Source organism: Pteronotus mesoamericanus, unplaced genomic scaffold (assembly GCF_021234165.1).
Source record: "Pteronotus mesoamericanus isolate MK-2021 breed Mesoamerican mustached bat unplaced genomic scaffold, CSHL_Meso_final scaffold_167, whole genome shotgun sequence".
Lineage (NCBI taxonomy): Eukaryota > Metazoa > Chordata > Mammalia > Chiroptera > Mormoopidae > Pteronotus > Pteronotus mesoamericanus.
The window spans coordinates 23409624-23684661 of NW_026555308.1; the positions used below are offsets into that span (position 1 = coordinate 23409624).

The following is a 275038-nucleotide window of genomic DNA, read 5'->3' on the forward strand; positions in this document are numbered from 1 at the left end:
GATTTCTTATTCTGCCCTTGCCCTTACAGTTTATTCTCAACAGAGCAGTTAAAGTGATGCTATTGGAGTAAATATTAGTCTTGGGGCTTCTCTTTTCAAAACCCTCTAACAGTTTCCCATTTTCTTCAAGTAACACCCAAAGGCCCTTATACAGAAGGTAGCCATATTCACCTACTGATCATTGACTACAGTCCTACAACAGCTTATGCCTGTTGCCTTCACGTATGTATTAACAGCATTTCCTTCGCTCAGATGTGGTCTAAATAGAGCCAGAGTGGTCTCAATATTGGGTTGTCCAAAGAGTTCATTTAGTTTTTTCTGCATGATGGTTCTTGTAGTGCTTAGTTGTCTTTAACTTCATTCAAAACAATTTTGTTAGGTTGTATTGTGACAGCTGTCATATCAGCGTGCACTTAATAAAAAAAAATCAAAATTGGTGAATTATTGTGCAGCTATTTTAATGTTGAAAATGAAAGAAGATATGCAACATTTTCAGCATATTATGCTTTATTACTCAAGAAAGGTAAAAATGTAACTGAAATGCAAAAAAGATTTGTGTAGCGTATGGAGAAGGTGGTGTGATTGATCAAATATTTCAGAAGTGATTTGCGGAGCTTCTTGGTACTATTGATATTTTGGCCAAATAATTCTTTGCTGTAGGGTTGTCTTATGCATTGGACGATGTTTAGCAGCACCCCTGGCCTCTACTCACCAGAAGCCAATAGCAAGAGATAGCCGACATACTCAAAATACCCAAATCAATAAAGTTGTTAGTGAAAATGAAATGTGTCTTTCATTTTACGGAAAAGACTAAACAGACTTTCTGGCCAACCCATTACATGGTCAACCTACCCAATGAAGCCCTGTCAAATCTACATTCTTTCCCCGGCCCAGCTCATCTCCTGATCCTACCCCACCATGGCCTCTGACTGTTACCTGGAAAATGCTGTGGTTCACAGGGCATGAGCCTCCTTTGATTTCTAGACTCAAATTTTATTTTGAGTTAAATCTTCTCTATCAACCCCATTTAAAATTGAGCCATATTTTTCCTTCCCAGTCCCTTTCCTGTATTTTTTTTTCCTTATAGCCCTTCACACCATACACTATGTGGTTTCCTAGTTTATCTTGCTCATTGACTGCCTCCTCCCAATATAAAGTTAAGCTCCACCACGTAGGAATTTTCGTCTTCTTCGCTGCTGTAGCTTGTATGTTCCTAACAGTCCCTGGCACTCAAGTAGCCCCTAATAGCCATTCTTTGAGGACGGGAATCCTCGAAGACTTGTGGCTTGCTCCTCACGTGACTGCACTAGCCCCGCCCCGCCTTCTGGGACGGGAAGATGGCGGCGCCCAGGGTGGCCAGAGAGAGAGAGAGAGAGAGAGAGAGAGAGGAGAGAGAGAGGGGAGGAGAGAGAGAGAGAGAGAGAGAGAGAGGGAGAGAGGGAGAGAGGAGAGAGAGAGAGAGAGAGAGAGAGAGATGGCAACCAACGAGAGAGCGCTGGACCGCTAGAGCGTCCACGCCGCCGCCTACTCCGCTGTAGTGTCTTAGGAAGGCGCGAATAGTTGGCGTACGTGCTAGTCTTCCTCCCCACCATTTTTTAAGGGGGAAAAACCCAAGCTACTCTTCAAAGTTGCTTGGTCAGACCTGCCTGCCGCCTTTCCATCAATTGGGATCCGAGGCGTGTAGGACGAGGTTGTGGGATTCAGTATCTGGGTTCTCCTCCTGTCGGCTCCCGGGTCATATTAGGTGACTTCGGGGTTTCTGTACAACCGCCAGTTGTAAGGATACCTCTAATACACACCCAGGCTGCCCGTCAGGGACAAGGACATACAATCCGCCCACCCCAAGGGTGCCCCACTCCGAGTTAAGGCCCTAAATACTACTTCCTGGTGATCCATCCTCCCCAGCAGTGAACTCCCTAGGATTAAGTCTAGTGAGTTCGGAACCCCCTCCGTCAGGCCCCTGGGGCAGATGAGCCCTTGGCCACCGCCCCTACAATTTCCTGCAGACCCAGCAAACAAAAGGCTCGGGAAGAGAGGCGAGGCTGAGCAGGGCGCCCTTCCTGCAGGAACAGCTGATGGAGCAAACTGGCTCTGGAGAGAGCGGAGGGGTGGGATGAAAATTCCTGAGTTCCCGAGGGACCGCTCTGAGAGGCCCGAGTCCTACATCTCGGGGAGGTAGGGAGTCCGGGGAAGTGTATTTAGACGGCTCAGGCATGTCACCTGAGTTTGCTGGTCTCGAGGAGATGCCTGCTGCCTTCGTGGGAGTGATGTCAACCTTAGGGAATGGAGGGGGTGGGGGAGCACGGTTCCAGGTGAGCTCTCAGGCCCTTCGAGGCTGCAATGGTGGGGGCTGGGAGAAGACCGAAGCCCTGCATCAACTCTGGAGGCCAGCTTACAGCCCTGTGGCTTGACCTGCTACCCTCTGTGCTCGCCCCACCCAAGCCTGACTTCCTGCTCCTCCCCAGGCACAGAGCTTTCCCTTGCCAAGCTCCATGAACCATCCCAGGAGTTTCTTGTCTCTTAAGCACCCTGATAGCCTATCCCCCAGCCACAAATAGTCCTTAAATTCACTCGTAGAGCCAATGCCCATGCCCCATTCCTGTCAAGGACACAATGGTAAGGGAAGGGCCACATCCAGTAGGTGGGGGGCTGTTGGCATGGAGGGGGGCTTGGCCTCATATCCTGTCAGGCTGCCAAGGGAAGAGAGGAAACAAAAGACTTCCCCCTGCTGGGACAATGAGCCTCCCACTACCTCTCTCCCCTCCTAGTCCCCCCCTCCAACCTCTCCCTTTTAGCACTGGCCTCCCTTCTCACCACCTCGTGGCCGTCTGGTAACCTTGTCTTCTGTCATGAGCTGTGCCCTTCCCCCACCCTCTTTCCTATCAGGCCCCACTGATGCCCACTCCCAGTCCTAGCTGTTTCAGTCCCCTGCTATCCCATCAGTGCTCCAGGTCCCTTCTTCTGTCCCCAGTGCCTAGATTAGAGGCTTGGATGGGCAAGGCTCTGGTGAATGTTAGGGGGGATATCATACCCCTTTAATAGCTGGTGGAAAGTAGAAGCTCTGCAAGAAAAAGGCTCCAAGTTGGAGGGAGGGAAATGCCCTTTGCCTGGCATGGATGAGAGGAAGGAAAGGGCCTTGGAAGTGCAGTGGAAGAGCCCCCCAGTGGAGTCAGTCCTACTTGCTGACTGCAAGTGAGTGCACTAGACAGGTCACTAAATCTTTTGAGCCTCTCTCATATTTAAAGTAGATGTCATAATAATCCTTCCTGCCTGTCTAACAAGATTCTTATGATAATTTAAATATGATAATGCTTGCTTCTTTGAAAAAATGAAGTGGTAATGTTTTCCTCAATCTTCCCAATCTATAGTCTCCACCACACCCCCATTCCCATTTTTGGCAGCTTCCATCACCACCCATACAGAAAAGAACTCCCAAACCTGCATCTCCAGCCAAAAAGCTCTCTCTAAACTCCTAAATGGTACACAGGGATTTCAAACTCAAAGTGGCCATCATCTGCCTCCTCCAGGGTCCATTTCACTAGCTCCTACCAAGTTGCCCAAGTCTGAAACTTTTTTAAAAATTGCTTAAAGAGAGAAACATCAACTTGTGTTCAACTTATTTATGCATTCATTGGTTGATTTTTATACATGCCATGACCAAGGATCAAACCCATATCAAGACAATGCTCTAATAAACTGAGTAACTCAACCAGGGCCCAACTCTGAAACTTGAATCATGCTTTATTTCCGTCTCCTTTACCCCCATAGCCAGGTTCTAAGTCCTGCCTACTCTAGCTTTTTTTTTAAAAAAATATTTTATTTATTTATTTTTAGAGATGGGGAGGAAGAGAGGGAAACATCAATGTGTTGTTGCCTCATGCACGCCCCCTACTGGAGACCTGGCATGCAACCTGGGCATGTGCCCTAACTGGGAATCGAACCGGTGACCCTTTGGTTCTCAGGCAGGTGTTCAATCCACTGAGCCACACCAGCCAGGGCTTCTCCAGCTTTTTGACATTTCTTAAATTCTCCCCTAAGATACATACACACCGGTGTCAGTTAAAGCTCTCACTGTCATTTGGAGAACTGCATTTGGTTTCCCTTGCCTTCAATCTATTCTCCAAAGTTGTATAAGTGGAATCTTTCTAGACAAATTCACTGATGTTGCTTCTTTACCTACAATACTTCAGTGGCTTCCAAGGTATTCAGAACAAGTATACACTCCTGGAAGGTCCTGTAATGACCATGCCTGGCCCTTGCTCACCTGTCTATCTTCTCCATTGTCACTGTCTTTGTACTCTATACCCTGGCATTGTGAACTCTTGGCAGTTTGGGGACAATCTCACAGTGTTCATGCTTTTGTATCCTCTCCACCTTCTGCCTTTAAAGCAACCTTTCCTGCCAACTTGCTCTAGGACTCATTCAGACAGCAGCATCTTCTTCAGGAAGCTCACCTTGACCCTGCAGTCTGGATTAGGTGTGCTTCCTTCCTCTGTATTCCACCATTTATGCTCAACACATAATCTCCTATATTAGAGATTTCATGGCTATTTCTACGCTTAGCTGTCAAATCCTGGAAGGCAGAGGATAACTGTGCCCCCAGTCCTGGCCCATAGTAAAATTTCAAAAATGTTGAATAAACTAAAGAAAGACTAGTCAATAAAGAATACATAGTTAACAATATTTGCTGAGTATTTACTATGGGTGACTCAGTATATGTTGAGTATATGTTGTACCTGCTTTCATGAAATTTAGGGCCACATACAAGTAAGCATACAATCACTAATCAATTAGCAAAGGCTTTTGTGTGTGTCTAATACAACTTTGTATATGATGAATTCAGGAAGATTTGTGGTAATCAGGTGAAGCCTGGATTCAGGTTTTGTGAGTCCTAAAGTTTGTACAATTTGGGGAACCCTTATTAAGAAAACAAAATTGTGAATATAAAATTAGGTAAATTTAATGTTTATTTAGATTGAGAGATCACAACCACTTGCAAATGTTAAAGTGACAAATACTAAAAATATTACAAAAGCTAGATAAGAGCTCATTTATGAGTAAAGATGTTAACCATTTGTCATGCGCTGTAAATGAAAAACAATGTTTTGCTGCCATTTTACTATGATGTTTTATTTTTTTGGTTGTACAAAAGATGTGTATTTAGCCATGGCTGGTGTGGTTCAGTGAATTGAGTGCCAGCCTGCGAACCAAAGGGTCGCTGATTCAATCCCCAGGCAGGGCACACGCCTGGGTTGCAGGCCAAGTCCCCTGTGGGGGGCACATGAGAGGCAACCGCACACTGATGTTTCTGTCTCTTTCTCCCTCCCTCCCGCTCTCTCTAAAAATAAATAAATAAAAACTTTTTAAAAAAATGTGTATTTAAATATAATCATGTACTGTCTTTTTAAAAAGCTAGATAAATAAATATTTGTAGTAAATAACTACTCAATACACCTCTATACTTTCATGTCCTACCTTTTTCTTACAGGTGATTCTTTGACCACTTCTTCATATGATTATTACTTTGTATTATTATTTTCTATTCTCTCTATATCTCAGTCTTCCCTCTAGCATGAAAAATATTTTCTTTAATTATTGGGTTTATAAACATCTCTTTCGGTTTTTGAGTTTATAAACGTCTCTTCCACTCATTACTGGTGAGGTCAAAACCTCTATCAAATTCCTTTCCTACAAGAGCTGTGATTCGGGACCATTTCAAACATTCTCTTGCTGTGACTCACCTTAAAAACTGTTTAAATTGATGGCACTCATTAACCAGGGTTTTGGGAGGAGCCAGGAAGGTGAGGAGTGCCGAAGTGTAAACTTCATGGGCTTCCAGGTAAATTTAACTCTAGACTTGACAGGGTTCCATGGGCCAGAAGACAGGGGCTATGATATGAGGAGCGACAATTTCTACAATTTATGGTGAAGAGATGATCTGTTGTTGGTTTAATTAGTATAGGAAAAGTCCTAACTCCAAGACTGCTCCACACAACTATAACGATGTAGACAGCAAAAAGCCAGCCCTGACAACTGTTGGGGGATGGGGCAGAGGTGGGTGTGCTCGCCATGGGCACTGCCATGTGGGTCATGTGCAGGGGACAGGGTGACAGTCTTATATCTGGGGGGAGGACAGTGAAGTGCCCCAAATGCTCGAATAGTAAAGGAAGGCCTGAGAGTTGTTTGGGCTGATTCAGGTAGTGACATGAGTGCTTACCTGTGTAATGTAACTCAGTGGATACTGACTTAGCTCGCCAAGAAGTGGTCCTGGGTGGTCAGAGGGTGGAGAAAATGACCTCACACCTACAGGATAGATGGAGAGTGATTCCTGGGCCTTGGAGTGAAAGATCTCAGCTATCATCTCAATGGAAAGGGGAAGTAATGGAATTTCTGCCAGGTTATGAGATCTTTGAGGCCAGGAGCCATGTTTTACAAATCTCACAAATTAGCAGTGATCATCCAGCACATAGCAGATGCTTAATAAAAGTTTCATTTTATTCATTGTTTTATTGGTATATACTACGTATAAGAACTGGATTATATGCTCGGGGTGGGAGCAGAGGACCCAATGATATAGGATCGACTTTGTATTTTCTTACCTAAACTGTTCTCTTCCCTCTAGCAGAGGGGGGCCCGGTCTTCAGGGGTCAGAAATACATGGTTCAAGTTTGCAGTGAGCTATTACACTATTTCATCCCTCTGTGTCATCAGCCCCTCACTCCGACCTGCCTCATTTCTCTGTGCATCTTGGTCTCTACCATTTAGGTCAGGAATGATGAACCATAATTTATCTGTAATGATGAACTCCCCACCACCACCAAATGAGAAAATTCGAAGCGCCCAGGAGGAGACAACTTTTAGAGGGGGAGAATCTGAGTGCAGAGTGAAAGTAGGGAAAGGTGAAGGCAGGAGGGAATATAATCTGGAGGAGAAGCTGAATAACAGGAGACTGGACTTAGATCAGGGAGAGAGGAGGATGGTATTCCCAGCCTCGACCTGGTCTGCTGGCCTGGTCTGCCTGGCTCCAGTCAAGCCGGCTGTTTCCTGCCCCTGTGACCCCCCACCCCGGAGCAGGACCCAAGCAGGGCAACAAGGAAGGGCAGGGGTGTGGGGAGCACCACTTGTGGCAGGAAGATAAGTGGGCTGGGACAAGAGGTCACTACAGGCCTGGCTGTCCTCTCTGGGGGCTTAGCGAGGCTTGGCAGCCCACCTCCCCCTCCCCAGACATTGGTGACTCCTCCTTCTCTCTTTCTTGGCTCCTCAGCTCCTCCAGACTCTGTCCCCCTTAATCAGTTTCTGAATCTAAGCCCTTTCTTTCCAGTTCTTCCACTGGAGGACTCCTGCAGCACCCTCCATCCACCCCGTGACTCACACTAGGTGCTCTGATGTAGAAGGGGGCTGGTGGGAGGTTCACTGCTTTCCTGGATCCTCCCCTCTAACTGATGGGATGGTGGGGGGCAGGGTGGTGGCAATGAGAGGAAAGGCCCTCCCAGCCATCCCGAGGGCCCCCAGGAGCCAGACAGGAAACAGCCTCAGGAAAGACAGCGGCAGTCCGGGCTCCAGCCCCAAGGGTCAGGGCTGCGGGTGGCGCGGAGCCCTCCCAAACGCGACAGTGAGAATGAGGACGGTGATCTGGGAATCCACCCCGACTCCTCACTCTCAGTCCCACCTACCTTTAATTTACGTTTGCTTCCTAGACTTTTCTATAGTCCTCCCCATCTCAACCCAGTTGTCTCACTTCCACTCCTCATTTTTTCAGCGTAGGTTGAGCGCACAGTAAATCCGCAATACTTAATGTTCGTTGAAGGATTGTGTGAACGTTCTCTCCGGGGTTATCTAAGCTGAAATCGCTGCCTCGGGGTCCCCAGGGCCACCCTCCATCCTCAAAAGCTTCCCTCAAACAAGCTTCCCTGCGCCAAAGAAGGGGTAGTGGGCTAATCCAGAAGCATCTGAAGTCAGCAGGAAGATAATGCGCACTTTTGTGGGGCCGTCGGCGCTGCTGGGTGTTGTTCCCTGCTCCCTGGTGTCCGCGGGGTCCCCTGGATCCGGGCCCGGACATGATAGATTCGGGCCAGGGCACACAGTGTCTGTGCACATCTGGGCGGTCCCTGGGCTCCTCGCCCACCGCCCCTCCCCCTTCTCCAAACTTTCTCCGAACTTCCCGACCTACTCCGCTGGGCGCCCCACTCCGCTTCCCTCATGAATTATTCAGCACCGTGCGATCCAATCAGCGCTCCCCGCCCCCCCCCCCGGCCTAGTCAGGGCTGGGGGCGGCTCCCCCAGCCTCCCGCGCGCCCCTCCCTCCTCCGCCCCGCGCCTCCAGGCCCAGTCCCAGCCTGGCCCAGCAGAGCCCCGGCCCCGACCCGCAGGTCTCCCTCTCTCCCGCTTAGTCCTTACTCCTGCTCCCACTTTCCCCGCCAGCACGGAGCGCACTCGGCCTCGCGGCGCGAGGAGCGCCACTCCCACGGAGTGGGGGTGAAAGCGCGGGGCAGGCCCACCCTCAGCCAGCCGGGGCGGGACCCCGAGGCCCCGGAGGGACCCCGACTCCAGCCACGTCTCTTTCTGCTCCTGCTCGGCGCGTCCCCTATAAGGTCGCCCCCCGCCCGCCCGCGCGGTGGGGACGCGGGGCCACACCTGGGCGCCGCCGCCCGGTGCCCTGCGCGCCCGCATGGGCCCGCGGTGAAGCTCCGACCGAGAGTCCCGCGCAGGGAATCCACGTCTACCCACTCAGAGGGGGCTCAGACCTGGGGGGGCTAGAGCCCCCCAAACTCAGATCGGATCCAACCGGAGTGAGGCGGCGCCATGGAGCTCCGGGCTCTGCTCTGCTGGGCTTCACTCGCAGCCGCTTTAGAAGGTGAGTTTCCTTAGGGGCATCCCGCCACTCCTGGGGCCCCCAAAGTTGGGCCTCGGAGTGGAGGGGCCCGACCTCTCTCTACCCCTACCCGGCACCTCAACCCCGAACACTTTGGACCAATAGTACTAGACCGGGCGGGGGGCGGGGGAGAGGCGGCTCAGCGGGGAGTAGAGTTTTCTTTTGTTTGGGAAAGAGATGGAGTCGGGCTCCGTCCCGGGACTTGCCCCAGCCCCGGCTCCCCAAACTCTCACTCCTGACTCCAGACTCCTTTGGCGGCCTTTCCTTTTCTCCCTTCTCCAGTCTTCAAAACTCTCTTCAAAGTTTCTGACCCTCTTCCCACCTCTGCCAAAAAGAAGGAAAGGTTTTTGGAGGAACAACTACAGACAAGGCAGAATTTTGTTCTAGGCCATAAACTATCCCCACCCCTCATTTCCTTAGCATTCACACCTTGATCCTACAATTCCACCGCCTCTGTGGGAATGGCCACTTTCTGCACTCACACTCCAAACAAATCTCCCAAAGCCACTGCCCGTGCCACAGAAAAGCCCCCTTCCTGGTTTCCCCAGGCTGCACCCCAGTCCTTTAAATGCTCTCTAGACCCCAGCCCTGCCCAAGTCCTAGACAAGCTGGCTTTCCTCCAACTCTGTAAGCCAGCAGAGACTGACCTATGCAGCCCCTGTGTTGCCCTAACTCAGCCTAATGACCACCTATCTCCTTGTCTCTCGATACGTTTCTAATTTTTCTATATTCCCCCCAAATGTTTCTTCATCCATGAGTCTCTCCCCTCCCCTCACCCCCTAGAGGGAGAACCAAGAGCCCTATAAACCCTCCTCCTACAGCCCTAATCTCCTTTCAATGAGCTGCCTCCTCCCCCCCACTTCACTGCCTGAAATCAAAGGGGTCTCTGGAGAGGGGGCTTTGGGGGGCTGCTGAGGAGGAGGAATCAAAGGCAGTTAGAAACCTCTCTCCCCCAGACTGGGCAGTGCTGCTCTGGGCTGGGGATCAAAGGCTGGGTGTGGGGAGAGGGAAGGCTATCCTGGCTCTGAGAAAGAAGGGGGAAAGGCTGTGAGAGAGAAAGAAAAGCAGAGCAAAGAGAAAACTCACCAGGACCAAGTGGGGTGAGAGGGGAAAAAGAGATGCAAAAAAGGAAAAGGAACTCGCTTCAAATTGCGAAGTGCTTTCTAAGCCCCACATCCATGCTGGGAGCTTTATGTTTTCATGGTTCCCACAGCCCCAGGGGTAGGAGGGATTGTTGTCCCATTTTACAGATGAAGAGCCTGAGGCTTAGAAGAGTTAATTAACTTATCCAAGGCTGGGCACCCCAGTGAAGTTGAAAAGTGGGAGACAAAAAAACGGAAGAGAGAGCAAGAAAAATGGAGGTGGACAGAGAGCTGGGGAGAGAGGTGAGAGGCAAGAAAACAGACGTGTCAAAGAGAACTCCAGGAGGAGGCAAGGCAGAGATAGAGTAAGAGAAAGTGAGCCTCTCAGAACGCAGGGGGCAGCCCTGAAACAGAGACAGTGTGTAAATTGGAGACAGGAAAACACTATCCAGGCTGGAACAATGGAGGGTGGAGACGGCAGGCTCAATCCACCCCTTTCCCAGAACCCGGGCATCCTGTCCCCAGAGTGCTGGGCTGTCTCCTGCCACCCGTGGGGACCAGGGCCTTACCTGGGGCTGGCCCGGTCCCACCTGATTCCTTTCCCTCTGTGGATAGCACTTGCTCCCTGGGAGGAGGCTGCCCCACCCACCTGCCTTCCCTTCTCTCCAGCAGCCCCCACTGGGAAGTGGGGACCTGGTCCCAGGTGTGCTGCTGGCCTCCAAGGGGATTCCCCTACCCTCCCTCCACCCTGCTCTGCCGGGGCCTATGCTGTTTCCCCTAATCCCCACCTTCCGCCAGAGCCCCGCCCCTCCCTGGTGCCCCTCCCCCAGGCTGAGCCGAGCCAGGTGTGTTCTCCGCGGCCCCCCCCATACACACACCCCTAAAGTCTCCTCCCTTTTTCCTTCCCATAACCAAATCCAGATGTGAGGCCTCTGTAGGCAGGGGCTGGGGCGGGAACCCAAGCATCCAGGCCTCCAGCACTTCCCATTCTGACAGCAGCCACAGCAGAGAGTTGGGGGGAGAGAGGGGGTGTGGGGGTCCTGGCTGGGCCTCAGGAATTAAGCAGTACCTTCCAGGATCTGAAGAACTAGAGTGTTGCGTCCCAAAAGGGGTGGGGATATGCAAGAAGAGTAGAGTTGGGGGCAGGGAGGCAGCGACCTGGGGGTTGGGGAAGGGACTGTGGAGGGCCTGGCAGGCCCTGTAAAGAGGGGTGTACCCATGCCAGTAGCCCTTTGCCCACCACAGAGTCAGGGCCAGGTCAGGGGTCCAGTTTAATCCTTTCTGAGCTGTTTGCCCTTTCTCCCCTTCCAGTGTTTGCACCTTCCCCCATCCTCCAGGACATAGCAGTTGAGGAAGGACTAGATCTGGGAGTCCTGAGGGGCAACGAGCCTGCCAGCTGTTAGGGGTGGGGTTGGTATTCAGAAAAAGAGTTGAGAAATGGGAGGGCAGTGCTCACTTCCCTCCTTATCTCTTGTCTCAGTCTGACTGACTCTCCAGCTTGAAGCTAAGAAGACCGCCCCGCCCCCGGCCTTTTCTGTTCCCAGGCATCTGGTCTTCCCAGTGTCTCCCCTAAGCACTGACTGACTCTGTCTATCTGTCTTAGAGACCCTACTGAACACAAAATTGGAAACTGCCGATCTGAAGTGGGTGACCTTTCCTCAGGTGGAGGGACAGGTAAGAGCTTGGCCCAGGAGCTGGGGTTCAGAAGGGAAACTGAGGGACAAGGAATACCAGCGCTGACCTGCTTCCCATACCACTGCCTAGATCACAGCAGCAGGAACCGTTATCCTCTGAGCTCTTGCTCTCAAAGGTCCCCTTCCTTAGCTACCTTAGCCTCTTCTGCTTGATGACAAACACCCTCCCACTGACTTTTAAGTCGCTCAGCAGCCCCCCCGCTGACCCACTTCTGCCCACAGTGGGAGGAGCTGAGCGGCCTGGATGAGGAGCAGCACAGTGTTCGGACCTATGAGGTGTGTGATGTGCAGCGAGCCCCAGGCCTGGCCCACTGGCTGCGCACAGGCTGGGTTCCCCGGCGAGGTGCTGTCCACGTGTACGCCACACTTCGCTTCACCATGCTCGAGTGCCTGTCCCTGCCCCGGGCTGGGCGCTCCTGCAAGGAGACCTTTACAGTCTTCTACTTTGAGAGCGACGCCGACACAGCCACAGCCCTCACACCGGCCTGGATGGAGAACCCCTACATCAAGGTACCCAGGGCACAGCCTCAGGCCAGGGTGGGGCTGAGCAGGCCCGTGGTCTAGGGGCAATGGGGGTGAACTTCTAAGGCCCTTGGTTGGGGCACTGGAAGCAGGAGCCTGAGGTCTGGGGAAGGAAGAAGGTGGTCTGCCGGTGGAGCAGCATGCAGTTGGGCTGCCGGCCTGGCGCCAGGGGAGGTCCTCTCAGTCACTCGACTCCACTGTACTTAGGCCACCCTACACTTCCCCCTTTATCCTCCTGCCCCTCACCCTGGAGTGCCTCCTCTCTGCCTCTTCTACATACCTATTATGTCCTCTGCGGTCCAGCTCCTAGGTCTCCCCTGGGATGCCTTTGCTGAGGCACTCTGCTCGGGGGTCCCACCTGTCACCACACTCATCCTACTTTGTAGCTTATGTGTGTTTCCTTCATTTTTCTTTCCGGTGCACTGAGTTCAGGGCCTGGTATAGAGTAGGTGTTGATAAACTTTTGTAGGATGAGTGAATGAACAGAAAGGGGGTGGTATAGGACAGAGGCCAGACACACTGTCGGAGCTCAGCAAGTATTCATGAACAATGTTGGGGCCTGCAGAAAAGTGCGGGTTGAGAAAGGTGGAGAGAAGTTTCTCGAACAGAAAACAAAGAGGTCAGGGAGAGGGTAAGCAAGAAAGAAGATAGTCCACTGGGTCCTTGGGGAGTGGAGGACAGCAGCAGTTGAGTCTCTTCTCTGACCCCAAAGGTAGACACAGTGGCCGCTGAGCACTTGACCCGGAAGCGCCCTGGGGCTGAGGCAACCGGTAAGGTGAACGTCAAGACGCTGCGCCTGGGCCCACTCACCAAGGCCGGCTTCTACCTGGCTTTCCAGGACCAGGGCGCCTGCATGGCCCTGCTGTCCCTGCACCTCTTCTACAAGAAGTGTGCCCAGCTGACTGTGAACCTCACCCGCTTCCCGGAGACTGTGCCTCGTGAGCTTGTGGTGCCAGTGGCAGGGAGTTGTGTGGCGGATGCTGTCCCTGTCCTCGGCCCCAATCCCAGCCTCTACTGCCGGGAGGATGGCCAGTGGGCCGAGCAGCCAGTCACAGGCTGTAGCTGTGCTCCAGGGTTCGAGGCCGCCGAGGGGAATACCAGGTGCCGAGGTGAGAGGGGGCATGTCCCCAAGAAAGCATTGCCAGTCCTTGAGGACAGGGTCCTGTACCCTGTTTTTGGACTCACTTTTAAAGTTTCCATTTTGAACATTCTTTGTTCTCCTAGGCACTCAGTTCCTGAAGGGCCTGTTTTCATTCCCCACCCCCCCACACCCAATACAGTTCAGAGCCTTTCCCCACTTCTACACTCTCCCTGATCTCCCTGATGTGTCCACTCATTTCTGGACATGGGAGGCTGTCCAGGGATGCAGGGCTGTCCTCAGGTGGGAGCCACCTTGTTGGGCTCAGAGAACAGAGGTGTCATGGTCTCTTTTCTTGTTTATTACGTTCCTGGATATTTTCATAGCCCATTATGACAGATGATGTGAGAATGTCAAATTCTATGTTTGCACCTCATCACTTCGGTATTACAGTGGCTATTTGATCAGCTGCTATACCTTGTTAATAAAGAAACATACACACTTCTATGTCACAAACTTTTCTTCATATTTTGATAATTGTATTCAGTTTACTTGCATTACTTTTTAATCCAGTGTGTTTTGTGGTATGCATTTAAAATCATTTTTCTGAGCAGCGGTCTTTGGGTTTCACCAGGCCGCCAAGGAGTGTAGGAGGTGTGGGTGTTAGGGTTACTTTGTGATCTGGAGGAGGTCTCCTCCTCTTACAGGTGAGGTTTCTGAGCTCCTCTTGCCCTCCTTTCCCCTCTTTGCACTTCATGGAGCCTGAAGAGCAGCTGCATGTTTTTGATGCATGTTTTGGTGAATGCTTTCTCTCTCTCAGCCTGTGCCCATGGCACCTTCAAGCCTCTGTCTGGGGAGGGGTCCTGCCAGCCATGCCCAGCCAACAGCCATTCCAACACCATCGGCTCACCCGTCTGCCAGTGCCGCATAGGGTACTTTCGGGCTCGCACAGACCCCCTGGGTGCGCCCTGTACCAGTAAGTGACCAGTGACCCCTGGGGTGGACCTCTGTCCCCGTCCCCGTCTTCCCAGGCCTTCCTCCTCTTGACTCTGGCCTGGTGGTGCCCAGCCAAGCCAGTGGGGCTGCCTGTCTGTCCCACTGCCCACCCCTCACATCTGCTCAGCCTCTGTCTGATTCCTTGGCTTCCTGCAGCCCCTCCATCAGCTCCAAGAAGCGTGGTTTCCCGCCTAAACGTCTCCTCCCTGCGCCTGGAATGGAGTGCCCCCCTTGAGTCAGGTGGCCGAGAGGATCTCACCTATGCACTCCGCTGCCGGGAGTGCCGTCCTGGGGGCTCCTGCACACCCTGTGGAGGAGACCTGACCTTCGATCCTGGTCCCCGGGACCTGGTAGAGCCCTGGGTTGCAATTCGTGGGCTGCGTCCTGACTTCACCTATACCTTCGAGGTCACTGCCTTGAACGGGGTATCTTCCTTAGCCACCGGGCCCATCCCGTTTGAGGCTGTGAATGTCACCACTGACCGTGAGGGTGAGACTGGGGGCTGGGGCAGCCTGTGGTCAGGTGGCTGGGAGAGGTGTTGGTGGGAGAGGCCAGCGAGGCATGAAGGGAAAAAAAGGCAGAGACTGTGGAGTGGTGTCCCCAGGAAGTACGGAGGGTCAAGAGGCAGAGAGTGAAAAAGACGCAAAGGCAGGCTGGAGAGTTGAGGATGGGAGCCAGAAGGAATTCTTGAAATATCTGGAGGACCAAGACGATTGTAGCTAGCAGAAGGGTTCGGAAAGGTAGGAAACAGACCCACCATGCAGAAGTACTCCAGCATGTCCTGCTTTTCTCACAGTGCCACCGCCAGTGTCTGACATCCGGGTGACTCGGTCCTCACCTAGCAGCTTGAGCTTGACATGGGCTGTTCCCCGGGCACCCAGCGGAGCAGTGCTGGACTATGAGGTCAAGTACCATGAGAAGGTGAGACCAGGCACCGCCCCTGGGGCTGGGGGCGGGCAGTGAGACGAGTTCCAGGGGTGGGACACCTGAATGCAGACCCATGAATTGCAGCTCTGCCACTGAGTATCCATGAGAACTTGGGCCAGCCCCTTGGCCTCTCTGACTCTGGATCCTCATCTCTAAAATAGTTGTGGTAACGGTACCAACCCCACAGAATTGCTGCAGCGATTAAATGAGACAACGAATGCAAAATTCTCAGCACAGAGCACATAAGTGAGCACAAAGGCCTTGTCTGCTGTGTAACAGGACCAGGATGCTAGTGATGGGGGTACTGGGCAGAGGGAGGCTGGAAGAGCTGTGGAAACTGTGGGCCTCTACTCACAGCCAACCCCTCCCCGTCCTGGACAGGGTGCAGAGGGCCCCAGCAGTGTTCGGTTCCTGAAGACATCAGAAAACCGCGCAGAGCTGCGGGGGCTGAAGCGGGGAGCCAGCTACCTGGTCCAGGTGCGGGCGCGCTCTGAGGCCGGCTATGGACCCTTTGGCCAGGAGCACCATAGCCAGACCCCGCTGGATGGTGAGCCTGGGACTAGGCATGGGTGGCGGTGCTATTCCTGAGGGACCCCCAAAGTCACGCCCCTTTGCTCCTTTTTCCCTCAACCGAGAGGCATTTTGGGCCTGGTGGGGAGAGCATAGGATGTAGAAACCCAAACCAACAATTGAATGTGAAGACCTGCTCAGCAACCTTCCCAGCTGTGTGACCATTGGAAAAAACTTGACCTCAGAGCCCAGCTCTCTCATATAAATAAGTGGAAATGTGAGGCCTCTGTCACAGGGCTCCAGGGGATAGATGAGATGACACCTGTCGTATATGCTGGCCCAGCTAAACCTTTTAATTTTTTTAAACAGTTTTATTGAGATAGGATTCGTATACCTCACAATTCTATCATTTAAAATGTTTAATTCACTGGCTTTTAGTATATCCACAGAGTTGTACAACCATCACAATTCACTTTAGAACATTTCAGCACCCCAAAAAGAGACCCTATACACCTTCCATCACCCTCTGGCCCCTGGCAAATACTAAGTCTACTTTTTGTCTCTATGAATTTTCCTATTCTGGACATTTCATACAAATGGAAGCATACAGTACATGATCTTTTGTTACTGGCTTCCTTCACTTACCATAATGTTTTCATCCATGTTGTGGCATGTGTCAGTGCTTTATTTCCTTTGTGGCTGAAAAATATTTCATTGTGTAGCTGTGGCATGTTTTATTTATTCATTCATCCATTGATGGACATACGGGTTGTTTCCATTTTGGGGCTATACACCTTTTTATTTTTATTTAGCCTTTGGAAACTTTCATTCAAATGGGACTTTTTGTTGGTCACCAGTATTTATAACAGAACCAGATCGAACCAGCTCTGACCGTAATAAGGCTGGGAACCTTGCCCTGAGAGATTCTGGAGGGGCCCACGGCCCATGGAAAGCAGTTTGAAAATCACTGTGCCTCCCCAGCCCTGCCCCTCCTCCGTCCTCTCCTCCCTGCGCGGCGTTCTCTGGAGAACCACGCTCATTCATGAGACTTGTGTAGGGCCCTCAGGGACCATCGGGTTCTCCTGATCATGTTTTTTTCCTCCCCCAGAGAATGAGAGCTGGAGGGAGCAGCTGGCCCTGATTGCAGGCACTGCAGTTGTGGGCGTGGTGCTGGTCCTCGTGGTCATTGTCATCGCTGTTCTGTGCCTCAGGTGAGGGCTCTGAGCACCTGGGGGCCCCTGCGAAACCTACGTAGATGGCCATCTGCCCTCTTGCTCCAGGACAAGGCTCCCCCAGTGCCCCAAGAGCCCATTTCCACTTGGGATCTTTCTCAACCTCTGCTCCTCTTCCCACCCTGTGCCTCTGGGAACATAAGTATGTGACTCAGTTTACCTTTTCACTCCCATGGTTATAGGAAGCAGAGCGGTGGGAGAGAAGCTGAATACTCAGACAAACACGGACAGTATCTTATTGGGCACGGTAGGTAGGCCTGTCCCGAAGGAAACAGTGCTGGGGCAAGGCTGTGAGCCAAGAATTAGGGCGTCTGAGCGCAGGGGGAGTTACTTGGCTAATGGATCCTGCGTGATTCCTCAGGTACTAAGGTCTACATTGACCCCTTCACTTATGAAGACCCTAATGAAGCTGTGAGGGAATTTGCTAAAGAGATCGATGTCTCCTATGTCAAGATTGAAGAGGTGATTGGTGCAGGTGAGAGGAAAGATGCCTGGAGGCCTGGGAGAGGAATGGGGTGGGGAGGGAAGGCCAGGAGGAGAGCTGACCCTTGGCATCCTTCCCGAAGGCGAGTTTGGGGAGGTGTGCCGGGGGCGACTTAAGGCCCCAGGGAAGAAGGAGAGCTGCGTGGCCATCAAAACCCTGAAGGGTGGTTACACAGAACGGCAGCGGCGGGAGTTCCTGAGCGAGGCCTCCATCATGGGCCAGTTTGAGCACCCCAACATTATCCGTCTGGAGGGCGTGGTCACTAATAGTGTGCCTGTCATGATCCTCACTGAGTTCATGGAGAACGGTGCCCTGGACTCCTTCCTGCGGGTGAGTTCCCCTGCCCCAGCTTCCTGAGCCCGCCCATGGTCCCCCAATGCAACCAAGGGACTCAGAACCCAGGACAGACGGTGGGTTCCCCATCACTCCCCCATTACCCTTCATTCTTCCTTCAGGAAAGGTTGAGTCCCTGGGACTGGCCTTTTCTTAGGGCATGGGTAGAACGGGCCTCTCTGTGAGGCAGCTGACCCTGGGATGTAAGGGGTCATCATTTGTTCTTTTAACAAATATTTCCTGAGTACCTCCTTGTACACCAGCTACTGTCCTACACCCTGGAATAAAGCCATGAATATCTCTGCTCTTAGGGAGCTGACAGTGTAATGGGGAAGACTGAAAATGAAGTAAACAAACAAGCTTTTATAAAAATTAAACAAATAACCCTGGCTGGTGTGGCTCAGTGGATTGAGTGCCAGCCTACAAACCAAAGGGTTCGATTCTCAGTCAGGACACATGCCTGGGTTACGGGCTGGGTCCCCGGTTGGGTGCATGTGAGAGGCAACCACACATTGATGTTTCTCGCCCTCTCTTTTTCTCCCTCCTTCCCCTCTCTCTAATAATAAATTAATAAAATATTTTTTTAAAAAAGTAAACAAATAGTTTCAGATGTGGAAACAATTAAACAAGATCATGGAAAAGTGGCTGGAGATAAGGGGGAAGAGCTTGTCACTTTGATAACAGGTTTACTGAATTTTATTATTTTGTTAATTTTACATTGCATTTTTATTTTAATCCTCACCCGAGGGTACGTATGTTGATTTTAGACAGAGAAAAGACAGAGTAGAGGGAGAGACAGGGAAACATTGACGTGAAAGAGAAATATCGATCAGTTGCTACCCATATGCACCCAAACCAGGGATCGAAACTGCAACCTAGGTATGTGCCCTGACCAGGGATTGAACCTGCAACTTTTTGGTGTACGGGACAGTGCTCCAATCAACTGAGCCATCCAGCCAGGGCACTTTGCTTTTTTTTTTTTTTTCAATTGAAATATTTTCCTACATAGCAACATAACCGCACTGGAAGAAATTACAATTCCTTGGTATCCTCTAATATCCAGTCAGTATCTACTTTTCCCCAGTTGTTCCCAAAATGTCCCTTACTGCTGGTCTATCCAAACCACCATCCAGTTCAGGATCAAGCACTATACCTGGTGATTATCTTTGAGCCTCTGCTAGAGCCAGCACAGTCCCTTGTCCTGACCCTGATGTGCTGAAGAGCTGGGCCACCGTTCCCTTGTATGCCTCACTTTGTGGATTTATTAGATTCTTTCCTGTGGGGTCATTGAGCTTGTGTCTTTGTATTTCTTACAAGAGAAACTGTGTCTAATATTTTAATATATTCAACATTAAATGTTGGTGGCTAGCCTATGTTGGGGGTGCTGTGAACTTCACAGGGAGCCCCATCAGGAGACACGGGCCCCCTGGGTCCCGCCATGAGAGATGCTGAGGTGGACTTGGAGTGGTGCGATGATGACTTGGTCCTCCGTAGTGGACACAGGAGTCTGTTCCATTGGTACCTGACAGAGATCCTGTTGCAGGAAGGGGAAGGGGGGTCTATTTCAGAAGAGAAGACATTTGAGTAGGCAGGGAAGAGCCAGCCTTGAGAAGGTGGGTTGGGGGCAGGAACTTGACAAGAAGGAGAGACGCAGGTGAGACTGAACCTGGGGAGCAGAGGAACCATGGTGGATCCTGATGTGGGTGGTGGCCGTGCCACATGGGCCTCGTGGCCTTCGTCAGGAATTTGGATTTGATTAGAAGTTCAAGGAGAAGCCTTTGGAGGGGTTTCAGTAGGAGACCCCTTCGGTGGGTGCTAGTGAGCAGGAGTGGAAGGAAGCCAGGAACCAATGAGGTGACTCGCATTCAGGCTGTGAGGGTTGCAATGGGGTGGACAGAAGAGGTTGGATTTGGGGTTTGTTTTGGAAGCAGGGCCGGCAGAACTCGCTGATGGATTGTAAGTGGCAGGTGAGGGGAGAGAAAGGAATGAAAGATGGAGGCTCCTAGGTCTGTACTCTGAGCATCTGGCAAGTGGGGTTTCCACAGACAGATTCAGGCCCTGAACTGGGTCAGGCTTGGAAGATTGATTCGGAATTTGGTTGTGCACTGTGTGTCCTTGGCCCTGTGGGACTACTGAGGCTCCCCTGAAATTTAGCTGAACCCAAAAGATGGGATTAGTTAACCATTCCTGACTTGTTGGTTTACCTGGTGAGAGCAAACTATAAAGGTCAATGTTGGGGTTTAGACCTTGGTTTTAGCACTGTGGTTGCTGATGGTACCCTGATTTCCTCGCTGTTCTCTTGCATACTGCACACAGTTGGTCCAAGAGGACTGAGCTAGGTTTTGGCTGAACCAGCCTAAATTTGTCTCTACCTATATAAAAGAATGTTCAGAGCACACTTGTCAGAACTCTGGCTTTGTTAAATAAAAAGAACATATTAAATCAAAAGCATTTGTTTAGTATGTCCTGGGTATTAAGCACTGTACTATGTTAAAAGGAAGAAAAATTTAAAATGTCTTCTTGCAATCTAATTAAGAGAGAGTGAGTGAATATATATGAAACTGGGACAATTATAAGCATTGTGTTATGATAGTGTAGTAGGAGCTCAGAGAACTCGGGATAAGAGAAAGGAGAGCCTACCTGGAAAGTCTGCGGGCCTGGATGTGAGATGCACTTGAAGTGTCAAATACAGTTTAGAATGTGAAAGGAAGATGAAATAGAGGGTGAGATGTCCTAACCATGCCCCTCTCCTTTGTCCAATCTCCAGCTGAACGACGGGCAATTCACTGTCATCCAGCTGGTGGGCATGTTACGGGGCATTGCCTCGGGCATGCGGTACCTTGCTGAGATGAGCTACGTTCACCGTGACCTGGCTGCCCGCAACATCCTAGTCAACAGCAACCTTGTCTGCAAGGTTTCCGACTTCGGCCTTTCTCGATTCCTGGAGGAGAACTCTTCTGACCCCACCTACACGAGCTCTCTGGTAAGGCTGAGGGACTGACATAGGAGCTAGGTTCTCAGGCCCAGGTCGACAGGGAAGGCTGAGAGGGTGGCGAGGGGCTTGTCAGCTCTGATCCAGGGGTAAGAGGGAGGAGCAGACCACGCTGGAGTGGTCAGCTTAGCAAACCTCATTTCTGGGTGTCTAGGAAAAGAATGGAATTGAGGAGCTCCGTGCTAGGTCCCAGAGAGAAAGGAGGCCTGAGCTGGGTGGAAAAGCAAAGGCCAGGAGCCGAGTGCCTGGATCTTGTGCGACCCTCAGCTCATCTTTGCTTTCCTCATCTTTAGGGCGGAAAGATTCCCATCCGATGGACAGCCCCTGAAGCCATTGCCTTCCGGAAGTTCACATCTGCCAGTGATGCCTGGAGCTATGGGATTGTGATGTGGGAGGTCATGTCTTTTGGGGAACGGCCGTACTGGGATATGAGCAATCAGGATGTAAGTGTCCCTTGGTCCGACCATATTTACTGGGATATGGGTGGGGTTCCCAGAGAGTTCATCACTGCTGGGTCCTTGAGATGATGAGGGTGACACAAAGAAGAGTTGATCTTTGTACCCAAGAGTTTGATGCAGCATGTCTGGTCACAGAAGGACACAAGGATGGAGGGCACAGTTGGGAGGTTACACATCTGGATCATAGCCCAACAGCTGCCGGGCCGTTAAGCCTCTGCCAGCCTCGCCCCAGCCAGAAACAAGGACCCCCAGATTTGCCATCCTGGGAGGCTGTTGCACCCAGCCAGCATCTGCTAAGCCACCATTTCCTTGAGATCCTTTGGCATCCTCATTCTTCCCAGATATCCTCACCCAGTGCTTCTGTCATTCCAGGTGATCAATGCCATTGAACAGGACTACCGGCTACCCCCTCCCCCAGACTGCCCCACTTCCCTGCACCAGCTCATGCTGGACTGTTGGCAAAAGGATCGGAATGCACGGCCCCGCTTCCCCCAGGTGGTCAGTGCCCTCGACAAGATGATCCGGAACCCTGCTAGCCTCAAAATCGTGGCCAGGGAGAATGGCGGGTGAGGACTCCTGAGAATGGGCCCTCCTTGCTGCACTCTGCCACCTCAACCCCTCCAGAGCCTCCCAAAAAATATCCGTCATTTTGGGGGTATGTGGGATTGTGCCTGTCTGCCTCTCCAAGGCTGGACTCAACGTCGCCATCCTGACGCAGCCCTGGTATTCAGCACATCCTCCCCATCCTTGTCTCCCAGGGCCTCACACCCACTCCTGGATCAGCGGCAGCCTCACTACTCAGCTTTTGGCTCTGTGGGTGAGTGGCTTCGAGCCATCAAGATGGGGAGATACGAAGAAAGTTTTGCAGCCGCTGGGTTTGGCTCCTTCGAGCTGGTCAGCCAGATCTCTGCTGAGTAAGTCATGGCAGGAACTGGAGGTGGGGGTTAGAGCCAAGCAGTCAGAGTTGCACCTGGGGACCAGAATCCAGCCCACTGGTCTGCAGGGACCTTTGGGGTCAACTCCTGGTGCCAACTTTTCTAGGGCCCCCTCAAAGCAATAACAGCTGCTGGTGCTGAGAGCCCAGTGAATCTTCCAGGCCAACTGTGCCTGCCTCACGCCCTTGCACCGTTTCAGCCCGGGACCATCTTGCTCCCTGCTTCGCAATCTGTATCTATCTTTGTGCATCTATCTACATTCCAGACTCTGCGCTCACATTAACAACGTGTCAACTTTGGATGTTTTCCCACCCATAAAAGGAGAAGATTCGGCTAGGTTTTGGAGAACCTTTCCAGCTTTAATGTTAAATGGTTTTATGATTCCAACGCTTCCCAAATACTGTTTTTTCCCTAGCTGGCCTCTCTCTAATACGTCTCCTTTCTGCCTTCCCATTTCTCTCCCAAGGACTTTTATGGCCCCAAATTTGAATAACAACAGAAAGAGAAGGAACAGAAATCTGGAACCAGAGGGTCCTGGAGACCCTCTCCCTGGCAGGGCAGGCGCGGGCCAGTCTGCCCCACTGAGCTTGGGCAGTCTCCTCCCAAACGTGTTCCAGCCTCTCCTTGCCCTAGGTTCTTGCTCTCCGTTTCCCATCTCCTCGTTTTTCCCTTATCTCAGTCTCCAGGCCTCAGAATGGAGCAGGGAGGCAGTTTGTTTTACCCCCTCCCTCCCCTTCCTCTCCGCCCAGCCCTTCCTCTCTCTCTCTGGCCTTTTCTTTCTGACCTCTCCTTTCCCCGCTAAAGCAATCTGTGCATCCCCTTCCCCCAACCTCATTTGGTGGGCCTTTCTCTCCTCGTTTCTCCCCTTCTCTGATTCTCTGCCTTAATCCTGGTGGAGCATCCATCCATCCATCCATGTCCCAGCCCCCACCCCGCGTTTCGACACCCTCCCATCCCTTACTGCGGCTGCGCAGAAGGGCTGTGGCCTGGCTCCGAAATACTCCGGAAACTGCCGGGCAACTGTTGACGTGTGTCCCCTCCCCCACTGGTCTATCTGATTGGCTGACAATCCCGAGGCGGTGACCAGGTTTCTGGAGCTAAGCTAGGAGAGCCGCCCCAGCAGCCTTCTGGCCTCACCTAGCTCTGTATTCTTTCTCAGGGACCTGCTCCGAATAGGAGTCACTCTGGCGGGACACCAGAAGAAAATCCTGGCCAGTGTCCAGCACATGAAGTCCCAGGCCAAACCTGGAGCCCCAGGCGGGTCAGGAGGACCAGCCCCTCAGTACTGACCTGCGCCTCCTCGCCTGGCCCCACAGCTGTAGAGCAGCAGGAATTCCCATGCTGGGGACACGGCTCCCCTTCTTTTCGGGGCAGAGTTGGGTGGGGACCCAAGAGGCCCCCATCCCTACGCCCCTTTGGATTGCACTTTGAACCTCTGGGGGCAGGGAGCTGGCAATGTGGAGAGACAGGATTTGGGGGTTCTGCCATATGGGAGTGGATATGAAAGGAACATGCCTCTCAGGTGGGGAGCCCCACCAAGGGTGTGGAAACCCTTCCCTCAGGATTTTCCAGGGTGGATGGGCGCGATCCCTACAGCCTCCCTTTGATCCCCAGGTAGGGCCCCCGGGGTGCCCCTCCTCACCTTGAAGGGCCGCAGACCAAAGAGAAGAGGGTGACAAGCCTGTAAGCTCGGGAGTGGAGCACCGTGGTGGGAGGCGGGAAGGGGTGTCATGGCCCAGTGTCGAAATCATTGGACTGGATGGCCCAACCTTGCTGCTGTCTCCACCGAACTCACTTTGCCCTTGTAAATGCCCTTCCCCCATCTGCTGCCTTCATATTGAAGGTTTTTGAGTTTTAAGTTTTGGTTTTGGTCTTTCTCTTGTTTATGTTTCTGGTTTGTTTTTGTTTTCTGTTTTTGTTTCTTTACTGTCCTTGTCATAACTTTTTGTGTTGGAGGGGACCTGTTTCATTATCACCTCCTCTTCCCAAGTCGGAACAGGGACCCGTCATTGTGTCCATTTTCAGAACAGTGCCTTGGTCGTGCCGCTGTTTTGCCCTCCCCCACCAAGTACCCCCAAGTTGTGTCCATGGGGTGTGGGGGGCCAAGGTAGTGGTGGAAACCAGAGACAGACACCGGTGCTTGGAGGGGTTCTTAAATTATATTTAAAACACTTTTTTTGTATAAATAAAAAAAAATGGGAAGTGTTGTAGCTCTGGGGGTGATTGGGAGTGGGGGATGGAATAGATTTCTGAGGAAAGTGGAGTCTTGTGTGGAGGGGTAGGAGGTCTGGAGAAAGGGCTGTGGTGGGCCTGGGTGCTTAGTTCCCAACCCCGGGGTGTGTTTCAGGTGGTGGGGTGGGGGCAGTGGGAGATGAGTCATTGGCAGCTGCTTCTAACGGCTCCAGACGGTTCTGCCAAGCGCCTGGGGCACCTCCGGGGTGGGGCTGCCCCCTCCCCTCCTGCCCTGGTTCCCTAGCCCTGGGAAGGTGCTTGTTTGAAGCAAAGAGGAAGCCTTGAGCTCACAGCCCTGCTCTGCAGCCCCCTGTAGTGTAGGGGGGGCATCCACTGGGATGGGGGTCCAGTTGGAGACAGATGTGGGCCAGATGTTGACAGCTGGGGTTGGTTTAAAGGCAAGGGAGGAAAATGTCTGCCTTGGCTGTGGGGGAGGTGCAGAGAGCTGGGGTGGAGGATGCGGGCCCCCACGTGTGTACAGACACACACACAGATGCTGGGCTGGGTCAGGACAATTCCCCTTTTCCAGATGTTGCCCAGGCAAGTCTTCCCATCCTCTTGGGAAGGGGAGGGGGGAACTACCTAGTGTCTTCTCCTTCCCAAACAGGAAGATGAAGATGGGTCAATCCCCATTGTTTTTTCTCGGCCATCTGTTTCCCCCCAGTCTGCCCGCCCTCGGGGACACCTGCAAGGGCAGGCCTGGACTAGGGCAGCTTTGTCCACTGGAGCAACCATGTCATTTCTGCATCTCAGTTGACCCCTGTTGTGTTGGGGTTGGTGCAGGGTCATAAGTCACAGCTTCTGCCTTTCTCAGCTCAGGGAGCCTCGGGCAGGGACCCCATCTCCAGTCTTCCACCTGGACCAGCCTCTTCTGGAGTCCCCTCACTTGATGAGACATCACCCATATTTTATACCTCCAAGGGAGAAAGGGACTTCGTTCTGCCAAGGACGGAGGGGGTCTGGGTCCAGAAGGAGGTCTATCTGGAGGATGCCAGCCCAGACCACCCCTCCCCCTGACAACCAGACACCTAACTAGAGAAGGTGGCCTTAGCTGGCCAGGGAAGGAATAGGTCGAGGGAGCAGGGCACTGCTGAAGAACAAGTAAAGGGTCAGAGACCAAGCAGAGAGGTCTGTGCACGTGGACAGCAGGAAGCCCCATGACACCCAGGTTAAAGCATGGTCAACCCGGTTCCTGGATTCCTGAGCGGGCCTGCCACACCCGGCTCAGAGTGGGAGCTGCTCCCGCCCCCCGCCCCCCGCCCCCCCCCCCCCCCCCCACTAAGGGGCAGGATGGCCTGGCCATGGTCACCCCTCCCCCTGCCTGGGGCCCAGCTCCAGCCAGGATAGGTCTTGCTTCCTTAAAGGAATGTGGCTACAGGGACGGTCATTCTCAGAGTATAAGCACAGAATAAGGATAACTTTCTAGAACTCTGCCTGCTTTGGTACCCCCAAACCCAAGTCCCCTGTCCCTTGGGATCCTACATCCTGGCAACTCGCCAAATTGGGAGCTTCTTTTTCTTTGAACCCAAGCAGAATGTCCCACCCCCTCCCTCAAACAAGGACTTCTCTGGTGGGAGGCCCTTTGACCTGAGGCTTAGGTGGGGAGGGCGTCACTCCAACCAGGGGGGAACTCAGCAAGAGTTCCCAGACCCCACCCTCAGTTGTCATAATGATCCTTAGGCCCTTTTGGGAAATGAAAGTGTGCAGAAGTTGGGAGGGCCTTCTCAGAGGGGCACAGGCCGGTTCACTCTTTGGAAAAAGTCACATTTCCCATTCTTAACTTCTACCAAGCAAGTCTTCTGGTCGTTAGAAATGTCAAACTCCTCAGGACCACTTTTCACGGCCAGGTAAGGAAGCTCAGAGGCCAAGTCCTCTGAGGAGGCCTCCTTGGGGGAACACGGCAAATGCAGTCTTTTCTCCTGTATCCCGGAAACTAGAGGGCTGGCTGCCCACCCTGCTGTGGCTTTGCCGAAGGAACAGACTCCACTGCTCAGATCTCCCCTCTCTAGGTGTTTTGTGGGTTACTGAGCCCTATGCCCCCCACAGCTGTCTCCCTCCTATTTTTCCCTCCAAGACCCACCTCACAGACCCTTCCTCCACCATGATTATGTGGAAATTCACATCCCCAAAATAAATTATTTTATTTTATCTCTCCTGTTTTGAGAACAACTCAAAATTGAGTGACTTTAAAGGCAGGCTCTGGAACAAAATCTGAGGAGAAAGCAAGAAAACCTGTATTAGAGGCCTACCTGACACCCGGCGGTCAAAGTTCTGGGCGGGGCGGCGGGGGGGCGGGCGGGGATGGGGTGGGGTGTGGTTCTCACCTGCGCTGCCAGCCAGTCTCTGTTCTGGCTCTGCATTTTCTCCCTGGCAGCCGGTGGGGAGCAGAGAGGATCAGTGCCCACTCTCCATGTTCACTCACCGCCCGGCTGCCCCTCTTCATCACACCTTTCCAGAACTCACCTCCTCCTCCTCCTCTTCTTGAAAACACGTTTTCTGATCACGGCCAGCACTCTGACCACCATGAGCAGCAGCATTCCCAACAGGAGGACCACAAAGTAGGACACTTCTGGGATGGGATGTGAAGGGGTGGGGGAGGAGACACTCCCTTTGGTCTTTGGCTGCCACCCTGAAGGGCCTACATCCCCCTAAATCCCTGGCTGTGGCTGGTTCTCCAGGAGGATGTTGCCCCAGGGACTCCAAGGCCTTAGTGTTGCACCCTCCCCCACAAACCCTTTCTGTTTTTGGGCACAGAACTCCCATAAGCCTTCTAGGGGGATGTTCATCCAGTTAGTCCCTAGAGTCCAGGACATCTTCTCAGCCGGTGCTTCTCAAAGAGGAATCCTGGAATCACTTCCATGGACCGCCTGGGAGCTTGTTAAAAATACTGATTTCTGAGCCCACTCCAGACCCACCTAATCGGAATTTCTGGGGCTGAGAACCCGAACGAGTATGTTAAACAAGCCACTCCTCCCAGCCCTGCCCGGCAACCTCCAATCTTCAGTAAGATAAAGTTGGAGAACCACTGGCCCAGAGGCTCAAGGGAATTGTAGTTTTGGATGGCAAAGAACAATAAAAGGCCTTGGAGAGGCCTAGGGCGATACAAGAGGGGAAACACCAGTAGGGGTGGGGCCTATAGACCTCAGAAGAAAGCTAGGTTTCAGAGAGATTCCAGAAGGTGTGGGTAGGAGACGGGCACAGGGGCTCAGATTCTTGGAGAATCCTGTCCTGTTAATCTCTAGGGATCATATTATATATTATATTTTCTGTAATATAGATCATATGAATAATATATTACCTCTCTGTGATACGTCTGTAATACACAGCAATATCTATTAGATGTGAACACTATATGCATGGAATAGCGGCAGTTGTTTGTGGGGAAGAAACTGTGAGGATACAGGGCCTGGGATGAACTTCCTACCTGGGTTTTCCAGGGATAGCACATCCTGAAGTTCCATGCAGGGGTCTCCTCCATCATCAAATTCACGCTCACAGGTGAAGCGGGTGCCCTGCTCCTGACAGTGTCCCTCATTCTGACAGGGGTGCTGCAGACATGGGCTTTCTGCAAGCATGAAGGGGATTGTGTGCAGGGGTGATTCAGGGAGAGGGGGCTGGGAGCAGGGGTCCCCGGGGGACTAAAGCAGTAGCTTCCATTCCTGGCAGGGAGACTGTTCACCTCTGAACTCCATAATTTTTACCTATAAAATGGGGAGACTATATTCGCTACCAAGTGCTGAGTGATGCTAAGTGCCTGGCACCCAGCAGATAGCACATGCTCAGGACATTTCAGGTCCTTAACTTTTGCCCTTCCCCCAAATGGAGGGGGCTGAGTGAGGAGGAGCGGAGTTAAATGGCACAAACTTCCTGGCCTCAGTGGGGAGGAGTACCAGGCATAGGACTGGGAGGGACAGTCTTCCATCCAAAGACCCTCAAAGTAAGGCAGCAGCTTAAAGCCAAGGGGAGGCCTGGGCTCACCTGGGAAGCAGCCATGGGTGAGGGTCCCCGAGGCGCAGGGTCCCCCACTGCTGCAGCTGAGGGGCTCACACAGCGGGACCCCTGGGCTGGCACAGGTGTAGTGCTGAGAGCAATCCTCAGTCACAAAGCTGTCACTCCTCTGGAGAGGAAAGAAGGGCCCGGAGAAGAAGGACCAGTTCTCCTCCCTCCGCTCCTCTACCCTCCAGAGCCTCCTACATCCCCCTGACCTGGTAGTAGATGCCAATGTCAGTGCAGCCACAGAGGGCCAGGGGGAGGCTCTGGACACCACCGTAGATGTAGCCGGGGAGGCTGGCACAGCCTTCCACACAGGGGTCCTCACAGTCCCTGGGGGCCCCCAGGTCGGAAGAGGAGTTGCGGCACAGTGTCGCACAGCTCTGATGGATGGTGTTGGCTGGGCACGCCAAGGCTGAAGGGCAGAGTCACAGTCAGAGAGGGGCCAAGCTGGGGCCGGCCCAACGGGTGTGGGGAGCGTGGGGCTGGACGGCGAGCACAGTCACCCCCAGGACACAGCTCAGTAGAGGCAAGGGAGCCAGACAGGGGGCCGGTTCTGAGTGCCTCTTTGTCTGTGACATAAAGCACGTAAAAGAAAAGAATTGGAGGAGCAAAAATGGACATCGGTGGGAAGAAGTGAAACAGGTGGCACACTTCCCTGGCAGAGCCAGGGAGCGCTTAGGTCGGGAGGACGCCCCCAGGGTGAGAGTTGAGGGATGGGGAACCCAGAGGGGAAGACCCAGGTGTGGGCAATGGTGGCGGCACAGAGCTGAGCAGAGGCTGAAATGACTGAGGGGGTCGGGGGCTGGCTGCGGGGGGGGAGGCCAGCGCCTCACCGCAGTGGGTGCGGTCCCGCCAGCTGGCCAGCGCAGCGCCTGCCTCCTGGCAGATGATGGCGTTCCCACTGAGAACCTGGCAGTGCAGCTCCTCCCGCTCCTTGGGGTCCCGGGTGACACGCAGATCAAACACACAGTTCCTGGGGGAGCAGCGGCGTCAGTTGAGGGGGCGGTGGAGACAAGAACACTCAGCCCTGTAGCACAAGGCCTTGGAAGCCCCAGCAGAAAGACATCAGGCAGTACATGTGTGTGGGTGAGTGAGAAGGGTCACGAGGAATGGAAGCCACAAAGATGGAAGCGAGCCAAACTCATGGGAGTGAAAGTCAGAGATGGGCAGCAGGACCGGGAGAAAAGGAATTTCCAGTGTCTTGGGCCCCTGACTCACTCCTGGAAGGGCTCTGGGGCCACGGTCTGGCGACAAGCAGCAAAGGGGCCCTGGGGGTCCACCAGCACCCTGCACGCCTGGGTGCTGTTGATGAGCTCCAGCTGCTCCGGGCTGCGTTCTGACACAGGGAAGCCCGACTTCTCTTCCTCCTCCTCCTCCTCCTCTTGGATGGCCCTGGGGTAGAGAGAGCCAAGGGCCAGGGGAGGCACAAGACGGCTCGTGAGTTAGGAAGAACTGAGAGTGTAGGGGGAGGGCAGAGGCACAGGCTGGGATCCAGATGGCAGGTGCCCCTCAGAGGACTGGGAGAATTCGGCAAGTGTGTCTGGGCACTTGCCCGCGGGTTTCCTCCCCTGCTGAGGATATGGGAGTGAGCGGTGAGTGGACAGATATTGGGCTGTTGCTCACGCCCCTGGGGCCTGGGCCTCCTTGCTCCGAGCCCCAGCCTTCTCACCTTGAGAAGCGGGGAAGGCCTCCCTTGATCTTCACCTCCCAACTGTTGCCAAAATTGTTGAGGTTCTCAGTGAGGGAGCCATTGGGCAGCATAAACTCATTTTTCTGGTTCTTGTCAAAGTTCCCGCACAGGCCACGCACAAGCCCCTGGTATGTGCTGGGCAGGGAGATCACTGCAGGAGGAAGGGGGCATCCAAAGCAAGACTCCCCACCTCTTTGCTTTCCCACACATCCTGGGGCTTCCACTGGAGCTCAGCGCCCCACTCCCAGGCAGGGGTCCTCTCACCATGCTCGTTCTGTCTAAGATGAGGTCTTCCCCCACCATCCCAGAAACGTCCCCCCTGCTCTCAGGTCCCTAGCCTCAGGTACCTGCATTGTTCCTTCCATCAAAGCTGACAACCAGCTCAAAGTCAGTGATCAGATACAGTCTATGGCCTCGAATGATAACCTGCAGATGCTCGTTGGGGTTGTAGGGGATGGCCGCCTTCTGGCCGTTGACCTGGAGAAGGAAGACAGGAGCTGTGGGGAGTCCGGAGTCAACCTGCCCCTCTGCTGTTAAGGCTCTGCCCCTCTTGGCTCATCTCAATGCCTCTCTCTGTCGCCATTCCATGGAATGAGATACCCCAGTAGGCTTCACTGTCTGCGTGGCAAAGGCCTCCCTGAGATCTGCTGCCTTTACAGCGCTAGCCCTTTCCTTGCAAAAACATTGGCAGAGTCGATGCCCCTGGTACTTCCTCAGCTGGCTCCACTTTGACACGGCAGGCTCTCCTCTCGTCCCCTGTCCCTCTCTAGCCTTTTGCTTAATCCCATGATGTGAGTGAGACACTAATTCTGACTTCTATAACCAGGTAGCCACTGTCAGGAACTTCCCAGGGAACATGGAGTCCTGGCTTCCCCTGCTCCGTGTGGCCTCCCATGGCCCAGGCTGCCTTCCCAGAACCTCCCGGCCTGGCCCAGCTCTTACCACAAGCTGCAGTTCAGCCTGGAGCTGGACAGTATAGCCATAGACCATCACGATGATTTCATGCAGGAAGATCAGGCCGAGGGGCACATACATTTTGTTGCGCCCCCCCACGACCAGGCGTGCCACTCCACTGGGGAGCACGTCCACGGTCTCGATCAGAGTGTAGGTCATGCGGCCCTGGAAGCGGTAGCTGAGGCCGTCAAATGTTCGGTAATGGGGGTCTCCAAAAACTGAGCATTGTTTCAACTCTGCCAAGAAGGGCCAGCACTGAGAAGGCACCCTGCCCAGATATAACAGCCCCCAGAATCCCTCACCCGCCCTGATGTCTCCTGTCACTCTCCCTCTTAGCCCTGAGCTCCCCTGATCCTTAGCTGCAACTTTCCTCTCTCCCAGCCCCAGTAAAAACCAGAGAGGATCTCCTTGTCCACTTTCCTCTTTTTGCCCTTAATGGAGTGAATCCCAGAAAGGGTCATGACTTGTAGGCAGGTACAAAGCTGGGGAGACTCAAGAGGAGAACACAGGCCCACCTCATGTCTGAGCTTAGCCCCTTCCCTCCAGAGCGTCCCAGCCTCAGCCCCTCTGGCCCTGCCTCCTCCTCCACCGCCACCTCCTCACATGCCTCCCTTACTGCGGGGGACGCATCTGCCGTTGCCATTGGAGTTGGGCTGGCAGTGGGAGCCCGCGGGACAGATGAAGGGCCTGCATTGAATGGCTCCTGCTCTGCAGGTACAGTTCTGGGTGCAGTCACCGGAGAGCCAGGTTTTCCCTGCCTGTGGAAGCCACAGAGAGACCAGGAAATGAGGAGGGAAGGGCCAGTTCTTCTTCTCAGCCCCTCAGCCCAAGCCTGCGGTCTGAATGGCTTCATTGGCCCATAAGGCCGGAGGCAGTTAGGGAGCCATCTGCACGCGTCTGTCTCCGTACTACCCCCTGGAGGCATTGTGTGTGGGGTCTTACGTACATTGTTCAGGAGGTAACTATGAAACCCATCTTCCAGATGAGAAAACTGAGGTAACACAGTCCCCTGAGGGTACCATCAGGATTCCAATCAAGGCCATGTTCCTCTACTACACTGTGCAGTATTCCAGGTTTTGGATTTCTCAGATCTAAACCCAAAGCACACACTCGCAGCAGCCCCGGCCTGGCTGGAGACCACGCTGCTCTGCCACGAGCCTTCATGCCCTAGGCAGGGCCAGCCATAGAGACACACCCCAGCCTGGTAAAGGCTGAGGAAACAAGAAAGCGCCATCCTCAAAGTGTGCTGTTCTCATCCCAACTTCAGTCCCACTCACGGGGAGGGAGCGGCCCCGGGCATCCCTGCAGCCGCACTGAGCCCTGGGCACACACTGCTGCTCGCTGAGCACGAAGCCAGGCTGACAAATGCAGCCCTCCTTGCAGGTGGAGGGGACTTCGGTGCCCATGCACTGGCCGTCCAGGTCCCAGCAGGAGGGTGAGCAGGAGGAAACGCAGGTTGTATAGGTGCTGTGGGTGGGGCATTCCAGAGCTGGAGGGGAGGAGAGGGGGAAAGAGAAAGCGTGGGCTAGGCCTCTGTGCCAGGGCCCGGGGGAAGAAAGGAAGAATGGCTCTCCCGCTTCAGCATGAGAGACAAAGCTCAGCCAGCAGCCCCCGCGCGACCTTGACGTGCATGGTCAGTAGGTGTGTGACGGGCATGTGTATGTGAGAACGGGGAGCTACTCACTCTGTTGGAGGAGTTAAATAAAGCCCTTTAGTCAAAAGTAGTTGTGAACAAATGAGAGTGTTTAGGGATAGGAGTCTGCAGTATACAAATGTCCGTCTTCTCTGAGTTAATTTATACATTTAAATGATCCTAATAAAATATACCAAAAAGATTTTGTAATATTTTCTAGTGAGACAAGATGATATTAAAGTGGAGATGAAAATATAAACAAACCAGAAGAGCCAAGAAAACTTTCATTTAAAAAAAGGAAAAAGCAATGTGTAGTGACTGTTCCTATCAGAAATTATGACACATTTTAAACTTCCAATGATCACAACATTGTTATAAGTAAGTAAAGACAGATGGAACAATGAAAGAGGAGAGAAGGCCCATATAAACATCCAAATACATATGGGAATTTAGTATAAGATAAATTATAGCATTTCCGTCAGTGGGAAAAGAGAGACTGGTCATTTAATAATGCTAGAAAAAAATAAAGCCAAAGTTGATTTATATCTTTACTGCACACCAGGATAAATTCCTGTGGGTCACACATTTTAAAAAATATAATAAAACCATAAAAATACTATAGCAAAGCATGGGCAAATTCTTTTTTTAACTTCAGAGGGGGAAGGCATTTGTAACTATGGCTCAAAATGCAGAAGCCATAAAACAGACTAACAGATTCGACCACACAAACTATACATAAGTTCTTTCTGCATGGCAAGAAAAGAGTCAAAGATAAAAAACTGGAAAATGTTTTGTGACTCACAGCACTAGTAAAGAGCTGCTCTGTATAATACGTAAAAGAACTTCTATAAAATAGTTCAAAAAGACCAACAACCAGTGGAAAACTGGTGAATGGGTATAAAGAGATAGTTCACAGAAAGGGAAACTCATATGGTTCCTGAACCTACGAAAGAATGCACAAACTCACTCAGAATAGGAAAAATGCAACTTAAGACCTTTTATTTTTCATTTACGATTGGCAGAAATTCAAGTGTAATAATGCTCTGTGTTGATGAGGCTGTGGGGGAATGGACACTCTTGTAAATTCCTCAGCCCCTATGGAAAGCCAATTGGCAACATCCCTCAAAAGTACAAAGGCACTGTGTTCTTGACCCAACAATTCTACTTCTAGGAATTTATCCAGCAACTATGTATGACACACACATAGAAAATCATAACTGCATAGGGTTATCCACTGCAGCATGTCCTGGGCTGACCACCGCAGTCCTTGCAGGTGCAAAGGTCTTTGGTGTTCTTACACTGGCTTTCCAGGTCCCAGGAGAAAGGTAAGCAGAAGGGACACGGGTCCTGTAGGTGCTATGGGTGGGGCATTCCCGAGCTCGGGGGTAAGAAGGGAGTAGAGACTTAGTGATTCTGGGCTATGTGCAGGGCCCGAGGGAAGGAAGGAAGGAGAATGGCTCTCCCAGTTCAGCACGGGAGACAAGAGATTGGAAACAACTAGAAAGTCCATTGATGGGAGACGAGTTAAACAAATTCTGAAAAATGAATTATGATATCATCATGGAATATTACTCAGCAGCAAACAAAATGAGACACGGCTACCTGGCATGGAAGAGAATATCTGATGTGACGGGATCTGCAGGCTAGATTGTCAAGTGAAAAAAAAAAAAAGTGCAAAATACTGTGTCTCAAACACTGTTTGTAAAAAAAGAAGGAAAGTAAATTTGTTTTTGTTTGTATGTGCATAAATAAAAAACCCTTGGAAAAATACTGAGATGCTGATAAGAGCAGGCTGGAAACTGGACCCATGGGGTCAGGATGGGAAGTAAGTTTTCACTGGGACTCTTTCAAGGCTTTTCAAGTTTTTGAACCCTATGAATGCATCACATACTAAAAACATTTTAATCACTGTTGTAAAACTTAAAAGGTTCAGGAATTAGATAGTGGTGATGGTTGCAGAATTTTGTGAAGATCCTAAAAGGCAGTGAATTGTACAGTTTAAAGGGGGTGAATATTATGGTATGTAACAAATCTTTTTTAATACATTTCATTTTAAAGGAAAGAGCTACAGAAGGTTACCTAGAAGTCTGCCAGGAGGAGAACTTTCCAGGTGCAAAGAGCAGTGTGTATAGTGGCAGGGAGGGGTGTGGAAGAGCAGGGTCTGCGTGGGGAACGGGGTCATTTGGCGCAGGTGATGGCAGGTGCACAGGAAGCAGGTGAGCAAGGAGAGGCTGGGACAGCGTGCAGGCTACTGTACATCTCGGGCAGGAGCTTGGACTAAGTCTTGCAGGCAATAGCCATGCTGGGAGTAACAGGATCACATATCCTTTGGAAAAATAGTGTTAGCAAAGTAGATGAGAGGCAGCCTGTGCTGTCCTGGTGGGAGGGGCACTGGATAAGAGGTTATTGTAAACGTTGCTGTCAGAGACAGAGAGGTCAGAAGTAGGTCAGAAAAAAATGGAAACAAAAACAAGGCAGTTTTCAGAGATCCACAGACAGAAACAGGGTTCAGGAAATTTGGGAGTAGCAGGAGACACTCACGGCAGAAACTGCTGTTTCTCCAGATCGGGGGCTTGAGTCCCTGGGCCTGGCAGGCAGCCCCAAAGGCTTGCAGAGACACGCAGAGGGCGTTGTTTAGGCCCCTCGACTCACAGAGGTTGTGCGCACAGCGGAGCAGAAAGGGCTTAAGGGCCACGTGGGCGGCACACTCAGTCCAAGCCGGGGACTGAAGGACCCCTTGGCATTGCTCCCGAGCTCTCTCTAGGTAATCGGGCCTGCAGTTTGCAGTTAGCTCCTCCTGACTTTCTCTTTTAGTCTTCCTCTGGTCATTCTTTTGTTCATCTTGTCGGCAACTGGTAAGGGAAAGGGGTCATCACAGAGAGAGCCACTGCCCCACCTATGAAGATGATACGGCACTCCCAAATGACCCCGAAGACGCCGCTTGTCTTCACTGGGAAGCTGATGGGAGCTCTGGCCACCTTCCATGCGGCCTCAGTTCCCTCCCATGTTTTTAAACCAAAAAAGGAAGACTCTTATGTTTCCCCAAATAGGTTCCCAAGAACCCAGAAGCCATTCCCGGTCAAGTAACACACAACAAGGAAGTGCTCTGCTCTCCCTAACCCAGGTGTGCCACATGATCTAGAATCCGAGCTTGTGTTCCCATGAAAAGGCAGAAAGGTATGGGGGCAATTACGTTGAGTTGGCCTCCTTATCTTGCCAACTATTCACAAATTCAGTGTCATCCTGAGCTAGTTCGTCACTGGGCATCATGAGTTCATCCTCTTCCTCACCATTGAAGTTCCCGCACACGCCACAGACCTGGGTGGGCAGAGGGGAGTCTCAGGACTCAGGATGGGGGGCAGAAGAGCATTTCTCGTTGCCTCTGAGGAGAGTCCCTTTTCCACTCTAAGGCGAAAGGAGCGAGCACTCAGCATCCCTCTGCTCTTCTGGGGCGTGACCTCTTGGGTCTGGGGCCCTGCACCTTGCAGGGGGGCTGACTCCCTCCGGAGAAGAGCAAGATGTTTTCCTCACCTTTCCATAATAGGCTGCAGGGAGTTCAATCTCTAAAAACCCACTGCCATCAAACTTGACTTGCAGCCCAATGTACACGCTGAGCACGGTGTAGATGCCACTCGCAGAGATGCTGACACCCCGGACTTTGTTGTTCGAGGGAAGGGTGAACTGTTTGCCATTGATCTAAAGAGGGGGGTAGGGCAGGTGAGTGGGAAGAAGGACCAGAGCCTTCTCCCCAGAGTTCGCTTCCTTTGTTCCTGCCTCTGCGCCCAGCTCACCAACACACGGTGGCCCTTTTGCAGGATGATCAGGGAATCAAAGATGTTAATGTTGACCTGGCGGAGGTACAAAGCAGAGGGTTGGCTTTCCCTCCTCCCATTCTCTCCACTGATCTTGAAGAAAGGCAGGTCCATGGTGAAGTGGCACGTTTTCACCAGGACGAAAGTGCAGGTGCTCCTGATGGCGTGGTAACTGCCATCAAAGCTCACATAATGGGAGTTGTCTGAGATCCGGCACACTCCCATACCTGCAGGAGAGAGACACGGCTGAGGAATGCTCCTCCTCTGTCAAGGACAGGCACCCTCCCCACCCTCAGGGAAAGGATGCAAAGGCGAGGGGGCCACCAACGGGAAGGAAGACAAAGAAAACAATCAAGACCCAAGGCCCTGGCTGGTGTGAGGCTTGTGGGCGGAACAGGTATCATCCTGCCAGGGAGAGGCTTCTAATGGGCCCATCCGCTGTGGGAGAACCATGCGTGACTCCAAGGAGCCCTTCCCGACAGACAGTGCAGTGGTCCTTGTTCCCCACCAGAAGCTCTTTGGTACAGCAGGGCCAAGACTGGGGTGCTACAGAGGGCAGTGAGGAGGGCATGAGGGAACTTGGGGAGAGCTCGTCTGGGTGGCTGTGAGGCCCCCCTGCATGCTCAGTGGCCTCATACCTGCACCCCGGCAGCGCATTAGCCCATCCAGGGGCCAGCACCTTTGGCTAGGCTTGCAAGAGGTTTGGAGGCAGGAGATGTTGTTGTAGGTGGAGCAGGAGCAGAGCCTAGAGCAGGTGTTGTCCGTGTACCAGCTCTGCCCAACCTGTGGGGCGTGGGTACGCAATAGAAACTTGGAAGCTATAGATAGACTGGGCCCCCACCACCCCAAGCTCTCCATGAAGCTCGCTTTGCTCAGTAATTACCCCCATCGCTACCCTCTCTCAGCTTGCTCTTCAGCTCACAGCACTGGCCTGCCCTACCCCTTCCACCCCCGAAACTTATAGAATTTGGGAAGGTAGGGCACCCCTTGTGCTCTGGCCTCTCACCGGGTAGTAGGAGCCCCCTGGGTCAGTGCAGCCACACTGGCTGAGGGGCACACAGGAGGTTCCACTGAGGATGTGGCCTTTCTGGCACTCACAGCCCTCAACACAGGGCAGCGCTGCCGGGCAATCCCATGGGGTGCTCAGGCTGAGGCAGGTGGCAGGGCAGGGGTTGGCGCAGGGGCTGTAGCTGCTGCCAGATGGGCACTTCAGGGCTAAGAAGAAACTAGTATTAGGAAGGGCTGAGTGCTTTTCAGCTCCCTGACCTTGGGGCATCAAGAATTCCTGGGAATGTTTATCAGATGAATGGATACACAAAATGGGATCGATCCACATAATGGAATCTGATTCGGCTTGACAACGAAGGAAACTTTGGCACATGCTACAACACGGATGAACCTCGCTTAGCATGGATGCACTATGCTAAGTGAAGCAAGCCAGTCACAAAAAGATAAATACTGTGTGATTATGCTTACATGAGATCCCTAGAGTGGTCAAATTTGTAGAGACAGAGAAGAGAATGGTGGGCGCCCAGGGTCGGGGTGGGAGGAATGGGAATTTAGCGTTTAACGGGGACAGAGTTGCAGCCTGGGGAAACGAAAAGGCCCTGGGGGTGAACGGTGGTGACGGTTGCACAATAATGTGAGTGTATTGAATGCTGTAGAACTGGACACTGAAAGGTCTTTAAAATGGGAAGTTTTACATTATGTATATTTTACCACAATTAAAAAGAGAGAGAGAGAGAGAGAGAGAGAGAGAGAGAGTTCCTGGGACAGAGGGAGAAAGGAAATAAGTAAGAGGGGAAGGTAACCAATCGCAGGCAGAGCTTTTGGTGAGGTGAGAATCAGACACAGGAGGGCAAGGAGCCGAGGAGAGGATGGGGGTTGGGCTTGGAGACTGAAAAGTGGAGAACAGAGGTCCCCTGTCAGGGCTGAGGACCAGGTTGTAAAGGGGAGAACCTAGGAACAGAACTTAGGGAAAGGAGGAGAGGACAAGATTGGGGGACTCCTCCATAGGCAGCAGCGCCGGTCAGGTCACTCACGGCAGAAGGTGCGGTTCCGCCAGGCAAGGGTCCGGCCGGCCTGGGCACACAGGGATGCATAGGACTGCAGGGAGCGGCACAGGGTCAGGGCGTCACCCTTGGTCCCACACTGGCCATGCACACAACTGGCAAAGCTGGAGCGTGGGGGTACCACCTCGTGGCACTGGGAGAAAGGTCCTGAAGGATAAAACCACAGGCGTGTGAGAGAAGAGCAGATGCCTGGGAAAGGAGCAGAACCAGGCAGCTGTTCAGGGTGAACTCAACATCCCTTTCTGTCAAAACCTGTATTTACTGAAAACCTGCTCCCTGAGATGCAGAAAAAAGGCTTATCCGTCAGGCTCCCAAGAAGGCGCACACTACCTCTGCATTCCCATCTGTCTTCCTCCAGACTTTCTGCCTATTTCATGTCTCACCCTTCCTCCCTCCCTGACCAGTCCTCCTCCTCTTTCTCCTGCGCTGGGGGAGGAAAAAGGGGCCAGCAGAGGATGAGGCTTACCCTGAGGGTCGATTAAAATATTACAGTTTTTATTCCAGGCGTCTGCCACTTCACTCGCCTGGCATCTGGGAGGCTTGCCACCTTCGAAGAAGCAGCTAAACAAAAAGAGGGGGAAAGGATAGGAATTTAGGGTTGGAGGAAGCTTCTCCAAAACTGAAACAAAAATGGAGAGAAAAACAGGGATGTGAGTAAGGACAGGAGAAAAGAACAAAGTGGTGCCCTCAAGTAGGAAGGTCAGAAGATACAGCAGGAAGGAAGAAGGTTAGATCTCAGTATAGACTGCCCAAAAGGGTTCTCCAAAGACTTAGATAAGTGAGCACAGGAGAAATCAGCAACAGGGCATCAAGTCCAGTCTCAGAGAGACTGGGGGCACACAGAGGGTGCCTGCAGGCTGCCCGCCGAGCTCTTCCCCAGGTGCACCTCCTCACGCCCAGCACCTCCTCTTCCTGGCTCACCCAGGTTCAGAGTATTCTGTTGACTTCCAGGCAGCTCCCAGTTGGATGGAGTTGCTTGCGGGCCTTTTATCTGGTTTCAGATTGTCATCCAAGCTGTTGTTATTGTAGTTTCCTGGAGGAAGGAGCAGTTAACAGAGGCCACAGAAGTACCCTGTGAGCAGACCCGCCCCAGGACCTCCACTCTCCTTTCCCCCAAGAGGCCCTGTCACTCTGCCCTCCACAGACCAAGGTTAACTTTTTCTTCACCTTGGGCTTCCCTTAACACCCACCCTCATACCCAACACCCTCCACCCATGAAGCAGTGGACCAGCATTTAGGACACCTAATTAAATAAGTGTGTGTATGAGCAAGGACCAGGAGAGGCTCCTTCCTGCTGTCCTGGCTTTGCCCACAGGTGCCCAAAGAACTCACCGCACAGCCCACAGAGCCGGCCAGCGTAAGTGGAGGGCACTGTCACTTTGACAAGGTGGTTCCCATCATAGCGAACTTGAAGCCCAAAATCAGTGTAGAGGAGAATAAAGGAGCCACTGGGCCTAATGCTTACCCGACCTCTTGCAGGCCATACAGGCAGGGTCACCCGGCGACCATTGAGCTACAAAGGCAGGGAGGACATGATAGGGAAATGCATTTGGAACAAGGAAAACAACAGGACCGAGGCTGGGGCGCAGGGGAGGGCCAGAGGGTGTGTCTCAGGAACAGGGGCTGGGTCTGCTGTGGGGAACTCCCCTGGGCTTCTAGAAGCCAGATGGACAGGTATGCAGCAAAGGGGACAGAGCAGAGGTTCTGAGCAGGCTGGTGGTGTGGGGCCCGGGGCGGGGGTGGGGGGTAGGCAGAGGCACGTACCATAACCTTGTGGCCTTTGATCAGCGAGATTCTGAGTTTGAAGACCGTCACGTGGACAGCTTTCACATAGGAGACCTCCAAGTTCCCACCTTGGAACTCATTGGTGGTGCTCACAACAAAGTGGTTACTGAGGGACCACGACCAGCAAGGCTGAGTCAGGGTGTAGCTGCAGGTGCCCATGAAGTGGTGCAGGGCTCCATCGAATGTCAGGTAGTGGGGATCCCCCGAGACAGTACAGGTGGCAGACCCTGCGAAGAAGGAGATGGCGTTCAGAGGCGCATTGACCCTGAGGTGCCATCTGGTGAGTCCACATCAGGGCGGTCAGCTTGGCTTGGAGAGGTCAAGAACAGGGACTGCCCCAACCTCACTCTCTGAGTTTTTGAAGAAAATGCTCTGGTTCTGCCTTTCAGGCCCTGGATATGCTCCAGCCCTCTGAGGAGCCTGCTTTAGGGCAAGCCCATGGCCTTACCTGAGGCTGTATGGGCAGCCGCCCTGCTCACCTTCCACCTGACTGCTCACCCTGAGCATGGCAGCCGTAGATGCCATCCTGCTGACTACAGATTTCCTGGGTCTGGCACCTCCAGCGCGCACAGCGAATTTTGTTGTTGCTTTCACAGACACAGATCTCGCTGCAGCCTGGTTTGAACCACTGCTGCTCTAACTGGGGGAAGAAAGGAAGAAAAAGATGATATTTCCAGGTCTGACTATTATTAGCTCATTACTGTTCAGATCATTGGCTTTCTCGCTGGGGAAGAATTCCTGTCTTCCCAAAGCTCCGGGATTAGTTGCAAAAGTCTGGCATTCACTCACTTATTCAATCATTCCATCCTCTGTTCCTTCACTACTTCAACAGATATTTATATATGCATGGTGCCAGTCATTAGGAATTCAATAATGAACTGGATGGATGATGTCCCTTCCCTAAGAGAACTCACGACCCAAGGTGGGGCAGTGAACAAGTGAACTGATAGATCACGTGCTCCAACACAACATGCACCCAAAGAGGACAAGTAACAAGCAGAGCACCGGGTGAGAGTCTTCTGCCATCAACACAGACCATAAGCACTTGCTACAGAAGTTTAGATGGCTGCTTTCTGACTTTGCATATCAAGAAGGCTTAAGGAGGAGGCAGCATTTCAACAGGGCCTCAAAGGAGGTGAGGAATTCCAACAGGCATGGGTGGCTGGGGTCAGAGCAGGTGAAAGGGGCTTAAAAGAAAGTAGAATTGAGAGGAGAGCAAGGCATGGACAAAAGCGTTTAGAGGGCCTGGCATGGGGGCTGAGGGGAAGACATCCAGGAGGACCTCAGGCAGTAGGTGGCTTTGACGGACACCAATGTAGTTTCCAGGACTTGGGTGAGGAACAAAGAAAGAAAGAAGAGAGAAGCGACATAGACGCCTCAAATGCTGCCTCTGAGAAAACTGTGACGGTGGGGCCAGGACGGAGCCGAAGTCCTTCAGCAGGGAAAGGGGCCTTGGTAGGAGAGAAGACGGTGTCTGGAAAGAGTTCAGGAGAGACACAGATGAAGAAAATGACTAAGGGATATAGAGGGCAGAGAAGATGGGAGGGAAGAGAAACAGGGGTCTCACGCTCTGCAAGGTAGTGTGAGCAATAACTGCTATGACTCCATCCCTGTCTGCGTGAAAAGTGCTAGAGCTGAAGAAAGAAAAAGGGAAAGGAAACCGGAGCTGGAATTTCCCTAATCCCAGCCCTACAGGCCCTGCCACACCTCCCTCTCTCCTGCTGCAGACTTCAGAGCCAGGAGGAGGGCTTTCTGGCTGCAGGGCTAAGAGGCCCAGCCCCAGCGGCTCACCATGAAGTAGTGGCCCGCGGGATCAAGGCACCCACATTGGGATCGAGGGACGCACTGGAGGCCACTGAGGACGAAGCCAGGGTTGCACTCACAGCCCTCCACGCATCGGTCCTGGCAGGACATGCCAGAGAAACTTGAATGGCATGTGTTGGGACACAGCTTGGCACACATGGTGTACTGGCTGTTGGGTGGACAATCCAGAGCTGGAGGAAGGAGAAGCACAGGGGAGAAGGGCATGAGGCAGGCTGCAGACCAGAGAAAGAAGGTCTGTAGCTAGTTCATGGCCCAGAGTTCAGAAGGCTTCAGCCAGAGGCTTCTGTCCCATGTTGGGAAGAAGAGAGGGACTGGGAGAAGCATGACTGAGGAGCTCAGCTTCTATCCTGGGCCTGCAGGAGAGGCCTGGTAGGGAGCTACCAAGAGGCAGGTCCATGGGAGCAGACTGATCCAGGAACCTCAACAGCCCTGCTATGTAGACATGCCCAAGGTAAATGGTCAAGGTGGAAAGAAAGCTGGGGGAACACCCATGTGGCCTCAGTTAAGGGCATGGCCCTGCCTAAAGCAGGCTCCCCAGAGGGCTGGGCCACACTTAGCAGCTGTGCGGCATTGACGGTGCAACCCCCAGCTCTGTGTTTAACGTGTGCTCTGTGTTTTACGTGTGTATCAGGCAGTCTGGGCAGGCGTACACTCATTGTTCTGCATGGCCTCAGGCAGCTGGGGAGAATTTCTGAATTTACAAGTGACTCTGATTTTCTCAGTGGATATTTCTGACTCTGCAGATTTCCCTGTCCACATGTGGAAGTAAAAGTGTTCAATCAGGTACCCCCAAGTCGGTGCTAACTCTGCTTTCATTTGCATCTGGAGGGAACATCCCCCCAACCCTGCTCCTCGGCTCAGCTCACGGCAGAACTGGGGCTCTCGCCAGGGCTTCACCAAGTAGCCAGCATCCTGGCAGGACTCAGTCAAGGCCGCCATATGAACACACAGCATCTGCTGCAGCCCCTGGAAGTTACACATGTCAAGCACGCAATTGTTGAAGAAGACAGAAGCCATGAGGTGAGGCAGGCATGCCCTGCGGAGAGAGGCCAGGTCAGAGGGTCTGAGGGGACAGATAGGGCAGAGCACCCTGCCTCAGAGGACTCCAGGTGCCCAGCCCTACCTCCCCCACTCCATGCCCACCCTGCCTCCTTTCATACTCAAAGGCTCCATGAAAGACCACGAGCCGTCCACAGAACTCTGGCCCCGATAAAGTGTTCTGCAAGGTTGAGTTACAAGATGGGGGATTTGCCTTGTTCTTCTGGCACCTAGAAGAGACCAACCCCAAATGCCCGAAGGGTCAAGTCTTGCCTCCATTTGGCCCCTTGGCCAGCGGTCTCCCGGCTCCCAGCAACCACTAGTGGAAAACATTTGAACACCAAGCCATGAGGGAGATGGGAAAACCTGAGCTGGGCAAGCAAGAGGGGGTTCTCCTCACAACTGCCTGAGGATCACGGATGGTGGGGGAGAGCGTGTTGGAAATGAGTGCATGCACTTGGCTGGGACAGAAGTGGGGGTGTGTAAAAGGAGAGAGAAGACAAAAGGGGTGATGCCAGTCAGAGTGCTTGGTCCTTAAAAGGGACAAAGGAGCGGGAGGGCAGTGACAGATCTGGGGACGTCCTCACCCCTTGTCCATATCCTCTGCGGTCTGCCAGCTGTTGCCCAGCTCCTCCTCATCTCGTGCTGGCCTCCCATCGGGCATCTGGTTGTCATTGCTACTGTCGCCGTCATAGTTGCCACAGAGACCACAGAGTTTGCTATAGTAGGCGCTGTAGGAGGCAGGGCGAGGAGGAGGTGTTAATGGAAACGAGGGGCCTTAGTCATCTGAGGAACCACAGCAGAGTGGGATGAGTGAAACAAGGAGAGAAGTAAGAGGTGCAGACTCAGATCAAGGGTTCCCTGCCAGGTGCCAGGGGCGCAAAACCTCGCAACCCCGAACCCCAAGCCACCTTTATAGTTTCCCTCCTTTCCTTCTGCTCTCACTCATCTTCCAGCCATGCCAAACCTTTTGCTGGACCTAAGACATTCCAGTTTTTTCTTGAATTTGCTCTTCGTTATTTCTGTAAGGTTTTAGTTCCCTTATGAACCACTCTTCCCTGAAAACTGGGATCAAGTGACCACTCTTCTGAAAGCTCCCACAGCCCATCAGTGACTCCTTCTAGCACATTCCCAAAACATTGTGAGTATATCCTGCTATTACCCACAGCCCTGAAACCATTTCCTCCTGTTTCCTCATCTAAAGGGGAGGCCTGCCAGCTGAGCTAGGTGCTTCCGACCTAGCCTGAGAATCAGCCCCTGGAATGGAAGAGGAAGAGGAGTGGACAGACCCAAGAGAGGGAGGGGCAAAGCAAGAGAAGTGGCAGCTGCCTTACCTGGGCACACTCATGAACAGCTGCTGGTCACCATCCCATCTCACTCGCAAACCAAACGTAGTCTGCAGCTCCACAAATCGCCCGCTTGGAGTCAGGAAGATGCCTTTAAAAGGTATGGCTGGGAGGATGACTTGTTGACCCCCAACCTGGAAAGTGGGGCCAAGGAAAGAGAGAGAGAGACAGATCAGAGGGTCAGAAGGACCCCCAGAAGACTCCAATATCCACCTTCCACAGCAATCCCAAAGACCTCTGCACTTGGAGTGCCCTGGAGCCTGTCCTTGAGAGGGTCTGAGGCTGCAGGAACTGGCCGGGACAAGGCTACAGCATCCCACGTGCGGCCCCAGCGGAGCTGAACAAATGATGGACTCACCAGTGTGCGCCGGCCCCTGAGCAGAGTGATGGTGGTCTCAGGCAGTGTCACGTAGACTTTGCTCAGGCAAGTCGTGCCTTCCTGTCCTCGTTCCTCATTCTTCACCACCACCTTGAAGGAGGGCTCTGGGGAGAAGAGTGGAGAACATCCACAGGTTCATTCAACAGCATTTCTGAGCACCTACCGAGGGAGGCACCCATATCTGGCACTGTGAGGATAAAGGACCACAAAGACACTTGCTCTGCAGTTCAAGAGGGAAGCCCGGACCCACATGTGAGTGGGGCGTGACTGTCTTTCAGAACCGTTTGTCATGGCATGCTACCAATCCATCTCCCCTCAGGGGGCTGGGATGTCTTCCAGGGTGGATGTTTGTGCTACTTCTCCTGTCACTTTATTGCCGCTATGCGAGGTAAGCCTCTCAATAAAAGCTAGCCAAGGAAGCAACTGATAAAGAGAAGTGTCTTAAGATGCATTTTCCCTGGTAGCCTGGTCTTGAGAAAGTCCTGCCTCTGGGGTGAACATGTCAACCCTCACTTTTCTTGCCCTTCCCATTTGCTCCCATGCCCAACTGTTCTGTCAGATCCCTCGCCCAGGCTGTGGGGGCATCTCCAGGACCCTACCTGTCGAGTTGCCACAGGGTTGGGCCAAGACGTAGGTGCATTTGCCCATGAAGCTAAAGTGCCTCCCGTCAAAGGTGAGATAATGAGGATCTCCATAGACCAAGCAGGTGGCAGTGCCTGGCGACAGAAGAAAGGGGACCACGGGAAGAGGGTTCGCCCAGACAGGTAGCCACCTCCCCCACCCAGTTGCACACCCCAGCTGCTCTTATCAGGGAGGGATTGGAACTCTGGTGTCACACCCACTCTGAAAGGCTAGCAGGGGGGGGACAGGAGAAGGGGAGGGTCTCACCATAGGGGTGACATCCATACTGGCCGTTCTTCAGCTGGCATACCGTGTGGGTCCCACACTGAGAGGTCAGGCACTCCACCCGACTGCCAGGCAAGCAGCGACAACGTTCTGTGCAACTGGGGCTGAACCACTCTGTCCCAGGCTGGGAGCAAAGAATTGGGGGTCACAACACTATATAGATCTTCGTAGATCCTGTCATCCTGTGCTATAGCCCCTTCTCTTCCACTGCACCTGCCCTAAACTTGCTCATATTTTCCCTCTTCCCACCCCCTACTAGATATTCCTGCCCACCACAGGACATTTGCACATGCTGTTTGTGCTCTCATCCTGGAATGCTTTTCCTTCTCCCTTCTTTCTAAATTATTCCTAGGCAGACCTCTCTGACTAGGGGTCATCCTCATAGCTCTGGTACCTTTTCTTCCCAGGACTTACCACAATTGCAATTTTATATTTATTTTTGGGAGTATTTGATTATAATTCCCCTGCGAGGGACCATATCTATCTTTACTCACTACCTTAGCTACAACATATACATAGCACAGTGCCCAGCATAGAGCTCTTACTCAATACATACTTGCTGAGTGAAAGAGTGAACCAAGATCCAATGTGTCCCAAAGAATCTGACAGTATTAGGAGAGCAAAGACCTTGCCCTTTTCACATAGGGCCCAGTGCCAGGAGTGTTCAAAGTACTCAGTGCAAAGTACTCAATTCATTTTTTGAATGCAAAAGTGAACGTATAATAAGTTAATACATGTCTCCCAGGGCAGGGAAGAGATGCTTGATGCTGACAGCCATAACAGATGTTTCTAGCCAGGCTGCAGCTGAAGCTAATCCTAATACTGACACAGGGACACTGAGGAGATTGGTTAAGAGAGGTGGGGGGGTGGGGGGCAGTAGTCCCCAAAGAGACAACCAAAAGAAAGAGTACCTGAAGCTAAGAAGAGGCACTGGACACTAATAAATAGCTGAATGTACTGTTAATTAATAGGCTGTACATAATAATTATCATTAATTGCTAATAATAATAATAATTAACATTTATTAAGTAATTGGTCTGTGTCAGGATCTAATTTTATCACACAGCAATCTTATGAAGTAGAACATCTTATTGTGAACATTTTATAGATATGGAAACAGATTTGAGGAGGTAAAGAACCTTGCCCAAGGTTACCCAGCAAAGTGCTGGAACCAAGATCCATGCTCAGAATGGTCTGACTCTAGGATGGCTCTTCACTGCAGTGGCCACCGGCCACATGTGCCTTCTGAGCTCTTGAAATGCAGCTGGTCCAAATTCAGATATGGTGTAAGTGTAAAATACACACTGGTTTTTTGAAGACTATTAGTATGGGAAAAAATATATATAAACAATTTTATTAATAACTACTGGTTACATGTTGAAATGAGAATATTCAGGATGGAGCAGATATTGATATTAGTTTAACCTGTTACCTTTTTTTTAATAAATAAAAATTTATTTTTTATTTTTTTAGATTTTATTTATTTTTAGAGAGAGGGAGGGAGAGAGGGAAACATCGGTGAGTGGTTGCCTCTCGTGCGCCCCCTACTGGGGACATGGCCCGCAACTCAGGCAGGTGCCCTACCTAGACTGGGAGACAAACTTTGACCTCTCGGTTTGCAGGCTGGCGCTCAATCAACTGAGCCACACCAGCCAGGGCTGCCAAAAAAAATTTTAACGCGTCCATTAGGAAACATAAGATGACATGTGGCTTGATCATTATCCCTTTTGGACAATGCTGGCCCAGAGCTTGTGCCCCTTCAGAGCCTCTGCTCTTGACAAATGTCCCTTGGGGCAAGGGGAAGGCATCAATGAGGGAAGACGAGAACAGTAACTTCTCTCTTTTGATCTATCCTATCAGGACTTACAAGTTCCTTTGGAAGATTCTGGAATCCTGCATTCTGCTCTGAACATGCCAGAAACTCTGCTCCATGTTCAGGGCTCTCTATATACCCAGGGATCCCCAACTTCCCTCAGGTTGGAGATGAGGGCCCAGCATCATCTGGTTGCTCTAGTGTCTAATGCATCAAGGCTGCCAGTATGGAGCAGAGGAGTACAGAAATACCAAGACTGTCAGGACCACGGGATGACAGAATTGTCTGCATAGCCCCGTATCATGCCCTGTCAAAACGGATGCCTAACAAATATTTATTGTATGAACAGGGATGACAATCGAAACCACACACTGAATGAACGACTCCACCATTGTGTAACCACTGCTTGAGAGCTGACCCCTTGGGACTGTTCCATGGATCCAAATCCATCTCACCTGGGGAGCAGATGGAGCCAGAACCCAGGTGTTCCTCCAGCAATCTCCCTCAGGGGACCTGGACATCCCAGGGGTCTTACCTTATAGTAACTACTGTTGTAGAAGCAGTTGCAGGAAGAGGCATTGATGCAGTGGGAGTCGCTAAACAAAAAGCCAGAATTGCAGACACAGCCAGGCTTGCAGAAGAGCCCGCATTTGGGCTTGGGGCTCTGGCAGGATGCTGGACAGGCGCAGGGTTCGTAGTGGGCATCCGGGGGGCAGCTGGCTAAGGGGAAAACAGCTTTTATCAAGCCTCTGCTCCACAGCTTTCCTGTCTCTCCTCTACCCCCACATTCACGTTCTTCTCTAAGAAGTTAATCTATATTATTCAGCCATAAAAAGGAATGGAGTCCTAATGCAAAGTACAGCGTGGATAAACCTTGAAAACTTTATGCAAGGTAAAAGAAGCCAGTCGCAAAAGACCACATACTATATGATCCCATTTACATGTAATGTCTAGGGCAGGTAAATCCATAGAGACAGAAAGCAGATTAGTGGTTGCCAGGGACGGGGGACTGGGGAGTGGGGAGTGACTGCTAATGGGTACAGGGTTTCTTTTGAGGGTGATGAAAATGTTCTGGAATACGAAAGTGATGATGTTTGTATAATCTTGTGAATATACTAAAACCACCAAATTGCACACTTTAAAATGATGAATATTATGGTATAGGAATTATATCTCAATTAAAAAAATAAGAAGAAGAAAGCCTGGTGCTTGGTTCCCAAATACCCACACACACGTGTGCCCTGCTGTCACTCTCGCTCAAGGTAGTCAGTCCTCGTTTCTTCTAAAGTCACCATGTCTGCTTCATTTCTCCTCTAAGGCTGCCGTTTTCCAATAGAAGCACCCCTTTCCCTGATACTCTCTCCTAGTCATCGTCTCTTTCTGTCAGCTCTTTGTCCAGAGATCACATACCTGTCGTAGGTCTAGGGGTTGTAGTGGTGGCCAGAGTCACAGTGGTCATGGAGGTACTTGGAGGACTAGAAGGCGTCACCAAGACTGTAGGCCCAGTGGGTGTAAGTGTGGTAGGAGCTGTGGGCCTTTCAGTGGGGACCGTGGGTTTTTCAGTGGGGACTGTGGGTTTTTCAGTGGGGACCGTGAGTTTTTCAGTGGGGACCGTGAGTTTTTCAGTGGGGACTGTGAGTTTTTCAGTGGGGACAGTGGGTTTTTCAGTGGGAACAGTGGGTTTTTCAGTGGGGACTGTGGGTTTTTCAGTGGAGATAGTGGGTTTTTCAGTGGAGATAGTGGGTTTTTCAGTGGGGACAGTGGGTTTTTCAGTGGGGACTGTGGGTTTTTCAGTGGAGATAGTGGGTTTTTCAGTGGGGACAGTGGGTTTTTCAGTGGGGACAGTGGGTTTTTCAGCGAGGACTATGGGTTTTCCAGAGGGGGCAGTGGGTTTTTTTATGGAGACAATAGGTTTTTCTGTGGAGAGAGTGGTCTCAGAAGAGCCAGCGGGGGCAACTGGAGATTTGGAAGGAAGCATTGTTGGCACAGGTCCTACAAAGAGAAACAAGTCCCTCGAGTTTAGTTAAAATCATACCACCACCCTCTTCACTCACATCTAATTGGAGTGGGTGGGATCAAATGGGGTAACTTAATCTTACCCCTCATTCTACTCCCAACCCCGCCTTCACTCATTTAATAAACACTCAAAAACCACCACTTGTAATATATGTCAGATATTGTGCCAGATACAGAAAACACAAAATGAATAGGATATTGGTCCTCCCTTCCAGGATCATCATTCCCTAAAGTGTTCTGGATCCCACCACAGAGGTTCATGGCATCAAAGTTACATCACTCAAGTAAGCATCCTGTTGGAGCCAGGAAGGTAGAGGCGGGCAAACTACAGAAAACAAAGCCATCTGAAAACTCAGACACAGAGAGGACTTGCTTTTTAACCAGTGCCTATAAAGAAGCCCAAGAGATGGTCATCCCAGAGTATGGCCCATTTCTGAGGTCTTGGGTTTTGTCTTACTTTGACAGGTCCCATGATTGATCAAGATGAAACCCACAGCAACAATAAAGGCAGTGTTGGTACCCCGGATGGCCTCAAGTATCAGCTAAAGGTAATGAGGGAGAAAGAAGGAAAAGAGAAATGGAAATGAAAGCCTGGCATCTCACTGACTCTGCCAGGCATAGAGTCTGTCTTCTGCAAAAATGTCACCTTGTCCCAGCCTCAACTCTGCCCTTGCCCTTTTTCTGAAGCCAGAGAGCCTTCTTGGGAACACCAACTTTACTTTCTGCTCTGCTTTCCTTCCAGTGTCCCATCTTAGCCCCGGTTATGTCCCCAGGTACTAGGCATTGTGTCCTCCTCGCCATGCCCCACACAGATACTTAGGGGGTCCCTTCTCTCCGTCTCTCACCTGCATGGGCTGTCGATATCCTGAAGGGATGGTGATGGAGGCTTTCAGCCAGTCAGGGCTCTGAGACCCAATGCGCTGCCAGACAGAAGTTAGGGAACTATCCGCAGGATTCCCCAATAGGAGCTTCAGCTTAGTGGCCTCTCCCAGGCCATACATGTAGTAGGTAAATTCCACACAGATTGCACCCGGGACACAGAAGGATGGGCTTACGAGTCTGAAAGACTGGCCTGCGTGGGAGAACTTGTCAGCTTCAAGGTAGATATAGCCACCTTTGGGGAAAAAGAAGGGAATGGGCAGGATGAGAAACCTCCACAGGACAAGTCTAGCACTGCTTTTTTTAACAACGTCTTGCTTTCCAAGTGGAGGTTTGATGCAAATACCCAAACTCCCCACATTGTAGTCTTTTTTTCCTCGTGTGTATGTATGTGTGTGTGCTCATTTGGACTTTTCTAACTGAAGATGGCAGGATCAGAAAGAAAGGGAAAACCAAACCAGCGACATGGGTTCCTTTGTTGGAAGTACCAGTGAATGTCTTAACTGAAAATGAGACAGTAGATTTTGAAGCCTTGGGCCCAATTGAAGTGAGATGCCTGGATTGTTCTGGGGGTTTCAGTGACTGCACAGTCATGAGAATCCTCAGTTCACTCCACTTCTGTCATTGCCATAGATCCAGCCACGTAGCACCTCCCAATAAATACCTGCTGGCTGATCTTCACCACCTACATCTTCTTCCATCAATCATACCAACCAGCCCCCTACCTAGGAGCAGATTCAGGAATTCATTGGCTTGAGGGGCCCTCAATCTCCTTACCTCTCTTAAGAGACCCTCCAAAGGGGCCTGTACCATGGATGGACATATTTTTACTACCCCAGGTCCAATGCCCACCATCGCCTGATATCTGGACCCAGTCACAGAAGGGATGGGCGTCATCTTCAAAGTCACACTGAGGAAAGCGCTCTAGAGTATCAAAATGAGACATTTGAGAAAATTTGGCCATGTCTATATTCCTCCCCAATCCCACCCCTGATTCTGAGGGATCCGGGCCCCCCAGAGCCCTGCTCTCACCCCCACACGGAGCAATGCTGATTGCATCCACTGCCACGGCTGGTTCTGGGAGCTTTCCAAACATGCCCACCACAATGAACTGAGGAGAGATGAAGAGGGGGCTGTGCATGAGAAAACAGCTCAAATGCCCAACATCCCACCTGATTTTATTCTATTCAGGGACCTAGGCTCCTTATTCCCAGTGCCCAGACCCTCATTCCATTTCCATATCAGGAGTGCCTACCATGGGCAAGGAAACTTGACCTCTTGCTCGACTGTACCTGAATCTGCCCCTGGCCGGTGAAATTGACAGAAACAGCCTGCCAGTTGGGTCCAGATTGTCCTGAGAAAAGAGCATGTTTCCAGATGCTGCCTACAATGAAAGGAATCCGAGGAAGCGAGATGAAGGGGACTGGAAAATGACTTCAAGCCTGTACTGAGAAGGATGAATAACAAAGAGAATACTTGGAGTGTATTCCCCTTCCTCAAATGCAAGCACCTCTTTCTCTCTCACCTCCTAGCACTTTATTTTTCCAGAATCCAGTGCCCTGCCAACTCCCCAATTCCACTCTGACATAATCTTGCACATAGCCCAGCTTTCCCTAGACCCATGTCTCCCCATCAACCCAATCCTGGAAGATGAGCCTCAAGTCAGTGCAAATCCTATGGCTTCGCCACTCTCGCCTGAGACAGAAGCATAGATGGTGAGGGCTGCGCCAGGAGACCGGCCATGGAGGGTGTAATGGAAAGACAGGCTCAGACAGCCTGACGACTGGCTCAGGGGGCTCAGAAGAACAGATTGCTGCTTTGGTTTTGCATTCTTGGGGTCCAGGAGCATGTAGAAGCCACCTGTGAAGAAAAAGGTCAGTAAGGTGGGGTGGCTGAAACCGGGGGAGTACGGCACAGGGACAGGGCCCTGTGAGGGCAGGGGGTCTGGCTCTGGGGAGCCTCCAGAGCTGCCTAGGATCAGCTTGTGCTGAGCTGGGCCTACACCCATCTCACGGCTGGCTGAACCCTTCGATCCTTCCAGAAGTGCTTGGCAGGGCTGGGTAAGGACTTGGGCGTCACCATATGAAGAATGGCACCCTTTCAGAAAGAACAGACAGAACTTTGTCCTTTGTGACATTTGTGGAATTTACCTACTACATGTATGGCCTGGGAGAGGCCACTAAGCTGAAGGGGCTGTGACATTTTAGGTTCCCCAGAGTCATGTTCTCTTACATTTCTTGACCCAGTGGACATAGCCGATTCACGCAAACTGCTGAGAGTGGGCCTGTCTGACACAGAGGAGCAGCCCTCTCTTCACCACACTCTTACCACCAGCTCAGTCAGTCAGTCGGCCTCTGCATCGCCCTGTGATGCAACTAGTAGCCGGGGGGAAATGAAGGCGGCTGCCAGACAGCGCGCTGGGGTGCCCGCAGGGGCCCTACTCTAGGGTTCTGCCTGGTGAGCAGGCCCACTGTCCTGCATGGAGGCCTTCGGGAAGGGAGAGAAGAGGGCTAAGGAGGGGAATGGGCAGGAATGGAAGAGAGGAGAAAAGAGAAGAAACAACAGGACCGTGGAGTGAAAGGAAAGGGAATGGTAAATGGTGAACAAGAAAGCAAGGAGTGGCAAAACTGGGACATGTGATAAACAGGAAAGGAGAAAAAGAAAGGAACGGTGAAAAAACATAATGAAGTGAACAAGATGGAAAAAAGAAGAGAGAGAGAAATTTTAAAAAACATTTCCTGAAACCGCTGTGCATGAGACACAGTGCTAAATGCTGGGGGCTGGGGAGTGTGGGGCTGATCCGGGGCGGGGGGGGGGGGGGCGGGCCCTGTCCTGCTCTCCAGGGGCTGAGAATGAAGGCAGGGTGGAGGGTTTCTCAATGTCTTTCTAGAAGGCAAACCTCAGGCAGCAGGAAAGCTCAGAGGACTGAGAGCATGGAGTTGGATGGGGTAGAAAGGGCTATAGAGTAGGGAGAGCTGGAGAAAAAGAAAATGAAAATAAGGTGGAAGGAAGGGAAAGAATTGAGAATGGAGAAAGGCAAAGGGAAAGAGAAGAAAGAAGAGGTAGAAACTCAAAGAGGAAATTAGTGAGTATGATCCTCTACCTGCGAAGCTTGGCATGGCATGCACTCGGGGCTGGCTAGAAGGGTGTGTTGTGTGGAGCAGATTGAGGGAGGAGAGGCAGCTCGTTTGGAGGAGAGAAAAGGAGCTGAAGAGCAGGGAAGGAAAGAAGACAGGAAGGGAGGAAGGAAGGAAAAAAAGAAGAAAAGTTCAGCCAAGGACACAAGGAAGTGGTGGAAAAGAAGCTACAGATAGACGTGGATGGAATAGGAGAGGGAGAAGAGTAACTCCTGGATTATTGCAAAAGCCTCCACAATGGCTTCCCTGCATTCCCTTCAGTGGATTTTCAACACAAAAAGCAGGTGATTCTTTTAAACCTAAGTCAGATCAAGTCACCCCTCTACTCAAGATCTGCAAAGGCATTCATGTAGACTAGAAGCCACAGTCCTGACAATGGCTTTCAAGCCGCCACATGATCTGTTCCTCCTAGGACCCCACCGAGCTCCCCCTCTCCAACCGAGCCACACGGCTGCCCGCTGAACCTCAGCCGCCCCTCCCCTCCCATCCCCACCAGTCCACTGCTACGCAGGGCTTTTTCACAGCTGACCCCTCTGGTCAAAATGTCCTTCTCTTCAAAATTTTTATGGCTTATTCCCTTATCTCCTTTCAGTTCGTGCTCACATATAACCTGAGTGAGACCTATCCGACTGCCCTATTTAAACACACAGCCCACCATACCCCTGCATGCCCAATCCTCTTACTTTGTTGAACTTTTTATTTTTTCTGACAGCACTACTCACCTTATAACTATAAAACTGTACTTCTTTATTGTTTTAGGAACTGTCCCCTTTTGGTACCCCGTTGCTTCTTGTCTGTTTTGTGAGCTGATGTATCTTAAGTGCCTGGGACAGTACCGGGCACATTTTAAGTGTTCAATAAATGTTTGTTGGATGAATGAAGAATGAAAGGTGCCCAGGAAGAGAGGTAAGGCGCAGGCTGTGCCATGTCTGCCAGGCAGAGCTTGTGAGGTGGCAGTACAGGGAGCTGGCCGGGAGTGTGGAGTTTGCTTTCTTCCAGGCAGTTCAAGCTGATAGAGGTTTGAGGTTGCTTGGGTCCCCCCCAGACCTTCCCAAGTTGAGTTACTGTAGAGTTGTCAAGGAAACAGCATAAACTCCTGCGAGGTCCCTAGAAGCCCGGGAAGTCGGAGGATAGGAGCGTGGCCATTACTCACTACCAGGCCTGGAGAAGTCATCCTCAGGGCCCACGTGGGGCACCCCCGACGACCCCTTCTTCTGGACCCACTTGGCTCCAGAGGCCGTGGGCATCCAGCTCCAGCCACAGAGATTATTTTGAGTGTCAAAGCTGCACATCTGCATCATGCAGGCTGGGAGGAATGAAAGAACAGAGGATTTAGCTTTTCCTAAGAGGGCACGGCTCTGAAAAGTATGCCTCAATCTGGAGTCGGAATTCTGAGTCCCCTCCTGGGTCCTGTGAGCCAGGGAGGGCTCGGCTCTCAAGCTAGCTGCAGTTCCGCTCCCCAGCGGCTATGTTCCTGGCCCAGATTACTTCAACGGCCCAACTCTCAATTTCCTTACCTATAAACTGGGAATAACAGTATCCAAACTAGATTATGTGCAGGGAGCATCTAGCACAGTACCTGTGCTCCGTGTTAGTTCCTTGCACCCAGCTTCCGGAATTTTTCTTCCCTTGAGTTTGCTCCCCTCAGATTTCTAACATCAGATTAGAGAGCTAATTCCAGATGAATCTGGTAGCAGCCAGGGTGACCACACATTCAGGTTTACCCTGGACTGAGGGTTCCCTGAGATGAAAGACTGTCAGGACTAAAACAGGGAGAGCCCAGAGCAAACTGGAATGGTTGGTCACTCCAGGACCGGGTATCACCACAACTCTATGTTAAAGGAGAACCTCTTTTTAGGCGTGGCTGCTTCAGGAGTCAAAGGTACAGGGTATGAAGGTAGAGAGGAGCAAGTAGCCTCAACTTTGAAAGAAACCAGGGTCATGGCCCCTGAGCTACTCCTGCCACGCCAGGCGATGATGGGGGTGGGGAGTAAGAGGAGGGACAGGTGCTCACCCCTACTGCAGGAGCCCCGACGGATGTAGACAGCATCCAGAGAGATGTCCAGGTAAGTGGTGCTGCCTGTCACTCCTTCAAATATCAGCTGTGGGAGGCAGGAAGGATCACTCCGCTGTGAGCCTCTAGTTTCTTGCCTGAATTCAGGAGCTTCAGCCACCCCGTAGTCCCTCACTGTCCCAGTCCCTCCTGGCCACCCCCACACACACCCAGATTCCCACTGGGGCCCCAGGCTCTGCCCTCAGCCTCACCTGGCTTGGCAGGGCATGGCCCTTCGGCACAGTGACAGTGGTGGACATCCAGGAGGGACTCCGAGTGTTAATGTGTTTCCAAAGCAGGTTGGGGTACTTGCTCTTGGTGCCCGTGAGCAGCAGCAGTTTGAGCTGGGCGCCCCACGACAGCCCGAACATGTGGTAGGCGAAGTGCACGCACAGGGGGCCTTGTTCCCATATGGGGGAGCTGCGCAGGCGGGCCACCCCGCTTGGGCGGAAGGTGCTCGAGTCCAGGTGCAGGTAGTAGCCCTCTGGGGAGGCAGAGCCCAGGACAGTGGGGCCCTGCCACCCCTGTGAGCTGCCCGCGGCCCTTTCCCAGAGCCCAGGTGCCCACTCCCAACTGCCTCCCTGCTCCCTCCACCCGGATCTGCCTGTGCCCACCTCCCAGCTGCCTTCCTAAACTTCAGGCTTCCTCACCTCCATTGGGGTAGCCACCAGGGGGCCCAATGCTGCCCAAGGGGGAGGGCCCACGGGCTCGAATCCAGTCCCCATCATCGGTGGACACCTGAGTCCAGTCACAGAAGGGTCTGGAGTTGTCCTCAAAATCACACTGGGTTATAATGGCTGGTGGGGAAAAGGCCACTGTGAGTCCAGGAGAAGAGAGAGGACCGAACTGGGGGGATAGGAGTTAGCAAGACTGGTAAGCTTAGAGACGGCGGCCACTGAGATTAGGGTCCAGAGCAGGGATTTGGGAAAGAGAAACAAGTCCTCTCTTGGGAGAAACACAAGGTGGGGTGGGGTAGGATGGACAGAATCTCTAGGTCGAGAGTCACAAACTGGGGCCCAGGGGGCTGGGTTCAGGGGAGCAGGAAGGCTTGTCTGGGCAGCATTCACTCGCTGCTGTGATCTGAGTGTGAATCTTTAGGCGGGGCTTGTACTCCTCCACAGTTCCTCCCACCCTCTGTCCACTAAGGGCTGCCCTTTACACATTCATTCCATGCTTGTGTCACTGCCTGGCCTGGAGGGCACCTGGGTGGCCACCCTGGGAGGGAGGGAGGGAAACTCTGAGCAGTCCTGGTTTCCAACTCACAGTTGTCCTTAGAGCTGCGAGTGACTGGCTTCTGGTCCAGAGGCCTTGAGGTTGATTTGGAGAAAAAACAAAATGTAATACCTGTGATTATCAAGAATTATAAGCCTCAAAGACTGACTGTGAGCTCACCTGAAGTTCTCATCTGTCTCTGGAAAAGTCCTCACATCCCCGCCAGTACCCTCTGCCCCTCTATGCCCCAGACGTCAGGCATGGTTGAGTCTCGGCGGAGCATTTATACCTGGGGAATCTCCTCCTTTCAGGTTGAGATCTTCTTGTCATATAGTCCAAGTTTTCCCCCCAAATTAGGGACTATGTGGGTCTCTTGTTGCTAGGTTTGAGGCAGGGGTAGTATTGTCACAGCTACATGCAACTGAACATAGAGAGAACTAACAAAGAGACCACCCCTCCTCACCTTCCAGATTCCCCAGAGAATCCTTGCCATTCCTCAAGTGGAGTGGGCCACAGAGAACAGCCGCTGGTTTTAGTTGTTCAAGTTCTACTTTTTCAAAGCCCCCCCAAACAATTTCCAGGACACTGAGCCAGTCATCATTTCTTGCCTCCTACTTGAAGTCCCTCCTGATTGCTGGGTCTGCTCCAGGTGTTGTCCATTTTCTGAGGGCTTGACCTCTCTCTCTTCCTCTGCTGCCATCTTCAGCCCTGTCTCCCTAGCTCTTCCCTCTTCCCTCCTGTTTCTGCTGCCCTGCTCCCACTGAGCTCTCGCACCGCTCAGTCCCTGGCTCTGAGGCTGTGGGGCCCCCCTCACTTCTGCTCACCTCTCTCTATCCCACGGGGCTCCCGCCTTCCTCCCCAGGACTGTGCCCTTCATAACGGGCCTGCGTGCCCCCTCCGACTTTGTCCCTCACTATTTCTCAGAGCCACGCCCCATCGCCCCCTTAGCCCAGCTTACCGGACAGAGAAGGGAGTGTGGCCCTGGCCGCAGGCAGCCCCTATCATCAGCACCAGAGTCCAGACTGGCGAAGCCATGCAGGACATCAGGGTCGGCTCTCAGAGGATACGGGGAAGGCAGAGTAAGGAGCCCAGGCTATTTTAGACACCTCTGACCCTCCTTGCTGGGCATCCTTCTGAGGATGCCATGAAAATCGGACAATCCGGAAACTGGAAAGAAAAACTATGAGGGCTGAAATTTAAAATTCAACAGAAGAGTTATAAATCGGAATTGAAAGAAATAAAATGAGAGCAAGAGGGAAGGAAAGCAAGAGAGAAAGAAAAGAGAGACTTGGAGAAGCAGTATAGGAAGTCTAACACCCAACAAAAAAAGATTGAAAAGGAGAAAACACAGAAAAAAAAATTACTGAAGAAAAACTACACAAGGTTTCCCAGAACTGAAACATGAGTCTCTTGATTAAAAGGAATCTAGTATGATGAATGCAGAGAGACCCATGAAAGGCATGCCATAAAATTTCAGAATGTCAGGGGTGAAGGAAAAATATTAAACACTCTCAGACAGAAAAAAGCAGGTCACGTACTAAGTATCAGGAATCAGCAGGGCGTTGGACTTTTCTATGGCAACCATGGATCCTAAGAGGCAGCGGAACATTGTCTGCAGAATTCCAAGAGAAACTCATTTCAAACCTAAAATTCTATAGCTGGCAACAATGGCAAAGGCGACTGGAAGGTCAAGTAAAGTGAGGACTGAAATGCTTATTGGCAAGGAATTGAAAAGGACAAGTTACTGAAGAAATACAACCAGACAGTAAACATTGGAAAGGATGCTCTGCTTCACTAGCAATAAGGGAAATGTTGAGCAAACTAAACTGTTACATTGACAACAATTTAAAAGACTGATAACACTGAGTGTTGGCCAGTATGCAGATAGACACACTCAAATACATTGTTGATAAGACTGTATGTTAATGAAAACTTCTCAGAGGGTAATTTGACAATGACTATTAAACTTCCAAATGTGCATATCTTTGACCCAGCATTACCTTTCTAACAGTCTTCCCACAGAAATGCATGCTCATTTGCACAAAAATGTACATACTTTAAGTATGTTAATTGTAGCATTGTTTACAATAGGAAAATAATCAAATTACCCAACTGTTTACCAGTAGATATGCAGTCAGATCATATTCAAGGAATATTATTCATATGAAGGAATATAATGCTGGTATTAAAAAGAACAGTTTCCCTAAAAAATAAAATAAAATTACCATATGGTTTAACCAATTCCATTTATGGGTATATAGAATTGGAAAAATTGCAAAGAATTGAAAGCAGGGAATTGAACAGGTATTAGTGTACTCATGTTCATAGCAGCATTATTCACAATAGCCAAGAGGTGGAAGCAACCCAAATGTCCATAGACAGATGAATGGATAAACAAAATGTGATATATACATACAGTGGAATATTGTTCAGCCTTAAAAGGGAAGACAGCTCTGACACATGCAGCAATATTTGAGGACATTATGTTAACTGAAATAAGTCTGTCACAGAAAAGCAAATACAATATGATTCCACTCATAGGAGGTACCTAGCGCAGGCAAATTCCTAGAGACGGAGACTAGAATGGTGGTTGCCAGGGGCTGGGGGAGTAGGGAATGGGGAATTAGTGTTTAATGGGTTTATATTTCAGTTTTATAAGATGCAAGTTCTAGAGATAGATGGTGGCAATGGGTTGCACAAAGAATATGAATACGCTTACTCTGACTGGTGTGGCTCTGTGGGTTAGGCCTCATCCCACAAACCAAAAGGTCACTGGTTTGATTCCCAGTCAGGGCACATGCCTGGGCTACTGTCCAGGTCCCTGGTGGCAGGAGGCAACTGATCAATGTTTCTCTTTCTCTCTTTCTCTCTCCCTTCCCCTCTCTCTAAAAAAATAAAATAAAATCTTTAAAAAAAAAAAAAAGAAGAATTAGAATGCACTTAATGTCACTAAAATATACACTTAAAAACAGTTAACAATGAATATTATGTGTATTTCAACAGAACTTTAAGAAATAATTTTTAAAAGGTACTCCTTGATAATATGATACTATTAGATTTTATTCCTGACTTTAGAAAGAAAGAAAGAAAAGAAGGAAGGAAGGAAGGAAGAAAGGAAGGAAAGAAAGAAAAGAAAAGAAAAGAAAGAAAGAAAGAAAGAAAGAAAGAAAGAAAGAAAGAAAGAAAGAAAGAAAGAAAGAAAGATGGGAGATCCCTAGAGTTCCAATGGTAGAAAGAGCACCTAGAGATATATTAAACAAAAGAAATGAGAAATAGAAAAAATTTTATAGTGTGATCCCATTTGTGTAACATTCCAGAACAAAAGTATGTATTTATATACATACTCAGGTTGAGGTGCAGAGATGGAACTAACAGGACACATAGCTGTTTACAGCGGTGACCCCTAGGGAGGAGCGAGCACAGTTTCCCTGTCTTCTGCGTATTTACATATCCGGCTGTTCCTGTGTATAGATTTGGTTTGTTATAAACACCTTAGTCATTTGGAGGGGCCTGGTTGAAAGTCATTTGAGGGGCCTGGTTGGAAGGAAGCCAGACTAGAGGGTTTGAGGAGGGAGTGAAAGTTGAAGAACAGGATCCAAGAAGGAGGCAGGGACCATGTTTTAAAGCTGTTTGGCCATCTAAAGAAGACTTGGAGAGTAGGTCCAGAAACTGGGACAAAGTAGGGTGTTTTCAAGATAAGAGAAATTTGAGCCTATGTAAATGCTCATGGGAAAGGTGTGAGCAATGAGAGAGATGAAAAAAGGGCTTCTGAGAAGATGGGTGGGAAAAGTCTAGGCAGCAGGAGGGACAACCAGCTTTGTGAAGGGACGACGAAGGGGACGGCGCAGATGAAAACTTAGTGGCTTCTGCTTCATCCGTGAAGTAGGAGGCGAATGGAAAGGTCTTCAGCCACAGAAAGGCCACAGTAGGATCCCTCTCAGACGAGCTTCATGCCAGTGCTGCCCACATCCAGCTCATCCCCCACCTTCCTGCTTGGCTAATGCCAGCCCTCTCTCCTCCACCCCACCTCGCCCCCATCTTTTTTTAAAAACTTATTTTAAAGATTTTATTTATTTATTTTCAGAGAGGGTAAGGGAGGGAGGAAGAGAAACACCAATATGTGGTTGCCTCTCAAGTGCCTCCTAATGGGGACCTGGTCCGCAACCCAGGCATGTGCTGCCCTGACTGGGAATCGAATCAGGGACCCTTTGATTCACAGGCCAGTGCTCAATCTGCTGAGCCACACCAGCCAGGGCTCTTCCCACCTTTTGCCACCCTTTACAATAGTGCGTTCTTCTGGCTGGGAGCCTGTGAAAGGAGTTTTTGACCCAGGTCACTGCTGGTTAGGGAAGGCTTCTGTAGAAGGTGACACCTGAGGGGCTTTCTACAAAGATGGTAATTAGCAAAGAAGTTGAGAAGACACATTCCAGGAAGAAGACATGTTCCAAGATTGGAGGGAGTATGACACTTTTGGAGAATGGCGTGTGTGTGTGTGTGTGTGTGTGTGTACATGACCAGGAAAAGGAAGAAACCCTGCCTAGGAGATCTTGAATACCATAGCTTTGAGGAACCACCAAAAGTTTTTAAGCAATGGGACTGACTATCAAGTCACTTGTATTTTCAAAACGCTGCTGGGGGTAGGATGGGGGGGGGCGGTGGGGAAGAATATGAATCAAAGGGTGTCTGGTCAAAGCCAGGGAGACAGGGGAGGAGAATGTAGAAGGTGAGAGATAAGGCGCAGATGAGTGTTAATGCAGATGGAGCTGGAAACAGCAACTCTTGCAGGCTAACCTAACTGAACTTCACGTCCTATTCTTAATAAAAATAGTGACCTCATTTTCTGCGTGTGGAAACTGAGCTCAGGAGAGATGAAGTCAATTGCCCAGCATAAGAGCATTGCACTGACAGTCCCCACACTGTGTCCTGCCCCGGCCCACAGCCCTGTGAGGAGACCCTCGGGAGTTGTTGGGAGTATCCAAATAGGGAGTTCCACCTCAGCCAGAGCAGCTATGCGCTTATCAGTTTCATAAATGGCAATTCTACATAAGACTGCAGCTGAAAGGGTGGTTTTTTTGGCTTTAAAAAACCCTGTTGACTCTCGTGGCACAGGCAGAGCTACAGGTAGGCTGGAGGGCTGGCCCGCAGTGAGCTGAGCTATCATGAGTCCCAGTTTCCTATATCCCACCACACCTCGGTTCTTAGCAACCTTCAGTGCCATGCCCTGTACCTCGGCAAACCCCCACTCCCTACTACCAAATCTACGCCCAGGGCACCTGACAAGTGACAACGATGCCCAGGCAGGCCCTCCTTCTGGGCTATCGGGGAGGGGTCGGTACAGTTGAGCAGCAGAAGTCCAAGAGGGAAGTCCCTAAGCCCCTTTTACTGTCTCCATGACTCCTGTGCCCACATGAGCATCAACAGGGCCCATGTAGGGATTAGACCCAGGGAAACAGAGATCCTCTGCCTTTCTACATCAAACCTGGGGATATCAAAGATGCCCCATCTCAAACCCTCATCTACCCTTCCTCCGGACCAAGCCGGCAGAGCAATCAATAGAGGGATAAAGCCAGGAAATGGTTAACCTGGGGAAGAGCAGCAGAAGTCAATTGATCCACAGCCCCTCCTGGTTGGGCAATAAGGCCTCTGAGAGCTGCTTTTGCTGACCTCCCTTTGGCGCCACAGAGCTGGACAGTCACAGCTTCCAATCTGCCTGGAGGTGGGGGTTGGGTGCTCAAGGCAGGACAGGAAGGGATGGATGGTGGTGATGGGTGGGAACCACTGGGCTCTGCGTCTTGGGGAGTCAGGAACAGGCAAGACCTCAGAGGGTTTGTCACCTGACAAGACTGGCAGCTGCAGGAATAGGCGCGGGAGACCCTGGGATGTAGAAAACCCCCGGGAATTCGGTCAGAGAACTGGAGGCAGCCCTGGTACTGCTGTGAGCCCTCGCGCACTCTGATCGTCCTCTCTGGGCCTCGCTGTCCTCATCTGTAAGATGGAGAGGAGATGTTAGCCCAGCCAAAGATTTCAAAATAAAAAATTACGTGTGTATAACTTTTTAATAATCAATTTTTAAAAATCAAGAAGGAAGTTTACAGACAGCTGGGTATGACTCATATAAGTTGGGAAACCATACTGCTGCCTGTTTTTCTGTTGCTAATAATCTGTCATAATGTCACAGTTTTATGATGAAATTTTAGAGGCATTAGCCTTTACCAGCTGGAAATAATATACAGTAGTTAACTTTCAGTTTAGATTCCAATGTCTAAGAGACCCCATTTAGCTAACTCAACTCCAGCAACAGTCGCCTGCAATGATGAAACGTGTGGACTGAGTAGTTCCAGAAAAATCCTATGCAGCCTCTGAGCTGGGGTCAGGCAGGTGCATTTGGTCAGCCTGATGTTATGGCCCAGGGAGAGGGTTCAGGCCAGTAGTACCCAAGGCCAAGAAGCTGCTGTCAAGATGGAATCTGGGGCTGCAGGCAGCGGCTGAGTTGGCCTCTAGTGCTGGAAGACTGCGCAATGGGGAGAGTGGCAGGCATTCTCCACCTATCCAGGGAGGAAGTGGGTGCCTGAAGCAGAAAATGGAGTGAGCAAGAGTGGCGGTGAAAGATGAACATGCCTAGCGCTCTTTTCTCTCTTCACCCACCCCCGCTAACTCTCTCCTCTGCCCCAGTGACGTATGCTTTCGGTAGAAGAGGGGCCCAGAGTCAGAGAGCCTGGCTTCTGATCCTGGACCTTCCTCTCAGTGTCTAATGACCTGGGCAAGGCCCATAAACTCTCTGGACCTTGGTTTCCTCTTCCGCAAAGCAGTGATCCTCTCCCATCTCTGCCCTCCTTGTGGGGTTAGGAGAGCAAATGAGAGATGCCCAGGAAAGCACCCTGTAAATCAAAAAGCCCTCTACAAACAGAAGTCACCTCCATTAGCTACTATGTAATCTGCTGACTCAAAACTGGGCTGCACTGTCTCCTGTCCCACCAGGAAGTCAGAAGAGCCGGTTCCATCACTTACCTGGCAGAACTTAGTTTTAGTTTCCTATCTGACAAATGGAGGTGGTACCTATTGTCCTCCTATTTCATGGAGTTGTGGTGTGAATCACAGCATGGAGTTTATTGTGTTGTTAATCATAATAATGATAGTACTGAATACAGTTCACACTCCTGGCCTATGTTTAATCTGGAAATGCCCTCCTTGCAAATCTGGCTCTGCACGGGGACTTGGGTCCTCACCAAGTTCTTCACACCCTGGGCCTCTGGTTACCCCACATCTCAGCACTCAAGTCACATACCAAGCTGATTATGGCTAAAATGATGAGCGCCTGTCTTTTTGCCCCCGTGGACTTCTGGCTCTTGGAGGATACTGGGCTGTGGGTAGCACAGACTGTCATTTCACTAGCTCTTGGTACAAAGGATAGGTCACAGTTGGCACTCCGTAAGTGTGGAATAAAGGAATTATGTGTTAATGCTCTTAACATACTTGCCCATTACACCTGGTCCAGGCCATATAGTTCAGACACCAGTAACTATTTTTTTTTTTGTTTAATTGAAAGCAGTAAGAAGTCTGAAGAGAAGTAGAGGGTCGGTGGCCCTGAATTCTGGGGACTAAGAGCAGCAAATCAGGCTGAAAAAGAGGTAGACGAGCTTTTGGAGTTACGAGTCCTAAATCTCGAGGTCAGGTCCTAGCTGTCATTTATTAGCTGGATTCCTTGGGCTTCAGAATAAATCTTTTAGCTTCAATTCCACCAGCAAGAAATAGAGATTCTTTCCTTACTGAGTCACAGCAGTGGGGCAAAAACCAGATGCCACATGTGGAAACCACAATACAAATTTTTATTGAAATGTGCAAGGTCAGAACTCTTAAGGGTTCTATTGCTTGAAGATTTCTCTAGCACTTCCTAATAGGGCCTGAAGAGGGCACTCTAAGCCAGGAGTCGGGTTGGCCAGAGTGAAAATTCGCCTAGGGTCCACCCCTTCTGTCCTCCACCCACCACAGCTTCACCCTTCCCCCCACACATATTTGGCAAATACCCTCCAATCCCCCAACCTTCCCATAATTTTTCCCGCTGCATGTTGCAAAACATTGTCTCCATTTTGCATATTTGTATGGGCACAGGCTGACTTCTCTAAGTTTTGCGATATAAGCAGAAAGACTGATCCCCGTGTGTACGATAATGGCCAGGACTGGAGTCCAGATAGTTTTGCGACATCTTTTGCTGTCTGCACAGGTCTCTCTTGGGCACTGCTTTGCCCCTGGAAGCATTGCTGGGAAAGAATTTGAAGTTCGGTGTCAGAGTAAAGGATCAGATAAAGAGCAAGGATTGGGAGTGAAGGTTGAGTTAGTTTGCTCTGTGTCCCCCATCCCAGGGGAACAGGGAACCGGTGGGGATTGTGTAGAAGGAAAATAAGCAGAAGAGGGAAGGTGTGATTGCTGGGGGAATTCCTGTTGCCTTGGCCTTGGGCAAATTATTTTACTTCTTAATCTGTACAATGGGAATGACAGCAGTAACTTTCTCATAGGGCTGTGTGAGGAATAACATGAGATTACAGAAGTAAGCTACCTAGAGAAGCACTGAGCACAAAGTGAGTGCTCTGTGAGTTGGCTGTCCGGGAACATGGCTCCTCTGCACTGCTGTCTACTGCCACTCTGCAAGTCTTGGGGCAGGACATTTATGGTGACCTAGGCAAGGAAAGAGGTGAGCTGGATTTAAAGGGGGTTGGTGCACTGAGGTGGCAGAGGCTGGTGCTGGGAATGTGGCATTAGCTGAAGGGGCCACAGAGAAGAGGCAGAATAAAGTGTTGGTAGCTGCCTACTGAGGAATAGCCTTGAATGGAGCCACATTATTGACCGGTGTGGGCAGAGCTTGTGGCCTCACGCCCAGTGGGTCAAGAGGTCAGACAGGCCCTGCAAGGTAGCACGTAGGGTCTGACCCCCTCCGCCTGTGGTTTCCCTGGCCTGTTGCCTGCTTCCATAATGGAGGTGGAGCCAGGGAAAGAGGGGGCTCCTAGGAAAACACAAAAACCAAGAGCCATGTTATGGTTTTAGTTCTTGCCAGTGAGACTGAAAAATACACAAAACTTGGACCCCATGAGAGCCAGGGGCCAGCCCCCATCCCATCTTCATGGCTCCCACCACCTTCATTATCCAAGGGGCTCTTGCTGTTATGGAGTCCCCATGAGATCTAGAGAATTCATGGCTTGCCACCTAAATTCTCCAGTCCATCCTATCCCTGCTTGGTAGGTGCAAGGGGAGGTATTTGCCCTCCAGCTTGTCCTGGCATCACAGTTCTGCAGGGCGCCGAGATGAGTTCGGTGTCTCTCCAACATGGCACCATCCCAAGTTTAAGCTGATCTCTGAATTCTTCCTTCTTCAGGGCCTCAGGCTGGCCCTGTGTCATCCTTAGATCTGAGCTGAGCTCTGGACCGTTCCTCTGGCCCCTGTGATGTCACCGCTAGCCCTGGAGTGTCCGTGGGACAGGCTGGTGCTGCGCTGATAGCCCCTTTATGGGGGTCAGGAGTGGTGGTGTGGAAGGCGTGGCATGAGCAGTAGTGGTGAGCGAGGTGGTGGATGTGCCCAGGGTGGGAGCATCTGGTCACCTGTCCCTTCTCCTGCAGGCCTCCCCTGTGTACAGCTTCAGCTTTCCCCGCAGGAAATTGGAGTAGATTCGGAAAAGTTTGCACAAAGTATCAACAGTGAATGTTCGGAGTGGAGCAGCAGAGGCTGTTGGGTCTGGAGGGGAGATGGCTTCCTTCTGTCAAGGAGAGAACAGAAGATTACTGCAGTGTCAGGGACCCTGGAGGGAGATCGGATTCAAGACAGAATGCGGGGGGTGGGGGGGTAATGAGGAGAGCCAGAATATTCCTTGGCAGGGTCCTTCTCCCATTTTACAGAAAGAACAGAGTGTGAGGGAAGATCTATTCCTACACACCTGGGCTCCCAGCGCCCGAAGCAGGGAGGTAAGGCTGCGCAGGCTGCTGATGGCTTTGTCCACGTGCAGCTGCAGGGTCTCAGATGGCTGGGAGGAGTTGGCCAACAGGGCCTGACCCCGAAGGATGGCTTCTGAGAGCAGGGCCAGGCCCTGCCAGACTTCCAAGGCCTGCTGCTCAACCTAAAGGGAGCAGAGACTCGGAGTCATCTGGCCCAAGCCAGCCCCTTCCTCATCCCTCTCAGCAGCCCCAAGCCCAAAGCTGAGCAAACAAACAGAAGGCATGCAATAAGGGTTGTGGAATGAATGAATGAACATATTCCATTCAGTCCTCATCTTTGCTGCTCCATTTTTTCCTCTATCTCTATTATTTTCCCTCCCACCCTATCAGGTTCTCAAAATGAGACTCCCCAAAAGGAAGGAAAAAAATAAACTCACCTCCATCCTCTTCCAGGCATAGAAGTTAACCTTGGTGTCTGGGACCGTGATGTTTTCACTGAAGCTGCAGCCTTCAGCACAGCCCATCTGAAAGCACAACCCAAGGGAGTCAAGGCCCCCAGGGGCTCCCAGCCCAGCCCACAGGCTATAGGCCCTCCAGCGTTGCCCCTTACCCAGCTTCCAGACGTGCATTAGGCTTACTAGTTTTATCATTTTTACTGGGGGCTCTGGCTTCCCACCTCCAGCCCTGAACCAAGTACCAGGACAGATTCCAGGTTCCTGGATCTTGGAGGAGACTCCTGAGCACCTCAGAGTGAATTCTGTGGAATGTCCTGGGGGCCTCACCGTGACATTTTCGGCGTCCCGGGCCTCCAGGATGTACCTCTCTAGGACTCGGCTGTCACAGATGAGGCGTGGCGGGGCGCCCAAGACTGGGAGGCCCAGAGGAAGCAGCAGCAAGGACAGCAGGGGCAGCAGGGCAGGACATTCTAGAAAATAGAGCCAGGCTTGGTGTGAGGCAGGAGCAGGAGGAGAGGGGTTGGTTTGGAGGGGCAGACTCACGCATCCCGCCTAGGCCAGTCCTCCCAAACCCAACCTTCCAAGCGCTCAGGTTCTGCCTCCTTTGCCTTCATTCAACCCTGCTGCCAAGCTCACACCCCACCCCCCAGCTACCGGCTCCACTTGTCCGGTCCAAACTTCAGTCCGGCCGTGACAGAGGCTTCCCCTCTCGCGGATCCCGGTGGTTGCTCCAGGACCCGGGTATCAACTTCTTCCCAACCCGAACAGCAGCCCTTCTTTTCCCCAAACCCCGAAATCTTGTCCCCGTCTCCAGGTCACATTCTGCCTTTCCCAGGGACTCCCAAAGCCCGACAGACACGTGGAGGCAGCCCCACCCCCCTTGTCCTTCCGGGGTCCCTCGGCAGGTCGCCGGTCCTTGAACTCAATCACCTCCGGGCCAACAGTCCTAGCGGTAAATCCCTTCTCAAACAGGGGCCGGGTCGGGAGCTCCCCAGCGGGCCAGCACTCACCGCGCACCCCCATCTCCTCCGTGCCCCACCTGGCCGCTTAGTGACCAGGGGCTCGGCCGGCGCCCGCGCCCTGAGCCCTCATCCCTGAAAGCTCGGTGGGGTAGGGCCACTCCACAGGCTGGAGGAGGGGGCCACTGTCCAGGGGTTGCCAAGCCAAGGGTCGAGCCGAGCAAGCGCAGGACCAGCGTCCAGGAGGACGCACAGCGAGGCAACTGGCCGGTGTTGGCCCGAGGACTGCAGCTGCGGCCGGGGGTCGGGACTGTTATCAGCATGTGTGCGTGCGTGTGTGGGGGTGGGGGAGGCTGTGTGCGTGAGGGGTCGCCCGAAGTGGGGGCCAGGAGGTCAGAGCAGGGGGCAGGACGCCTGGGTTGCAGGCTCGCCGGGGCGGGAGCTGCAGCAGGCGCGTGTGCAGGGACACCCTTCTGCCCGCCTGACCCCGGGAGGTGCAACTGGGTGCGTACCAGCGGGATGGGCAGAACGCCTGCGTCTGGTAGAGGAGAGCCACTCTGGGAAAAGCTAGGGACCCCCACGCCTCGCTGGGGGGCATCCGGGTCTTGGGCGCATGGTGGGCGCGGGAGAGAGGGGGTAGGACGGGGCACTCGGAGATGGAAGTGCCTAGGTGCCTGCGAGGGCGCTAGATTTGGAAGCCCAGAAGGTGCTGGCACGGGCAAGTAAGCTGCCTTCCTTTTCACAGTCCCTGTACTTGTCTGTCCTAAAACCAGTGTTGCTTATGTTGAGGAATTTGATGGGGGTGCAGAGAGCAAGAAGTGTAGGGGTCTTCTCCCCCAACAATCCTCACTTTCTAGGACCCTGGAAACCCAGAAATTGAACTTCTAGGGCACAAAAACACATGGTATGCTGGGAGGACATGCATGCACTTTGACATGTTTCTTTGATCTGCGATACAGGTCAGCCTGCATGGCAGAATTCTTATGAACTCTGAAATAGAGCTGACTCCTAAGGGGATGGCAGTTAGGATTTGCAGCTAAGCCTTTGTGGCTTCTAGGAAGCTCTGAGGCAGGGCAGCAAACTCCCTAAAGCAGGAGACCAAGGCTGGCTGGCTTTCGAAACTTGGAAAATGGCCTCAGCCCCTGAGCCTCAGTGTCCTCGCCTGTCAAATGGGTGTGATGAAAGTACCAGTCCCACCTCATGCAGATTTTGTAAGACAGCAGCAAAGTCCTACAAATACAGGTAGTTATACATATTCCTTCACTCCCTACCCAGTGCCGTGATATTGGAGGTATTTTATTCATGTGTTCCCTGCCTTTTTTGTGCACAACACTAGACTACACACTTAGCAAGACAAAAAGATGTGTTGAGACCTAGCCCCAATCTCCTGGATAGAGTTAGTAGCTTACCATAGAGATAAGATGTGTGTACACAGGGCAAAGTGTGAGGGTTGTAGTGCCCAGAGCTGAGCTGTAAGAGTTTGGAAGAGGGAGAGCTCCTCTAGCTGGGGAAGTCAAGGAAGCTCTGGTGGAGAACGTGACAATTAGCTCAGACCTGAAGGGCAGGTAGGATTTCAATGGAAAGAGATGTGAGCTGGGTGTGGGAGGCCAACTCAGCAAAGTGAAAGGAGGGTCAGGCATGTAGGGTATGGAAAGGAGAGGTGGCGATCAGGCCAGAGTGCTGGTCAAGGAGAGGTCGAGTTGTAAAGGGCCTTGAATGACACTGAGGAATCTGGCTTCTGTTTGGAAAGAGTGGTAAATGTTCATTCATTCGTTTACTCAAGAAATATTTGTTTCTTCAAAAAATGAATATTCATTCATTCAAGAAATACATAACAAAATAACTACTCTTGGCCAGGACCTGGGGATAGAGCAGTGAATGAAACAGTCAAGTGTGCCTGCCCTGGTGGAGCTGACATTCTAGTAGAGAGGCAGAGGACAAGCACAAACATGAATAAAAGAGAGGATCTCTGATGGCAATAAGGAGGAAGGACAGGCACAGAAGGGGGACCGGGAGTGTTAGACAAGGTTGCAATTTTATTTTTTTTAAAAGATTTTATTTATTTTTAGAGAGAAGGGGAAGGAAGGAGAAAGAGAGGAAGAGAAACACCAATGTGTGGTTGCCTCTCGCATGCCCTGCACCGGGAACCTGGCCTGCAACCCAGGCACATGCCGTGACTGGGAATCAAACTGGTGACCCTTTGGTTCGCAGGCTGATGCTCAGTCCACTGAGCCACACCAGCCAGGGCAAAGAGGTTGCAATTTTAGATCAGGCAGGCAAGAATGCATGCTGAGAAGGTGACCTGAATGAAGACATGAATGAGGCAAGGGAGGGAGCCATCAGGGAGGGGAGGACACCATGATCAGAGAGGGGTTCAGAAAGATGAATGGAGAGGTTGGTGTGTTTCCGGCGGAGGTAACGAGGGCCCGACTCTTCCCCACCCCACTCCCCTGCCCTCAGCTCACCTCAAGCCTACTCCAGGAGCCCTCCTTGAACCTGGTGTACTGGATGTCAGTCTGCACTTGACACTATGCCCTCTGGTCCGTTTCCCTCTCTGCACCAAGCAGACTCCCAGCCCCCCTTGGCCCTCAGAACCCAGTTCTGCTCCCTTCCCAGATCCCAGCTGGGAGACAAGCACATATACACTCACGTCCACACACGTCCGCACATGTGTTCTGTCCTGAACCCCCCACCCCCCAGGCTCTGCTCTCCCAGTCCCGACTCCTGCGTCACTGCCCTGACCTGACCATGAACAGAGAACCAGGGACAGAAGAGGGGGGAGTGTAGACACAGAGGAGAAGGAGAAGAGGATGAGCCTCTTGGGCTGTGGGACCCGCTCCTCTCTCCCTTCTGACAGCAACTTGTCAGAGGCCCCTACCTTCTAGAAAGGAAAGGAGATGGGCCATAAGCACAGCCTGTAGGTGCTGGGACCTGCTGGACAGCGGTTGTGTTGGCTCATCCTCTGTGGCTTTTGGAGAGAAAGCTCTGATTGCAGCTTGGGAGAGAGGGTAGAGGAAAGGATCTTGGTCCACCCAACTCCCAATCCCTAAACTGTGTAATCCTGCTAGAAGGGCAGAGGCTGGTTTGGAGGACTTCACCCCAGGTGCTCTTGGATACTGCTCAGCAGAGCAGGGTCCACCTGTCTGTACCGATCAGGGGACCCTGAGGAGCAGGAGGAAAACAGGAAGCTACCTGGGGCTCGCCACCCAAGGCCCACTACCCCCTAGACAGTGCCCCCTCCATCTTCCTGCTTGTATCCCTCTGGCATGGTGCTGACCCGGCCCCAGGACCACTGCAGAGGGTCTCCTCACTGATCTCTCCAGCTAATCCCCAATGCTGCTACTAGATTAACTCTCCAATTAAATAGCCTGCAAAGGCTCCTGGTTGCCTCAGAACTAAGACCCTCTGTCTTCTGCCATCTACCTGCCTCTCCTACCTATTCTCCCACTTTGCTCATTCCCATTCCCTTCATCACTCAAGCTCAGTTAGGTGGCTTTGAGCTTCCGGCCCTTTGCTCACCCTGTGCCTTCCACCCTACCATTCTCTTTCGATTGTTCTTTAAAGACCTAATCTAAATACTACCTCCTCTATGAAACCTACCCTGATCCCCCAGCAGGAAGTTGTCTCCTTCCGTTGTGCTGCCATCCTTACACATCTTAGGTCCGTCACTGGCAGGGCCACTATGCACAACTATCAAGGTTGAGTACTGTACAACTGCAGGGGCACCATTCATATAGACTCTGATGGGAATGGTACTCCCAGGAGTCATGCAGGAGAGGAGCCCTGTTAATTAGAGAAGAGAGCAAAGGACAGTGTATGATGGGTCTTGTTCATTTCGGTACTCATCAGGCACCCAGCACCTTTCCTGTTTATGGTCATCAGTTATGTGTGGCTTGCATTATGTAGTCCCTCCACTCCAGACACCTCAGCCAGAGATTGACCTAGTGGGGGGAAGTAAGCCATTCATCCTAAGAGTGCTTGCTGGAGCCATGCCTGGACAACCTAGCTCTGCAATCTTGGGGGCTTGAGAGGCCTCCCTCCACTTCCTGTGCAAGCAGCCACTGAGGCAGGGTCTGAAAAGGGACGGTTGTGACCGAGGATGGCGGGGGTGGAGGCTGGCTCTGTTCCATGGATTCTTCCTGGCAGCCAATTCAGATCGAAAATCCAAGGAGAAGCAAATTTACAGCGCCCCTGAGCTGTCCCAGGCCCCAGGCAGTACGAAGGCCCAGCTGCCTGGAGTTGGCTTGGGGATGAGGGGAGGCCTCTGGGCCTCTCCCACCCTGCTGTCCAAACAGTTGCTTCTTGGCTGACTTAAGAGTTCAGCCAGTGGCCCAGAAGACCTTCTGTGCTGGGAAGTGAGGTGGCCGAGGACCTTGGGGGACGGGATGGGGGGAGAGGGCTTCCTGGCCCTTGGGGCACTGGAAAGGGAGCAAGAATGTTGAAGAAAGGACTCCTGCTGGAGAACTAAAGTCCTGAGCAAGGATCAGTTTGGAGAAATTGAGGCAAGCGCTGCTTTCTTGGCCACAAGTAGCAAGGAGAATCAGATCCAGCTTTCTGTTCTCAGAAAACAGCTCTGTAACCTCACAGCCTAAAGGGGTTGTTTGGTAAACAAGGGAGTCCAGATCAGTGGCCTGAGCTCTGCCACTTACTAGCACCCAACTTGAGACTTTATCTCTGAACTTTGTTTCTATAGAATGGGGATGGTGAAGCGTAATCTCTTCCCAGGGCTGTGGTGGGATTATGTAATAGCTGGTATAGAGTGATCAATAAAAGCTGTTATTCCTGTTTTCTGCTTTATTATCCCTGCTATTTGTTCTCACTTTGGAAGCCTGGAGACCAGACCGCCAGCATATTCTTTGGCCTTTCTCCAGCACCTTCCACTGTTCCCTCTGGGGAGCTGTGCACAGGTTTATGGCACCTTATTTCTGGTGTTGCAGCTGCCCCACCAAGCAGCTCACCGGAAAAAGTAATGAGAATAGTGGGGTGTGGGAAGATATTTCTGGATGTATACACTGACTACACTTGGGAGAAACTTGTCCTTGAACGCAACTGAGTGAAATGGCATCACTGCAGGGGTCAGAGGTGGGTTAAGATAAAGATATCAAGACAAGTCTAGTTTATTCGAAGTCTGGGACCGACCAGGGATTTCTTACCCCATCATTGTGGGTCCCCAGAAAAGCCCAAAGCCTTTGGACTGAATGAGGCCTCTGGGCCCACCCTAGACAAGCATTACGGGGCCATCTTCCTCAGTTACTTGTCTCTTGAATCCCCCAAGCACTTGAGACCTTGAAGCCTGGCTCCCAGACACCACCAATACCTCCACCTTGAGTTCAAGAACCACTTCCCCCAGTTAGATTGCTGTGAAAAGTGTCAGCCCACATTCTAGGATCTCTAGCTCACATCACTCATCCTCTATCAGAAGGCAGAGCTGCCATATTGGCCAGAGTAACTTTCCTGTCCAAGCAGAGATAAAATTAGAAAGTCCTAATTGAAATAAAACCCTACTGGCAATATCAATAGGAGTGATGTTATCCTCCCATGTGAGGCCTTTGCAGGTATACAACTGTGAATACAAAAGTTTCATTTTGTTGACATGGGGCTTGAGAACTTTTTACAGATTTTGCATGAACTCTACTGGGTGGTCCTTCCTATAGGCTCTTCCTACTTAGAGGATTATAGGCCAAAATCTACTCAAGCGAAGTTTATAGCAGCCTTAGACATACACTTAAACACCCACATTGAGCAAATATTTTCCAAAATTGTTCATGGTTCACTGAGAACTAGCAAATTATAAGAACCTATTGTTTGACCCCACAGTCATCCCTAATCTGTATATAAGTGAGCCCTTTAGCTGATGTCTTATTTCATGAGCCAGCAAACGATTTTAGTACTTTCCAGAAATAAGATTCATGGAGTTAGAAGGGGCCTGGGAGGTTTTATGAAGGTGAAGTTTCACCCACTGCTTGTATATTTCCAGTGAGGAGACATTTGATGTTTCTCAAGAGAGTAGAGGCTTGTTATAGATTAGATAGCAAGCTGTCTTCCTCTGCATCCACCCATTCATCCATCTGTCAGATATTTACTCATTATTGGAATGGGCAAAGAAATCATTTCTTCTCCTTGAGGTTATCTCATTAGTTTGATGACTAACTCCCCTGATCACCCCATCTAGAGAGGAGAACAAAAGAAATGGCTTTGTAAAAAATTAATTTTTCTTATTACAAAATCATATGTGATCATTGAAAAACTAGAAAACATGACTAAACCAAAAAAAAAAACCAAAAACCCACAAACTAAAAAGCACCCATAATGCCATTAGGAAGATGAAGTCCTAAGTGGTCATTTTCACAAGACTTCTTTCTTGATGGGATTCCCTTGGCCTCACTCCAAATCTCTGTGCAGCTGGACATCTGTTCCCTAAGAACTACATTCCACACATACTTCTCCAACTTCTCCATAGGTTCAAGGATGTATGGAACATACCATTCTTCCCCCAACCCCTGATCAAGCACCAGGAACTCATCTGGGACATAATGTGGGGACCTACCTAGAAGGATCATCAGCGCATCCAAACCAGTTCATGGGTCCAGAGGGCCTTCTTCCCTCCTAGGCAAGCCACAATCCAAAGCCTGCCAGAACTAATAACCCAGCCTTGTGAATCAAACACAAATCACCTTCCCCTCTCCCTACCTACATTAGGAGGCCCCAAACCATTTCTTAGCCAAAAGGCTCACACTAACAATAAAAGCCCTTAGAAATGCCAGGACAGTTCCAAGCACAATGCAAACTGTCTTTTTAAAGTCTATTTGTCCTACCTGCTATTAGACTAATTGTTCATACTCTCCCAGTCAGGTCTGGTGCCTAACACAAATCCCTCCAACTAATGGGAGCTCAATAAAGTGACGAATGATGAACAAAAATCTACATCCACCTCTAAGATAGGCATTTGAATTCTGGCCTATGAGGATGTTTTTGAAGTAGGAGGTTATTATGCACTCATTGTGGGCACTGCAGCTGTTGAGTGAAAAGAATGGAGTGGAACTGCATTTGGACATGTTCTGCCCCTACTCACTTCTCCCATTTCTCAAGTTTTGATGAAAGACACTTCAGAGAGCCAGTAAAAGTTAGGTCGGGGGGGGGGGGGGGGAGGGTAGGCAGTAGTAGAGAGGGGAGTGTCAGCCCCCTTCTGGCCTCTCTACAAATAGGATAGTTTCTGCCCCGCCCACCATGCCGGGACTCCAATATATGCAGAAGTCTTCCCCTTATCTCCTACTTGTCCCCACACACTCAAGGGTTAGCCCCCACACCCTCCAATGTCTAGGGGCTGTTTCTATAAACTTGCCACTGAGGGAAGCTGTACTGGCAAGCAGTGAGAGAACATGGAGTAGAAATAACAAACAAATAAGCTGGGAGACAGAGCTGCCAAAACAAACCAAATGTGAAAGGGCTGCCTGCCGCCACCTCAGCTGGGCCCAGGCCAGGAGTGCTGAAACAAGGACACATACGTGCAGGGAGACACATAGTTCCATCCAGCTCCCTGCTGGTTCTTCTGCTACTGGGGGACTCCAGGGCAAGAGAGCCTTGCAGTCAAGGATGATAAAAGACTAGGGGGTTGGGGGGTATGATAGGATTATCTCCCATCTTATCTACCTCAAGTCTCCCCCTCTTCCTGCTTTCTAGTCACTGAGTGACCCTCTAGCCCCGGAACATGTCCTGCCTATTCCCGAATGTGCTTTGTGCATATTAACCCCTCTACCAGATATGCCCTTTCCCTTCAGTTTGCCAGGCAAACTCCTACTCATCCTCCAAAACCCAGGCCAAAGGTGAAACTATCTTGGACCCCGCAGGAAAGTAAGCATTTCCTTCTCCACGTTTCCATATAATGGCTACTCTTCTCTTATAACATAACATGTCTTCCTCATTTACAAAAACTGTGTATCCACCTTCCCAATTGAATGGTGAACTTCGTGAAGGCAGAGGCCACTTTATATTCACGTTTGTATCCCCAGTGCCCAACCCAGGCCTTGGCTCTCAGTGGGTACTTAGCACATGTTTACTTTTTTGAATAAAGCACTAGTCCTTTTGTTAGAGGTCTGCTTTCCTGAGTTACTGGCTGTCACTTATCCAGCATCAAAGTCCCTCATCAATAGAACACTCAAGCCAGGAGGATTTCAATACATGAAAAGCCTGATTTTCAAAACCCAAACCAAACTACCTTCAAGCAAACTAGAGAAAAATTCTGTTACGACCCTTTAAATCAGAGATTTTCAAATTTATGATCTCAACAAAAGTAAAACACAATTACATACCTAGTACACATGTGTATATATACACAAGATAACTGAAAGAGTGGCAACAAAACTGTCACTTCAGTTGTACTTCACTTGCTTTTTAAGTCTATGATCCAGTAAAATGATTTTAAGACTCGCAAATGGACCACCACTCACTTTGATAAACACTGCTTTAGATGACTCTAGTTTGATAAACACGAGATCAGATCTTTCTAAAAACACGCAAACAAAATGTATTTATTATTTGTGTGCCCAGTAATTCAGGAAGGAGGCTTTCTTTTTCCACAAGAGCATCCAGCCAGAAGGGTTTCAAGGGCTCTGGACTATTGGTGCCTGGAACAATTTGGGCCCACAGGACCAGGAAGCAAATGAAGCTATATGCCAGTTCTGCCATGGAGCATGATACATGATTAAACCCTCACCTTTCCTGTGCCTGAGAACCTCTAGCAGAGCCTGATGCTTCTGAGCATACAACTATCCCAGCTGCATTCAGCAGGCAAGAGTGTACACCTCACCCATTCGGCTTGCCTCTGAATGAGAAATTTTAAAGCAAACATTGGGTTGTCAGGCTTCTGCATTGTACTAAAGTTTATGTTACAATGTCCAAATTACAATCTTACTCTCTGTGAAGGCACTCAGGTTCCCTCCTGCATCTAAACACTTGTTAAGTTTCCTACTCTCCTTTTCAGGAACACACAGACTTTACAAAAGGGAGAAGCAGTGGCAGTGGGGTGGGTGGGCACTAACACAATTCTATACTTTTTATTGCCTAGAACAATGGTTGATTACAGACCACAAAGATTCAGGAAGGCCCCGTGGCTTGGCCCAACAAGAGACACTCCCCCTGTCAATCAGAGTCCTCTGAGCTCTGAGACAACAGGCTTTTCCTTATATAGCTCTGGTAGGAGGTCCATGACAGTACTCTCAAGAGTCATACCTGAGCCTAGCTGAGAGGGTGGGTGGATAAGGTGGGCCAGACTAATTTTATTACTTGGGTGTGACCCTGAAGACTCGGATGTGGATGGCAGAGTTGTTTCTGATGCGGGTCAACGGCTCTTGTGTATCAGTCTCTGGTTCCAACTCATCAACAAGCTCCACAGTGGAGGTATTGGCAGCCACCTGCAATGACCCGAAGCTGCCCGCCTGAAGCTGTAGGGCAATGTTGATTGCGCGGTTGATGGCCAGGCCCAAGCCATGAATGTAGATCTCAGTACATGCGTTCTGACCCCGCGACCCTCCATCCAGCAGCTTCTGGCAGCGAGCCAGTTGAGCCTTAAAGTCAGTCTTCATGTTAACATAAATGTCATTGGGCCTCCGGGGCAGGCGATGGGGCAACCGCTTCCGAAGAGTGTACTCCACCGGATCCAGCTCAGTCTCGATGGCCCCGCGGTGCTCTCGGTTTTCTGCCATGCTACGTGCCCTGGCACGGGAAAAAGACAACATCAGTGAGGTATGACAAGCGACTCCACTTTTCTTACCCCATTTCTTGCCCAAAAGGTGTAGCCAGAAGGGGGCGCCCTCAATGCCTCCCTTTCCCTCTAGCCTTAATCTCCTCCCATCACCTTAAGCTCCCATATCTCCCCCACTTCTTGATTCCTATTCTTTCAACACCTCGTCCCCAACCTTAGTCCCCCCCCCCCACCCCCTTCCCTGACTCTTCTTCCACGCCTACTCTCTCCGGTCCACAGTAGCCTCCAAGTGCACGAGGCCCTCTCCCCTGTCACTCACGCGTTGCGCTGACTGGCCCGAATAGAGGGTGCAGCCCAGGACCCCTGACCCCAAGAAGGGAAGAAAATGAGAGCTTAACAAGAACCCTAGATAGTCCAGGACACCGTTTCTAAAAGGGCCAGAGTGCGCAGGCGCATCCCCACCCAGTGTGAGACCCACCAATCGCCTTCCAGGTCTTCTCTCTCCCCGCCCCTTTCCTGGAGCGACGCGCAGCAGTGTTTAAGTAACGCGAGGTTACGCAGCGAGGGGGTGGATGGGAGGGGGGGAGATGATGGGACCTACCACGAGTACACCTCGGAGGAGGCGGGGCACGATGGCGGTCCGGGCATCGTGGGAATACTCGGGGCGGGGAAAATGTGGGTGGGGATAAGGGTCTTTCAAAGACAGCTGAGAGAGGACTAGTCTGGACTCCTGCATCCATCGCAGGTCCTCCGGTCAGAAGAGTGTGGAGTGGACAGAAGTGACTTCCTGCCCAAAGACAGAGTAGGGCATTGAGTGGCCAGGTTGGCCTTCGACGGAGGACAGCGTTTCTGGACTCCACTGCAGTTCCACGGGACCCGTCCCTCTCCCCTGCCTCTTCAAGGGCTGACCCCAGGCCAGTGCGTGGGGACTCAAGCTATGAGACCCAGGTTTCACGGCTTCCTGGGGGTACACTGACCCGCGCACACCCCTCAACTATCACCAACCAGTTCTGCCACTCCCTAGCGGGAAGGACAAGGCAAAGCGCGGATGGGGGGTAGGAAGGTTCCTAGCTCCCTAAGGGCAGTGGGGAGAAGTTGACTCTGCCTGGGGTGGCGGTCCTCTGCCCAGTTTGGTGCTGCTTCTGGATAGTTCCCTTCAGAAACGCATTAGACCTGCATTGGAGACCTTGAACTACTCTTCTTTATTCCCCATCCCTCAAATGGGGATAATTTCACCCTTGCCATGGAGTTGTGAAGCCCAGTATAACCTTGTAAACTGGAAGCCTATACACGTGAGTTGGCATTTTTTTATGGCCCCCACACCCCTCTCTAGTTGTCTAGGGTGGAGTCCAACCTTATTTTACTAGAGGTTAGAAAGAGGTCAGGTTCCTGAGAACTCCCAGCACGATTTAAATCCCATAGTTCTCTGAGTTCCAGATTCCTTCATTAACCACAAGTTAAGGGTTGCACAGGGGGGCAAGAAGGGAAGGTAGCAGGTGGGGAGGAAAGGCTGGCAACCACCCTATTCTGCTATTCTGCCTCAGAAGTGATATCTGAGCCTTTATTTTTATTTAAAATATTTTATTTACTTTTAGAGAGGGGAAAGGAGGGAGTAGAGAGGGAGAGAAACATCAATGTGCCAGATATACATCAGTCGGTTGCCTCTTGCACACCCTAAACTGGTGACCTGGCCCACAACCCAGGCATGTGCCCTGCCTGGAAATCGAACCAGCAACCTTTCGGTTCACAGACCAGTGCCCAATCCATGGAACCACACCACCCAGGATTGGTTTGGTTTTTGTTTTGTTTTGTTTTCATTTTTTATTTTAGAGAGGGAGAGAAAGAGAAATGTGGATTTATTGTTACACTTATTTATGCATTCATTAGTTGATGTACATGGGGGACCCGAAAAACCCTGGAATTATCTTCTGGAGGGCAGGCTCCTTGCAGTGCAGGCTTCTCCCGCTAGGTAAGTGTTCTGGGAACCCATCTGTATTGGTGTACCAGCTGGCATTGTTGTGAGAGGCTGCCTTCAGCTTCAGAGAATTTTTTTTAAGGCCCTGTCAGCATGTTTGCCCATTTCATGATGGGTGATTTACAAGTGCACCTACACACACCATGTTGAGTGTTCAGCAGTGTTTGACCAAAAAATGGCATGACCCCCGTACCCGACTCTCCCTATTCATGCAATCTTGCCTTGAGCAACTTTGTTCTCTCAGATGAAAAAAGTCCTCAAAGGGAAAGGTTTTGCTGATGTGGAAGAAGTGAAACAAACAATGGCAGAAGCACTAAAATTTATGCATCAAAATCAATGAGTTCAAAAACTTTTGAACAGTTGAAAAAACATCTTAATAGGTGTATTGCATCAAATGGCGAGTACTCGGAAGGTGACTGAAGTTTAAACATGTAAAAATAAATACACAATTTTTTATAAATAAATTCCAGGTTTTTTCGGTCCCTAAGCAGGGAGAGAACTCACAACTTTCACAGATTGGGAAGACACTCTAAAAAACTGAGCTACCTAGCCAGGGATGCACTGGGTTTTAAAGGATAAACAGTTCTTCCAGGAACCAAGAAGTACTGTGGAACAACTGAACAGTGCTTTTGAAAGAAGGGGAGCATAATCTAAGCTTCTACCTCAGGGAACTAGAAAAAGAGCCAAATAAAGCCAAAGCAAGAAGACGGAAGGAAATATATAGAGCAAAATTCAATGAAATTAAAACACAGAAAGACAAGAAACACAAACCAAAAACTAGTTCTTTGAAAAGATAAGTAAAATTGATCTAGCAAGACTGGCAAAAAAAGAGGACAAGAGAAAGAAGACTCAAATTATGATTATTAGAAATGAAAGCAGGTATAGCACTAAAGGTCCCTCACAGGCTAAAAGATACTAAGAGAATAATAAAAACAACCCTACATACATGAATTTGGCAACTTAGATGCAATGGACCAATTCCTAGACAACCCAACTTACTCAAGGTGAAATAGACAATCGGAACAGTTCTATCTATTCAAGTAATTAATAGCTTAAAAAAATACCTTTAGGAAAAAAAAAAAATCTAGGCCCAGGTGGTTTCACTGGTGAATTCTACCAAAAGAAGAAGTAACACAAGCTCTATACAATCTCTTCCAGAAAACAGATTGCGAAGGAATAGTTCCCTACTAATTTTCTGAGGTCAAAACCAGACAAATACAAAAGAAGAAAACTACAGACCAGTACTTCTCATAAACAAAGATCCAAAATTCCTCACAAAATGTTAGCAAATTGAATCCAACAGCAGTCCTCCTCATCCAATTTCACTTTCCACACTTTCAGTTATCCATGGTCAACTGCAGTCTGAAAATATTACATGGGATATTCCAGAAATAATTCATAAATTTTAAATTGTGCGCCATTCTGGACCGTGTGATTAAGTCTTGCCTTCCTGCTGTCCAGGGATATGCCTTATCCCTTTGTCCAGCATATCCACAGTGTATACTATCCATCCATTAATCACTTATAGTCAATCTTGGTTATCAGATCAACTGTCGAGGTATGGCAGTGCTTTTGTTCAAGTAACCCTTATTTTATTTTTAAGGCTTTAAAAAATTTTATTGTTTATAGAGGGAGAGGGGAAGGGAGAGAGAGGGGAACATCAATTTGTTGTTCCACTTACATATGCATCATTGGTTGATTCTTGTATGTGCCCTGATTAGGGATCACACCTGCAACCTTGGTGTATCGGGATGATGCTCTAACCAACTGGGCTACCCAGCCAGGGCAGTAACCTTTATTTTACTTAATGACCCTGAAAAGCAAGAGTAGTGAGGCTGACAATCCAGATATGCCAAAGAGAAGCCATAAACTTCTTCCTTTTAAGGGAAAACGTACGTATGTATAAAAAAAAATAGTATATATAGAGTTTGGTACTATCTGTGGTTTCAGGTAACTGCTGGGATCTTGGAATGCATTCTCCACATATAAGCAGGGACTACTGTATATAAAAAGAATTATAAACCATGATCAAGTAGAACTGATTTCAAAGATGTTTCAATATAAGGAAGCCAATCAATATTATCTACCACATTAACAGTATAAACAAAAAAATGTACATGATCGTATCAATTGATGCAGAAAAACTATCTAACATAATTTAGCATCCATTTATGATAAAAACTCTAAGCAGAGAAAGAACAGAAGGAACTTCTTCAACCTGATAAAGAGCATCTACAAAAAACCTACAGCTACCATTACGCTTAATGGTAAAAGACTGGCCACTTTTCTTTTAAAATCAGAAACAAGACGAGAATGTCTTCTCTCACCACTCTTATTGTTGGAAGTCCAGCCAATGTAGTAAGGCAAGGAAAGGATACAGACTGGAAAGGAACAAATAAAACTGCCCCTATTTGCATATGACATGACTAGATACATAAAAAAACCCCAAGGAATCTACATTTAAAAACCCTTATAATTAATAAATGAGTTTAGCAAGTTTACAGCATACAAGATTAATGTATAAAAAAATCAACTGTGCCCTGGCTGTTGTGGTTCAGTGGACTGGGTGCTGGCCTGCGAACCCAAACCAAAGGGTCCCTGGTTCAATTCCCAATCAGGGCACATGCCTGGGTTGCCAGCCAGGTCCCCAGTTGGGGGCGTGTGAGACGCAATGTATCGATGTATCTCTTGCACACTGATGCTTCTCTCCCTCTCTTCCTCCCTCCTGTCCCCTCTCTCTAAAAACAAATAAAATTCTTTAAAAAATTAACTGTATTTCTACAAATTGGCAATAAACAATTGGAAACTAAAATTTAAAACTATAATACCATTTACTATCACCCCAGAAATGGGGGGAAGTGGGAGAAATATTTATGTGTAAATCTAACAAAATATCTACAAAATCTGTATGCTGAAAACTACAAGTGCTGATAAAAAAAATCAAATATCTAAAGAAATATAGAGTTATACCATGTTCATGTATCGGAATATTCAACATAGTAAAGATATCAATTCTCTCCAAATTGATCTCTAGCTTTAATAAATTCCTAGGAAAATTCCACCAAGAATTTTTGCAGATACAAACAAGTTTATTATAAAATTTACATGGGACGACAAGAAAAGTTAAAGCAACTTTAAAAAAGAAAAAGGCGGAATCACTCTTCCTGATTTTAAGACTTACTATATAAACACAGTATCAAGATAGTGTGGTATATGCCAAGGGATAGACACAAAAATCAGTAAAAACAGAATAAGAGAACCCAGAAATGGATTCACACAGAACAGCCAGCTGATTTTTGACAATAACCCAAAAGCAGTCGAATGGGGAAAGAATAAGTCTTTTCAGCAAGTGGCATTAAAGCAATTGGACCTATAGGCAAAGAACTGAACCTGAGCCCTATGGAAAAATTAACATGAAATGGATAGTATATCTCTGAATATAAAATGTAAACTATAAACCTTCCAGGAGAAAACAAAGGAAAACATATTGATGACATAGGGTCATGTGAAGAGTTCTTAGACACAACTCCAAAAGTACAATCCATTAAAGAAAAAAATTGATAAATTGTTACTTTGTCAAAATTAAAAGCTTTTACTCTGTGAAAGACCACATTAATAGGATGAAAAGAAAAGTCACAGACTGGGAAAAATATTTGCAAATCATATATCTGACAAAGAACTTGTATCCAAAACTCAAAAGTTATAAAACTCAATTAGAAAATAGGCAAAAGTCTTGAACAGCCACTTTAGCAAAAGAGGGTATCAGGATGCCAAATAAGCATGTTATCATTAGCCATTTAAAAATGCAAATTAAAACCATGATAACTTTTGCACACTAATTATAATAGCCAAAATAAAAAACCTTGACAATACCAAGAGCTGACAAAAATGCTGAGAAACTGGATCTCTTATACATCACTTGTGGGAATGTCAAATGATATAGCCACTTTGGAAAACATTTTGGCATTTTCTTGTAAAACTAAACATATACTCACCATATAACCAAACAACAACACTCTTTTGAACATTTAAAACCTGTACACAATGTGTCCATAACAATTTTATTTGTAATAGCCCAAGCTGGAAACAACCCTGGTGTCTTTCAGCAGGTGAAGAGTTAAACTGTGGTATATCCATGGAATACTACTCAGCCGTGAAGGTGGGATCAAGTAGCTATATTAGATGTTGGAAATATTGGTTACATCATGGAACGCTGTGCTAAGCAGCTCATAGTTTAGTATGGAAGGCAAAAAAAGAAGTACAAGATAGTATGACCAGTGGGGATAATGTACAGGATTTGGTGGTCTCTCAATAGGGAACAGCCAATTATGACCTTGAAGGAAGCAATGGCTACACTGAGACAAAATGTCTAGCAGAGGGACTCATATCTTGTGTAGTCCCTCCTGTTACAATGGACAGGTCTAAAAGGACTAAGTCCTGGGAGATAGGGGAGAAGAGGAGGAACCAACAAAGGACACATGATAATGAACCAGTGCATTTAGCAATGTGGGCCACTAGTGACTTGACAAGCAGTTACATTTGGTCAACCAAAGAACTTAGCACATGGTAGAAACTAATTCTGAATGTAATAAATTAATTTTAAGGCCTGTTTTTCTCTGATAATTAAAAATAAGAACACTTTGTGAACTATTATTACTCAAGTTGTACGTCTCTTCGTGATGTCTAAAATACATGTTCCAAATTTTGACATCCAGATAAATATAAAGGATCACAATTTACGTGGGTGAAGCCAAGCTCTGTAATAAACTGATTTGACACTGAGATGGTCTTTATCATTTTATGTTTCATTGAAGGCAAATACCACAGAAGAATCTGCCATTAAGAAAAAAGGCAGAGCTTGGCTGTTTTAGTCTTACTTGAGACCTCCCTTTTATCTAGATTGTCTAAATTTCTTTTTTTAGTTCAAAAGCTTGCAAATTTAAAACAACACCCACCAAGGCATTTTACAGCACAGCACCTGAATAAACAAAAATATTTTAGGTCCAGGTGATTTGTTTTTAACTTTTTTTCTTTAATGCTGCATAGGAGATTGTCTGATATAGCTTCTGTTCTCAAAGAGCGTGTTTACGGGATTCATTTCCATAGTGTCAGCAGCAGTGGGAAGGTTCCCACTGGATAGTTGGGGGACAGGATCTGCCCAGGGTCACAAGCTGGTACACAGGGAACTATGGCCTATATTCCAATTTTCTATCCTGGAGTCCAGCTGTGCTCTCCTTGACTCACTGCATCTAGTGGGTACTACTTTTGGATGAAAAACATTTTCATGGTAGCATTCAAGGCCCTTAACTGAAATTTCACTTCCTTTCTCATCCAGCTAGCAATCCAGGTCCTTTTCTCCTATCAGTATGCATTGTTAACTATTCTTAAGGGGATGCCCACTTTTCCTAAATCTACCTAAATTTTGCCCTTCCTTCCAGCTCAGCACAAGCCACCACTGTCCCCAACTGCTCCCAGTGCACAGAGGTCCTCTCCCATCTTTTGCCCCTGTATTTCTTCGCCATAATTTACAATCTCACATTTGCTAACTAATAATTAAAACATGCTAAGACCTCATTCAGAGGTTAGGCTGCTGGTAACTTCCAATCACCCAGAGCACAATCTAGCAAAGTTAAAAAACAAACAAAAAGCAACAACGAAAGCATTTCAGTGTAAAAAACAGCTGTCATAAATATATTCTAGAAGAATTCTGACCCAAGATTGGATTCTATTGATATTTTTCATTCAGTGTTAATCTGAATATTGTGGACCCTGTGTAACGAAAAGTCCCTATTAGCTAACATCTGCGGAGTGCCTGCCCTGTGCCAAGCACTCTGTTAAGTGCTCTACCGTACAATCCAAAGGAGATTAATTAATCTGCCCAAGGCTGAAGTTGGTAATGGATGGAACCAGCACAGGAGCTCTTGCTTTTAAATAATTACATTTTCCAGCCAGTGAGACAGCAGCCTGATTGACAACAGAGGCAGGAATCCTGTCTGCAAGAACGTAAAGTAATTGAAAAAAGACGACAGTGAAACTGCAAATGCTAAGACTGAAGGGTACTCGATGAATGGCCGAACAAAAGGCCTTATTGGTTGCTCCTAAGGTCCCACTCTGTTGTGGCACAACATGTCTGAATTTACTTTTCCTTGTCTTGAGAAGGGCTAGTTATTTTGTATTTGGTAACAGCTGTTTTAGGAAGCTGGGTAGTAGAGCATACATTCTGGAATAACTTCCAAGAAAAATGGTGAAAACACACAAAACTTATTCATCCTAAAAGGTTCAGGGATTCAGAAGTCATTCCTGAATACCTTTTTTAAACAAAGGTGTGAATCTACGTCTTACATTTGCATAGTGGTTCATCTCTTTTCAGAGCCTTTTACATTCACTCATTTTAATTCTTTCAGCACTCCAGGAAGGGAGTGGAGTGGGGGCCGGGATGAGGTAGAGAACATTAACTCCTTATTACTACAAAAGCAAAAGAGTCAACTCTCGGTGGCTGAGCCAGATAAAAAAACACTCCAGGTCTCGCCAGCCTCGCACTGTTTCTAAACCATTAAGCCCTCACTTATTGCATATATCCTAGGACATCTGATACACGCACCTCCACAGTGTTTGTGGTCTTTTTTCAACACAGAAGGGCTTCCAGAAGGAAGCTGATCAGAAGCCAGCGATGCCCCTAATAGCGGCCTCGGTCTCGACGGTCGTACGTCGTGTCTGAGGGCAGCCGGGGAGTACCCCGGGGGCGCCCCCCCCCAAACCCCTGACCGCGTCCCAAGACAAGCGGGGCTCCTGGGTCACGTGCCGGGGGTGGGGGTGTTGGGGACGGCGTACGTTCAGGCCGCGCCGGTGGGGCACCTGGGGAGCAGGAGAGGTCGCGTGGGTCGAGGCCGGCCGAAGCCGGCCGGAGCAGCTGAGGGAGGCGGCGGCGGTAGCGGCAGCGGCGGCGGCAGCGAAGGGGCGGCCCTGCGTCCGCGTCACGTGGTGCGAGGCGGGCAGCCATCTTGCTACAAACACAAACAGAGAGGAGCGGCCGCCGCGGGAGCGCCAGCGCCCCTTCCCCTGCCGCCCCCGCCGCCCCCGGCCCGCCGCGCGCCGCCAGCCCGCCGCCCGCCAGCCGCCGCCCACGCCCTGTGACCGGAGCCTTGCGCCGCCTGCCACCCGTGGTAAGCGCTCGGCGGCCCCGCCGCCCCCGGCCCGCAGCCGGGCCCGGGGCAGGCCCGCCCCCGACGCCGAGGCGTCCGCGCCGAGCTTGCAGGAGCCACAGCGAGGGCCACCGGTACGGACCTCCTCTGGCTCCCCCCGAGACCGTTGCCGCCTCGGGGCCCTGGGGTCGGCCCCTCCCCTGGCGGGGCCTCCAGTGCTGCTGTCCTTCCCGGGGGGCGGCCGCCCTCGCCCCACGCACCTGGCGCCCCTCCCTGAAGGGCACGCCGTCCTCCTGGCCGGCCCGCCTCCTTCCCACCCCCTTCCCACCCCCGCACTCCTAACGGTCGTGCTCCGATCCCTGTGAAACCCGGCCAGGGTTCCTAGGTCTCCCCCTGCCAGCATCCTCCGCCAGGTCCGCTCGGGTGCCCCCCGGATCCGAATGCCTAGTGCTCCTAGGAGATTCCTCAACGTGCCTCCGGGTTCTTGTTGGAATTAGCCGGGCCCTGCGTGTCTTAAAGTCCAAGCATTGCATGACTTTGGCAAACGTGGAAGCCTTTTCCTATAACCAGAGCACCTCTGCTGGGTCTTCACCTGAATTTACTTTCAGCTAACAACACTAGTGCTTGGTCATCGGGGTCTCCTTCCTCCAGGTTGCCTGGCGGTGTTAAACACGTTAGTCTTTTTCTGTTGCCAGGCTGGGCCCTTCCCGGTCCATCTCCCCTGATGCAGCAGCTCCTCTGCCATGGCCCCTCTCACACTTTGCCTCCCCCCGCCCTCAACGCGCGCGCCAAGTTAACTTTAAGAGGATCCTTCTATCACACCTCTTATCCAGTCATTACTGGAATTCCCAGTAAGCTTCCAAGTCTGGTCCATCATAACGCCCTGGGAGATGCTAAATCAATACTTGTTGGCTGGTTCTTTTCCACCAGCCACCCAAGTCTTACTCCCCTCCTGCTTCTCAGTGCTGTTTTTCCAAAGGTCATCATCCTTTACACACCCTCGCTGCTGCTTCAGAGTTCACTTGCTAGTTGCAACTTAGTCCTCTGCCAACAGACCCCAACTTGTCTCTGCAGTTTAAGCACCATGGGTACCAACAGGCGGGTCCCCTTTGCCAATCACAGTGTGTGGGGGAGTTTGCTTTCTGGTTCCTTCATCTGTTCTGTTTCCCATGCAGTCCCAGGCCATCTATCCTCACTCCAGCTCCAGTTTTATTTTCTACATTGTAGGTCTAGGATGTCATTGGGAAAGGTTGGGGCAGAGCTGGACTTTGTGTTGCTGTCACGTCCTGTAGACCAGGTACCATATGGTGATTACAGTCAAGTGCGTTGTGTTTTTAGACCCCTGGCCTGGCTTTTTCAGCCAGTGGATGTGTTAGTATTGTGAAGGGTTAACCTCATTTTGCCCTTGCTTTTATGTCTGTGGTTGGGGTTTGGAGTAGGAAAAATAGTCCACCTTAGAGCAGAGAAGGTGAAAAGAGGCAGCTAAATGAAGGATTTTAAAAATCTAAGGAGAAATTTAAAATGGCTTAAAACTCACAAAGTATGTTTGAGAGTTTGGGATGGTTCCTGCTGCTTGCATGCCCCTTCTCCAGTCTGGATAGAGTGTCTAGGGACCTCAGTACTCTGCTGGGTTGGCTGCAACCTCTCTTCCTTGTTTTCCCTGGCTGGAGCCCAAGGCTGAGCAAGTGGGCAGAAGGAATCAAATGAGTTAAAGTATGGAAGTGCTTTGAAAACTGTTAGCTAGTAGACAAGCTGAAGGGGGTAGCATTTGTCAGGATGGCTCAGAGAGAGTTAGGATAGCCGACCAATAGAGAGGATTTGGCTTGCACTGCTTTTTAAGCCTTTGAGTTCTCATTTACAGTGCAGGGAGAATCTTTCCGTCCTGAGAAAGGGCGGAGTCACCTCCAACAGTCTTGGGGCTGGGCAGTTGCTCAAATGTTGGGGAATTTAGTATTCTAGTTCTGTTAATAGTGATACTTTTCTGTGCCAAGGCATAGTGCTCTGGATTGGGGTTAATTTTAGGGGTGATGGAATGAGGAAATAATGTTATTAACTTAGTGTGTACTGGGCCCACCTATTCTTTGGATCTTTACCGTCTCCCTTGAGTTCTGAACCCCAGAGAGCAGGCTCCTCTCCTGTTCCTTCAAGCCTGTTGTGAGCCCCCAGGACCAGTGTGCGTCTTTTCCCTTTAAGTCCAGCAGGGGGCAGCCTTTTAATAGCAATAACTCAGATGCCAGTGGAGTGAGGATACCCTGAGGCCTGAGAAAGAGGACCTGGTAGATGAGGCAGGCAGATGCTGAGGACAGGGCAAGGTGTAGGGGCTAAGCTAGAATGAGCCAGTGAGGAAATCCTTAGATCAAGTAGTCAGGAAAGGTTATGTCCCCACTCCTCTGCCTGCCGACTCTCCCACCCTTTCCTTCACTGGAAAAGAATCTAAACAATTGGCTTTGAGTCTATGATAAAGAAACCTAAGACTTTTTTTTTTTTTTTTTTTAACTTTAGTCTTTTCCCAAGGATTTCTGTCCTGGCAAGGTTTCAGATTTCTCTCATTGGACAATATAATTAGGGAATTACCTCCTTGCTCTTCAGAGGGCAGAATGAACAGTAAATTTGATTTTTCTTGTCTCTTATTCTTCCCCATTAACAGAGAAAATAGGTGTTTACCTCTGCACGTGGTGCAGAGGAGGGTTTCTCAACCGTGGCAATATTGACATTTTGGGCCAGATAATTCTTTGTTGTGGAGTGCTGACCTGTGCACTGTAGGATGTTTAGCAGCATTCCTGATCTCTACCCACTAGATGCCAGTAGCACCTCCCAGTCATGCCAACCAAATATGTCTCCAGATTTTGTCAAATGTCCTCTGGAGAGCAGAGTGCCCTCTGGCCCCAGTTGAGAACTGCAGGCTTCAAGGAAACATGTGGAAAGACACATACTGGCTTAGAGGAATGGAAGTCATGAGAGGCATGTGTGCTGCTTGGCAAGGGTGGGCCATTGAGCCACCAGCTCTGGGACCAGGTCCTCCCCCTGCCTGGCCCACCTGGAGACTTGGCCTTCTTCTCCAGCTGCTCTGGTGCTCCCTACCCCTACCCCTGAATCCTCCTTATTTTTGCCTCTGCAGTTTTCCTGCTTCTCGTACTGGGAGCCACTTTTCCTCACTTTGCTCCTTGCAACCAAGACAGAAAGGCAAAGGCCAGCTGTGGAAAGCACCAAGGAGTGCCACCTTTGCCACTCCCTGGCAGGGTGGGAGGGTGAGTTGTCCCTTTTCTGTTCCTCTCTCCCTATAGCAACCTTCCATGCTGCAGGACTCCTTTGTTCCTCTAGAGGATGGGCTCTTCTGGAGTGAATTGGGGGAGGCTCAGAACAGCCTCTCCTGAGGTTTGTTTGAAGGAATTTGAGGTGTTTTTCTTGGAATGCGGAAGACTAAGATATGTGATAGCTATCTTCAAATGGCTTTTATTTTTTCTCTAAATCTCTTTTAAAAAATGGCGATAAAATATAACATATACCATTTTAGCTATTTTTAAGTGTACAGTTCTGCAACATTAAATACATTCACATTGTTGTACAGCTGTCACCAAGCTCCCCCTCCAGAACTTGCTCATTTGCCCCATTTCAGCTGAAACTCTGTACCCATTAAATAACTCGCCTTGCCCCGTAGCCCTGGCACCCACCATTCTACTCTCTTGTCTCTTTGAATTTGACTTCTCTGGAAATCTCATGTTAGAGGAATCATATAGAATCGTACAATATTTGTTCTTTTGTGATGGGCTTGCTTCACTTAGCATAAAGACTTCAAGTTTTGTCCATTGGCCAAATTGCATGTGGGGTGTAGCATCGAAAGAAATACTCTTATTCTCCTGTCTGGGAAGGCATTCTTGAATTCCACGAAGGGAAGAGCTTTTCAATAGACTTGTCTTCTGATGGCCACATGTACCGTATCATGTTCCATCACCAGGAGTATCCAGCCAGAGCAGTTGCAGAAGAGATACCCACCATACTGAGTGAGGTTGGCCCTATTCTAACTGGTCTCAGAAGCTCCATTTCACCCTAGGATGCTGGGATTCTGTTAATGGGTCCGGTTTCTGTCCTTGGAGTTTTGTGTTGTCTTCTGCTATGCAGCTGTAGGTGAGAACCTCTGCCCCTTGGCCCTTCTGGTAGAAACCCTTCTTCCTTCCTTCCTTCCTTCCCAGAGTTGTGGAGAGCCTTGGAGTTGATGGGCACTGTGGAGGCACTCCGGTCCAGCCTCCTCCCCAACCAGTGAGAGAACCCTTGTGCAGCCCCCTGAGACCCTGCTTGCCTGGAACCGCCAGGGATGAGCTGCCTCCTGAGAGCCTCTTCTACTGGTCCTTAGAGGGACAGGCCACTGCCAACGCTGCCACTTCCGTCAGCCTCAGTAACTCTGACCTTATTTGTACTTTATGGTGAGAGGCCTTCTTCCCAGCTTGTATGATCATAACCTTGTTCCCTTCTTGGTTTTTTTTACTTGTGCTTGGGCTCTTCCTGATCCCAGGAAAGGGGTTTGAGTGTTGGTTCCTGTTTGGTAAATCAGCCCATGGGTGTGCTGGCTGGACTTGCCTACATGCAGTCTTCAATGTGTGCCCCATCTTTGCCCCTGGCATAGCATCCCCACCCCCATTCCCCTTGTACTGAGTTTCTCTTGAGACTGATTTTAGCCACCAAGCATCTGGCTCTGAAATTTTTCGAATGGGAAGTACATAATTTTTCTCCCAGATTAATCTCTCATCCTCCTCTCCTTCACTGACCTTTTTTCTCTCTGTAATATTTGTGGTTCTGGTGGGATTTTTTTTGTTTGTTTTGTTTTTGTTTTATCTTTGTCATGAATGTCCACGAAAGCATCCCATTACTGAATGCTATGCCATGTGGCAAGAGCCCTGAGACCTAGAGAGGTGCCTAGCACGTTCTCTGCCCACCTCCAGCACCTCAGTCAGGCTTTGTTTGTGAGGCTGAACATGTAGGGAGACAGAGATGAGGAAGAGAAGGGGCTATGGTCACTGTTATGCAGGACAGAGGAGGGTCGGAAGCAGGGAGACCCGTCTGACCCATTAATTTAACACACCTTCTTCTCCTCACCTCTCATTAAGGATTTTTCCCAGATGTGAAAGTCCCTCCCTGGGCACCACTGCAGTCAGACCAGCATCCAGTAGTCTGGGGACCCTGGTTCACCCCAGCATAGGCTCCTGCCTGAAGAGAAGCTAGTCCCTGTTCTACCTGCTGCCTGGAGTAAGGCTGCCAGGTGGGTCTGGGTTGAGGGAGAGTACCCCTGCAGAAACAGAAGGGGCTCTAGCTGCCCTCTTTTCCCCAAGTCTTCCCCTGTTGGGACTCTCGTTAACTCATGATACGAGTGGTATGTGGCTGGTTTAGGTGGTGAGTCCTTTTAGAGCCCATTACCATGGTGGGGACCTGTTTCTCAGAGTTGTGTGTGTGTGCTGTCTCTAAGTCCAGTGTACCTTGTGCCTCCACAGGCGTTTGGAGGGTGAACTCTTAAGTCCCTTCATTCCTGCTCATCTCCAGCCTCTAGGACACACCCAGCTCCACAATGGCAGCAGAAACCCTCAACTTTGGGCCTGAGTGGTGAGTCAGATATGCTTTGGGTGGTATGGGGAAGCCAGGAAGAATAGGGCTTCTCAGACTCCGGTCTTTTTCCTTCCCTGTGTCCCTTTTCTAGGCTGAGGGCCCTTTCTAGTGGTGGCAGTGTGGCCTCCCCACCCCCATCCCCTGCCATGCCCAAATACAAGCTGGCTGACTATCGATATGGGCGAGAGGAGATGCTGGCCCTCTACATCAAGGAGAACAAGGTGAGGAGCGGGTACGGGTAGGATATGTGGCCAGATTGCCTACCTGGCCTTAGTGCTTAGTCCCAGGAGCATGTGGTATCTCAGCCCTTCTGCCCTGATTGACAGGTCCCAGATGAGCTGCAGGACAAGGAATTTGCTGCGGTGCTACAGGAGGAGCCACTGCAGCCCTTGGCACTGGAGCCTCTGACTGAGGAGGAGCAGGTGGGACTGGGCTGGGGTATTGGATTCGAAAGACAGATGGTGGAGGGTGCGGTTCTGGACAGGGTGGGGGCAGTCAGGTGCCTGGGTCCTCACTCCCACCCCTGACTCCCTCCTCAGAGAAACTTCTCCCTGTCAGTGAACAGTGTGGCTGTGCTGAGGCTGATGGGGAAAGGGGCTGCTCCCCCCCCAGGCGGCACCTCCCGTGGCAGGGGCAGCACTCGGAGCCGAGGTAGGGGGGTGATAGCATGCTCTGGGGCAGCAGAGTTGGGGGGGTGGGCATGGGGCTGGGTCCTGAAGATGTGCAGTGGTGAGCTGGTAAGGTCCCCATGTGCATCTCATTTCTTTTCCAGGCCGTGGCCGTGGTGACAGTTGCTTTTACCAAAGAAGCATTGAAGAAGGCGACGGGGCCTTTGGTCGAAACCCCCGGGAGATCCAGCGTAGCCAGAGTTGGGATGACAGGTGCAGGCTGGAAGGAGAAGGCACAGATGCAGAGCAGAGAGAAGCCCCAGGGTTAAGATCCAGGGTCTCATGAAGAAAGGCTTGGGTCTTTGTTATTAGAGAGCAATAGGATACCAACCAAACAAGCCCTGGTCAGAGATTGCTCTCTCCCGCTTCTTGCCCCTGTGGCCCTGCCCTTCTGCTTCTCTCAGCTGTCTCCCAGGCCCGACTTTTTCCTAGTCACCCATCCACTCCCTCCCTCCACCTTTCTCAGGGCAGAATGGACAGGTGTGCAGGAATCTCAAAGGTCAGGGATAAGCTGTCCTTTGACCAACATCTTTCTGTCCTGCAGAGGCGAGAGGCGGTTTGAGAAGTCAGCCAGGAGGGACGGAGGTATGGATAGTGGTGAGGGAGGTGCCAGGCCCTGAAGGTCATTGAGAGGTGGGGGGAGACTGAAATGGGTGGCCCCAGTGAGGGGGACATGTCCTAGGTAAGGCAAAGGGGAGGGCAGGAGGACCTGGAGCTGGGCTCCTCTTTATCAGTGAGGATTATAGAAAGAATATTCCAGAGGCTGTGGCTGCCACTCCATTGACTGTGTCTTCCTCCACCTGTGTTTTCCCCCACCTCCAAGCACGATCCGGGTTTGAGGAGGGAGGGGCTGGTCCGAGGAAGGAACATGCCCGCTCAGATAGTGAGAACTGGCGTTCTCTCCGGGAGGAGCAAGAGGAGGAAGAAGAGGGCAGCTGGAGACTTGGGGCAGGACCCCGGCGAGATGGTGACCGCTGGCGTTCATCCAGCCCTGGTGAGTTTGGGGCCAGATGAGTATTGTAGGGGGCAGGGTGGTGGGAAGCAAGAACATCCTGTGCAGGGGTCTTTACATGGCCAAGAGGAGGGCGCTAAAAGTGTTCTCAAGTGAAGTGCATGTGGGAGCAGAGCTGTTCTGAAACTGCTGGGGGTCCCAGGGATTTGGGCAGCAGCAGAAGAGGGGCCTCTGACTCGAATGAGATAATTGATTCTCCTCCTCTGACTTTTTTCTGCTCAGATGGTGGCCCCCGCTCTGCTGGCTGGCGGGAACACGGGGACCGACGTCGCAAGTTTGAATTTGATTTGCGGGGGGATCGAGGAGGGTGTGAAGAGGAGGGACGGGGTGGAGGGAGCAGCTCTCACCTCCGGAGGTGCCGAGGGCCTGATGGCTTTGATGATGACAAGGATGGGCTCCCAGAGTGGTGCCTGGATGATGAGGATGAAGAAATGGGCACCTTTGATGCCTCCGGGGCCTTCTTGCCTCTCAAGGTATCTACTTATGAGGAGACCAGGGGTTTTTATTAGAGGTTGGTGGGAACTACCCTGATAGGGTCCTCCTATTCCTACCTGTTTATTTTCTTCCCCCTCACCTCGCATTGTATCCCCTAATCCCATGCAGAAGGGCCCCAAGGAGCCCATTCCTGAGGAGCAGGAGCTCGATTTCCAGGGTCTGGAAGAAGAAGAGGAAGAGCCATCCGAAGGGCTGGATGAGGAGGGGCCTGAGGCAGGTAAGCCTGCAGGGGTGGAGTAAGGAGAAGGCCTGAGAGCCTGCAGCTGGGCCAGGTGGGCAGAGGGTTCTCTCACCAAGCTGGGTACAGGCTGGGTACTCACCTGTAGGAGGAGGTTGCATAGAAACTGAAGGAAAGCAGATGCTGACAGGTGTGGGGAGGAACCCAGAAACAATAGGGCTGTATCTTAAAGGTAATGTGCCATAAAAATTAAGCATAATCAAACTGATCTTTGCAAATTCCTTGAAGAATCTGTAAAACACAGCATTAAATGTATGGTATTGTGCATACATCCCTGGACAGTGCTGTGGACACACATGGCAATGTCAAGTGTTGTAGGGGCAAAAGAGGAAGTGTGCTAAGTGGGGTTTGTGGTGTTGAGTCACTGAATGTTAGTCGAGTTGACCACAGTTAAGTTGGTTGACTTAATACCCAGAGGCCCAAGGTCTGGCCCCAAGTGGAGGGTTTGTGCCAAATCATGTTTAAGACCTTCTGGCTCTTTGGTTTTGAATTCTGGTAATTATCCTTCCCTTTCAGATGGGAAGGAACTGACTCCACTGCCGCCTCCAGAGGAGAAGGCCAGCTCTTCATCCCCACTGGCTACCTTGGGCCCACTCTGGGGAGCTAATGGGGAAGGAGGTGATGCTGTGGAGAAAGATCTGCCAGTTGCTGAAGGTAGCCAGGGGATGGGGCTGCCTTTTCTCTGGAGCAAAGAGCTGGTGGGGGAAATGCTCCTCTTCTTGTGGGAAGGAGATGCACAGGGTATTTGTGTGGGGGCTAGAATAGAGCCTGTTTTTCTGTACTAAGGGTAGATAGGGGACTGTTTGGTGCCTTCTCTGGACTGCCCACCCCCCCTGCCCAATTCCACCTTCTTTTTGGTCCCAGGAGATGATATGAGGGCAATGCAGCTGAGTCCTGGGGTGGGCTCACCCCCTGGCCCGCCTGGAGATCCAGAAGATGATGAAGGCTTGAAGCACCTGCAGCAGGTTGAGTGGGGTCAGGGGCCTAAGAAAGCTCTAGGGATCCTCCCCTACAGGGGTACAGGAAGCCATTGTTAGTCTGCCTCTCTGCCTGGGTACCAAGCTCTTCCCCATCTGTCCCACTGCATCCAGCTCACCCCAGCCCGACCTTAGCCCTGGCCCTGTCCTGCTGTTGCTGTGATTGGGCAGTTGAGCCTTCCCTCTCTCCCTGGACTCCCAGGAGGCAGAGAAGCTTGTGGCATCCCTGCAGGACAGCTCCCTGGAGGAGGAGCAGTTCACAGCTGCCATGCAGGCCCAGGGACTACGCCACTCTGCAGCTGCCACTGCCCTCCCCCTCAGCCACGGTGCAGCCCGGAAGTGGTTCTACAAGGACCCACAGGGAGAGATCCAAGGTGCGCATGGGAGTGGGAGGCATGCAGGAGAGCTGCTGGGGGTGAGGGCAAAGCATCATTCTCTTTCAGGGCCTGTTTGGCACACCTTTCTAACCAAAGCTCCCCTTCTCTCGGGCCAGGCCCCTTCACAACACAGGAGATGGCAGAGTGGTTCCAGGCGGGCTATTTCTCCATGGCCCTACTTGTGAAGCGTGGCTGTGATGAGGGCTTCCAGCCACTGGGTGAGGTGATCAAGATGTGGGGTCGTGTGCCCTTTGCCCCGGGGCCCTCGCCACCCCCACTGCTGGTGAGCATATCCACCTTTGGGTAGGGCAGGGAGGGGAGGCAGGAGCCTGGTGGTTGTCAAGTGGGTCGTATGTATGTATGGAGCATGACAAGGTCAGAGCTGTGGGAATACTCTCACCTTTACTCAGGGAAACATGGACCAGGAGCGGCTGAAGAAGCAACAGGAGCTGGCAGCAGCGGCCTTGTACCAGCAGCTGCAGCACCAGCAGTTTCTTCAGCTGGTCAATAGGTACCGGGGCTTAGAAGGGCCTATAAATAGAGATGGGCATTGGCTTTATGGGAGGATCCCCTCATGCTTGTCTTCCTATCTACAGCCGCCCCCTCCAGCAGTGTGGGCTCCGGGAAAAGGTGGCTCTGGGGGACCTAACGCCACCGCAGCAGCAGCAGCTTACCGCCTTCCTGCAGCAGCTCCAAGCTCTCAAACCTCCCAGGTCTGTGGGCTGCTCTGTCTGTCGCATCACATGTATAAACCCTCAAAATATGTCAAGTGGGGAGATGGAGCAGCCTGGAGATGGGTTTAGGGTGCTGAGAATCACTGCTTTGCTTCTCAGAGGTGGGGACCAGAACCTGCTCCCGACGATGAACCGGTCCTTGTCGGTGCCAGATTCAGGCTCTCTCTGGGACATACATACCTCAGCCTCATCACAATCAGGTGTGTGGCCAGCCCAGCAATCTCTGAGAGAAGTAGAGACCTCAGGGGCTGTCTCTCCCCCTCAGGTTGTTTCAGTCCAGGGGGCCTCAGCTCCCTCCTGCAGCTGCTTTTGCCTCCTGCAGGCGGTGAGGCCAGTCTTTGGGACATACCAATTAACTCTTCGACTCAGGGTCCAATTCTAGAACAACTCCAGCTGCAACATAAAGTGAGTAGGCATCCTGGGGCTGGAGTCCTTGGTGTCGGGCTGAACTGTCGTGGGTAGATCAGGGTGCCCCCATGTCTGATGTCTGATTTTGCTGACTTTCAGTTCCAAGAGCGCAGAGAAGTGGAGCTCAGGGTGAAGCGGGAGGAGGAGGAGCGCAAACGCCGGGAGGAGAAGCGACGCCAGCAGCAGCAGCAGCAGGAGGAGCAGAAGCGGCGGCAGGAGGAAGAGGAGTTGTTTCGGCGCAAGCAGGTCTGTGTCTAGCTGGGTCCTCAGCCTGTTTGACCTGAGCTTGGGGCCGGATTGCTGGTTCTCACTGTCCCTCTGGTTCAGGTGCGGCAACAGGAGCTACTGCTGAAGCTGCTGCAGCAGCAGCAGGCAGTGGCTGCAGTCCCAGTGCCCCCTGCACCCAGCTCCCCGCCCCCACTGTGGGCTGGCCTGGCCAAGCAAGGACTCTCCATGAAGACACTGCTTGAACTGCAGTTGGAGGGCGAGCGACAGCTGCATAAGCAGCCTCCACCTCGGGAGCCATCACGGGCCCAGGCCTCCAACCATCGAGTGGTGAGCAAGCTGAGCCCTGCCCTGATTGCCTTGCAATGTTTGGGCCCTCAGGATCCCCTTCCAGTCAGCTCAGGGTGACACGGGAGTGGGGTGGGGAGCTCTGGTCCATATCTGACTCCGAAAGATTGCTCCTGTGTGGTCCTAACTTAGTCCCCCTGTGGCACATAAATAAGCCTCCCTACTTAGCTTTCTTGAGTATGTGTCCCTGTTTGGGCCACCCTGACTTCCTGCCATCTGTACCAGCTTGGGGGCCTGGGCGCAGCCCCCCAGAACCAGTGGGTATCTGAGTCTGGGCCACTGTGGGGCGGGCCCGACAAGAGTGGGGGCGGCAGTGTCGGCCTGGGGCTTTGGGAGGACACCCTCAAGAGCAGCGGGAGCCTGGCCCGCAGCCTGGGCCTGAAGAACAGCCGGAGCAGCCCCTCTCTCAGGTGGGTGCTGGGGCCTGCAGGGTCTGGGCTAGGGTTGGGATGGAAGGATGTGGAACAGCTGAACTGATCTCCTGCCTCTAATCCATCTTCATCCCACTTAGTGACTCGTACAGCCACCTGTCAGGTCGGCCTGTGCGAAAAAAGACAGAGGAGGAAGAGAAGCTGCTGAAATTGTTACAGGGCATCCCCAGGCCCCAGGATGGCTTCACCCAGTGGTGTGAGCAGATGCTGCACACGCTGAGCACCACGGGCAGCCTGGATGGTATAGGTGGCAGACCCTGGGAGTCTGGGCTGGGCCAGGGTGCCATACCTACATCAGGTAGGCCCTGACAGCTGCCATCCTGCCCTATAGTACCCATGGCTGTAGCGATCCTCAAGGAGGTAGAATCCCCCTACGATGTACACGACTATATTCGTTCCTGCCTGGGGGACACGCTGGAAGCCAAAGAATTTGCCAAACAATTCCTGGAGCGGAGGGCTAAGCAGAAAGCCAGCCAACAACGGCAGCAGCAGCAGCAGGTGAGGTTTCACGTTCCCTACAGGTGAGGATAAGGTCGCTCAGCACCCTCCTGACTTCCCCTCACTCTGCTGCCTGGCAGGAGGCGTGGTTGAGCAGCGGCTCTCTGCAGACGGCCTTTCAGACCAACCACAGCACCAAACTCGGCCCTGGGGAGGGCAGCAAGGCCAAGAGGCGTGCACTAATGCTGCACTCAGACCCCAGCATCTTGGGTACGTTTTGGGGGTGGGGCCAACGAGGAGGCTTTTTTCTCAGTATGGAATAGGCACCTGTAGGTGAGAGCTCAAACCCAGCTTCTTCCGGCTTCAGGGTACTCCCTGCACGGACCCTCTGGTGAGATCGAGAGCGTGGATGACTACTGACCAGCCCGTCCCACCAGCCCCCCTGGGCTGTAGGCCAGGGGCAACAGCAGCAGCTTGGACCCTTGGGTCCCCAGCCTGCAGGCTCCCAGCAAGGAGCATAGGAGAAAGCAGGGGCAGGGTCCCCAGCACTTGTTACAAACCACACGATGCACCTTAACTCACCCACCACGAGGCACTTTAATAGATTGGGGAGAAGGGTTTTTTTTTTTTTCCTTTTAAAAAAATTTTAAACAACATTGAAGAAAACATTAGGAGAGACAAAAAAATATTGTTAAGAACTAGACTTTAGGCACCCCTTTTCCCTCTGGGAATTGCAGGGGTGACAATGGAAGGTCCACAGAGTTTTTGGTTTTGTTTTTTTAAGAAAAAAGAAAAACAAAAAAAAGGTTAGGAGGCTGAAAAAAAAAACACACTGTTACTTTGGGGCAGTGGGGACATGACCCCACCGATCTGTCCTGCCTGGCCCCCAAGGCTGCACTTACCCTCCCTGCCCTGCCCGGTGGGCCATTGGGGTAACTGGAAGCTGGGGTGCCAGCAGTTTGCACATCGAGGACCTCTCAGCCCCACCGGCCGGACTGCTGTGAAAGGCCCCCTTGATGCTATGACTGTGGCAGAGATGTCCGGGGTCGGGGCCAAAGGAGCCCCTTGGCTTTGCTGCTTTGGGGGAAAGTTGCACAAATGGGCCAGGCCACCTCCCCTCCCTAGGTGGCTGACGGGGTAGATGGCAGAGGGCCAGCCGGTGCCAACCTCATCTGGCTGTCAGGGCAGCAGAACTTCCACTCTGGTCCTGGTGAGGGGCTTCCCCCACCACTGCCATTGGGGGACTGGGTGTGAAGTGTAAAGCCCCAGCTCCCTGCCTTGCCACATGAATGTATTCCTTGGGCCACAAGCCCCTGCTGCACCCCCTTGAGTGAGGTGGGGGCAGAGCAGTTCCTCCAGGAGCTGGAGAGAGGCACCACATAATGACTATTTCTCCTGTGAAGGGGGTGAGAGGAGAGGCCCAGGAGGCCAAGGGAGTGGGCAGCTTGGAGCTTCAGGTTGCAGTGTGGGGCTGTTAGAAGGGAGCCCTGCTCCTGCAGCTGGCTGGCTGTGTGGGATGTGGACCACCCAGCTCTGCCCTGACCCCTACCCCTCCATTGACCAAACTGGAGAGGAGTGGCCTCTCCCCTCCTGCTCCCCGATGCATTTTTAATGTTGGGTAAGGTGGGGGGTGAGGGGAGTCAAAAATAGAAGTATCTGTTTCTCCCAAGTCAGGGAGGTGGTCCTTCTGCTCACCGACCTATTCCCTATCACCTGCCTAGGTTTGTCTCCATTTGTGTGCGTGTTTTTGTTTTTTTTTTTTTTAACAGTTTGTTGTATCTTTTGGGTTTTTCATCTAATTTCTCGTTGACCTCACTGCTCAGAGCGCAGTATTAGGGCAGGATCCTGCCACTGCCTCCCCTCCATGAATGTATTTCTCCTTCCTGCCCTGGGGAAATGGGGAGTAGCCCGGTTTCTTTCCCCATCCATCCCTAGAGACCACGTTTTTTGTTTTGTTTTTTTTTGTTGTTTTGTTTTTGCACCAAAGTGGCAACTGGGTCAGTGTTGGGGGAATAAAGCTGGCCTGGGGTGGGGGGGGTGGAGGGGCTCCCTTCACCTGCTTCTCCCTGGTTTCAACAGTGTTAGCGTCAGTGAAAAGACAATATTCTCTCTAAAGCAATAAGGGGGTGATGGGCCAGGGGAAAACGTCTTGCTGCTGCTGGCCCCCCAGCTCCCCCTTTCCTCGCGCCAGTATTTGGCGGCATTAGAGGTGTGGGGGGGGAGTACTGTTGTGACTGAATGTAACTGCCCCCACCCCTGCCGCAGCCAATGCAGGGGGAGGGGGGATGACACTCTTCCCCTCTCTTCCTCCCCTTCCCCCAGCTAAAGAGACTTTGAACTTAGGGGGCCCTTGAGCCTGGAGAGGCCTTAACCCTGTGAGGAAGTGTAGGGGGAGCCCTCTCCCACCCTATCCCCTTCTGAGAGTGGTCAATGTTTACAAGCCCCTGAGTCCCCAAAGCCCAGGGACTCAGCCCCCATTGCTGTCCCTTCCTAGGCCATTTTCCTGGGCCCAGGCTGCTCTCCTGCCCTTTTTGGGTTTGGGGTGGGTGCAGGGGCCTTCTGTATCCCTTGTCTGCCTTGTACCCACAATTTTCACCCTGTTATTCCTCCCTCTTCTACTTGCCTTGTAAATACTCCCCCCCCCCCCCCCCCAAATAAAACTTGGTGTGTGTTCTCTTCTGCCTCTGCATCTTTTCTTGGGGGAAGGGGATGTAGAAGGTGAGGCAGAGCTCAGAGCTGGGAACTTAAGAACTGCAGGTAGGCGTAGTTGGTAGTCAGAATGGAGGGCTGTGTTTTCAGGAACTACAACCCTATTGGGCAAACGTCCTGCCTATGACTCCAGCTTTCGTCTGAGAAGAATGGGATTTCCTCTCTGAACCCCTCCTTGGTAGAACCCCATACCCTGAAGCTGACATGTCCTCCCCAAAGAGAGGAAGACACAAGCAAGAGGAGCAACCAGGTACAGAGTTGGAATTGGTTCCTTTATGGAAAAACTGAAAATATAATAAAAATTAAAATAAAACCAGTTTAAAAAAGCCAGCCCCTGGAGTTTCCACCTCCTGCCTCTGACCCTCCAGGGGGATGAGGCCCTGACCCCAGGGCAGCTAAAGAAGGAGGGCTTTCTGCCCCTCTTCCCCCATTCTATCCCCATTTTTATTTCCACAGTGGGGGCCCCGGGAGGAACCAAACCTGGGTAGGGGAGCAGGGACCCAAGGCCCTGTGGCCAGGGGAGGGAAGCTCATGTGCCTCCAGCCCCAAAGCTCCCGGCCTGTAGTGTGGGCGTGGGCAAGGCCCCTCCTGGCCGGGCCCAGCTGGGGTTGGGCCTATTAGTTCCAGATCTTGAGGAAGGAGTCCCAGGAGCCTGTGGCCACAGCCATGCCATCGTCAGTGACCCCAAGGCAGCTCACACGGTTGTCGTGGCCAGCGAGGACACCTGTGAGGGAGGGGTATGTCAGAACTAATCTGGCAGGGACGATTACATCAAAACTAACCTGGCCTGGGTTCCCTTTCCTCACCTGTCCCCACCCAGCACCCAGCTCACCTGCACGGTCACCCTTCATGGCATCCCAGATGTTGCAGTTGAAGTCATCATAGCCAGCGAGCAGCAGCCGGCCACTTCGAGAGAAGGCAACAGAGGTGATGCCACAGATGATGTTGTCGTGGGAATACATGAGGAGCTCCTGGTCCGCCCGCAGGTCAAAGAGGCGGCACGTGGCATCGTCAGAGCCCGTGGTGAAGGCATAGCCATTGGGGAAGAACTATGGGACACAACCAGAGTGGAATAAGGGCACAGAGGGTAGGGCCAGGAGCCTGGCAGAGATGGACCAGCCCAGCCTGTCCCGAACTTACAGCCACAGCATTGATGTCAGATTCATGGCCAATGAAGGTCTGTCTGCACATGGAATCCCGCACATCCCACAGCTTGATAGAGGCATCACAGGCACCTGACACAAAGGTGCGGCCATCGGGGGCCAGTGACAAGGACATCACATCCCCACTGTGTCCAGCAAAACCCACTGTCTGCTGGCCTGTCTCAATGTCCCACAGGGCACTAGAAAGGTGACAGGAAAAATGAAAGGATCAGAGAGGAGTGCAGGCAGACTCCCTGCCTCCCTACCCCTCCACCATGTGAGTCCAGCCCTGACAGCCACCATGGAAGGGGCACAGGAGCCACTGAGTCACACAAACCTCCTTATCTCCTTCCTGCCACAGGAAAAAGCTAGGTGTTGAGAATAAGAGCTCTGCCCTCGCTCAGGGCATGTGTACTATATGCTGAGCACTGAGGCAGTGGTCCCCCAGGCAGGGAGTGTGGGTGAGCCCCAACTGCCTATCTCTGGCAGGGCCTCACCAGGTGGTGTCCCCAGAGCTGGTGATGATTTGGTTGTCATCCAGGAAGCGGCAGCATGACAGGTACCCTGGGGAAAGGGGCTGGTCAGCTAGGTCTCTAAGAGAGGGCAGCACAACCTGTCCCCCACCAACAGCACCTGTGCCCTACCAGGCCCCTCTCACCAGTATGGCCAGGCAGCTCCCGGCTGACCCTGACATTGCCCTCACGTGTCTTGAGGCTGTAGATGGAGCAGATGTTGTCCAACCCCCCACAGGCCACAAAGTTCCCTGAGGGTGCGTAAGCACAGGTCATGACCCAGGAGGAGCGCAGTGGGATGGCATGGACCTAGGGAGGAGTGGCAGTGCTCAGAGTCAGAGCCAAGCAGGCAGGGTCTACAGCCTAGCCCCACCCAACCTCAGGCATCACCTCTACCTTGTTGGTGGTATAGCTGTCCCAGATGATGAGCTTCCCATCCTGGGAGGCGCTGACCAGCAGCCTGTTGGAAGGTGGCAAGGGAGAGGCATAGGGGTCAGGATGCAAAGTCCCCTCTTGAGGAAGGGACACCCTTACTAGTGTCCCATCTGGTGGGAGGCCCTTCTGAAACAACTCCCAGTGGCAGCCAGAAGTTCCTGTCAGTATCATCCTCTTTCTGGTCCCCCGGGGATAACTGAGAGTCACAGTCTTCCCAAACATACTGGGCAACATGGGCATCCTGTTCATCTCCCCAGACCTGCAAGGCTGCCCCTTCCCACCGCCCCAACTCTGCTTGCTATAAACTTAGCCGCAGGGCAAACACAAAAGCTCAGCACCCAGTCCCAACCATGCACACACCTTGAGTCTGTCCCCCAGTGCATGGCATAGATCTTTGCCAGGTGCCCACGGAGTGTCCTCCGTGTCCTCATCTGGATTCTCCCCACTGGGTCCAGCCCAGCTGTGATCTGGAAGTGGAGGCAGAATAGGTCAGGGAGGGTCACCTGGCAGAGCCCACTAAGCAGTATGGCTCAAATCCTTACCCCTTGCTCCTTCCCTTAACCCCAAGTCCAGCCCTGGATTCATCTCACCTGGGTCAGTGTTGAATCCCCACATGCTTTTCGGGCATCCTATAAGAGACAGCCGAGCAAGTCAGACAGAGGCAGGAGAGAAGAGGAGGGAGAGGGAAGAGAGGAAAGAACACAGGAAACGGGAGTGGAAAGGATAAGACTGTAAGGGGTTAGGGTACACACCCACACACAACGAACACCCCCCACCTCTAGCACACACAGCCGCCTGGCCCTGCCAATTCAGCCCCCGACCCCCAGCTCAGCCGGCCAGGCTCTCACCCGGATCTGGTTCCGGAGCTGCTCAGCCTCCTGTCTCAGTTGCTCCAGCTCACTCATGGCGCCGGGCCCGTGGGGCGGGGTTGGGGGCGGCTGGGGGCCGCGGGACGGGGGCTGGGGGAGGCAGCTCCTCGCCTCTGGCCCGAGGCCTGGAGGATTGCAGGGCTGACGTCAGGCCCAAGGCCACAAGCAAAGAAGGGGAGAAAGGCGGGGTTGAAGCCCACAGGAGCGGGTGAACACCGGGCAGAAAAGGGGGCAGCAGTGGTGGCGTGGGTCTCCAGGGCAGAACCCAGGGCTTTTGGCACAGATGTAGCCTAGGAATAGCTGACTTCCCCAATCTTCCTCCCGCCCCCCGGAAACGGAGCGGGAAGTGCAAGAGGAAGCGCAGGGGAAACCCCTCCCTCGGACAGAGGCCCGGGCGGGACACCCGCGACAGGAACTGGGGGGGTAGTGAAGGCGACAGGCGGCGGGGTGGGGGGGGGAGTCCCTTCAAAACAGACCAGGCATCTGCCCTAGCTCGCACGGGCACCGCCCAACTAGCACCTTATTTTAAAAGGGGCGGTGCCTCTTTAAATTCACCCCCACACGCCGCACACCTTCCGCACACACCCCCCAAGCTTAAGACGACGGCGGGTGGGGGTAGACCTGAGGGGGAAGCTGGGCTGTTCGTGGGGTTGCCTAGGCAACCATCACCCGGACTGAGAGCACCTCATTGGTGAAGTGTCCCCACCCTAGCCCGGTTGCCAAGGTAACCGCATCCTAGGCAGAGACCTGTAGGGTGGGTGACCCCACCCCCGGCCCCATCGCCCCCGCCCGACCCAGCCTCCCGCTCCTCCCAGAACCGGCCAGGGTGGCTGTTTACAGGATTTGGGAAAAGCCGATTGGGCACTAATAGGTTCAGGACGGCTCACCCCGGATAATCCCTGGGCCGGCTGCGCCCCATTAGCCGCCCGCGGCAGGTGGAAGTGAGGGTGGTGGGGAGGATAGCTTCAAGCCGCTGCTCCCTTCAGAGCCGAGGCCGCCCGCTCCGGCGCGCCGCAGAAAACCCGTGGGAGCCGCTCACAAGTAATTAGGGCTCCGAAGAGAGGTCCCCCGCCCTGAGGCGCAGAGCTGCTCTCTCCCCGGCGCCAGCGGGCAGGCGAGCGGCGGCCCCAGGCGTCCCGGCCCTGCACCCTCAGCACCCTAGGATCCCAATCCGCGGACTCGTCGCTGGGGCCCCGAGGGCCTGGCTGGCTCCGCTCCAGGACCCGGAGTCCTGTCCCTCTCCCGCCCCCCTCCTTTGGACACCTGTGTGATCTGGCCATGCACACTGTACTCTGCCAATCCGGGCGTCCCCCACTCCGCTCCCACTTCCCCCCGGCCTGGGCGTTCCTCTTCCCCACTGACATTTCCCCTCTGTCAGTTCAGCTTTCTACGCCAGCGCCAGGGGATGCCCCTCAGAAAAAGTAAGGAGGGGACAAAGCCCCTCAGTCCACCTCTTCAGCTCCGGACAATACCCCTCCCTTCCAACTGCCAGCAGCCCCGGACGGGTCGCAACACCAGAGGTCCGGGGCAGAAGAAAGGCGACCAGAGGAAGCTGCGGAGGGCTGGGGCGACGCTCTGGCCCTCAGTCCCCATCACCCTCCAGGGCCCCTCCAGCGTCCCCCGAATTCTGAGCACAAAGCAGCCAGGGTCCCAAGGAGAAATGGGGGTGCCACCGCCTCCGCAAGTCTGGCGGGGCGAAAGGGAGGGGACAAGGCAGGGTCCCGGATCTGGCAGCTGGAAGGCGCGGGCCGGTGCCGCGCTGCGAAGAGCAGTGGGCCTGGCCCTCCAGCCCCCACGACCTCCATTTTGCGCAAAAGAAAGCTGGGCAAGGGCTCCGGGGAGGTAGGCTTGGGGTTAGGACTAGGAAAGGAAAAGGGGTACCGAGGACTCCCTTCCAGGGTAATTGGGCCAGAAAACACAGGCAGTACCCAAATCGAGGGTAGGGTAGTGGCGAAGGAAAGGGTGGCCTCACGGCCTCGCCTGTCTCTCTGAGGATCCTGGAGTTTTGCAAGACGAATGCTGCCGGGGGTACGAAACAGGACAACACGAGGGGTGCTATCCTGGAGCAAACGGGGGTGGAGGTGGGGGAAGGGGGCGGAACGGGGCCTACAGGAAGCTCTGAATTTGCCCCCAACTTCTCAGGGAGCAAGAGGCAGGCGGGGCCCGGATGGGATCTCGGGTCAGACAAAATGTGCCTAATGGTGAAGGGAGGGTGTGCATTATTCGGGGCGAGGGTCCCCCAGTTTCCCTTCCGGGTTTATGAGCAACAGGGCTAGAGGAAGGGAGGGGAGGTCTGGGGAGTTACGTCCGCTCCCAAGAGGCCAGATCCGGGAGTCGGAAGGAAGAAAGGCTTCGCTACCCCATGGGAATTTGGGGATGGGGGAATGAGGACTCCTTTTGTCAGCGGAGGTACCTGTGGCGGTGGGACTCTACCAAGGGTCGATAGAGGAGCAAGGAAGGTCCTGTCTTCCTCCGCGGCGGAGGCGGCAGCGGCGGCGACGCGGATGGATTCCCTCAGTCACCCCAACTCAACCGTCCAGCGCTGCTCTCCCCAGAGCGGAGGGATCCCGCCCGCCAGTGACGCGGCCGTCTCCGCCGCGCCCAGGGCCCGGCTGGGCGAGACCAACTACTTAGTAGGGGGAGGCCGGAACGATAAATACTGCTTCGGCAAAGACCGACTCCGTCGCGGCGAAGATATCACTCCACACTATTTCGACACAAAACGGGTCAAAATTAATGCTTTGCTTCCCGAAATGGAGTAAGACATCCCCCCGTGGGGCTGAAAGAAGTGGTATCCACATAGGGGAGGGAGAAACCGCTCTAGTCACGTGACCTACCCTCCCGGATTGGGTGGCTCCAGACTGGGAAGGGAAGCTCGAAGCCCCAGTTCTCGGTGCGATCACGCCCCCGCCCCTTGAGACCACGCCCCTCCACGGGGAGCAGAGCTAGAGAGAGCCTAACCCTCTCAGGGCTGGGCCTTCAGGAGGCAGAGAGAAGGGACGGCGAGCGGTTCCGGAAGTCCCTGGGCAAGAATGAGTGGGGACCACTGTCAACGAGTGGTCAAGGGACCACCTGAGAACGTGGGAATGCCGTCAGAAAGGTGTAACTGAGGCAGTTTCTCACCAAAAGTGGGCTTTTGTAGAACTCTTTACACGTCTGCATGACACCGTAATAACTCACATATATTCAGTTCCATACTAATTTAATCCTCACGACAATACTATGAAGTCAAGTACTAGCATTCTTTCCATTTTACAGTAGTGGAAATGATTCCTAGGGCTGCAGAATAGATATGAACCAAGGCAGGTTTGGCGAACTTACTGTGCAATGGTAACAATACTAGCCTCTTGAACCTTTTTGTGGACCATCCCTGTAAAGTGATGAGAATGTAAATATAGGCCTGTTTCCACCTCTGTAAAATGAATGTGTTGACAGCTACTGTCCTGCAAATCACTTTGGATTGTTATGAGATCCTCGCGGACTGTGAAAATGCTTTGGAAAGCTCAAGTCACTGAAAAATCTTCATTGAGTCCTCATGCAATTTTAAATTATCAAAATGGACACTTCACTTAGCCTCTGTTATACGCATTAAAAATAGTTTTCAAAGCAAAAAGTCACATTCTTAGTTATGCACAAATTCCATTTGTGTGCACTTACCAGTTCAATGATAGATTAGCAGTAGATAGTAGATGTCAATCAGATGTTAGAATTTAGAAGGGACCCTACAGATAATTTACATCAAATTCCTCTCAATGTACAGATGGGCAAAGTGGCTTCCCTGCAGTTGCTTTAAAAACCAGCAGCATAGGACTAGAACCCAATTTTGTTAATCTCTATAGGGCATCTGACACTGCTTCCTCTAGCTTTGGTTTCTGTGCTAATAAGCTTCCTCATTTTAACTCATTTAGCAAATATTTATTGAATCCCAAAGATCTATCAGCCACTGTCCAAGGCACTGAGACTACAACCCCAAACATATACATCCCCTCTGCCTGAAAGGAGCTTGCAGTTTACAAAGGAGACAGATGATAGATGACTATTGAAATAACACTTAGAGCTGGTGCCCTGGAAGTACCACTTACTAACAGCAGAACATTTCGGAAAGAAGATCAAGGGTTTTAATTTGAGACATGTTAGGTTTGAGGTGCCTAGGAGAGGTGGAAGGGATGTTCGGTAGGTGGCTGTGCAAACAGGTCTGGGGCTCAGCAGAAGAGTCTGGGTTGGATTAGAGCCTTGAGAGTGAGTGGCATTTTAGAGTAGATGAAGTAATAAAGAGGTACAGGGAAAAGACAAGATGGCCTAAGACCAAGCTCTGAGGAGCTCCAACATTAGAGGTCAGGCAGAGGAGGACAAATTGCCAAAGGAGAAGACAGAGAGCTAAGAAGAAAATCAGAAGAATGTGAGTTCTGGAAACCAAAAGAAAGAAGCATTCCAAAAAAGGAACAGTAAAATTATGTCGAATGCTGCAGAGAGATGAAGCAAGACTGCACTGGGAAATACACATAGGATAAGTAGAAGCCACTGGTGACTTTGCTGGAGAATTTGTAATGTATGCTCTGCTTGTAGTGGGCAGAGGGTGAGAAATGAGGCAGAGGAGACACCAAAGGGGCCAAGGCTTTGGGAATCTTGGCTTGGGGGGTGTGTGGAAAGGTAGGGTATGAGAGAAAGGTGGGGAAGGAGAATGTGGAGTCAAGATATTTGTGTTTTGATGGGAGCTACTAGAGCTTGTTTAGATGATAGTGGGAAGAAAGGGTGTGTGGTGGTGGGTAAGGGAAGTGAAGGATACAGAGAGGTAGGGGATTATCAACGAATGATCAATTTCTCTGAGAAGGCAGAAGCCATGGAGCACATGTGGAGAACCTGGCTCTGGTAAGTCATGGGATACTTCCTCCTTCCTCTGACTGTTCTTTCTCAGGCTTCTCCTTGGACTTCTTCCACTCCTCAGGGCATTTTGTAAACATTGCTTTTTCCAGGATCCTGACTTCAGCCTCCTCTTCTCACTTTCTGTGCTATTCCCTGGTGACTTTATTCATTACTGTGGCTTTAACTACCCCGTATTTGCTCATATTTCTCAAACTTCTATCTGTAGCCCAGCTCTCTTCATGTGCAGATTTGGCATATGTCCAACTGCAGACTGAATATCTCCATCTGGATGCTCATGGACAGTGGTGTGCTAGAGTCAGCTTGTGCCAACTCAGACCAGCTAACGAGATCCCATTGTGTACCCCCTCTTCCCCATTCCTCCTTGTTGAGAGAAGTCACGTTTATAGTAGTAACTTATAATCATCTTAATCAACTTAAACCATGGACATATTTACACCATGGAAATCTGCAAATGTTTCAGATCAGGGCTCCCCTTTCCCAAAGAGCTGGTTGTTAAAACATTTACTACATACCACTCTTCTCAGACATATCACATTCAATATATTCAAAACTAAGTTAATCTTCTTCCACCACACCCCACTCTGCCCAACCCTACCCTGTCGCTGAATTGCTTGGCCCAGTTAACACCATCCACCTGGCAGCTTCTCACTTCCTCATTGCACATATCCAAATGATGGTCAACTAGTTAGTATAGTCCAAGCTGCTATAACAGAGTCCCAAAAATTCAGGGGCTTAAGTGACAACCCTGAAATAGATTCTTCAGGACTGTGGGGGCATCCCTGCCACCCTCAACACATAACATTCATCTCTGTGTCCATTGTGGCCCAGGCAGCTGCCACTATTGTACTTGACTCTCATCCATTGAGAAGGGGTGTGGAGTGGGAAACACAAGTGCTTTCCTGTTTAAGGACACCATTATCTTAGAAGTTGGTCAGATGCAAGGAAGGCTGGGAAATGTAGTCTCTAACCATATACTTAGCCACAACATTATTAATAAAGAAAGAAGGGAGATGGCTATTGATGTAAAGCTAGCTGTCCATGTCACTGGTGGATACTTCTCGTCAATGCTGCCTCTTGTATATTGCTTAACTCCATCCCTTCTATTGTATGGCAACTGGTTTTTGTCTATTTCCTGGCCTCTAATGTAGACCCCCTCTAATCAACCTACGAAAACACTCCCAGAGATATCTTTCTAAAATGCAAATTGGAACATATAATGTTGCTGTCCAAAACCATGCAATAGTTCCCCATTGATTCCATGAGAAGAATCAAACTTATTTGCATGACACACACAGCCTGGGTCTTGTCCCCTCTAGTCAGTCAAAATGCTTTCCTCCCTCACTCCAACTCTATTTCCCTGTCAGCTGGGAAAATTCAGGTCACTTTTCTCAGGCTCAGTTTCAGTATTTTCTCCCTGACCACAGTGTTGTTTGTGTCCCACTGCAATGCTGGCTGCATTCCTATTGCAGCCTTACTGGACTATTTATTTCTGGGCACTCGCCACCCCTAGATAGGAAATCACTATGAAGCCAAGGCACTTGCTATATCTGTCAAAGGGCTAGGGGAGAGCTCACCAATCTATGAGCACACCCTCACAATATGCTAAGTCATTTCCAAGTTGTGGGGTCTGAGGGTCCTGGCCCTACTAACTTTGATGTCATTACCAGGTGCTCAGATTTGGCCAACCTGAATGTGGGCCTGGAAAGTGAGAACTTCCAGATGACTTTACTGAATTAACTGTTTAATTATCTCTCTTCCAGGATAGACATTAAACATGATGAGAATCACATCAAATTACATAAGCTGTTTTATTCCCAGTGTCTATCAGGCGCCTAGAGACCATCTATGAATGTATAGAAGCATGACAACATTTCCCCCAGGATCAGTACTTGTCACACTTCAAATCTCAGTTGTCATTTATCAACTGAGTGACCTGGGGCAAGTCATTTAACATCTCCATGCCTCTGTTTCCCCTGCAAAATGCCAATAATAATCAGGTCATTATGAGGACTAAATTACTTAATATTTGTAAAGCATTTATAACAGTGCCTGGCACATAGTAGATGCCTTGTGTTTGCTAAATAAAAATAGAGTTCAGGCATGAATGAATTGCTCTTTTAGTACTTTTCCAGTCTAATCTCTTCCTGACAGTGGTTTCAGCTACCAGTTCATATCCAATCCTCCTTCTGGACCAAGCTCCTAACAATTTTCTCATATGCCAGAAATGTTCATGACTCTAGACCTTCGCACATGCTATTCTCTGTGAGGTAGACATTTACCACCTTGTTCACCAGTGGACCCCTATTTATCCTTCACAGTTCAGCTCAAACTTTACTCCTAGAAGCCTCCCTGGGCTCTCAGAAACAGGTGGCCCCTCCCTCCTTGGGCCTCCATTTCATCCCACTTCCATGCATATCTGAGCTCCCCACTACACCCAAACTCCCTGAGAGCTGGGATGTATCTTATAGGCACTTCAGTATTCCCATGCCACACACAATGCCTGGCACATGGTAGGTATAAAAGATGCTTGTTAAATCAATGAATGGATGAATTAAATACATCAGTAAACTTTAACTACTTCCATAATACAGTAGACTAGCATGTCAGATCCCATGACAAAATCAAGATTGGCTGGGAGGTAAATCAAGTCTAGACTTGTAGTTAGCTAACTAGTTTTTCCACCCACCATTGCAAGAACATTATCAGAGGGACTTCTCATTACCAGATAGATGGTAGATTTCTAATTTATAAATAATAACATTAAAGTTTCAAAAACTCCCCAGGCACCTTCTTGGGACCTGGAGTCTACTGAATAGTCTTTTATGCCCAGATCTTAGCCAAGCACTTGATTCTGGCATCGGATTGAGTCCTACAACTGTCCTACAGATGGTCACAGTGAAGTTTAGAAAGGGACACAGAGGGGTTATGAAACAAGGTCATCTGTCAGCTGGCTGATAACAGATGTGAGTTCTAGCCCTCGCTCTGTCCCACTTGGCTATGTCACCCAAGTCAGGGCTTCTCCTTTATCTGGGGAAATTCCTGTAAAATCTAGGAATTGGATCAGTAAGGTTTCTTTCAACTGGGGCAGTTTCTTAATGTGAGATCCAGAGTAAGGTGGGAGAGGGGGTAATGGGAATTGACAAGGTGAACTTATAGGAAGAACTGAAGGAACATCATTAAATGTCACAAAAGAAGACATGAAGACTGTAAATGGAATCAATTTCCTCTTCAGTATCCCTTTAGTCCTCACATCAGCATTTTAAAAGAGGAAACAATGGAGATATTGAGAGGTTAAGGGGCTCATCCAGTTTATCCAGTCCTCAATTGATAGCAGCCTTGAGTGACTGATGTAATGTCACTCAAGAATATTTCAATTTCTCAGCTCTTGAGTTGGCTTTCTCCCCTATAACTCATCCCTCTTACTAAAACCTGGACTCCCCCAGTCTGGGGAGCCAGGCCTGGACTTGGAGCAAACCCACGGCATGTAAAATACTCATGTTGCCAGGGGGTTACCAATGAGCCAGCTAAAACCATCTGTCCTTCCAGAGTGGGCATCTGGTGAGCAGAGTCTTCAGGAGCATGCTGCTGTCACACAGTATCTTCTTCCTCTGCCACCTCTGATCTTAATGCTCTTCCCACCTCCAAACAAGTAGGTGGCAGTGCCCCCAACACACATGTATTCATATGCACATATGTATACATGCATTATGCATATGCACACACCTACACACATGCTCACTTAAAAGCCTCACAGCTAAGCCAGGCTGTCAGAGTTGCTCCCTCACCTTCGCTATCAAAACTGCTGTGGAGGTGGCTTCATGACAGGAGCCCAGAAGAATCCAGGAGCCTTCTAGTGGCTTACTTGATAAATGCCTTCTGAGGAGAACAGATGAAAGTAGAGGGATAGGGAAAGGAAGGTAAAGCTGGGTTAGCTGAGCACAATGTGTGAATGTGTATACAAATGTGTACACGTGTATATGTATAAGGCCCAGGTACCAGGGGATGGTAAAGGAAAAAAGGGCCATCAGAAGGACAAGAATAGAAATGGAGAAGGAGACACTCACCCTCCCGCACATCTCCCTCTCCTTCTTCCCTTTTTCTCCTGGTGATTTCATTCAGGCCTAGGTATGGCAGGACCTTTCTCTGGAGCCTGAGAGTGGACGACTCTCCTGGCCTATGGCGTCCTCTCCTTGATCCCATTTTATTTTTATTTTTTAAAAGATTTTAGCCCTGCCTGAGTGAATTGAGTGCCGGCCTGCAAACCAAAGTGTTGCGGTTCAATTCCCAGTCAGGGCACATGGCTGAGTTGTGGGCCAGGTCCCCAGCAGGGGATGCGTGAGAGGCAACGACACACTGATGTTTCTCTCCCTCTCTTTCTCCCTCCCTTCCCTTCTTTTTAAAAGATTTTATTTATCCTTGACTCCGTTTTAAAGATGTTATTTGTTTATTTTTAGAGAGGGGAGGGAGGGAGAAAGGGAGAGAAAAATCAATGTATAGTTGCATTTCATATGCCCCCTACCGGGGACCTGGCCCACAACTCAGCCATGTGCCCTGCCTGGGAATCAAACTGCCTATCCTTTGGTTCGCAGGCTGGTGCTCAGTCCACTGAGCTACACCAGCAAAAGGTTGACCTCCTTTTGAAAAGAAAGCGGGGGGCCCCAGCAGTCATCTTGCGAAGTCCTGGTTTCTGGATGGACAGGGTCTCCATCTCTTGAGCACTCCTGTTCTCTGCCTGCCTGTCACTTAGGGCCAGTCTCAACGTCCTTGCTAACCACCGGATTATCTCTCTCCGCCACCTAATGTGGCGGTGTCTGTCCCTTTAAAGCAGCGGCCCCTGGCTGGGTTATTGTCTCTCCCCGTAGCCAATCCGCGGTGCTTTTGGGGGTGGGGGGATCCGGCCTCCTGATTGGCCGCCCAGAGCCCCGCCCCGCCCCGCCCGGGATCCCGGGAGCTGTCCGGCCGCCTCGGTGCTGATCCCACCGCCGCCCACGGGCCGCGAGCTGCGCTAAGAGGGCACTATGAGCGGGGGCGTCTACGGCGGAGGTGAGCGAGCCTCCGGTTTCGGTCTCCCAAGCCTGGCGCGGCTTCACTTGCAGCCCTGCGGCCCGAACTGGCGCGACCCAAGCTCAGGGCACTCCGGGGCCTGTCACCTCGGCTGTCGAATAGGTCCAGCCCCGGGTTTGGGTTCTGCGCCGTTCTACCTTTGGTCCTCCCCTACTCTCGCGCACCCGGCCCAGCCTCTCCACCCTTCGACCCACCACCGTCCGACACCCGGCCCCTTCCTCGCCAGCAAGGAAAGTGGCCCTGATCAAGGCCACGGGGCAAGAAGGGACTCTGGAAGCTTGATCCCCCCACTCCCAGAACCCCGGACTTCAGGTCGAGCCCCTACCTGCCCCAGCCAGTGTTGAAAGTGGCGAGACTATGGCTCTGCCTTGACCTCTCCTCGGAACTATTCAGGGGGAGAGAGTTTGGGAGAGACCTCCTCACAGGCCTGTCTCTCCGCACAGATGAGGTGGGGGCGCTGGTCTTTGACATTGGCTCCTTCTCAGTCCGCGCTGGGTACGCTGGGGAGGACTGCCCCAAGGTGAGCCTTCCAGCCCCCTTCTCAAATCCTAGGGCCTGACTCCCCTCCAGCCTTCTCGGAAACGCAGGGCTTTCACAGCCCAGAAAGAAGCTTTGCTAAGCGGGAATATGGAAGTAAACCCAGGGGCGGGCTGAGGGCCCTGCCAAGGGCTTGGCCTGGGACAAAAGGTTGATCCCACTTCCTGCCGGTTCACCCCTCCAGGCTGACTTCCCTACCACAGTGGGGCTGCTGGCTGCGGAGGAGGGGGGCGGGCTGGAGTTGGAGGGAGAGAAAGAGAAGAAAGGGAAGATCTTTCACATCGACACCAACGCCCTGCATGTGCCTCGGGATGGAGCAGAGGTCATGTCACCTCTCAAAAATGGCATGAGTAAGGGGCCCCCACCCAGCACCTCCTGACACAGACCTGGAGCCCAACCCACAACCCGGGACACAGCATCCCACACTCATGGAGTTTTCCTTGCAGCTACCCAGGGCCTAGAGTTCCCCCCACTGCTTCCCACAGCTGCCCAGTTCCCAGCCCCGGGACCTCGCCAGATATCTGGGAAAGGGGGATTTCCACTGGAGCTGGTCTCATTTCCCCTCCCCTGGACTTGGTCTTTCCCTTACTTCCCTTCCTTTCTCTGGACCCCTTCCTGCCCACTCTCATCTCTTCCGGCTGGTCTCCTGTCCCCAGTCGAGGACTGGGAGTGCTTCCGTGCCATCCTGGATCACACCTACAGCAAACACGTCAAGTCGGAGCCCAACCTGCATCCAGTGCTCATGTCCGAGGCCCCGGTAAGTGCCTCAACCAGCCCCTAGGGCAACTCTGTGGACCAGCCATTCACCTCTCTCCTCAAGCCACTGCCATCAATCACTCCACCTCAATTTTCAGACTTTCCTTCCAACCACATCCTCTTCAACCACTTTCCTTCCTCCCTGGTTCAGTCTCCATCCCTGTCTCTCCTCCTACTCTATTTACTCACCCTTCTCCCTGTCAGCCTTATCAACTTTTTTTTTTCCTGGTCAAGTCCTTTTTTGGGCTTTTAACTTAAATGTCTGTCAATGTTATGTATGCATATAAAGAATCAATTTTCCTTATAAAGTATGTTAAGGAAAAAAACTGCCATTAACACCCTCCTTCCATTTCCTCTTTTCCAGAGGCAACGGCTTTTCTCTCTTTTAGCTTGTTTTTGTCATTTTCTTTCATATTTCTAAATAACATACCTAAATTGCTTTTTTAGTTTTAGGCATTATCTGTGGATTTCCAACTATGGAAAATAAGCATTTAGCTCTCTTTCCTCCCCCAGCCCACACCACACATCTTTCTTACTCCCACTTTTAAGTACAGTTGTATTTTAGGTTTTTCTAAGATCGATATTCATTATTTACACTATTGTTATTATGTATGCCAATCAGGGTTGAGCCAGGCAGTAAGCTATGGTTACTTTTCCTTTTCTGCACAACCTTTTGTTTTTCCTAGAACTAAAAATTGTCTTGATTTTTATTTTGCATAGGTTTCTATCTACTTAATAGTGTGACCCTAAATTATTCATCCATTGTTTATATTTTTCTCAAAACTTCACTTCCTTTAGGCATTCTATCAATTTCATCTTCTTGAAAAAGATCTCTCCAAGAGCCCACTGATTTGCTCCATTTTGGGCTGGTTGCCTTCTCCACAGAGAAAATAGCTGTCATCTTGACATGTCCCTTCACCATCATCATAGAGAATCCCTTTGCTTCTCTTCTGTGTTAAAAGTCCTGTTACCAGTATCTCATGACTCCTTTTCTTGATTTACTCCATTATTTTCATTGAGCATATCCTTCAGTAATTATCTTAGAGAAGTCACAGGAAGTAAACTTTTTGAGACCTTGCATGTCTGACCTTGTATTACTAGCTTAGCTAGGTATAACAATCCAAATTGGAACTCATTATTCTTCACAATCTTGAAGGAACTTCTCTATTGTCTTCCAGCATCTATTGTTGTCATCAAGAAGGCAGAAAACATCTAATTTCTGATTTTTTGATGTATTTTTTCCTCAAAGTTTATAAAATTTTCACTTTGTCCTCAGTTTTCTATAATTTCACACTATTACATTGGTTTATTTTCATCCATGGCTCTAGATCAGCAATTTTCGAACAGTGTGCCACAAGAATTTTTAAAACACGCAATATCTGACTATTTAGTAAGGGGCACCAACTTCTTTTCCATTAGATTGTCAAATTTAAAAAAAATGACAACAACCGACACAGCAATAGCCACCAGTGTGAATAAATTTAAAATATACCTATATTTTTTTGTCAGATCGGCAAAAAAAAATTTTTTTTGGTGTGCTACAGAATTTTAGTAATTAGTTTATGTGTGCCATGAGATTAAAAATGTTGAAAATCACTACTGTAGAAATTCAGTGGGTCCCTTAAATCTAGAAACCTATGTCTTTCAGTGACAAAAAATTCAATAATTATTCAATTTAGTAACTTAAATTACTTATTTATCTCAATTTTCTTTGTTCTCTCTTTTGGGAAGTCTTATTATTTGGATTTTTTACCTCTTGAACTGGTTCTCTAATTTTTGTATCTTTTCCACCACTATATTTTTTTCCCTCTATTTCCAAGATATTCCCTCAGTTTTATTTTTTAACCCTTTTACTGAGTTTTTCATTTATGCTTGTGTATTTTTAATTTTCAGGAGCTCTTTTTTTGTTACACAAATGTCATTTTTTAGAGCATCCTATTCTTGTTTCATGGGTGCAATATCATCTGTTATCTGATAAGAATATTATAAATTTTTGTTTTGCTTTTGAAAGTTTTCGTACCCCTGTATAAACTCCGTCCTTCAAAGTTGTTTTTTTTTTCCCTGCCCTTTTTGAGGGTCTCTATCTCACTTTAGAGGATTTTATTAGATTTATAAAAATCCTTGGTTGTCTGCTTATGATTAAGATGGGGGACTAGAATGCTGACAGGAAGGTGTGTGGGGCAGGAGACTGTTGCCTATGATCTTTGCTAGAAGTTGATCTGACTGGGATGTTTGTTAGGCAGCCTCTGATAATTGGAATCTTTTGATCTTTGATGTAACCCACAGGAAAGACTACCACCTTAAAGACAGGCCTGGCCACCCGCATTCTGAGAACCAAGAGAGAGGATAGGGCTGATGTTCTCAGCATTCCATATGCCTGGCATCACTTATCTCCCCGTCTTAAGTATGGAATCCTCACTCCCAACTGTGTCAAGTGTTGCACTAATTCAAAGGTCTGCAGTTTTACTCTGTTTAGAGTAAACTTCCAGGTTTTTTGTTTTTTGTTTTTTGTCTTTTGCTGAGGTTAGGGTGGGCAATAGCTTAGTGACATCGCATTGGGGAGAAAGTTTAGGGATCTATTACTTGCACAGCTTTAAACAATCTTATTTTAGCTTTCCTTTGCCTCCACTTCCAGAGATACCTGGAACTACCAATTCCTGATCCCTGTGAGGATTCTACGATTTAACTCAGGTTGCTCTTGGTTTTGTTTTTTTGGTTTTTTTTTTTTTCCCCACTACTGGCTTATGAGCCACCATTTTCAGATCTGTTAAATCAATTACCACTCACCTATCTGATTTCCAACCTTCAAAATTAGGTTTCTGTTTTCTCCTTCCTTATTATTCCCAAACTTTAAGGGTCTCGCTCTCTCGTAAAATTCACATGACGTAACATTAAACATTTTAATTCACTATGTTGTGCTACCATCTTCTCTATCTAGTTCCAAAACATTTTCATCACCTCCAAAGAAAATCTATTTTCATAAAGCAGTTTATCTCCACTCCCTGCCTCTAGCCCTTGGCAATCATCAGTCTGCTTTCTGTGTCTATGGATATATCTATTCTAAATTTCTCATAGAAATGGAATCATACAATATGTGACTTTTCGAGTCTGTATTCTTTCACTTAGCTTAATGTTTTTGAGATTCATCCATGTTGTAGTATATATCAGTACTTTATTTTTTATTATGGCTGAGTAATATTTCATTGTATGGATATACGACAATTTGTTTTCCTATTTATCCATTGCTGATAGTGCTGCTATGAACAGTTGTGTACAAGATTTGTTTGAGTACATATTTTTAATCCTTTTGGGTATATAACTAGGAGTGGAATTGCTGGGTCATATGGTAATTCAATATTTAAAATTTTGAGGAACTGCCAATTGGTTTCCACAGTGGCTGAACCATTTTACTTTCCCACTAGCAATGGACAATGACTTCAATTTCTCCACATACTTTCCAACACTTGTTATTTTCTTTTCAAATTATCATTGCCATCCTAGTGGGTGTAAAGTGGTATCTCATTGTGCTTTTTATTTTCCCTAATCGCCATTAATGTTGAGCATCTTTCATGTGTTTGTTGGTTTTTTGTGGGTTTGTGTCTTTTTTAATTGCCCCTTTATTATAGTTTTGCTGGAATCGTGGAAGGGAATAAAATCGATGTTTGTATTTAATCCACCATTTTTACCCAGAAATATCTCCAGCTTTCTTGCCCCTGAAATGATTAGAATGGGGGAAGAAGAGAAATGTATTGGAGTCTGGGAGGAGCCTGAAGTGTGTATATTGTACAATAAAGAACACTGGACCAGGAGTCAAGAGACTATGACTCTAGTCCCATCTCTACTAAGAGCTTTCTGTGTGATCTTGGGCAAGTCATTATCTTTCTCTGAGTTTTGTCTTCTTCAGCTATGTTGGATTTTGATCTTTAAAATTCTTTATAGTTCTTACATTCTAAAGATCTATGTGGGTGAAGGAGATTGACCTGTGTCCCCAATCAAAATTGTATGGGTGTGCACAGGTCTGTGCCTCTCCATTCCTGAACCCTCCCCTCCTGCACTTTCTCCACAGTGGAACACACGGGCCAAGCGGGAGAAGCTGACGGAGCTGATGTTCGAGCAGTACAACATTCCTGCCTTCTTCTTGTGCAAGACAGCTGTGCTTACCGCGTATCCTCTGGGTCGAGCTGCACTGCCTGGGTGGAGGGCCAGGGTGGGTGTGTGTCATGCTGAGCTGGGGGCTGGGCTTGACTCTATGGAGATAAAGTACTGGAGGGGCAGATACCCCCATGATCCCCATTAGTACAGAGAGCCCCTGTGGGCTAAATGCCTTGGACCTTGAGTTGGCCAGATCAGCAGTCACTTCCCATTTCTTGATCAGATTCAGCAGAGAAAGAGAGAGAGAGAGAGAGAAAGAGAGAGAGAGATTTGGGCCAAGTAGACAGAAGGGCTGGGGCAAAAGAGAGGAAGAAGGGGTATACAACAGAGAGGAGTTTCCTTCCCAAACCACTAATCAGCATTAACTAATTTATTTTTCTTAAGGATCTACCTTGCTAGGCACTGGGGCAATATGGTCCCTAATTTCAAGGAGTCTGTAGGACATAAAACCAAGACTAAAGAGAGTCTGGGAGCTCAGAAGGGAGGAGTAGAGGGGAAGATATTGTGATTCAGACAGAAAAGTAGCAGGGGTCTCAGGAGCCTTCCTCCAGCAGATGGGTCAAAAACCAGGAGAAATTTGCAGACTGGGAATGGGTTGGACCTCAGGATAGCAGGGAGTGACCAGGTCAGACCTGGGTCCCTGTCCTGGCATTTGCTGCTGCTCTCTCTTTGACCTACCCATCCCATGCCAGCTTTGCAAATGGACGCTCCACGGGCCTGGTGCTGGACAGTGGGGCCACCCACACCACAGCCATTCCAGTGCATGATGGCTACGTCCTGCAGCAAGGTGGGGCTTCAGCCAAGGTTGGGGGTGCCTTGAGAGACCAGGCCCTGACAACGCCTCCCCTTCTAGGCATCGTCAAGTCACCCCTGGCAGGGGACTTCATCTCCATGCAGTGCCGGGAGCTCTTCCAAGAAATGGCTATTGACATCATCCCACCTTACATGATTGCAGCCAAGGTGGGGCCTCTGGGGCATTCCGGGCGCCCACCTTACAACTGTCGGTCCACTGACTCATTAGATAGAAGAGCGGAGGACAGCAGGGCCCCCCTAGGACCCTGGGTCCAGTTTCTCAACTTACAATCAAGGCCTCAGAGATCCAGACAGGCTGAGGGATGTGGCCTAGGTCACACAGCCAGCTGGTAGCAGGATATGGAGGGCCAGTGTGGTGAGTTCTGGGGTCCAATAGACTCAGGTTCAAGGTCTACTTCTGCCATGTAAGAGCTGTGTGGCCTAAAGCATGAGACTGAAGGTTCCCAAGCCTCATTTTTTACCCTTGTAAAGTGGAATAATAGTGCATAAGGCTGCTGTGTCAAATGAGATACTGCATGCAAGGGACTTCCCTGGACTACCCGATGGAACATGGCTCAGTAAAGGCTGCTTCCTTAAGGTTCTGGCTTCCCACTCTATTTCCTGTTCCTTCAGCTTTCTCTGATCCAGGCTTTTCAGATTAGCTGTAGCCATTGCATGTGTGGATCTCCCCATTATCCCTCCTCTAACAGGGAAGGAGAGAAGCATCTCTTGGCCACACAGCATAAAGCCCAGTGCCTGTTAGTTGCGGAGCCAGCAAGTGCTGGGAATGCTGGTGTGGTCAGGGTGGGCTGGGCAAGTGTGGGATGAGGAAGGGTGCTCATAGACTGTGCCCCCACAGGAGCCTGTACGAGAGGGTGCCCCCCCAAACTGGAAGAAGAAGGAGAAGCTACCCCAGGTTTCCAAGTCTTGGCATAACTACATGTGCAATGTGAGGCACTGAAGAAAGTCCGCCGAAACACTCCTCCTTAGCTGCTAGTCCCCCACCATGAATGGAAGGGAAGGGACAAAGGCCCTGCAAGTGGGTTGGGGGGTGCTGAGGAGGGTGGCTGACCCTCACCACCTCCTTGGGTTCTCAGGAGGTGATCCAGGACTTCCAGGCCTCTGTGCTGCAGGTCTCAGACTCTCCCTACGACGAGCAGTGAGTGGGGCCTACAGCTGGGGGAGGTGGCATGTAGGAGAGAGGACCTGGGGCTCAGAGGGGACCTCTATCCTTTGTGAGTACCTCAAAGTCTTGCTTCTTCCTGGACAGGGTGGCTGCACAAATGCCCACAGTGCATTATGAGATGCCCAATGGCTACAACACCGATTACGGCGCTGAGCGACTCCGCATCCCAGAGGGCCTGTTTGATCCCTCCAATGTCAAGGTTGGGCTGGCTGGAGGGCACTGTGGTGGGGCTGGCTGGGGTCCCTGGATGCCAAGGTGTGGGGGAGGCTGGGAAGGGTCAGAGGGGTCTGGGGAGAGGGAGCAGAGGGCCCAAAGTCCAGGTAACCTTTCTCTGCAGGGCCTCTCAGGGAACACCATGTTAGGTGTGGGCCACGTGGTGACAACCAGCATCGGCATGTGTGACATCGACATCCGCCCGGTGAGGCCAGAGCCTGCGGCTGAGCAAAGGGCCTATAGGAGAAGCGGGAAGACAGGGACGGGCTGTTGTCTGTCTGCTTACTCCTCCTCCCTGCTCTCAGGGCCTATACGGCAGTGTCATTGTCACTGGTGGAAACACACTGCTTCAGGGCTTCACTGACAGGCTCAATCGAGAGCTTTCCCAGAAGACCCCACCGGTAGGAGCCCACCCCCAGCTAGGGCCCTGGACTCCAGTCCAGGGTTAGTCCTTCAAGACCAAGTCCTTCCTTCTTTCCAAACATCTAGTGTTCCGGCCACCAGAACAGATCCCTCCCCTTGTGCCTTCCCAGTCTTCCTCACCCCTAGCCCTGTCCTTTCCCAGAACCTAGGCGTCTGTTTCCCCCAGCCCTTCTTTGCCCCCAGAGCATGCGGCTGAAACTCATTGCCAGCAATAGCACCATGGAGCGCAAATTCAGCCCCTGGATTGGAGGCTCCATCTTGGCCTCACTGGTGAGTGGGAAGGGGTCTGGCCTGGCTCTGACCGTGTGAAAGGGGCAGCCCCAGGCAGCACCAGTGCCTTGCCTACCTCCTCACTTATTCATTCAACAAATATTTATTTTTGAGGAAGAGCAGTTGGTGCTCCCAGAAGGGTTAATGTTCCATCAGGACACAAATCAGGGAGCAGAGGGACGGGAGAGGTTTGCTGGGATAAGATTATGGTGGCTTTGTGTGCCAGGGTGAGGCACCCACTGTACTCAGCAAAGAGGAGACACTGAAGTTGTTGGGCAAGGCTGGGTGACAGTCACAGGCATGTTTGAGACGACTATGTCTTTGGGGATCTGGGTGTGATCCGGATGCGAGGGGCCTTGCAAGGAGGCTATATTGTCACAGAACTGTAGAGAGGGGTGAAGAGCACGGGACAGATAGAAGGAGGCAGGCAGGCTGGTTCTGGGGCAGTCGGCGGTGAGTTCACTTTGGACCTGCTGCTGGGGCAGAAGCAAGGTGCTGAGCAGGGAGCTGGAGATGTAAACTGCATCTGGAGGGTGTTAGCCACACAGAGGGGCAGAGGCATAGCAGGACAAGGAGGACATCCGCTAGAGGGGGATCCCCCAGGGAGATGAAAATAAGGGTCAGAAAGGCAGGAGGCTAATAATTTGAAGTTAGCTCAGGGCTGAGCGCATCAGCCACACACAGTTGTGGTGGGCATCCTGTGTGCTGGAAGTAAACAGACGGCCTGCCACAGTCCCTGCCTCCGTGAGCTGGGGCAGTCTTAGAGGCCCAGATCATTAAACAAGAAGTCACCACGAAATGTGAGGGTATTCCTTTAAGGAATGACCTGATCCAGTTCAGGGGCCATGGAGAGACTGTAAGGAACATTCAAACTGAGATGGGAAGACTGAGTAAGAACTCATGAGGCAAAGAGGGTGAGAGAGTGCTTGGACCATGAGGAGAGGCAGGCAAGGCCAAAGGCAGTGGACAGACAGTCGAATGTTGGTTTGGTAAGCTCACTTGGGCTCAGTGGTCTCCACTGTGAATGGGGTTTGACCAAGAAGTGGATACAAGAAGCAAGAGAGATGGAGTCCAGGGTGAGGCTCAGGGTGCTAGCTTCCAGCAGCTCTGTTTGCTAGGAATATAATGTGAGTCACATATGCAATTTAAAATTTTCTAGTAACCATATTTAAGGGAGTCCAAAGAATCAGGTGAAATTAAGTTTAAAAAATGTATATTTTATTTATTCCAATATATCCAAGATATTTCAATGTATGATCAATATAAAAGTTATTGAGATATTTTACATTCTTTTTTCTGGACTTCATCTTCAATATCCAGTGTGTATCTTACATAGAGCACATCTCAATTTGGACCAGCCACATTTCAAGTGCTCAATAACACTTGTGGCTAGTTGCCATTCTATTGGACAGTGCTAGTTTAGAAGGTGAGAAAGACCATAGAAGCAGGTTTGGGCCAGACCTGGGGACAGATGATAAACTCAGGGGCAGATACGTTGAGTGTAAGGTCCTGAGGGACACTCATAAGAGGTTTCCAAAAGACAGCTGAATATTTGGCTGTTACTCAGCACTGAGATCTGCAAGGGAAATGGGAAATTGGGGGAGGGGTGGTCATGAGAAGTCACCCGGAGTGGATGAGCTGGTCCAGGAAACCTTGTTCTGTGAGCCAAGGAGAGAAAAATGGACAGAACCATGGACACAGGCACCAATTTTCAGGCAGAGACAGAGCAACCATCAAAGAGAAGAGACAGTCTGAAGTGCCCAGTGCAGGAGATCCTCATGGGGCAAGTTTCACTCGGGAGGTGGGGCACCAGAATGAAGACAATGCCTTCACAAGTTAGGTGGTACAGGAATGGTGAGGGTAGAATTTTCTTGCGAATGAAGGAAGACATGACCAGTTTGTAAGTCCTGAGAACACGACAGGATGCCTGGTGGAGGGGGAATGAGTGTGTGCCTGCGTGTGTGTGTGTGTGCGCGCGCAGTAGGGGGTGTTGCTGGGAGACTGGCTGGCTGGCCTAGGGCTGTTAATTCCACCCCCACCCCCAGCTCAAAAACAGCGCCTGGCCCAGCGTAGACAGGTGCACAATAAATGCTTGTTGAACGAATCAACATTATGATTGAAACGATATGAAGGAGGGTATTCGCCCCCAGAATATGAAGGCGTTGTTGGGAGGATGGGGGGTGGGAGTTGGGGTTGGGGAGGTCGTTGCCAAAGGGAGGTTGGCCTGAGGATGGGGTCGGGAGAGGCCAGGAAGAAGATTTCCAGTGGCTGAGGCTGCACAGGTGGAAGGTGGGAGGCGCTTTCCCCTACTCCTCCGGGGCCTCCCTCACCGCCGACGTCGTCTCCCGCACCCAGGGCACTTTCCAGCAGATGTGGATCTCCAAGCAGGAATACGAAGAAGGCGGGAAGCAGTGCGTGGAGCGGAAGTGCCCTTGAGGGCTCCTCCTCCTCACCCACAGGCCCGCACTCAGCGGGGAGGTGGGGGAGGGGACGAGAGGAGGAGGAGGAGGAGGAGGAGGAGGAGGAGGAGAAAGTTTCTCTGGCCGAGCCTCCTCAAGTTCAGATCGAAGTCCCCTAACCTTCCTCCACCCCATCGCCCCTTTCTTTCCCCTGCCCTTCTCGTTCTCATAGATTGTGATGTTTCTGGGTTGAAAGGAATAAAAATGTTTTAAGAAAAAAACGTTAGCCTCCTTGGGGTGGGGAGTGGGAGCAGGGGTCTGGGGGTTGGCGAGCAGAGGGCAACACCTGCATCCATCTGTGATCCCACGGGGGACACCCGGGCAAGGTCTGCGGGCGGGGCGGAGCCGCAGGAGCTACCGATGCCTCAGGTTTGAAAGGTGCCGCGATCCAGAGAGGATCACCCAGCGAGAACCCAGCAGAGCCGCACGAAGAGTCGCCCAGCGAGAAGCCGAGTTGGGGTGGGAAAGGGTTGCCGGAGGGAAGGTGCGGCGGGGCCGAGCAGAGAGCAGGGCGAGAGGTGGGGCAGGAGTGGGCGGGGCAGAGGTGGGGCCTGGGGTGGGCCGGGCGTCCGGCCTCTGGAGAGGCTGTGTCCTAGCACCCCCGGACCTGCAACTGAGGTGAGCCTGGGCTGCGCGGCTGTCTTGCTTCCCCGGGCTCTTGGCGGGGACGGGGAATGGGGCGGGGACTCGGACACTGACTGGTGCGCCCCAGCAGATCAGAACTTTTTACCGAACTTGGGTAGGAATTGAGGTTTACTAGGGGTGACCCCCACATGAGACCCCTGAGCCCTTCTATTCCAGAGGTACTTGTCCTGGGGTCCCCGGCGGAGTTTGGGGACCTGCGACCCCTGCCTGAAATTGTAGGTAAAACTTACAGGTTTGTGACGGCGTTCCTTGGGTTCCCAGACCCAAAAGTAGTAGAAACGGTGTGGTCCAAGTTCTTTAGTCACGAAACTGGCAGAAGTGCCCAAAGAGGACCATGAATTGCCCAATGTCACTAAGCTCTGCCCACACTCTGGCCAGGACTCTTTCCACCAATGCCTGGTGGGCCTTGACCCGCAGAGTCAGAACCCTCATCCTGGAGCACTCACTGGCCCTGCGTGGCCACGTGCTACCACTCATGTCCCTCCCTCCCCAGCAGTAGGAGCCTGAGACCCAAATTTCAGTCTGATTCCCATGAGGCAAGACACCCACATAACTAGAGAGAAACCCCCAAGGCGACCGCTGTTGCTCTTCAGCTTAGGATCCCACTGGGGCTGGCATTCGGGGAGGGTAACTCATGTGATACAGGACCTGGGCATTGGGCCTGCAAGCCAGATGAGGGGGGGCAGAGATTTTCAAGGTGGGGAGCTAGGAAGGGGTCCCCAGGACACTGGGAGGGGCAGAAGCAGGAGAAGGGTGGGGGCATCCGTATCTCCACCCTCCCCAGCCATCACTGCCCCTCCCCCACCTCTGATGGGAGCTGGGAGGCCAAAGTCTGTCCCAAGGTCAAAAATTGATTGTTTTGCAGGGATGGGGCAGGAGTGGGACTGTAGAAGGACTGGCAGGGGAGGGTATAACCCCTCCTCCTCCAGCCTGGACTGGGGGGCCATGTGTGGAAGGTTGGACTGAGGCCAGGGCTGTGCCCCCACCCTTGGGGGGCCAAGAAACACCAGAGCTCAGGCTGCCTGCCAGGGCTGATAAGGGGCCCTTACAGGGCTCCCACAAACGGTTTATCATTGGGGGTGGGGAACTGCCTGCAGGACTCAGGAGGGGGCATGAGCATGGAGCCGCTTTGGGGTCTACTCCAGGGAGCGGTAAGACTGAGTGGGGTCGGGAAACACCTTAGTCCTCTTTCCTAGGGCCTTCAGCCCCCTCCCAAACCCCAAGGCTGGCCCCTCCCCTTCCCACCTCAATCTTTCCCCTCCAACCTGCCTCTCAGGACCCCCTTCCTTGCCCTGTGCTCATTTGGTACCCCAAAGTCACTGACCCTCTTATTGCCTGATCCCTCCCTGTCCCCTGCAAACCTCTTTCCCTAATCTCATGCCCACCATGCTTCCCACAGAAAAGGCTGTCTCCACGACCCTCTCAGACCATCTACAAGCATGTGGAAGGCACCCAGCAGGGTTGCCCAGAGGAGGAAGAGGAAGACGGGGAGGAGGTTGCTGGGCCACCAGTCCATTTCTGTCCCATGGAGCTGAGGGGCTCTGAGCCCCTGGGCTCTCAAGCAGGGCGGCAAAACCTTGGACTCTGGGCGGCAGCAGGACGAAGGGGTGCTCCCTACCTGGTCCTGATAGCCCTGCTGATCTTCACTGGGGGTGAGAGTCATTCCACCCTCACACTGAAGGGCCTGGGCTGGGGGAGATTTCTGGGGTCCGGAGAGGGGCACAAGGAGAATCTCCATCTTGCCACTTGCCAGCCTTCCTTCTGGGCTATGTGGCCTTCCGAGGATCCTGCCAGGCATGCGGGAATGACGTGCTGGTGGTCAACGAGGATGAGAACTATGAGCCGGGCCCGGACTCCCACCAAAGCACATTGTACTGGAGTGACCTCCAGGCCATGTTCCTGCGGCATCTGGGGGAGGGGAGTCTGGAGAGCACCATCAGGTAAGGATCATCCTATCCCTCAGAAACCCTCATCCCCTCAGGTGCCGCCTCTTCTTCTCTCCTTTCTCAGGATCCTGGTGTCATGGTCTCCTTTCTGAGTCCTTCCACCTGCCTCCCTGGCCTCCTTGCTCAGTGGTCCTGGGAAGGATGGTAGGCATTGGAGCTAAGAGGAGGAAGGGCGGTTCCCCACGTGAACCTGCAGAGGGCTGAGGTTCAGGGGGTTCTGAAAAGTCTTGAATGCCACACTAAGGAGCTCGGATTTTGACCTGTGGCAGCAGGGAGCTCTGGGGGAATCTGAGAAGAGGTGTTTTAGGGAATCAGAAAAACAAACAAGGGAATGCACTTGTGGGAGCAGACCATCCCCCATTGACATTATGAGAGAAGCCGTCCAGATGCAGAGTGTGCGGGCCTACAGCACAGCACAAGCAGGCCAGCATTTCTTTTGTGTCGAAGTCACCTTTCCTTGCTGGGAAGGAGCTACCAGGTAGGTCCACAGAAGAGGTCAGGCCACCAAGAGCCCTCTTTTAGGTCAGAAACAGTTTTTTAGTAGATTCTCCTGGGTATTCTAAGTACAAAATCGTATAAACTATACATACTGAGAGATGCATAGCTTCCTTGCCAATGCTGATACCTTTCATTTCTCTTTAATTTTTTTTTTTTGCATTGGAGAAGGACATGAGTTTAGGTAATTGTGACAGTAGATCCTTACCTATTTCCTGACTTTCATAGGAATGTTTTTATAATATTTTGTTATTGGGTATGAACTTTGCTGCAGACTTTGGAAGGCTTTTTAAAAGCAAATTAAGAAAGTTTCCTTCTACTCTTAGCTTACTGGAAGTTTTTTCTGTTGTTGTTGTTTTTTTAATCCTCACCAGAGGGCATGCTTATTGATTTTAGAGAGGGGGAAGGGAGGGAAAGAGAGAGGGAGAGAAACATCGATCAGCTGCCTCTCATCCCAACCACGGACCTAACCCGGAACCTAAGTATGTGCTGTGATTAGGAATCAAACCTGCAATCTTTGAGTTTATGGGACAGTGCTCCAACCAACTGAGCCACACCAGCCAGGGCTGGGATTTTTTAAAAAAATTTATTTTTATTTTTAATGATCAGGAAAGAAGGAACAGTTACGGAATTTTTTTTCAAATACTTTTTCAGAATGTACAGAGATGATTATTTCATTGTTCTTATCATGTTTTTGTAGTAATTTACATTAACATATTTCCTTTTCTTCATGAGAGCAGCACTAAACATGATCACTCTTGATATCACTGTATCTGCCTTGCTAAAAGACCTAAAATCTGTGGCAGCAACAACATGAAGGTTTTTTAAAAAAATCTTCTTGAGCAGCACTTGGCAGTACAGGTACAGGCTGAGCAGGTGTATGGTTTGACAGGTCTAGGGGTGAGGTATCACTCAGTGGATGCCACCAAAGGACAGGGAGGCAAGAGGGTAGCAAGCAATGAAGTGACTCTAGGTTGGATGGGGAAGAGAAGGGAAACCAGAAGCTGATGATAGGCTTGGAGAAATTGGACAGTCTGGAATGCTCAGTGAGGTTGAAAGCAGGTATAGTGAGGGCAGGGAAGTAAGCTAGGACCTGAAAAGCTCAAGTCAGAGAGGGAGTAGTATTCTGGAGCTTTTAAGATTTATCTGATAAACTGTGTCCTAATTTTCTTGGAGTTTCCAATCCCTATGGGAGTGCCTGGTACTTAGTAGGTAAATCCTCAATGGATAAATATTCTGGAGGTGGAGTTCTAGATAATTACAAGATCCAGGGTGTGGCCAAGGAAGTGGGTAGCTGGACTGGAGGTAACATTGATGAGGTCATTCATTCATTTATCCAACAAATATTTTGAGCACCTTCTATGTGGCAGGTTCTGGGCTGAGTAGCTAGAGGTGATACAGCCGAGAACAAAACCGTCTGGATCTTTACCTCATGGAGCTAACAGTCTATTGGAGGAAATCAATGCTAAAGTTATAATCACATTCATGACTGCACAATTATTACTGGAATCATGGTTTTGAAGCAAAAGGAAAGGATGTGAGGAATGACTATAACCCCAGCATCCTAATTTAGTTTGGGGGTCAGGGAAGACTTTCTTGAAGAAGTGAGAAGTTGAAGCCTGAGGGGTGAGTTGGTCACCAAGCAAAGAGAAGGTGGAAAGCATTTTAGGCCAAAGAATATCATGTGCAAAAGGTCTGAGTCAGGAAGATGGTGGCCTACTAGAGAAAGTTAAAGAAAGTCCATGTGGCTATTGAGGTGGATGTGGGTCAGGCAAAAAGGGCCTTACTGGTAACGTGAACTTCTCTGGATTTTATTCGAAGAGGAATAAGTGAGAACTAAAAAGTTTCAAACAACGGAGCATCATGATCAGATTTGGGGTGAGGAATTTTTTTTAAGGTCAGGTGCAAAGAATGGAGTTGTTCATACCCCGGAGACCATAGTATAGTATCCTTGTTAGCCAATGAGAATGAAAAGGCTTTCCTGTTTAATTTTCCCTCCCTATCCCTGAGCATTCCTCCCCTGCACTCCCCTCCTTGAGTATCTTATCTAATGTGTTTGATGTGAGCCTTTAAATACACATGTGGCTTTGTCACATGTCATGTTTTATGTGTATGTGTAGATTTCTTTCAAAAAGTGTTTGTGTAAAATGCTAAACATTCATTTTAAAATTTAAGCAACATGAAAAAATACAAAGAAGTAAAAAAAAAAATCACTCGAAGACTTAGCATTCAGATATAGTCACCTCTAGGGTGTGCTTTTATTTACTTATTTATTGTTAGAAGATTTTATTGATTCATTTTAGAGAGGGGGCAAGGGAGGGAGGAAGAGGGGGAAACATCCATGAGAGAGAGAAACATCAATCAGCTCATGCCCAACCCCTCCCGCATGAGCCAGGAATGCGGGAAACCCAGGCAGACTAGGAATCAAACCGGGGACCCCTTCCCTTGCAGAACAGTGCCCAACCAACTGAGCCACACTAGTCAGGGCTCTAGTGTGTGCGTTTAATTTTGATGAACTATTTTTTAACCTAATAGTGTTTCCAAGGTCTATTACACTGCAGTGCATCTATCTAGTTCATTGTTCCCTACTCCAGTGTGAGACCCCTTTTCTTTTTTATGAATGCATCAATAGGTGAAGTTTCAACCAGACAGTTGAGCCCCTGGATGGGGACTGGGCCTGGGGTGGGGTGGCAGGAATGGTACTGAGCAAGCCACTATCACCATGGATTCCGATGGTCCACATGAGAGGTGAGAGGGTGGTGGCTGAGACTAAGGCGTACATCCACCTGGATTTTGAAGCAGCGCAGGAGCTTAGTGGATCATGGTGAAGAGGGAAATAATAAGCCAGGTGCCAAAGTCCTCAATGAAAGTGGACAAGTGACCAATTGGCTAGAACAGTGATTTTCAACCTTTTTCATCTCATGGCACACTTAAACTAATTACTAAAATTCTGCAGCACCCCAGTTGAAAACTACTGGGCTAGAAGATAACAGCAGTGAGGAGGAACAGGGGATGGGAGAGTTGGAAGGCACGGGCTTCAAAGGGAAATTGGTCAGAAACGTGAACAGTGGAGCCAGGAGCATGCCTCCACTCCAGGCCCATGGGACATGTGAACCTGAGCCACCTTCAAGAGTCCCACCGGAGACCTGGCTTCTCAAGGAAGAGCAGTGTTTCTGCCAAGGCAAAGGGTAGAAAGGACATTTAGTGATAATCTGAGGAGGGAGGAGTTCCTTTGCCCTGGAGAGGCACAGGTGGAGCCGGTTGACAGGAAGGTCATGGGAATTGGGGGCCTGTGGCAGAGGTGAGATGGAAGAACAGGGAGAGTTCAGATGACAATAGACTTGCTAGATAGGTGGTGACTATGGAAAAAGACAGGGTGAGGTCTCCAATGAGACCAGGGATTCCAAGATTCCACTGGGAACCTTGGTGTAAGTTGTCCATGAGGCCCAGGTGGAGGATGGGGGAGATGGAGGGTCCTGTCTCTGCCCAGTTAACTCTTTGGAAGAAAGGCGTTTTCGTGCCTGGGGCAACGCACAGGACAGTGTGCTTATGTGTGAAACAGGAAGCAGATTGGAGTTTGGCCTGAGCCAGGAAGAACCTAAGGAATGGTGGACGGGACCGCTAGCTATTGGCAGCTAATGTTTTAAGCAAAAGGAGATCCTGCAGACGACGGGTCACAGCCCTGGTGGCGATGGGATGGATGGCGATGGCAGCAGGGTCAGCCTTAGGAGCGTCTCACAGCCCAGGACCCAGGGCCACCCCACTTATCTGGCATTGCTGCCACCCCCCGCCCCCGCGCCGTCCCCCGCAGGAGCCCAGAATCCGGGCCCTTCTCTCCTCCTGTGCACCAAACAATTCCCCCTCTCACTGCTCAGGCAAACCAGCCTTCGGGAAAGGGTTGCTGGCTCAGCCGCGATGGCCGCCCTGGCTCAGGATATCCGTGCCGCGCTCTCTCGCCAGAAGCTGGACCACGTGTGGACAGACACACACTACGTGGGGCTGCAGTTCCCAGACCCGTGAGTGCGTGAGGGTCGAGGGGTGGGGCGCGTCGGGTGCGGATCTCTCACTACGCCCACTCCTCAGGGCTCACCCCAACACCCTGCACTGGGTTGATGAGGCTGGGAGGCCTGCGGAGCAGCTGCCGCTGGAGGACCCGGAGGTCTACTGTCCCTACAGCGCCACGGGCAACGCCACGGTGAGCGTCTCCTGCCACGCCCCCTTTCTTTCTCGGGAGAGGGGAATGCCGGGAGCAGGCCTGACAGACCTCCCCATCTTCAGGGAGAGCTGGTGTACGCCCACTATGGGCGGTCGGAGGACCTGCACCACCTGCGGGCCCAGGGTGTGGAGCCGGCGGGGCGCCTCCTGCTGGTGCGCTTGGGGGTGATCAGCTTTGCCCAGAAGGTGAGGGTCCCTGGATAGGGGTGCGGGGGAGGCGGGCATGGCGAACCCCAGGATCGGATAGCGGCACGTGGGAAGCGTTTAGGAGGCTGTTGGAAAAGAGAGAACCAAGTGGGTTGTAAGACAACGCTGGCCGCGAACAAAATCAGGAGGTTCTGGACGGGGAACAGAAACACGGGGAAATGTTGGGTACTGTGGGGGCCTGAGGCTGCCACGGCACGGTGGGAGGGCGCGGAGATGAGGCCCCGGTGGTGCCCACGGCCTCTTTGTGGATCTACAGTTGCAGATCAAAGGGTGTGTCATTTCACTTCTACTTGCTTTTCCTGCCCTTTAAATCTGTTTTCTCTGGGAGAAAGAGTCCTGTAGCCCCTTCCTTCCCTAGGTGGCCAGTGCCCAGGACTTTGGGGCGGAAGGAGTACTCATATATCCCGACCCAGCAGACTTTTCCCAGGACCCACACAAGCCAGGCCTGTCCGGCGACCGGGCTGTGTATGGACATGTAAGTCTTGGGGGAAGCTAGCAGTGCTTTCCTAAGGCCCCAGGGCTGCACCTCCTGGCCTGGGATGAGGCTGACGCACTTTTTGAGAGCCTAGCCCACAGTTTCAGAGTGGACACCCCTCACCCCACAGGTGCACTTGGGAACTGGGGACCCGTACACACCTGGCTTCCCCTCCTTCAATCAAACCCAGTTCCCTCCAGTCCAGTCCTCAGGCCTTCCGAGCATCCCAGCCCAGCCCATCAGTGCGGACATTGCCTCCCTCCTGCTGAGGTGAGGGGAATGTGGGGACCAGGAGAGGACGCAAGTCCGTAAGTTGCCTTTGGGTGAACTAGAAAAAGGGGACCTTCCCGAGGGGGCACAGCTTCTTGCCAGGGACCACAGCTTGGTGAGTGGAGCTCCTGCTCATATCACACCCACCTCCACGGGGCACCCTTGAACAGGACACAGCCTGCACAACTGTCCAAGGCAGCCCCGACTGCACTGCCCCTCAGGCAGAGAGCAGGAGCCAGATGGTGGGAGGAAGAGAAAGAATGAAGGGTGGGCTTTGGGCTCTTCTCTAGCCTGAGCCTGTCTGCTACTCTCAACCCTTTCTGCCTCACACCTCTCCAGGAAGATCGAAGGTCCTGTGGCCCCACAAGAATGGCAGGGGCGGCTCCCAGGCTCCCCTTATCGCTTGGGCCCTGGGCCAGGCCTGCTCCTAGGGGTCAACAACTACAAGACTTCTACCCCCATCAGCAACATCTTTGGCTGCATTGAGGGCCGATCAGAGCCAGGTGTGTTTCCTTGCCCAGCCTGCGGGAGGGGAGCTGCTTACAAACCCTGAGCAGAGATAGGGCCGGAGCGGGAGGTCCAGGAAAGCGTGCCAAAGGGGTGTCCAGGGGAGGGAGGTAGTCCCCTTTGACTGGAGTGGAGTGTGTGGCCAGGGTTAACAGGGAGGGAGCCTGGCAGGTTGGGGCTGAACTGGGACTGTGGAGAGTAGTAGTAAGATTTCAAGGTTCAACATGTCCAGAGACAGAATGGGCCATTTTGTACAGTAGTGATTTGTCTAGCACTGGAGGTGAACAAGCATGAGTTGGGTGATGTTATAGCATGAAAGGGAGGTCAGATCATGTAGATGAGCATTGCAAACATAAGTAGACATGATTGCTGTAGGCAGTCAAGATGGGTTCTTGAGCTGAATAGTGGGGTTGCAAGAACAGCTTGGAAAGAAGAGTGTAGCACCTATAAGCACTGAGGGAGTAGCACAGGGAATCCTGTGATGAAGCTCAGATGAGGATGCTGGTGGTTGGAGCAGGGGTAGAGAAAGGGTAGAGAGATTTAAAAGGGGAACACCTGTCAAACAGCAAGACACAGCTGACCTGGGACGTAATGGAGTCGGGAATGACCCTAAGTACCCCACTGAAGGAGCAGGGCCAAGGGCAGGAGGGCCACCCTCTTTAGTCACAGCAGGGGTTGCAGAGATGTGAGGGCCTGAAACAGAGACTGGTTTGGGGCCTGAAGAAATGATGGTAAGGTCTTGTGTGCACCCACCCTCCCCGGGTGGAATGAGAAGCCTCTGGGTACTGCCGGTGTAACAGGTGGACCCCAAACATCCCTTCCCCCAGATCACTATGTTGTCATCGGGGCCCAGAGGGATGCGTGGGGCCCTGGGGCAGCCAAGTCCGCAGTGGGGACCGCCATACTGCTGGAGCTGGTGCGGACCTTTTCCTCCATGGTGAGCAATGGTAAGGCCAGGGCCTGGGCCTGGGCCTGGGCTGGGCAGCCAGGGCTGTGGCCTGAGTTGGGATGGGGCAGAGGGGCAATCAGCAGCACAGGCTGGACTGTGGCCGCTCCTACCCGGGCTCCAAACCTGGCCACTCATGTCATGCATGGCCCGGGGAAAGACTGCCTCTCGATTTCCTCATCTAAGCATGAAAGTAGTAACAGTCCAGGGTCTGAGTGCAGATTAAATAGGAAATTCCATGTGTAAGCCATCTCCATCGCTGTTAGAGTCGAGTCAGAGCAGACGCAGGTGAGATGGGCTGGGCTGGGGACTCAATGAGAGGGAAGGCAAGGCCCCAGGGGACCAGGACAGAGGAAGACAAAGAGGGGGTCTTTGCTTGGCCTCCAGTTGAGCCCATCCTCCCTCCCTGCTTTGTCCCCAGGCTTCCGGCCTCGAAGAAGTCTTCTCTTCATCAGCTGGGATGGAGGCGACTTTGGGAGTGTGGGCTCCACAGAGTGGCTAGAGGTAATGCGGGGTCTTGGGCACGTAGGTAGGCAGCAGGGAGGAATGGGAAGGGGCTTCATCCTCCTAACCCCTAACCCACAGGGCTACCTCAGCCTGCTGCATCTGAAAGCTGTAGTCTATGTGAGCCTGGACAATGCCGTGCTGGGTGAGCAGGGGCAATGCCGCCCGCCATCTGGACCCCCTCAGGTGCACCCCTGTCCTTGGGATCAAGCCCTGAGCTTGACCTCCTTCTCTGCAGGGGATGACAAGTTCCACGCCAAGACCAGCCCCCTTCTGATCAGCCTCGTTGAGAACATCCTAAAGCAGGCAAGAGTCTGTCCAGGAGCCGGGAATGGAGGGAAGCTATCGGAGGGGTGGTTGGAGCCTGACTGTCCCCAATACTGCCCTCAGGTGGACTCTCCTAACCACAGTGGGCAGACCCTTTATGAGCAGGCGATGTTCAACAATCACAGCTGGGATACAGAGGTGTAAGTTGGGACAAGGTGGAAGGGAGGAAAGCTGGGGGTGATGTGGGAGGAGCCTGAACCCACAGAGCACTCTAACCTGCCCCCCAACTCTAGGATCCAGCCACTGCCGATGGACAGCAGTGCCTATTCCTTCACTGCTTTTGCGGGGGTTCCTGCCATTGAGTTCTCCTTCGTGGAGGTGAGGCTCCCTGGCCCCGCCCAAGAGCAGCAGCCCCTCAGCCTGTGTGCACCATGCCCCTGCGCCAGCACCCTCTGTCCCTGCAGGATGGCCAGGCATACCCGTTTCTGCACACAAAAGACGACACATATGAGAACCTGCACAAGGTGCTGCGGGGCCGTCTGCCAGCCGTGGCCCAGGCTGTGGCCCAGCTTGCAGGGCAACTCCTCATCCGGCTCAGTCATGATCACCTGCTGCCGCTGGACTTCGGCCGCTACGGGGATGTGGTCCTCAGGCACATCGGCAGCCTCAACGAGTTCTCCGGGGACCTCAAGGTCCAAGATGCCAATCCCACTCACAGCTTCTGGGGTTGGGAGGCAATATATCCCCTTAAAGTGCTGCCCAGGCCAGGTGGTCTGGTCCCTCCCACCCCCACTCTCCTGGTGGGGTTGGGGGGGTGGTCCGCTCTGGCAACCTGTCTCCTTTACTCCTGCCCCAGGCACCTAAGCCCCTCCCAAGCCCCCAGGATTTGCCTCCCTAACCCCAACCACACAGGTCTTCCCTCTCCATTCCGTCCCAGCATTGTCCTCCTAGACCTCCCCACTCCTGTCAGACCCAGCCAGGCTCCCAGTCCCTTGACCTCCATCCTAGGTCCCGGCCTGGCTACTGCCGCAGGCCCGATCTCGCGCCTCTGCCCTCAGGCCCGCGGGCTGACCCTCCAGTGGGTGTACTCGGCGCGGGGAGATTACATCCGGGCGGCGGAGAAGCTGCGGAAGGAGATCTACAGCTCGGAGGGCAGCGACGAGAGACTGACACGCATGTACAACGTTCGCATCATGCGGGTGAGGACGCCCGCGCCCCCCCCCACCCCCGCCTCCACCCTTCCCCCACCCCCAACCTCCCTTAGCGCCAGTCCCTTCCTCTCTCTGCTCCTTGCCACTCTCTCTACGTTCTCTCAATCGCTGTCCTCGGGGCACTTCCAGTCCTGGACGCACATTGCTCACAGGCCAGGCTAGGGCAAGCACTGAGGCAGGCTCTGCAAAGTGTTGAAACGAACAGGGAGGGCCAGTCCCTTGGCTACAGCCACCTGGCCAATGTGTCAGGACTGGGTGGGTCACTCCTCTGCAACACACACACACACACACACACACACACACACACACACACACACACACACACACACACACAGAGCTTCCTCACCACCCTGCAGAGAAAAAGCATGTCCACAGTGGTCTTCAGTACAAGAGGCACAGGGTTATGATCCTGGAGGTGCAAAAGTCTTATTAAATTCAGTGGAGAGCTCTCTTCCTTCTAGGAATGAGATGCATGAAACCCAGAAAGGCTGCTTAGAGGAGGTGTCATGTGAAAGTTATACTAGATCTTGTTCCCTTGGCAGTCTCTCCTGCCTAGCTTTAGTACTTTGCTATTCGCACCCCACCTCCAGTTCCAACCCCTCCTCTTCCTTCCATGTCCTCGCCACAAGAACTCAAAGCAGTAACCCTTTGTCTCAGGAAAGGAATAGATAAGGACTGTAAAAGTGGGGAAAAGTCTTTAGGGCAAAAAGCATAAGCAGGACTCCTCACTGAATGTGGGGTGAACAGGGAACCCAGAGTGTTCACATGCACAGTTTCGGGAGAACAAATCTGCCCCTCGCAGGTTCGTGTTCTTTCTCCGCATTCATTTTCTCTGCTTGGGCTCCTGCCCATTTCCCTCGACATTACTCCTCCCTTCTTTCTGTTCACAAAGTCATCCCTCTTGCACTTTTGTACTTGCTCCTTCCTTCTGGTCTCTCTCCTTCTCTTGCCTCCTCAGCATCCTCTTCTTCCTTCTCCCCTTCCTGATCTCTTCTCCCCTTCCCTTTATTGCTCCTGTGGTGAGACAAGGGATTGGGCATGGTTCATTCTCACTCATAGATCTTGCTTTAACCCCTGCTGCGCCAGACTCTAGGAACACAAAATTGTTCCTCATTTTTTAACTCATATTACCTCATGCCTGAAGTTCCCCCCCAAGGGATAAAAGCATCTGTAAGGGATCAAGGGACACAGACTCAGGCTGGCAAGGAAAGACTCACTATTTCAGAACCTGCAACACAGGGCTAGGCCAGACCCAGGGAACTTGGTAGCTCTAGACCAGGGGTTGATAAGCTACAGCCAGAGGGCCAAATTTGGCCCACCTCTTTGTAAATAAAGCTTTATTGCAATGCAGCCATGCTCATGGGTTTTCATATTGTCTACAGCTGCTTTTGTGCTATGGCAGCAAAGTTGAATAGTTGCTACAGAAACATTATGGTCCGAGAAGCCTAAAATAATTGCTCTCTGGCTTTTTGCAGAAAAAGTTTGCTGACCCCTGCTTTAGACTGTGACATGGGTCTTGAACAACAGACAGAACTTGAGTTGGTGCAAAAAGAAGAGGACGTTGTAGGGTGGAGAGCCCAAGAATAAGGACGAAGCAATGAAATAGGGCCTGACTTTCCATGTAAGCAGAGTGTGGGCCAGCAGAGCCTGAGCAGAGGCCCAGTGAAGAAGCTGAGGGCAGAGGAGCACCAAATAGTGAGTTAGGGACCTGCTATGGGGAGCTTTGAATGTCAGGATAAGAACTCTGAATTTGTGGGGTCTGGGCATCAAGGAAATTAGGAAGGTGTTTGAGCAGGGAGGCGATGTGAGCAAAGTGGAGTGTTAGGAAGGACTTGGCCAGAATAGTAAAGGGCCTGAAGGGAGAGTGATATTGGTGATGACTGAGCTCTGGGGGAGGGTGGCAGGTGGCAGCATATGCCGCCTGTGGGCGAGGGGACTGGAACAACAGTCCAGTCCCCTTACTCCCAATAGCTGCCATCTAGTAAGGGCTATACCATGTGCTAGGGCTATACTTTACTTTCTCAGGAGTCCCCCAAATCCTGTGAGGTAGCTAGTATTTTACACAGAAACCGAGGCTCGGATGGGCTAAGTAATGTATCTGAGGTCTCAGTAAGTGGTAAAAAACAGGCAGTCCAACCCCAAAGTCTGTGCTCACCCCACTCACACTCACCTTCGAGGCCGAGAGCGTGGCATCTGAGGGGGACCATGATGTTCACGAGGGAATGTGGATGCAAGGGTCAAGTTTTCAAAGAAGTTGGTGCCCACATGTGTGAAGTTATGCCCAGCTGCCTCTGGCTCATGGGTTTTCCCATGAGCAGGATTCCAGTAAATGACTTATCAAGTAGAATTGCCAGCAGTTCCCACAAGGTCCTGGTTGACGTTAAGGGCATGGATGGGCTCTTTGAATGAATGAAGACTTAAGAGGATATAAGGGTGTGAGACCACTCTTAGAGATTGATTTTTGCTGGGGTGGCCCCCAGGCAGTGGTAATATCTTAAATATCTTCCCCTGTGATTCTAATACACAGCCAGATTCGAAAACCTCTGGATTGTAGGTAAAGAGAAGAGCAGAAGCTAGAAGTTAAACCTTGGGCCTGCCCACAGGAGGGAGCAGAAGAAACCAGAGAGGCTGGCAGAAAGGTGGGAGGAGAACTGGGGAAGGTGCAAGACCTTTTCTCAGGAAAGACAAACAGAATCTGAGTCAGAGGGTGAGGACAGAGTCAGGCACTTCATTAGGACTGGGCTGTCCAGTTGACCTTTGCCTCAGGGCTCTGGACCTTGGCAGGGGTAAGGCGGAATGTCTGGGGTATGGGAAGGTCAGAACAGCAAGCCCATAGACTGTTCTCTGAGTTCTAGGCAGGGAAGTGAATGGTGAGAAGAGAAGGCTGAGGAGACCTAGGTGCAGACTTGGAGGTTTAAGGGAGAAAAAGAAAGGGATTCAACCCAAAACACAGATGGAAGATGCATCCTACAAGGCTACAAATGACATACACAGTGGCCATCCCTGACTGGGTAGCCAAAGGAAGGTGGGACTTAAGCTGCTCCACTATGTTTATTAAGTCAGTACTAATTCCCAGTATTGGTTTGGAATTGTTGTTCAGGCCTTCACTCAGGGCCAAAGCCTGACCTTCGACCTGATCGCCCTCTCTGCTCAGGTGGAGTTCTACTTCCTGTCCCAGTATGTGTCACCAGCCGACTCCCCGTTCCGCCACATTCTCCTGGGCCGCGGAGATCACACACTGGGTGCCCTGCTCGACCACGTGCGGCTGCTGCGCTCCAGCGGTTCTGGGTCCCCGGGGGCAGCCCCCTCTGGGGTGATGCCTGGCCTGGGCTTCCAGGAAAGTCGCTTTAGGCGCCAGCTGGCCCTGCTCACCTGGACGCTGCAGGGGGCTGCCAACGCACTCAGCGGGGATGTCTGGAACATAGATAACAACTTCTGAGGGGGGAGGGTCATACGCTTTTGCCCCAGGCCAAGAGCTCCTGCTCTTCTCACTTGAGCAATTTCTGGGTGACTGTGCAACACCCCTCCTTGCTGACCGATTTCTCATTAGCCCTTTCCGTGTCCCTAGGGGTCCAGAGTAAAATAGCCGCACACCCTTGGCTCAACAGTGTAGGAGTAGGTGAGCAGTGCCTTCCAAAAGGGATGGTCATACAGCTAATCAGATGGCAGCATCCGCTCCGTCAATCACAGCCCCTTCTTCTTAAGGAGCTGGGTCCCCCACACCTAGAGACCACTCTGGCAAGTTTTCTAGGCCCTGGGAAGCTCTCTTGGTAGGAGAGATGGCTGGAACGATGCCTTATGGCCAACACATGGTCTTTGGTAAGAGGGGCTGGAGTTTAAGCTTCAATAAACCACCTGGGCATGTGTTGTTTATAAGCACCTTTATGCTTCTTTGCCCTCGTCCCACCCCGTCATCCAATACTAAAGACCTTCCATAGGTCTTAAGGAGAAGGGGCCAGAGAGGATGCACATTGGAATGCTGTCTCCATGGGAAAAACCCTGAGATGTTTCGTTATTAAGGAAAGAAACTGTCTAAGGAAATCAGGAGCACCCTTTCTCCAAACCACCATGGAATGGGGGGCTGGCTCTGTACCTTCTCCTGGGACCAGGGACAGGCTACACATGTTGTAAGGTCTGGTGCAAAACAAAAATGCAGGGCTTCTGGTTTCAAAAGCAACAACAAAGCCATTTTCTTCCACAGTTACCTAACTTGTCATAGTGGTTTTGTATTTGCTATTTAATGTCCATATCCCTCAGACAGGGAAATACTCTGAGGCAGATCCCCGTAGGCACTCTGGGTTCTGCCCCACAACTTGGTACAGATGTTCTCGATCCTGACCTAGACCTGGACCCTCCCTGTGCCTGCACCCAGGTTCCTGCTGGGGAAGGGGGGTGGCAACTGTCACTCGGTGGGGGCAGGGATCTAGAAGTCAAGAACCCACCCAGGGGAGGCAGGACTGTAGCAAATGCTCCCCTGTCCCATCAGACTGCACTTCAAAACATAAATTCAAAGGTAGAATCATTAAGAATTTCAAGACAGTGACCATGGAGCATTAATCCCAAACACAGGAACCCCTTCTGAGCATGGGGCCTTGGGAGGCTGTGGTGCTCAAACACCCATTAGATTGGCCCAGCCTGGCACCTCTCTCTGCCGGGGTCCCCCTCAGCCAATCTTTGTCCTGTGAGCTGGAAGCTGCAGGAAGGCAGAGAATTAAGGTGTTGCTGGCACTACTTTACCTTTCATCTTGGTCTCAGCAGGCTGTGGCCCTGGCTCTCACTCCCAGGGCAGCTGCAGAAATCCCAGGGCCTGCCTCTGAGGCTCCTTAGTCCTCTCTTACTCCCGGTATGACGTGAGTCTCTCTTATTCCCGTCATGAGAAGTCCTATCTACATCCTCAGGATGTGGGACATAAAGATCTCCTAGTCTATGTCTTGGGTTCCAGGATGAAACTGCCCCTTGCTAAGCTCCCTGAGCCTGGTTTGGTGAGATCTCAGGAGACTGAACTGGAATCAGAATCCTCCTCGGCTGTTTGCTTCCCTGACACACAGTCCAGAAGAAACCTAAAGCGGCTTCTCAGCATTCCTCACCTTGTCCATTTGCACCCAGTAGTAGATAGAATAGTGGTCTGGACAAAGCGGTCCATGTCCTAATCCCCCAAAACTGAATGTTACCTTACACAACAAAAAGAATTTTGCAGATGTGATTAAGTTGAAGATCTTGAGATGGGAAATATTATGGGCTGAATTATATGCCCCCCCCAACCCATATGTTGAATCTCTAACCCCTGGTGCCTCAGAATGTGTTCGTATTTCGAAACAGGGACTTTTAAGAGGTAATTAAGTTAAAATGAGGCCATTAAGATGGGCCCTACTCCAATCTGACTAGTTTCTTTATAAGAAGGGAAAACTGAGAGAAACACCAGGGATGTACATGCACAGAGGGAAGACATTGGGAGGACACAGCAAGAAGGCAGTTGTCTGCAAGTCAAGGAGAGAGGCTTCAGAAGAAACTAAATCTGCCAATCCCTTCATTTTGGACTTACAGCCTCTAGAACTGTGAAGAAATAAATTTCTGTTGTTTAAGCCACTCGGTCTGTGGCAGCCCTGGCAAACTAACACAAGGAGGGTCCTTATAAAAGAAGGTAGGAAGGTCACAGATGAGAAAGTAGATAGGACAACAGAAGCAGAGGGTCTGCACCAGAGATTTAAAAATGCTACATTCCTAGCTTTTTTTTTTCAAGTGATTTTTAAACAATGATCACTTGTTATTTCCACTCCTGGCTTGAAAGATGGAGGAAGGGACCACAAGCCAAGGAATGCAAATGGCCTCTAAAAGCTAGAAGCAGCAAGGGAACATTCTGCTCTGGTGCCTCCAGAAGGAAGGCAGCCCTGCTGACACTGATTTTTATCCTCAGAAGACGCATTTTGGCTTTCAGGCTCCCCGAACTATAGAATTAATTTCTGTTGTTTTAAGCCACTAAATTAGTGGTAAATTCCTGGAATAGCTACAGAAAACTAATACACACTAATACTTCTGCAAGTACTGATTTCTTTAATAATAATAATAATAATAATAATAATAATAATAATAATAAAATGCTTAAATAGCTCTGGCTGGTGTGGCTCAGTGGATTGAGCGCCATCCTGCAGAGTGGCTAATTGGATTCCCAAACAGGGCACATGCCTGCATACAGGTCTCCAGTAGGGGGCGCATGAGAGGCAACCACACACTGATGTTTCTCTCCCTCTCTTTCTCCCTACCCTTCTCTCTAAAAATAAATGAAATCTTTGAAAAACTTGCTTAAATAAAAGTCTGTTTCCCCAGCTCCTCCCATTCCTATAGTTGTGTCCCAGAAAGCCTTCCTGATCCCACTGACAACAGGCTTTATCACATCAAATACCAGCAAGATCATTAGTGTATGATACCTAAAATCCATTTGGGGAACCTGGGCACATCCAGCCCAGTATGAATGGTGAGGGCTTCGCTGGGCCATGGCGAGAACCCTCTCATACTTCCTGACACAGGCTGTAGAGCCATTCTCTGCACACTAGCAGGGCCAACCCCACCGGGGCCAGCTCTAGGTGTGCGAGGAACGACTCCCTGGGCAGTGGGAGAGCTCCCAAGGCCCTCCAGAGTAAAGCTGGAACAACTGATAATCTTCCAGCAGCATAACTGACTGAGTCTCTCTTATCTTGTTGATTTTTGTCTCCAATCAACAATCTGCCAGTGTTACTGGATGCCTGTTCCCCCCCCCCCCCCCCCCCATCTGAAGGAGGGCTTGAAGCCTGCCTTTCGAGGATCCTGTTCTTTTACTGTGCCTTCATGTCTCCTGCCTGGCTAAGTTAATGTCAGGGAATGCTATTTCCCCCATCTTCAGAAAACTTGGTGTTTCTGACCCACATGAGTTGAAGTCAAAGGAAGAGACAAAATAAAAGCAGGTAAAGGAATAAAAAGACAGAAGGGGATTCTGGGAATTGGAAGTATTCAAGAAGCCCTGGCAAGAGGCTCCAATGGCTCAAGATAGTGAGACTTGAGTTCTAAAGCAGGTGATATTTTTGATTGTTTCTTTTTAGCTTAGATATGTTGGCATAGGGACAGGATCCTATTTTCTAGGGCTAAAGGGGATCTTAAGAATCAACTGTCCCTGAGATTGTAAATTGGTATAGCTGCTATGTGAAAAGTATGAAGATTCCTCAAAAAATTAAAAATAGAAGTCCCATATGACCCAGCAATGCCACTTCTGAGTATTTATTTAAAAAAAGAAAAACAATAACCCAGTTGGTGTGGCTCAATGGATTGAGCACTGGCCTACAAACTGAAAGATCACAGGTTGAAATCCTGGTCAGGGCATATGCCTGGGTTGCAGGCCAGTTCCCAAGTTGGGGGCCTGCAAGAAGCAATCAATCAATGTTTTTCTCTGTCTCTTTCTCTCTCCCTTTCCTTCTCTCTGAAAATACATTTTTTTTAAAAACAATAATTTGAAAAGATATATGTACTGCTACATTCATTGCAGCATTCTTTACAACAGCTAAGATATGGAAGTAACCTAGGTGTCCATCAATAGATGGATGAAGATGTCACACACATGTGCGTGTGCATGCACACACCCCCCACACACATTGGAGTGTTAGTCGTGAAAGAATGAAACCTTGCCATTCGTGACAACATGGATGGACACAGAAGGCATCATGCTAAGTGAAATAAGTTAAAGACAAAGACAAATACTGTATTTCACTTATATGTGGAATCTAAAAATCAAAACAAATGAATAAATAAAACAAAACAGAAACAGACCCATTAGATGCAGAGAATAAGCTGATGTTGCCAAAGATGCAGGGGTCGGGGGAGGTGAAGAGGTAAAGAACCAACTTTCCCAATTCCTTCATTTAGCAAGTAGAAACTGAAGCTCAGAGAAATTAAAGGACTTGCTCAAGTCACAGTTTTTTTGGTGCAGCCTCAGCACAAGAACCTAGATGTTTTAAATCCTCATTGGGCTTCTTCGCTGGCCCCGGTTCTCCTGGGAATGGGAGTAGGAGGAAAAGAAGTGAAGAGGAAAGGGCATGTTCCCTACATTTCTCAGTTTAATCTTGCAAATTTATTTTATTAAACTTGGAAAATGAATACAAATCCCTGGGTATTTTTTGTCGGGGGTGGAAGGAGTGGCAAGAAGGGAGTAGGAGTTGAGGCAAGGTATGAGCATCACAGTGGCTGTCTCCCGCCCACATCTCTGCCCGGGGAGAGGGGTGGAGGTTGAGCAGGGGACTCAGGTCCGGAGGAAGACCATGGTGAGGAGGCCTGAAGAGGGAAGAAAGAAAGAGCAAGGTTGTATGAGCAGCCCTGGAGCGCTGGAAGCCCTTTTCCCAGTCCCCACCCCTCTTTCTCCGGGGCCCAGATTCCCTCACCACTACTCTGCTTACCCAAGATATAGGCTGCCACCAATTTTTGTCCCAGGGAGACGTGCAGGATTTGGGGCAGCTGGCTGCCGAGTTCATCCTGGAGCGGGAGCAGCAGGAAGGCCACAGAGACTAAACCCGTCAGCAAGAAGAGGAGGAAGGAGCTGGTGGCCAGTTGTGGGTGGGATTCTGGGAAACAAGGCTTGTCAGAAGATCCAGCCCCAACTCCTCCCGACCCAATGTCCTCCAGGGAAGAGGCTAAAGATGGAAGGTGTGGACACTTTTTATTCCTCTCCAGGAAAACACTGCAAGTGGCCTCTCCTCCCGGGAGCCTCTGTCTCCACAGCCACAGAAACCCTCTCCCCTCTGGTCCCTCAGCATTTTTTCTTCTCTTCATTCTTCCTGATACGGCTTCTGTGTACATGTCTGTCAGGCAGGAAACTCCATCTTCCAGAGCCAGTATACAACTTGGTGTGGCATAATTGCTCAGTACAGGTTTCTTATGGAACTGAACTGAGCTGGCATATGATAGAATGTGCTGAAGTTAAAGCTAAGGAAGAACTTTTCCATCTAAGTAGAAGCCAGAAACCAGGGAAACTGCAAAATCTGCTTATTCCCTAACCTGATATAAAATCTCAACTCTTAGGAATGTTTCCATCAAAAAGCAAAAGACTAAATCAGAAGACCTCTGCAACTCCAACTAAGGTCATCTCTAGGATAATGCTAGGTCTCCCCTCCCTACAGAACTCAAGAATTCCCATCCCCCAACTCACTCTCAGGGGGGTGTCTGGCCGTGGGTGGTGCTGTCCAGGAAGGAGGCCCTGGGTTGGGCATTGGGTCAGGCTGTCCCTGAAGTTCAAGGGGGTAGGCTGGAGCCCTCAGAACCGAGGTGATGTCCTTGCGCCCCACCACTCGGCCCTCAGCTCCCTCCTCAGACAGCTCAATGCGGAAGCGGTCCTGGACATCATAGTGGCTGGCAATGGGGGCCACGTGGCGAATCACACTGGTCCCAAGATAGAAGAGAGGGCCATTGAGAGGAAGTGAGAGGCAGTGATCCAAGTGGATCCAGGCCCCACCCTCCCAGGAAACTTTCCCATAGCGCTGCAGACAGAGTGTGGGGGGAAAAGAGTTAAAGAGGACCAGGTCTGAGACCTTAGACCACCGCTCCGTTATTCAGAGAAAGGTAGCAGCAGCCTCTGGCTTCCCCACCCTCCCAACTCACATGTCAATGCAGGACTGAGGTTTCACGTATCCTTCTGCGTCAAACACTGTGTATTTGGCAGGTGCTGTGCACAGGACTGGGGGATAAAGGCACAGACAGACTATTGCCTCAGAGACCCTACACAAGCCTTTCCCACGAAGGGACACTAGAGTCCCCTTGCCTTCTACCCCCAGGGCTCGACATGAGCCTTCCAGTTCACCAGGGATGAACATCTGACCATACTCATCCTCCAGCCCACACAGGCCCCCAATATCCTGCCACCATCCCCCAGACCCCTAGCATGAGGCGCCCATCCCTTCACCTCGGAAGCGAAGCGCAGCTCCCGTGGGGTTATAGAGGGTCAGCAGCTGCCTTGGTCCGCTCCGTTGGTCCGCCCTGAATACTAGATCCGGTGGAAATACGAGGACCGGGACAACAGGTCCCGAGGGAGGAGGGGCGCCCCGGGACCCCCGCCCAGGAGCTCCTGGACCCACCAGCTCCTGGTCTTGGGGCGCCCTGCGGCGCATGCAGGCTCTGGGCGGTGGGACATCGGAGGGCTGAGCTCGGGACACAGGGCCTGGAGTCTAGAGCTGGGAGGCGGGAGGGGCGAAAGGGAATGGATGAGCTCGTGGGGCCGTCATGGACTGATGATGACGCCGCCGCCGCCGCCGCCACCGTCGCCTTAGAACTCTACCAGATGAGGTTCCCGCAGACCAGGCCCTGGCCTCCGAAACCCTGCCCTTTTCAGCTGCGTCCCTTCCCTTCTGGCCCTGCCCCAAGCCCCACCTGGATAGCCACGCCCACCCGGTTAACCCCGCCCCTTGCGGCTCCCAACTCCCGTCAAGTCTCTAGGTCGGGCCCCAGAAGCCCCGCTCCACCAGGACTCGCCCCTTCCGGTAGCCCGGGGTCCCGCCCCCTTCCTCGGGCCAGACTGCGCCTGACGCGACGGTCTCCTCAGGAGCTACCCTTTCCGCCGCCTGCCCTGTAGAGAGCTGTATCTGTGCCTTCGACACCTTCCTGAGCTCAGGGCAGCGCTCTTTTGGGCTTCCGCCTCCGATCCGCCGCTGGCGCTACAATGTTCACTTTCTGGTGGCAGCACCTGCCAATCAACTTGTGACCGGACCTAGGCTGCAGTCGGCCTAGGAGACCATTCGGCTCTTCCGCCATACGGCTCCTGTCATTGGTCAGGGAGGTCTCGTTTCCGCTATAAATATACGCCGATTGGTACGCTTAAGAGATTGACAGGATCCCAGTGACGGAAAACTACGGGTGTTTCTATCTAGAACTCCAACTTGGAGTTACTCTGGGAGACCCAGACCAGGAGAGAGCTGGCTTTGTTCCTTCCTCCCCGCTCTGGGACTATCCAAATCGCTAGAATCGCCGCCCACAAAGAAGCCTTCTTTCTCCATTTCAATCCCAGGCTCTCCTAGAAGCCTCTGCAGCAACCAAGGCCGTTTCCTACAGCACTAATTGGAGGTTGCTTCCCAGTTGGACTCGAGTCTGTCCTGCGTTCCTCTCCTGATTTTCTCTTTCCTGCATGGCACTCTGAAATCACTCACATTTGCCAAGGATTAAGATTTACCAACCCTGCCACTTACATAATCACCCCAAATCTTCAACTCTTACAGACAAGAAAACTTCAGCAAGGTGAACAGCCTCCACCGGCCACACATTTGTTTAGCAGTGGAGCAAAAAATAAGTCGATCTTTTCTGAAAGACCCTCCCGGTGCACCTTGTCAAATGTAAAGTGTCCCTCAGTCTGGCCTCTTAATCATGCTTTTGTTTTCTTCGTAGTACTATTCAGAGTTACTTGTCCTTGTTTATTTTACTGTTTTTCTCTGCTCCACAAGAACAGGGACTTTATTTTGTTGCACTTCTGGTGCCTAAAACAGTGCCTGCGATTTGGAATGAACAAATGACTAGAATGAACTTTGAGCTGAGATCTCATTGAAGTTAGGAATCGTGCCATGAGCTGTCTATGCAACAGAATTCCAGATAGAGGGAATAGCACAGGCCAAAGCCAGTGTACTAGAAATGGTCACGGAGCCAGTGTGACTGGAACGGTGGTCTTAAGGGAGAAGAGGGGAGGGGAGATAAAGGATGCAGATCATCTAGAGCCTTCGAGCCCACAATAGGACTTTGAGTTTTATTCTGAGACTGATGGAAAACTATAGGAGAGTGTTTAAAATTTCTTTTTAACAGCCTTGAGATATCTTTGACATAAAAATTGTGTATATTTAAGGTCTACAACCTGATAGTTTGTATACATTGTGAAAAAATCACCTCAATCAAGCTCAATAACATATCCATCAACTCTAAATAGTTACCATTGCGTGTGTGTGTGTGTGTGTGTGTGTGTGTGTGTGTGTGTTTGGTGTGTGGGAGTTTTGAGCAATGGCATGACAAGATCCAACTTAGGTTCTTAAAAGATTATTCTGTATAGTTAATGTCTGTTGAGTTTAATGAATGAATGAAAATAAATTGCCAAGATGGGCACCAAAACGATGGAAATAGGTATGTGACCCCTTCCTCAGTAAAGGAACATATATTTGGATAAAAAATGGGTCCCTAAAGCCAAAGTCCAAGGCTGGCCTGGGTTTCAGGCCTGGGACCTAGCAGCCCGAACAGGCTGTGAGGGGCACCTCCTCTTGCTGAGGTTGGTGAGGATCTGGTCCTGGTTGGGCCGGTAGAGAACCACGAAGCTGTCTGGAGGGAGGATGGGACCTCTGTTCTCTTCCACCTGGCCCATCAACAGATAACTGGCTCCTGGTGGAGGGGAAAGAGGGATTGAAAGTTCATGTTACATACCTTGTAGGTGGACATTCTCATCCGAGCCCCACCTTTATCATTTCCATGAGGCCAAATATCCGCTCCTCTACCCCACATCCTTATTACCTTTCTTCATGGGGGGACACTGCTTGCAGGGCACATAAAACTTCAAGGAGGTGTCTGTGGGTGTGGAGGGCAGGTCCAGGCCTCCGGTTTTGTAAGCACCAATGAGACTGACAGTGACAGTGAGGCCTTCCCCTGGGCCCCGAACCATGGACTTGACTGTTGCAGTCACCACTGTGGGAGAATGAGGGCAAGAGGTGAGACAGGAGGCAAGGGCAGGGCTGGAATCAGAGGAGGGGGCACTTTGGGGACAGGAGGGGAAGTTAGAGGAGCTGGGAGAGCAGAGCATGTGAATGAGGCTTCTTACCCAGGTTGCTGATACAGAAGTTGCTCTGCAAGGTGCCTGTCCGCCGGCACTGCTTTGGGCAGGTGACACTGGGTGCATCTAGGAGGTGGAGGGGACATTGTGGAGGGTGACCTACCCAGCAAGTAGGAAGGACTATCCCTGTAACAGCCTCATTGCTTTGAATTTGTTCAGAGTTCTATTCAGCTTTGGGTCCCAGCACCCAGCCATTATTAGCACTGGTGGCACCAGTGAGTGTTGTATGAATGAATGAATGAATGAATGAGCGAGCCCAGGAAGGAACTCTTTAAATCACCTCCTTCAGTCTGCATCCCCTTCCTTCCCCTTCCCAGACTCACCAGAGCCCACGGGGGTTGCCGCGGCCTCAGGCGAGGCTTTTGGCTTCTCCGCAGGTGGGGGTTCAGGCTTGACTTTGGGCTCAGCTCCCGGCTTGGGGCCAGGGCCAAGGAGCGGCGGACTTGGCCGGGCATCCTTCCCCGGGTTCCCAGCCAGCCCTTCTTTGGCGGCGCCCCGTGGCAAGGTCCTGTAGGAGGCTGAGAAGCCATCGGCTGTGACGCTGAGGTCCGAGACGAACTGGACGAGGAGCTCATTCCCTTCGGAGGAGATGGGACTGCGGGCAGCGGTGGGGCGTTGGGGGAGGCGTCAAGGGCCTGCAGCTTGCCTCTACCCAGGCCAGTGGCGTTTTAACCTCTGCTCCCTGGTTGGCTGCATTAGATTCCCGAATTTGTAGTCGTAGGCCCCACTCGCCTCTGTATCCACGGACCACAGGCCTAGTGCGGAGCCTGGTACCTTATCTGCCCCACCCTCTGGTTTGGGGCTGGCAGGTAGAGATCCCGCCTCTTCAGCTAAGCTCCACCCCTCCCAACAGCAGCAGGGTTGGACTCCGGCACCTGGGGAGGTGGAGACACTAGGACCTACTACCCACCCAGGTCCCACCCCCTCACCCCGGGGCTGTGTCTCCGCAAAATTTCCCCAGCCTCTTGGCGTCATCGCTCACGGCTCCGTTGAACACGCTGACTGAGTCATAGCGGCAATAGGTGTCCGGCTCCACGTCAAACTTCCCAAAGGTCAGCGAGATCACCTGATGGCAGGGCAGAGGGCAGAGGCTGCTCTGTACCTCTCACTTCCTCCACCTACTATCCACAGGTGGATGCTTGCAGCAGCCTCCTCACACATCCCTTCGGCCCCCGCCCCCTCAATGCATTCACACCGCAGAAGCTTGGAGGATCCCATACACCAGAACCCTTCAGTGGTGTCCCTCGCCACGGTGGGGAAGATCAAGTCCTGGCTCAATCTCAAGGAATAGACCCAGAATCCGCCTCTCCCAACCGCCTCCGCCTCTTCCTCCTCCACCACTCCCCCCCCCCCCCCCCCGCCCCACGCACACCATCACAGTTTATCAGCATTAGATACCTCGCTGGTCACAGGTGTAATTTTACATTTTTTGTTTGCATGCAAGCACGTTGGGTCTGTTTTTGCTCCCCACCAGCACAAGCTCAGTGCTTAGGACATAGTAGATGTTCTTGCTAGCTGCATGCTGGAGGACGCCGCCCGGGTCCCCGAGAGCAGCCCGGAGAGGGAGTCAGTACCTGGTTTGGGGGCGCGATGATGTGCCAGGAACAGCTGATGCCCGGGGGGTAATCAGACTCGGGCCAGTTGGGCGTGGTCAGGGTTCCCTGGGCCTTCTCCAGCCGCCCCCCGCAAAATTGGTGCTCTGGGGAGGGGAGAGAGGAGTGGGGGTGGGGAGCAGTGGAGACCCTCGGTCAGCTTGAGAAGAGCTCTAGGCTGGGAGCTCGTGCAGGAGAGTCGGATGTCGGGGTCTCAGGATGAGGGGGCGAGAAGGGGGGAAGGAAAGAGGTGGGTAAGTTAGCAGAGGAGGAGCGAGGCTCAGGGAAGTCTAGGACCTCCTGGCGCCCAGGCGGGCTGTGGAAGGGGAAGGAGGAATTGGCTAGACACGCCCCTTCTTGCCCCTCCCCTTGACCCGCTGCCACACCGTTCCTCTTCCCCTGGTAGATCCCATCTCCCTCACCGGCAGAGAAGTCCCCTTTGCAGGCTGGGGAGTCCCCACGCTGTGAGGGTTCCCACAAATTGGGGCATAGCCTCCTAGGCCCCTTTGGGAGGTCCCCGCCTTAAACATTTTAGGGGAGACTTCTGCCGCCAGGAGAGGGTGATGGGACCGCAATCGGGAGCCCTGGGCTGGGTGTAGGGGGCTCCGGGTCGGGGGAACCTGGTCCCCCTTCCTGGGGGTACCCCTTGCGCCTGTCAGAGGGAGCCCGATTGCGGACGGGGGCAGGCAGTTACTCACCGTCCCAGTAACCCCAGGCCGCCCATTCCACCCGCGGGTCGGTGACCCATTTCCGCCTTGCGCCTGGGGTGGGGCCTGGAAGAGGGGGTGGGTGGGAGCAGGAGAGGGGAGAGAAGACGGGGAGGAGGGACTGGAGGGGCAGTTAGTGAGGAAAAAGGGAAAGGGAGGCAATGGGGACCTAAGCTCATGGGGTGGAGGTTAAGGCTGGGGGCCGGGCATGTGCCGGGGTGGGGCCAGGAGAGGGGGAATGCGAAGGTGAGGGAGGTCTCACCAGTGCCGGAGGTGGCCCGCCCGCTGTACCAGAGCAGGAAACCTCGTCCTCCCGTGCCCTCGTCTGCTGTCATCTTCAGGGTCACCTGGTTGCTCGGGGCGACTATGGGCGCTGGCCGGAAGGTCCCACAGAAGCGTCCAAGCCGCTGGCCCGAGGTTCCAGACCCAGCAAAGATCTCCAAAGCATCATAACGACAGGCGGGGTGTAGTTCCAGGTCAAAAACTCGGAAGGAGAGGGACACAGTCTGGCCTTCAGGGACCTGATCGCAGAGACAGGGGTGGCGACCCACAAAATCAGGTTATATACAACCCAGGCAGAGGGCACTTCCTTTTCCCCAAGCATTTCCTAGAGAAACTTGGGTCTGAACATAAAGGGATCCCATCAGGGTACAGAGCAGAGGGCCTGGACTCAGCATCAGGCTTTTGGCTTGTGCAGGGGACAAGACTTGAGGCCTGTGGAGAGATTGCAGGGGACAGGAATGAAGTTGGGAATGGAATAACAGGCTTTGAATTAAGGGTTAAGAGTAAGGACACTTGCCACGTATTATTGTGGACACTGATGCCATCAGTAGCCGGAGGACATGGGGGGGGCGGTCTTGAATTTCCCCAGGGAGAAGTGATGGTCCTGGGGCAGGACATTTGGCTGCCTGAATTCAGGCTTTGGAGACTTTGACAAGGGGTAGTGACCAGAGGGGCCTTCTCACCGTTATTGTCCAGATGCACTCCTTATTCGGGGGGTAGTGGTTGGGAAAACCCTCACTTGCCACATAACCTGACTCCCCAGTCACATCCCCTCCGCACAGGAACACAGGTCTGGAGGACAGAAAAGGGGTCAGTCATAACTGAGGGAGCAGTGAACAGACTGGGGTAGGGTAATGAGGATGGAGAGGCCAAGGAGGGAAGCCTGGGGGATGAGGGAGAAAGGCCTAAGGGATCTGGGATGGCCTTAGCCAGTCAAGATAGAATTGGGGTGGGAAACACTGCAGTAGAAGATCAGGAAAAAGTGGGGCCAGCATCTTGGCTCTACCTCCAATCCCCAGTTCTCATCCCCAACCCAACAGGAATTCCGGGAATCCTCCTCAGCCCCCCTTCCTCATTCTCTCCCCCCCTACCCCCCCCACCCCCACCGCCCTTGCACTGCCAGGCAGTCCACAGCAGCTGCCTAACTACTTCCAGATGTAGACACAGCCACGAGGCTGTGCGGGGGAGGGGGAGGAGTGTTGAGAAGCAGCAGCAATGGGCCTGAAATTGAACCTGGAGATCAGGCTCCCTAAGCTTCCAACCTTTGCTGTGCTCCTGTTCCAGCTAACTACTTGAGTGTCTGACTCCCAAGTCTCCCACTTGCTGCCCCTGGGTTCTCCCATAATCTCTAATTCCTTCCTGGAATCCAGATGTCCAGCTACCAGGCAAGTTCAGGTCTTGGCTCTCTTTCAGGTTCCATGGGGGTGGGGCAGGGTGGGAAGGAAGGGTCTGGGTGAACGGGGGAGACTTAGTGGGCAGAGGACAGAGGTCGAAGAAATGGGGAGCAGTGGTGTCCTGAAAGAGACAGTGGTCTTGCGCAGGGAGGACGGACTTGGGGGCCAGAGAAGGGTAGGTGCTATGGGAGATCTCAGGGTGATGTGTTAGCAAAAGAATCCACAAGATCCACAGGCATAACTCCTCAGAAATTGACTTTTGAAACTCAAGCTAACTGGAAGGTGCCAAGAGACCTACCTGGTGTAGTTCTGGGTCTGGCCCTGGGCGAAAGGCAGCAGGGCCCAGGCAGTGAGGAGGGGCCCCAAGAGGGAAGCTGTGGCAGCAGGCAGCATGGCTGGGGGGAGGCACTGATGTCCTCAAGATAGAGGCAGCAGCTGAGTTTAGCGGCAGCAGCAGCGGCAGCAGCGGCAGCGGCAGCAGCAGCAGCAGCAGCAGCAGGGATAATCGGTGCCAGATGAGGCAGCCTCGGGTGTGTGGGCGTGGGGACTGGCCAGTGGGGAGGGCGGTGGGGAAGGCGGGACAGGGAGAGTACAGCCGGGACAGTAGTGAGTCCTGGGGCCTCTCTAGGTACAGGACACATAAATACTGACCTAAGTAGTGGGTGGAGCAATGAAGGGCGGAGGGAGCATCAGCCCTCAGCCATAATCTAGGCATCAAGTGATGCCATCTGGAAGCCCTCTCTGTCCAGTGCCCAAGCATCCTGTGAACACAGCATCTAGTCCTTCCCGAGGACTCTCCAGTCCACTCATGATCCTCTCCATTGCTGCTTCCTTAGCATCCAGAGGACGTCTTTTCCTGGACTCCCAACCTTTAAGCATTCACCCACTTCCTGACTACCACCTGCTCCAACTTATTTTCCACTTCAAATTTCCACTGTCTTCTCTGTATCCCCAGGCCAGAGTAGGCCTAGGAGAAAAGAATTCTGCTCACCCATTTGCTCCCAAATTATCTGGAGGTACAGGAGTGGGGCAGGGAGGCAAGCCATGTAGATAAAGGGACTGTCTCCCTTCTGGAGGAAGAGGAGGGCAGAGGAGGAAGGAGGGGAAAAGGACATGTGAGACCAGACCTGGATGGTAAACAGAAGCCAGAGAGGAGGGAGGTTCACTTCATGGGAATGAAGGAAAATGGAGAGAAGACTCTCTGAAGTCAGATGTGGTTTCCTCTGGATGAGAATAAGAGGATCCAAGTGGGGGTACTAAGTGGCATGTGTTGCCTGAGTTGTTCCAGAAGGCAGAGCTAGCATTTCCAGTCAAAAGGCTGGGTCAGGTCTTGGGAGTGGAAGAGGAAAGCAAACGGAAGGATCAGGTGCTGCCAGCTCTGCAGAGCCTGAAAGCTTGAGCAGCTTCTGCTGTGCCTACCCCTGTCCATGCTCCTGCCCGCCCTCCTCACCCACTGAGCCAGGCATCGGGCACGCCAATGTCCTCTTGCCCCAGTGTCCTCCCAGGCCCCAGGGTTCCAAACTGGGCCTTACTTCAGCCTTTTATTCTATTTGTCCATCAAATCTCTTGTCCATGATAGTAAGGTTGGGGGTCCCTTCCTGGGAAGCCCCCTGAACATTTGACAAAACTGTTCCCTCCCCACCCTGGCCATGTCTAGCAGCCCCCACCCCACGATGCTCCCCTCCCCATGCATAGTGTTCATTGCTACCACTCCATCTCTCCTTAGCCTTCGGCCCAGAGCCAGACTCTCCCCTCAAGGGATGAGACTGGGTGGGGGAGGGGTCAGCTCTCAGGGGTTGGGAGGGCCTTGGCCAACCCCTCCAGCAGCCTTCTGTAGCAAGTCCAGGGCCTCCCAAAAGAAGTCCTTCTGTGCAGCCATCAAAGGCATCCAGCCCACGATCTGCTTCATCTTTGCCATGCGGTCCTGCAATGTGGAGCAACTGTGGATCTGGTTGAGGTACTCCTTACAGGCCCAAGCTGTCCCCCCAGGGTCCTGGAGTACTCCGGACCGTGGGCTGGGCTCAGGGGTTCCCACCACTTTGCTGGCTGGTAGGTCTCGATAGGCAGGATGGTGCTCAATATCATGGCTGGACAGCATGTAGAGACATTCTCTGGTAGAGCAGAGGGAGCAGGCACATAAAGGGACCTTGGCGGAAAGAAGGGGTGTGGCTGAGTGGGCGTCTACTGAGGGGGTCCCACCCCTCAGACCAGCCCTGAGCCAGCTAGTGAACTGGCTGCCTGAGCCCCGAGGTTATATGAGGTCAGAGAGGGCCAGCAGGATCTGCTAAGGAAAAGAGCCAGGAGCCATGGTGCGTGGCAGGAAAGGTAGACGGGTGGTGCTGGGGACACAGGGCCCCTGGGTCCCTGCGGGAGCCCCAGCTACAATCCTGTGGGCTACCTGCCCTCCCTGGTTGCCCGCTGGCCTAATCCTGCTCACTCTGACCTTCACATGGAGTTTGACGAAGGAGGCACTCCCCTTAGGCCAGCCAGGGAGACGGCCTCCAGCCCCACAGCCACAGCCCAGGAGCTCCTTGCTGAAGTCCGAGCCCTGGCTCAGCACCAGGGAGTGGTTGAGGCCACACCACAGGGCAATGGGGTGTTGCAGATAAAGCACCTGAGGACACAGGGCCAGGGTTCCTAAGGCGGGAACATCAGGCGACTGGGGGCCCAAGTCAGGGAAGGGTGATAGGAAGGCTCAGGGCAGAATCTAGGGAAGCTAGGAGAGGCAAGAAATAGGACCCAGCATACTTTCCCCAGGTGGTCTGCCCCGCTGAATGAAGATCAGCAGCAATCTCTCCCTCATTGGTTCTCTTGCAGCCCCAATCTGACCACATGGGGTCTAGCTCTTTTGTTGGAAGCCCTTTGCTTCCCAGAAAATAGGTTATTTGCCTGAGGCCAGGGCCTGCTGTCTTCTCTCATTCTCACACCACAGGCTTCAACCAGCCCAGCCTTTCATCCTGCCTTCCAGCCTCAGGGTGAGGAATACCCTTCCTCTTCCCAAGGCTTGAAGACCCAATCTCTCCTTTGCAACTCTAGGTTAGCCTCCAGGAAGGACTTCCCCTCTCTACCATTTTCAGTTTTTCACATTATCTTTCCCAGTGGCTGCCCTATTTTGAAAAAACATTTCCTCCTGATTCCTGCTGCTTTCTACCCTCTGTTTTCTAGGCAGAAGAACTGGTTACATGACCAGTCTGAGATGACCACATTCTTGTTCTCACCATAGCCAGTCTTTCCTGAACCTTCGTGTGACCTGGCTTTTCTCCCTACTGTGCTTACTGCCATGTTCTCCAAACGCACTTGACCTCCCAGCTGCCAATGTTTTCTCCTGACACTGTGAGTGCTTTAATTTTAAAGATATAGATAAATAATTTACGGGCATTATAGAAACATAAGATATTGGCAAGCAAACATTGATTTAAAAACCACTGGAAATCCCACTATTAGCGCCTTGCTGGGTATTCTTTTTCGCTGCTGTCTATGCAAATGTATACAGTCGGCCATTGAACAGAGGTTTGAACTGCACAGGTCCAGTTATGCCCAGATTTAAAGCGCAGGTCCACTTATACGCGGGTTTTAAAAATTTGTGTGTAAGTGGGCCTGTGCAGGTCAAGCCTGTGTTGTTGGAGGGTGTACTATATTTTTAATCCATGGTTGGGAATCCAAATATGTGGAGGGCCAACTTAAGGTATATGTGGATTTTTGACTATGTGGTGGGTTGGTGCCTCTAAGCCCTGTATTGTTCAAAGGTCAACTATAAGATGTCTTTAAAACAAAAATGGGATCATACTGTATAAACCATTTCACATGTTTTTTTCACCTAAAACTATGGCACGATCATTTTTCCATGTCAGAGAAGTATATCCCTACATTCTCACTCCCTCCTGTTTGAAACGTCCTGTGCACATGGCTTCTGGGACATGGCATTCGAGGGCGTGCCTCCTGTGTCAGTAACAACTTCTCCATTCCCTCTGCCTATAATGGTGCCTCCAGGTTTGCTCCTCTATCTCTACTTTTGTCATTTCAACCTTGTTCCATCTTGGACCCAAACTGCCAGCGAGATAATCCCACTTTACTGTTCTACTCTCTATGTAAAAAAGTCCAAATTCACGCTCTTTCCTCAAAGCAGCATCACCAACTTACACATTTGTTGTTGATATCATCTTTCTTCAAGGGAACTATTGTCAGAGCCACCTTTGTCCTACACCCCTCTGCTCACATCTAATCAGTTTCCAGGGCCTGTTCATTTTCTTTCAAAACATCTCATATATCCATTTCTTTCCATTCTTGCTGCCACTGTACAGCCCCAGGCCCACATCTCCAGTGCTGCTGTTACTCGATAGCGTCCCAGTGGGCTTCCCATTCGCAGCCTCCTGTACACTCCAGCTGGTTAACCCATTCTCAGTAATCTTTGTGGGGTGCCTTCTCCTGCTCCAGAACCCAAAATGGCTCTTCCCCATATCTATACTTCTCCAAGCTCATGCCCACCTATATCACCTCATACTACCCATTTACAAAATACTCTCTTTCTTCTAGTCAGGCCAGTCTTTTCACTGCCCCAGACATATGCAAGCTTTGTCTTCATCTCCATTACACAGATGTCTTTCCCTATCCTCACCTGAATCCTATCTAACCCACTAGGCCCTGCTCACATCTCACCTCTTCTTGTTATTCCAGCCCATCTAGGTCTTCCTGCTTCACTAAGTTCCTATTGCACTCATAGCAGGCACTGCACAAAACGAACCTCATAGTGTCAACCCTGGGTAAGATATGCAAAATATGAAGGGCATTACATACTGGTTGGCTTAACTTCCTAGGGAGTAGACAAAATGGATTCTATGGAAATTGGAAAAGTGAAGAGATCCAGGGGTCAGGAAATTGGGGGAAGTAGATCAGGATGGAAATTACCAGGAACTCACCTGTGTGGGTTCCCCTCGGTCCATTTTGTCCCCTGTTCCCAGCTGCCCATATCTGTTATTTCCCTGCATGAAGATTCGGCCAAATTCATCCACCAAACCAAGGTGATTGTAGCCAAGAGCACAAAATAGGACCTGGGGAGTAAGAGAAAGAGGAGATGGGCAGTTAGTTCCCTCCAGAAGAACTCTGAACTCCAAAATCTTCCAGCCCCTAACCTGCTATCCCCGGATGATCTCTTTTGGCCTTGCCCTTTATGTCTCCCCTCTCTCTGGCTTCCCTGGCCCTCCCCAATCAATCGTTTGATTCCTGCTCATATTTCAGACTTTCAGAACTTTTCAATCCCTAAAGCCCTTCCAATTTTGATCTGCCCCATCCCTCCAGGGTCCTACCTTGGCAGGCAGTGAGAGAGCAAGTGGCATCTGCTGGTCCAGGGGGTCAAAGGCTTGAAGAGTCCCAAAGAGATCACGATACACCCCTGGGGTATGCACCTCAAAATATACTCCCCCCTGGTCTGGGGGGGTTGGGTGCCCTTAGCTCAGCAGCTTTGGGCACCCATTTCCTAGGGATAAGGCTCCATGTTGGATAAAAACTACAAGATCCAGGGAGTTTCACGCCCACTAAAAATGCACCAGCGATGACATCCGGGAACCTAAACAACATCTCTTTACATGGGTGCCTAGGGGTCCGCCACAGAGCTAGAATAAGGATTGGGGGTGGTGGTGTCTGTATCTGGAAGATCTGCCCAAGGCTAGGTCTGGAGAAGAAGGGAGGCGGTTCTTACCAGTAATGTAGAGAGTGCTGCTCTGGTTGGAAGCCATGCAGGTCACACGCAGGTGAGGCAGGCAACGGGACACCTTCCGCAGGGCCAGCTGTACTGTGTAGGAGCGTGGTTGGTCCAGCTGGGTTTCATTCACTACCAAAGAGTAGATCTTTCCTTCCTCTGGGGGACGGGGGAGCAGATGATTATATGGGGAACCCTCCAATGTCCACGTTAACTTCCCAAGAGACCACCCTAAACCACACAGGGTGAAATGTTTACTGTCCTAGAGTGGGGTTGGTAGAAAAATGGTAGAGATGACATAAGGAAAGTGTGACCTCAAGTTTTCCAGATTCCAGCCCCTTACCACCAAAAATAAGTCAGGAAGTCCTTCAGTGAAAAGAAAACCTAGTAGATTTGGCATAGTCCAGTCTGAATGTTGGGAATGATGTCTGGGCACTCAGGGCCCTACATAGCATTAAGAAGTCCAGAAGGTCTCAGGCTTGGGAGTGTGGTCAAGCACAGGAAACACTGAGAAAATAGGGGGACAGTTTGGAGTAAGAGATGCCTGGAATGGAGGTTGGAGAGATTAGAACTGAAAGCAGGGCCCTTTACTCTTGGGAAATATGCGTAACCTTAGACTAGGAACAGACAAAAACAGCTATTTGGTTAGAGATGGCCTGCAGAACCCTGTGTGAGCGGTCTCCCTCCTCATTCCCTGCCGTAGGTCCTGAAGAATCTGCAGAAAACAATTTGCAAACCACTGCTTGAAGCCACACCTGTGAGGAGCAGTAGAGCCCGCTGAGTCTCTTGACCAACCAGCACAATCTGTTTAAAGCTCATGGAGTGGTGGAAGGTCATCTTGAAGACCCGCTGCCCACTGGACTGCAGGTAGACCTCGACACAGTCACAGGCCTGGCTGCTGGTTGTGCCTACCACCTCCAGCTGTTCCCGAGTGGCCAGGACATAGAGGTATTTACGGTAAACTGTGTCACATCTTGGGTCTGAAGCAAACTGTAGAAAAAGACAAAGGTATCTGGGAGCTAGGGCTTGGAGTGGGATGAGGCTGGGATGGGAGATGAGACACTTGGGTACAGAGCTGCGAAATGGGGACTTGGTTTTCAGTTTTGGTTATGGGAAGGCAATTTGGTGTGGGCACTGGGTCCCTGGAGGTTGGGTGGGTTCTTAGCTGCAGAGTTCTGCTACTCACATCTTTGGCTCCTCGACACAACACAACGTAGCGGCAGGCACGCTTCCACTGGATCTGGCCAAGGGTGGAGGAGACCAGGGCATTTTTGAGGAAGAAAAGAGTCCCCGCATAGTCAAGAATGAAGACATGGTCCTTGGTGGGCAAGAAGCGGCGGTAGCCATGGGCTAGCAGAGGGGCTACACTCTTGTTGAGACAGCGGCGTCGGCCCCCAAATGCCTGGAAATACAGGCCTTTCGTGTCTGTAGAAAAAGGATATGAAAAGTTCAAGGGGTTGGGATGACACAAGGGAGATGAATCAGAGCTTGGGCAAACAAGATTTCTCAGACATCCTGGTATTTAGCTCCTCTCCATCCCCAGGACTGGGAAGCAGACCCCTTCCAAAGGACACATGGAAAACTTAAAGGATATCCTCAACTATACCCGATGTCTGAATGTTAGTTTTCTGGCCCACCTCAGCCCAGGGCCATAAACATGCTTCTAAATGAGTACTTCTTTGGTCCAAACTTGTATCAGAGACATCAAGGGAAATATAATAATATATAGAAAAGAAGCAGAGGAGAGAAGAAGAAAGGGGAGTGAAAAGGACTGACTCAGAAAGACCAGTAACCCCCCTTTACTCCTAGTTCTGGATCTGCTATCTGGATCTCCCTTAATCTGTAACATGTGAGATGAAGTAAGAGGATAGGCAGGAGGGGTTTAGAGCATGTTTCTTAATCTGAGGGAGATTATCCCTCAGGGGACATTGGTTGTCACACCTGAAGGAGGTGCTACTGGTATCTAGTGGGTAGAGCCCAGGGTTGCTGCTAAACATCCTATAATGCACAGTCCCCCACTTGAAAGAATTATTTGGTCCAGAATTTCAGTAGTCACAATGTTGAGAAATCCAGGTTTATAGGAGGGCAAATTTGAGGTTTGGGGAGTGGAAGATGTCTCTAGGGTAAGATTTGGAAGACAATTTGAACCTGAAAGGAGACATGGCAGGGATGCTAGTAATGAGGGCTCTGGGTGGAACATCTAGAGCCATCAGAAGGCAGCTCTAGAGACTTGAATTATTCAATGGCATGTTTGAATCTAATAAGTTTTTTCCAGAAAAAGGGGCCCTGGAAGGCTGGCTGGGAATGCTGAGGTCATCAGGCAACCTTATGGATCAGAATAAGATAGGACAGAGGCAAAGAGAACTGGAGGTTCTGGGGAAGGTGTACAGTTAAGAATGGCAGCTCTCTTCCAGGGCCGGACTCCAGAACCCTGCTCTCGTAGTCGAGGACTGAGCCTGTGACAGATGCGTCTCCACACGCCCTCAGCATCGCACACTTCGTGGAAGTAGTGGCAGGTCTGGCCTAGGGCGATTACATCTCTTACTGGAAGAAATGAGATGATGTGTTCCACCTGGGAGGACAGGAGGGAGGAAGCGGGGGTCATTGGGGGCCCCTCAGTGGTCTGGCCCCTAGTCCTTTATTCTTAATACTTCCCCCTCCCCAAGGACTCACCAGCTCTGGGGGGAACAACTGAACAGAAATAGGGTTCCCTCTCCCCCTCTTCTCTTCACCCCCAGGCTCTGGGCCACATGAAGGGCAGCTCCGCTTCACCTACCCAAGAAGAAAGGGGAGCACAGGGAGCACATGAGGATCATTTTTCTTTTTCTTCCTTCTCTCAGTCTTTCATTAACTACTGTCTTCGAGGCTCATAGCTCTATCCTCCAGCTCAGTGCTGTCAAATCCTCCCATCTTTCTCGCTAGGTTCATGGGTCACCCCTCCCTGTCTACCCTGTTCCTTGGTCCAACTTCTCCAAGTAATCCCTCCCCAGATACCTTGCTATCCTCTTGCCCTTCCGTTGCCTTGCCTCCACCCCTCACCCTGAGCCCCTCCTCTCATCTGCACAGCCCTGCGAATTTTTGAAGCTTGTGTCTCAGGCCTTTCCTCACCATCCTGACTGCCCCCTCCCTGCTCCTGTTCTCATCTCTCTGGGCCCCTTGGCACCCATCTTGGGCCCAGTCCCTGCTGCCTTTCCCACACCATGTCCCCTGCCTGGGCTTGGGGGACCTCTGGGGCCCCTCTGCCTCCTAGGCCCTCCCACATGGAGTCTGGGGCAGACAAACCTCTCTGTGACCTCACTGCCTAGCCACTGTGACCTATTTTCCCCAACCTTGCTGGGGATTTTCTCTCAGACAGCTCCTCAGTTCTGGCTCAGCTCTGGCCTCCCAATGGCTTGGCATATGCATTTTACAGGAGAAATAGTGTGTGAACTCCTGGTTGATGGGGCCTTTACTTTCAGGGAGCACTAGGTTCTTCCACTTGAGGCCTTTATAGCATTAACTCTGTAGAGAAACCCTGGTAAATTCTTCATATCTCAGCAGGCCAGAGCCTCCAGAGAATTTGTAGCTCGAGTATAAACACACACACACATAGGATTTGTAGCTCGAGTATAAACACACACACACACACACACATACACACACACACACAGAAATAACTCAGTTTGACGGGTGAGATGGGTAGTGGCCCTGCTAATGATTATCTGTCTCACAAAAGCATGCACCAAATTAAAGTAGGAACAATTTAACACAAACTCTTTAGTCTTATGAAAAATACACCCAAAAGCAAACTGCTTTCCTGGGGCAATAACATTGCTGTATGTATGAAGAGCAAACTATTACGGTGGAAGAAAAGGCTAGATTTACTCTGAAAGCTTAGGATATCTCCCAGAGTCTAAAACTTAGTCTTACGGGTATGGGGGGAGGGGGATGGGGGATAGTGATATTTATGAGGAGAAACAGGAGTTGGGTTGTGTCAGTCCACGTCGGGGCAGATCTGCACCAATAAATCCAAGGAGTAGTTGGCTCTTCCAGGGGCTCAAAGGAATCTGGTCCAGGTCAGCCAGCCCTGAGCTGCACAGCATTACAGACTTGGTTTATTGGGCTAACAGACTCATCTAATCAAACTCTCTTATTCACGGTGACTAGTAAACAGCTGGTCTGAGTTACCTAGGATGAAATTTTAAAATATTTTATTTATTTATTTTTAGAGAGAGGGAAAGAGAAGGAGAGAGGGGAAGAGAAACATTGATGTGCAAGAGATACATCAACTGGTTGCCTCTGGGACACCCTCAGCTGGGGACCTGGTCTGCAACCCAGGTGTGTGCTCTGGACTAGGAATTGAACAGGAAACCCTTTGGTTCGCAGGCCGGCACTCAATCCACTGAGCCACACCAGCTAGGGCTAGGGTGAAATTTTAATAATTCAATAAATCTTTAGGAATGTCAACATGTGAGATGTGATTTATGTGAGTGGTTAGATAACTACTAACATACTAAGTGGGCTACGTTAAGTTCTCAGGCCATTTAAAAGGTGTTAGATCTCTCCGCAGACAGAAAAAGCATAGTCAGCTTCCTCTCATTTCTGGGTCCCCTTTATTCACTCCATTTCACCCCAGGAGGCAGAGGGTGAGAACAGAAAAAGCCCGCCCTAAAAGGTGATGCAGTGGGCTCTAGTGCAAGATGTCAGCACCTTGCTGTTTGCTCTTGTCAACTCAACCACTTCCCTCCACCTTAGTTCCCACATTTGTAAAACAGAGGACTTCTAGATGAGAGACGGTCCCTTCTAGGCTAATCCTCCAGTCTTCTTAACACAATTCCTGCCCCGGCGCCCTCCTCTGGCTGGGCTGGTAGGCCGGGTGGGAGCTCTTGAGTCTTTCGCGGGTTCCCGGAACTCTCCCTCCAGAAGTTGAGCCGGGCATCTTCAGGCTCTGGGAAGCCGCCCGTAGGGTCTCCACACACCATCACAGGGCCTCAGACACCGCAGTCGGAAAGGCCTCCACTTAACGACCCCCGGCGCACCGGTCTCGGCGTTGCCTACCACTCTCCGGTCTACCTCACGCCCTCAACGCTGGCTCGCTCCTCAAAACACATTTCGCACACGCTACTGCTCCCGCAAGGCTCCCAGCCCCAACGTGCGGAGCGCTCACAGTCTTATTTCTAAATTGTAGCTCACGCACCTCCTCCTTAGCAAAGGGACCGCCTTCTCGCACATGCTATTGGTAGGTAGATCCGTTACTCAGAGAAGAGGTCGGGCCAGGTTCCCTCCAGAGGATCTAACTGGCTTTCTTGACTGTCACTCGCGTGTAATCTGGCTTGCGATTGGTCTTCATTAGAGGAGGACCAGGCGCCCCGGCCTTGCGGTCTCTCTGCCCCTATCCCTCCTAGTTGAGCGCTGGCGTCCCCGCCTCCTGGTTGGACCTGATTGGCTCTATCTCCAGCCCTAAGTAGTGCGATTGGATGCGGCCGCACCGGGCGAGCCAGGTTGAAGCGTCGGCCGTTGGCGAGAGCTCAATTCTAGTCCTCCTCCCTTCTCTCGCCTCACTCCGTAGCGGGAGTCTCCACCCCCGGGCGGGTTCTGATTAGCCACTTCCTACGCGTCTAGGGACGGCGATTGGTCCACCTGGTCTCTGGGCCCACTTCCTCCCCCTTGAAGCCACTACGGCGGCTCCAAGGAGGGGGGGCGGGAGAGAAGGGACGGCCGGTCCCGTCAGTCAGGCAGCGGTAGCCGCCGGGAGCGGATGGCGGCGGCGGTAGCGGCCCCACTCGCCCCCGGGGGTGAGGAGGCGGCGGCCACAAACTCCGTTCCAGGGTCTCCGGGTCTGCCTGGGAGCCGCAGTGCAGAGCGGGCCCTCGAGGAGGCCGTCGCTACCGGGACCCTGAACCTGTCTAACCGGCGCTTGAAGCACTTCCCCCGGGGCGCGGCCCGCAGCTATGATCTGTCAGACATCACCCAGGCTGGTGAGTGCACCCGGCCAAGAGCCCAGCTGAGACCCTCATTTGCATATCCCCGCCCCTCCTCTTGCTACTCCCCTGGCCCTGGAGTCTGGCCCTTCACCTGGCGGTCGGTGTTCTCGACTCTGCTGATTTGCATAAGCCTGCTACTACCCACTCCCCGCTTGAAGAACTACTAGACAATGAATCCGTGTCTCGTTTGCTCGGAAAGCCCCTTGTTCCTGCCCGAATGTTGTGAGATGCCCGCCCTTCGCTTCTCTTTATTTGCATATTGGCGCACCTGTAGAATGACCCCGCCCCTCACCTGGTTGGCTTATTTACATGGCTTCTTCAACCTCAGTTCTGATCGTTCCATAAAGCAGCCCCCATGAACCCCTCTAATGACTTCTTTCTCTCCTACTTCGTCTGAAACTTCTCCCGTTCCACCGAGATCCGAGAAGACTTAAGGCGCCTTTCCTTGGATTTGTCCCGAACAACCTGCTGTTTCTGCTTACTTTGCTTGTAGTCCCGCCCCCTGAGATCTCTGGCCCTCTCCACTCTTCGCTCAGCCAGCCTATGGGAAAGAAGCAAATCTTCCACCTTCCCTCTTTTCTCCCCAACTCTTCCGCTCATTATTCCTGTCCCCCTTATCTGAGACTCCTCCTCCTTCCTGCATATATGAGGTCACTATGGAGCCTGTGACCTCATAGGGACCCTAGAATTCCCATTTCTGTTTCTGCTTTCCCCAGGGGAAGAGACTTGAGACAGTTGCTAAAAGGAAGGAAATCTTATCTTCTTGCTAGGAGTGCTGGAAACCTAGAGACTGTCTGACTATCCTTCCACTCCCCCACCCTCAGGATCCCTCTAATCGTGCTTCCTCCACCCTGGTGTCTGTTGGTGGTGGGGTTTGGGGGACTCTACTATGACAGGTGAGTCAGGCCTCAGCTGCTCTGGAGACAACCTGTGACCTTGGGCTGGCAGCTGTATGTGTGTGTGGGGGGGGGGCGCTGGATTGGAAGAAGGGAGGAGAACTGCATTCCCGCTGCCCCACCCCAGCCTAGCCCAGGGTGGGACTAGGGGTTGGATGAGTGTCCTCCTGTTCACACTGCCCTGGGACTGCATTTCTCCCCTAGCAGGTGCCTGCTTACCTGCAAACACTCCAGTGGGCACAGACACACTCTCTTCCCCCGCTGTCCTGCGGAGAACCAGTTTTAACTTTCCCACTTTTCTTGGGTTTCTGGGTAAATGAACTTGCCCACTATGCAGTGAGTGAGTTCAGGGAATGAATGGGTGAGCGCCAGGAGCCATCCTCTCTATCTCCCCCAGCCGCCTAACCCCCAAGCTCCAGATTGACCTCAGCAGCTGTGTGACACTCGATGTCTGTTCTCTTTCCCCTCCCCCTTGCTTGTTTTTTGACAAAGACCAAATGTTATTCTTCACTTCCTTAGGGCTCTGTCTCTGAGAGTGGACTCCTGGGGAAAACTACCAAGAACTCCCTGATCCTCCCAGCTCTCCCCCCCGCCCCCCTCCTCCCCCAGCATTCCGGCTCAGGGTGCAGCCAGTTCTCCTGCAAGCGAGCTTGTGTAGTGAAGCGGGAAAATTCTTGCTTTCTGAGAAACCCTTTCTGCCCTGCTCTCCACACAGGAATCCTCAGTCCTTTGAGGACCCAGGTTCTAGGCCAGGTGGGACCTATCTTGTCCATATCTCTCTTCTCTGTCCCCTCTCCTCAAGCAGGGTGCTTATAGCTTGGGGTGGAAAGAGGAAGTGACAAAAACACAGTCAGCATTGCCCGTACCCTGCCCTCCACACCTCCTTGCCCTCCAACCCAGACTAAAAGCATCTCCACTCTGCTGCCAGAATCATTTTGATCCTTCTCGTGCTTTCCCAGTACTTTCTGAACCAGTGTTTTCCATGCATGTTTCCTATGGCACAGGTCCCTCATATCCCTTGGGCTGCATCCCTGGTGCCTGATAGTAGGATGACTCCTGAGATGGGAGGAGGGGCAACCCTCACAAAGGAGAAGTGTAGCTCATTCTCTCACAGACCACATCCTGTGCCTCCTGTGCTCTGCCTCCTCCTGCTTGGGCTCCCTTCCGCTCCTGGCTTTTGCCCCCCACCACCTGCTTACCCCATCATAAATTGTTCTCCTCCTCCTTCATCCATACATATGTGTGCACACACATTTGGTGGATGCAAAGAAAGTGGGAAGGTGGAAGATGAGAGAAGGAAGCCTGCATCTGGTCCTCCCACCCTCTCCAGGTCCTGCATCTGGTCCTCTGCCTTCTCGTGTGACAGGCCTGTGTGTGCCCGGGTTGGGAGCAGAAAGGGAGAGAACAATTCTTGGGGCATCAGGCTGTCATCTGCCCTGGCAAACAGGCCCCACCAGAGACAGTACCTGACAGATTGTTTCTACTTCATTTCCTGTCACAAGACCCATTTCCTTGGAGGATATACCCCAGCTTCCCCTCCTCTCAGCCTTTGCTCACTCCTCCCTCTGGAGGGCCATCTAAGAAGCTCACCCAAGTACTGCTGCGTAGAACTTCCCCCAGCAGGCCCCAGGCTCCTCCCAATACAGGCCAAGCATAAAAGTCTAAGCAGTGAGTGCCTCCAGACCGGTGGGAACCCAAATGCCTGACCCTTTGCATTGGACTAGCAAGCCACCACTTGAGTTAAGGAGGCAGTCATAGACTCTACTCTCTTTCCCACCCTCTCCACTAGACTTTGTGTTCAAGGCAAAGGAGGTGATTGCTTGAAGCCTGGGGCAGGAAGAGAGGAAGTAGAGGAGGGCTGATAGAGCTGTAAGGGGGTGGGAATGAGCCAGTCCTGAAGAAAGTGTGCCTGGACCAGAGGACTGTAGCTCCCACCTCCAGCTTGGTTGACTTGGATTTCCTTCATGGTCCTGGGGAGTCTGTTACTTCACAGACCCTTGGACCTGGCTGCTAATCCCAGGGACTGGTGAAAAGCTGTTGTCCAGTGGTGGGAGCCTTAACTCTAGAGCCAGGCTTTAATGACCTGTGGTTTTTTCCCCTGCATTGAAAACAAGTTGAGGCTGGGAGACAGGGCTCCTGAGGAAGGGGGCTTTCTCAGTGGTCTCCAGAGGCTGTCCCTATTCTTACCTTGAGCCTCCCAGCTCTTACCACCCTGCTACTTTCTTTTGAGCACTAGCACTCTCCTGAGACCTTTGTCTTCCACCTCTCCTGGCATCACAGAGCAACAGGAACCACAAGAGTTATAGAATCCAGCCACCCTTTCAGGATAGCCCTTCATTTATTTGTCTGAAGATAGAATTCATGGCTTGTCTGCACTCCCCTCCAAGTTGGGGCTTCTCCAGAGCAGTGACCCTAAGGCCTTTGCCTTCCCTTTGTCACTCTGGTCATGCTTGGAATGTGCTCCAGTTTGCAGAAGGCTTTGTTCTCTCCCCAGGTAGCCCATTTTTATAGGCCGGATTCTTTAGGTCTGCTGGGCAGGTAGAGGGTTGGGCATCTGGCTCTGGAGAAGATCAAAGTGTTTCTGTCCAGGCTGGACATCTCCACAGCTTTCCCCTGACTCTTGTTTCTCTTAGACCTGTCCCGCAACCGGTTCCCTGAGGTGCCAGAGGCAGCGTGTCAGCTGGTGTCCCTGGAGGGCCTGAGCCTGTACCACAATTGCTTGAGATGCCTGAATCCAGCTTTGGGGAATCTCACAGCCCTCACCTACCTCAACCTCAGGTAGGGAGGCAGAGCCAGGGGAGGGTACAGCTTATCCTTCTCAGCCCCAAGCCTCAGTGCGCAGGATGCTGGGTTCCCCTCCTGTTGACCTTTCGTGGAGGGCCACACTGGGGTGCTCTGCCTGGGAGTGAGCCCACTGCCTCTCTTCCTTCTGCAGCCGAAACCAGTTGTCATCGCTGCCATCCTACATCTGCCAGCTGCCCCTGCGGGTGCTCATTGTCAGCAACAACAAACTAGGAGCCCTGCCTCCTGACATCAGCACCTTGGGAAGCCTGCGGCAACTTGTGAGAATGAGGAGCAGGGCGAGAAGAATGACTAGAGCCAGGCACCAGGGGCCTTTTCGGGGGAGAGGTTGAGGAAAGGCAGGATGTGTCCTAGGGGAAACCCTAAGACTAGAGGAGGTAGCCAGAGACAGAAGACAGTTTCTGATGCTCCTGGCCTTGTGGTTCCTTTTTACTTTTTTCTTATTCCAGGATGTGAGCAGCAATGAGTTGAAGTCCCTCCCCACAGAGCTGTGCAGCCTCCCTTCCCTGCGGGATCTCAATGTTCGGAGGAACCAGCTCAGCACCCTGCCTGATGGTGAGGAAGATGAAGAATTGGGTGGGGGGAGAGAGACAGACAGACAGACAGACAGGCAAACTACCTTGGAGAAGAGAGAGAAAAGGAACCTGCACAGAAAAATAATGCTTGATTGCCAGGACCGCTGTGGCTCAGTTGGGTGGGTGTTCTGCCAAGTGAAAGGCCGCTGATGTGATTCCCAGTCAGGGCACGTGCCTGGGTTGCGGGTTAGGTCCCTGGACGGACAGGGCACGTTTGAGAGGCAACCAATTGATGTTTTTCTCTCACGTCGATGTTTCTCTCCCTCTCTTCCTCTCTGTCTCTAAAAATAAATAAAATCTAAAAAAAATAATTATGTTTAATTGACCAGGGTTTTGCATTGTATAAAAGGGATTGTGAATGATTTTATTTGCTCTTGGCCAGCAACCCTCTGAGGCTGGCAAGTCATGTGTTATTAGCTCTATTTTACAAAGGTGTGGAAAGATACAGAAAGGGGAGCAGGGGGGTGCAGTGGCACCCTGTAGAATCTCAAGGTCAGAAGGGGCTTTCAAGGTTACCCAGTGTCACCATTCACCCCAGCAGGAGCTCTCAAACGCCTGAGTCGGATGATGCCCTGCACCTCCTCCCCAGAGAGTCTGAATCAGTGGGGCCACCTGCTGGCACCCAAGCAGCTCCATTTTAATGAGCTGGTTGTGATGCACCCCAACATTTGATAGCCTCTGCTCCAAAGCAGCCACACCTTCTTTTATTCAGCCAGCATTGTTTTGTGTATGTGTTCCTTGTGCTTTAGATGGGGACCGGGTAAATGTGAGTGATGTCACTCAGGTCTGGGGCCATCTCTTAAAATGCAATGGCTTCATTAAATTTAATTAAATAGGAGAGACAAGCAGAGGGTTACTTAGAGAGCTATAGGAGCTAGAAGAAAACACGGGCTCTGCTTGGGGAACTTGAAGAAGGTTTCCCTCCAGAGATGAAACAGGAGCTGACCCTTGAAGGAGAGTTCGCCACCCTCTGCATCCTAGGCAGAGGAAACCCCATGTGCAAATCATGAGGGTGGGAGGGAGCCCAGTCAAGCATGAATTCGGTTAGAAAGGCAAGCCAGGGCTAGGTAGAAAGGACCTGTGCCGTGCTAGCCTTGGTTTTGAGGAACAAGAGACAGGAGTCAGGTGATAACCAGTTTTCTCTGGGCTCCCCCTTTCTCCTACCCTGGCCCTCTTCTGAGTCAGTAGGTGTACAAATAAGCATTTGATCAGGGCTCTCTCTGGGCCATAAATGACCCCAGCAAAATGTCCTGGAGACACAAAGGAGGGAGCAATGAATTCCAACTGTGTCTGGAAAGATCACATGGAGGAGGTGACAAGCTGAAATTTGAAAGATGCATGGACAGAACAATGGCTTTCTTCCAGTTGAGCAAACAGCATGTGGAAAGGCCCAGAAGACAAGGGGCTAGAGGATTGTCTAACGTGGTGTGAGGATGGGCAGTGAGGTGGGAAAGGCGGACTGAGCCAGATCGTGAACACCTTCACTGTGCCAAATCAGGCAGCAGTGATTTCTATTCTGTGTCTCAGGCCGCCATGAATCCAACAGTGCTTTTTTGAGAACTAGACAAAGGTACCCCTACCTGGGGGCAAGCAGAGTCTCACCAAGGGGCATGGCTTGGCCAGTGAAGTACAGGTGGGATTGCAGCCCCTCCTGCCTGGGTGCCTTTATGTGAGGCACAGCCCACTTAGCTTCAGCAGCTCTGTCTGCAAATGGTGGAAAGTTTTTGAGCAACATGGTACCAGTTTGGTTTGGGGCTTGTGATGATCGCATGGGAATGAAGGAGTGGTTGGACTGCGGAGTGGGCAGGGAGGAGAAATGGAGGAAGCACCTAGGAGGGAGAAGCTGAAGCTGATAGGCCTAATGGGGGAGAGGAGGCCTGAAGGAGGGCCATATCTGAGTGGGAAGAGGAGCTGGGAAGCTGTTCCTGGAAAGTAACCTCAGCCAGCCAGGGCAGAGGCTGTGGTGGACCTGGGGTGACTAGCTGGCTAGAGCAGAGGGTAGTGGAAGTGAGCACAAGGTCCCACCTTGTGAACGTACTCCTAACTTTTTCCTTACCCAATCCCAGAACTGGGGGACCTTCCTCTTGTCCGCCTGGATTTCTCCTGTAACCGCATCTCCTGCATCCCAGTCTCCTTCTGCCGCCTCAGGCACCTGCAAGTCATTCTGCTGGATAGCAACCCTCTGCAAAGCCCGCCTGCCCAGGTGAGAGGTGGGCCTGGGGTGGACGTTGGGTGCAGGGCTGAGATCGGGCAGGACTGGGCGGTGGGCCCCTTTGATACCCAAGCAGGATCTTGGGTGCCCCCTCTCTTACTCCTAACTCCTGTCATGCTCCTCTTTACACTTAGATCTGCCTGAAGGGGAAACTTCACATCTTCAAGTACTTGTCAACAGAGGCTGGGCGACGTGGGGGTGCTGCGCTGGGGGACCTGGCCCCTTCCCGCCCCGCAAGTTTTAGCCCCTGGTAAAGAAGGGCATGGGAGGGAAGGAAGCTCCTGGATCCCTAATGCTACTTCCTGGCACCAGAGTCCCCATGGTTTTCAGAGGGAGGGTGGGGGGTTGCTCCCCAATATAGGACTGACCAGCTCTCCCTGGCCGGCCCCAGCCCAGCTGAGGACTTATTTCCGGGACGTCGGTACGATGGCGGACTGGACTCAGGCTTCCACAGTGTTGACAGTGGCAGTAAGAGGTGGTCTGGAAACGAGGTAAGTGCCTCCTTTCCAAGGGATATTGGCGATCTCAGCCCTGGGGGAGAACCTCTAAGAAGGGGCCCTTGGCCTTTTGACCTCTAAATCTCAGAGTGACAGATGGCCGGGGCTGTCTTCTTCCTTCGCTCATCCAAGCATCTTGGGGAAGGGCTGGCTCAGCAGCAGACCCCGAGGCCCTGAACCCTTGAGCCCCCAGCACTACAGAGAAGCCATCTTCCAACCTCTGCATTTCTGCATTTACAGTCAACAGATGAGTTTTCGGAGTTGTCATTCCGGATCTCAGAGCTGGCCCGGGAGCCTCGGGGGTCCAGGGAGCGGAAGGAGGATGTCTGTGGTGAGTGGTGGGGTCAGGGGGCCTGGGGCTGAGAGGGATGGACAAGCCTGAAGGCACCCATCTGCTTGCTGACGTGTCCTGCCTCACCAGCTGATGGGGACCCTGAGCAGATTGACTTCATTGACAGCCACGTGCCTGGGGAGGATGAAGAGCGAGGTGCTGCCAAGGTGAGGGGCCAGCCCTTGTCTGTATGTCCATCTGCTGTGAGAGGAGAGCTGGAGGGAGGGACAGACGCAGGCTTGGAGACCATCATTCCCTCAGCTCCTCTGCTGTTCTTTCCTCAGGAGCAGCGGCCACCAGAATTAAGCGCTGTGGCGGGGGACGGGGAGAAGGCACCAAGCAGCAGGTACCAGAGGCACCTGAGCCAGCACTTCCCCCCTTTACTCCATCTCCCCGCACCCTCTCTCCTCTTTCCTGACCTGCCCTACCCCTTGCATCCTGCCTTTGCCCCTCAGGAGGGAAGAGCTGGCTGGGGAGGAGCGGCGGCGCCCAGACACCTTGCAGCTGTGGCAGGAGCGTGAGCGGCGGCAGCAGCAGCAGCAGCAGCAGCAGCAGCAACAGAGTGGATTGTGGGGGGTCCCCAAGAAGGACAGGTGTGGGCACAGGAGCTATGACTGGGTGGTGGGCCCTGAAAGTGAGTGGAAATGAGCCCTCCTGAGCTACTGTGCCTCTTGGGGTTGGCAGCCCCCTGCCTGACTTTGCTGGCCCCACATCTCCTTTGCTTTCTAGTTTTCTGAAGCTGGGGGTCAGGGCTGCTGGTGGAGGTGCTGCTGCCTCATCCACTCAGGCCACCTACAAGTATGTGTCCTACCACATCCCACCTCCCTGAGCCTCTCCCTGCGCTCCTTCCCCCGACCGTCCCCGCTAACCCCTTTCCTGTGTCTCCTCAGCGGCATGCCCAAGTCCAGTGCTACCCAACTGGGAGCTTCAGCAGGACAGGGAGCTCCTCCCTCTGTCTCAGCCCCCGCCTCCCAGGAGCCCCTTCCTATAACTGGACCAGGTGGGACAGAGGCTTTGGGAAGCAGATGGGGGCTTGTGTATGTGAGGGGGGCCTGAGGGAAGAGTGGGACACTGAGGGGATATCCTCTCACCTGCTCCCGTCCCCTGTCTCTGGCCCCCAGTGGCAGCGCCTGCTCCCCGGCCACTTGGCTCCATCCAGAAACCAAACAGCTTCCTTTTCCGATCTTCCTCTCAGAGTGGTTCAGGTGGGTCTCCCCTCCCCGGCACTAACCCAGGGCTAACCCAGCACTAACCCCTGGACTGCAGTCATCCCTTCTGGCCTGGCAATTCTCTGGTCAATTGTCCCTTTATGTTGAAAATCCCATAAGCACAGAGATGGGAGATCTCTGTGCATAAGCACAGAGATGGGTGGGTGCCAGACACTGCAGCCCAGCTACAAAGTCAACGGTTGGTAGTGGAAACAGCTCACACAACCTTCTTTTCTCCAGGTCCTTCCTCACCAGACTCTGGCTTGAGACCTCGGCGATTGCCCCAGCTTCTGGATGAGAAGGAACTGACGGCTCAATTGCGCCAGGTAAGAGAGCTGGGATCTGGGTGGGTGGGGCCTGGACTCAGCGTGGTACCTCCTGGAGTTCCCTGGCCTCCCTCAGGATCCTCTCGTACTTTCTGCTGCTGTGGCAGAGGATGGAAGAGGCAGGCTGGCGTTGTCTGCTGACTCAGACGTTTCCACCTCCCTCCTCCCCCTCTTCGTTACCTCCCTTGCAGGTCCTTGAGTCACAGCTGCAGCGGCCCCTGCCTGAGGACCTGGCAGAGGCCCTGGCCAATGGTGTCATCCTCTGTCAGCTGGCCAACCAACTGAGGCCCCGCTCCGTGCCCTTCATTCATGTGCCCTCGCCTGCTGTGGTTAGTTGGGGCCCCAGGTGGGAAGTAGGGAATGGGACAGGGGACTCCCATGGCCCCTCCCTTAATCTCTTCTTTTTTTTCTTTCTTACACATTCCCAGCCAAAACTCAGTGCCCTCAAGTCTCGGAAGAATGTGGAGAGCTTCTTAGAAGCCTGTCGAAAAATGGGGGTGCCTGAGGTACGGGGGCGGTGTTCTCAGGAGCCTGGGGCTGGTCTCTTCTATAAAGAGTGGTGGCATCCTGGGCTTAGTTGAACCCTTTGCTTGGATGGCAGGGTTCCGTTCACAGCGGGTATCTGCTCCCCAGAAGGAAGCCCCCGTCCGCCCGCATGCCTCCCTTCCCCGCATGGCTCTCTTCCCTGCACTCTGCATGTTGGCGTGGCTCTGGCCCTGGCATGTGAGGGCAGGGGGTGGAAAGGATTGTCTTGCTGCTGCTGCTGACATCTGCCTTTGTCCTTGTCCATCTGTCCTACTCTCCCTTTCCAGGCTGACCTGTGCTCGCCCTCGGATCTTCTCCAGGGCACCGTCCGGGGGCTGTGGACCACCCTGGAGGCCATGAAGCGGGTGGGGGGCAGGGCACCCCCACCTCTCTGGCCTCCCTCTGGTCTGAGTGGCTTCATCCTCTTCTACGTGGTCCTCATGCTGCTGCTCTATGTCGTCTACACTCGGCTCCTGGGTTCCTAGGACCTGATGTCACCCCTCCCCCACCACCTCGCCCTCTTTCTATTTATAAGACTCCTGTACAACCCCATGCCCACCGGTGGTGCCTTCAGCCCCTACCAAAGACACTAGTAAACCCCTGTCCTCTCACAAACACTGACCTCAGAGGCCCCACTCTGGTTCCCCCAGACCCTGGGTCCCCAGCCTCTGGCTATCCTCCTGTAGCCCTTCCCCTCTCAGAGCTGATGGTGACTTCATGCCCTCTCCCACCTAGCCCTGCTCTCTGCTCCCCGAGAGGGGCTGAACCTTAACCTTCCAATCTTCACTGTCCACCCCCACCCCAGATATAGGGGGCTAAATTATCTATATTTTGTAGAGAGAACTCTATATTTGTAGGAGATGCAGGACCCAGGCTGGGTCCCTGTTTCTTGTATAAATGTACAGACCGTGGCTGCCTGTGTGTGTGTGTGTGTTTGCGCCTGCTCCTGCCGCGGCCAGGCCCAGCCCTGGCAGTGCTCATGGGGCTCTGTGTGCCATCCTGCCTACTCCAGCATTTCCCTCCGGAAATGGCAGGTCTTCCCTCCTCCCTGAGCCTTGGCCCCTGTGTCATCTTTGTTCTGTTATCTAATGGCAGCTTCCTTGCATCTCATTTGTTCCCAAGCCATGTCCAGGGTGCCCCTGACCTTCGCCTCCTACTTTTTGGAGGGTCATCCTGTCAGCTCCCTTTGACCAGGCTCCTTTAGGGTGTTTCCCACCCTGCCCCCTGCCAAGGGCTGGGAAGCCCAGAGGTGAAGATGTAAAGGGGGACTTAATCTGGGCCCCTCCCCACCAGGAGTCCCTGTGCCAGCCCCATCACATCCTGGAAGAGGAGGGGGCCCCCGGAAGGGGCCTCCCCTACATCGCTGCTGTCGTCCACGCACTGCTGGAACAGTCTTAGGGGTTGAGGTAGGGCCACTGCCCGGCTGGGATCCAGGAACAGAAGACGGACACGCCTGGGCTCTGCTCTCTAGCAAGGACTGGTGAGGGGCAGCCTTGAGCCTGCCCCTGTTACTCAGGCACCTCTTACCCAAGGGGCCGGAAACAGGCCTGCCCAGCAAGACACCTGGAATCCTCTGGGTGTAGCTGAGGATATGGGATGAAGATGAGGCATGGAGTGTTGTGTCAAGTGCAATAAAGAAGCCAGAAGTTCTCTAAGTTGCCACTTGCGTGCGTGCGTGTGTGGGGCGGGGGGGGAGTGTGAACGAAAGCAGTGAAAGCAATGCATTGCCGGAAAGGGATTGCCTTCCTGTCCGCAGCTGGGTTCCCATGTGATCTTCACTCAGCACCACTCTTTCACATGGTGCTGAAGGCAGGTGGGGCTGCGCCGACCCTGCCGACAGGGGGCGTCCGAGGGACCCCCATCAGGAACAAGCCACGTGGCCCGGAAATGCGCCGGGCGTGGGCGTCATTGCGAGGCCTTGCGAGGTGGGCAGGCAACCTGTGCTCCTCTGGACCCGCAGGATAGTGCCCAACACTGAGGGAGGCTGGGACCAAGTAGGGGCCGGCTGGGGACCAGGGAGGGACGACGCAGGTGGGGCGGGAGGCTTGGGCAGCACGCGGCACAGGTGTGTGCCTGCCCTTCCCTCCTCCAAGACGCGGCATGTTGCCCTGGCCCTCTCCTCGGTGGGACAAGGGTAAGGAGCAGGTGCCTGAGGAACAGGGCTCCTCACTGTGCAGTGACCCCGGCAAAGATTGGAACTCTGGAGAGGAAGCCCTGGGGGAGCCAGGTACACCCCCGCAGGACAGGTGAGAGGCATACTGGAGACGCTGGGGGGAAATCCCACAAAGGGGGTCCCACAGTGTGAGGGAATCTCAGTGATCCTCACTGAACAATGGGTATGTTCAGTCTCCGCCCACCAGGCACGTTTGGACTTGCCATAGAAGTATTCAGACTTGGAGGGGAAAAGTGGGGAGGCAATGGCTGGGTCATCTCAGTAGCTCCCCATTTTTTCCCTCCCAGCCCTCAGTCCTGGTCCCTAAGGCGCTCCTGGACTCAGAGAGAAGGGCTGCTGGCCCCGCTCCCCTCAGGTGTGGTGGCTGGGCAGTCCCTAGGAACCCCAGGTAGGTACTAGGCTTTGCCACCTCTACCCCTCAGTACCCTTTCACTGACTCGAGCCTGTTCTAACTTCTTCCTATCCACCCCCCACTGTCCCCCTAGTTTCCCTTTCCCCTCAGATGGCCTGGGAGGTGGCACCCTCAAGGATGACCCGGCTGGCACCATGGGACCCCAACTACGAGGCCAAAGTAGAACCACAGCTGGTGTGGGTGAGTAGGATGTATCTATGGCGCCAGCCACCGAGTGAGGCGAGGATGCTCTGGGAGAAGGCTGAAGAGGGATCCTTCCTGACCCTCTGCAGGGGTCCAGCTGTGCGTCCGGTGCCTCCTTCTCAGGACGGACTTTGTGTCACCCCTCCTTTTTGCCACTGTATGAAGCAGCCTTAGGCAGGGGCTGCAGGCCCCGGGCCACAACAGGTCATCAGAATGGTGAGCAGGTGCCCAGGGATGCAGGTAAGTTCCCCTGGTCCCCTCAGGCTCAGGACTGATGCTCTGTGGACTCCTCAGGGAACTGGTGCAGAGCACCCTGGGATGGGAAACCTACCCACCTGTCACTCTAGCAGCTTCTTCTCCCCAGGGTTCCCAGTGATGTGCTGTGGAGATGTTTTTCTTTCAGACCCTCTGCTGCCTCGTGGGCAGCGTGTTCCCCTGTTCCTGTCTGAGGCCTCTCAGCAGGTGAGCACTCTTCCTGTCCTGGCCTCATCTCAGCCTTCCTGCAAGGCTTGCGAGGAGATACTTCCCCTTCTTCTCTCCTCAGGTAATAGGCTCTCTGAAGCTGCAGCTGCCACCCCCTATTATGTCCCCCTGGGTCTACCCCACCCGGTCCCCTGGCCGCTCCACCGCCTGGCTCAGTGGGCCTGAGCTGATCGCCCTCACTGGCCTCCTGCAGATGAGCCAGGAGGAGCCAAGACCTAGTTCCACGGGTTCCTCTGCAGCTCCTACATCCCCCGCTGGCCCCCCAGACCCTGTCTATGATCATCCAGGCCCCACTGGTGACCGGAGCTGTTCTCACTGCACTGACCCATCTCCCCCACAAACCCCAGACACTCATTGCCCATAGCACCTCTTGGGACACAGTGGGCCTCCTACTCTCCCAGGCAGTTCTGTTGACAATAAAACAGTATTGGTTTGCAAGCAGGCTCCTTGTGGTGGATAGCAGAATGGGGCACCCAGGCAGGGATGGGATCTCTTCTTCCATGGCATCTTCAGCTGCCCTCCCCTCAAATTCTTGTTACTAATTGGTCGTCCCCTACAGTGGGGTGGGGGAATACATGGGTCTGAGGCCTTTTCAGGCTGACCAAGAAAGGCACTTTTAATGAGGGCGTCTACAGTACAGTTCCCCAGACTGAGTATATACGAAGCAAGGACTCCATCAGCTCTGCCAGGCCTGGGAGAAGGGAGGATTGTGTGAGCATGTGGTTGGCATTGGGAGAGGCAAACTAGGGAGTAAGGGGGTGGTACGTCATTTTGGGGTACACCAGAGGTATGATACCTGGTGCTTTCATGCTTCTTGTGCTGGGTCCCAGAAGTTCAGCCTTGGAGCTGGGGGTTAGTTCTTTGGCTTGTTGGAGACACAGTCAGGTACTGCAGGTGTGTGTAGGGTGGCAGGGCCAGGTCCTTGTGGGAGTCCTCCTCAGAGGCTGACCTCAGACTCTGGACTGATGCTGCGTAATTGTGCAGGGAAAAGGAGAGGATTGGAGCTTTGGCCGAGAAAGCCCAGGAGTTTCTAGGATTTGGGGGGAGAGAATGGTTCTACAATTTTCTCTCTTAAAAGAATCCAACTTCTTGGGGAAGCTCCTCCTGAATTTTCCCACAGCTGGAAGGAGCAGAGTGAGCAGCTGACCCTAAGGGGCAGCTTAGCACCTCTGTAGTTCACTTGTCCTAGGGGGTGCCTGGGCCTTAGAACTCTTCAGTTGTGGGAACAGGTGGGAAGGCATTTCTAACTTTGCCATTTTCTCTCCACTTCACCATCCTTCTGTCAGCTGGACTGGGTGGGCTCTCACCCTTGCCTCCCCTAGGTTCTGAAACTTGATTCAGGGGTAGCTGTGGGGCAGTGCATGCTGGTCCTGGGGGCATTACCTTCTGCCTCTGGAGGAGGGACCAGGTCCAGGTCAATGTAGTTGAGGTGGCCATCTGGGGTGTCTGGGATGAGTTTCTAAGTAGTCCCGGACCGCATATACTCCCTGGCTAGCTGGGACAGTGTCTGCAAGGAGGGCTGATTCCATGCTGATCTCCAGCTCTCCCCAGTGCCTAATGAGGGTGGGCCTTGGAGCCCATGTCCAGGCTCCCTGGCCCCTGGCTTGTAAGCCTGGGGCAGGGAGCTCGAAGAAGGGGACCTTGGTGGGATAACAGTTCATGGGCACATACTCAGTGTGTTCCCAGGTCTGGAGCAGCTGGTGGGGAAGAGCATTGGCGGCTGCAGAACGTGGGGGTGGGGGAGGGGAGGAGGTAGGAGAGGGTGAGCCACTACCCAGTAGCCACTTGCTTCCCCCCTTACATGGGTTTGTAGTCACCCCCACCTCCCCTGGGTATGTGGCTCCCTCCCAGCTCTAACTTCTTGGGGAAAGAGGCTGCCACTCCCAGCATCCCAGGATCTGGAGAGTTGCTTGCTTCTCTCACCCAGGCACTCCCCACACCTCAGGCCTCTTGAATGGGCTGTGAAGGTTGGGGTCTCATGAGGTTGGGGGACAGCAGGTCTGGAGATGCTCTGTCAGGGGATTCCTTTGCAGTAGCTCAGCCCTGCCACGGGCACCACCATCCCCAAGTCCCTTCATGGCAGCTAGGATAGTCTTGTGAATGCTTTGGGCCACCACTGGCATCCAGTGCCTCTAGCCACAGCTCTTCAGGACCCGTGGGTACCCAGGCAGCCAAACTCTGGGAAGGTTTCTGCATGGCTGCAGCAGGGCACACTGAGCAAGCTACAAGAGCAGGGCCAGTGGTGGTGGTGGTACCAGGGTGTCCCTGGAACCTCTGTCCCTCAGCTTCCAAAGCAGGCTCAGTATCCTGAACCCAGGAAAAGGGCAGTAGCCACTGCAGCTCCTTGGGCCACAGCGTCACAGGTCAGACATCCTGACCTGTGAAATGGAGTGAAGATTCAGGTTCCAGAGTTCTCAAGGGAACTGGGACCATGGAGGACAATTGATGGTCACAGGAGGCTCCTGGGCAAGGAGGTTGGAGTCACTGTGTTCCGAGAACTGGTTAAGTGTAAACACTTAGTGTTTGAACTTGATATGGTGACCTAGGGGAGGGACAGGCTACAGATAGACCAAATCCATGCCCATCCAACCCTGGCCCGCAGACCCTCTCCACCCACTCCAGACTTGGGCCTCCTACACCTCCAGCAGGGCGCTGTACCATGCCTGCCTCCCCACCTCACTGGTCTCCAGGGACCAGGATGCCATCAGGTGTGTAGAGGATAATCAGGTGGTGTTGGTGTGTGTCCATGTGCTTGCCAATGGTGCACATGCCTGATCACACTGACGTTGAGCAAGGCCCCACCCCTGAGAAACTTCTCGTTCTTTTTATTTTAATATCTATTTTATTCATTATGCTATAACAGTTGTCCCATGTTTTTCCCCTTCATCCCCCACCACCCTATACCACCCCTTCCCCAGAATTTCTCCCCTCCCCTTAGTTCATGTCCATGGGTCGTACATATAAGTTCTTTGGCTTCTCCATTTCCTATACTATTCTTAACCTCCCCCTGCCTATTTTGTACCTACTATTTAGGCTGCTTACTCCCTGTACTTTTCCCCCCATTCTTCCTCCTCCCCCTCCACTCTGATCTCCATTTCTATGATTCTGTTCCTGTTCTACATGTTTGCTCAGCTTTTTGTGTTTTTTTTAGGTTCAGTTGTTGTTGTCATTTTACTGTTCATAGTTTTTTATCTTTTTCTTAGATAAGTCCCTTTAACATTTTCTGTAATAAGGGCTTGGTGATGATGAACTCTTTTCACTTGACTTTCTCTGGGAAGCACTTTATCTGCCCTTCCGTTATAAATGATAGCTTTGCTGGATAGAGGAATCTTGGATGTAGCTCCTTGTCTTTCATGACTTTGAGTACTTCTTGCCAGCTCCTTTTTGCCTCTAAGGTTTCTTTTGAGAAATTGTCTGAGAGTCTTAAGGGAACTCCTTTGTAGGTAACTGTCTCTTGCTGCTTTTAAGATTCTCTCCTTATCGTTAATCTTGGGTAATATAATTATGATGTGCCTTGGTGTGTGCTTCCTTGGGTTCAACTTCTTTGGGACTTTCTGAGCTTCCTGGATCTCCTGGAAGTCTATATCCTTTGCCAGGTTGGGGAAGTTCTCCTTCATTATTTTTTCAAGTAAGTTTTCAATTCCTTGCTCTTCCTCTTCTCCTTCGGGCTCCCCTATGGTTCAGATGTTGGAGTGTTTAAAGTTGTCCCAGAGGTTCCTAAGCCTCTCCTCAGTTTTTTGAATTCTTGTTTCTTCATTTCATTCTGGTTGAATGTTTACCTCTTCCTTCTGCTCCCCATCATTGATTTGAGTCCCAGTTTCCTTCCCTTTACTGTTGGTTCTCTGCATATTTTTATTTCACTTTGTATAGCCTTCACTCTTCCCTCCATTTTGTGACCATACTCAACCAATTTAGTGAGCATCCAGATTACCAGTGTTTTGAACTGTGCATCTGATAGGTTGGCTCTCTGTTCATCACTTAGTTCTATTTTTGGAGCGTTGATCCATCCGTTCTTTCATTTAGGCCATATTTGTTTTGTCTTAGTGCACCTATTACTTTGGGAGGGGCAGAGCCTTAGGTATTCGCCGGGGCAGGGCAACCCAGGTCGCTGAGTTGTGATACTGTGTGTGGGGGAGGGCCTGAGAGGGAATAATACTGCTTGCTCAGCTCTTGGTGGGCTTTTAGTCACTTTCCCCCACTACCCACAAGCAAACTGGGCCCTTCCAGTGCAGAATCCCGGGTGGGTGGATGGGTTTGTGTACATTCTAGGACCCTGTGGGACTCTCCAACGGAGAGGCTGGGAGTTTCTCCTGCTGCTGCATCCCCCACAGGTTTTTACCTCCAGGGGTTTTGAGGCTTTCTTTTCCTGCACTGGAACCCTGGGTTGCGTGGTCTGTCTTGCTCCCCAGCTGTTCCTCATGGTTTATCCACATGCAAATGCGGGACCGCCTGGTCCTCTAGCTGCCACCTTGCTGTGTGTCCTCTCCACCCGGATGCCCATCTCCACCCCTCCTACTTGTCTGGATGAATGTTTCTTCTTTAGCTCCTTGGCTGTCAGACTTCCATACAACTTGATTTTCTGGCAGTTCTGGTTATTTTTTGTTTTTAAATTTGTTATTGTCCTTCTTTTGGTTGTGTGAGGAGGCAAAGTGTATTTACCTATGCCTCCATCTTGGCCAGAAGTCCTCTTTCCCTCTTCTCATTCTGATAACACTTGTGAAGCAACAGCGGCTCTGGCACTCTAGCTTTTGCAGGTGGCCGCATAACTGCTGTGGACCCCGGCCCATGTCTGCCAACTCATGGACTCTGGTGTCACTGTGGGGTCACTGCCTCCCTGATTCATTCCGGACCACAGGCAACAAAGTGGCCGGAGGAGGGGCTGAGATGGCTGGGGAAAGGACAGAAGCAGGATAAAGGTGGCTGCAACCACCTTGATGCCCAGCGTCTCTCTCCTGCTCCAGACTGCAGTGGCTCCTCTCTGCATGCAGCATGTGCCCAGTGGCTGCCAGATGACCAGGACACAACTGTCTTCAACAGCTTCTGAAGATCACTGGGCTCCCGTGCCTCCTCTCCCCACCCTCTCCACTAACAGCTCCAGACTACCCCCACCCGCACCTCTTGATGTTAATCCTTGCTTGCTTTGGTGCTGGAGACATGCCAGGTGGGAGAAGTGGAGTTTGAGGTGAGAAGTCTAGGATGGGCAGACTCCACCCCATCCACTCGGACTGGGCTTTGGCAGGGGAGAGGAGCAAGCTTGGGGGCATCTCCATTGATCTGAGCTGATTGTTGGGAGTGATTGTGTGAGACGAATGTGAATGGAACTGTGTCTGAAGTGACCCAGCCTGGCGACATCTGCACTCCTGGATCATGGGCAGCTGAGTTGCGCCACCCTCTTCCGACTCCTGCCACTCCCTGCTTGGGTTCTAGCCATCCAGTACCCTTCCTACTCAGGACTGGTTTTGTACTCTTCCTTCCCAAGTAATTCTAGGAGCCAGACCACTGAACATTGGGTTGTGCTGACTTCCAAGGACCTGGAGGTTGTTTCTCTGTGGTTTTGGGGTGATAGGAGGTGTCTTGAAATAAGTAAACTTGTGGATTGGCCCCTGTGCAAAGCCCATACCCACCAGAATCCTGGTCAAGAGACCAAGGAGGAAGATCCTACGGAGGAAAAGGCCGTCTCTCGGGCATTTCCATCATGTTGCCCAGTCACCTTCAGCCCCTTTTCACCACCACCAGTCCGAAAATGCCGCCATGGCCAGCTGAAGGCTCTGATCCTAGCACAGGTTCTCTGGTGGGGGTACCCTTTGCTCCATGCTTCCTGAGAGGTTTGAAATGGGGTTGGAATTCAGACATTTTTACACCCCACTTATGATCTTCCATGGACCAACTATCTTGGGGGGAAGATGCACACTCTACAAGACAAGCCAGCCAGTGACATGGATGGGGGCTTTAGAGGGCCCCATGATATCACTCATGGCAAGTAAGATACATAAAGAGGGGAGCTGAGGGTGGTTGGGGGGAATACGGCAATGTGTGGCCCCCATTAAAGATGGTGTTTGGGGAGGAGCACAATCAGGTAAAGGAGATGGAACAAGAGTACTGAGGCAGGGGAACCTGATTCTTTTTCTGACTAGTTCAGGGCCCAGGGCAACCTGAGCAGGGAGGGTAGAGCTGCTCTTCTCCCCAGGCCTGGAAGGAGGAGGCTGGGATACTGGAGGAGCCAAAGGTGCAGTGTGTAGGGAAGCTAGCTAGTGTCCTTGATACCAGGGGTGATGCTGAATGGGATGCAGGAGCCAACCAGCATGCTGAGGGTGGGCATCCGGCTGGCCGGCAGGCAGTGCCCAGGCCGGCCTCCACGTGCCCTGCCCCACTGTCTGCCCCAGTCAGCCAAAGGCCCACCAAGGTGTCGGAGAGGTGCTGGTAGCTCTGGCGGTACACTGGGGACAGTGGCAGCTTGCCACCATTGGTGGGTGTTGGCCAGGGACAGGCAGCAAGTAGATCCACAAGTAGCACCAAAACAGTATGTTCAAGGCCATAGCCTCCCAGTGTGACCTTCATCTATGTACCATATGCCAATGCGTGAAGAGGCAGGGACACAAAAGGCCACCTGCAGGCCCCTCCCCTTCCCAGTCTGGGTGCTGCCTTAAAGAGCAGGGCAGCCACAGGGCCCATGTAACTGCTCTGCCCTTGGCTTGGAGCTTTACTCCCCAGGTTTGATTTGAAGCTACTCACAAGGAGGGTCTTGTCATACCTTCTCCTTTCCACTCCCCGTCAGCTAGGCTATCTTGCAGCACCCCAGTCCTGTGAAATCACAGCTGCTGTCACAGAGAGCAGTTCCCGATCACCCTGTGTTACTATACTCCCAAGTGCTGTGGAAAGATAAAGCAGGAAGCAGCACGGTTCTGCTTCTGTGCCTGGGTTGTGGGCAAGCAGCAGTGGTAGATGGGCTGGCAATCAGTGCCAGGTGATTCAGCCTGCTGGGCACCAGGAAAAGCCTGGAGACAAACAACTGGACTAATCAGTTGCCCTAGCAACACTTGTCCTTACACAGATAAGATTTATTTTAGCTTGTTGCCCTGGTAACTTGAGTTGCTCCCCAGGGACAGGAAGTGGCAGGCAGAACCTTAGCTCTGCTGGGTGAGAACACTTCTTTCAACCAGAGGGGTCCACCTGTGCAACTCCCTGCCCAGTGAAGGGCAGCCGTAAGATGGTGGGATGGGATTTCTACATCCTAAGTCCCAGCAGCAATATCTTGTTACCTGGGAGAGGACTCTAGAGGGAGGAGGCTGGGGTGCTAAGACCAGGCGGTTCCCATGTGTCCCTTCCCCATTCTGGGTTCCCACTCCTCTGTGGAGAGGGCGATGCAAGGACAGTGCCACATATTTAGCCCTTTCCTTCAGGCCTCCCCCACCATAGCTCCAGTGCAGACAAAAGAGAGCTCTTCACAGAGGTCCTGGGAACCTGCACCTGCTTCCTCACCCACAGGGGCAGCCAGAGGTCACCTGCTGAAGGCTGGATCCAAGCCAGAGCATGGTCGTCTTCAGAGCATGGCAGGGGGTAACATGAGGACTGGGTCAGAACAGAAGCCTGGGTGAGTCTCTCCAGCCCCACGGTGTGTGTGCAGTCCAGGTTTGCAGCTACCAGGCAGGGCCATACAGGGATGCCTTGGGAGTTAGGGCAGGAGGAACACACCCCAATTGTTTCGACATTTTCAATCAGGTGAGGGACTCTTCCATTATTTGCCATTTGCCTGGAGAGAGGAGGCCCAGCTGCCAAGAGAGGCGGCTGCAGTCCTAGTCTTGGCTTGTGCCTGGGAACTCTTGGTTTTTCTGCCCTGGGGTTTGAAGCTGACCCATTGTAACTTCTGACTGGTCGCCCTGCTCTGGCCGGTAAGCTGGCTGGAGTCCTTGTTGGACAGAGAGAGGCAGGGAGGGGGCACTGCAGGGAGGTCCTGGGCCCAGGCGCTGAGCAGTAAGGAGATCCCTGGGAAACAGCACGAGTGTGACTGAAACATGCAGTAAGCGGCACTGCATCTCCTGGTCCTTTAACTCTCACTTCCAAACCTCAGTGTTTTTGGTTAGGAAAGGAGGAGTGAGGAGAGCTGGGGGAAAGTCCCCTTTCCCTACTACACAGCAACAGATATCAGCTCCCCCGGCCCTGCCCTGGCTCTAAGCAGAGAGAATGCCAACGAGACAAGGAGAGGGACAGAGAGATAACCTCTGTTCTTCCTTGCTGTTATGCTGTTCAAGGTCACTGGGTAGAAAGAACCAGAGCATTCTCCATATCCCAAGAATGAACAGCTAAAGAGCCAGGAGTTCCTGGGCAAGATGGAAAAGGAGGAACCTCTTCTCCCAGGAAGGCTGAGTCCTGTGCCTCTCCTCAGCCAGGTAAGGTGTTTAACCCAAGCCATCTGTCTTGTCACCACACAAACAGCCCAGACACCAAGGCTGTTGACACAACATCCTCAGGTGGAGCCAGTCTGGGGAGGGGCTGAGAATGTACCTGGGAGCAATTTACTCCGTCACGTCCACTCCCATTTCCTATCTAGCGCCTCCTCTATTGCCGACCCCCAACCCCCGGTGGGAATTGCCCCTCACTACCGCCACGTATCTCCTGTCTCTGGCAAAAGCAGCCCCTCTCCTGCCCTGCTCCCTCTCATTGCTAACACGTGTAACATGTGACACCTGTTCAGACAGGGACTGGTTCCATGGGCAATGCATCTTGTTCTTGGTCTTGTCCGAGGCCAACAGCAGGCAGCATCGCAGTCAACATTATCGCCAACCCAGGCAGTCATGTTGATTGACATGAGGGCACTCAAGCTGACCCAAAGTAAGACCATAAGAGTCGTTTTCTTTTTCTTTCAAATGCAGTTCTTTTCCAACATTGCCTGTAACAGCTTTGGTGCAAAGATTTGGGGACCATGGAGGTGCACGGAACAAAGAAAGGAAAAATATAGCCAATTGCACAAAGCCTTTCCCAAAAAGCCCAGGCTCTGGGGTGGTGAGGACTTGTGGCTGCCCTCCCTGCCACCCCCTGGAGCTCTGACTTTGACGCTAGAGGCACAGATGAGGATTTATCACATTCCCCATGTAAAAGAGCTGTCTGGGAGAGGGAGAATGGTTGCTTGTGTGTGTGTTTGTGTGTGTGTGTGTGTGTATATATATATATATATCTTTCTCTGTGTGTGTGTGTGTGTGTATATATATATATATATAATAGGCTATATTAGAAAATTCTCTATGTATAAATATAAAACACTGGTATCCAAACAGGATACCACAACTAACTAAAGTGCTTGACAGGAGTTGGGCATGCCTAAGTATTGGGTTGGCCAAAAAGTTCCTTCAGTTTTTCCATAAGATGGCTCTAGTAGTGCTCAGTTGTTTTTAACTTCATTCAAAACAATTTCGTTGGATTGTGTTGTGACAGGTGTCATATCAGTGTGGATTTAAAAAAACTAATTAGCTCTGGCTGGTGTGACGCAGTGGATTGAGCGCCAGCCTGTGAACGAAAGGTCACTGGTTTGATTCCAAGTCAAGGAACATGCCTGGATCGCAGGCCAGATGTCCAGTTAGGGGCATGGGAGAAGCAACTGATCATGTATCTCCCGCGCAGTTTCTCTCCTGTTCTTCCTCTCTTCCCCCCTCTCTAAAAGTAAATAAATAAAATCTGTTAAAAAAAACAAACCTAATCAAAATTGGCAAATTTTTGTGTAGCCATTTTAATATTGAAGATGGAAGAAAATACGCAACATTTTCAGCATACTATGCTTTATTTCAAGAAAGGTAAAAATGCAACTGAAATGCAAAAAAAAAAAATTTTGTGCAGTATATGGAGAAGGTGCTATGACTGATCAAACATGTTAAAAGTGGTTTGCGAAGTTTCGTGCTGCTCTTGCTGGACAAGGCTCCATGGTCGCATAGACCAATAGAAGTTGATAGCAATCAAATTGAGACATGAATTGAGAATAATCAACGTTGTATCACACAGGAGATTGCCAACATTCTCAAAACATCCAAGTCAATAAAGTTATTGGTGAAAATGAAAAATGTATCTTTTATTTTACAGAAAAAACTAAATGGACTTTTTGGCCAACCCAATATGTCGGTAAAACTAGTCATCCTGAGTAACCAGGATGAGGGAGGGAGGGAGCTAGGGATGCAAAAACATGGAGAAAAGGATGTGCTGGCCCAAGCCAGGGCACCAAGGGCATTCTGGTTCCCCAGGGCCTTCTTGGCCTGATTATTATCCCACATCAACACCACACCTCATCCCCACCCCTACCCTGTTCTTCCCTCTGTGCTTCTGTCCACAAAGAAAACAGTACTGGAAAGCTGGGCATGGGGAAGAGTTCTCCCAGGGGAATGCTGTCAGCCTGTGCCCACAGCTTCCTTTGCCCACAGGGTTGGGAATGAAGGGAGCGCTGTGTACGCTGAGGGCAGCACACACAGAGGAGGAGGATCACTGACAACATAATTAATAATTTGAGAAATAAAACACCATTGTTCCTCTAGGCCAGACCCTGCCTTCTCTCCTGGGCCTCCTGCCTGGGTTGGGGTTGGAAGGTAGAAGGGAGGAAGCTGCCCTTTTTATCTGCAAGCTCCAGGCAAAGCATTAGCACCTCCACCATCTTCAAGACCCCTACCCTGCAAAGTAAGGCCCATTTTCATTTCAGACTCACATAAATGCCACAGGCAAGTGGTCACCAGAGTTCCAAGGAGTAGAGGGACCCCAGAGAGCAGGGAAGAGTCCCTCCAGACCACAGTGCTACAAGAATGGGTTGGTAGTTGAAGGTTTGGAGGCAAATGGGCTTGTTGAGGATCCAGTCTGGAAAGAAACAACCACCATCACAAATGGTTAGATTAGAGTAGAAAAACTGGAGATCACAGAAGAAATGCAGTTCATGATTCCTTTCTCTCTCATCATTACTGTGCTGAGGGAAGTGGAAATGTGAAGGAGCTAAGAGGCAAGTGGACGGTATGGGGTGTGTGGAGGATGACAGGGCTGAGAAGAACGGAGGCTCATCAACTACCCCTCTCATCCCTGGCTTGGACAAAACAGAACTTTATGAGAAAAGAGCCTGTGAGTTCCACCCCACATCGCCCTCTTCTCCTGGAAGGATTCTGTCGCTAAGCCCCAGAGTGAGAAGCCATGCCCCACACCATGGTGCACTGGGGACTCACCATGAAGGGGTTGGTGGAAGTGCCTGCTGGCTGGCTCAGTGGCCTCTGTCCCAGCTTGGATGATCCTAAGTCACTGAAGGAAGAGCCTGGGAAGCAAGAAAAAAACTCAGCAGACATGAGCCCTGTCCCTCATGCTGGTGCTGACCAGCTTTGCCTCCCTGCAGGGCAGGCACAGTTACATCCCAGGTAGGCAGTGAGGGGGCCTTCCTAAAGATGGGAATAAAGGTATGGAGCTGTCAGAGGATACAGGCAGGTCTGGTGTTTCCCTGATTCCTGCTGGATGGCCCAAAATGGACCTAGCTCATGTGTCTGGCTTCTTAATATTCCTGTGGGTGCGCGCGCACACACACACACACACACACGGAGTCCCTGGGGGTGGGGGTTAGGGGGTGAGGAAGGAGGGTCAGGTCTGAATCCTTTACCATTCTGCTGCTGAGTCATTGAGGTCTGCAGAGAGAACACTGGTGGTGGGAAGGTGCTGGCAAAGGCCCCGGTGGGTGGCACTGCGTGGGGGAAGCCAGGCCCAGCACTGCTCATTCCAAAGCCAGGGCCTGTGGAGTGTGGGATAGGAAGCTCAGGCAAAGTTCTGGAAAGCAGGCTGGAGAACAGTTCTTCCTAAATTCATCCAAGATGGGAAAATAGGATGGGGTTTTTCCCTAATCACAAGTACCCAGGGGAAGTATCCTGCATGAGCCATGAAACTCTTCAGCTTCCATGCAGCCGACCAAACCTGCCTGCTTCCTGCCCATGTGGCCTGTGGCTTGGAGAACATGAGCACGGCATATAACCGGGGCAGCTTTTGGCTATCTATGAAACTGCATAAACTTAAGCTAATTATTAGCCCTTTCTGTGCTTCAGATTTCTCTAAAATGGAGCAGTAGGGCCACTCTTAGGGCTGCTCTGAAAATTAAATAACAAATGTAAAGCACTTAGTCCTGGGCCTGCCGCTCGCATCACCTCTGGAAGCTATTATTCTTCTCTCTTCACGCCTCAAGATTTTTGAGAACAAAAAAGCAGGGCGGGGCATGAGTCTGAAGAGAGGAAGGCAGAGGCTGAGGGGGGCGCAGGGTAAGAGGAGACCATACAACTCTGGCTGGTGAGGACAGGGAAGAGTCATGATTTCAGGTGGCCCACTTAGGGACACAGAAGGGAGAGAGGCTGGGCTCCCAGAGATACTGAGGGTTGGAGAAAGAAGAATTACTGCTATTATCAGTCAACACTAAAACCCCCTTCAGAACTGATGCAGGCAAACAGCAGCCTGTTTTTTCTAATTCTGAAATTCTGATTCTGTGACTTGAGTGCTTCTACTTTTTGCCCACAAAAATGGGTCTGGTCTGGGCTGGGGAAGGGTGGTGAGGGGCCTTCCTTGGGAGGACCACAGCTGCCAGCTGAGGCTGCCTGCCGCTCCTTCTAATGGTGTGAGAGGAGGGGTGAACAGAGGGAGGTGCAGGTAAATTTGTACTGAGCAGAAAGACAGGGCCAGGGGACAGTCTGGGAGGCTTACCTGTGGCTAAACCATTGGGCTGGAACGGGTTTGTGGAAGGCAGCTGAGGGTGAGCAGCAGGTGCTGTGAAAGGGTTGGTGAAGGCTGCTCAGGACGGAATAAGGTAAAGGTAAGAAAGATGTTTTTTTTCCTTCATTTTTTTAATATTGTTATAACTGACTTTTCCTTAAATCTCTCCACTCCACTCACCCCTGCCCAGAGTCCTCAATACCTTCTAGGACTTGGATTCCTTCCCTAGGTCTCCACAGGCAAAACTTACCTCCAAAGGCAAGCCCTGTGTTGCCACCTCCACCAGCTGTGGCTGACTGAAGCGTGGGGACTTGGCGAGTCATCCCAAAGATGCTGCAATATGGGGAGAGAGGTCAGGATGCACATTTTCCAGGACCGAGGAAAAAAGCTGGGCAAGGGACTGGGAGATGGCAAACCCCATACTGCCAAACAGAAGGAGCTGAGCGGGCTGGGACAACCAAGGCCCGGGTTTCTCGGCCAGCTCTCCTGCCCTGGCGCAGTCCCCCGGTATCTGTGCCTACCTGCTAGGGATACCGCCAGCTGATGCCCCAGGTCCCAGGAGGCCACCCATATCTGTGAGGCTGCTGGGCTGACTGGCAGGTGCGAGAGAAGAGGCACCAAATGGAGTCACCTGGCTGCTCCCTGGGAAGTTAGAGGACATAAAACAGGGAGTGCTGGGCTGAGACCAGATGGAAGGGACAGGAGAAGAGGAGGTGGGGTGCAGTGGACAAGTGGAATGATCACATGAGAGGCACCACCTGGGTTCTCTGAGCTGGCCCATTGTTCCCGCAAATCGCCCAGTTCAGGATGGCTTGTCTCCCACTGAGAACCCAGGCAATGTGATACTCAGCTTTTCTGTCTCCCTAGTGCTCAAAGCTGCCACCACTAGAGAAAAGCAGTTCTTCCTCTTGCCACGTCACCATCTCTGACTTAAACTTCCCATTTTTTCCCCTCAAGAGATGAAAGAGTCTGTCATTTCCTCAAAGAAGCATTTCCATTTACAGATAAATCTTACGAAGGGCAGGAAGAGGTGGGAGAAAGGGGGTGTGAGAAGAGCTCTGAATGGCAGAAAGGTTCAAGGGCTTGGGGGACTCCCATGGAATGTGGAGGTGGCAATGGAGGTGATGGGCATAAATCTCTGTGATTTAAGACATGATCTGCAGGGTGAGAGAAGCAAGACAAAATCTCAAAGGAAACATATGATGGCTGGCTTAGATCATGAACACAAGGGAAGAAGACAGTCCCTGGTCAGCTCCAGCCTTTCTACGTGCTCTGCCTCTGCCCTGAACAAGAGGCCCACCCACAGCCGTGGCTGCTTGCTAACTCCTACTCACCCTTCAGGCTTAACAGAACCATGTCTTCAGATTAGCCTTTCCTGATGCACTAATGTGAATTCGATCATGGTTTTCCTCTCATAGCACCTTGTTCTATTCCTTCATGGCACTTGACATGTTTCTAGTGATATATTTTTATTTATTTCTATATCAACTATGTCCTTGCTAGATCAATTCCATTGCTAGGAATTTTATTACAGGTATAATTTGCAAGTGCAAAACATGATTCACAGGGTTACTGACTGCAGCGCTGTTTAACAGCAAAAGACTGAATCATCTTGAATATTCATCAACAGGGGATCGATTAAATAAATTATAGTATATACATATATACTATATATGTATATGTATATACTGTAAAAAATGAGGAAGCTCTTAGTGTACTGATTAAAAAAAGATATAACAATATTGTAAAGTTTAAAAAATTCAGGTGCAGAACAGTATGTATATTGTGCCATAAAGTCTGTATAAAAAAAAGAGAGAGAAAATGGGACACCAAAGGGCGAGCTGGTGAAGGCCCTAGGCTCCTCTTCCCAGAGGCATGGCTGTGGCGAGGAGCTGCAACAAGAAGCTGGCATGGGTAAGGCTGTGGAAACATTTTGCAGAATGGGAAACTTTAAGCATATTTGTGGGAAAAAGGGAATATGCCAGCAGAGGGGAACTAAGTGGAGGTGTTGTTCAGATAAAGCTGATAGGACAAACCCCTGCAGAAAGTGGGAAAAGGTAAAGGGGGGTCCTTCACAATGGAAGATACTTTTCCTCTTAGAGACAAGAGGGAAAAGAAAGGAAAGGAAAAGATAAAGACAGGAGACAAGGAAGGAAATGGCTAAGCCAGGCTAGTTCTCAAATCCACATTACTCCCTGGCTCCTCCAAACCTCATCCTGTTTTCTTATATGTTTTGGGCTTTTTTTCTGAAGGCCCAGAACTATAATTTGAATCTCTATACTCTTTCTTTTCTGAAGGCTTAGGCTGTATTTCATCAAAACCCTTTTTAAGGGTATCATCACTATACCTAGCCATAACCGACAGTGACCAGGCTCTAACTTGGAGAAACTGGGAATGCAGTAGGGAAGGCAGGTGCCCAGTGCCCGCCTGCTGCAAGGTTCCAAAGATGGACTGCTTCTTGCATGCCAGCACTTTAAAAGATAGTGCTCTCCTGGACTTCCTAGAGGAACTAGTGCTAGGCTATAATGCTACTGTGCATACGTGGTCTCCAATCCTCTCTACTCCACAGGCTGTGAGCAAGGCTGGAGTGGTGGTGGGTCTTCTGATTTTCCAGCCCCAAGCCCTTTCCTTGCCTGACTTGGGATACATAGAATTTGGGAGAGAACACAGCTCCGTGTTCTACTTAGATCAGACTCTTCAGTTCTGCTTTGGGCCTTCGTGGCAGAGAGTGCCCCTCAGTGAGGACAAACAAGGTCCTCTGCCTCCTAGGCTGGGAAGAAGGGGTTGATCTTCCATCTGACAAGCAGCCAGTGCTGTGTCTCCTTGTGGACACTAGAGGGCAGAGTTTGCCCTCACTCAGATGGAATGGACACCCTACAGACAGCACATTTCTCAGAAAGGAGGCTACTGCTAGGAAAACCAGTGCGTAAGTTTGCTTCTAATACACTCTTAGAGCCTCACTCCTAGAGCTGTATTTGTACACATGCCTTACAGCAGTTTCAGGGGGAAACTGCAGTTTTAGCAACCTCCCCTCTCAGAAATAGGAAAATACAACCAGGCTTCAGAAGAAATACCTACCTCACACTAACATGTCCGTACTTCATACCCAATAGTTCTATATATCACACTCACAGAAACCACCTCATGATCATGGTGTGGTGCAAAGTAAATGAAATCTGCCACTTATCAGCCATTCAATTTTGGCCAAGTCACTGATAAAGCTGAGCTGGTTTCCTCTCCTGCAAAATGGGGACTCTTTCTTTCCTCCTGGAGATAATCCGTGGATGCTCCTAACAATGGCAAGACCCTCATAAATGCTGGTTGGCTCTGAATATGGCTGCAGACTCTGCTTTTTGAGTTGGTCAGACACTGGACAACAGTTTCATCCCAGGTTCAGCCAGGAATGGCTCCAGGACTAATGCCTTCTGTCTCTCCTTTAGTCTTTAAAACAATCAATTCTGTTAGGAATGCATTTCGGAACAGACCAATTTAAAACAACCTTGAATAGACTGTTTCCTTTAGAGCTCCCATTCCCAAGGACACTTCCCTCTTGCTAATCTGAGAATCCCGTACCAATTCATATTCTTACCAATAGCTCACAAAAGTACCCATTTCCCCACATATTAACCATCATCAACCTTTAACATTTTTACAAATACAATGTGCAAAATGATTATTTTATCCTAGTTTGCATTTTCCCTGATTAATTAGGTCAAAGATATTTTCTTATTTTTGCTGGGTATTACCTGCTTGTATCCTTTGTCTATAATTCTGTTCTTCCTTATTTATAAGTGTTTTAAAAAGCACACTATGGCTATTTGCTTTTTGTCTCTTTTTCATGTTGTAAGTATATTCTTCCTGTTTCATGCCTTTAAGTGTTGTTTAGGACATATTTAATCATATAGAATGTGACCTGTGCAATTTCTATGTTAGAAGTTACGGAGATTTTGCTTCCCTCTGTATGGTTAAATTGTAAAATGGTTCTATGTTTGAAAATACTATATATTCTGTTTTTTGCTTACAAAAGTTCTTCTGTTTATTAGATCAAACTTGTTAAAGTGTTACTCAAATGGTCGACTTCCTTCCTTACTTGTCTATCTTCTTTATCTATTAATTTTGTGAGTCTGTTATAGTCTCCCTCTCCATTGGTTAATTAGATTTTGATTGTGTCTAATGGTTTTTGCTTTATGAATTTCAAGGCTACCCCAGTCAGTTGAACTTCTTTTGTTAAATTTTATCAAAGTCTCTCTTATTGTCCCATTCAAAAAAATTAAAATAAAATAAAAGCAAAAGCAAGTAGCCAGTTCACAGTGTTGCAATCAGAAGGCGGTGGCCCTGTGTTGATTTCTGCAACTTCGTCTGTTGCACGACTAGGGAAACTGTTGAACTACCTCATCTGTAAAATGGCTGAATTTGAAGGGTTCCTTCCAGATCCCTTCAGGAGCTGAGGACCTGCGGTAGGCTCTTGCCTTGGGTAGGCTCCTACCTTGGAGTAGGCAGAATAACTTACCAAAGCTGTAACTTCCAGTTAGCATCCGACTGGCTGGCAATGAGGGTGTAGAAGGAAAAGGGCAGGTAGGTAGGGAAGGGAGAAAAAGAGCGTAAGTCACTAGGTTTTCCTGGATATCTGCTCCCTACAGCACTCCTGTATCCAAGGATGTCCAAAGGAAGAGGGGCAGTCCAAAGGCACTGAAGACTCAATGACTGGGCACTTAGGGAGGAGCCAAATACTTCAGGGCAACCTTTAGACTCTCTTTCAATTGTATAACATAAACTACACAACACAGAGTTTACAGGCTTCTGCTCTAAGAGGGATGGGTGAGGACTTCTGAAGACTGTCTTGGCCTTTGACCCAGACCTTGACATTTGGGCGTTTTGCAACAAAGACAATGGGACCACTGTGGAGGAAAGGCCATGTCCTTTCTCAGTTTTTCTAGGACTCGGGTCTCCCATACTTCCCAGTCAGAAATCTCCTAGTGCACAACCTACACAGCTCCTGCTGTAATTTTAACCATTTTTCTTCCACCAAAAAATAGTATAAAGGAGGCCCCGCTTCTTCATAAGAGTCTCATCAGACTCCTCTCATCCTTTCCCAGAAAGCTGCTTCTCTTTGTCTCTCTTGCACAATTCTTTAGGTTGGTACAGGTGTGAATGAAGGGTGATGTATGGATGTGGACAACTGGACACAGCTGGAAGGGAAAAAGGAAACGGGTGGGGCAGAGCTTACCTGTGCCTGTTGGCTGGGCCTGGAATGGGGCTTGGCCAGCTAGAGGAATGCTTCCAAATGCAGAAGAGCTGGGGCTACTGCCAAAGGCGTCGAAGTTGGCAAAGCCCCCATGGGAAGGTGTCTGGCCTATAGGGGAAGGGACTATTAAGGTTATATAGATAAAATGTATATTAATCTATATAATATACATTAATTCTAAAGGCCTTCAAGGGCCACTCAATGGGACATCTTCATCTTCTATAGGCTCTTCTTCAGAGGGAGACGGCAGGGGCCTGTGGCAGAGAGCTAGGCACATGCGGGGAAGGGGGTCTCAGAGGCCTCCAAGTTCTCTCCCCGCCACCTTTTTATCCTTACTCCACGGGGCATTAACATTTTTGTTAGGGCCCAGTTTGGGCAGAACCATGTGAAAAAAATTATCTTCTTTTCGGCCAGTGGGGGTGGGGGAAGAGCTTGAAAAAGAAAAAGGGGAACTAGATACCAGTTTACTCAACTCTATAATTGGCTATCGCTGATCTTTGGGAAGAAGGCAGGAGAAATGGAACGAACACATGATAATCCCGCTGCTCCCATTTTAATGGAGAGTGAAAGCAATAAAAAGGCTAATTCCAGTGTTCTAAAAGAAAGTGCTAGAAGGTCCCAACTACCAAACATCATCCCTGCAGTATCCACTCGATCCCAGTGCTCCCAGCCTTGATGCTCCCAGACATCATGTTCATTCATGTGAAGACAGATAGGACCCACGGAAACCTGGTCACCCCCAAAGGAGAGAATTCCTTGTGTTAAGCGTGCCTATGTTGTAGGAAGGTTCTTATCCCAAGTCCTACTTACCTCCAAAGGCTGGGAATGCAGCAAATGATGGTACAGCCTGGGGAGCAGCAAAGGGGTCTCCACCAATGTCAGCCAGCAGGTCAGTACTGGCTTTCTTGACTGAGGAGTGGGGAGGTGGCTGAGCACTCCGGGGCTGGGATGTCCGAGCCTGAGACTGACTGACAGACTTGGAGGAGAAGACATTACATATAGCACTTGGAATCCCAGGCAAACCCGGCCCCTGCAGGGCTCCCCAGGCTGCCCCCAGACAGGCAAGTGGAGAGAGAAGAGAGCAAGAAACTGCCCTCAACTGAGAGGGTTCCTGGGCAGAAGTTGCCTTAGCCTCTCATACCTAATTCCTCTGTCTTCTCAGTATACCAGCTCCCAGAACCACACATTTTAGAGCATATTAGTCAAGGTAACCTTGAGATACACAGGGATGTCGCCCAACAGTCCCCCTGGAGCTGTTACCTCCTCATCTTTCCCAGGTGCTTGAAGCAGAGTCCCGGCCCCTTCTGTTTCCTTGGAGGAATGGTCAGGTTTGGAGTTCATACTCTGACTTCCCTAAATACCACTTCCTGTTGGGTTCTTTCTTCCAAAAGATACGAATCCAAGGTGATAGATGCAAGACATAGGTAACAGCAGGGCTGAGAACCAACTCACAGCTCCTGAACTGCTAAGTCCAGGAGATTTGATTTAGGAAACTGACAGTCCTGTCTCCCAAATCCCAAAATAATCTTGAGAGGCAGATCTGAGAATTACCTGGCCAGAAGTGGAGGCAGCAGCTGAGAGAGATGGCACAGGATCCCCCAGAAGTGTCCGAAGAGGTTTCCCTTCTGGGATGGAGCCCTGGGTAGGGGTGGAGGCGCTGCCTTTGGTATAAGTGGGTCCCTTGACTTGATCCGGAGGAACATACCTTCGAGAAAGAATAGTAAGGTTGAGAGGAGAGGCCTAAAACCTTGGCCCATGCTGAGCTTAGGTGCTTGGGAAAACAGGTTACAGCAGTCAAAATTCTTTCTCATTTTTCCCTACTAATTCTCTCTTTTGAACTAAAGGGAATTTAGCAACATAGCAAAGTTCTGCCTATGTTGAGATCCTGCTTTACTGTCAGGTGCTCATTTTTTCTACAGAAATGTTCAGTTTGCTCTGGCTTGTGGCCGTTATTCCCTCCTCTTTCTGACATGGCAAACCACATGGGTTTCAGGTTATAACACCTGCAATAATGCTGACGAACAGGCAATCTCATTTTCCAACTTCCTGCTCGAGGTGCCCCCTTTTATTTCTTCAGTGTTTCTTCATATTTCTCCTTCTCAGTCCCACAGAAAAACTTTCTGCCACCCCATCTTCTAAGAGCTCACAACCTCTCCTGCCAGCTCCCGCTACTTCTGATAAAACCCCTCTGTCGTGTGTGAGGTCTCTACTCTGGAAAAATCTTTCCCTGGGGACACCCTCAAAATGCTACTTTATCCATATCAATCTCCTTGCTCTGTGTATTCTCTTCTTCACATTATAGTTACCCTCCAACATGCAAATATCCCAGAAATCAAACAATAAGAAGTGACACCTCGGGACAGAAAAGTCAAGGGAGAACAGAGATGTTGTTTTCCTCTTTCAGAAAACAGCATACATATAAATCATGAATGAAACTACAGGCTAAAAGCATAAAAATATATAGGACGTGTGCTTCCAGCCACCTCTCTCTCTACATATGAGATCAGCTGAGGTATAAAAACTACCCCACTCCCATAGGCCTACTTCCCTCCTCCAATCAGTATACTGTCTCCCCCAAAGAAAGGACATCAAAGCTGCATGGTTAGTGACCAAGAACAAGTTGTATTTTCATGTAGCTTTAATATTTTGAAGGCAGAATTTAGCCCTAACTGAACCTGAGTAAAACAGACTCAACCGAAGTCCAGCTTTTGAGAGAAGCCCCAATTCAACCCTGGAAACTGGACTATCAGATGAAGTGTACATTGGACACATGTCTCCACATCAATCTCTTTCTTCCTCCTTACCATCTCTTCTTCTCATATTTTTCCTGGAGAAACTCCTTCACTTTCTGAGGATCCCTGGAATCTGGTATTAAAGATGTCCGAGCATCAAAAAGGCCCAGCCAAATCTTCCTGCAAACCTAAAAGAAAGGATTTAGCTGACAAAGGAGTTGGGGCAGAAAGCATGAAATGGGAATGGTACCACTTCCAGTTTATTCATTAATATTTATTGAGCATGGACACAGTGTGAAGATCTGGATATACGTACAAAATAGACACAATCCTTGTCCTCACAGAGTTATCATCTAATGGGGCAGTCATGCCTTAGATAAACAAGTATCAACTTATAATTATATACTGTGACACATATTATAAAAGAAATTAGAGGGCCATGAGAATTATGGGGAACTAAAATTGGCTAAGAACAGGGTCAGGCACAAGTTTCAGGGCTGTGGCTTCCAGAACGCCCTCCAGAGACCCTTGTTTGCACCCTCCAAGTAAACCAATCACCCGAAGCTAGGCACACTGCTAACATCAAGAATGGCATGGCATCTTCCTACCAGCAGATTTGGTTGAGAAGGGGTTTAATTCACTTTCAAGTAAATGACATGGACTTAAACCTAGGTGGCGGAGGCTCGAGTTAGCTTCAGGAGATCTTAATCAGAGGGGCAGACCCAGTCAACTCTAAATGCTCATCAAGGTGGAGTTCTAATCAATCCTCCCCTTGACTGCCCAGGGACAACCCTCTGCAGAGGTTTTGCTCCTTTCCCTGAATCCCCCAACAAGGGGCCTAGACAAACCACAATTTGTATAACTAAGATTCTGTAAATATAAAATATACATAAGACAAGATATCTTCCATAACAAAAAATAAGAGAAACTTAACAAAAAAGAAACTGTAGGGTTTTCCTATAATCGCGTCAAAGCTCCCCAGCAGATAAGGCAACCACAGTCTGTAACACTTTATCTGGGGTACCTCCCCCACCTCGTTTCCACGAGATTGCAGGAATACTACTTCAGGCTCGGTGAAAGTTGTCATGGAGATGGACTTGACTCGATGAGGGGGGTTCAGTCCTCTCCTGCGGGAGAGAAATAGGAAGAAAGTAAAGGTCAGTTTACTGGCCGCAGGTCAGTTTATGGAAGTAGGGAAGGAAGAAGGGATAAAACAGCATATAAATTAAGCTCAAGTAGAACTCCTTGTCTGAAGCTACTTCCTAATTCAAGGAAAGAAGGAAGCACGAATGTTTTGGAGCCTTCTAATAAGGGACAGGAATGGCAGAGTCGGGAACATATTGTGATCCCAGTCTTCTGGAGAGGAAGGTGGAGACTGCCCCTCCAGAAACTTCGTCTGCCTTGGCTCTGACCCCAACAGTTCAGTCTTCAGCTGAGGGGGTACTTCTGGGAAATCAGATTTCCCATTTGTTGTTTTATCATTGTTTTAGAACTATAGCACATCCTCAAGGTCCCAGAGCCCAGAGACATGAATTCCTCAAGAAGGAGGGAAGACAAAAATGAAGGCCCATCACAATTCTGGATAATACTAACAAAGACCTGGAAACAAAAAACAGTCTCTAGGCTAATTGTCCCTCCTCTTGTCTACACAGAAGGCTAGTGTGGAGGGAGGGATGGAGAGGGTCCCTCTCTTTTAGGAAGAGATCTCTAAGGAAAAATAATATATTTAGGACTTTATCATTTCTGAATGAAGCAGAAGGAAGTCAGGTTCAACAATGAGATAGGAGATTGGCAGGAGTCAGGAACATATATCTGTAGGGATGCTTTTGTGCCAGCTCTGTGTGTTCTTTTAACTCCCTGGGAGTCCAGTTCTGCCCACAGAAGTCCTGTGGCGATTACAGCAGAGAATAAGGCTTTCTTGCCCTCTCCGCCTCCCTACACCTCAACTGCCCTCCAGCGTGTTCTAACAGGGCAAACTTGGGGCTAAGCCAAGCAGGGTTCCCCTTTCCTTATACCTTAAGCTTGACTCTGGTCTATACCTACTGCCCTCGTCAAATTGAAACAAAACTGGCTGAACCAAAACAAATAAGCTAGACCCCGAAACCAGAAATGAAAGACCACAGGTACATTCAGGAAAGAGAGTCTCAAATGATGAGGCCTCCTTCAACTTTAACTCCCTTGGAAAAAAATGGACAAATCAAGATGTGAAAATAAAAGTACTATAACTCTAGAATAGGGTCCTGGTTGACACCCTCAGGAAAGCAAAGGGAGAAGGAAGAGATAACAAAATTTACCAAATGGAAATCCTAGAGAAGGGTGGGGAAAACATACATTCGTGCTTATAGGTGCACACACAGAATAAAGATGCTTCTGCTAAGGGTGGAAGAATGGCAGTGTTCAGGTTAGTGTAAATGAAGGTGGTGAGCGCCGGGGTGGGGGTGGGGGGGCGCGGTGGTGCGGTGCAGGTGACATATGACACAGTACAGAGTGAACAGCAAAGGGTAGGCCCCTTTTGGATGATAAATTACTGATTATGGATTCTAGCAAAGGACAGGACACTGAAGGCTACAATGGAGGCTACAACTGAGGGCACTTTCAGCAATTGTGCTGCTAGACTTTTCAGCTGAGGGTCTGAAAACACCCCTTTATAAAACAAGCAATACCAATGAGGACTGATGCTCCTAGTAAAGGTAAGAGTAGGGAAAACCAAAAGCCAGGTTTTGTTACTGCATGTCAAACAATAGCTCTTAAATTTGATCTGTCCTTAGGACTCTTCTCATCACATTTCAGAGATATTCCAGTTTTCTCTCCTAAAGCCTCTCTTACTAATAGTTTAGTTTTGTTTCATTTTTAGGTCCAGACAGCCTGTTTCTATATGCCTTCCCTTGCCCTTTCTCACCTTAATGACTAGGCCCTTCCCCCCTCAGAATGGCAGAACTTTCTGAGGTCTAACCAGAGCAGACCTCTCTGTCCTTATGGATCATGGTCCTCTTCTTCACCTCCTCCTAACAAATATTTACTTTGCCAAAACACAAGGCATTGTGGTAGGCACTTTAGGGGATACAAAAATTAGAAAACCCTGTCCTCAATCACCAGACCGCTGGCTTATAAGAAGGACCCAGGGAGCCTAGACAAGAGCACCTCTCAATGCAGCAGGGTGCAAGTTAGGTGCATAGCTGGACCAGGAAGAATTAGCACCAGGGTGCAGCGGAGGGGAAAGGAAGAGAAATGGTCAGGGGAAAAGTAAAAATGTATTATGTTTACACTAGAAAAACAGATTCCAAGCCTATCACGCAAAGATCATTGACTTTTCCAGAAAAGAGAACCAGGAACTGTTAGCAAAGTATAAACAGGGAGGTGTGCTTCCTTGTAGAGGGAGGGGAAGAGGCTTGACCCATGCCTCAATCTAGAGGGGATACTTAGGACAACAGAACTTCCTAAGGCTAAATTTGAAATGTAGGGTTTTATGAGGGGGAGGTGAGATGAGACAGGATAAAGGGAAGGCAGAGAAACTAAGTGATTTAGGTGCTTTGGGCCAAATAAATCTGATGGAACAGGATGTTTCCATAGCACAGTACAAAAACCGTTGCTTTGACCTTGATGTCTGCAGGCTGGGTTATGTACTATAACCAGAGCCACAGTTCAGGGGCACGGAGATTTCTATACAAGACAATACAACACTCTGTAGCCCAGAAGAGGGACTAGTTACATGGCTTATGAGTCAGAGAATTTGTTTCTCAATCATAGAGAGGCCACTGCTGGCTGAGAGAAGCAATTGAGAAACAAGGGCCCCTCCCGTCCAAGCAGATGACATCAAGTCGTCTAGGATTGTTGCTTTCCCTTGGGTACATACCAGGGTCATACAATGGGCCAAATGTGAGTCACTGGCCTGGAATTAAACTGATCCCACTGTCCAAATTGTATGTAGTCTCCTCAAATTAACTCTCAGGTTCTCCCCAAAAGAAGTGAGAACTGAAGGAGGCACTGCCCTTTAGTTATTATAGCAAATCCATTCTATTATTTCTAACCATGAGATGCTGGGAGAAATATAGAGATACATTTATGTGCCCAGAATGGTGCAAATTTTTTCCAATTAAAAGCAAGTACATTATTAGGTCACAAGCCTTCAGCCCAGTCATAAAGTCTTTTTCTACTTCAGTTTCCTTTTCACAAAAATGCACATTTGAAGTACTCTTAATTTCTTGGCAAGTGAAGCAACTTGCAGAGATCCTAAAGTCTGCCCAATTCTCTCTTAGTCTTTCTCCCCCTCCCTCCATTAGGCAACCTATTATTTCTACAAATACCACACCTTTTGGTTTTCTGTGGCCATCACCCTCAAAGTGGCCCATATTTTGCTTCTAGCTTCCTAAAAGCCTCAAACCTGCTCAGCTGCTCAGATAAGAAGGTTCTGCCAGGTCAACAATGGAAAAAAACAGTTCCACCCAGCACCCATGTTCTTTCATTTGTGCCAAATCTGAACTTGGGAATTCCTTACCTCTGAGTATTTGTGTTCAAATTCATACACCACAGACTGCATTTCTTTCCACTCCTCTGCCTAAGCAGGGTTTAGCTAACAGTGTAGTCCTTATCTTGAACCCAAACATCACTAAGAAGAGTCCCTACTATAGACTCATAATAGGAAGGCTCCCCAATTACCCTGCTCCAGGGTCAATTTCACGAATTTTAGGAAACTTCTTCTAATCTAAATTTCCCCTGCTTCAAGCCATTTCCTGTTGTTCCTCAGTGACAATGATAAACAGCTGTCCTCTTATGTAGAGCCATGTAGAACCCTTATATCAGCTGCCCTCCTCTTTAGGCTCAGTGCCAATCCTGTTACATTTTTTCCCCCTTTCTTCTCATTCCTTTGGTAATTCATTATTTTCTTAGGGGCTTTTCAAGTTATTCAAGGGCCTGTATGACAAAGTGCTAAAGTCTGTAATTCAGTGACTCTGTGTCTATCTCTGCCCAGCAGAGGTGAATATGAAAGGTGAGGTAAGAGGGGATGGAGGGATGGGACTGAAGAAAGGGCGAGGTACCTGTCTATTTCTCCAACCCAGACAGATGGAAAAATACTGAATTATTGATTAACATGCACCTTTCCCTTTGTGGAGATAAAAAGTGCTTCAAGTAGGAGCCACTGCTAGCAAGACAGACAGGGAAACTCAGGGACAAGGAGGGTAGGAACTTGTCACAAATAAAGAGCTATTAAGCACATCCCCTGACACCCAGCCCAGAGCTCTGTCCCTCTTAACCCTGACTTAATCTCCTCATCAGGGTAAAGTTGTGCAGAAGAATCAAGTGTCCACTACTGAGACTTGAAGGGTAATGCATTAAAGGATGGACTCAAACAGCCAGGTCAGGGAAACATGTCACACACTTTGCTGAAAACATTGGTTATCAAAGGTAGTGCCCATCCCTGATGTCAATGAGATCTCAGGCCTCAACATGTTTCCTCTGTACGGAAAAATGGTTTATTCACTGAGGCATGCAAGCAAACTAAAACAAGAGAGAACATTTAAGTCTCCGCTTTGGAAATCCTTTTTAGCAGCAATTTTTACCCCAATCTAGCTTCATATGGCAGATTCATCCTCCAGTACAAGAGTCAGTAATATAAACAAACAAGTACATGTACATGTACAGGGTGGATGAAAGTAGGTTTACAGTTGTGAGTATGCAAAACACACAGTTTATTATTATATTATTATGTATTATTTTCCATAAGGATGTGGGCAAGAAAGGGCCTTTATCTGGTTAAGGAAATTAGGTATTGGAAGAAAACAAAGTGAATAAAAACTAGGTCAAATTTGGGACCTACAATAGTGGTAGCATGTATGTAAATTTAGAAACAGCAGAAACTAACAGCTTCTCTCTCTCAGGCCTCACACCAACACTGTGGGGTTTTGCTACAGCTGAGAAAGTACTTCTCATTAAAAAAAGAAATAGCAAGAATGAGCTCACATGTGCAGAGACGAAGGCATAGTCATCACCCAACCACCAATATTAAAATCTGAATTTTTCTTCAGCTTGTAGGAAATTCAATTTTGGCTAGAACAGTGAACTTTGCTACATCAGCCAATCCAGCCAGCTGGGAACTGGTTATTCTCACCGCCGCCAGAACACTCCATCCCTTTGGTAGGTAGATAGAGGTAGATAATACGCTCAACAGAAAACTGGCTTTCAAAACACAAAACCAATTCTGCTGTCTCCTTTCTCTGGCTATGGTGCTAAGCATGAAGGGGGTACTTCGACCCCCCCGTGCCCCAATATCCTCTGCATTTTAACTAAGACTATTTCTTCTCTTTTTATCATCATACCCCAATATGAGTTCCCACCACTCTCTGGCCCAGGCTGAGCTTTATTTTACTTCGTAGCATTTACACTACCTGCAATTACATATTTAATAATTTATTAAAAGTCCATGACCTCTACTAGGATGTAAGCTACATGAATATGGGTACTTGGTCATTTTTGCTTATCACAAACAGCGTCTGGGGCTTGATAGACCCTCAATAAATATTTGTTGACTGACTGAATAAATAAATATGCAGGCTGTTGGCCTACCAATTTTCACTCCCTAGTACCACAAAATCCTAATCTATGGGCAATCAACCATGTGAATTTCTGATGTTAACTGGTATATGTGTCCCTGTGGAGACATGCCTCCCCATCGCCTGCTGGACTGTGTATGCTTCCTGCTTACTCTGCAGCCTACAATAAGTATGCCCCACCTCATACATTCTGTCTCCGGCCCACTTGCCAGCTCCCAGCCCTGTCCACATCAGAAGGCACAGGTAGTTTGTTAAGACCCCTTTAAAAGCTTTATGTGCCTTTCCCTAGTCCATGCTAATTAGAACCCCAATTAGCAAATGCAAAGTACCATCAAATCCGGGTGGACACCATCAGGAAAACTAAAGCTTTTTAAATAGAATTTCATCTGATATTTCTCTCCTTATATCTCAACATGCCTTCAGTTCAGCTTCACTTATTGGCCTCGCTGCTTCTTGATTATTCACTCTACTCTGACTTCCTGCTAACAAAGGGTTGGCCTAGCTTCTCATTTCCCAACCACCCAAATGTGTTTTTTAAAGTCTACCACTTCAGGAATCAGAGTGATTCTCATAGTGCTTTACCAAAATACTAAGCAAAAATGTCCTTTCTAGAATTTTTTGAAACTACAAAAAAAAAAAAAAAAAAAAAAAAAGGCCAGTAGATTCCTATCACTTGTTCCCACTGGAACTTAAGTTCCTAAAGAAGCTAAGCCCTAGTTTGAGGTACACACACCTTAGAGAGAGGCAGGCCCCTTGGGGTACTTCTCTATGAAATTAATCAATCTGTAGTTCATAATCACTTCCACCCAGTATCTCTCCAGATCACAGGCATTTGACTTTTCATTAATGGGATCAACAATAATGACCACAGGGGAAAGTGGTAAAGTTTTGCCAATTGTACACTGACATATAAGGAGTTAAATTTTCCAGCAAAAGAAACCAGGTTTTTAATGTGTCCCAGATCTCTTGCTCCTCCTTTTGTCCTGATTGAAGGATATTCATTATAGAAGGGAAATGTTATCTGTGAGATATATTAAACTGAGATCTATAAAATAATGATAATGATGTCAGCACTTTCAGCGTTTTATCTTTCATTCCCAGCTTGTCATGGGAATGAATTAACACTGTTTCCTACCATTTTATTCCTAGGACCTAGACTCTGATGTATTATCAGTTATAACCCCCTGCTTCCCTTTACTTTTTTCCAGGCTCTATAATCACATTATCCTTTTCATAACAAGATCTTCAGGAATCTGCTTTCTCTTTCTGCTTTATGCCATAAATATTTCTAAACTTTGCTTCTTTTCTCCTTAGAGTACTTGTCCCAGTCTCAAGTTTCTATCCTTTTGCTTCATTTACATCTGTGATCACAATTTTTTGACCCATTTCTGTTTGAGTTCTAAATCACTGTCCCAAGAGTTACAGTGGCTTTTACTTAGACCAAAGACAAATCCATTCTCACAACACACAAGTGAGGTGGATCGAAGACAGAAGTTTAGCAAAGGAGGTAAAAACTGAATAGAGAAATAATCCTAAATTGTATCTTAGAAGACCTGGATCCTCATTTCTGATCTGCCATGATCATACTAATATCAAACAACAACTGCTGAAAACAGCAAGCCCCATATGGCATTGGATAAGTTATTAAACCTCTCTTTGCTTCTGTTCTCCCATCTGTCAAGTGAGAACAATACTGTTCCCTTCTTGGCTCTTAAAGGTGTAACAAGAAACAGGAAAGTGCTACTCATTAAAAACGAAACCAACAACCAAACAAACCAATGTATTAAAACAATACTAAAAAATGGCCAAAATAAACTCCTTGATAAACTTACAGAACACAGAGATACAGGCTTGGTATCAAATGTTAATTATGCATCTAACCAAACAATTCCCTAAGAGGGAAAAAGAAACTTACTGTATAACCAGAAATCTGGGCTAGAACTGTGGTTCTAAATTAGCTCAGACATGACCAAATACAGTGCCAGTGCCAAGTGTAGTGAATCAGATTATACAATCTCCCTCTCCCTCAACCTAGAAAGAGTTGCAGCATGTCACTACTAGGGTTAAACCATGACAACAAGGAATTTAAATATATAAATTATTACACTTAAGAATGGCTTATTCAGACCTCCAAACCTTTGGAAAAGTTAGGCTAACAGGGCAACCATCGGGTGTCACCATCTCTTAGATTTGTAAGATATCTACTTTTAGATAGCATTTCAAAGCCCTGCAAGATTAGGATCTGCACCTGAGCACTGGAGCAAGGCTCCTTACCTGCCACTATCTCTGTGCTATGCACCTGGGTTAATTTACCTGTTTTAACTTCGTTTCTCCATCTCACACTCCAAGATGGGCACAAGCCAGAAGGAAGAAAGGCACTGCTTCATCTTGAGCCCAGTTTAACCTACCTCTTTCCTTTTTGTCCTCTACATCAAGTTCCTTTTCAAGGTTTATGTCATTCTCTGGCCTTTTAAATCTGCAACCCCTTGTTTCCCCTCTGTCCTGTTCCCTTCAATTATCCCCACTTTCGGTTCTCCTTCCCTTAAGGAGTTTCTCTATTTCTCTCCGGTGTCCTTCCTTTCCTCTGCAACGCGACTCCAATCGTGTCTTGCTTCCCCTGCCCCTTTCTCCTCCCCGTAACACCTCTGCAGCAGAGGACTCTCTCACCACATCCGGCACGTCCCCAGGCCTCCCTTACGTCCCCCACCTCGGCTCTGTCCCTTCACCGTGGGTCTCCACTGTCCCCTACGCCGACTCTCCGCCACTCCTTCCCGTTTCACCCCCCAGGGCCAGTGCACTCACAGGAGACCAGAGCAGGTGGTGCAAACGAAGCTGCCCACAGTGATATCCACGTAGGTGACCCCGCGCTGGGCACACTCGAAGCAGTGACGGTTCCCGGCCTGGCTGCAGCCGCCCAGCTCCCGCACCCGGCGACACCACACCTCCGAAGCTGCCTCCGCCTCCGCCTTTCCTCCGCCGACCCCACCGCCAGGTCCTGGCCCCTTCTTCGCTGCCATCACCATGGCTTCCCACTCTCTCGGACTTCCTCCCTGCAAATGAGCAACCGCCCCTTCAACCACAGCCGCCTTCCCGCCTCCTCGGTCGCCTCCGCACGCTCCGCTCTCCTGACAGAAGATCCGGAGAACGCGGCCTCCGCGCAAGACTCTTCAACACCCAGCCTCGCCTATCCTGCACAGTGATTGGTTGGTCTCCTTCCACCTTCTTTCTCTGATTGGCCCGACATTATACGGCCTCGTGTTGCGGTAGCCGCCAACGCCCCGCCCCGCCCCGCTGCCTCCAGACCTCAGGCCTCTCCCATTGGCCTGTAGAGATATTGGCCGCGAAGACTGTGCAAGCCCTCTCCTTGTCCCCGCCCCCTCTCGCCACTGCCTCCACGGAGGCCCGCCTCCCAGACTCGATTGGTGAGTCCTCGAAACTCGGCCTCTAACGCTAACTCTGATTGGCTGTCGACGCTGCAAAGTTAGTGCACGAGCAAGAATAGCTCTGGTCCTCCTGACTGATGACATTAATTCCCGCCAAATTTGAAAAGTCTCGCCTTAGCTAGACTGTGCAGAGAGGCACACAAAGCAAAAGAGAAGTGGTCATAAGAGGGGTCGAGGGGAGAGGAAAAGAAGGAGCTCTCAGGGGAAGTGATGGAGAAAGAGAGGGAGTGCTTTCTAAATGCTATTTTATTTATTCCTACCCTATGCTATAGGAAATCTCATTTTACAGAGAGTCTTATGTTATACAATTTGCAGTAATTCAAACAACTGGTATGTGGCTCAGCAAGGATTCTAGTCTGGGTCATCTTTAGAAACCCTGATTTTAATCACCACACTATCCATGGAATAGTATTTGACAAATATTTATTGACAGTCTCCTAGGTTTCAGGCACTGTTCTAGACAACCAATCAAAATTCCTATCTTCATGGAGCTTACATTCTAGTAGGGGAAGGCACACAATAAGCAAGTTAACGAATCATCGGTTAGTGACAAGTTCTAGGTAGAGAATCAAAATAATATATTATAAAATAGAGCGACTTTTGGGTGTTTTATACTGTTCAGGGGAACTATGTCAAAAGCAGTGATATTTAAGCTGAGACCTGGTTAACAAAAAGGAGTCTGCCATGAGGAGTTCTGAGGAGGAGCAAGCCAGGCAGAAAGAAGTACAAAGGTCCTAAAACAGGAAAAGCTTTGTCTTGATAGCAGCAAAAGAGAAAGCCTGAGTCACTGAAACATGGTGAATGAGAGGAAAGTGGAGGGATTATACTGGAGTGGGACCAGGTTGTGCAGTACCTTTCAGACTTTGGCAAGGAGTTTGGATTTTATTCTAAGTATAATGGGAAGTGGTATTAGTTAGAATTAAGACCCACCATGACAGAAAACTCAAAATAATTGGGATTTAAGCCAGATGAAGTTTATTTCTCTCATGTGAAAATCTATGTAGGCATTCCACGGCCAGTGGGTTGATCTACTGTGTCAGGCTCCTTCTATCTTGTTGCTCCATAATTCATTAACTCCACTCCTAGGTTTACCCCATGATCTCTCCTACTTTCTGCCATCATGTGTGTTATAGCAGCAGGAAGATCCTGCTCTTTTTAAAGAGACGCCATGAAACATCACATAACCACATTGGTCAGAACTCAGACACATGACCACACCTAAGTACAAGGAGAGAACCTGAAAAATGTATTCTTTATTTTGGGCCTCCATATGCTCACCTAAACTTCAGAGGTTCTACTACTGATGTTGAAGGAAAGAAAGAGTATTAGGATAAAACCACATTCTCAGCCACAGAAGCCATTGAAAGGATTGTAGCAGGGGGCAAGGCATGATCTGATTTTCAGTTTCAGAAAAAAAAATTATTGTTTAATACAGGGAAAATGGTTATAGGTGGGTAAGATTGGAACTAGGATGATTAGGAAGTGAGTTCTGTAGTCCAAATGAAAGGTGATGATGGCGTAGACCAAGGTGGTAGGGGTTGGTTGGAGAGAAATGGATTGATTTAGGGAATGCTTTGGAAGTAAAATCCATAGGACTTGTTAATGAACTACATGTGGGAGGTGAGAGAAAGAGGAATCCATGACAAATTCTCTAGAACAGCACCATCCAATAGAACACTCTGTGATCAAGAAAATGTTCTGTATCTGTATAATATGGTGGCTACTAGCTAGACATATGTAGCTATCAAGCACTTGAAATGAGGCTAGTAAAACTGACACCCTGAAAATTTTTTTAATTTAATGTCAATTAAGTAAAATTTAAGTTTAAATAGCTGCATGTGGTTAGTGGCTACCATATTGGACAGGGAAGAGCTAGATCTTTGTTTTGAGCAACTGGGTGGTTTATGGTGCCATTTATTAGAAAAGGTGGTACTGTAGGAGGAACAGGTTAGGGGATGTTGACAGCCAGAAATTTAAAGTTTTGCTTTGGACATGTTGGTTTGAGACCCTCAGGAGTAATCAAGGAGCTGATCAAATAGGCAGGTAAATATATAGTCTGGATTTGCAGAAGGTTTAGGAGTCATTAGTATAGAGGAGTTACTTAAAGCCATGGGACTTGATGAGGTTGCTTGTAGAGAAGAGGGCCCATAACTAACTAAGCTCTGGGCACCCCAATGTGTACTTTGTTCCACTTATCCAGTTATCAAAGCCACAAATGCACTGTAAGTCCCTAAAAGGAGGCAACACCAAGTCATATTCAGATATGCAAATGTGACACCTCAGACTACCTTAAACATTCCTTCTAAATTTCAGAGTTCACCATTACCAAATACTGCCCTTTTCTCCTATGGTTTCTCATTAGCCAACGGTTATTTTTAACCATCCTAAAATTTGAACAAATTGGTAGACTTAGCTACCTTGCACATAAGATAGAGGGAAAATTAGAATGCTAATATGGATTGTGATAGCTTTCTGTTAATTTGTACCACTGGGTGTGGTGGTGCAAGGAGGCACCCACCTCTGTTTCTCCCAGGCCCTATCGGGGAGTAAAAACCCTTCATAGTCAGGGGAGCACTAGCACAGGAACACCCTTTTCTGCCATTGCCCTAGTGGCAGGAGGAATTCCAAATGGACAAGTGGAACACTTAGTGGGTTCCCTGCTGAAAACAATCCACCCTTGAGGGATAGAAAGCAAACGTTCTTAAAGAGAAAAGTAATAGTGAGAGTTGCCGCCCTCCACCCCCCACCCAACTCTTGTTTTCTGGAACTCTATATTGGCTGAGAGAGAATTGACACTGCATTTCAGTCACCATTTGAGATCACGTATCACTTTCTGCAAGAAAGCATCCTAGCCTCATGGGTACATTCTCCTGGATCTGTTTTCAGAACAACATTTCATTGTTCTATAAGGCCAGCTGCTTCTGGTGGATAGGAAATATGATAATGGCCCAGGGACTGCCAACTGTCTTATTTCTTTCACTGGGAAGTAAGTTTCTTGGTTGGGAACAATTTTGTCTGGACCACCCTGCATTATGCAAAGCCAGTACTTCCAGGGATGGTAAAATAGTCAGAATCATGACCTGCTGGGAAACAAAACCCAAATACAGAATAAACATTTTTTCTAGAGCATAAAAATCACCACACCCTCTATGAGAGAAGGAACCTGATAGAGTTGAACCTGCCATTAGATTCCTGACAGGTTCCCAAGAAGCTGGGTGCTCGATTACAGCCTCAGGACTGTGCGAGTCTCCTACTGAATTTACTTACTGTTTATAAAACTTTTTTTTTTGGCTGATTTTCTTCATTTTTCTGGATAGAGATCACATTATCTTCAAATAATCACAGTTTTAGCTTCCCTTGATTTTTTTCTATCTCTAATTACTTTCTCTTGTCTACGTTGCACAATATTTAGAAGTAGTTAATTAATAGTGGATATCTTTTCTTATTCTATAAGGAAAGACCTAACAGAAGAAACTACATGAAAGTTACAGTTTCCCTGACTGTGACTGCCCACCTGGTTCTAGTGGTTACTTCTCATTTGCTAATTAGAGTTCTAATTAACATGTACTACAGCAAGGTATATAAAGCTTTTAAAGGGGTATTAACAAAAGTATTACCTGTGTCCTCTGATGTACTGCGAGAAGGCCTGGGAGCTGGCAGGTGGGCCACAGGTAGAATGTATGAGATGGGACATACTTATTGTAGGCTGCAGAGTGAGGAGGAAACACATACAGTCTAGCAGGCAATGGAGAAGCATGGTTCCACAGTGACACATATACCACCTAACATCTTAAAATCTTAATATCCCTTCCTTTAATGAAAGTATATCTTTATTTCCCCGTTAATCTCGATGTTCACTATTGGGTTAACAAATATATTTCATTTTATTAAAGAAGCATTCATTTTATTTATTTGTTCTACTGGGTTTTTTTTTAGTTTGTTTCCTAACTTAATTTCTGATTGCATCCATTTATTTCTTCTGCTTCTAGAAGGTTGATTTTGTTATTCTTTTTCTAATTTCTTGAGTTAGATGCTAACTTATTTTAATTTTTTATTAAGGCCCAAAACATTTTATTTTAGTTTTTTTGTAAGATCTTTTTTAAAAAAATTTTTATTGTATTTTTTCCATTACCATTTAGTCTCCTTACACCCAGCCCCCACAATCACCACACTGTTGTCCATGCCCATGAGTCCTTTTTTCCTTTTTGCTCAATCCCTCCACCCTCTCCCCTCCATTCTACCTTAGCTATCATCCTGCTCTCTATGAGTCTGTCTTTATTTTGCTTGTTAGTTCTGTTTTTTCATTAGATTCTACATATGAGAGAAATATGTAGAATCTTTCTCTGACTGACTTATTTCATTTAGCATAATGTCCTATCGTTCTATCCATACTGTCGCAAAGGTTAACATTTTCTTCTCTTTTACAGCCAAGTACCATTCCATTGTGTAAATGTCCCATAGTTGTTTTATCCACTCATCTACTGATGGACACTTGGGCTGCTTTCATATCTTGGCAATTGTAAATAATGCTGCAATGAACATAGGGGTGCTTATGTTCTTTCAAATTAGTGTTTTGGATTCCTTTGGATATATTCCCAGAAGTGGGACTGCTGGTTCAAAAGGCAGATCCATTTTTAATTTTTTGATGTATCTCCAGGCTGTCTCGCTCCAGAGTGGCTGCACTAGTCTGCATTCCCACCAACAGTGCAAAAGGGTTCTCCTTTCTCCATATCCTTGTCAGCACTTGTTGTTTGTTAATTTATTGATGATGGCCATTCTGACAAGTGTGAGATGATATCTCATTGTGGTTTTAATTTGCATTTCTCTGATGATTAGTGATGTTCAGCATCTTTTTATATGTCTATTGGCCATCAGTATGTCCTCTTTGGAGAAGTTTCTATTCAGGTCTTTTGCCTATTTTTAATTGGGTTGATTTTTGGTGTTGAGTTTTATAAGTTCTTCATGAATTTTTAACCTCTTATCAGATGTATCAGCGAATATGTTCTCCCATTCTGTGGGTTGTCTTTTTATTTTGTTACTGTTTTTCTTTGCTGTGCAAAACCTTTTTAGTTTGATGTAGTCCATTTGTTTATTTTCTTTTGTTCCTCTTGCCTGGGGAGATATATCTGATAAAACATTGCTATGATCAATGTCCGAGATTTTGCTGCCTATGTTTTCTTCTATGATTTTTATGGTTTTGGGTATAACATTAAAGTCTTTAATCCACTTTGAATTTACTCATGTGAGGTGTAAGAAGGTGGTCTAGTTTCATTTTTCTCTACATATCTGTCCAATTTGCCAAAAACATTTTATATGAGAACTGTTTTAGCAACAGCTCACAGATTCTGACATGTTATGGTGTTATTATTTTCTAAATATTCTGCATTTTGTTTTGTTTCGTTTTGTTTGGCTCAAGGCTTTCTTTTAAAAGAGAACAATAAAAATTGTGGTGTTAGGGGCATTTCTAGCCTTACTTTTAATGATAATTGTATTATCAAATGGACATATTTTTAGGCTAACCAGTAAATAAGTCAAATAAGGACTCCTAAGCAGGCCTGCTCTATGTGCGCTGGCAATGGGGCCTTCCATAGATTCTTCTAAGGAAATCAACCCATGTTCCTATGGGCTCCATTGAGTGAGCAACCCACTGTACCAGTAAAATATTGTACTGAAGTTCCCTGGCCACAACTGATTGGAGGGTGGGAAGACCTAGGATCCTAAGGTAGGCAAATCATACGATGGCCTATGGCCTTTAATGTTATGTGATTTTAAGTGACAAGCAAGTAGGCTTTTGCTCTGCCCCAATGGAATAACAAGGACTACACTTACCCTCCCATGTTAAATGACATAAAAATGGAGAAAGTATATGAAACAATTGTTTTCAGACATTGACCAACAGGCAGTACAAGACAGTGATTCCTAAGAAAAGGGAGAAGAATGAGGTCAGCCCTACCATTGCTCTAGCTTACTGCCTGGAGAGAGTTCCCAGTCTTCAGTACAAGGAAGGGGAACCCACACAAAGCCCACTGGGTTCTCTGGGTTAAGGAAACAAAGCTGAAAATTCAGGGAGGCCAATAGAGCTCAAGTTTACAGGGCAAAATATTAGAGGAAGAGCAGTACAGAGACAGAGAAAGAGATCCTAAAATCTTCAGACAGTTCATCTCAAGTCTTCAGCTAAGTATTTATCATCCATAACTACCCAAGTCTGGATAATGAGCCACCAGAAAGGAACAGATGAATCAATTTCTGAAGACTGCATGAGTCTAGGAATAGTTCACATTCCTAATAGCCAGAATGGAGAAACCTCATAATACACAAGGCATAGAGAGTACTCTGAAAGGTATTGCCTAAGTAGCATAGCCAGATTAGCCCTAGACTAAAGGCTGCTTTGACCTCCATTGGCAAAATGTAAAAGTAAGCTTTGAAAAAGATCACCAAACTATTTCCAAATAGCTTAGGTGCACCCCAAAAAAGAGGTCAAAAATATTTAAAGAATACAAAGAAATCCAGCACCCAAATGTAAAATTTTCAACATGGCATCCAGTAAAAAATACCAAAGATGCAAGGGAGCATGAAAACATGGTCCATGGTGAGCCAAGAAAATCAAACAATAAAAATAGGTCCAGAGGTAATCCAGATGATAAAATTAGTAGACAAGGACACAGAAACAACTATTAAAAATATATTTATTATGTTGAAGGTGGTAGAGGAATGCATGAGCATGATAAAGGTAATAAAGAGAATATTAAAAGGGCAAAATCCAAGTTCTAGAAATGAAAAATAAAATGTATATTATGAAAAGTGCATTGGATGGGATTAACAACAGATTAGACATTATAGAATACAAGATGATAAAATTAAAAACATACCAATAGAAAATACTGAAAATGAAACTCAGGGAGAAAAAAGACTGGGAAAAGCCCACAACAATCCACAAGTAAACAGAACACCAGTAAGCTGTGGAACAACTTCAAGGAAACTCCTTAAGAATTGGTGACAGCAGATATTTCTGGAAGTAGGGTTAATGTGGAGACTAAAAACCAGAAGATTAATGAAAGTCAGTTTTGAAAAGGCATTAGGCTCAAAACCAAAAAGACAAATCACCCATTAGAATATGCATTTCTCCAAAGAAGATATACAAATGGTCAATAAGCACATTAGATACTCTCAATATCATTAGTCATTAGGAAATGAAAATCAAAGCACTTCACAACAACTAGAATGGCTCTAACATTTCCAAAAAAAAAAAAAAAAAAAGAAAAGAAAGAAAGAAAAAAGAAAAAAAAGAAAAATACAACTGACAATTGTCAGTGAGGATATGGAGAAAGTGGAACCTTTGTACATTATGAAGGCAATGTAAAATGGTGCAGCTGCTGTGTAAAACAATTTGGCAATTCTTCAAAAAGGTAAATATATACATATTCTTGTTTCTTTTCAGATTGTATAAAGAGGTAAATATAGAATTACTAAATAACTCAGCAGCTCCTCTCCTAAGTATATATGCCCCCCCCACCCCGAATGAAAACAGGTACTCAAATACTTATACACGAATGTTCATAGCAGTACTACTCGAATAATCAAAGTTTCTAAGGGTACAAACAAATCATCCAAATTAAAATTTATAATAGCAACTCTGAAAGCTAGAAGGCAAAGGAGCAATGCATTACAAATCCTATATCAAAATAATTTCTAACCTGTAATTCTATACACAGCCAACCTACAATTATGAATTATTCCAGAATAAAGATATTTTTATTAATTCAAAGTTCAGATGCAAGTGACAGAAAGCCCTTACAATTTTCTTTCTCTCTCACATAAAAACCCAGGTTACTAGAGTGGCTCTGCTTGATGAAACTCTCAGCAACCCAGGTTCATTCTGGCTCCCACCCTGCCATACCCAGGGTGTGGCCCTCATCCTCATGGTCCAAGATGGTAGCAATTGAGTACCAGGTACCGGATGGAGGAAGGGATGATGAAGAGGGAACAAGGGGCATTTGCCACCAAATTCTTCAGGAGGTTTGTCAGAAGCTGCTAAATAACACTTCTGCTTACATCCCATTGATCAGAATTTGATCACATGGCTATGCCTAGCTGCAAGGGAGACTGGGAAATGTATAAAAATAGACTTTACTTTGGATGGTCTTATGGCCAGCTAAAACCTCTATTACTATGGAAAAACATAAGACAAATATGGGTGGAATAAGTAGCAGTCCCTGTTACACAGTCTTGAACATTTTCTGAGCACTATTTTTCAGAAGCTATCCAGTGGAGTATACTACTATAACAAAGTGAAGGGATAAAGCAGGAAAGAGGAAGAGTTAAGATCCATGAATAAAAATATCAAACACCAAAAAGATAACGGGAATCTGTAGGGCTTTGGTAAAAGGAGATTGCAAGATGACAGCTGAGCTGCAGACCTAGATGGTAGCCAGTCCAGGCTGGGGGAGGTTCTAGGAGAGATTTCTTTAAAAAAGTGAAATTGATAGAAGACCTAATCATTTACCTTCACTTTACAGGCACAGCAGCAAACCCTTACTTCTGCAACAGTCTAGTCCATATGTGAGCATAATTAGAAGACATTTATACATCATGGATTCAATTAGCAATAAATACCTACAAAACGAGGCAAACAAAAAGACAAGAAAATTATTAACTCCAGAGAAAACAAATGAAAAGCAATAACATTATAACACATGGCTAAATTGTGGGTAACATTTACATAGTTATAAAAATATAAATCTAAATATCTTTCTAACTAAAATGACCAGCATATATTCAGTAGAGGGTAATGTGGGAAGTGTGTGTGTGTGTGTGTGTGTGTGTGTGTGTGTGTGTGTGAGAGTGAGAGAGAGAGAGAGAGAGAGAGAGAGACTGGGAAGTGAGAAAGCTAGATCTCATTATCTACAGTGGTAGGTCAATAGATAACAGCTAAAATTGAAAAAAATCAAGAATTCAAAATATAACCATATTATTTGGAAATACAGAGATAAATACCAAAATAATCAACTACGAGAACCCAAAGTGCTTGCTTCTAAGGAGCTAGTTGGAAATGGAGATACACTGAAAGGGGTCTTCTATTATTTTTTTCTAACAAGCCATTCAAGTATTTAACTCTTTAAATTATGTAGATGTCAAATTAAAAAAAAACAAAACACAAATTTTAAAAAAGAAGAGGTGGTCAGATTCTCTTTCTTGGGGCTTTCTGGATGAAAAACGTGGAATCAAATGGAAGGAAATATCAATGAGAGTGGTTGAGAGTGGCTAAGCCACATAAACGATCTGGGATAGAAGAAAATTCAAACTTCCTATTTCTGGAATTTTCCTGGACACAAAATTTCCTTGTGTTTCAGTCTACACAAAGCTTGCCTCAGATCTAGGATATTTGGTCTCTCTCATTCTCTTACCAATGTTTTCTTTATTTGAGTTTCTCTGACTGAACTACCCTGATTCCACAACTCCTTTTTAGTTGAAAGGGTATAAAATGTAGCAACTTGTCCTTAGGTCCACCCCTGCCCTCCTTCATTTTGAAGGAGATATGCTATTACACTTTATTACGATCACCTCCTAAGAACCTCACTGATTTGGCAGTTTTGTTTTGTTTTTGTTTTTAATTTGGCAGGTTTTTTCTCATACCCCCATTACATTCCTGTCTCAGCTATTTATCAGATGGTTACTTCCAAATGTCCAAGGCAAATCAGCATGGCATCATCAAATTAGATTAGGCTAACATCTCTGGAGGAGTAAATTAATGTGATCAACCATCCCTGTTTGTCAGGGATCAGAGGTTTCCTGGGATGCAAAACTTAGACAGTCCTGATAGTTGGTCACCCTAGATACACTGCTACACCTACCAGCTGAAGACAAATAGGTTCTGATGGTGTGAGTGAAGAGAAAGAGAAAAAAATAGTTTTATTATATATCATGTAATTCAGCCTGAGGTAACCCTTTGCTGTTTTTCGAGTCCTGTCAATCTTTGGTACTCAGCAGCCTGGTGAACTGAACAGTGTTGTAGCAGCCTTTCTCTGAGGTTCTCATCCTTCTCTTTAGGGAGATCTGGGTCTATGACTTAAGGATGGTTATGGCCAGAGGGCCTGTGATTATGCTGGTTCGGGTTACATCTTTGTCTGTTAAACTAAGGAATTATTTTGCTGTACAAATCAAGTGCAGCGCAGGCCTGTGCATCTGTTCCGTTCCCCCCCAACACTTCAAGCAGAAGCTTAAACCTCAACTCAGTGTGTTAGGCCATTTTTTGCCTAACCAAAATTATCACACATATTTGGTTTTTGCTTTTTGGTAGTGCAGCTAGGTGTGATATTCAAAATATTTAGCAGCTGGTTACCACAGGGTCACCAGACAATTAGAATTCCAGATTCCAGAAGACCCAACATCTGTGCTGGGTGTTAACCCTTTAGTTGCCAGATGAGAAGAAAGTTTGGTGGCCTGGAGGCAGGTCGTTGGGGTCTGGGGCATCAGGAGACACTAGGCAGCAATTTTCCCATTGATAGGAAAGCATTTGTATATTTCAACAACCAGTATGATCACTGGCAAAATGTCAGCCTGGCCTCAGCAGAGAACAGAGATTGGGTGGACCCCTGTCACTTGCTTTTAAAACCTGCTTCCTTGGTGTTAACTCATCACATTTGCTTGGCAATCAGCAACACACTAGAAACTATTTGGAGGAGCCTAGGGGACTGGGGAGCTCCATTTCCTCAAGATACTGCTGCTATTCCAACTGCCAGGGTTTCAGTCTTTGATAATCAAGACCTTAGAAGCCCAGCAGAATTGTGAACATAGCAAACACTGTAATTTGGCAATTTACAGTGTTCTTTTTTACGTATAAAATATTTAGCAGAAACATTTTTAAACGTATTTGAAAATATACAAAGAATACATATTACATGTATTAGTTATGATGCATAAAAACAAACAAACACATGTGAGTAAAGAAATTAAGAAGTAGCATGTGATCAACATTCACTTTGTGGATCTAGTTTTCAGTGGTTTCCAACCACTGGCTAACAGTGAAAAGTGTTTCTTTTACAGGGCCACAGAAGTGGTCTTGAATATTGTTATTGATTCTCCCTAGACACCCTGGACTCCAATATGTTCCTTCTTGAAGCAAATCACCCAAATGCTGTGAAAAATGTCCATTTAGTCATATAGTCTTTTATAAAGTTTAGTTTATTGGGGTGACTCTGGTTAATAGGGTCATAAAACTTTCAAGTATACATTTCTTTGATACATGGTCTGCATATTGCATTGTCAAAAGGTAAAGCCAGAGTCATTTGTTATTGTGACACCATTTTTTTAGCAGACCTGTGATCTTGTTAAACATGACTGCCAGTTTACTCTTCTGAGTTTGTCCCTAGGACTGGAAATTACTGGAAGCAAGAACAGAACCAACCGCTCCCTACCGCCACAAGGGGAAGATAACACTGGGACAAACTGCAGCCTCAGGTTTCAACAGCCCAGGGGCCACACAACAGCAACCTCCACCCTTTACTAATCCAATTATAATCCAATAAAACTCAAAGCTCAAACCCTCAGTGCTGGTGTATCTTTCCACACCATGTCCCTCCCCTTTCTTGGAGAGCGAATAAAAACTTTATTCTCTACACTTTCTTCTTTTTGTGAATTCTTTCATAGCCCAGATCACCAACCACCCTAAACATTTTGGTGGCCCGTACAGGAACATTTTCTATTTCTTCCTCCCCTCAAGCCTCCTGAGACTTGTGACTAGGGGAGCAGTGGGCAGTGGGAGCTCAACGCGAGCTAACACTCAACCCTGTTTCTGTGAGGTTCAGAGAGAGGATTCTGATCCTTCCCCCTCTCTCCAGACTCAGTGGACAGCCTCCTCCTCACCCATCCTCATGGCCAACGATCAGTAAATCTCACTGAATCTTGGGACAAAAAAATCCTATCAAAAGTGATAGCTTAACCTCTTGTCTCATTGTTGTAAACCCTGGGGCTGGGTCTATCGCTTTGGTAGGGTTTTGGTTGGGAGGGACACCTCCAACCATCTTTTTGCTGGTTCGATCTGCTCTCAGGGCCCCAGGACAGAACCTTGCTCTCTGGCTCTCAGGCAGAACCTTGTGTTCGATCTGCCCTCAGGCTCGAGGACACTCAGTCCTGGCTGAAGACCTCTAGGTCATTTGAGTTGGGGATGCTCTCCTCAAAGCTTGCCCCCATCCTAAGTTGTTCTCATCCTTGACATATCCTTCTTTTTTCTTTTTCGTAGTTCTCACCATGCGCAATATTCAGTCAACCCCACCCAAGGACTCCCCATTGGGTTGTCTGCTTAAGAACTTGAAGGCTCTGGGACTTACCGACGTCAAGCCCAAGTGCTTGATTCTTTATTGCAACACGGCTTGGCCTCTATACAGACTGGGTGACCAGGAAGTCTACTCGACCTTTACTGTCTCTGCTTCAATCCCTTCTATAGGTTTAGTTCTCGAGAGGAGGAGACAAGTGTTAGTAAGACAGGAGGTAGTCAGGAAGGGGGAAATTCTGGAGGTGCTGTAGGGCTAGGACAAAGGACATCGATACAGAACAGAGACCCAGTTCTAAGACCAGTTTTTCCTGCTTTCCGGAAAAATGCTGAATCATGGTGAACAATGAATGGACCTGCACAGATGTTATATGACCCCTGCTTCATTCTAATAGCATTAGATTAAATTAACATTGTGGGACCCCCTTCCCACAATTTTGGGAGATGACATGCACAGTAGCTATAAAGTAATACAACTACTTGCATCTCTGCAATAAAACCACACCAAAACTAGCCAGGAAATATCCGTAATATAAGTATAGAATCCCTCTAGCCCCTGAGGACTGATCAGAGTTGGCGTGCGCCTATGTTCTGTGGAGTGTACTATCGCTTAATAAATCTGTCCTCTCTGTTATAAACTCTCTGTGTATTAGGTTCAATTCTTTGTCTGCGATCACCAAGAACCTGCTTACCTGTGTCCACCTGTGACATTAGGGTGGTCAGTGACACGGGCTGTGAAAGAATTCACAAACAGAAGGAAGCATAGTGAATAAAGTTTTTATTCGTTCTCTAAGAAAGGAGAGGGGCATAGTGTGGAGAGATATACCAGCATTGAGGGCTGGGGCTTTGAGCTTTTAATGGATTATAATTGGATTAAAAAGGGTGGCAGGTTGCTGTAACACAAGGCTGCAGTTTGTTCCAATGTTATCTTCTGACTATGGATGTAGGGAGTAGTTATTTCTGTTCTTGCGTCCAGTAATTTCCAGTCTTATGGACAAGCTCAGAAGAGTAAAATGGCAGTTATGTTTAATAAGGTCATAGACCAGCTAGGCAAGCGGTGCCACAATGGCAAATGGGGCTGGCTTTGTCCTTTCAACAAGATTTTAACCTTCAGGGGGGCTTCCATGCTTCCTTCTCCTAACTATGCCTCTTTGTTCAAATTTGCCTCACTCTACCAACCCCCACCCCCCATATTTGTTTTCAGCTGAGCCACACTCCCAGCCCTTAAGGACATGCTCTTTTAATCGATATTACCCAGCAGGGGGTGGTGCTATTCCTTACCTGCCTAAACCAAGTCTGCATTCAACTAACATTTGGAATTAGGCTTGGTGCCATTGTGCCCACGTTAAGTGAAAACAAGGGTACAACGAGGGAGACAATCTCAGCCCCCCATCCCAGACTGTTAAACACTCTATATTCTTCTCCTGGAAACCTGGGGGCTGCTCAATCCTGGGAAAAATCAAGCTTGCCCCCTCAGTGCAGAGAAAAAAGTGGCATTTTAAACTCAAGCCCCTTTTCTACCCCTTCACCAGATGAAACCAAAATCCTAGGAGAAGCTCGCTTTTCTTCCCCTACCTTATTGAAGTGTGAACACCTGGTCTTCAAGAACCCTGTCTAGGCCATCTTTTACAATACACATATTGGGAATATAATTTTTATCAAAAAGGGGGAAACCTTAGCTATATCTGAGCAGCTATTCCTTTGTAAATTAGTAAATTCTGATAAAAGTTATTGAATGTCTAGGTATTTTGAAATAAAACATGAAATACGAAAACATAGATCGCTGGAACTGCTTTAAGTTTTTTATTACAAAGAGGCTGTGGAGTGGATTTGGAGTTGTAGATAAATGTCTGTGCTTCATTGGAGGTATGTTTCTTGAGTGAGAGTGAGTTTGCCAATAGAGGGACATATGTTTCTAAAGGTTCATCATAGTCAATCTATGGAATGCCGATTGCTTACTTTTTGGTAATTATGGGAAATTAAGGTTTCTAAAAGTTAAGTTCAAATTAAGTTGGAAAGAAATTGTACAGTTTTAATAACAGAAGGCATAAGGCATGGAGTTGCAATTTTAAAGGACAGAGATTGAAAGTAAATTATTCTAAAAATGGTTATTTCTAAAGGAATAAGAAAGTTTGTGAAAGTTCCAGAAAGTTTTGTGAAGTTTGTGAAAGTTTTAAATTTGTGAAGAAAGAAACACTAGGCGCCAGTACCCTTTCCCCTTTCCTTAACCCAGTTCCTCCCTGGTGACATTCTTTGATGACTCTGGCAGTACCTAGAGTTCTTTTCATTACACGTTCTCTTGTTAGTGTGGGGAAACTCACCTGTCCCCTGTGGAATAAATCCTTCATCAAGATGCGTTTTGTCAATGCTGAGGTAGAAGGTAAGAACATGGAGTCACCCTACATGACCATTCCCAGGTGACACCTGGGACACGGGGTCCAGTGGGTAAGGAACCGATCACCCCTGACGTCCAAAGGGGCCTGTTCCTTCCCCTTTGCTTGGTGCCCTCTGGTAAGGCCACCTCAGGGCACAAGGTAAACACATCCACGGGCAGGTGTGGGGTTGAGTTCCCTGTCTGAGTGGGATAAATCCATTCCCAGGACATCTGGCTTATGCTCTCGTTATTGGTAAGGTGACTCTCAGGCACAGGAATCTCATCAATCTCTTTGTATTTCTCAGCTGGTATGGACTGTAAGTCCCAGCCCCCCACTTGGAGCATTTATCTTTTGTTAGCAGGTTTAAGACCTTTCAGAGGCCAAGGGAGCCAGGCCCAGGCTCTTGCCTGCTGCTAGACTCCTAGGAGCCGAGACCATTTCCACCACTCATTAACAGTCCTTCAAGCTTTTTTTTGAGAGTCTCAATAGGTCTTCTTGATTGGTATTTAGGACCTTCCATATCTTTTCCAGTCTTCTTGAAAGTTGTCAAAAGCAAATAAGAGAAATCTCATACTTTCTCTACAAAAGATAGTAATTCAAATTATGTGTATGGTCTTTATGTGTTCAGTCTTCATGTGTGTTGTCTTTATGTGATATGCACATGTCTATGTGTTACACATGGTGCATTTTCTGCCTCCCGGATGGCATAACTAGGATATAATGCTTTATTGGTCTAAGGAAATTAAATACTAATATAAATTAAACAGGATCTTGTGGTTTGGAAAAATAGTTGATATTAAAAATGGTTTTAAGTTTGATTAATGTCTTTTAGAGCTATTACCAAAAATGTGTTGTTTTACAAAAAGTTTATATTATAATCTTTTTGTTAAGTATATTTGACAACCTTCTCAAAGTTTAAATTTTAAAAACTTGAGAAATGACTTCAAATTATTCCAATGGGCCCCTGGAATACCTCAAGGGTTTGTTCTCTCCTCACAGAAAAAATTTTTGAACAAATTAGGCCAACTTAATATGCTCAAAATTACATGGGAAGTTTTGCCAAACAGAGTAATAATAACTATTTTGTTTGTATACATATATTTTTATCTAAATAGATTTTCTAGAAATTTCTACCTGTCCCAGGGAGGATCTTACAAAGATTTAAAAGCAAGTTAAACAGGAAGTTCTCAGGGTTAAGAAGTGCCCTTTCAATGACACTGGACAAGCCAAAAGTGATGGTTCCTTGTGGGGATATCAAACAGTGGTACTAGGTGTTTGTAACCCATATACTGGGAATTTATGAATTGTTTCCAGTGGTCAATGCACACTTCTGATAAGCCCTATACAGCATTTTAAAGCCTTGCATACTGTTAGGTCTCTCTCTCTCTCTCTCTCTCTCTCTATATATATATATATAGTGTGTTAAATCTAAAAAATGAGGGCTTTATATAGTTATGTCATCTCATAGTAATTATTACTTATCAAGAAATTGTTATCTTGAAATATTATATTTTACAAAGAAGCAAAGTTCTTTATCAGTTGCATGTTAATAGAATCTACAACCATGTCATTTTAAATTTGGTCATTTATAAACAGTTACTGTTTTACTCTACTGCATTTGCATGAAAAACACTCTGACTTACTCTAAATTACAGGTATCTAAGTAGGTCATATCTTTAAAGACAATGAAGATTAATAGAACCCTAAAGAATAACTGAATTCATGGAAATACTGACAAATAATCAAGACAAACAAAATTGATTATATGGGACTGAGTGAACTAAAGATAATTGTTATTCTTATGACTTTGTTCAAAATATCACTAATTTTAAATCTTTTTGTTTTCCAGATATAAGAAAACTTGATTTGTTCCCTAGAACAATTTATAAGTTATACCCTTATAATCAATATTGAAATATTTATACTTTTCTCCCTACCTAGTCCCTCTAGGATTTGGCAACTCTTAATGAGTAAGCATTATTTTCATGGCAATGTGTTTGCTTGCATAAACCCAGTAAGAGTCTGTCCTCTTTATAATAGCACCAGTTTTCAAATGTGGCTTTATTAACCCAGTCCTTGGAATGTCATGACCAAAAGAGTCATGCCTGGACTCTGGATGTCACCAGAAAGCCTTAACGAATTAAGATTGACTTTTGAAGTCAACAAGAGTCCATGAGAAAAAAAGCCTGATTCCTTGGTTATGTGGTTCATGACAGTGTTTCCAGGTAAGGAGCAAAGGTTGTTTTCCTGAAAGATGGCAAGGAAGGAACCTCAAGACATTATGGGGACCTCAAGACCTTGAGGAATCCACTCAAACTAATAGGCGTTTCAGGCAAAGCCAGATGGCACCTGTGTGGCTTGGCTTCTTTGACCTGAGAGGCTGACTAAAGCTCAATCTGAAGGTTCCTTGTAAAATTCCAGCAAAGCAGATTTAAAAGAGCCTATATTGTGTTCATGCAAATAATCAGGCCAAATTGAAACTGGACTCATATGCAGTCTCTTCAATAAAAGGATGGTAATCTTAGAGAAATTGTTTCAATGGAAATTGCAATGTCCAATTGTCAGCCTCAAACTGATTGAATCCTAATATTTCTCGTTTCCTTCCAAGCTAATGTTTCTTTTTTTTTTCCTTTCATCCTTTGACTTGGATTTATTGAAAACTACTGATACAGTGTCAGCCATACAGAATTCACCTACTTCTCTGCCTCTCTCTTTTTGGGGTTTTAAGTTCAACATCTGGTCTTGGTTTTCCTAATTCCCTTCCTAGGACCTATAGCAGCCTTTTTCTTTATTCTTGTTTTTAGGCCACGTCTCCTCCAATATCTCATATCCTTCATTCAGTGGAGCATCCAGGCTCTGACAGATTCTCTCCACAAATGACCTCCAGCTGCAGATCTTGCTTTTTGGGCTGCCCAATTCCACCCTCTTCTCTTTCATGACCCAGACCTGGACACACAGGCAGGGGCAGCTCTGCACATTTAGCCCTCCTGAAGCAGTTACAGAAGAAGAGACCTTCGTCCCTGCTCCCCAAAACCAAAACTGGGTCAGGTCATTAAGAGTAAATCCATTTTAAAACCAGAGTGGGGAATGAAAGGGTAAAGCCAGAGCCATTTGCTATTGTGGCACCATTAGCTGAGCAGGCCTATGTCCTTGTTAAACATGACTGCCATTTTACTCCTCTGAACCTGTCCCCAGGACTGGAAATTACTGGAAAGCAAGCATGGAACTAACTGCTCCCTACAGTGACAGGCAGAAGACAACATTGGAACAAACTGCAGCCTCGGTCACAGCGCCCCAATAGCCCAGGGGCCACACAGCAGCAACCCCCAGCCTTTTAATCCAATTATATTCCAATAAAAGCTCAAAGCCCCTCCCCCTCAGTGCTGGTGTATCTCTCCACACAGTGTCCCTCTCCTTTCCTGGAGAGTGAATAAAAATTTTATTCTCTCGCTTTCTTCTGTTTGTGAATTCTTTCGTAGCCCGCCATCACCGACGACCCTAACACATTGTGTGCACACAGTCTTTATATTCCTTATTCCCTTAGAGTGTCGCTCAAACAGCAGTTCTCCAACTTTAATGTAACTTAAGATCAACTGCAGAGATCTGAAAAATCTTAATACCTGGCCCTGCCCCGGAACAATTAAATCGAAATCTATTGGGGTACAACCCAGGCATCTATGGTTTTAAAAGTAATTCCAGTGATCGACCTAATGTGTTCTAAAGAAATGGCAATAAAGTCCACCAAGACTTTACTTTCAGTGGACATAGCATCTGAATAGAAGTCATTAACTGTTTTATCATTCCATAGACTTCTAATTTCTCATCCAGGGATGCAGAGATCATTTCTTCCTCTTCTCCACTATGTTATGACAGAAGATTTCATACCGTCTCTAAAATTCTGTTGCTTGTAACTCTACTCCTGGAATAAACTTTTATGTGTGTTAGAATAGTTTGGTATTTTGTTTGCAAGAAACAAGATCTAACTGAAAAGTTTAGGGGGAAAAGGGGTATGGCTATGCTGTAATGATATAGGTGGTCTGGAACTGGACATCTACTCAGAGCCTGAGGTTAGACTGGGGACTGGTTTCTGTTCTGCTGTCTCTCATGGCCCACATAGCCACTCCGATAGCATCTGTCTCTCTCTCACCTCACTAAGAGTTGGGAATCTTATTTGGTTGGTGAATCATTTTTAGACGCAGAATGTCTCTATTAAGCAGCCCGTAGTCCAGTCATCTGTGGTCAGGGTCCAGTTTGGATCACTCCAAAGCCAAGGCTGCAATTAAAGGATGGAAAAAGTTAGCATGAAAATAGCAATAATAAAGATGGAGAGATGATACTAATATCAGACAAACTAGACTTTAAAACAAAATATAAAAAAGGAACATTTTGTAATGATAAAAAGGTTTATCCATCAGGGAGTTATAACAGTTATAAATATATATGCAACTAGTAATGAGCCCCAAAATACGTGAAGTAAAACCTGACAGAATCAAAAGGAGAAATATACAGTTCAGTAAAGTTCAATACAGTTTTAATAATGGAAAGAAAAATTGGGCAGAAGGTCAACAAGGAAATAGAATTTGAACAACAGTATAAAATAGACCTAATAGACATCTATAGAATATCACCTACCAGCTGCAGAATATATATGTTTCTCAAGTGTGCTTCAAACATTCTCCAGGATAGACTATGTGTTAGGCCATAAAGCAAATCTTAGTACATTTAATAGGTTGAAATCATGCAAAGCATGTTCTTCAACTGTAATAAAATGAAATTAGATATCAACAATAGAGAGAAATTGGGCAATTCATAAATATGTGAAAATTAAACAATAGTACTAAAAAACTCTGTGTCAAAGAAGAAATCACAAGTAAAATTAGAAAATACTTTGAGATGAATGAAAATGAACAATACACCACAATTGATGAGATATAGTTAGAGCACTATTTAGAGAGAAATTTAAAGTTGCAAATGCCTACCTTAAAAAAAAAAGATCTACAATCTTTGTTCCACATTAAGACACTGGTAAAAGAGAAAAGTAAAACTAAAGCAAGAAGATTAAAGCAAGAAGGAAATGTGAAGATAAGAGTTGAAGTTAATGAAATAGAGAATAAGAAAACAATAGAGAAATCATGAAGCCAAAATTTTGAAACCAAAATTTACTTATTTGAAAAGATCAACAAAATTTACAAACCTGTAGCTAGACTGAGCAAGAAAAAAAGAGGGAACGTCGCACTGGCTGGTGTGGTTCAGTTGGTTGAGTCCTGGTCTGCATATAGAAAGGTCACCCGTTCAATTCCCAGTGAAGGCACATGCCTGGGTTGTGGGTCTGGTTGCTGGTTCAGGGCATGCAAGGGGCTACCAACTGATACGTCTCTTGTACATAGATGTATCTCTCCTTTTCTTTCTCCCCCTTACTCTCTCTTTAATAAATAAAATAAAATAGGAAAAAAGTCTTTTAAACAAACATTAATGTAACAATTGGATATCTACATACAAAAAAATTAAATTGAACTCTTAACTCATATCATATAAAATGTTAACTTAAATGAAATAAAGACCAAAATGTAAGATCTAAAACTGTAAAACATTTAGAAGAATATATAAGCATAAATCTTTCTGATCTTGTATTTGGAAAAGGTTTCTTAGATATGACACCAAAAGCATAAACAACCAAAGGAAAAAATAAATAAATTGCACATCATTAAAATTAAAAACTTTTGTGTTTCAAAGGGCATCATCAAAAGCAAAAAGATGACACAGAATGGAAGAATATTTTTGCAACTAATATATCTAATAAAAGATTCATACCTAGAATATACAATGAACTATTAGAACTGAATATTAGCAACACAAATAACCTAATTAAAAATGGGCAAAGAGTCTGAATAGACATTTCTCTAAAGAAGATAGAGAAGTGGCCAAAAAGCATATAAAAAGATGCTGAACATCATTAGTTATTAGGGAAATTCAAATCAATGAGATACCCCTTTATATACAGTAGGATGTTTATAATAAAAAAAGATAATAAGAAGTATTGTTAAGGATGGAGAGAGATTGAAACATTCCCACACTGCTTGTGGGAATGCAAAATGGTGTGACTGCTTTGGAAAATAGGCTGGTAATTACTCGAACACTTAGGACTAAGCAATTCTACTTCTTGGTACATACCTATGAGAATTAAACACATATATCCACACAAAAACTTGTACATGAATGCTCATGGCAGTCTTACGCATAACAGTCAAAAAGTGGAAACAATCCAAATGTCCATCAACTGATGAATGGATAATCAAAATATTTATTTGACAGTAAAAAAATAAATGAAGTACTGTTACATGCTACACATGGATAACCATTGAAAATATTCTGCTAAAAAAATAATAAAATAAATAAATAAAAAGAAAATATTCTGTTAAGTGAAAGAAGCCAGACCCAAAAGAGACCACATATTGTATAGTTTTATTTATATGAAATGCCCAAATAGACAAATCTGTAGAGACAGAAAGTCAATTAGTGATCATCCAGGACTGGGAGGGGATGGGGTCATTGAGGAGTGACAATGGGTATGGAGTTTCTTTTGGAGATTATAAAAATGTTCGCAAACTGATTGTGGTGATGGTTGCACAATTCTGAATACACTAAACACCATTGAAACATATACTTTAAGTGGGTGAATTGTAGTGTATTAATTTTATCTCAATAAGGCTATTACAAAAAAAAAAAAAAAAAAAGACCAAAGCTGTTTTCCTTGAGCAGTTGGGAGCACTAACTGGAAGTCATCACGAAGACACACAGCCTTTCTTGGACAGGAAGCCAAGGTAGTGGCAGTGGAGATGCCAATATCAAGAGCAGGTGGTGATCTGATGTACATGGGGACTGAAGAAAGAAAAAGGCCCCGTAAGAATCTCCCTCACTCTCCATGTTCTATTACACTTACCAAGTCCTTCTGACTTTTAACAGATTTCCCTGTTGCCTATTTCTCCCCCTGCTGTAGGCTGGATTTTGTGACCACACCCCTGCTCTCAAATTCATCAACTGAAATCCTAATTCCTAGTGTGATGGTGCTTGGAGGTGAGGCTTTTGAGAGGTGGGCCCTTTTGGCAGAGTCTTAATAAATGTGTTAGTGCCCTCATAAAAGAGACCCCAGAGAGCTCACTCACCTTTTCTGCCACAGGAGGACACAATGAGAAGATGGCTATTACGAACCAGGAAGTGGGCCCTCACTCCACACATATGTGCCAACACCTTGATTCCGGACATAGCCTCCAGAACTGTGAGAAATAAATTTTGTTCTTCGCAAGCTCCACTATATCATGTCTATGATATTCTGTTATACAGTGCAAACAGACTAAAAACACCCTTTGTTGAATCCATTTTCTAAACCACCACCATAGTTTCCTTCCTAAAACGCAAATCTAATTGTGTCATTTTTTTCTCAAAATCAAAGAATCTGAACCCAGTTAATCTTCCACAGCTTTCATACAATGCCCCTCCCTCATTGTGCACAAGTTTGCACACAAGTCCTTCATTACAGCCACAGAGAAACACATGTTATCTTTGATCATGCTACATGCCTCCTTTACTCACCCTGTTCCCTCAAGTTGGAATGTCCTTCCACCTCCACGTCTACAACAAGTGTTGAAGTAATTATCTCCATTCCTCAAGGCCTGTTTATAATTCCACCACCTTCATATAATCCTTCTCTCTTTCTCTCTCTCTGTCTTTCAATTTTACTTCCTACTCTTGGAGTGTACAGTCTGGTAGAGGAGACAAATGAGACTCTGGCTGGTGTGTGCACAGTGTCCTAAGAGGAAAAGGGAGGAAGGTATTAATGGTTCAGTCAGTTGAAAGGCTGAAAATTCCACACTTGCCTTCCCTGTCCCAGGGCTTAGAATTAGGTGAGGAGACATTGATTTAATCCTAGTGGGTACCTTTCCACTAATTGGCTACTTTTTAAGAGCAGGGGCTGTATTTTTGACGTCTGTACCCACATCACCGAGCAGGAGTCCTGGCCAGAAGAGGTAACAATAAATCTTTACAGAAGACTGACTGAATGTGAAGGATTGTCTAACTCACCTGGGAGGAGGGGCAGGATGTACTTCCCAGATCAAGTAACACATGAGTTGAATCCTGGAACATAGGTGTAGATGAGCCAGGGAAGTGAGGTGATTAAGAGGGTTCCAAGTAGAAGAATGTGAGCAATGGGTAGAGGTATGAGAAACGCTGCTGCCTCAGGAAATTGGAAGGGGGTCAGTGGCCTTGAACCAAAGGGTTTGGAAGAGAAGGCAGAAAGAGAAAGCAGAAAAGGGCTAGATCACAAGGGCCATGATTACCACATTGACAAATTTCAAATTGATGCCAAAAGAAGTGGGGAGACACTGAAGGATTTTATGAGAATATTGGATGGGTGTTAGTGATGTTAAGGAGACAGAATCAAAATCCATAGATTTCAGCCCATTTGGAGGATTTTTTTTTCTTAAAATTTCAATTTATTTTGGTCTTGAAAAAAAGCAATATAGTCATATCACTCAAAATCCAAAATGTACTAAGGGTATATAGTGAAAAATCTCTCTTCCTAACCCTAATTTCCAGACTGTGTGGTCCCAGCTCCTTCTTTGGAGAAAACCAAGGGTCTTCATTACTCTTATGGGTATATGTACAACTTGTGCCCCGTTGCTTTTGCAATTTGCTTTGTTCAGTTAACAATGAATCTTGGAGACCATTCCATAGCGATTCCTAAAAAGTGTCTTCATTTTTTTCATGGCTGTCTAATATTCCATTGTATGGATATTCTATAATTTATTTACATTTTGCATATGTACAAATATATCTGTGGTAATAATTTTAGGGATGTCTCTTTAACACCAAAAAGCATCCCCATAAAGATAGTTGTAATGCCTTTCAAAGGAAAAAATGTGCATTCCAAAAGACTGCTCTATATGTAGGAATATTGAGACTTTTAGGTGAGTTTGTACTTTAATATGTTATTAACATGTTATTTCTATAAATGTACTTGAGACATATCATGTATCCAGTCCACAGACAATACTCGGTGTACATATGGATCTAAAGACCCTCATGCACTATTTGGACGTTTCCCCCTGTGTCCATACCGCTATTGCAGGACTTAGCGTCTGAGTGATTTTGGGGGAAAAGCAGAGGTGAGAATACAGAATAGTGTCAAGGCCTTTGGTGTCCTTTATTGGAATGATGATACCAGGGGAGGGGCAGGTTTGGGAAAGGGGCAGGCATGTGATTTGGGCAGGTTGAGTATACCATACTTTTTGAATACTTATGTTGGTGTTTAAGTTCTGCAGAGTGTACAAATATCCCACCCTAAACCTTGAAATATCTTAACCACACCTGAGGAATTTTCTAGGAGAGTTGATGGCATTTGGAAGAGAGGTCATACATTCTGGACCTTGCATCTGAGTTTCTTGAGCTCATTCTCAGAAGCCAGAGAAGACCTGACTGCCACATAGTGAGGGTGATTAAATTTTTTGATATCCAAGCAATGGTTAAATATTTTTTGAGTGCACCTTTGGTGCCAAGACCTATGTCAGAGCCCTGGTATGGGGGTACTTACAAACTATTAGGGGATCCAGAGAGAAACATGTAATTAAATATTATATAATGCATAATGGTTATGGTGGTCCTGAGATATGTTCACAAATTCTGTGATGCTCCTCCTTCCTCAAAGTAGAATCTAATTCCCCTCCCCCTGAATGTGTGCTAGCCTTAGGGACTTGCTCCCAACAAATAAAATGTGCTGGAGATTACAGTGTGTGTTACTTCTGAGGCTAGGTCATAAAACACACTGTGCTCCCACCTTGCTCTCTCTTAGATCACCCCTTCTGGGGGAAGGTAGCTGCCATATCAAGGGTCCATCCAAACAGCCTGTGGAGAGCCTACACAAGAAGAAATGGGTGCCTGCACCCATAGGCAGCCCCAACTTGTCTGCCATGGGCATGAGAAATCTGGGAAACAGGTTCTCTAGCTTCAGCCTAGCCTGCAGGTGACTTCCACCACCAGCCTTCTAGTCTTCCAGCTGAGGCCCCAAATGCATGGGGCAAAGATAAACCAATCCCACCATGTCCTGAATTCCTGACCCATAGACACTGTGAGATAATGAGCTACAGAGATAACTTACCCCCTTTGGACAGGGTTTGAAATGAGTAGGCTTGATTCCCAGTTCTATTCTAGAATAATTGTATTTATTACAAGTTTCCTATGGACAACTATAGTTAGCAAACAATGAAGTTCTGAACTTTTTAATCTGCTGAACTTTCATAAAAAGAATTTCAAGAGTCTTAGATTATACACAGCTTGACTTAGTAAATTTTTTACCATTGGAACACTCCGTTTTCTAAAAAAAAGATTTCCAAAACTAGATGAGGATCAGAATCAACTGGGAACTTAAAAAAAAAAATCAGATTTCTGGAGCCCAACCCAGAGCTACTAAATCTTACCTGCACAGGGCTCAGGATTTAACCCAGCCTTCTCCATTTACAGATGAGAGAAAGAGACATATGTGACAGAGCTAAGATCACATTCCTGGTTTTTTTGTTTCTATTTGTGGTCTTGCTGCCTTATTCTCCTGATGCCTATCAGCCTCAAGACCAGTTGTAGCCATGTGTAGTTAAATATTGTGGGAGCTACAGAGATTTGGCCTTGTAATGTAGATGCTGATCTTGGCATTCTGCCTCTCTACAATCCATGACAAAAAGAGACTTTGATGTACTAGTAAAGTTTTATGTCACTTTAAATTTTTTTTGTCCTTTCACTTCTGTTCCTAACCACACACATTGAAAAAGTTGAGATATAATATAAATTCAACAAAATTCACCTTCTTAAAGTATACAGTTCAGTGTCTAATTTCAGAACACTTTCTTCGCCAAAAAGAAACTTGGTGCCCATTAACAGTCATTTCCCATTTCTCTGTCCTTCCCCTCACCTAGCAACCACCAATCTACTTGTCTACATTCTATCTCTATAGATTTGCAAATTCTATATGTTTCATATAAATGGAATCATACGATATGTGGCCTTTTCTGTCTCCTTTCTTTCTTTTTTAAAAAAGATTTATTTATTTTTAGAGAGAAGGGAAGGGAGGGGAAAAGAGGGAGAGAAACATCGATTGGTTGCCTCTTGCACATAACCAGACCGGGGACCAAACTCACAACCCAGGCATGCGCCTCAACCAGGAATCAAGCCAGCAACCTTTTGCTTTGCAGGAAGATGCCCAACCAACTGTGGTTAGGGCCTCTCTTCTTTCACTTAGCCTACTGTTTTCAAGGTTCATCCATGTTGTATGTATCAGTACTTTATTTTTACAGCTGAATACTATGTGTATTTCATTGTATAAATATACCACATTGTATATATCCATTCATCTGCCAATTAACATTTAAATTGCTTCCTCTTTTTGAATACTATGAATAATGCTATATGTATAATTTTTTGTGTGTAGACATATGTTTATAATTCTCTTGAGCATGTGCTTGGGAATGGAATTGCTGGGTGATATGGTAATTCTGTTTAACTTTTTGAGGAACTGCCAAACTGTTTTTCATAATCCCATATATTTTTACACTGAAGAAGTAACATTTATAAAAACTGAAAGCCACTTACCCACAAGGGGAAAAAAAAATCAGAAATCATGTTGCTCAGAAGTAACACAATTTAGAGATTTTAATTATGGAGGTACACTTGCATTTATCTCTTCTCCCTCCTTAAATCATACCAAAAATGATAGTAAAATATTTTCTTTTAATATATAAACCCACATAGACATAGAAAGGAGAAAACAATAACAAAATATTTCAAAGTTGAAAAGCATATGGACAAGGGTAACTGACTCATAGCAAACCAAAAAAAGCTAAGACCTAAGCCACAACAGGGAAGCCCAGTAGAAAGCTGATTGACATCACAGAACCTCAGAAAGTCTTAGATGTTGGAGACACTAGGTACCCCTGAAAGTGGGAATGCAGATGGGGGAGAACAAAGAGATCAAAATTTATAAAAATTTGTGTACCCATGTTCATAGCAGCATTGTTCACAATAGCCAAAAGGCGAAAGCAGCCCAAATATTCACTGATGGATAATGGATAAACAAAATGTGGTACATACATGCAATTGAATATTATTTAGCTTTAGAAAGGATGGAAATACTGAAAACTGTTATGACCTAAACTAACTTTGAGGACATTATGTTAAGTGAAATAAGCCAGTCACAAAAAAACAAATACTGTATGATTATACTTATATGAGGTACCTAGAAAAGTCAAAGAGAGATGAAAAGTAGAGTGGTGCTTGCCAAAGGCTGGGCGAGGGGAAATGCAGGGTTATTTAATTGGGACAGAGTTTCAGTTTTGCACGTTCTAGAGATAGGTTGCACAACAATGTGAATGTATTTGACACTACTGAACTGTAAGCTGAAGATAGTTACAATGATATATTTTATGTTGTGTAGTTTTTCATTATTAAAATGAAATCAATAAAAAAACAGATTCTCAACTCTCCTTCACCCTGAACAAGAAGACAGTCCCTTCTCCGCTCCAGGATGAAGATGTGATGCTGACTTTCTGGAGAGGTTAAACAAGAGGAATTCTGGCCCAGAGGCTGGAACACAGCTGAGGGCAGGGAGTTTAACAGGGCAAGCAAGACCTCCAGCCAGCCTCTCTCCCTTGGCTCATCTTTCTAAGCCAGGATTAGGATTTCCTTTTCCCTCTAGCCCTCATTGATGATTGGTGGAGTCTTCTCTGGAGTAACTGACTGGCTCAAAAGAAAGATCTTTTGATATTGGTATATAATGAGAGAACTAAAAGTCACATCAACCTTTGATATGAAAGACAGAAACTAAAGCAACAAAGAGAAAACAATGGCCTTGGAAGAAGCAAGAGCAGAAGAAAACCTTAAAGAACAAATTAATATTGTTAATTGTTGGATAGATAAGATTAGCCATGTCATCCTTGAAACAAGTACAAAAGAATATAAAAAAGGAACACTCAGAAAACAAACCCAAAAAAGCTCTTAAAAATTAAAAATATAGTATTGAAATGAAAAATTCAGAGGAGGGGTTGGAAAACAAAGGTGAAAAAAACCTCCTGGATACTAGAACAAACTACAAAGACATTCAATACATAAAATAAGAGAGAGAAAAAATAAGAAAACTCAAGGACCCATTTAGGAGATTGATCCAACATAAAAAAATATTAGAGAAAACTAGATGGGAATAAATTATATTTTAAAAACCTCTAGAAAAATTGCCTGAATTGAATAAACTAAGTTACTAGGTAGAGAGGTCCCCTATGTATTCAACACAATGGGTTAAAATAAACCCATATTAAGAAAAATAATCTTCAACTTCCAGTCAAGATGGCTGTGCAATCAGACATGGCTCACCTCTTCACATAACCACATGAAAATTACAACAAAAATATAGAACCACTCTCACCCAGGAATATCAGAAATAGAGCTGAAAGGAAGTCTGACAACTACAGAATTAAAGAAACTGCATCCATCCAAGATGGTAGGAGGGGCATGGACACAGGATGGGCTGGTCCCACATCCACATGGATAAAGATTTGGGAGGTATATCTCAGGAGCACAGAGCCCCAGACCCACACCAGGCCCCCCAGCCCAGCATCCCAGTGCCAGGAAGATTAAATCCCCACAACTTCTGGCTGCAAAACTAGCAGGAATTGAGTCAGTGGAAGAAACTTCTGGAGCCCAAGGCAGTTACTCTTAAAGAACCCACACATCATTTCACCTATTCAGACTTACTTCCTCTGAGCTCAAGCATTGGGGTAGCACCTTGAAAGGCACTGGTAGTATACAGGGAGAAACTGACGTGTCTGGCATCAAGGTGAGCAGAGGCCATTGTCCCTTTATTAAACCCTCCTCCCACAGTGCCAGTGAGCTGGTGCTATATCTGAGACTCCATCAATCTGGCCTACACTGTGTGACCCACCTTGGAGGTCCCCAGAGGCTCTGCCCCACCCCACTAACAGGCCCACCCAAGCTGCTTTTCCATATGAATGGCTGGTCTTGGCACCTAAATCCTATCAAACACACAACAACTGGTTTCAGTGAGCCCTAGTGGCAGCCAGATTAGATTCACAGCTTGGCTTCGCCTGGGAATCTCCAAGCCCAGCACAAGTAGCAGCCATATCAGATTGATTTACAGTTGAGGCAGGGTGCCCCAGGCAAAACAAAGGTGGGAGCTGACCTTGGCTTACACCACCTCAGAAACCCCAGGGCCAGCACACCCAGTGGACAGCAACAGACCACTCTGGAGCACCACCCTGCTCCTGCACAGCTGGTCCTCCACAGAGGGCAGAGGTTGGTGGTCAGTGGTCACAGCCAGTCCTTGTAGCTGACTGGCCTGGGTAAATGCCTCCCATTGATCTGCCAACAGCAATCAAGGCTCAACTACAAGAGGAGGATGTACTCAGCCCATAGTTCTCAGCTGGGTACATGTCAAATATCCAGCTTGGGTGATAGGGGAGGCTGTGCCACCAGGCCCTACAGGACACCTACTACATTAGGCCATACTACCAAGACACAGAGTCAAAGCAGCTCTACCTAATACATAGAAACAAACACAGGAGGGCTGCCAAAACAAGGAGACAAAAAAACATGGTCCAAGTGAAAGAACAAATCAAAATTCTAGAGAAAAAGAGCTGAATGAAATGGAGATAAGCAATCTATCAGATGCAGACTTCAAAACACTGGTTAAAAGGAGCTCAAGGACCTTAGTGAGGACCTCAGCAGCATAAAAAAGACCCAGTCAGAAACAAAGGATTCACTAATTGAAACAGAGAAAAATTTATAGGGAAACAACAGTAGAGTTGATGAAGCCAAAAATTAAATCAATCATTTGTAACATAGGAAGAAAAAAACAAAAAACAAACAAACAACAACAACAACAACAAAACAATCAGAACAACAAGAAGAAAAAAGAAAAAAAAGAACCTGAGGACGGTATAAACAACCTCTGGGACAACTTTAAGAGGTCCAACATTCTCATCATAGGAGTACCAGAAGGAGAACGGAAAGAGCAAGAAATTAGAAATCTGTCAGAAAAAAACAGCGAAAGAAAACTTCTCTAATTTGGTGAAGGAAATAGACATGCAAGTCCAGGAAGAATAGGGACCCCCAATTATGATGAATGCAAGAGGCCCACTCAAAGACACATCATAATTAAAATGCCAAAGGTCAAAGATAAAGAGAGACTCTAAAATCAGCAAGAGAAGAGAAATTAGTTACCAGATGGTTGAAAGCTGAAAGTGGGGAGAGGGAGATTGGGTGAAGAGGCAAGGGCATTAAGAAGTATACAAATAGGTTGTTGCAGAAAAGCCATGGGGATGTAAAGTATAGTATAGAAAATGGATTAGCCAAATAGCTTATATGCATGACCTATGGGCCTCAACAATGGTGGAGGGATTTCTTGAGGGAGTAGGGGGCACTGAGTGGAGGGAGGCAAAGGAGGAAAAATCAGGACAACTGTAATAGCATAATCAATAAAAAATAATTTTAAAACAAGAAAGGAAAAATAATCTTCAAATTTCAGAAAACAGAAGCCAAAGCAAAGATGCTGCCAGTTTATAGAGAGAAATAACAGGGAATCAGAATGACTTTAGACTTCTCAACAGCATCATTGAGAACAAGAAGACAATAAAGCAATGCCTTCAAAATTCTGAGGAAAGATGATTGCAAACCTAGAGTTCTGAATCTAGCCAAACCATCAATACATTTAGAGTAAAAAACATTTTCAGGTATGTGAAGTCTTTTTAAAAAAATATTATATTTATTTGTTTTAGAGGAGAAGGGACGGAGAAAGAGAGGGAGAGAAACATCAATGTGTGGTTGCCTCTCATGCGCCCCCTACTGGGGACCTGGCCTGCCTCCCAGGCATGTGCCCTGATTGGGAATTGAACCAAAACTCTTCGGTTCGCCGGCCAGCTCTCAATCCACTTAGCCACACCAGCCAGAGCTGAAGTCAAAAAAATTATATCCCAGGCACACTTACTTTCACAGGAAGCAATTTCAGGATAGGCTTCAATAAAACGAGATAATAATCTAAGAATGAGGAAGCATGGAACGGAGAAACAGGAGTTGGGGAGAGAGGTGAAAGGTGTCCCAGGATAACAGCTATGTGGCAGCCTTCAGCAAGCCATTTACAGAAGAATGTATTAGGGGGATAAAGGGCTGCAGGACAGGTATCTCCTAGAAAAAAATTGGACTGATCTATCACCTGAGGCGATTGGGCTCCTGATAGGTACCTCGAAAACTAGACAAAAACTTGAGATGATTAACTCCAGGGAAAGAAAACTCCAAGAAAGAAAATATAATCTTAGTCTCTCACATGGCTCAGCTGTAAATAATATTTAAATAATAATTTCATAAGTGCTGAATTCTGCTATGTTCAAAAATTAGGATATAACTGCATTGGGAAGGTGGGGCGAGGGGGAGAATTGAGTATGGGGGTGGAAGTGTAAGAATTAAATCCTCACTGTTTTAATAAATCTTATTTAAAACTGAAAAAGAAAACTCAGAAGTAGCTATACAAGCATATTATTTAGAAACTGGGAGGCAGATAGTAGAAGACTTGGAAACATTAAATTTAAGCAGCAGATCAAGAGTATAATGAGGCGTAAGTGCTTTTCTTCATAATTAGCCTTTTAGTCCTTGACTTTTAAAATGATATACATGTTTAACAATAAAAATAAAAACAAATTAATTAAATAAAAGGCCAGGAGGAGGAGAAATAAAATGGAAAAAAGATTTAGGTGGGATGATGGAACTTACTGTTCCTTTGCATTTTAAATTAGGGGGTAGGGTATATCAAACTATTTATTTTTTTAAAAGATTTATATATGTATGTATTTTTAGAGTGGGGACAGGAGGGAGAAATAGAGGGAGAGAAACATCAATGTGTGATTTCCTCTCATGCACCTCCTGCTAGGGATCCAGCCTGCAACCCAGGCCTGTGCCCTGACCAGGAATCGAACCGGCTACACTTTGGTTTACAGGCTGGTACTCCAGCTACTGAATCACACCAGCCAGGGCACATCAAGCTATTTAATATGTTCAATGAATAATAAAAGATATACTTAGGATTTATATGGACCAGGATTTATATGTAGCAAAGATGGGGAGAGACAGATGATGAGAGAGTATGTGGTAGAGAAATAAAGAAAAGAAAGAAGGGAAAGGAGAGAGAGAAACAAATGCCAAGACACAGAAAGACAGAGGGAGACATAGAAAGACATACCCAGACACACACAAACAAAGTGAGAAATGTGGAACAACAGAGGAAGAAATCCACAGGTATGCTATGGGAGTATATACATATGCATATGTATACACAACCAGGTAAGGACAGAGACCCAAGTACTCATAGATACCATCTCAAAGTTTTTATCTATCTATCTTTCTATCTATCTATCTATCTATCTAGATATGTATGCATGTTTTAGACAGAGGGAAAGGAAGCGAGAAAGAGAGGGAAACATCAATGTGTGGTTGCCCCTCATACGCCCTCTGCTGGGGACATGGCCCACAACCCAGGCATATGCCCTGACTGGGAATAGAACCAGTAACCCTTTGGTTTGCAGGCTCGCGCTCAATCCACTGAGCCACACCAGTCAGAGCTCAAACTTTTAAAGTCAATCCACTGAGCCACACCAGTCAGAGCTCAAACTTTTAAAAATAGAACAGAATGAGATTATTACCACTAAATATTCCTCCTACCACCACTATGAAACTAAACCTCCTCTGATATCAAGATTCAGCTGAAATCTCTTTTCTGGAGAGACTTCCAGGCCATACCAGTTTGGGACCATTGCTCTGTCTCCTCAACTCTTAGAAAAAGAATGTCTTAGTTTTTCACTAATTTAGAGAAAAAAGTCATATATGGCCTTGTGACATTCTTACACAGCTATACTAAGCTGTTTTTTCTCTCTTGAACTTCTCTCCAGATTTCCAATGTGCATAACAGTCCTTCGACTAGATTATGAGTGCATTGGGGACAGAGGAACCAAACCTTTCTCACTGAAGAGTATTCCATGGATGCAGCTTCTAGGACGGCTCTGAACTTGAATTCCTTCTCCGTTGTTCACTTATTGTGTGACTTTGGGAAAGTTACTTCTCTGTGCATCAGAGTCCTTATCTGTAAAGTAGAAATACTATTGGGTTGAATTATATAAAATTGCTAATATTCTCCCATATTTGACCAACAAAAATAACAATTTTATATGGTTCAGCCTAATAAAATTGCTGCCTTTAAGGTGGTACGAGGATTAAATGCGGTGCCTACTGCATTATAAGCAAATATCATCCTGCTGCATGAAAGTGGACCCAGTAGTAAGCCACTCAGACCTTGTGGAACAAAGTCAACACACCTGGAATGCAGAGCAACCAAAGAGAATGAGTCTGGCCCCAGATATCCTGGAGCCTCCAGATGTGCTATGAACTGCGTATGTCTAGACAAATACATGAGCAAGAACTAACCTTGCACTTGGGTTAAACCACTGCTGTTTGAGTTTGTTTTGAAGCAATAAACCTGATGCCCTAGGGAATAAAGGATGTGTGTGAGTGAGAAAGGAACTGGGTATTTCTATGAAGGGATTTCTGCCTCAGGAGACGGGAGGTGAGGCCGCTGACTGCGGCGGGCAGTCTAAGACTTGGTGGGAGGCTGGAAGGAAGATAGTGAGTGCAGCTGCGGACATGGCTTGAGTTGGGCCTCAGGAAAACTGCCCTGTTCTTCTGGCGCTGGGGAGAGAGGTTGATGCTGGAAATACTGGTTTGGGAACCAAATCTGTACAAAGATCATTGTAACCTTGGAGAAAATGGGATCATCCTGGGAAAACATGTAGATACCGAAAAAATTAGCTAAGTGTACGATGAAATAGTGAGAATGCTAATAATCATGATTGTTATTACCACTGATGAAGCCCTTCACCATATGTCAGGAAAGCTCTGTGCTAAAATCTTTGTGTGCCATAGTTTTTATCATCAGGATAACCCCTTGGATGGATATTATTATTCCAATTTGCTGAGAAAACTGAGGCTTGGTAGATGGCGGAGCTGGAATTTGAACCCAGGTCTGGTCAACTTCAAAGTCCACATCTATAACCATAACTCCATAAACCTAAACATAGTTTTTAAAAACTTATGAATGCAGTCATACAGAGGAGTCAAAACTCATCAAACTGTGGGCTTAAGATAAGTACATTTTATTTTATATAAATTACAAGGTCTGTCCAAAAGGTATGCAGCCACGTAATATGAAAAATAGAGACATTTATTGAAGAAGATACAAGATACAAGAAACATTGTACATAGTACTGTCCCCTTCAAAATAGGCACCTTGGAACCTCACACAGTTCTTCCAGGCTCCAGCAGCTGTCTTGTCGTATTTTCCTGAATCTCATTAACAGTCTGAAAGCTCTTCCCTTCCAAAGGTGATTTCAGTTTTAGGAAAAGCCAGAAGTTGCAGGGCGCCAAATCTGGGCTGTAGTGGGGCTGAGTCACCTGGGTGATCTGATGTTTCACCAAATAACTCTGCACAAGATGTGATGCATGAGCAGGCACATTGTCATTATGAAGCTGCCAATCACCAGTTGCCCATAGCTGTGGCCTTCTGAATCATCTGAATAGTTTCCACAGAGGAATGTTCAAGCTTAATGTAAAATTTGATGCAGATCTGTTGCTCTACTGGCTCAGTCCTTTGGAATGCGATAGCCATACAGTACACATGCTCACTCAACAATGTCTACTGCCCCAACTGACTAGTACAGTGAAGTCATCATTGTTCACGCACATGCATGCCAGTCCACTTTCCTTGGCTGCCAGGTTACATCGATGTCATGCAAACCATTCTTGTTATATTAACAATGGTTGGACTTTTTTGAGACAGGCTTGTATACTTCAGTGAAGCTGATTTGAGAAAATAGCAATGTAATTTTAGAGCCTCCATTGTGCATGCATCAGGGGACAACAAGCAGTTGTTAATAGGAGATAATATAAACTTAAAGTTTTGTGTAATTTTTTACCTCCATCCAGTAAAATTTCTGACTTAGAAATTTTGATTGGCACACTTGAAAACAAACACACAAAAACTTGTGGATTAAATAAAGCTGTTAGGTTTTACTACAGAAATCTAAAGTTACCATGTTCTGCCCTAACTGGAATGGCTCAGTTAGTTCGCCATCATCCTGCAAAGCCAAAGGTGTCACATTCATTTCCCAGTCAGGGCACATGCCTGAGTTGCAGGTTAGGTCCCCGGTTGGGGGCACATATGAAAGGCAACTGATTGATGTTTCTCTCTCTTTCTCCTTCCCCTCTCTCTAAAAGTAAATAAAATCTTTAAAGGTACCATGTTCTGCATGTTAGGATATTCTAACTTAGGGTTTCTTAAACACAAGACTCAAGGTTTCCCCACCTCAGCACTATGGCATTTCAGATCAGGTGCTTTGTCATTGCGGGGGGGGGGGCAGCTTCGGGAGGGGGGTTTGTCCCATGTATTGTAGAATGTGTAGCAGCATATCTAGCTTCTTCCTGATAGATGCTGGGAGCAACCACATCCTCAGTTGTGACAACAAATACCTTGGGGGACAAAATCACCTGGTTGGGAACCATGCTCTAACTACCAATTAGCGCATCACCTGGGTGGTAGTCTTCTCTTAAGCTGCGCCACCACCAGGGTCAGGGATTCATGTCCACTGACAAGGGTGCCGAGCATCTCTAGGTCACTTCCTGGCCACCTGAGCTCACTCCACTTACCTTTCTGGGAGGGACAGCTTCTGCTTGCCTCCTTGGCAGGGTGCCTCCAGCACCACACCCCTTTCATCCTCCTCCTGCTCTTCAGTCCAGTGGTTTTATGCGGCTTCCTCATCTGCACCTCTGGGAGCAATGTCTGCCCTCTGTGTTGTCCTCTTGTAGCCCCCCCACCGCATACACCGTTAAGCCTGAGTGGTCTCCTCCTCCAGGGTGTAATGAGTGGTGGGCTGTTGGTGGACAGGTGCAATGCCCCTTCTGTAGAGGCTCCCTCTCTTTCCTTTAGAATCTCAAATAAAGTGAAACTCTCTGCCTACCACAGGGAAGGGTAAGCTGGGGGCAGGTTTCTTTCAGAGCAATTATTTTGGATGCCAAGTTTGGGTGGGCAGCTTTCTATGTCTCTTCTTGGGAAGGAGGTGGATTACCACACCCCGCCCCCCAACCCCAGGAGGGAATTCTAGGTGTAAATTGTCCTTCCTCATCGGTTTTGTTGTCAGGAGCCCATCCTACCCTGGGTGAAAGGTTTGCCTCTGCAAGTTCTTATTAGGAGCTGTCTTCTTTTTCTTACCTTAGGTGGGAAAAGAAGAAAGAAAAACAAAGGAGAGGAGGGGAACTTTTCCTCACAGACCTTTTCACTCACCTAGCCCCAAAGTCAAAACAAGGTGTGGGATGGGAGGAGCGTTCTTCATTTTTTAGATTTCCATATCTCTAAGTAGACCAACCATGACAGTTTTATGACCCAAACACAAGGGTACATTTATGTTACTAAATGAGCAAAGTGACTTCAGATCTGAATGGGCAGGAAAATAAATAATACATATATTTAAAAATTTCCTCCTAGTTTCTAATTTTTCCAAAAGGTTTCCCCTCATTACTCTGAAATTTCTGGAATGTGTACATCTCACTGTCCCACCCATCCCTGGGTTTTAGGGCAGGAATGTCAAACACAATCAGCATAAGGTCACCACTCGGTCAGTGGAAATTTTTATTAAAAGCTGGTAGCACCACCTATGGTGCTTCCAGCCTGTGGTTTCTGGCTCCCAGCCATATTTGGTGGCAAAAATTGCCCTGGAGTGGTGGGAGAAGTCAGTGGGTGCCTGGATGAATCCCCAGCCTATATGCCCCTTCCTCTATCCTGGAGGCAGTTTGGAGGTGATTGAGGAGCATTGGAAGCTGGGCCCTCAGAATAGGCTGCCACTCTGAAGGTACAGGCATTAGGGCACCTGGGTTTGAATAACAAGTGACAAGAGGCTCTACTCCCAGTACTGGTCAACTGTAGAGGCACCTTGAGGAGTCAACCGCACACATGTGAGCGCAACGTTTTACAGGACAGTTGGTCCAGTCAGAGTTATGAGAACAAAAGGAAAAAAAAAGATAATGTATCAAATTAGAAGAGACAAAGAAACACAACAGACAGATGCATTGTATGGTTCTGGATAAACTCTCAGTCTAAAATTCATGTGATGAAGCGCTAACATCTGATATGATGGCATTTGGAAATGCAGGTCAGGAGGGCGGGGCCTCCATGATGGGATTAGTTTCTGCTTAAGAAGAGGAAGAAAGACTAGTGCTGCTCTCTCCCTCCCCAGGTGAGGACACAGTGAGAAGGTGGCCATCCACCAGCCAGGAACTGAATCAGCCAACACCTTGATCTTGGGCTTCCCAGTCTCCAGGGCTCTGTGAAAGAAATCTGTTGTTTAAGCAATCCAGTGTATAATATTTCTGTTATGGCAGCCTAAAAGGAGACACCAGGACACTTTGGGGCATAATTAAAGGAAATATATATATGGCCTATGTGTTAGAGAAGATGAAAGTCAATTGGCATGGGGAGGTGGAGAAAAGCAGCTTTCAAAACAGGATGTGCATGATAATCTCATTTTGTTAAAAAACATATATTCAGAGAAGAAGTCCTGTAGTGTTATATAGTAAGCTGTTAAATGGTAACCTCTGGGTGGTAGAAATATGGTGTTTTATTTTTGTTTTTCAGTATTTAATAATTTGACAATGCATTTTTTAAAAAATAAATAAAAGGTTATTTTTAATTAGAGAGTGTGTGCTTGGAGAGGCTCTCTGGGTAATTTGCTCCCACCTTCTTTTTTTTCTCAAAAGACAAAAATTTTTGACTCATCACACCGACTTTAAAAAATAAAACACTTTTTATAGTGGGAAATTTCAAATAGGCCCAAGTGCAGACCACACATTCATCAACCTTAACAATAACCACCAACTCATTCATCTTTCCCCCTTGCAACTTTCTCCATTTCTGTTTTATTTTTAAGCGAATCCCAGACTTCATATAATTTATCCCATTATATTTCGGTATTATCTCTTCAAGGACTCTAAAAAGTACATAACCATAATACATTATTATGTCTAAAAATTTAGCAACAATTCCTTAATTCTGTGAAATATCCAGTCAGTGTTCATATTCCCTCTTGTCTCATAAATGCAAGAAGTGAGCTTTCTAAAAAGGTTTGATAGAATTAGTACCCAAATAAGTTCTATAGATTGCAATGAACAATATGTGTTTTTTAATCTCTTTTAATATATAGGTTCTGTTAGGGTGGTTGGTGATGCAGGTTGTGAAAAAATTCATGAAGAGAAATGCAGAGAGTAAAATTTTTATTCACTCTCCAAGAAAGGAGAGGGACATGCTGTGGAGAGATACGCCAGCACTGAGGGGTGGAGACTTGGAGCTTTTATTGAATTATAATTGGATTAAAAGGTTGGAGGGTTGCTGCTGTGTGGCCCCTGGACTGTTGGGGCGCTATAACTGAGGCTGCAGTTTGTCCCAATGTTATCTTCTGCCTGTGGCTGTAGGGAGCGGGTTAGTTCTGTTCTTGTTTCCAGCAATTTCCAGTCCTGAGGATATAAGCTCAGAGTAGTAAAATGGCAGTCATGTTTAACAAGGTCACAGGCCTGCCTGGCAAATAGGGCCACAATAGCAACTGGGGCTGACTTTCTCCTTTAAGGTTCCTTCTCAGTCTCTTTATTTCCCCTGGCAATGTACTAGTTTACAAGTCCAAGTTGTTTGCTCTGAGGAGTTTCCCACAGTGTCGATTTTGTTTATTGCCTCCCCTGGTGTTCAGTGCGTTTTCCTCTTTATTTTCTGTAACTTGTAGTGGCATCTACAGGCTTGATCATATTTCTAGTTTCAACTTTTGGGGACTAGAACACTTCGTAGATGGTGGTGCATTCTTCTATCAGGAGGCACACCGTGTCTGGTTGCCTCTTATAATGTGATATGTGATGATAGCTGCTATTGAAATTCAATACCTGGATCCATTATTTCATGGTGATACTCCAATTTTAAAATTCTGCCTTTATTTGCTAGCTGGAATATTTATATAAAGAGAAAGTTCCCTTCATTAGTGATTTGATAGAGGTAAATAGATGTTTGGTCCTTTCCTTTTACTCACCAGTTTTCAAAATAATGAATTGATTCTCTAGCATTCTCCAAAGGTGAGAAATATTTTTTTGTCATTGTGAATTAATGAATTGAATCATATTTGCCTCTCATATCTACTACAGTTCTTACCCTTCTTGATGCTCGAACTATCCCATCCTGTAGACATTGAGAACTCCTCATATTTGCTCCTAAGTCTTTTTGACATGACCCTTTGATAGAAACCTCTCTTCACAGCTGAAATATGATCTCAACGGACAAATTGCCTGTGAAAAATAAGGCAGCACCTTATTTCGGAGGAACTTGTCTTTCCCCTCTAATTTGAATGTGTTCCCTCCCCAAAGAAGGTCTTTTCCACCCAGCTCCTGTTACCCTCTTGACTCGAATGCTCCAGGACCCTCTCACCTCTGGCTGTGCCCTAGACTTCCCTGCTTTGCTGGGGTTTCAAAAGATGTCAAGTCAGAGTCGGAAGTGGCTTAGTTGCCCCAGGAAGGCTCCCAGGTGTTTTACCATGTGTCTGGCAGGCAGGGCTGGGCCCAGGCTGACTTCCCATGAGGTGCTCATCCTTCATCCCTCATGTGAGGTTTCATAGATCCAGCACAGTTTACATCTTTTTAAACTTCTTAACTCTTAGCAGGCCTCCAATCTTGTACATCCAGCAAAATGTCTGGGTTGCCCTGGCTCACAGCATTCTCAAGCACCTGCCTTTGTCTGAGCCTTTCTTATCCTGATTCTGTTCACTCCAGCCTTTCACTTCATCTCTGCTAAGATTCCAGTCTTTCTCACCTCACTTCTTCTCCATCTCTATCCCTACCTCTTTCTTTTCAGCCTGTAAGTGCCCATCTGGGATTTGAACCCACACATGTCAGCTCCATAGTACCTAACACTTGGTGCCTACCTCTGCTTCTTGTCACTGAGCACCACCCCTGCCCAGTCTACATCCTCCCGGAACACTTAACTACTTATTTCTCTTCAAAAACAAAACAAAACTATACACATACACATATAGTTTTCTGATTTCAGAATAAAGACATACACATAAATATTCAAGCAATCTAAATTTATTTTTTTAAAAACCAAATTAAGATCCCTTTCTTTTCAGTCCTCAAAATAATCACCATCACTTACTTAGTGCATTTCCTTCAGACCTACATAAAAATTTACAAATGATTTTTCTAAAAATTGTGCTTGTTCTAATGTACTTTTCTGCACATTGGTTTGTTCACTTATCAGGAACTGCTTCTTGTGCTTACAACAGCTGTATCTTCTGCATTCTACTTAGCAACTTCTTTGATACCATATATTATTTAGTCAGTGTCATACTGATGAACTTTGGGGGTTTTTCCAATTTTTCATTATTTCAAAATAACGCTGTGATTAGCATCCTTGTACATTTAGCTTAGTACACCTGGATAACTGTTTCTATAGGATAAATTCCTCAGAATGGAATTTTTAAGTCAAAAGTATACACACTTTAAATTTTAATAAATGCTATCAAACTGACCTCCAGAAAGGCTGTATTAATTTCTTTTTACAGTGAGTGCCTGTTACCTGCACATACTTGCCAGATTGATGTTATGAATTTTTTCAGTTTTATCTGATGGGTGAAAGTTTTTTATTGTTATTCTATTTTGCATTACAAATTGATAAGGTTGAACATGTTTATTGTTAATTTCTGTTTCTTTGGTGAATTGTCTGTTCATGTCCTCTGTTAACATTTGTTTGTTTGTTTTTTCCTTTTTCTTATCAACTCAAAAATCTTTCTTATTATTGTATTGATCATTTTCACATGTTAGAAATATTTTCCCAGTTAAATATTTATAGTTTGACTTAGCCATATAAAAATTTGAATTGTGAATGTGATCAAACCTAAAATTCTTTTGATTTGTTTCTGGTTTTCACATCATTTTAGAAAGACCTCCTCTATCCCAAGGTTATAAGCATGTTCCCCTACCTTTCCCTTTTAATGTTTTGTTTTTACACTTAAATCTTTTGGTGTAATACATGAAATAGAAATCCAGCTTTCCACACTCTCCCTTAACTGGCTAATTGTTCAAGAAACAATTATTAAATATTTTCCCATCTTTAAACACCATTTTTACCATACATTTACTAAATTCTCATGTTCATTTGGGGTGATTTTTTAATTCTATTCTGATGAATTATGCCAGTCTTGTGCCAACTTCAGCACACTGTGCTTTTATTTCAACTTTTGGTATTTGGTAGGCCAGGTCCCTATTACTCATCAGTTTTGGAATGTTCTAGTTTTTCTCATTATCATTCTAGATGAACTTTTGAATTATTTTGTCAACCTTCCCAAATTACGTTTTTGGGATTTGGAGACTTCATTGAATTTATGGATGTAGGGAAAACTGACATCTTTTATATTATGGTTTTATCTAAAAAAAAGTTATTACTCTGATTATTCTTCTTGGTCTTCTTGGATGATTAGTCTTCTTGGTCTAAATAACTCAGAGAACTTTAGTTTTATTGATTGACCCAATATAGTCCTATACATTTCTTGTTAAAGTTACTTCTAGATATTGTATGATTTTTGTTGCTCTTATAAATGGGATGTTTCCTTCCATTAATTTTCTAACTTCTTATTTAAAAGCGACTGAAAACCCTGTTGTTTTCCATGACATTAATGGATGGATCTTGAGGGCATGATGCTAAGTGAAATAAGTCAGACAGATAGACATATACCATATGATCTCACTTTTATGTGGAATCTAAAATAAAAACAAAAAACTGAACTCATACAGAGTACAGATTGGTGGTTGGTGAGGGTGGGGGGCAAGATGAGTAAAGGTACAAGCTTCCAGTTATAAGATAAATAAGTTTTGGGGATGTGATGTACAACATGGTGATCATAGCGAACACTGCTATATTGCATGTTTGGAAGTTGCTAAGAGACTAGATCCTAAAAGTTCTTATCACAAGAAAAATATGTGTAACTATGTGTGGTGATGGATTAAAAAAAATTTTTTTAAAGATTTTTTTAACTTATTTATTTTTAGACAGGGGGAGGGAGAAAGAGGAGAGTAACGTCAGTGTGGGATTGCCTCTGGAGTGCCCCCTACTGGGCAGCTGGTATGCAACCAAGGCATGAGTCCTGACTGGGAATTGAACTGGCGATCCTTTGGTTCACAGGCCAGTGCTCAATCCACTGAGCCACATAGCCAGGACATGTGGTAATGGATGTTAACTAAACACTGTGGTGATAATTTCACATTACATACATATATCAACCATTATGTTGTATACCTAAAACTAATACAATATTATATGTCAGTTATATCTCAAAAAAAGAAAAAATTTAAAAGCTATTCCTTGTTTATATTTTGTTCTTAACTCTTATTTCTATCCACACCCTCTCTTATAGAGCTGTCTTGACCTTGACTACCAGTTCTATGTTGATGACTCCTAATGGGTAGTATTGTCATCTCTCCCACACTATCGTTTTATAGCTAACTTGGTATTTCCTAAATTTCAAGAACTCTTATACCACTGCCATAATTTTTCATATTCTATACACTACCTGTACCATTATTTGCTTAAGTTTTCTTTAAACCAACTCATTAAAAATTTGCCTCATCTTATATAGTACTCATGAAATAACAAGAAGTCCGATGTGCTCCTTATAATTTCTCTAATGAAAATAAACACAAGACTATTAAGTTTTTAACATTCTTCTACATACTGTTTTAAAACATCCCTTGTATCATCCACCACATTTCTGAAACTCTGATCTAGCTGGTCACAAACCTTTCAACTTGAATATTCATCATCACTTCACACTCATTGATCTTCCCTAAAAGTCCTCTTAACCCCACTTTTCTTGCTCTATCAAGGTGACCATTTCCCCAGTCACATAAGCTCCAAACATGGGCTTTGAAGATGCCCCCTCACCCCACCCCCCTCCCATTCACTGTCTTTTGCCTTCCATTCTCTCAGACATTCTTTTCATCCCCTCCATGGTGATATATCACCTCCCAGGATTTCTCTGGTTTCCTTTCCCAGGACCAGCATGTTGCCTTGAGGCCCATCTTTCTGAATGAGCTTCTTCGTGGCTGGCTCCCTATCACCTTCTGATTATTGAAACATACTTCTCACCCCCAAACACCATCTTCTACTGTTCTACAATCACATTGTGACTTTGGGTCTTTCCTCTTCCCCCCTGTTCATCCAAACCTTACCTGTCCTTAGAGGGTCACTTTCCAGGAAGCTTTCTCCGATGATTCCAGCCCTCTCCCTCCTATTCCAGGAGCACTGCCTAGTGTCAGCTCAGCTCACCTCCCTGGGTAGATTATAGGCGCTTGCAGGCAGGTTTTAGTTTGATTATTCCTTCTGCATTGGCGCATTGCCAAGCACACATCAGATGCTCCATAAATGCCTACTGAGTCACTCACTGTATGGTTGTAATCCTGAACATTTACCTCAGACTCCACCTGTTCCTGTTACTTGCTACAGCCACTCAACCCTCCCTGCACAACCTTCACCTCCCACAAACCAAGGGCCAGAGGGAAAAGGAAACAAATGTAAGAAAGGCAGAGCACACTGAAATTTAAGAAGCCAGTTCTAGGATCATTAGTCTTTAATATATTATTCTGAAAGAAAGGAATTAAAAAAAATTCCTGACATCTCTTCTGATTTTTTAAAATTTAAATAAATACCCTGCCCTCCACCCACCCGCTAAAGTTTCCCTCCTTCCCCATCATCCCACCCACCCCTAGTGCCAGATCCTCACTCCAGAGCTAAATAAGATGCCTGTTTCACAGCAGGCCACGCTCACTACCCAATTCTGACTTGTAAATATTGTAAATGTATCTGCTGCCCTCCAGACCAATCCCTAGCTTTGGGGCAGGCATGGATGGTGGGGCCTCTAGGCATTCGGGAGAGTGCAAAAGTGGTTCCCTTAATTGCTAACTTCTCCCAACCCCCTGCTCAGGAGTAGGTCAGAGGGCTCAGAATTGCCCTCTAAACTAAAATAAATAACAAAATAAATATGCCCTCCCCAATACCCGACTCTATAAGAGCTCCTTCACTTATCACTCTTTAGTCCCTCTCCTGTAATGGACCCCGTTCCCCATCCCTCCTCCCCCATGCTGACCTCTGGCTTGGCCTTTGCCCTCTCAGGACGACCCGAGCAGCAAGGGCCTCACTCCCAACTTCAAGCAAACCCTCTGTCCCCCCTAAACTTCTGGGGGTGCTGCTGGCGTCCCAAGCCCGATAGGCCTGGCCGATTCCCCATCTCCGAGGGTTAGGATGGAGGGCAGGGGTTCTCCCTGGCTCTCTCTCACCTGGTTCCATTGTCCCTCTTTCAAGGCAAGTCTCTCAGAGAGCCCGCCCCGTTCCCCAGTCCCAGTGCCCTGGCCTCCCGCCTTCCTCAGATGGCAGTGTCCCAGAGGACGGTGTGCTGCCTGCGGCAGGGAGGAGTGCCGGACTTGCGGGGCTCCGGCCCCCGCCTCCAGCTGGGGAGGATAGGCATGCTCTCCTGCTTGCAGAGGCCCCGGTCGGGGCGGTGGCGCGCCTTGATCTCCTTGCACACGCAGCGCTTGCGCTCGATCACCTCCAGCAGCTTGCCGTCGCGCTCTCTCTCTCGGGCCGGCTGGGGCTGCAGGGGCAGCGGCAGCGGCAGCGCAGGGTGGGTCTGTGCCCCCTTCCTCCCGCCGCCGCCCGACGGGGGAGAAAGGAAGAAAGGGGTCAAGGACCTCAGAGCGACTGGGCTCTGTCCCCACTGCAGAGACCAGTGCCTTGTCCCAGAAACAAGTCCTCCCTTGGCCCCGTCCTCTCCCCCTTGCACAGATGGGAACAGAAATCCAGCCCTTGCACCTTTTGCCCAGCTGTGCGCCCTGGTGGCAGTCGGGGCCTGTTTCACCCTGAGGAAGAGGTCTTTTTTGAAAACTGCCTTGCTAGTAGAATGCATTTTTCCAGTGGTCTCTCCCTGCCCGCCCCCCCCCCCCCCCGCGAAGGGACACTTTTTTCTAAATGCACAAAGGTGCACTGTCCACCAGTGGTAGCCCTGCCTGGCTTGCCCATCATAAGCAGCCCCTTTCCAGGATCCTCCCCAACTCCCCCGCCCCACCTCCGCCCCCACCTCTATAGGGACCCTATTAGTCTGTGCCAGGCCCCAGCCTGACCTCACGCCTTCCTTCCGACATTCTGGCCCTCTCCACCTGCTCCTTCACAAGTAGAATCCAACCTCGTCCTCCTCCTCACCTGGCTTGGGGCATCCCGGGGCTGGCTGCAGGGCCGAGGAGTGTGGAGCACGGCCTGCCGGACTCCAGAGGTGGAGGCAGAGCGCCCCAGGCGGTAGCCTCCTGTGAAGTCTGAGGAGAAAGAAGCGAGGGAAGAGGACTTCAGGTCAACCCATTCCCAAGTTCCCGAAGGACAGCCTCTTCCCGCCTGCCCTGCCTCATCAGAGGAAAGGGGGAGATGTGATATTAGGATATAGGCTCCAGGACACGGGCCCTGGGAAATTCCCCCCAGCCCACCCCATCTGTGTACAGGTGTGGGAGGGCCGGGTGTCACCTCCATTTCGGTGGCAGGCTGGAAAGGTCTGGCAGGGTGTGGGCAGCGCGGTGCGACTCCCTCCTCGGTCCACTCCATGGTGGATCCTGGTGAGCAGGCCCTCTGCCCCCTGGCTCCTCACTGGGATCCCTGATGTCATAGGACCCCTGTCCTCACGCTCCACCTTGGCTGGACCCTCGGCACTGCCATTCCAGGACCGGGCATTGTCCTCAACCTCTGCTGGGATGATAAGGAGAGCTCAGTGCTTGCATGTGGGAGGGGCCTTGCTATTCTCCCAGCTCCCTCCCAGCTCCACACATCAAAGCATGGGGGGACCAGAAGAAACTGCCCCTTTGCAGGTCATAGCTGGGAAGGGAGGGTCCCTACTTCACACTCCCCCAGCATATTCACACACAGGAGGGAGGGATCCTTGTACTGTTACCTTCCACTGCACTCACTAGTGCCATTCCTGGGCTGAGATCATAGATATTTACTGCTTCCAAACCCTTTTCCTTGGCATTGGGGCCTCTCCTATCCCAGCTTGAGCTTCCGAGCCCCTCCAGCCCCAGATAGAGATAGAATGACCACCCTTGGGAGAAGACCAGGGGCCCTACCTTCAGAAGAAACCCAAATCCTGAGCCAGGAAGAGTGTGTGTGTGTGTGTGTGTGTGTGTGTGTGTGTAGGGGGGATTGTTGGGGGGAAGGGCTGACTGTGAACTAAGCTCATCTCTGAGTAGGCCTGGCAGAGCATTGAGTTGCCAGGCAACAGTAGGGGCCTCCTTCTCCTCTCCCTCCTGTCTGGATGAGTTGCCATGGTAACAGCTGGGAGGCAGCTGTGTTTAGCTGCTAGTGTGTGCACACTCACTCACACCCCTGCAGCCCAGCAAAGGGAGGGGCAGAGAGTAAAGCTGGATGGGGCGGAAGGAGGAGGCTGCTCTGGGGGCCGTCTACCCCCTCAGCCCAGATCTTCCCGCCCCTTCAGCACACATATGGGAATCTCATCCCTTCAGTCAACTGCATACCCTCATCCCTGTGGTCTCCCAGAACTCTTCCCGGTTCAGGACAATGGGCCATGGCTTCCAAATAACTCCTCCAAGGCCTCCCCTAAATCACCATGGATATCCCCACCCCGCCCATCTTCCCTTCACTCACTGTCCAATTCTTTTGCTTTCCTTCCTCCATACAGGACTTTCCGCTGCAGAGCCCAGCCTGCCCCAAATGTTGCAGTGCCCATCTCCTCTTCTTCCTCTTCTGGTGTTCCTGCACTGGCGATGACGTGGGCACAGGAGATACTGGCAAAGGCACCCCCATCAGTCCCTTGTTCCTGCAGCTGGATCTTGACCATGGGGGATGGGGCCCCCATTCCACAGCCCTTATTCAGCACCCCCCCAGCCTTGAGGCTTTCATAGGCAGGGGGTCTCTTAAGCCCAGCCGCTGAGGCTGGGTAGGTCCAGAGAGGGGTCAGGGGGCCTGCAGTTGGGTCCGCAAGGCTGTGTGGGGAGGCCAGGCAGCCTCGGTGGTGGAGAACCCCAGCTGCTGCACCCATGGCTCCGCTGTGGGGGCTGGATTTCCCAGGAACAGGGGTCCTCGAGCTGGTGCACAGCATCCCATGAAGGACTGAGATCTCTTTCTCTGTCTTTGGCTCCCCAGCACCCAAGGGAGGCCCAGCTGGCAGGACGGAGTGGGTGGTCACCTTGACTGCTGAGTACACCATGGTGTAAGACACAGCCTTGTCCTTGGGGGGGCCAGGGAGCAAGGTGGCCGGGGCAGGAGGGGCTGCCAGCGCCCCTGCTGCCTTGGGGCAGATCATGCTGTGGGAGTTGGGGAGCTCCCGCTCCCCCCGGGGCTGGCCAGAGCCCTGGGGTGGCAGCGGTGTTGAGTGGCTCCGGGCCCGGCCCGAGGGTCCCAGCAGCAGCAAGTTGGCAGCAGGAGGCGGAGGCGGTAGGGGAGGCGTCTCCCGCTCTCGGGCAGGCACTTGGGGAGCTGGGGTGGAGCCTGCTGGCTCCTTGGAGTGGCAGAGGACTGGTAGCCTCGAGACCCCATCGCCAGGGGTTCGGGAAGCAGACTTGGGCTGAGGGAAGGCCAGAAGTGGAGGACGATGCTGAAGGAGGTTGGGGAAAGGTGGGGGGATTTCACAAGGTGTGGTCTTGGTGGGTGTCCCCTCCCTCCGACTTGGGAGGGCTGAGGCTGGACGGTGGTGAATGTGGGGCTGGAGGGCATGAGGCTGGTGTGGCGAGGAGGTGGCAGTCAGTGGAGGGGCCCCGTTGGCCCGGCCTTCCCCTGCCTCTTCAAGCAGCGGATATTTCATCTCCTCGTATATGGCCTCACTCTCTTCTGAGTCTGAGTCAGCGCCAGCTGGAGGGGTCAGGCCCCCACCCCCAAGAGGGGGACCAGTCAGGCCCCCTCCACTTCTCCCTCCTCCCCTGAAGACATCCCCCACCATCTCAATGTACACTGGCTCTTCTTCTTGGGAACCCACCTCAGGGTCCCCAGCAATGCAGGACCCTCTACTGAGGCGCTGAAGGGGCAGGTTCCCCCCTCGAGGAGAGGGGGCTGGGGGGCAGGACTCATCAAAGGAGACAGAGAGCTGAGTGTTGGGGCTTCGCCTGGGCTTCTGTGGAGGAACTTTCCGGCTAGACTCTTGGCTCTCTGGGGCTGGCTTTTGTGAGCCTGGGAAGAATAGGAAAGAGAAAAATAAACTGGGCTCTTGGTTGGGTAATGGAATGGGGAGACCTTTTCTGACCTCTTCACCCATCTGCAAGGATATATCTGGCCCTTCCTTTTGCCCACATCCCTCAACTTACAGCTCCAGTGGATTTCTATCCTATCAGTCAGCTTTCAGTCCTTCTAACGAACTCTTCAGAATCTGCAGCTCCCACCCTAAATTATCTCCCACCCTCATGCACCTCCAATATTGTACTTTTCAGGAAGCTTTCCCTGTCCTTGAATAATTCATCTTAAGCCCTTCTAAAAAGGAACCCCCCCATCCCCTCTGAGAATGAAATCTTCCACTTCCTTGGTTCTTCCCAGACTGAACCCTCCCAGCGGTCTTCCCCTGGCCTGGAATGGATTCTTCCAGCTCCTGGCTCCCAGCTTCCCTGGGGGAGGGGCAGGGGTATCTTACCTGCCTTCTTGCTAGGGGGCGTCTCTGTGCCGGGCCCTGCCATGCTGAGCTTGGTGCTGGGGTGTCTCCGGGGCTTGGCTGGGGGTCTTCGTGTGCTGCTGTCCTCGGTAAGACCCCCGCCACCTCCACCAGGCCCACCCCCCACACTGTCCATGCTGCCCACGGAGTGGCAGGAGAGAGAGCGAGGGGCCATCGCGCTGCGGCAGGGATGGGGGGTGTGCTCCTGGGAGGCTGGCATTGTCATGAAGCCCATCCTGAGGGAGCGGCGCAGAGAGGCGATGTCCCGAACTCGAACCCCAGGCCCTGGGCCAGCCCCGGGCCCCACTGGGCCTGCAGGCGCCACTTCCTTACTGGAGCTGGGGAGAGAAGGTCAAAATGGAGCAGAGATTGGGCCTGAGTCCCCTTTTCCACCTCGAGAGGAGTTTGTGACCCTGTGGCCTTCTAGGGAGGAAGAAAGGGGACTGGGGTGAGGATCGGGGGAAGCCTGAAGGTCCAGGGCACTAAAGTAGAAGCTTCAGGCAGAATCCCTATGCTTCAAAAATGGGATGAGAAAAGGGGTGAGTATGTGTGCAGGAGAGTATCCTAGAGCTGGCTGATACCCGCCTAGGCATACCTAGCACACAGCACACGTGTGGATAGCTTCATGCAGCGGACGAGAGAGGCAAATTAAGGCAGCACAGCTCTGTCTGGCCCACACTCCTGCCACCACAGCTCCACTCCTTTTCACCCATGCTGAGCCGCACCTGGCCTCTGGCCTCCCCCGTGTCCAGCCTCAGTGGCCTATACTCCACACCACACCTCCCCTCCCCTCCCAGACTTGGGACTGTACTGCCACATCACCAGGGCATTCTTCCCAGGTTGATCCTTCTCTCTCTCCCTCCTCAGTGCTGTCCTATCTCTGTTAAGCCTCCCGGCCCCATTCCCTTTCGCTGTCCCTGAGCTTCTGGGTGAGTGAAGGATGGGGGCGGCTGGCAGGGAAGAGGGGAGAACTGTGGGGTGGGCTTTCATTAAGGCCCTGTCTACTAACCCTTTATTAGGGAGAGATCACTGCAGTGATAGCTCTGATTAATCTAATTAACAAGAATTAAACTCCAGTTGTGAGGATGGAGAAGGGAGCAGGGAGATTGCTCTGACTCAGCCTCCAAGAGGCTGTGCAGTCAGTGGAAGTGAAGAGGAGAAGGGAGCAAGATGGGAGAAGCCAGGCCCCAGATCCCTGGGAGGGCAAAGGGAGAGGGCAAGCCCTGGCTCTTCTGCAGGGCCCAGCCCTCACCACCCACACACCACCCTATCACTTAGCCACTCACCTCCCCCAGCAGAGCCGGAGAGGGGGCCAAATGGATCTTCTCTGGTGCCCCTCAAATGTCCTGTCCCTAGACTGTGAGGGCAGCAGGGCCTCCCCCTTCCAAGGTCAGATGAGAGAGGAGCCAAGAGCCAGCCCCAAATTGACAGAGAGGTGAGTTAGGAAGGAGTGTCTTGGGCCTTTGGGGATGGGGAAGAACCAACAGGGTGCTCCTAAGCTGGAAGCCCTCCAAAAAGGCAGGACAGGGGCTGAAGCCAGGAACAGGGTGGGAACAGGGTGTGTGCCGTTCCAGCAATTCTGTATAGACTCTGAGATCAGACTGATGACCAAGCTGTTGGACTCAGGAAGGGCTGAAGTGATGTGGCTCAGCCAGGGGGAGACAGAGGCAGGCAGGTGAGGGACACTCCGGCATGCAGCCTTACCTCCTCTTGGCCTCCTCCTCCTTGTGCTGCCTCCACTCCAGCTTGGTTTTTCGGTAGAGGAGGTTCATGTCGTGAGACAGAAGGTGGGGGCTGAGGGGCCCTGCTCAGCACCACCAGGCCCGGGGGGCGGCCCTCCCTGGGTCCCGGATCCACTTGGTTGGGGGGGGAGAAAAAAAAAGAAAGAAAGATGTGGGGTGGGTGGGGAGACAGGAACAAGAAAGAGGGGTAGGGGAGAGGAACAGAGACATGACTTGAGTCCTCACAGGGAGAAAACAGATGGAGGCACAAAAAACCCAATACCGCTTCTAACGACCCAAAGACAGAGAGACATAGATGGACATTTGTATACAGAGTCACACAGCCTGACAAAGGTGTTCAGAGCCACAAATACATACTCTGGAGAGATCAGATCAACAGAGATTGCCATCCTGTAAATACATCCTGATCCACCACATAGGCCCAACAAACACACCTTCAGACACACAAACCACGGGGCCATAGACCCATATCTACAAATACAGGACCAAACACATAGATCAGTACAGGTAAACACAACCTAGGAACAGGCAGACACACACTGACATAAACACCCGACACACCCACGGCACACACAGACTTCCAGACAGACACACACAAATAGGCTGCATAGAACTGGACAAGGAGTTATGTCCAGGCCTACTTGCGTACATTGCACCCTACGGGGGAAGGGGGAGACAGTCAGACTCCTAACCCCATCTTGGGCCCTGAGGCTGGGGGGTGTAATGAGGGCAGGGCTGGGATGCTGGAAAAAGGGTGGGGGCACTCTTAGTTGGACATCTACAATACCACCATCCAAATATCTCCATCCCCTGTCGTCCTAGGGCCCTTCCTGTTCTTTGCCTGGGCCCGGGCCTCAGTCCACCCCTCATCCTGCGCCCTGGCTCCTCAGCGATGGTCTCCGCTTCCCTCGCTGATGGCCCAAATCACCTTCTTCCTTCTCCAGGATCTGGGAAGCTCCTGGCTCCCCTCTTCCAGTTCCCGCCCCTCAATCCCACCCCAGTGTCTCTAGTCTGGCCCCGTAGCTACCTTTGAGCTGCGGCCTCCATACCTGCCTGTTTCCCTTCCCCCAAACACACTCTCCTGCGCCTCACCACTCCTCCCAGGCGCCCCTCCTCATTGCCGCCCTCTCCCTGCTCTGTCGGTTCCAAACCTGGCCGGCTATATCCCCCTCTCCATCCAAGCGCCCCAGGTTCCCGGCCACCCCTCCCCTTCCCCTTGTCCTGCTATCCAGGGTTTCTCCGTCTCTCCCCGCCAATCCTCCCTGCCTCTGATCTCCCCCATCCCATCACCCCGCACCAAGCCTCCCCAATTTCTACATCACCGTACCTGGCCTGCCGGGTGCCGGCCCCCCCATGCCGGGCTCCGCCCGGAGCAGGAGGAGGGAGGAGGAAAGACAGAGACCGAGGGGAGCGGAGCTGGGTCCTGCCGCAGAGACAGCCCCGCCTCCGGGTCCGCCCCCAGACCCGCCCCCGGCCCCAAACCCACCCTTCCACACCCTCCAAGGACCGGGCGGGAGCGCCCGTGCGGCGCTGCTCCGCGCTGCCTGGCTGGGTTGGGAGGTACGGGGGCCGCAGAGTCCGCGGGGCGACTGGGAGAAAGGTCGTAGGGCGCCGTGGGCCGTGCGCCAGCCAGCCCCCGCTTTGGGGCGTCTGCTCCTCGCCACCTCTCGCCCAGTGCCCGAAAGGGCCGTGCTTAGTTCGGTGTCCAAGTCCCCCACGGCGCGAAGCAGGGCACTGCGCACAGCGGTGCCCCCCAGCGGCAGCACGGGGCTTGCATCCGCACTCGTCTCGTGCGCCAGGCGCTCCCCGGCTGCTCACTCAGCGTCGGGCCGGAGCCAGTCTGCGGCTGCGGGGCCCTAGTGCAGTGAGGCGGCGAGGCCGGCAGGGGGGCGCCTCTTTCTGGGCCGAGGGGCTCTGAGTCGGGAGCCGGACCATCCTTACCTTTGCCCAGCAGGGGGCGTGCGCCCTTGGCCGCACGCCATCTTCCCGCCGCCCCCCAGGTGCCGGGAAAGCACCGTGCTGGCTCGCTTGGTGCGGTTCGTCTATCCCTCCAGCCTCTGAGGCGCCTGGGCTTTGTGTCACCTTCTGGGCTCAAAGTCTTCCGCCTGTCCACCCCGGCGGCAAAAGTCATCCACCCTGTAACCTTTGACTCCGAGGGCGGAGCCCGCTAGGACCTGGGCGCTCTGGATAGGTCACTGACTGCGGCCACCTTGGCCAAGGCCCCCGCTAGGTCTTCTCTCATCAGCTCCATGAGAAATTCCTCCCTTCATTCCCTTTGGCGCAGCAAGAAAACCTCGGTTCTACCCTTAACTGGCTGAAAAATGGACCCCCAAAAGATATTCACTCCCTAATCCCTAGAACCTGTGAATGTTACTTTATACGGCAGTCTCTGTGATGTGCTGCGTGGCTTTGGGCAAATGGCGCAAGTTCTTAGAGATGGCCTCATCTCATACCGACCTCAATAACGTTGGGGGCAGTACAGAAATGAATACAAATGTAAAGGGCCCCATACACTAAAAGGCTATTATAAATGCCCCCAGGAGAGGTAATACATTAAAACGCAACAGTTTTTTCACTTTTACACCTTACTGTGAATGAATTTTTATTGATTGATTCAACAAACATTTCTACAGAGACCAATAAAATGCCAGGGACTAAACTCGGAGGAGTCTAAGATGATGCTGAGGGTCTGAGAATGTGGGAGGGGGAGGGTCTAAAGATGGGTTTTGAATAGTCTGTAACTAGTCAGCTGAAGGAAAAAGGATCTGGGGGCGGAACAGCAGGAAAGTGTTGTGAATATTGCCAGAGGGAGAGAGTTGGGGGTGTGCATGTGGGAGGTCGCCTCCTGGACCTCAAGATTTGGGAGGCCCCAGGATCCAGCTATAACAGCCATTGTTACCATGAAAAGAGACAGGCAGGAGTGCAGATGCATTTAAACAAAGAGATAAATGATAAGTATATAAACGCAGGAGAGAGGCGCTTTGCATCATTTCAGTTTTGCCTAATCCTAAAGGTTGGTTAAAAATTTCCATGAACTAACGCTGAGGAAGGAGAGATGTCAGCCTTGTGCTTGTCTAATTGCTACCATACTAGGTCTGAGGCCTCGGGCAAATAATGGTATGCCCCTGAGCTTCATAATAGTATGTCCCTGAGCCTCAGTTTCCTTAGCAGAAACATCAGAGCTCAAAAACCCACCATCTCTGCCCAGGGCTGTTTGAGAATCTACCAGATACTTATGCGAAGAGAACAAGTATGAGGAATTTTTAATATACTAGAGAATAGTTCTGTTTGATCAAAATTAATTAGAATTCATATCTTTCTGAACTTAAGAATGACAGCAGAGGTGGCTTTTACTAAAACAATGCCTCTCAGCATGTTGGCTCCGGTGTCAAAAAAAGAGACAATGGCGGTTCAAAGTTTATTCTCTTACACCAAGCACACATTTGGCCCTTCATGAGTATGTGTATTGTCCATAGTGAGCAAGAAATGGGATGTAAAAATGGGACAAATGAGAGGTGGGAGAGGTGCCCTTGCTTGGGGCCAGCAGTTCATCCTCAGGTGCCTTTGTGTGGGTCATTACGTGTACACGTAGGATGTTGTTTTTCTATGAGGGCCAAACAAAGACATACCTGAGTGTGTGGAATGTCTCTGCTCTACCACTGATACCCTTTCTGAACCTCCTGAATCTCCATCTCCACATCAAAGAAGGGGAATAATGTGATGCCTTGGATGTGATTCAAATAACTCAAAACAGTACAAGAGGGGGTTATAGTTGAAGAAAGATAGGCTGTGAGTTGATAATTGTTGAAATTGCATTATAGGTACCTAAGAGTCCATTTTTATGGGCATTTTTGAAAGTTCTCGTAATAATCCACTTTTAAAAATAAGAACAGGGGAGAATAACGATGCTTTCCTTATACAGTGACTGCGAAAACCAGCGAAGCTATGACAGTAACAGCTCTAGCAGCTCCGTAACATGTCTGAGTGTTTATGCGGTGGCAGGTACCAGTAGAGCTCCCGATCAGTTCCTTCCTACTCTTCAGTGTGTCTGCAGGCCAATGGCAGCCAGCAAGTGCCTACAAGTAAGGGAATCCCGGGCCGCTCTGTAAGCTCCTCCCCTTTCCCTCCGCCCTCCACAGCCCCTCCCTCCGAGGAAGAGCTGGGCTTGGGCCCAGCAGGTGTGGGGTTAAAGGAGCTTGGTTCGGGTCCCAGGATCAGCGGCGGCGGCGGCAGCGGCGGCAACTGCTGCCGCACCAGCAGCGGCAGAGGCCGGCCTGGCCCCGCGCCAGCTGGCCGGGAGCCCCAGGAGGGAGAGAGGGCGGAGGAAGGGGAGGAAGAGGGGAAGGAGGAGTAGGAGAGGAGCAGTCAGCAGGCCCGAGGAGGCAGGACTTCCTGGTGTGGGGGTTGTCAACAGCCCAGAAAGGGAGAGACAGAGAGACAGAACGAAAAGGAGCTGAGCAGCGGAGAGACCCATTGGTGCCACGCGGGACGAGAGGCTTGGGAGACCCGACCACCGAAGCGGCTCCACCTGGAGGATCAGGGGGCTGACCTGCCCCCTCCCGCATCAGCCCAGAGACACTTGGGGCTCCAGAGGCCGCGCTTGGGCTCCACCAAGGAGGCGGGGGTTCCTTCTTTTCCGGAGCGCAAACTTTCCACGGAGATGCCTTACGGAGTGAGGTGCGGCCCCCGAAGAGGGCTGGACAGACTCTGATCGCCGCCTGTGCCCCTCGCGCTGCTGGGGCCAAGAGGCACCAGGGAAAGGACAGCCCGACATCTTAGGCTGCGGGGACCCCCGGTCCAGCTTGTTGGCTGAGGCCGAGAGGTAAGGCGCTGGGCTGGGCGGGGCGCTGTGGCGGCGGGCAGGGCCTGCCCTAGGGATGGGGGAGCTGGGGTGTGGGGTGGGGGTGGGGGCCTGAGTACCAGCAGAGGCCTCCCGGCGGCCGGGGCAGGCCGAGGAGGTGCTTCACTCCTGTTCACCCAGGCCCTGGAGCCCTTTGCTCTTGGGACGACTTGGAGTTACATGAGTTTGAATCCCAGGCGAGAAATGCCCAACTTTGGGTCTGGGCTGCCTCTTCCTGCTCCCTGTGCCCAATCTGACTGTACCCTCTTCTCTGGTCTCTGTCATCTCTGTCTCTTTGTCTCTGGGTGTCTGGTGGTTTCCCCTTCCTCTCCGATTCTGCTACTCAGAGAGGAAGACCCGGAGGTGGCCTGCCCACTGCTTTCTCACACATACACTCTCTCACTCTTTTTCTAGTTTGCAAACTCAGCTCTGGAGTTCGTCAGCGACAGAAAGCAGCAGGAAAAACCTGCCCCTGCTCCCCCCTCTCGCCGCCTCCCCTACCCTGTTCTCCCTTCACCACTCAGGCACCCCCAGTTCCTGCAAGGCCCTCTTGCGATGTCGGACCCAGATGTCCCCAGGGGCCCTGATGTCCCCGCCATGTGGCTCCCCTGTTCCAGGGGTGCCTGAGCCCCTTCGAAGAGCCACTACTGCCCCTTCCTCCACCCACTTTGGCCCCGTCCTGAGCCCCAGGGACCATGAGTGGGGGCAAGAAGAAGAGTAGCTTCCAAATCACCAGCGTTACCACGGATTATGAGGGCCCTGGGAGCCCTGGAGGTCCAGATACCCCTGCCCTGCCGGTCCCCACTGGGCCCCCACCCCGCCTGCCCAATGGGGAGCCCAATCCCGAGCCAGGGGGCAAGGGCACCCCCCGGAACGGTTCCCCACCGCCTGGGGCCCCTGCCTCCCGTTTCCGGGTGGTGAAGCTGCCACAAGGCCTGGGAGAGCCTTATCGCCGTGGCCGTTGGACATGTGTGGATGTTTACGAGAGAGACCTGGAGACCCCTAGCTTTGGCCGGCTCCTGGAGGGGATTCGAGGGGCCTCAGGGGGCACTGGGGGCAGATCTTTGGATTCCAGGTTGGAGCTGACCAGCTTGGGCCTGGGCACCCATACTCCGCAGCCAAGCCTGTCTCAGGGTCCCACCTCCTGGCTTCTCCCACCTCCCACCTCCCCTGGACCTCAGGCTCGCTCCCTCACCGGGGGGCTGGGCCAGCTGGCAGTGCCTGGGAAGGCCAAGGTGGAAACACCCCCTCTGTCAGTTTCCCCACCCCAGCAGTGTCCCCCAGAGCCTGGGGTCGGGGACAGCGCAAGCACGTCATCCCGGGCTGCCACACCTCTGTCCTCCCTGAGGGTGGAAGTGGAGGCAGGGGGCTCAGCAGGTGGGACCCCTCCACTGTCCCGAACTAAGGATGGAGCCCTGCGGCTGAGGATGGAGTTGGTTGCTCCAGAGGAGATGGGGCAGGTAAGAGCTGGGTTCCAGGGTGGGGGGAGACACCTGAGGCCTTGTGCTTGCCCACCTTGGCCTTGGCCTGCACTTCCATACTGACCTTTCCCCACTCCATCATGAACTGTGTATCAGGTCAGATAGCCCCTCTTTTTTTCCTTCTGCCACCTTACTTGGAATTCCTTTTCTACTCCTCACACAGCCTGTTTTCTCTCAGGCTCCCTCTTCCTCACGTTCTACACCTTTCTTTCTCTTTGGCCTTTTATTTGTTGCCTTTGGCCCAAGTCCCTATCTCCATATAGCCAGTCCCGTCTCTCCATCACAGAGATGCGCCCTTCTCAGTGTGGCTTTCACCTTCTGTCTTGGTCTCACCCTACAGGCGTGGAGGGTGGAGGCCCCAGGCGGGGTGTTTGGGCCTCTGGGAGAGGAGCTGCCAGGGTTGGGGGAAGCAAAAAGGCATTCTGCTGTTTCTCCTTTGCAGCCATGTTTCCAAGGTGGGGATCTTCTTTCTTCCCCCTACCTAGCCACCTGTTTAGCTTTGTCCCAAGCCAGAGTTCTCTGAGAAATTGAGGAATTGGGTGCTGGTGGGGACCCATTACAAGGATAGAGGAGTGAGGCTTGCTGGTTTTTTTGTTTCAGTTCCCTGGATCTATCTGGGCCTCTCCAGGATCATCTGGGGTTGGCCCCCATGGAGTGGGAGAGAGGTGGAAAGCAGCAGAGAGAGTTAAATCCTTTGCTCTTTCTGCTTCCTGTCTCCAAAAGAGGAACAAGTCTGGGCTGGGGGCAGGATGCCTGGGTCTCTAGGGTAGAGGAGTGGGCAGCCAGGGATGTGACATTGGATGTGTCTGTCCTGGAGAAGAAAATAACACCTTGGGCTGCAGGAGGAAAGGCAGGGAGTGTGAGGATGGGAACTTTACCCATCCTGGCCTTGGGCACAAACCACAGTATAAAAATAACCTGAGACTGGATGTCTGGGCCCTGTCAGGACCGGTCAGGACCGGCTCCCCCCCCCTCCCGCCCCCTCTTCCCCCCCCCCCATGGCCTCAGGCTCACAGATCTCATCCCCCCCCCCCCAACTTTTCTTGAGCTCTTTCATTCAGCCACTACCCCAGGGGAGCAGATGCTGTTTCTTTTACTGGTCCCTTCCCTATTCCCCACACTTCTAAAGTGAGCCTCTCTGCCCTCAGCCTCTGCTCTCTCTATCCTCAGCCCTGCCTGAACTTTCCTTGGGCCTGCAGACCCTGTCCCTCTCTTCTCAGAGCCCCCAGCCCCCTTGCGTTCTTTCAGGTCTTGATCCCTTCCTGTATGCATACATCTGTGTGCTGCTGCTTCCATAGTTAGTCTTTCTTATACACTCTCTCGTGCCTCTTCTCTCTGTTGCCTCTAACAGGGGCCAGGAGGAGGGCTGGGGGCATCACCTGGATCTCTTTCCTCTGTTGTGTCCCTCTAACCACCCTGGACTCTCTGTTCTGGGCTTTTCCGAGAAGCTGGGGCCTCCTGGGGCCTCACAGAGGCGGCTTGTTCCTGTGGCCCCCGCCCTTTTGCAGCCTCCCCCAGTGCCTGTTGGGCTGTCTACACCCAGGCTCCGCCTCCCCCATCTCTGCAACCCGCCTGCCGCCCCCCCTCCCCCAAGGGCTAGAGAGCAGAGCAGAACATCACCTGAGTCCTGAGAAGTTTGAGAGGAAAGGCTTGAATGGGTACAGTGAAGGGTGGGGGATAGGTGGGTGGGAAGGTGGAGGACCAGTTTCTGAAGATTCATTCATTCTACAAATAGCTATTGAACCAACTAAGCTTTGCTCTCTGGAGCTTACCTTCTAGCATCAGAGCGGGAAAAATACTTTAATTTTAGATAGTGTTAGGTATTATTTAAAAAAAAAAAAAAACAGTTCAGTGGAATTTACTAGTTGAATGATGGGGAAATGCCTCTCTGAGGAAGTAACATTTAAGTTGCTTTAAGAGTCAGGTGACAGAAGGCAGACACTCTCAGACTAGCCTCCGATTAGGGGTCCTGGCTCAGCTGGTGGCAGGGTGCTGGTGTGCAGATCTCTGCCTCTCTGATACCTTGTGAACCACTTTTTAGAAGCTACTCACCCAGTCCTCAGGATGGGCGCTATTTCCTTCCCTCTAGTACCTGCCCAATGCTTTCCCTAGTCCTGGGGAAGAACGAGGGTGCAAAGGCAGGACTCCTGGGTCCTCAGAAGAGAGCGAGGACAGGGAGGTGTGGGGAAAGGTGGAGAGAGAGGAAGATACTAGACAAGTTGTAAAGTGGTAGGTTTCTTTCTCTCACTTGACATGATAGTTCCTACCTCTCTGCCTCCAGGTGCCCCCACTTGACTCTCGTCCCAGCTCCCCGGCCCTCTACTTCTTCCCTGATGCCAGCCTGGTTCACAAGTCTCCAGACCCCTTTGGAGCAGCAGCAGCCCAGAGCCTCAGCCTGGCCCGCTCCATGCTGGCCATCAGTGGCCACCTGGACAGCGATGATGATAGGTAGGTGGGCTCCGCCTCCAAGCCCAACACCTGGGATAGTCACATGAAACTGCCTGGTATTTGTCCTTCACCCAAGTTCAACTTGGAGAGGACCTCTTAAACACACAAACCTGACCTGGGCATAACACACTGGGCAAAGTTGATTTGGGACCCACTCCCTCTCTGGAGAGAGCTGGGTGGACTCCCTGGCTTAGGACTGTCAATCATACTACTCTTTTAGAATTTGAAGGGAGTCATTGTCAAATTCCAGAGCTCTTGCAGATTTAGCAATCATCTGGCCAAACCTAAGGACTTACTGGCAAATGTGCTGGAGATGAGAATAGGGAGTCAGTATCCTTCCAGTTCCCGTCTCCCTCTCCCTATAGAGGGGAGCAGGACTCCTGTCCTTAGCAGCAACATCCTTATAATCCATGTGGACTATCTTAGGGTCCTAGGACCTCTAATACCAACAAAGCAGGTCCCGAAGGGTCTGACTCTGTGCTAGGAACACCCAGGGCTGAGTCGCCCCCTTGGCCAAGTCAAGCCACAGAGAGGATGGCTGCAGTGTGCAGAGAAGGCACAGGAGAGCAGATCTTGCTTGGGTTTGCCTTTTTGGGGGAGAAAGCCCTGTTCTTTTCAGTGGCATGTTTAGTTCCGTGGCATGGTGGGCAGAACTTCCTGCTTTGAGGGCTAGGTTTGAACACAGTAACGTCAGCAGGCTGAAAAGGGAGGAACGAAATTGTGAGTCAGATAGCCAGGCTGCTCCCTTCTGGCGGTAGACTGATAGGAACCCAAGAGAAGGGCTAGGGAGTCATAACTTTTATTTTGGAGGGAGGAGTGGGACTTCCTGTTTGAGGCTTTTGGAGGAGGGACTTCCGGTTTAGGGGGAAAGGGGCGGAGCTTAGCGGTGAGTGAGTGGGTGCTGAGAGGTTCATTCTTCCTCCTTCCCCTCATGTGAGACCAAGCTGTAGAATCAGGGACTGAGCCCCACCAAAGAAAAAGACCCAAGGCCTTGGGAGAGCCAGGAGCTAAAGAGGAAAGAGGGATGAACTGGTGGATAGAAGGGAGGGTGAGGGGCCTGGTGGAGGCCCTGGAGAATAAGAGACTGAGTGGGTGTGGGCAGGGCTCTGTCTGGGCTCCCATTTGAGCTCATGCTCTCAGGAATGTGTGAGGTGTGAGGTCGGCCAGTGCCTGGAGAGTCACCTGCCCCCATCGCTGCTATTCTAAGCTCTTCCCTCCCTCTCCTCCTCCAACTTGGGAAGTAACCTGGCATTAGGGCTCCCTGTCCCTCCTCCACCCCTGCTGATTTCAGAGCCCAGCCCTCTGCTTTCCCTTAGAGAGTTCTGCCTCCAGAAGCCTCCTCTGCTCTATTCTTTTGACTTGTCCCCTCCCTCTCGCCTTGTCCCATCCCCTCTACACACCCCAGTCTGACCGGTCCAGCTCCCAGCTTCCACTTTACCCTGTTCCACTGCAAGCCTCTGGGGCTCTGGCCCAGCCCAGCCCCTTGTGCTCCACCCTGCTGGGCCAGCGGGTTTGGGTTGGGCCACCTCTTTGGTCCCCTGGAATGGGGTGTATAGCCCCTACCTCACCTCTCTCATGTGCCTGAGCTGGCAGGAGAACGGAGTTCAAGTGGCATGGGAGCTCCCTTTTGAGATGGAAAATGGATTGGGGTGTTAAGTGCCTGGATCCCAGAGGAGTTGAGGATGCCTGACCAATTCTTGAGTCAGGGGATGGAAGAACAGAGGGTGCCTGGTGAATTCAGACTGCTCACATACCCCTGGGTTGCAATAACCTTCGAACCCCCAAGAGGGCCTGGAAGTTGAGAGGAACTTGAATAATTGGATAGATGGATGGGTAGATGGGTTGGGCAGGTAGGTGAATGGGTGGATGGCCAGCATCGGGGATCCAAGCATTATAAAGACTGAATGCTTGGAACTCAGGAAAGAAAAGGTACATTTATATCCAGTGTCTCCTTTGGGTCAGTTGCTTCATTTTATGTCACAGAATCCTAAAAGCAACTCCATGATACCCACTTGAAGAAACTGAAGCTTATAGGAAGAGGGTTTTAGAAAAGAGTGCTAATCATAGCCCCCCACCCCCACCCCCCAACCTCCAGGAAAGCAAGTTGGAATTGCCAACCAGAAGAGAGGGCTTGACAGTTGAGTACAAGGGTGCAGGTCACCCAGCTAGTAAGTGGCAGGACTGCAATCAGAGCCTGGGTCTGACACCAAAGCCACATTCTCTCTACCTTCCTACTGGATGCCTGTGTCCCAAGAGAAGAGGAGGCAGCCATCTCTAGGATGTCCTTTCCAGAACAGAGGCAGGAACAGCTCTCCCAAGCTGGGCAAGGAGCCATCATCCACACCTCCTGGCCTGGCCCCACCCCAAAGACACCACAGATCCGGGAGGGAGTGTAGACAGGGCAGCCGTATGCCACTTTATTGGCCCCAGCCCCAGCCCCTGGGGGCTCCTCAGAACACAGCAAGGGAGCAGGGCTGGCCGGATCAGAATCTCGACCTCTCCCAGATCTCCTGCTTCTTCATCAGATCTTCATTTTAAGGCGGTTTCATTTGGCCTTCAAAAAGGAAGACCAACTCCAGGGCTGTCCCTGCCGCAGGCCCCAAGAGTCCTGAAGACCCAGATCCCCAGTTGTGCATATTGTGCCCTGCACAACTCCAGGGGGGCACCACATACATTTGAAGTCACTGTCGATACCAGAAGATAGAAATAAGTGCCTTGAAGAAGGTGATGTTTTGTTCTAATTCATACAAAGTCACCTTTTGGGCTTGTAGTGAGAGCTGATCTCACTCAGCCAACCCCAAGCTTCCGGCTCCTGACCCTGCCCGGGAATTCCAGTACAGTGCCTGTCGTTCCTCAGTCAGAGTTCTCAGAGGGCTTGGGTTGCCAGCCAGAGTCTTGGTCCCTTGAAGTGTTAATATTAGGATGTGACGGTGGAAAATGCTATCGAAAACTCTCCGGCACTAAACAAATGAGAGATAGTCATCTCTCAGCCAACAAATGTTTATTATTGTAGTATTCCTTTATTTCTGGCAAGAATGAACAACTTGGCATCTTTACCCGAGTGTTTGCCAAGCAAGGCCAGGGTTCCTATTCCTGTGAATCTACCCCTCTTTGGTCACTGTGTGTATGTTTGCGTCGTGGGGGAGGCCAGGGGTTGATGGGGAAGGTTCTGTGAAGCCTAGTCGCCACCCAGGTGTCTCAGATTGAAATAGATTGAAAGCTGATTTGACTCTCCAGCTGGCCGACCTGACTCTACTCTTAAACTTGCCCTCTTCCCTCCAGTTCCAAGAGTTCCAGGTGTCCTTCCCCCACCCCGCCCTGTGCTGCTTGCTTGCTCAGGCCTGGTCACTGCACTGGTAACTCGCCTGTCGGTGCCTTCTGCTCCCAGAGCTTGGATGGGAAATGGAAAATTCCTAGCTCCCTCGTGCTCCCTTCCTGGCTGCAGGGCCCCATTCAAGGGTCACCTTGAAATGAGTGCTACTCATCGCCCCCCCCAACCTCCAGGAAAGCAAGTTGGAACTGACAACCAGAAGAGAGGGGTTTACAATTGAGTACAAGGGTGCAGGATGCAGCATGTCAGGGCCACCTACTCTGGGCAGGGGGGGAAGCTGGGGGCAGCAGGATAGGACTGGTGTGATTGTGTAGCACAGGGTCACCACTGGAAGGCCGGCCCTGTGGCTGAGGCAGAAACTGGACAGAGGTGGATCGTGAGCCATGGGATGACACAGGAACCTGGAGCCTGAGTGGTGTGGAGAGGGATCTTTGGAGGATAGCACAAGGCACAAAGGCTTGTTCAGGCCCTGATCCTCCAAGGACTGACTTGAGGGAGAGTCTGGCTCTGGGACCCAGAGCCTGGCCCAGGGGACTGTTGTGTCTGGCCTCTGTCGACCTCTGGTGGCCATTTAACAAACTGCAGCCAAACCTACTCTTCCTTTCCCTGTCTTCTGTTCCCAGGGGTCTTCAAAAAGCCTCTGCTCCTATTCCCAGTGTCCCACCTCCAACTTCACCTTACCACCTCTCCTCAAGCCCTTGCTCCTTCAAGACCTCAGATCCCAGACCCAGCACCATAGGCTGTAACTGTCTTGGCAGGAATCTGGGCTCTGTTCTGTTGTCATGGTAACCTTTCCCATTCCTCTTGGTCCTCACCATGGGAGGCGCGGGACCCTCTGGCCAGTCACCAGGGGTGACCCATGATGTGAACTTTATGTTGGAAGGGGGTGTTGCTTACAGTCCAAGAAAAACCACAAGCACATCAAGCCCCGCTTCCCCCATCCCAGCTGAGAGGAGCTAAGGTCTTGAGGGAGGCCAGTATTAGACGAGAGGGGGCAGGATGGCGTCAGAGGTGGGGAGAGGCCTCCCAGGGCCAGGCTGCCCCTCATCCTTCATCCTCTCCCGGACCCAGGCCTTGGGCAGCACAGCCTCCCCCAGCCAGGCCTACCAGCTGGCATCCCTCGGCCAGACGCCCTCCCCTCTGCTCTGGGATTGGTGCCAGAGTGAGAAGGGGACACTGGCACTGACTGAGTCTGGGAATTCCCGCCCACCAGAAAGCCAGTGGGAGGGGGTCCCCGTGTCCCCGAGGAGCCAATAGCAGCCAGGCTTTGCACTGGGGGTTGGTGTATATCTTTCAGACCAGCACCCCCCTGGGCACTGTCTTCTCTCTGGCTGCCTGGTACCAGCCAGACCCTGCTCTACCCGGGGGGCTGTGAGCCCCCCAGGCAGTCCTTCTAATAGCCCTTTCCCTTTGTGGGGGGCCTGGGGACCCTTACCCCTCGGGGATGGCCCAGCCAGGAATCTCTGTCAAATCCCTGGTGTCATCATTTGAAACCCGAGTGGTAGGGATGGCTCCGGGGCCTCCTCAGAAAAGGGGCTGTGTCTCTTCTCCTTGTTCCCCTCGAGGAGCATCCCCCATTCGGGGGGCATCTGGACCCCCACCCCACCGGGGCTTAGGGGGCCCTGGGCAGAGGCCCTCACCCCGCCGGGGGATGGACAAAACCCTCCTCTCCCTGATTCTCTACTGTCACAGGTACAGGCTGGGGTGTGGGCGGGAGGCTGCAGCAGTGGGGCTTGTGGAGGCCAGAGCCTGCTCCGAGAAACACCTGGAAGGCGACTGGCTGTGGTGTCCAGACACCTGGCTTGGCACCTGTTCCTCCTCCTCACCTCTCATCTCCCTGTGTCTCTCCAGTGGCTCCGGAAGCCTGGTTGGGATTGACAACAAGATCGAGCAAGCCATGGTAAGAAAAACCAGCTTAGCCCCAGGAGGTCCTTGCCCATGTGCCGATGCCCAGGCCCTGCCTTCGTTAGCTGGCCTGCTGCTCCACCCCGCTGTCCTCATTATTAGGGAACACTGACTCCCAGCGCCTCCACCCGCTCCCAGCTGGGTTCCCTGGGGCCCTCCACCGCCTCCAATCTCCACCTGAACCCCTAACTTCTCTTGGTCTCTGGGCGTGCTCCTGGCCCCCTTCTCTATCCTTGAGCCCTGACCTTGCCTCTGTCTGGCCTCTTCCCCTGCCCTCTCTCCATCGTTCTCCTGCTTTGCTGCTTCTCCATTGGTCCCTCACTATCTGGAAGCAGGGGGATCTCTCACACCCAGCCCTTCAAGGTGCTGGGCAGGCAATGAGGTTGGGGTGGCCTGGGACCCCTGATGCTTTACCTGTCCCCCAGGACCTGGTGAAGTCCCACCTCATGTTTGCGGTCCGGGAGGAGGTGGAGGTGCTGAAGGAGCAGATCCGGGACCTGGCTGAGCGGAATGCTGCTCTGGAGCAGGAGAATGGACTGCTGCGTGCCCTGGCCAGCCCTGAACAGCTGGCCCAGCTGCCTTCCTCGGGGGTCCCACGGCTTGGACCCCCCGCGCCCAACGGGCCCTCCGTCTGAGCCTCCCTTCCCTCACAATGTGCCTTTGGGGGCTGCCACCGCTGCCGGGCCTTGTGCCAGCTGCCTGCCCCCTCTTCCTATGCAGCTTTAATTCCCCCTGATCCCTGGGGATGGGAGTTGAAGGCTCAGAATTGGCCTGTCCCCACATCCTTCCTCCATCTCCCCATTGTGCCCTGGGCCTGGGCTGGGGCATCCCCAGGCTTTGATGAAGGAGGGAGGACTTCTGGACGGGGAGCTCCTTCCTCCCTCCCTAGGTGTCAGTGTTCTAGGACCCCCCCAGCAGTAGATTGTTTGGGGGAGTTGGAGGCTTCTTGGCAGATACCCCATCTTCACCTTGTTCCCTGAAAGTACCCCCTCTTCTCTGCCCAGGGGAGGGAGTATGGACAGCATCTGGAAGTTCTGGGATTCAGGTTGTTATTAAAATAATAATTATAATTAAAAAATCCGAAGAAACTTGAACCTGAAGTTGGCCTCTTGTTGCTTATGTCCAGACTGTGGGCCTGCACTGGCAATTTACGATGGGAGATGGACTGAGAGGGTCTGGGATCTGAGGTCTTGAAGGAGCAAGGGCTTGAGGAGTGGGCTCCCCTAGAGATCTTGCCCAAACTGGGGAGGTTTGCTGTGGCTCCGAGTGGTCAAAAGAGATTCGGGAAAGGGAGCCAGTGGCCTGCCAGGTCCTGGGAAGGGGCAGGCAAGGCAAGGCAGAGGGAGGGAGGGTGGAGGGGGCCATCTGCCCACGTGCTGGGGGGGCACAGGGAAACAATGAGGCCTTTGGTAATTGTGCAGGATCCACCCCCAGCTTCCCAGTGTGTCCCCTCTGCGGGCTGGATCCGGGTGGCTGCTTGGGGGTGGGGCAGGGGGCCCTGAATGGGCCCCTTGTCTCAGCCCTGGGTGTGGGCCAGGCTTCCCGGGCACACGGTGCCCTCGCCAGGCCTGGCTGGCCTAGCCGGCCTCCGTGGCTTCCACCCCCAGCTGGCTGAGGACAGGGCCCTGTGGGTGAGCAGGCCCCTCCCAGGCAGCCTCAGCTGGGCTGCTGTCCCAGGCAGAAGAGGCAGGTAGGGAGAAGGACCCCATCTAGTGGGGAAGGGGGGAAACCAGCAACCTGGGCCTCAGGAGGACCCTGTCCCCAGACTAGAAAGAGCTGTGGAGAACTGGATACTGGAGGCTGACCTGAGTCGGACTCCCCACCGTATAGCTCCCTAGATTTATGACCTTGGGCAGGTTCTTTGGTGTTTTCAATCCCAGCTTCCTTGTGAGTGAAAATGGCACTGACAGTGGTACTTACCTGAGGGCTGCTGTGAAAATTATAGGACATCATACACAGGTAATGCCCATCGAGTACCAGGCATTCCATAAATGTTAG

General features: G+C 49.8%; 16 protein-coding genes across 29 annotated transcripts in view; 7 read left to right on the forward strand and 9 right to left on the reverse strand.

The window, feature by feature from the left end:
- The first annotated feature begins 8350 nt into the window (after window positions 1–8350).
- EPHB4 (EPH receptor B4) lies at window positions 8351–23921 on the forward strand. Its single transcript, XM_054589788.1, has 17 exons — window positions 8351–8854; window positions 11558–11628; window positions 11871–12158; window positions 12883–13279; window positions 14069–14224; window positions 14401–14733; window positions 15041–15165; window positions 15553–15718; window positions 16790–16892; window positions 17096–17160; window positions 17275–17388; window positions 17480–17727; window positions 20498–20713; window positions 21016–21165; window positions 21553–21746; window positions 21939–22094; window positions 23275–23921. The coding sequence occupies exons 1-17, from the start codon at window positions 8803–8805 to the stop codon at window positions 23402–23404; spliced, it is 2964 nt and encodes a 987-aa protein (XP_054445763.1). The 5' UTR covers window positions 8351–8802; the 3' UTR covers window positions 23405–23921.
- Window positions 23922–26071: 2150 nt separating this feature from the next.
- On the reverse strand, window positions 26072–52495 carry ZAN (zonadhesin). Its single transcript, XM_054589163.1, has 41 exons — window positions 52183–52495; window positions 51780–51871; window positions 51520–51598; window positions 51265–51411; window positions 50454–50722; window positions 50066–50150; window positions 49003–49086; window positions 48128–48312; window positions 45762–45903; window positions 45473–45589; window positions 44853–44977; window positions 44483–44628; window positions 43736–43879; window positions 43271–43378; window positions 42977–43146; window positions 42078–42280; window positions 40785–40926; window positions 40266–40513; window positions 39834–40014; window positions 39423–39534; window positions 38968–39062; window positions 38472–38648; window positions 37436–37644; window positions 37068–37212; window positions 36409–36656; window positions 36149–36313; window positions 35811–35935; window positions 35159–35469; window positions 32262–32473; window positions 31601–31742; window positions 30973–31220; window positions 30378–30507; window positions 30010–30181; window positions 29559–29732; window positions 29174–29313; window positions 28553–28752; window positions 28326–28464; window positions 27772–27912; window positions 26811–26916; window positions 26672–26714; window positions 26072–26233 (listed from the first exon to the last, which is right to left on the reverse strand). Exons 1-41 carry the CDS (start codon window positions 52493–52495, stop codon window positions 26072–26074), a joined length of 6576 nt encoding a protein of 2191 aa, XP_054445138.1.
- A 13980-nt stretch (window positions 52496–66475) lies between these two features.
- Window positions 66476–68287, reverse strand: EPO (erythropoietin). Its single transcript, XM_054589294.1, has 5 exons — window positions 68275–68287; window positions 67592–67734; window positions 67247–67333; window positions 66812–66991; window positions 66476–66634 (listed from the first exon to the last, which is right to left on the reverse strand). The coding sequence occupies exons 1-5, from the start codon at window positions 68285–68287 to the stop codon at window positions 66476–66478; spliced, it is 582 nt and encodes a 193-aa protein (XP_054445269.1).
- An 8272-nt stretch (window positions 68288–76559) lies between these two features.
- Window positions 76560–78363, reverse strand: POP7 (POP7 homolog, ribonuclease P/MRP subunit). The gene is made up of 2 exons (XM_054589295.1): window positions 78243–78363; window positions 76560–77934 (listed from the first exon to the last, which is right to left on the reverse strand). Exon 2 carries the CDS (start codon window positions 77922–77924, stop codon window positions 77502–77504), a length of 423 nt encoding a protein of 140 aa, XP_054445270.1. The 5' UTR covers window positions 77925–77934; window positions 78243–78363; the 3' UTR covers window positions 76560–77501.
- Window positions 78364–86882: 8519 nt separating this feature from the next.
- On the forward strand, window positions 86883–101625 carry GIGYF1 (GRB10 interacting GYF protein 1). The gene is made up of 28 exons (XM_054589789.1): window positions 86883–87061; window positions 90159–90288; window positions 91231–91461; window positions 92143–92294; window positions 92524–92632; window positions 92727–92856; window positions 92962–93057; window positions 93175–93286; window positions 93408–93516; window positions 93848–93888; window positions 94127–94297; window positions 94538–94788; window positions 94919–95027; window positions 95565–95702; window positions 95913–96013; window positions 96228–96399; window positions 96519–96685; window positions 96813–96913; window positions 96999–97115; window positions 97236–97336; window positions 97459–97541; window positions 97644–97790; window positions 97872–98099; window positions 98343–98527; window positions 98629–98789; window positions 98880–99046; window positions 99127–99256; window positions 99354–101625. The coding sequence occupies exons 5-28, from the start codon at window positions 92598–92600 to the stop codon at window positions 99404–99406; spliced, it is 3105 nt and encodes a 1034-aa protein (XP_054445764.1). The 5' UTR covers window positions 86883–87061; window positions 90159–90288; window positions 91231–91461; window positions 92143–92294; window positions 92524–92597; the 3' UTR covers window positions 99407–101625.
- A 329-nt stretch (window positions 101626–101954) lies between these two features.
- GNB2 (G protein subunit beta 2) lies at window positions 101955–107226 on the reverse strand. The gene is made up of 10 exons (XM_054589790.1): window positions 107067–107226; window positions 104633–104778; window positions 104375–104413; window positions 104145–104251; window positions 103746–103809; window positions 103496–103658; window positions 103335–103401; window positions 102836–103037; window positions 102528–102744; window positions 101955–102419 (listed from the first exon to the last, which is right to left on the reverse strand). Exons 2-10 carry the CDS (start codon window positions 104687–104689, stop codon window positions 102313–102315), a joined length of 1023 nt encoding a protein of 340 aa, XP_054445765.1. The 5' UTR covers window positions 104690–104778; window positions 107067–107226; the 3' UTR covers window positions 101955–102312.
- Window positions 107227–114481: 7255 nt separating this feature from the next.
- ACTL6B (actin like 6B) lies at window positions 114482–125440 on the forward strand. Of its 3 annotated transcripts, XM_054589296.1 has the most exons (14): window positions 114482–114580; window positions 115045–115121; window positions 115323–115488; window positions 115795–115895; window positions 119961–120058; window positions 120739–120833; window positions 120900–121006; window positions 121698–121787; window positions 121936–121997; window positions 122109–122223; window positions 122362–122442; window positions 122543–122638; window positions 122844–122930; window positions 125286–125440. In XM_054589296.1, the coding sequence occupies exons 1-14, from the start codon at window positions 114556–114558 to the stop codon at window positions 125364–125366; spliced, it is 1281 nt and encodes a 426-aa protein (XP_054445271.1). In that variant the 5' UTR covers window positions 114482–114555; the 3' UTR covers window positions 125367–125440. The 3 variants fall into 3 exon arrangements, with proteins under 3 accessions (XP_054445271.1, XP_054445272.1, XP_054445273.1); XM_054589297.1 differs by lacking the exon at window positions 121698–121787; XM_054589298.1 differs by lacking the exon at window positions 114482–114580 and having other exon boundaries at window positions 115045–115123; window positions 115282–115488.
- Window positions 125441–125943: 503 nt separating this feature from the next.
- TFR2 (transferrin receptor 2) lies at window positions 125944–141829 on the forward strand. Of its 6 annotated transcripts, none has more exons than XM_054589791.1 (19): window positions 125944–126007; window positions 127132–127185; window positions 127434–127686; window positions 127788–127974; window positions 132351–132491; window positions 132559–132670; window positions 132754–132876; window positions 133256–133372; window positions 133503–133642; window positions 133982–134145; window positions 134977–135096; window positions 135517–135599; window positions 135681–135744; window positions 135838–135905; window positions 135990–136066; window positions 136160–136244; window positions 136331–136558; window positions 136925–137065; window positions 140178–141829. In XM_054589791.1, exons 2-19 carry the CDS (start codon window positions 127147–127149, stop codon window positions 140514–140516), a joined length of 2481 nt encoding a protein of 826 aa, XP_054445766.1. In that variant the 5' UTR covers window positions 125944–126007; window positions 127132–127146; the 3' UTR covers window positions 140517–141829. The 6 variants fall into 6 exon arrangements, 5 of the variants coding, with proteins under 5 accessions (XP_054445766.1, XP_054445768.1, XP_054445769.1 ...); XM_054589793.1 differs by lacking the exon at window positions 125944–126007 and adding an exon at window positions 126245–126249; XR_008530503.1 differs by lacking the exon at window positions 125944–126007 and adding an exon at window positions 138553–138772 and having other exon boundaries at window positions 126930–127185; window positions 140232–140366.
- A 3320-nt stretch (window positions 141830–145149) lies between these two features.
- Window positions 145150–147882, reverse strand: MOSPD3 (motile sperm domain containing 3). 2 transcript variants are annotated; one of them, XM_054589299.1, is made up of 6 exons: window positions 147685–147882; window positions 146994–147261; window positions 146693–146768; window positions 146244–146473; window positions 145495–145659; window positions 145150–145372 (listed from the first exon to the last, which is right to left on the reverse strand). In XM_054589299.1, exons 2-6 carry the CDS (start codon window positions 147196–147198, stop codon window positions 145341–145343), a joined length of 708 nt encoding a protein of 235 aa, XP_054445274.1. In that variant the 5' UTR covers window positions 147199–147261; window positions 147685–147882; the 3' UTR covers window positions 145150–145340. The 2 variants fall into 2 exon arrangements, with proteins under 2 accessions (XP_054445274.1, XP_054445275.1); XM_054589300.1 differs by having other exon boundaries at window positions 147637–147882.
- Window positions 147883–149022: 1140 nt separating this feature from the next.
- On the reverse strand, window positions 149023–154350 carry PCOLCE (procollagen C-endopeptidase enhancer). Its single transcript, XM_054589302.1, has 9 exons — window positions 154156–154350; window positions 153147–153255; window positions 152444–152702; window positions 151457–151581; window positions 150812–150948; window positions 150206–150477; window positions 149871–149948; window positions 149567–149737; window positions 149023–149437 (listed from the first exon to the last, which is right to left on the reverse strand). The coding sequence occupies exons 1-9, from the start codon at window positions 154248–154250 to the stop codon at window positions 149271–149273; spliced, it is 1413 nt and encodes a 470-aa protein (XP_054445277.1). The 5' UTR covers window positions 154251–154350; the 3' UTR covers window positions 149023–149270.
- A 1296-nt stretch (window positions 154351–155646) lies between these two features.
- On the reverse strand, window positions 155647–164763 carry FBXO24 (F-box protein 24). Its single transcript, XM_054589164.1, has 10 exons — window positions 164725–164763; window positions 162226–162324; window positions 161941–162124; window positions 160739–160977; window positions 160308–160542; window positions 159553–159711; window positions 159161–159282; window positions 158774–158905; window positions 156301–156471; window positions 155647–156003 (listed from the first exon to the last, which is right to left on the reverse strand). The coding sequence occupies exons 1-10, from the start codon at window positions 164761–164763 to the stop codon at window positions 155647–155649; spliced, it is 1737 nt and encodes a 578-aa protein (XP_054445139.1).
- Window positions 164764–165263: 500 nt separating this feature from the next.
- LRCH4 (leucine rich repeats and calponin homology domain containing 4) lies at window positions 165264–176524 on the forward strand. Of its 2 annotated transcripts, none has more exons than XM_054589798.1 (18): window positions 165264–165509; window positions 169045–169189; window positions 169347–169473; window positions 169663–169768; window positions 171855–171991; window positions 172135–172250; window positions 172392–172491; window positions 172738–172828; window positions 172919–172995; window positions 173113–173174; window positions 173284–173421; window positions 173558–173626; window positions 173719–173828; window positions 173950–174033; window positions 174277–174362; window positions 174554–174691; window positions 174791–174868; window positions 176181–176524. In XM_054589798.1, exons 1-18 carry the CDS (start codon window positions 165290–165292, stop codon window positions 176283–176285), a joined length of 1989 nt encoding a protein of 662 aa, XP_054445773.1. In that variant the 5' UTR covers window positions 165264–165289; the 3' UTR covers window positions 176286–176524. The 2 variants fall into 2 exon arrangements, with proteins under 2 accessions (XP_054445773.1, XP_054445772.1); XM_054589797.1 differs by having other exon boundaries at window positions 175175–176293.
- A 429-nt stretch (window positions 176525–176953) lies between these two features.
- Window positions 176954–178502, forward strand: SAP25 (Sin3A associated protein 25). Its single transcript, XM_054589165.1, has 6 exons — window positions 176954–177133; window positions 177348–177448; window positions 177546–177652; window positions 177745–177895; window positions 178020–178117; window positions 178200–178502. The coding sequence occupies exons 1-6, from the start codon at window positions 176988–176990 to the stop codon at window positions 178500–178502; spliced, it is 906 nt and encodes a 301-aa protein (XP_054445140.1). The 5' UTR covers window positions 176954–176987.
- An 8344-nt stretch (window positions 178503–186846) lies between these two features.
- On the reverse strand, window positions 186847–208538 carry AGFG2 (ArfGAP with FG repeats 2). Of its 3 annotated transcripts, XR_008530504.1 has the most exons (14): window positions 208162–208538; window positions 199845–199938; window positions 198884–198999; window positions 197631–197784; window positions 196890–197055; window positions 196062–196187; window positions 195345–195377; window positions 191356–191476; window positions 191085–191167; window positions 190826–190909; window positions 189744–189872; window positions 189322–189407; window positions 188820–188965; window positions 186847–187034 (listed from the first exon to the last, which is right to left on the reverse strand). XR_008530504.1 is itself a non-coding variant. In XM_054589799.1 (13 exons), exons 1-13 carry the CDS (start codon window positions 208380–208382, stop codon window positions 188906–188908), a joined length of 1473 nt encoding a protein of 490 aa, XP_054445774.1. In that variant the 5' UTR covers window positions 208383–208538; the 3' UTR covers window positions 186847–188905. The 3 variants fall into 3 exon arrangements, 2 of the variants coding, with proteins under 2 accessions (XP_054445774.1, XP_054445775.1); XM_054589799.1 differs by having other exon boundaries at window positions 186847–188965; XM_054589800.1 differs by lacking the exon at window positions 195345–195377 and having other exon boundaries at window positions 186847–188965.
- A 43855-nt stretch (window positions 208539–252393) lies between these two features.
- NYAP1 (neuronal tyrosine phosphorylated phosphoinositide-3-kinase adaptor 1) lies at window positions 252394–261065 on the reverse strand. Of its 3 annotated transcripts, none has more exons than XM_054589304.1 (7): window positions 260977–261065; window positions 258998–259149; window positions 257276–257631; window positions 255304–256821; window positions 254173–254391; window positions 253861–253970; window positions 252394–253291 (listed from the first exon to the last, which is right to left on the reverse strand). In XM_054589304.1, exons 2-7 carry the CDS (start codon window positions 259063–259065, stop codon window positions 253028–253030), a joined length of 2535 nt encoding a protein of 844 aa, XP_054445279.1. In that variant the 5' UTR covers window positions 259066–259149; window positions 260977–261065; the 3' UTR covers window positions 252394–253027. The 3 variants fall into 3 exon arrangements, with proteins under 3 accessions (XP_054445279.1, XP_054445280.1, XP_054445278.1); XM_054589305.1 differs by lacking the exon at window positions 260977–261065 and adding an exon at window positions 260363–260423 and having other exon boundaries at window positions 254173–254388; XM_054589303.1 differs by lacking the exon at window positions 260977–261065 and adding an exon at window positions 260363–260423.
- A 2209-nt stretch (window positions 261066–263274) lies between these two features.
- LOC129083817 (sperm acrosome developmental regulator) overlaps window positions 263275–275038 on the forward strand; it is a 15417-nt gene continuing 3653 nt past the window's right edge. Inside the window, exons 1-5 of the mRNA XM_054589801.1 lie at window positions 263275–263857; window positions 264290–265335; window positions 267638–267804; window positions 272987–273035; window positions 273466–274128. Of these exons, the coding sequence (XP_054445776.1) occupies window positions 264571–265335; window positions 267638–267804; window positions 272987–273035; window positions 273466–273675 (1191 nt within the window). The 5' untranslated portion in view covers window positions 263275–263857; window positions 264290–264570 and the 3' untranslated portion in view covers window positions 273676–274128. Of the gene's footprint in view, window positions 263858–264289; window positions 265336–267637; window positions 267805–272986; window positions 273036–273465 lie in introns of the transcript that reaches the window.

Coding starts and splice junctions, on each gene's coding strand:
- ZAN (XM_054589163.1), bottom strand. CDS start 52,495: ATGGGTGTAGGCCCAGCTCAGCACAAGCTGATCCTAGGCAGCTCTGGA. Junction 51,599..51,779: donor CCGGCCAGGGGCAGATTCAG/GTACAGTCGAGC, acceptor ATCTCTCCTCAG/TTCATTGTGGTGGGCATGTT. Junction 29,733..30,009: donor GGCCTTCCCCGCTTCTCAAG/GTGAGAAGGCTG, acceptor TCTCTACCCCAG/GGCCATCCAAGAGGAGGAGG.
- FBXO24 (XM_054589164.1), bottom strand. CDS start 164,763: ATGTGCGAGAAGGCGGTCCCTTTGCTAAGGAGGAGGTGC. Junction 162,125..162,225: donor AGTTGTTCCCCCCAGAGCTG/GTGAGTCCTTGG, acceptor CTGTCCTCCCAG/GTGGAACACATCATCTCATT. Junction 160,543..160,738: donor TGTGTCGAGGAGCCAAAGAT/GTGAGTAGCAGA, acceptor CTTTTTCTACAG/TTTGCTTCAGACCCAAGATG.
- EPO (XM_054589294.1), bottom strand. Junction 67,334..67,591: donor GGGACGCCGAAAATGTCACG/GTGAGGCCCCCA, acceptor TTGTGCTTTCAG/ATGGGCTGTGCTGAAGGCTG. Junction 66,992..67,246: donor ATGCCTGGAAGAGGATGGAG/GTGAGTTTATTT, acceptor TGCTCCCTTTAG/GTTGAGCAGCAGGCCTTGGA.
- EPHB4 (XM_054589788.1), top strand. CDS start 8,803: ATGGAGCTCCGGGCTCTGCTCTGCTGGGCTTCACTCGCAGCCGCTTTA. Junction 11,629..11,870: donor TTCCTCAGGTGGAGGGACAG/GTAAGAGCTTGG, acceptor TTCTGCCCACAG/TGGGAGGAGCTGAGCGGCCT. Junction 12,159..12,882: donor TGGAGAACCCCTACATCAAG/GTACCCAGGGCA, acceptor CTGACCCCAAAG/GTAGACACAGTGGCCGCTGA.
- ACTL6B (XM_054589298.1), top strand. CDS start 115,045: ATGAGGTGGGGGCGCTGGTCTTTGACATTGGCTCCTTCTCAGTCCGCG. Junction 121,998..122,108: donor GACTCTCCCTACGACGAGCA/GTGAGTGGGGCC, acceptor CTTCCTGGACAG/GGTGGCTGCACAAATGCCCA. Junction 122,224..122,361: donor TTGATCCCTCCAATGTCAAG/GTTGGGCTGGCT, acceptor CTTTCTCTGCAG/GGCCTCTCAGGGAACACCAT.
- POP7 (XM_054589295.1), bottom strand. CDS start 77,924: ATGGCAGAAAACCGAGAGCACCGCGGGGCCATCGAGACTGAGCTGGAT.
- MOSPD3 (XM_054589299.1), bottom strand. CDS start 147,198: ATGCGCCGCAGGGCGCCCCAAGACCAGGAGCTGGTGGGTCCAGGAGCT. Junction 146,769..146,993: donor AGCTGCGCTTCGCTTCCGAG/GTGAAGGGATGG, acceptor TTTATCCCCCAG/TCCTGTGCACAGCACCTGCC. Junction 145,660..146,243: donor GGCCAGACACCCCCCTGAGA/GTGAGTTGGGGG, acceptor CTTGTTTCCCAG/AATCCCACCCACAACTGGCC.
- AGFG2 (XM_054589799.1), bottom strand. CDS start 208,382: ATGGTGATGGCAGCGAAGAAGGGGCCAGGACCTGGCGGTGGGGTCGGC. Junction 190,910..191,084: donor CACAGGGCTTGCCTTTGGAG/GTAAGTTTTGCC, acceptor CGTCCTGAGCAG/CCTTCACCAACCCTTTCACA. Junction 188,966..189,321: donor CTTCCACCAACCCCTTCATG/GTGAGTCCCCAG, acceptor GTTTCTTTCCAG/ACTGGATCCTCAACAAGCCC.
- GNB2 (XM_054589790.1), bottom strand. CDS start 104,689: ATGAGTGAGCTGGAGCAACTGAGACAGGAGGCTGAGCAGCTCCGGAAC. Junction 103,402..103,495: donor GGAGCTGCCTGGCCATACTG/GTGAGAGGGGCC, acceptor CCCTTTCCCCAG/GGTACCTGTCATGCTGCCGC. Junction 102,420..102,527: donor CATGAAGGGTGACCGTGCAG/GTGAGCTGGGTG, acceptor CCTCCCTCACAG/GTGTCCTCGCTGGCCACGAC.
- SAP25 (XM_054589165.1), top strand. CDS start 176,988: ATGTTGCCCTGGCCCTCTCCTCGGTGGGACAAGGGTAAGGAGCAGGTG. Junction 177,653..177,744: donor TAGAACCACAGCTGGTGTGG/GTGAGTAGGATG, acceptor GACCCTCTGCAG/GGGTCCAGCTGTGCGTCCGG. Junction 178,118..178,199: donor TGTCTGAGGCCTCTCAGCAG/GTGAGCACTCTT, acceptor TTCTCTCCTCAG/GTAATAGGCTCTCTGAAGCT.
- GIGYF1 (XM_054589789.1), top strand. CDS start 92,598: ATGGCAGCAGAAACCCTCAACTTTGGGCCTGAGTG. Junction 94,789..94,918: donor GGGCCTTCTTGCCTCTCAAG/GTATCTACTTAT, acceptor AATCCCATGCAG/AAGGGCCCCAAGGAGCCCAT. Junction 96,914..96,998: donor TTTCTTCAGCTGGTCAATAG/GTACCGGGGCTT, acceptor TCCTATCTACAG/CCGCCCCCTCCAGCAGTGTG.
- PCOLCE (XM_054589302.1), bottom strand. CDS start 154,250: ATGCTGCCTGCTGCCACAGCTTCCCTCTTGGGGCCCCTCCTCACTGCC. Junction 149,949..150,205: donor GGCAACCCCCGTGGGCTCTG/GTGAGTCTGGGA, acceptor TCCACCTCCTAG/ATGCACCCAGTGTCACCTGC. Junction 149,438..149,566: donor GTGTCCCCCCATGAAGAAAG/GTAATAAGGATG, acceptor CCCCTCCACCAG/GAGCCAGTTATCTGTTGATG.
- LRCH4 (XM_054589797.1), top strand. CDS start 165,290: ATGGCGGCGGCGGTAGCGGCCCCACTCGCCCCCGGGGGTGAGGAGGCG. Junction 171,992..172,134: donor TGCAAAGCCCGCCTGCCCAG/GTGAGAGGTGGG, acceptor CTTTACACTTAG/ATCTGCCTGAAGGGGAAACT. Junction 172,996..173,112: donor AAGAGCGAGGTGCTGCCAAG/GTGAGGGGCCAG, acceptor TTCTTTCCTCAG/GAGCAGCGGCCACCAGAATT.
- TFR2 (XM_054589791.1), top strand. CDS start 127,147: ATGAGCATGGAGCCGCTTTGGGGTCTACTCCAGGGAGCG. Junction 127,687..127,787: donor CCTGCTGATCTTCACTGGGG/GTGAGAGTCATT, acceptor GCCACTTGCCAG/CCTTCCTTCTGGGCTATGTG. Junction 135,745..135,837: donor CCTGGACAATGCCGTGCTGG/GTGAGCAGGGGC, acceptor CCTTCTCTGCAG/GGGATGACAAGTTCCACGCC.
- NYAP1 (XM_054589304.1), bottom strand. CDS start 259,065: ATGAACCTCCTCTACCGAAAAACCAAGCTGGAGTGGAGGCAGCACAAG. Junction 256,822..257,275: donor GCCCCCTAGCAAGAAGGCAG/GTAAGATACCCC, acceptor TATTCTTCCCAG/GCTCACAAAAGCCAGCCCCA. Junction 253,971..254,172: donor AGCCTGCCACCGAAATGGAG/GTGACACCCGGC, acceptor CTTTCTCCTCAG/ACTTCACAGGAGGCTACCGC.